This window comes from Oncorhynchus tshawytscha, linkage group LG05, assembly GCF_018296145.1.
Source record: "Oncorhynchus tshawytscha isolate Ot180627B linkage group LG05, Otsh_v2.0, whole genome shotgun sequence".
In the NCBI taxonomy this organism is placed as follows: Eukaryota; Metazoa; Chordata; class Actinopteri; order Salmoniformes; family Salmonidae; genus Oncorhynchus; species Oncorhynchus tshawytscha.
Window position 1 is genome coordinate 37372147 of NC_056433.1, and position 240200 is coordinate 37612346.

The following is a 240200-nucleotide window of genomic DNA, read 5'->3' on the forward strand; positions in this document are numbered from 1 at the left end:
GCAGACAATCACTCCGGTAATTATTATTTTTGTATGAATTACGTTTAGCTGTGCCTCACATAATACAACAAATTATCTATTACCAGTGTGATCATCATATACCTAAAATTGAAATGACATTTTTAAATGGTCTGAGATGAACAACATTGGCAGGGCATTTCAAGCATAGCCAATAGGCATATGCAGTGATAAGTGTATTGGGCCTACAGCACAAACCTCATTGCTTCATAACTGTTTTTAATTGCTTAACGTTGCATAAGCTTCCGTTTTACAAGTCACGATAAAAATACAAATCTGAGCAGTAAGATCTCAGTTTGCATTCGACTCAGAAAGATATCTTGACTCAAAAAGGTTGGTGCCATTGCTATAGGCTATACAATTGCGGGAGAAAACAACGTTTTGATGGCCACCATCAGCTTTCTATAGGTAAGTACTATATTTATTTCTCAACTTTCCTAATATTAAGCAAATTGCTTCGCTTTACAACCGGAGTAGCCTACCTGGCTGACATGAAAATTAACTGTGGGAAAAGCGTCCTCCATTCGCTATTCAAGCGCATACGGATGACATGTCTTTTTTTACACTGCCCCGGTTCTGGTAAGTGCATAATAATTGCCCATTCTAAACTCATTTCACACATTATTTAGTATATGTAAAGACAAAATTACACTGAGAATAGTCTGTTCGGGGAGAATATTATCACTTGTGAAGGATGCCCAGCATGTGGACTCGTGCAAAAAAAGAGAGCATGCATCCCCTTTCTTTTCAAATCATAGTCGGCCTATATGTTTTGATAAGGTTTGTATCATCACAACTAACTAAAGTGTCTCGAGACCCCTGAAACACAGTTGGAGAACACATATTCTAGAGAGTCTTGTGAAACATGTGTTCTTATAAGCTCAGTCATCGCGCAATTGCGGGTGAAAACAGTTTTGACTGGCCACTATTTAAAAGAGGATTCCAGCTTTCGCGTGCTGCAATAGGTAATGCTAAATTCTAGAAATTAAGCACATTAATCTGCTTCACAACAGTATAGACTACCTGGCCTATTAAAAACTTAACCGCTATTCGTGTACAGGGTACAGATTACGTTTCTTTGTAGGTGCCATTCTAAATGAAAATAATTCCACACATACAGTACCATTCAAAAGTTTGGAAACACCTACTCATTCAAGGGGTTCTCTTTATTTTCTACATTTCTGCAAAATAAGTGAACACGTCAAAAATATGAAATAACACATATGGGATCATGTAAAGGGGGGTACCTAGTCAGTTGTAGAACTGAATGCCTTCAACTGAAATGTGTCTTCCACATTTAACCCAACCCCTCTGAAATACTTATTTTCCACCATAATTTGCAAATAAATTCATAAAAAATCCTACAATGTGATTTTCTGGATTTTTTTTCTCATTTTGTCTGTCATAGTTGAAGTGTACCTATGATGAAAATTACAGGCCTCTCTCATCTTTAAGTGGGAGAACTTGCACAATTGGTGGCTGACTAAATACATTTTTGCCCCACTGTATAAGAAACAGCATTGTCTGTAAAGGTTAGGCTACTCGGCCCAACAGTCAATAGTGTTAGGTTGACTGGTCTCATTATTGCAATAATTAATCGATATTAAATAAAGATGATTGTTTGAAGAAATGAGAAAGTCTCACTTGGTTAGAATATTCCACCACAATATGCCATCAAATCACATCTGGTTTGCACTTAGTGGGACTACCATTTGTTTTTCAACGGGACAATGACCCAACACACCTCCAGACTGCGTAAGGGCAGATGACCTGACCTCCACAATCACCCGACCTCAATCCAATTGAGATGGTTTGGGATGAGTTGGACTGCAGAGTGAAGGGAAAGCAGCCAACAAGTGCTCAGCATATGTGGGAACTCCCTGAAGAATGTTGGAAAAGCATTCCTCATGAAGCTGGTTGAGAGAATGCCAAGAGTGTGCAAAGCTGTCATCAAGGCAAAGGGTGGCTACTTTGATAAATATAAAATATATTTAGATTTGTTTAACATTTTTTTGGTTAGTACATGATTCCATGTGCTATTTCACAGTTGATGTCATCACTATTATTCTACAATTTAAAAAAAAAATAGTACAAATAAAGAAAAACCCTTGAATGAGTAGGTGTCCAAACTTTTGACTGGTACTGTATATTAGTAGGCTATATGTAAAGACCAGATTAAATTGAGAATAGTCTGATGGGTGAGAATATCATCAAGGGCTTATCAAATTGTAAATGAGACTGATGAAGTATGTGCAGCCTGCGCAGGAAACAGAGCAGACTTTTTAAAAATCATCATTAGAGTAGGATCATTCAAGTTTAAAATGTATTAGTAATGAAAACATATAGCCTACCAGTTCATATCACAACTAAAGTTGCATAAATAACTAAATTAAGCATATAGGATGACCCATTTCTTTGTTAACCACACAGAGCAGCCGCATGTGCGCACTCCCTCAAATGTGACCCGTTTCAGGAAACTAGGCGTATGTCACGAGTCATTACTTCACAGGAGAGCCATTTGAGCATAAACTTGTTTTTTGGCAGAAATGCCTTCCCGAACACGTGAACTTTCATGTGCCTTAAAAACAAACTCGTATGCCATCTGCAAATACAATTGTTAAATTACGAGCCTAGTTGGTTTAGCCACAGAAAAAGTGGAGTTCGAGACTGATAGCTAAAGATATGGAGAAAACACGGATTACATCTTCAAACTAAGGGCAACCGACAAGAGATGCATCCAACCATGCTATATACGGGTAAGATAGTCTAGCTAGCTACATTTTCAGATATTACACTGAAATTGACAGAAAGTGGTTTTATTTCAAGTTAAAGTGTACTGTTAGCTTGCTAACGTTAGCTGGCTGGCTCACTAGCTAACATTGTGTATGATCTTATTCTTCGTATTTCAAACATTTACTTGACTAGTTATAGCCTAATGTTAGCTAGCTAACATTGAACCTGGTTGGTTAGCTACCTGCAGATTCATGCAGGGGAGTAACATCACGAGTTGAGATTATGGTTAATTGTTTAGACAGCTGGCTAGCTGCATGCCTTAACAAAAAGACTCCACTATGCAAGTATCCATTTCATTAGAATGGCAGCAACAACTGTTGATAGAACTACAAGCTGGTAAATTCACTCTGGCTATCTACCCCGATTTCAGACCACGGGTAAGATAGTCTAGCTAGCTGCATTTTCAGATACTACACATATCTATTTTTGACAGTCTGTCAGCTAGCTAGATATGTCTTAACAAAAAAGACTCTCGTTTTAGTGTGCCAGAGCACAGAAAAACTGATGAATTTAGGAACGCTCAACACCCATTGAATATGGCCTGTGTCAGTAAACGTTGGGGAAAAAGTATAATTAAATTGCTGCCAGCAGCACAGTTAGTCACCATCGCACTGGATCACATGAAAAACAGTTAAATGGTCAGAGTTGGGTGTTCTCTCATTATGTGTCTGGAAGTAGCTAGCAAGCTAGCCAATGTTAGCCAGTTAGGTTGGGCGCTTGACTACCGCTGTGAGGTCAGAACGTTCAGATTAACCCTGCAAAATCGTCCAGAGCTTCCAGTGAGCGCTCTGAACGCAAAACGCTCTGAATTTATAAGCTGTTCTCTCTCACTTAAATGCCTGGAAGTAGCTAGCAATTAGTAGCTAAACCATTAAAGAGATGGGTGGGGCTAAAGATTTTTTATTTTTTTATTGAACCTTTATTTAACTAGGCAAGTCAGTTAATAACAAATTATTATTTAAAATGACAGCCTAGGAACAGTGGATTAACTGCCTTGTTCAGGGGCAGAACGACAGATTTTTACCTGGTCAGCTCAGGGATTCGATCTAGCAACCTTGCGGTTACTGGCCCAACGCTCTAACCACTTGGCTACCTGCCGCTTAAGAGGGTGTGAACGATGCTGAATGGGTGTAGACAAAGGGCTCTCTAATAGTAGTACCAAAACATTCAAAGGTAATTTTCTCAAAAGTGAGTTTACAAGTTTGTCAACTATCAGAACAAAATGACTTTCCCATTGTTCCTCAATTTATGTGTAATTTTGTAGCTCTGAGTCAATACTTTTATCCAATGTAAAAAACAGCATTTCAAATTTTGTTACATAAGACCGATTTGAGCAACAAATCGTTTGGAGAAAATATCCTTTATTTTATTCAGCTATGTTCAATTGTATTCATAATACTATAAAATGCCACGGAATTCTAAGCAAATCTGGTCTGCTAAATGAACTAATTGCCAGGGCCATTGCATAAGGACGACTCAGAATATGCTATTCTGTTCTTCTGAAATAAGCTAGATTTTCTTCATATCATGTTTCTTTGGACCGGTCTATAATAAATAATGGATTTAATGTGGTGTAGGCTATATTAAATGGATTTATTTTACTTTTTAAAAATGTACATCTTCCAAAAGGTCTGCATCAGTGGCTTTGTAGGCTGTGTGGAAGCCGGAGATGCTAAACGTGTTTATGTTAATGTTACCGTGAGACCACCAGTTATTTGCATGACAAGCACCGACTGACAAAATGTCATGACTGCTACAGCCCCAGTTGGGGATTCAGCACAGTCTAGTTGTTACACACTGTGCTTCCTCTCCCTTTGCCGCTCCTCTTCTGGTCCACTAGCCCCAGGCACCTTCCAACATTGTTAGCCCTGCTTCACATTAGCATCATTGTCCGTGAGTGTAATCATGGGTAATAACTGTGTAATCATAGGTAACTGTGCTCCGTTCATAGCGGGCTCCCTCTCTCCCACTTGAATCTCCCCAGCCTCCCCTTAAACTCCCCACCCCTACAAGCAGCCCCTGATGGAAGTAGGGCTGCTGTTTTATTCACGGGGAACCCCTGAAGAGAGGAGAGAGCGGGGACCCATGCCTAACATCAATAAGGCTATGCGAGCCGCGTGTGTCAGAATACGTGTGTGTGTGTGTGGGACCCCTGCCTTGCATCAATGAGGATGCTGCAATCGGCATTGCTTGCTGTATTTCCATTTGAAAGCGGAGTGCCATCATGGAAGCCCCGGTGGACCACTCTCTCACACTGAGAAGGAACAGATGGAAAGGGAGGTTGGGGAAGAGAATAGTTAGGTGAATGGTAGGGGAAAATGGAGGGGAGAGTATGGCGGGATGAGGGAGTGGAGGAGAGAGTTTGAAAGGAGAATATGGTAGCGGGACATGGGGAGAGCACCGTGGAGTACTACAGGAAGGAGAGTATGGTAGCGGAACATGGGGAGAGCGCCGTGGAGTACGGTAGCGGGACATGGGGAGAGCGCCGTGGAGTACTACAGGAAGCTATGGAAGTCATGACGTTCCTACTAGTCTGGCCACATTCAATTATTTGGAATGTATATTTTTCAAGTGAAGCAAAAATCTAGCGATGATTCAACAGCTCAGAGAATTGAGTTGTACAGTGGTTACTGCGTTTGAGCAATGTGTGCGTCAGGAGAGGGGCACCGTCTGTGGGGTTGCTAACAACCGAATGCATCTGGCTTTCAGGGGAAATGGAGAACTCCTGACTTCCACCTTAAGACGTTAACAAGGCGACACTCCATCTTAACCATTCCACATTTACTGGATTGGTTCAACAGTGCAGAGAAGAGAACCTCCCGTGACAGTTTTATTTGTTCATCCTCAGGACCAGAAAGGAATGCCACTCAGGAGTTTCTTTTTTGCCTGCTACTTTAGGTTAGGAGAGAGAAAAGAAAGGAGATAAATCTAAGATGAAAATGACTTTTCTCTCAGCACCCCACTGAGAACGGTGTCAGGACAACATTGGAAAAGCTCGGTTGGAATGTGATACAGTATTACACGTGTGTGTATGTGCGTGTGTGATATCCTGTGTGCATGCTTGTATGAATTCATAGTACCTTTGTGTCTCCTGTGGGATGGCGCTCGAGCAGCCTGTACCAGTAGCAGGTCCATGAAGAACCTTCGTCTGTCCTCCTCTCCAGGTGAAGACAGACTGACCACCTCCCCGTACGTCGTCTGGAACATCAACTTCACCTGGGAGAGACAATAAGAACCATATCAACAAAAACAGCAGAACCGGCTCATTTACGCGATAGCCAATGGATGTGTGTCTGGCGTATAGAATCAGAATAATTCTTGGATTTGCCTAGACTTTACTTAAGTAATATTGATGTTTTGAAGAGCTAAGCAAATGCAATATTGATGACAGTTTTGTTGTAATTTTCAGAGGTAGCAGCAGACAGGTGTTGAATTAAGTTAGTAGGGCAATGCTTTCAACCTATTAAACAAAGGTTCGCCCATGTTGTCGTGAATTAAATATGAGAGCATGTTCTATGAATAGCAGTGTGCAGGGCTCTGAAGTGTGACCAATTTGATCAGAATCTAACAAAATATTTTGCTGTGATACCTGGAATTGAATTTGGGGAGCACCAGTGTGACTAATGGTGTTTTCACATAGTCCTCTTTAAAATAACCAATCTCAGTCCTCTTTAAAGTGAAAGCTAAATAACTCAGTTCCCTTTGTATTCACACTGCCCTTGAATGAGTACTCACTCTTTTGCCAGTTCACTTTAACTATATTGTAGACCAAGTCCTGGTTGCATTTACATTGCTATGTTTAGAAAGGAACCACTATCTTTTTCCAACATGCAGGTTTTTAGAAAGTGCAGAACGACCCATTCAATTAGGATGTTTTATCGGACAGCTAGATACCTACTTACCTTTTGGAAGCTAATAAATTGCATTTATTTAAAATATGAGACATAATAATTGTAATCAGAAGATACTATTAAACAAGTACATTTGATTGATAACAGAATAAATAGCAATAGAATAAGTGCAGAATAAATAATGCTGTAATTGTAAATTGTACATCCAAGGTCGGCCCCTTTAAGAGCTAGAAAAGACTTCGTACCCCATGTTGTCTTTTGTACCCAAATATGTTGTCTTCTCACACCATTCAATCCCCCCAATCAATAAACAGCTTATGAAGCGCTCTTAGCCTATAGATCACATATTGCAAACAAATAATCTCTCCTAAAAACTCCACGCTTGAATTTCTGTGCGTCCTTGACAAATCGCTAAATCAAAAAAAATAAAAAAATAAAAAAATAAAATAAAATAAAAATAAAAATTTCTGCGAACCTGCACATCGTCATCTTATCTCTTTTGTGGCACCGATGTGGCAGGGGAAAGAGTGTTGCAGTAGTCTAGTGTGTGGTGTGGGAATAATGACAAGCGAACCTGGGGAGTTTTCCAAATAAGTCCGTTGTTCAAATTTCTGCCCTGGTCAACTATAAGTGCTGCTATTTTGAAGTGGAAACGTCTAGGAGCAACAACGGCTCAGTTGTGAAGTGGTAGGCCACACAAGCTCACAGAATGGGACTGGTGCGTGACGAAGCAAAAAAGTTGTCTGTCCTCGGTTGCAACACTCGCTACTGAGTTCCAAACTGCCTCTGGAAGCAACGTCAGCACAACAACTGTTCGCAGGGAGCTTCATGAAATGGGTTTCCATGGCTGAGCAGTCAAGCCTAAGATCAACATGCGCAATACCAAGCGTCAGCTAGTGTCGCCGCCATTGGACTCCGGGGCAGTGGAAATGCATTCTGTGGAGTGACGAATCACACTTCACCATCTGGCAGTCCGACGGACGAATCTGGGTTTGGCGGATGCCAGGGGAACACTACCTGCCCTAGTGCATAGTGCCAACTGTAAAGTTTGGTGGAGGTGGAATAATGTATGGGGCTATTTGTTTATGGTTCCGGCTAGGTCCCTTAGCTGTAGTGAAGGGAAATCTTAATGCAACAGTATACAATACGATTCTGTGCTTCCAACTTTGTGGCAACCGTTTGGGAAAGGCCCTTCCCCGTTTCAGCATGACAAAGCCCCATGCACAAAGCGAGGTCCATACAGAAATGGTTTGTCGAGATCGATGTGGAAGAACTTGACTGGCCTGTACAGAACTCTGACCTCAACCCCATCAAACACCTTTAGGGTGATTTGGAACACGGACTGTGAGCCAGGCCTAATTGCCCATCTTCAGTGCCTGACCTCACTAATGTGCTTGTGGCTAAATGGAAACAAATCCCAGCAGCAATGTTCCAACATCTAGTGGAAAGCCTTCCCAGAAGAGTGGAGGCTGTTATCATAGCAAAGGTGGGGGGGAACTCCATATTAATGCTCATGCTTTAGGAATGAGATGTTTGACAAGCAGTTTTCCACATACTTTTGGTCCTGTCGGAGAGTTTGTACTAGCATTCAAAGTGGTTTTGAATATACTGACTCAACAAGACAAACAACCGGTTGGGCCAAAAAGTCATGACACTTCAGGGGGGGTCATTCAAAGGTCACAGCCGAGTCAGCTCAAGTTACCTACCTGGTACTGAACCCCAGTCAGTGACAGGACTAGAGAACACGTTAGCCAACTGAGCTAAAGCCTAGATGTTAATATTGGGAGCTAATAGAAGTCTTCAGGTCTCAGGAAAGGTTACTCATCTGGCAGGCATAGTTAAACGACTGTATAGTACACAACCCTAGACTTCCAATCACTGTGCAGAATACATTGAGGGCGGGCTCACACAGCTTCTATTCCACAGCCTGCTGTTCACTTCCTACCATGCCTTCCTCAGTTCCACACATTGATCCTCGTTCTTTGACAAGTTTGTTTGTTTTCTCCGTTCCCCTCTGTTCTCCGGTCTTTCTTGGCCCAGAGATTCCTTGACAAGGAAAGGAGAAAGCGAGGGAAGGAGAAAGGGAGCATGGTAGGCAGGGAGAAAGGGAGACAGAGCACAGCACACACCAGCTAATGATTTTACTCCTGCATGGTCAAGGCTGTGGGGTATGGAGGGATGGGTGGAGTGAGAGAGGGATGAACAGAGGAGAGGGAGGGAGGAGAAGGCTCTCTGGCTGAGGATCAGTAGAGCAGAGCAGTAAAGCCAAGCAGAGCCTCTACTGCTCTGGAAGAATAACCAATCCTCTGGTCTGCTAAATTACAAAAGGTATTTATGTCTCCCTAATTTTCTTTGCTTCCCCAGCCCTCTCCCTGCTTAATTCTCTCCTTCCCTCTTCTTGCTCCTTCACTCCAGCTCCTCATTTTCTCTATAGAACAAGTGAGAGGGCTGCCACTTAATGAGACTCATATGAATGGATCCATAAACAAATATTGAAAAGGGAAAGGGACAATAGAGAGATGATTCAGTATTGCTGATTGTGTGTGGCGTGCTCAATTGCTCCATTGAATTACAGCTCGAATATGGCCTCTGCGTCAGCTAAAACATTAGTACAAAGAGAGCAATTACCTTCACGCCCTCTCCAGGCGACATGATTGGAGAGGGCATTCATTGTTTTCTAAGAACCCAAAATGGACTCTTCATTTCACACTTTAAAGGACTCAAACAAAGAAACTAAAACATAGCGCGTCACTGTCTATTGCCATTGTTTTCAATGACAGCGGAGATCTATGGTGTCTCTCAGGACTTTACGACAGAGACATATACATGCTGTACTTCAAAAGCAGCTTGTGCTCATTGATTGGTTTATTGATCGGAGATGAACTAATCAATGGTCTCACCCCCATACTGGTGTTGGCTTTACAATCTCTTTAGAATAGAATAGCATGGATTAAGTGAAGAGGTTGTGCCTGCTGTTGATGCGTTTTGAAACTCACTCCTGCCATCACCATCACCACATGCTTCTGCCAGCTCCATGGGTGGGGGATATGCGAGAGAGAGCGAGCGACAGGGATGATTCTACAGAGGTGTGACAACGCTGGCAGACCACCAGAGCACACACACTGGGACTCACGCTGCCTCTGAAGCCCAGCTATGAGTCACTCGGATCGGGCAACAAAAATAAAAACTACAGACACCTCTAACCCCCAACCTCCATACTTCTATCACCACATCTACCCACCTCTTGCTCGGCTTGAAAGCGCTGTGTTCAGCCTCCGAGACCGCTTACCAGCCACCAACCACGTCCCACCTCCATTACTTCAAGTACCACCACTCTACCTCCAGCTCACCCATCCTAGCTCCAGCCCAGATGTGAGGACATGGATCCCTGACATGGAGGACGCATGCACTCAAAGACTTGGTCTCTATTGGTTGGCCTAACTGTAGGTAGTCTACTCGTGATGTATTGCTTGTTTATTTTTTGCATTCAAGGCACTATGAGATTATTATTCTTCAATAACACAAAACCCAAAAGCAAATCAAGGGGAATTTTTTTTTTTGAGAAGGACAAATCATAGATGTTATGCTGGGAAGCAGATGTTCCATCTTCCCTGTCCTCAGTTTTTCTCCACAGAACAAAGAAACAGGATGCCACTTATAACCTCCCCACCCTAGCCTGGAGTAGACAAATCAGAAGTCCTTGCAGTATAACTGGGCCAATGGATAAATAACAAGTATCCTGCTCCAGACTCAATGTACAGACCAATGAAAACATGGCACACGTAGCTCTGAGTTCAGGACTGATATTCCACAGATTCTAAAACAACTGAACCAACTATTTCCATTGACAATTCCCTATTGACCAATTCCCTAGTCTTTTGCGTTGTGAATTTATCTTCCAAATATTCTTACAAGATGATGAAAATTGCTAAAGAAATGTAATAAATTATTATTATTATTATGTGCTGGGGAGACTAGCAGCTGGGACCACCTGCCTTCCCCCTCTCTTTCTGTCACTCTCTCACCATCCGTTGTTCTTTCCCTGCCCATCCCTCTCTATTCCTTCTCTCCCATGCTGGTACTGTAAGAGTGGTGGTGGTCTGTTGGCTGTGTAGGGATGACACCCCATGTCAAGGAGTGTTGCTGAGAGGACAGCTGTCACGTTTGTGTGCCAGAACACCACAACACACTATGACCATCTAAACCCAATGCCAGAACACCCCCGATGTAGACCGATAGACAAAGAGCAAGAGAGAGTGAGAGACAGGAGAGAGTGACAGGAAAGAGAGCGACACTGACAGACAGAGCGAGAGAGAGAAAAAGACAGACAGGGGAGAGACACTGAGCAAGACACCTCATTTCCACCAAATGAGGTGGAAACCGAGATGCACTTCCTAACCTCCTGCCAACTGTATGAGCAGAGAGACAGTTATTTAATTTGAAAACAAAGCCAAACTTGATAAACTCCCATTTTTATTAGGTGAAATACCACAGTAGAAATATGTGACCTGTTGCCACAAGAGAAGGGCAACCAGTGGAGCACAAACATAATTCTAAATACAACCTCTGTTTATTTCTTTTCTCTTCCATACTTTAACTATTTGCACATTGTACACAGCCAATAATATAAAATTTGCAATGTCTTATTTATTAATTTAGTTTGTTGTCCATTTCACTTGTTTGGCAATGTACACGTTTTCACGTCAACAAAGCCCTTCGAATTGAGAGAGCGGGCGAGCGAGAGAAGGGCGAGAGGACGCGATACGGGAGGGGGGCGAGAGGACGCACACAGGTACGGGAGGGGAGGGGGCGAGAGGACGCACAGGTACGGGAGGGGGCGAGAGGACGAGAGGACGCACACAGATACGGGAGGGGGGGGGCGAGAGGACGCACAGATACGGGAGGGGGGGCGAGAGGACGCACACAGATACGGGAGGGGGCGGGGGCGAGCCGCACACAGATATGGGAGGGGGGAGGGGGCGAGAGGACGCACACAGATACGGGAGGGGGCGGGGGCGAGAGGACGCACACAGATACGGGAGGGGGGCAGAGGACGCACACAGATACGGGAGGGCGGGGGCGAGCCGCACACAGATACGGGAGGGGGGAGGGGGCGAGAGGACGCACACAGATACGGGAGGGCGGGGGCGAGCCGCACACAGATACGGGAGGGGGGGTGGGGGGGCGAGAGGACACACACAGATATGGGAGGGGGGAGTTCTCCTTGTCATGTCAGTCACTGCAGACCTTAGAGAGCGATTTATAACGTGTCAGCTATTTTGTTGTAATGTTTGAGTCACATGAACACAAATAAGCTTTAAACAGCACTGGTGCCACCCCCCCAGAGTGAAAAGGTTTGGGAACCACTGAGCTAGAAGACCACTTCCCTCTATCTCATTTGGTTCTTTCTTTATTCCCATTCTAATCCCCGATGAGTGGACTAACTCAGATGGCACTCTGCATAGTGGGAGAGGGGATTGACAGATGTAGGGAGAGAGACAGAAGGACAGGTTGGAGCGAGGAAATATGATGAAGGACTTGTGTGTGTTCAGCCTACCTCCTCTGGTAGCTGTGTGTAGCACGTCTCTGTGGTGGCGAGGAGGAGGAGGGGGGTGAAAGAGGGGACGTCCTGGAGTAGAGAGAAGAAGGTGTTCTTCACCGTGTCGCTGACCGAATCCCACCAATCACAGATGTGGGGCATGAACACCACACTGGGCACGCTCCGACACGCCTCACGGAACACCTGGAACACACACAGCCAGACATCATACATTTGCGATGAGTATATTCTGGCCTAAAACAGATGCAATGATATATGTGTGGTAGGGGTGTGTACACATGCATGCATGTTACCTGAGCGCAGGACTCCTCGGGTGTCTTGGCGCTGACAGAGTAGAGTGTGGGCAAGTCTAGGAGGTGGACAGACAGCTTGTCCAGGTGGTGTAACACAGCAGGGGCCAGGTGAGAACTCTGTCCCGAACCGGGGGGACCCGCCAGCAGCAGGCGAGGCCGGTACGACGTGGGCTGGTGAAGGGCTGATCTGGAAGGAGGAAAAGAGAAGGAGAATCAGCTTCTATCTTTTAAATGTGTTCTTACGTCACCAATTAGGTTATCAGTCTCCAGTTATTTGAGTTTTGATAAAACTGTTAAAGGACTATCATCTCCATAAATATACTTTTTAATATGATACCAGTAACACAGCAAAACTTTGTTTTGTATTAGACAAAGTCACAACTACATGTTTCATCATTTTTTTGTACTGGTCCCTCGTGGGAAGCAAACCCACAAATTTGGCACCACGGGATAGAAACTCTGCTACTGCTCGGTTTAATCGTTAGGCATCTTTTGAGTTCAACATCATTACATTTGAAATGTTTGATGTCGACATTTTCCAAAGACAGTAATGTATACGCATTAATTAATCAATTATACAATCATGTTGACTGCTTTTTTTACCAATCTAACTACATAATGGTAAATCTCTATTGATAAACTGGGTTAATCAAGATGTAGCCTAGACAATACAGGTGAAAGCATTGTGTTATTGAGCTTGTTTTGGCTGATTTCATAGGGTTACAGGTGACAATCTGTTTCCCTTCAATTTGGGACTTAATTCATTGTACTGATCAACAACATATTGCACATTATCACAAAGTACTAGGGTAGTGAATTGTTGTTAGCTTCAGCTGTAAGCTAGCAACGAAAGTTAGCCTACAAAGCTGGAAGCTACTGGTGTCTTCTTCCATTGTTAGGTGTTCTAGCCTATAGTATGAACAGTAATAGTTTCTACATGCCGTGTTGCATTATTCAAGTGTGTCAACTTCAGTGCAGCATGAATGGGAAGCTAACATGATGTAGCCAGGACAGTCTAGAGCAGGGATTGGTAACTTTGATGGGGGTGGGGGCCACAAGAAATCTGAACTGATCATGAGGGGCCTCAGTTGCTCGTAGGTCTGCATACCCAGTTAAGAGTTCATTTTGTGCAATTCTACAAATGTTTGCATGGAACGTAAAGCAAACTGTAGCAGTTTTTTAAAAAGTTTTCTGCAATTCTATATATTTAGCCAGTGGTGGAGAAAAATGTACTGTTTTACAGCTAATTTCCTGCAATTCTACACAATTTTCATTAGGGAGGGGAGAAATGTTTGCAGTTTTTAATATGATATCAGAGTTGGACTGACTAACAAAATTAATGGGGGCCCCCGGCGGGTAATTCGACCATGATAACTACAAGTTTAGAAAGCTGAACGCAAGACTAATTTACCAATCTAATTTATTTTTGCTGACATGGGCTAATCGAGTGACCATCAGTGACTGACAAAAGATAAACTGCTGTTCAACAACCAAATTTCAAACTTTAACCTTGTGTATTGTACTATTCTAACACACAACAGTAAATTGAGACCGACAGTTCCTAATTTATTTATTTTAAAATCTGAGGGCCTTCAAAAGGGGGGCTGCGGGACACCCATCCCTGGTCTATAGCTGGCTCTAGCAATGAGTAAGTAGAGAAGGCAATAGGCATGCACGGTGAGCTCGTGCTATAAAGAGGACACCAGCGACGTTGATAGACTTGATCCTCTCAATCAGTATACAACATGAGACATGACAGAAGTACCGAAAGTAACAAAGATTCTAGTAGTGAACCATTTTTCATGTTCTAATATTGAAAAAGTACACAAGTTCCAGTATACCATGAAACACTAATCATCTTTGACCATATTAGCCGTCTATATCAGATAAAGTGCTTCTTAGATTGATGTGAATAAAATAGAGAACATTAAATCCACCCTGGCCTGTATTGGGGGCGTCAGGTAGCCTAGTGGTTAGAGTGTTTGGACAGTAACCGAAAAGATGCTGGATCGAATCCCCGAGCTGACAAGGTAAAAATCTGTCGTTCTGCCCCTGTACAAGGCAGTTAACCCACTGTTCCCCAGTAGGTCATCATTGCAAATAAGAAGTTGTTCTTAACTGACTTACCTAGTTAAATAAAGGTTAAATTAAAATTAAAAATTCTAAAAAAATTGATGACAGGACTGAATTGTGGTTTGACTATCATTCTACTTGTTGCCATAAGGTGGCATTAAAACACGGGTTAGAGGCTAGATGCGTGTTCTGTAGTCAGACTCACATGGTGAAGTGTAGGACGGGTGTGTGTGCGTGTGTCTTTGGGGATCCCGGCTGGAGGTTGTAGATGGAGGGAGCAGCTCCATCAGTCTCCTCTTCACTGACCTCCTCTAGCAGGTGATTGTCAACGTCTAGCAGGGAGGGAGGAAGGAAGGACAGGAGGAAATACTTGTCAGTCAGACAAACTGTGTGTGTGTGAAATAAAATGTTGAGATATACAAAAATATGCAGGTAATAGATCAAAATGCATATAGGCCTAGGCATGGCCAAATTAACAGGCCTTTGAGCAGAACTTGCTCCAGCAAGAATAAAGGCTAGAGAAAGCTCTGGTGTTATTAGCCTGTTTGGGGTAGGGGGCATCTTTTTCACTTTTGGATAAATAGCGTGCCCAAACTGAACTGCCTCCTACTCTGTCCCAGATCCTAATATATGCATATTATTATTAGTACTGGATAGAAAACACTGAAGTTTCTAAAACTGTTAGAATCATGTCAGTGAGTATAATGGAACTTATTTAGCAGGTGAGACCCCGAAGATTAACCATTCAGATTTTTTATTTTTAAGTCACTGTCTTTTCAATATGTTTTCATGAGGAATCCAGAATTCTAATCGACTTTCCTGCAGTTCCTACCGCTTCCACTGGATGTCACCAGTTTGTAGAAAATGGTTGAGGTTTTCACTTTGTGTAATGAAGAAGTACCATAGCTCAGAACGAACGTCACTTCATGTGTACCTTTTGATAGAGGCGCGTAACCAGAAAAGTAGCGTCAGTTTGTTTTGCTCCTGTATTGAACACATCCTGTCTTCAATTTGATCGATTATATACGTTTAGAAATACCTAAAGTTGTATTACAAAAGTAGTTTGAAATGTTTTGGCAAAGTTTACAGGTAACTTTTGAGATATTTTGTAGTGACATTGCGTAAGTTAGAAGCGGTGTTTTTCTGGATCAAACACGCCAAATAAATTGACATTTTGGATATATATATTGACGGAATTAATCAAACAAAAAGGACCATTTGTGATGTTTATGGGACATATAGGAGTGCCAACAAACGAAGTTCGTCAAAGGTAAGGCATGATTTATATTTTATTTCTGCGTTTTGTGTCGCGCCTGCAGAGTTGAAATATGCTACTCTCATTGTTTTCTGTTGTGCTATCATCAGATAATAGCATCTTATGCTTTCGCCGAAAAATATTTTTGAAATCTGACATGTTGCCTGGATTCACAACGAGTGTAGCTTTAATTTGCTATCTTGCATGTGTAATTTAATGAAAGTTTGATTTTTATAGAAATGTATTTGAATTTGGCATTCTGCATTTTCCCTGGCTATTGGCCATGTGGGAAGCAAGTCTACCCCAGAGAGGTTAATAGAGACATCATGGTTTATTAGGGAGATAGGGAGGAAGGTGTAGTGCTAAATGTCTTTAACAGGGTTCTAGACTAACTTTTTCCACTGGTGCTGCCAACTTTTTCAGTTGATGGCACCCGTGTTTTGCCACTACACACTAATAAAGACCTGACCTGTCTCGCATAATATTCCATGCATTCCATACAGAACCAGGCTAATAATGACTAGCCATCTTAAATTAACATGCCCTTGCAGTGCTTGACATTCAGGTAAATTTGCCAGGCCAGTGCCAACTGAAAGATACTGGCCCGGGAAAGCGGATGATGCACGCATAATCTAAATGTCATTTAAATTTGCGGGCTGAGCAAGATGCATATAGCCCAGGGGTCCCCAATTACATTAATCTGTGTGACGATTTTTTCTTGAGCGAATGGTCGGGGAGAACATAGTTTGAAATCATTTGTAAACTGCAAATTGACGGCAAGAATCCCAAACAGATATAGTATTTGACGAAAACCAAATCATTTCAAGTCTTGATTAGCCTACATTGGGATGTGATCAAATATGCCTCTGTTTATGCATGGGAATCCTTGGGAACAGATATCCAAAATTAACAATCACACAGAGCTGATTTCCTGGTGATTGTGGAGTCATATGTCAAACAATGAAAACAATTTCAAAAATAAATAATAATAATGAGAGAGAGAGAGAAGACAAAGTGAGAGAGACACACAGAGAGAGACAGAGATGGATACAATGGGTGTTCGGTCAGTATATTTATTCATTTTGCTCTGAAAATATTTAAAAAATGCCAATAATGACCAACCCACCATACATAAGTAAGTACATTTTAACTTGACAATATCATATTTCCATTAATTGTTTGGAGGGGGAAAAAATACAAAATACAACCTTGTCGCAATCTCAAAAAGGGTGTTATTGTTAGCGATTACAAACAGTAAGTTCACTCAAAATCACACTTTTCTTATAGAAAAACTACACTAATGGGATGTTCTAAGTCCACAACAATGCTTCAACCACATCAGGAGCCCACTTTTAAGGTCTGGGAAGAATAAATTAAAAAGATGGAAGGTGCAGTTGCCCTTTAATTCAATTACACACCTAGCAAGAGGCCGTTGTGTTTGGCTAGCGGTGTTTTTTACTATACAATGTACAGTGTAGGCTACATGTGATGGCAGAGTTTGCTAAACAAATGCCCCGCGATGATAAAAATCATGATGTTCTGCCAAGTAGGCCTACTTCACAGTCAACATTTAACTGGGAAGGTTTTTGTAAAAGACTTTAGAAAACCTGTTTTGCCTACCCATTGTTGCATACCCTTTGCTGTTTGAATAAATCCTAGGAAAAAAAGACCTAATTGTGGCCCTAGATACCAGGAAGGAGAGAGAGAGGCAAAAGGAGAAAGATAAACAGATTACCTCCTCTACTCTCCCCGTGCCGTGTTTCTGCATGGGGGAAGACTCGGAGCAGGACCTCCAGCACCGTGGCCAGTGTGTTGGCTAGTAGGGGGCGTATGTTGGGGGCCAGGGCTCGGCCTGGAGGAGCCTGGGCTCTCTGGGAAGCTGGGACGATGGTCCGCAGAGCATGGCTGAAGTCCCCAGGCCCCAGCACGATGGTACTGTTAGACACAGATAAGATTGATCAATACTTGATCCAAAAGGGAAATTTAGTGTCCACAGATTAAACACATTTAAGGGCGAATTCTAACCTCAAATGCTTTGAAGTCAATGGGAGAGACTGCATGAATTGTAACTTAAATGGAAGTCAGAATTCACCCCATACAGACAAGACAATTGATTCCAGTCTATTACTATGTTGTTGTTTTTATTCTTTCAGTTTCCTTCTCCTCTGCATGGTTACCTGACGTCCAGCTGCAGCTTAACACTGCTGCCGTAGATCTGGGGGTAGCAACGCCGCAGTGCCACCAAGGCCGCCTCTGTGCAAAGTGCTTTGATGTCTGCGCCACAGTAACCTGGAACAGGGGAGTGGAGGGGTTAAATGAATAAACCGAAAAAAAGAAGTAGACTAGACATAAAATGTTGTAAACGTTAATAAATGTGAGTTTGTCTCCTACCGACACATTTCTCAGCCAGCTCATTTACAAACTGTTCAGCCAGTCTAGGATTCCAGTCCCGCGTGTGGATCTCAAGGATTTGTCTTCGGGCCTAGAGAATAATACAAAGAAAGAGAGAGACAGACAACACCGACAGACAAAGAGCGAGAGATATATAGGGATGGAGAGAAAAAGAAAAACATGTTTATAAAAAAAGAAAACTGTCACTATAGACCCTGCTCACACCACAGTGGGTTTCTGATCAGCAAGGTCTCTCTCTGCTGAGCTCTGCCAGCTGAGTGTCTCTGTATTTGGTGTCTCTCTGCTGACAGAAGCATACAGACTGGGCTTTGATTATTCAGAATCTCACTGTGAGGACAAACGACAGGAGTCAACCAATTAGACAGCTCAACGGGTAGATGGGATTGCTATGCACCATTAGGCTGGGACTCGCACACAGTCAGTCACACACACACCACTGGGGTTGGGACTGACAAACACACACAACTGGGCTTTGACAGACATGCAGACAAACCACTAGGCTGGGACTAAAGTGTGTTGTACACGCTCACCCAGACACACAGGAGCGGTTGGAACACACACTTAAAGGATAAAACTCATATACATATACTGAGCAAAAATATAAATAACATGTAAAGTGTTGGTCCCATTGTTTCATGAGCCAAGATAAAAAAAAAAAATCCCAGAAATGTTTCACACACACAAAAAGCTTATTTCACTCCAATTTTGTGCACAAATTTGTTTACATCCTTGTTAGTGAGCATTTCTTATTTGCCAAGATAATCCATCCACCTGACAGGTGTGCCATATCAAGAAGCTGATTAAACAGCATGATCAGTACACAGGTGCACCTTGTGCTGGGGGGGGGGGGAGTAAAAGGCCACTCTAAAATGTGCAGTTTTATCACCCAACACAATGCCACAGAAGTCTCAAGTTGAGAGAGCGTGCAATTAGCATGCAGACTGCAGGAATGTCCACCAGAGCTGTTGCCAGGGAATTACATGTTGATTTCTCTACCATAAGCCACCTGCATCATTTTAGAGAATTTGGCAGTATGTCCAACTGGCCTCACAACCACGTGTAACCACGACAGCCCAGGACCTACATATCTGGCTTCTTCACCTGCGGGACTGTCTGAGGAATATTTCTGTCTGTAATGAAGTCCTTTTGTAGGGAAAAACTCATTCTGATTGACTGGACCTGGCTCCCAGTGTGTGGGCCTATGGCTGCGCCACTGCCAAGTCATGTGAAATCCATAAATGATGTCTTACCAAATGTATTTAAATGGACTGATTTCCTTCCATGAACTGTAACTCAGTAAAATCTTTGAAATTGTTGTGTTGCGTTTATATTTTTGTTCAGTATACTATGACAGCCACAGACAAATGATTAGGATTATAGTATAAAACAAGTACCAACAATGTATTTCATAGTGTATTCATCGTGCCATAATCCTATACATGATTGCTACTTCCTCACCGTCCTGTCAGGCAGGTTGAAGAGGAACTCCCTGTCAAAGCGTCCAGGTCTCCGTAGAGCAGGGTCTATGGAGTCCAGCCTATTGGTAGCACCGATCACCACGATTTCCCCTCGGCTGTCCAGACCATCCATCAACGCCAGCAGAGTGGACACTATGGAGCTTAAGGGAAGGAGAGAGGGATAGGGAGCGAGTATGGTCAAAACCATTACTAAAAAAAGAGATCACTCACATTCAATACTGATTGTCAGATCATCAAATGGAGATGTCTAACAACTACTCCTGCTTCATATAGTACCTGTGTATCTGGTCCTGTCTGCTGGAGCGCACTGGGGCCAGACCGTCTATTTCATCAAAGAAGATTATGGAGGGCCTCATCAGGTACGCCTGGAAGAGAGCAGAACACACACAACATAAGTCTGGGCTAGAGGGGCATAAGCTAGCCTGAACACAGAGTATTCTGGATGGCAACTGGACCAAGTAAGCACAATATAAATAGATAAGGTATTTAATAAATAATTCCCTACCTGACACTGTCCAACTGATAAGCCTTGGCTCATGTCTAGGGCTGTGGCGGTCATGACATTTTGTCAGGCGGTTATTGACTGCCGGTCTCACAGTAACTGACAGTTAACAAAAACATTTAGCATCTCCAGGCCTCTACGCATGCGCGTCTTTGGAACATCTACAATTTAAAAAGCCCCAAAAATCAATTTAAATGTGTACCATCACAATTAATCCATTATTGATTTTAGGCAGTTCTAAAGATACATGATATGAAGAAAAAGTATTTTGGAAGAACAGAATACGGGTTGGCCTACTATATGATATCTGGCTATGCACCATGCCTTAGGCTTGTACATTTAGCAGACGAGATGGGCTCATAAGTCCTGTGACATTATTTTATATTACATGATGTTATAGTAAGAAGAAAATCATTTAAATTAGTTGAATAAAATAGAAAGTATATTTTTTCCATTCCGGAGTGAGTGGCGCATATGAAGTGGCTGTTGAGCGCAAAAGTTATCATTTGAAAAAGGTCCAATACGTTAGATATACATTTAAAAATGTATTACAAATAAATAACAGAAATACCTTAAGGCATTCAGACCCTTTGCTATGAGGCTCAAAATTGAGCTCAGGTGCATCCTGTTTTGATTGATCATCCTTGATGTTTCTACAACTTGATTGGAGTCCACCTGTGGTAAATTCAATTGATTGGACATGATTTGGAAAGGCACACAGTGCATGTCAGAGCAAAAACCATGCCATGAGGTCAAAGGAATTGTCCATAGAGCTCCGAGACAGGATTGTGTCGAGGCACAGATCTTGGAAAGAGTACCAACAAATGTCTGCAGCATTGAAGGTCCCCAAGAACACAGTGGCCTCCATCATTCTTAAATGGAAGAAGTTTAGAACCACCAAGACTCGTCCTAAAGCTGACCACCCGGCCAAACAGGGCCTTGTTCAGGGAGGTAATCAAGAACCCGATGGTCTCTGACAGAGCTCCACTGTGGAGATGGGAGAACCTTCCAGAAGGACAACTATCTCTGCAGCACTCCATCAATCAAACGAACATCTCTGGAGAGACCTGAAAATAGCTGTTCAGCGACGCTCCCCATCCAACCTGACAGAGCTTGAGTGGATATGCAGAGAAGGGAGAAACCCCCCTAATACAGGTGTGACAAGCTTGTAGGGTAGAAGACTCTAGGCTGTAATCACTGCCAAAGATGCTTCAACAAAGTACTGAGTAAAGGGTCTTAATAATTATGTAAAATGTCATAATTATTTTTGCTGCTAAGAAAACAAACAGTTTTTGCTTTGCCATTATTGGGTATTGTGTGTAGATTTATCAGGAAAAAAATCTATTTAAATACATTTTTGAAAAAGGCTAACCTAACAAAATGTGGGAAAGGGGTCTGAATACTTTCCAAATGCACTGTATAAGGGCACAATCCTTTTCATTTGGTTTGGGCTCATATATAGGCCTATGCGTAAGCTCTAATATGCGTATGAACATAATGAATTAATCATCACCCTAGAAAACGCTGTCCATTTCGGTGTGTTAGGCTTTGAAACAACATCCACAACAACCATGTTTTCCTGTTGAACTTTTCTTCAAATTGATCAATGAGGTGAGTTTTAAAAGCACGATACTGTTTTGATGAAGTGTTTTGTGATATTCGATTGCATTTGCATTGACGCCAGAGTGGTGAGAAGGACACTAGAGCCCTGAGTACCAGGCCATTAACAGCCTGACGGTACCTGCTTCTATAAACCAATGAGGAGATGGGAGAGGCCGGACTTGCACCGCGATCTGCGTCACAAATAGAACGGACTTCTGCAATAATTGAATAATATAGATTTCTACATTTATTTTGCAATGCCTGCGCACGCGACACGAGCGGTGTAGTCAGCCTGTTAGACAGGTCTAAAGAAACATGATATGAAGAAAATGTAGCCTATTTCAGAAGAACACGTCATTTTTATCTGTCACACACACATATTTGGCAGATGTTATTGCAGGTGTGGCAAAATGCTTGTGTTCAAGGATAGCATACTCTGAGTTACCTTATGTTAGGCCCTGATATGGCTATGCCATATGGCTGTGGGCTACACTAGTTCATTTAGCGGTCAAGATTTGCTTCGAATTGCGTGGCATTATTTAGTGTCATCTTATAGTATGAAGAATACAATTGAGCATGGCTGAATAAAATTACATTTTCTCCAAACGATTTCCAAGAAAGTGCGCACACATGCGGCTATTCTGTGTTGAGCGGAAAATGCTTAATTTAGCAACTTCAGTTGTAATACAAATGTTGGGCTATATGTTTAGATTTTTTATACATTCTAAGGCTGCCTGATGCGCCTATTGAGGATTTGAAGAAAGTTGCACGAAAGGCATGAGCTCTGATATGTTTCTTGTGCAGGCCGCACACCATCAGTCTCTCATTCACAATTTGACGAGCACTTGATAATATTCTCACCAGGCCTTGAATTTCCTGGCTGCATCCACCAGGTGTGGCCATAATGCCCCCTAAAGAAAAAGTGGCCATTTTGGCCTTGGGCTGAATATAATAATTCCCTTCTCTCAGCTGCCATGCTCAAAAAAAAACCCATCTCTCTCAGAGGGCACTCTAAGCTATCTCAATTCTTATTAACCAATGCACGTCATGTGATCAGGTCTTCTCACAGGCATCTCAGCTAAGGCTACAAGTGAAGAGACATCGGGGACGCAAATGTGCATGCCCCTCTTATCGAATTCCGAGGCGCATATTGAAGATATTAGAACTGTCCACATTTACTTTTCGTCAGCCAACAAGATGAGTAGGCCTAATGAACAGGAAAAACACTGGCCTGTTTTAATCTGCTATCCCCCATAGTACAAAGGTTGACCAATTCTATTCTACTTGTCCTTCTGTGCAATAAATAAATATTCCAAACATAGTCTGGGACAGTTGTGAGATGCAATAGACCCCAAATTAATACACGCATCAAAAAAACATTTTAAAAGCAATGAGGCTTACGCAACAGATCAGAACATTTAGCTTAAAATATTGATCAACTAGCTATTTCTTCACATAAGCGCAGCACTGCACATACGGCAATAGGCTATAAGCGCAAATGTTCCAAAATACAATCAATTAGCAGGAAAAGCACTTTTTATAATAAAGGTGCATCTTTATGGTAAAAATGATCTTCCCCAAATTTAACTCAATTTAAACGGTGTAGAGCCTATCTGGCCACTTTAATTCACAAATCGTATCAAAACATACAGGCCTATGGGCAAGGCTACTATGATTTGAAAAAGTCGCAAAAAAAGGCAAGCTGTTTCTTGCCTTACTGCACAAGCTGGGCATCATCCACAAATGATAATACATCATACACAAGTGATAGGCTAATATTGTCACACGTCAGGATATTCTTAATTTAATGTCTTTATAAATACTAAATCATTTTTATTTAACTAGGCAAGTCAGCTAAGAACAAATAATTATTTACAATGACGGCCTACCACAGATGACAATGGGCCAATTGTGCGCCGCCCTATGGGACTCCCAATCACGGCCAGTTGTGATACAGTCTGGAATGAAACCAGGGTCTGTAGTGACACCTCTAGCACTGAGATGCAGTGCCTTAGACAGATTGTGCCACCCGGGAGCTCTTAAAATAATGTGTGTGAAATTAGTTTTGATTTAGAATGGACCATTATCATGCACCTGTCCCAGAACAGCAGCATGGAAAAAATACATGTCATCTATGGACTTAAATAGCAAATGGTGAATACTTTTCCCATGGTTCATTTTCATGCCAGCCATGTAGGCTATACTCCTGTTGTAAAGCAAAGCAATGTGCTTAATATTAGGAAAGTTGATAAATAAATATAGCAGGCATAGCCTAATAGAAAGCTGATGGGATCCTCCTATTTTTAATAGAGGCCATCAAAACGCTTGTTTTCTCACACAGTTGCGTAGCCTATAGAAATGTTGCGCAACATGAGCTCCTGGGCTCTCATGAAGTGTTTGATTTTATATTCTAAACCATTTGCGTTGATGTCAGAGTGATTAGAGGGACAATAAAGTGCTGAGTACCAGGCAGTTAAGCAAGTTTGGTAGGCTACTAACGACCATCAGCAGCATCCGAGGCTGGAGAAGCCTAGTTACCGTGACTAAACGATCGCGTGTTATTTGACTGCGGTTATGACTCATGACCGCCGGTGTTGCAGTAATATGGTCACCGTAACAGCCCTAATCATGCTCACCTGGTCAAAAAGTAGGCGTAGCTGTCGTTCTGATTCACCGACCCACTTGCTGAGGCAGTCGGCTCCCTTCCTCATGAAGAAAGACACCTTTTTGTCTCCTTGACTACACTCGTTGGCCAAAGCCCGCGCTACAAGGGTCTTCCCTGTACCTGGTGGGCCGTAGAACAGACACCCTCTGTGGGAGTGGAGAGAGTGAGGTAAATAAGTTTAAAGCAGACACAATCCATTTGACCTTGGAACTACATTGTGACCATGATGCAAAAAAATGCTAAATTGTTCTTCCTCATCTGTCTAAATTGCAAACAAAAGAGGATACATGCTTGATATATCTGAACATGAAGGTGACTTTGGTCTTTACCTTGGGGGCTGTATCTTGAACCTTTCGAAGACCTCTGGGTAAAGTAGAGGGAAGACCACCATCTCCTTCAGAGACTGGATGTGGTTGGAGAGCCCTCCTACGCTGTCAAACTTCACTGAGGTGTCCAGATTCATGGGGTCCACATCAGCGAGGCTAGCTCCCACCTTGGCCCTGTCTCTCAGCACCCCACTGGCCAGGTCCTCTGCTCTCAGGCTCAAAGGCAGACACCTTTACAAGTAACAAATACAGGTGATAAAGAGTCAATGTGTGGTGAGCTTTCAGTTGCTTAACGGCTGCCATGTATCACCGGGGTTTGCAGTGAAGCTAATGTGCTATACAGGACGAGTGGTGAATGGAAAGTGATTTTACCTAGTGAAAAGCCATTAATAAATTGTATCTAATAACAAAATCCACAGGTATTCACCTGTTCCTGGCCCGGGTCATGCTTTTGCTTTTCCTCCTCTCAAATCTCTCCTCGTCAGATGACGACGTAGTGTCGCTACTGTGGATGGCATGCTTCTTCACTCTGGACCAGAGGAGAGGAAAGGAGGACAAAAGACATCACTCCATATTAGTCAATGTACTGTAGGTAAGCAGTCTTATGAAATTATTTTTCATGCAGGGAACAACACCCACCGTATATGGCTTCTCCTTGCTGGGGACCTGTGGGTGTCAAACAGGGAGGGGTTGTTTTGTTTTCTGTTGACGGGCTCTGGAATGCATTCAGTGAGACAGAAGACGTTAAAAGCAGCAGCACTCAAGAGGCATGAAGCAGAGACAATATCAGGAAAAGGTTTTACGCAGGAAAAGGAATGTTTCAGGCAGAGGGACAGTTCCCCAGACCTACATTAAGACTACTCCTTTACTATAAGTCACGCTCAATAGAAAATCTGGGTCCAAGAAACTACCCTTAGTGTTGCAGAAAAATCACACAATAATCAATGTTTTTCTTTACCAATAGGTGGCGCCTCGTATCTCTGTACGGTCTTGCGTTGTCTCAAGTTGTACGGTCTGTCGTTCCCCTCTCCAGCCTCCTCGGTCTCGTTTCTTTCATCATCATCCTCATCCTCCTCTGCTTCGTCATCCTCTTCCTCACCATGAGATTCTAATTAGTAAACAAGATATGTTTGAAATTATCATCTTGTGAACCGCAAGCATTACCAACAAATTACAGGTTTCTCCAAGTCCCTGTGCAGCTTTACAAGCAATCCAAACTAAGACAAACCTTCAGTCCCCTCTTCCGATTCTGTCTTGCTCATGGCTTTGTGGTGTGTCTGCATGCCAAAGGTGTTCCTGCGCAGTGCCTTCCTCCTCTTCACACAAGAGTACATGTCCATGTTTTCCTAGAAGATCAGGAGTGGAGGATATGCACGTTTAGCTTAGTCTGGCTAACACCTAACTCAAATTCCTCGCGTCAGCCAGGCTACGTTTAGCTAGCTGGCTTGCCATCATAACGTCTACCACCGGAGATAGTTACTAACAACCCACTTTCATATGGCATAATACAGATTGACTGGCTGATTGACAGACTTGACAGACTTACCACCTCAGTGTCTGTCCACATGCGGAGTCTCTCCACCTCCCTGTTCTGTCTGATGCTGCTGATGTTGTCCATCTCCTGAAGAACTGCCTCCGCCGTGCTGCCAATACATTTACATTTTAGTCATTTAGCAGACACTACTGTAAGTCGCTTTGGATAAGAGTGCATACATTTTCAAACACACACATCAGTATCGATTCATACCGCATACCTCTGATGTCGTCGCTTTATGTTTTACAGTTCATCCCTCTCCACCCCGGTACCACCAGGTCTGAGGCCTCGTCTTCCTATAGGGAATTGTGTGTGCGTCTTCCCATAGGGTCTGTGTGTGTGTTACCTGTTGACGAGCTGGTCAAACAGCAGGCTCTGGTTGAGGTGTTCAAACTGGCTCTTCCTCACTTGGCAGCTCCTCTTCCGGTCAACATGGCCATTCATGTGAGAGTGGTCTCCTGCCCCCTCCTCCTTATGGGCTGCAGGGGTCAAAGGTAAAGAGGTCCCATCTAACTAATAATCCAACGAATACTGTACCTACACACAAATAATGTGGTCATGGTCTTAAAATAACAAATTGAAACGTTGACTTTACCTTTTCCATTTTGCAGGGCGCCAGATGACAACCTGAAATACATTAAGATGTGTAAATAAACACATTGCACAAAAAGACTGCCCCATTCTCAGACACAGTCAACAGATGGGGCTGAACCCAGTCCACACGGCCAGTACAGGAACTCACCCCAGAACTGTCTGTCAAAGAGGCTGTTCTTTTGCCTGCTCACCTGGTGCGGTAGGTGGGCATGCCCCAGGAGACCCTCTGGCCCTTGGCCTGGGGGGAGGGAGAGGTGTCGCTGGAGCTGGTTTGTCTACGGGTTCGCTTCGATGGAGGGGACAGTCCAGGACTGCTCACATCACTACTGGGATCCTTCTAAAGGGGAGGAGAGAGAGTGGTTAGAGAGATGGAGACTGGAGAGTGGGCGCAAAAGAACGGGAGAGAGCGTGTGAGAGATGCCCACACATTCCACCTACAGAGAAATTAACCTAGAGAAGTGTCCCCTCAGCCAACTGGACAGTAACACAATTGGACCCAACCAAATTATGAGGAAACTATAAACACTGGAAAGAGTCAACCAAAAAAATAAAATTTAAAAAAAGACCAAAATAGAACGCTATCTGGCCCTAAACAGAAAGTATACAGTAGCAGAATACCTGACCACTGTGACAAACCCAAAATGAAGAAAGTCTGCCTATCTAGTTCAAGGACTATGTGCCCATTGACCACAAAATGAGATGAAAAATAAGTTGCACTTCCTTACATCCGTCCAAAGGTATGACCATATTAGAACCACTTATTTCCCACAGATCAGACCCACAATGAATATGGAAACAAACATTGATAAACTCCCATATCTGTTAGCACAACGTGCAATCACAGCAGCAAGATGTATGACCCATTGCCATGAAAACAGGGCAACCAGTGGCGCACAAACATAGTAAATACAACCAATATTTATCTGTTTACTTATCTTCCCCTGCTGTTTGTACTACAACTATTTGCACATTGTTAAAAACACTGCACATTGCTGATAACATTTGAAACATCTATCCTTTTGAAACCTTTAAGAGTGCAATGTTTACTATACTTTGTTTTTTTTTTCAGTTTTGTTTAATCCACTTGTTTTGGCAATATAAAACGTGTTTCCCATGCCAATAAAGCGCCGTTGAATTGGTAAGAGGGAGGGAGGAATAACACGTATCACGTAGATACACTTCTTAGTAGCGGGAGTGTTTACTAATAAGCAATTGTTTTGTTAGCCTAGTCTGTCTATTAAAACCCCCATGTGGTAGCCTACCGTTTGTAAAACAGGCAATTTTACTGTTAATCCCCGTCATTTGGATACATTAATGCATCTATTACAGTAATTTACCGTTCTCATTCTCGAAACATTGTTTGCAGAGTTCACAACCTGCTACACTCGTGATAAATATTTCAGGATTGATTTTATACCATCATTAACGCGCTCCATGTGAGCATGTGTCTGGCTTCTCTGTCCTGCTAATGTTGCCTTAGCGCACCCGCCGGAGCACGCATAGAAGTACTTGGACTGCTTCATGAAAATGTCAAATGCAGGAAAGTGCCCCGTTGGGCTTCAGCCATTTTTTTTTTACCTCACAGAGCCATTCAAATTATAATAGTTCCCCTCGATACTAAATGTACAGTGGGGCAAAAAAGTATTTAGTCAGCCACCAAGTGTGCAAGTTCGCACACTTAAAAAGATGAGGCCTGTAATTTTCATCATAGGTACACTTCAACTATGACAGACAAAATGAGAAGGAAAAAAAATACAGAAAATCACATTGTAGGATTTTTTAATGAATTTATTTGCAAATTATGGTGGAAAATAAGTATTTGGTCACCTACAAACAAGCAAGATTTCTGGCTCTCACAAACCTGTAACTTCTTTAAGAGGCTCCTCTGTCCTCCACTCGTTACCTGTATTAATGGCACCTGTTTGAACTTGTTATCAGTACAAAAGACACCTGTCCACAACCTCAAACAGTCACACTCCAAACTCCACTATGGCCAAGACCAAAGAGCTGTCAAAGGACACCAGAAACAAAATTGTAGACCTGCACCAGGCTAGGAAGACTGAATCTGCAATAGGTAAGCAGCTTGGTTTGAAGAAATCAACTGTGGGAGCAATTATTAGGAAATGGAAGACATCCAAGACCACTGATAATCTCCCTCGATCTGGGGCTCCAAGCAAGATCTCACCCCGTGGGGTCAAAATGATCACAAAAACGGTGAGCAAAAATCCCAGAACCACACGGGGGGACCTAGTGAATGACCTGCAGAGAGCTGGGACCAAAGTAACAAAGCCTACCATCAGTAACACACTACCACGGCAGGGACTCAAATCCTGCAGTGCCAGACGTGTCCCCCTGCTTAAGTCAATACATGTCCAGGCCTGTCTGAAGTTTGCTAGAGAGCATTTGGATGATCCAGAAGAAGATTGGGAGAATGTCATGTGGTCAGATGAAACCAAAATATAACTTTTCGGTAAAAACTCAACTCATCGTGTTTGGAGGACAAAGAATGCTGAGTTGCATCCAAAGAACACCATACCTACTGTGAAGCATGGGGGTGGAAACATCATGCTTTGGGGCTGTTTTTCTGCAAAGGGACCAGGACGACTGATCCGTGTAAAGGAAAGAATGCATGGGGCCATGTATCATGAGATTTTGAGTAAAAACCTCCTTCCATCAGCAAGGGCATTGAAGATGAAACGTGGCTGGGTCTTTCAGCGTGACAATGATCCCAAACACACCGCCCGGGCAACGAAGGAGTGACTTCGTAAGAAGCATTTCAAGGACCTGGAGTGGCCTAGCCAGTCTCCAGATCTCAACCCCATAGAAAATCTTTGGAGGGAGTTGAAAGTTCATGTTGCCCAGCAACAGCCCCAAAACATCACTGCTCTAGAGGAGATCTGCATGGAGGAATGGGCCAAAATACCAGCAACAGTGTGTGAAAACCTTGTCAAATGTTTTCTGTAAGTCTTCACCTCTGTCATCGCCAACAAAGGGTATATAACAAAGTATTGAGAAACTTTTGTCATTGACCAAATACTTATTTTCCACCATAATTTGCAAATAAATTCATTAAAAATCCTACAATGTGATTTTCTGGATTTTTCTCATTTTGTCTGTCATAGTTGAAGTGTACCTATGTTGAAAATTACAGGCCTCTCATCTTTTTAAGTGGGAGAACTTGCACAATTGGTGGCTGACTAAATTATTTTTTGCCCCACTGTATTATCTCCAATGTGTGGTCCGTGTAAAAAATCTGTCTGATTAGGATGAATAATATCTGACAATACTTTAATTCTATGCGCCAAGCATTTTGCTAGGATTTGTGCATCACAACACTGAAGTGTATGAGGTCTCCCAATTTTTTAAATGGACTGGATCTTTATATATTCCACTTGGGTCCTCTTTCAGTAATAATGATATCAGACCTTGTTGCGTGATAATTTACCATTTATACAGGAGTGGTTAAAACATGCTAATAATGGTCCTTTGAGTATATCAAAAAGAGTTTTGTATACTTCCACTGGTATGCCATCCAGCCCTGGAGTTTTCCCATCCTTAAAGGCCCCAATTGCATCAAGAAGTTCCTCCTCTGTAATTTGGCCTTCACATGAGTCTCTCTGTACAGATGTTAATTTTACATTATTATTAGGAAAAAATCCATACAATTCGTTTCAGTTAGTGGAGATGGAGACTGAAACGAAAACATATTCTTAAAGTACTTTACTTTCTCTTTCAAAATATCATTCCGCGAATCATGTGTGGCTCCATTTGTAACAAGTTAACACATTTTGGGGGGTAGCATTTCTATATTGAAGATTGAAAAAAATTGTGCATTTTTCCCCATATTCCATCCAGTTAGGTATATTTTTATAATATATTACACACTGGATCTTTCTTGAATAAGTTCCTCCATTTATTTTTCCTCTAACTTATTCTGTGCCTCTATGGTACAGTTTTTATTACTATCTAACTGTACTGTTAGTCCTTCAATTTCCTTTGTTAATATGGACTCTTGATCTAAATTTCTTTTGTTTCATAGATGAGTACTGAATTGCATGGCCTCTAAAGGCACACTTAAGTGTCCTTTACAATAAGGGGATCTGCTGTACCTGTGTTGTCTGAAAAAGTCCGTTATAAATTCTTCTGTCCTAGTTCTAAACAATTTATCATCTAGTAGGCTTTGACTAAATCTCCAATATCCTCGCCCATGTGGAAATTCTGTAAGAGTAATATATATGCCAATCACGTGATGATCCGACCGCATTCTGTCCCCTATCAACACTTAAATATTTTTTTTAAACTTTTGGTGCCAGAGAGAATGGCATAAGAAAGTAGTCAAGACGACTAGCTTAATTAAGCCTCCGCCATGTATATCTCACTAGGTCAGGGTATTTAAGTCTACATATATCCACTAATTCCAATATATCCATGACATTCATGATTTCCTTAAGTGCCTGAGGGTGATAGTTTGTAGAGTGATTTCCTTTCCGGTCCATAGAGGTATTTAAGACCGTATTAAAATCTCCCACCATAATAATAGAGTCTAGTGTTCCTTGTAGAGTTGATAAATTCTTATATACATTTTCAAAGAAGCTTGGATCATAATTATTCAGACCGTATAGGTTAATAAGCCATATCGGTTTATTGTCCAATAACATCTTTAAAATAATCCATCTACCTTTATGATCTGTTTGGACAATTTGGATCAAAATTACTGTTAATTAAAACCATCACCCCTTGTGAATTTCTTTGCCAGTGGGAGAAATATTATTTCACCCCCCCCATTTATTTTTCTACAAAACATCATCTAAAATTGTTGAATGGGTTTCCTGTAAACAATAGATATATTCCTTCAGCCAGGTACATACTGATTGCCTTTTCTTATTATCTGGAGCAACAGCATTTGTGCATTCGATTACAGGCTCAAAATGGCCAATAACAGAACTTTCTTCTGAAACTCGTTAGTCTATTCTTGTTCTGAGAAATGAAGGATATTCCATGCAAGAAATTGCCAAGAAACAGTTCACAGAACAGTGCAAACTGGCCCTAACCAGAATAGAAAGAGTGGGAGGCCCCGGTGCACAACTAAGCAAGTTTCATTAAATCGTACCCACAAAACACCAGTCTTAACGTCAACAGTGAAAAGACGACTCCGGGATGCTGGCCTTCTAGGCAGAGTTCCTCTGTCCAGTGTTGGTGTTCTTTTGCCCAACTTTCATTTTTATTGGCCAGTAGGAGATCTTTAGTTTCTTGGCAATTTCTCGCATGGAATAGCCTTCATTTCTCAGAACAAGAATAGGCTGACGCACAATTGGCCTAGCATCGTCCGGGTTAGGGAGGGTTTGGCCGGTAGGGATATCCTTGTCTCATCGCGCACTAGCGACTCCTGTGGCGGGCCTGGCGCAGTGCACGCTAACCAGGTTGCCAGGTGCACGGTGTTTCCTCTGACACATTGGTGCGGCTGGCTTATAATAAGCAGTGCGGCTTGGTTGGGTTGTGTTTCAGAGGACGCATGGCTTTCGACCTTCGTCTATCCCGAGCCCGTACAGGAGTTATAGCGATGAGACAAGATAGTAACTACTAATAATTGGTTACTATGAAATTGGGGAGAAAAGGGGGTAAAATTCAAAAAATATAATCTGTTTTAGGCTACAATAGTCATTTACAACATTAACCATGTCTACACTGTATTTCAGATCAATTTGATGGTTTAATAGACAAAAAACAAGGACATTTCTAAGTGACCCCAAACTTTGGTAGTGTTGAAGGGGGGTGAATTGAGCCAATTGTAAGCTGGGGATGATTAGGTGACTGATGGTATGAGGGCCAGATTAGTAATTTAGCCAGGACAACAGCCCTGCTTAGCTTCAGACGCAAGCCAGCAGTGGGACGCAGGGTGGTGTGTGTGTGTGTGTAATATATATATATAAAACAAAATAAAGTTACAAATAAATAAATTGATACTTTGAGCAATACTTAAGGACTGCGTTCTGTTCAGTCATTGGTGTGTGATGCACATCCCTCCTTGTCTGGCTGATTGTCAAACTAGTCTCCATGTAGGCTGCTAGCAGTGGTCTATAGCAGCAGACAGGCTATTGTGTTGTATCAATAAGGAAGGAATGACAAGTACCAAGGACATGCCATCGCTTTATACTCCTGTGTTTCATGGTTCAGTCAGTGCGTCAAGTCTCCTTTCTCCCTGCCTCAATATCTTCCCTCGCTCTCTCAATTCAATTAAAAAGTGGCTTTGTTGGCATGGGAAACATGTTTACATTGGCAAAGCAAGTGAAATAAACAAAATGACAAAAATCAACAAAGCTAAATTAAACAAAACGACAACAGCCAAACAAAGTTAAGAGAATAACCACTTTTAAATAATATATTAGCAGTTAAATGTAGTACACCATTTTTAAAAGTTTCATAAGCTATGTTCAGTGTTGGGATAATGTCCAGATAGCAGAATTCACAAATGACAGGGAGGAAATAAATGGGCAGATAAATAGGTTATATTTACATTGGTGTTTCTGACCCGCTGGTTGACCTTTTCTTGTGGCATCGGCTCACAAATTCTGCTGCTGAGATTGCACACCACGGTACTTCACCTAACAGATATGGGAGTTTGTCAACTTGATTTGTGGTCCAATTCTTTGTGTGTTGTGAAATTTGAGGGAAATATGTCTCATATTGTCATTCACAGGGCAGGAGGTTAGAAAGTGCAGCTCGGTTTTCATCCCATTTCTAAAAGTTTTTCACCCAGCACACACCCCTCCAACCAGACATGCTTTATCTACTCATTTGCTGGATGCAGAGTTCAAGTGAAGGTCAAGCAAATCATAGAAAGCAGACTCTTGCAATCATCTCTGATGGTCAAATGTTCGTGGGCAAGAAATAATAAACTACATCTCCACCCTTCAACCAGCATTCTACAAGAGCACAGACACAAGCTACAACAGACACACCGTTCTCTACATTGCAGATGAGCTGAAGGCAGTCAATGACCTTGGACCACAGAAGGTATTTGCACTGGTGACAGACAATGCTGAAAACATGGAGTCCTACCCTCACATCATTCCCATTGGCTGTGCTGCTCACGCATTGAATCTGCTCCTCAAGGACATCATGGCACTGAAAACAATGAATACAAGAGAGCCAAGAAAATGGTTAGGTATGTGAAGGGTCAAGTTATAGCAGCAATCCCTCTAACCAAGAAAAGTGAGAAGAATAAGAGCACCACATTGAATCTTCCCGGCAACACCCATTGGGGTGGTGTTGTCATCATGTTTGACAGTCTCCTGGAGGGGAAGGAGTCGCCAAGAAATGGACAGCCCCATCAAGAGGATCCTCCTGGGTGAGGTATTTTGGGAGAGAGTGGTAAGCAGCCTGAAACCTATAGCAGTAGCCACTACACGGATTGAGGGAGACAATGCTATCCTGTTTGATGTTCAGACTATGCTTGCAGATGTAAGAGAATAAATCCGTACTGCCCTGCCAACTTCACTGTTGCTTCAGCAGAGGAAACCGCAGTTCTGAAATACATCATAAAGCGCGAAGACTTCTGCCTGAAGCCCATACACGCTGCAGCGTACATGTTGGACCCAAAGTATGCTGGCAAGAGCATCCTGTCTGGTGCAGAGATCAACAAGGCCTATGGTGTCAACACTACCATGTCTCGCCACCTTGGCCTGGATGAGGGCAAGGTTCTTAGCAGTCTGGCGAAGTACACTTCCAAGCAAGGTCTTTAGGATGGAAATGCAATATCCACTCGTAGCAAAACCACTCGTAGCACGCGCTCCAGCAGGTATAGCTCACTGGTCACGCCCAAAGCCAATTCCTCCTTTGGTCAACTTTCCTTCCAGTTCTCTGCTGCCAATGACTGGAACGAACTGCAAAAATCTCTGAAGCTGGAGACTCATATCTCCCTCACTAGCTTTAAGCACCAGCTGTCAGAGCAGCTCACATCACTGCACCTGTACATAGCCCATCTGTAAACAGCCCATCTATCTACCTACCTCATCCCCATACTGTATTTATTTATCTTGCTCCTTTGCACCCCAGTATCTCTACTTGCACATTCATCTTCTGCACATTACCATTCCAGTGTTTTAATTGCTATATTGTAATTACTTCGCCACCATGGCCTATTTATTGCCTTAACCCCCTTATCTTACCTCATTTGCACTCACTGTATATAGACTGTTTTCTTTTGTTCTACTGTATTATTGACTATGTTTTGTTTATTCCATGTGTAACTGTGTTGTTGTATGTGTCGAATTGCTATGCTTTATCTTGGCCAGGTCGCAGTTGCAAATGAGAACTTGTTCTCAACTAGCCTACCTGGTTAAATAAAAGGTTAAATAAAATCAAATAAAAAATATGGCAGTCGTGCCAACATATCTCATCAGCCACCTGGTGGAAGGGACTTTGTGGATCTGAGGCGCTTTCCCCATCATCCTCCAAATCCCACCAACATCAGCCGCCAGAGAGTAACTGGTCCTTGTTTGGACACACATACCAAAGCACACAACGGGGCGACCAATACAAGGGTTGAAAAATTGGTGGCCATCCGGGCAAATGTGGCTTTGTGAGGTTGGAAAGTGACCGTGAAGATGAGGCCTCAATCTTATGTTCAAGAGATGGACATTGAGGAGGTCCAGTGAGAAGACATGTTTCCTGAGAGGAAGACATCCAAAGCTTTCGTTTCTAGACTATCATTTTACAGATGCGATGGATCATTCAATGTTCCCTTTTGTTGTTCAGTGAAATCATCTCATGTGAAGAGTCAACTCATTTAATTAAAGTTCAATTCGTAACTAAATTGTGTTTTTTATTTCTATTGGAAGGATTTAATAATTTGCCATTTTGTCTACTTGTCCCAAAGCCACTCATGGGTTGTCTTCACTGTGTGCTTAGGGTCGTTGTCCTGTAGGAAGGTAAACCACCACCCGTCTAAGGTCCTGAGTGCTCTGGAGCAGGTTTTCATCAAGGAGCTCTGTACTTTGCTCTGTTCATCTTTCCCTCGATCCTGACTAGTCTCCCAGTCCCTGCCACTGAAAAACATCCCCATGCTTCACCATAGGGGTGGTGCCAGGTTTCCTCCAGACGTGACGCTTGGCATTCAGGCCAAAGAGTTCCATCTTGGTTTCATCAGACCAGAGAATCTTGTTTCTCATGGTCATAGACAACAGGTGCCTTTTGGCAAACTCCAAGCGGGGTGTCATGTGCCTTTTACTGAGGAGAGGCTTCCGTCTGCCCACTCTACCATAAAGGGCCGATTGGTTCCACCATCTCAACAGAGGAACTCTGCCATAAAGGGCCGATTGGTGGAATGCTACAGAGACAGTTGTCCTTCTAGAAGGTTCCACCATCTCAACAAAGGAACTCTGGAGTGTCACTTTCAGAGTGACCATAAGGTTCTTATGGTCACCTCCCTGATCAAGGTAATTTCTCCCCCGATTGCTCAATTTGGCCAGGCGGCAAGCTCTAAGAAGAGTCTTGATGGTTTCAATCTTCTTCCATTTAATGGATGGAGGCCACTGTGTTCTTGGGTTCTCTCTGACATGCACTGTCAACTGTGGGACCTTATATTAGAGGTCGACCGATTAATTAGGGCCGATTTCAAGTTAAAACTAAATCGGTAATCTGCCTTTTTGGACGCTGATTACATTGCAATCCATGAGGAAACTGCGTGGCAGGCTGACCACCTGTTACGCGAGTGCAGCGTCAGAAGGACCTTGTGGTTGCAAGGAGCCAAGGTAAGTTGCTAGCTAGCATTAAACTTATCTTATTAAAAAAAAAATAATAATCTTCGCATTATCACTAGTTAACTACACATGGTTGATGATATTACTAGGTTAACTAGCTTGTCCTGCGTTGCATATAATAAATGCAGTGCCTGTTAATTTATCATCGAATCACAGCCTACTTCAACTTCGCCAAACGAGTGATGATTTAACAAAAGCGCATTGCCAAAAAAAAGCAATCTTTTCACCAATGTACCTAACAATAAACATCAATGACTTTCTTAAAATCAATACACAGAAGTATATATTTTTAAACCTGCATATTTAGAAATTCATGTAAGCAGGCAATATTAATGAGGGAAATTGTCACTTCTCATGAGTTCAGTGCAAGCAGTCAGAGTATTTGCAACAGTTTGGGCCGCCCGGCTCGTTGCGAAGTGTGAACTAATTTACCAGAATTTTACATAATTATGACATAACATTGAAGGTTGTGCAATGTAACACAAAAATGTAGACTTAGGGTTGCCACCCGTTAGATAAAATACGTAACGGTTCCGTATTTCACTGAAAGAATAAACGTTTTGTTTTCGAAATGATAGTTTCCGGATTTGACCATATTAATGACCAAAGGCTCGTATTTCTGTGTTTATTATATTATAAATAAGTCTATGAATTGATATTTGATAGAGCAGTCTGAGCAGTGGTAGGCAGCAGCATGCTCGTAAGCATTCATTCAAACAGCACTTTACTGAGTTTGCCAGCAGCTTTTAGCAATGCTTGAAGCACAGCGTTGTTTATGACTTCAAGCCTATCAACTCCCGAGATTAGACTGGCAAAACTAATGTGCCTATAAGAACATCCAACAGTCAAAGGCATATGAAATACAAATTGTAGAGACACATAGTCGACACGTCATATTTCCTATAATAACCAACCCCTAAAACTTCTTAACTGGAATATTGAAGAACTGGGAATATTGAACCACCAGCTTTCATATGTTCTCATGTTCTGAGCAAGGAACTTTTACGTTTGATTTTTTTTAATTGGGACATAATTGCACTTTTACTTTCTTCTCAAACACTGTTCTTGCATTATTTAAACCAAATTGAACAGGTTTAATTATTTATTTGAGACTAAATAGATTTTATTTATGCATTATATTAAGTTAAAATAAGTGTTCAAGGTTCATTCAGTATTGTTCTATTTGTAATAATTGTATATATACACACAAAAAAAAGAATCAAAAAAAGAAAAAATAATAACATTTGAAAAAAGAAAAGAAAAAACGGCCGACTAATCGTTATCAACTTTTTTGGTCCGGCAATAAATCGGTATCACATTGAAAAATAATAATGTCATATTGTGCCTTTCCAAATAAATTACCACAGGTGGACTCCAATCAAGTTGTAGAAATCTCAAGAATGATCGATGGCAACAGGATGCACTGGAGCTCAATTTCAATTCTCATAGCAAAGGGTGTTTTTTTTATATAAATTTGCAGACATTACTCAACCTGTTTTTGCTATGTCATTATGGGTTATTGTGTGTAGATTGCTGGGGATTTTGTTCTATTTTTTAATTCATTTTCTGAACACTTTCCGACGGCACTGCATTTGCGCCCATCTCAGTGAACTAATCCATTGCAGAGCCATTTTATGCTTGATCTGCCTTTGTGGACAGAGGCTATAAGGCAAGGCATGCGGAGGCCAAATTGAGCGCTCTACCGCATCGCCATGCGCCTCCCAAATTTTGTAACAATGCGAGGGCTTCGCATTGACATGACTAGTTGACGAAGATGGGGGCGGTACATCCTATACAAAGACAAACTCACTTCCTTGACAACAGCTCTGCACTGCGCCGTGACACGCAAGAAGTATGAATGCCCTGACTTCTGCTGAGGCCATATTACCGTGAATGCTGCATGGCCAATGCAGACGTCAGATTGCTATTTATTTATTGCCTTACCTCCCTTATACTACCTCATTTGCACACACTGTATATAGACTTTTTTCTGCTGTAATATTGACTGTTTATTCCATGTGTAACCCTGTGTCGTTGTGTGTCGTACTGCTTTGCTTTATCTTGGCCAGGCCGCAGTTGTAAATGAGAACTTGTTCTCAACTAGCCAACCTGGTTAAATAAAAGGTTAAATAAAATCAAATAAAAAAATAATAATTGTGTGAATGGTTTTCGTTCAATTGTTAGTGTATATCAATTCCATAACATAGATCACCAGTAGTACCTTTACTGTGAATTCCTAATCTACAATGTTTGTTACGGTTATTATTTTAATGCGTTCAATATTATCATTCCAGTCTTCCCGTTCTCATTGTCTGAGTGGACACATTGTTTGCAGAGTGCACAATATATGCTATACTTGTGAGAAACAAGTGTTGGTTTATTTCATTCCATTTGAGTTTTCAAATTTAGTCATTAGTTGTGTTCGAATACCCATACTAACACTGTATACTACATATGTGTTTATTTTAGTATACTGTAAACGAACAGTATCCTTTTAGTTGAGCATACTAGAGTGTCGCCTGTCTACCGGAGTTGATGCTGTTGCAATGCAACCTCATTAGCATAACACATGACTAGCTAGAAATTGTACGACTTCGGGTGTGTTTTTCAATTCAATAAGGAGTGCACACAATCCAAGCTTTACCAGATTGTCAGTTTGTAAATTCAGAGCGTTTCGCTCTGGGAGCATTCAGAGCACACACTGGACGCTCTGGCATAGGAGTAGAGTCGATTCGAGTGTTCTGACCTGACAACGGTAGTCAAGCACCCAAGCTAACTGGCTAGCTACTTCCAGACAAATTAAAGAACTGACCATTTTACTTGCCCTGGCAGAACTGGTTAGGCTTTTTTTAAATGTCATCTGACATGCTGACCACACCACTCACACTGCAAAATAAATGTACACATACATGTTATTAAATCATTGCACCCACACTGCTCGCGAGCGTCTGCACAGCCAGGCTCTAAAATAGAATTTGGTTATTGAAAGATGAACTGAGGTCTATACTCAGTTCATCTTGTGGTAAAGATGGGTTGCCAACCTCCATATAAAAGAGGTTGCCAACCTCCATATAAAAGAGGTTGCCAACCTCCATATAAAAGAGGTTGCCAACCTCCATATAAAGTCCAAATAAGAAGCCTGAAGGAAGGAGGAGAAATGACTAGAAACAAATTTGGTTAACCGTTTTATCTGTGGATTAATTGTCAGAGTAGAGGACCTTGTGCATTTCAGGTAAAATAACATCAATGTTTTTATCCCATGACAAATGAGCTAGCAACAGCAAGGAAGCTAGCTAAATTGCCATAAATGTTTAATGCTTTTCAACCTGTCCCCAAATTAATATAATTGGTTCAGAGTTTGTTTTGATATTTCAACAATTTAATTATGCTTTTTTGCCGATGTTGACTTACAACTGCCATATTCAAATGGTGTTGAGCGTTTGATAATTCATAAGTTATTCTGCACTCCGGTACACTCAGACGAGAGCGCTCTGAAATCGGAGAGCGAATTTACAAAAGCTCCCAAATGTCCATTGAGAACACACAACTTTACCACTTAGCAGCGCTTGATTTGGACTGAAACAGGAGCTCAAGCATTTGAACATTTGAGGTGCTCAGCGTCGGTGAGCTCCTGCCCAAGTCGAGCACTGCTTCTCATCCATTGCGCAAATTGCCTACAGCTGCGTCTGTCTCGAGCTCAGTGGTGGGAAACTGAGGGCCCAGAAAATGTTATACCATGTTGCAAGTTCGCTAGTGCCAGCTGGCTTTCGCAGAGTCTGCCATTACTCTCCTGATGTTGCCAGTAATGGGCTACACGAGGAGTCCGCCACCTTTCTCATGTTTTTGAATGTGCCAGCTATGGATTTCATATGCACATTTTTGTGAAACAGTTTAATTTAATTTATAATAACGTCTTCATATGTCAAAATTCTCATGTTGGTAATCAGCATTATATCCAAATCTAAATTAAAATGATACAAACCTAAAAAGTAACTTATATTGCCATTGGTAACTATGTAAAACTAGCCTACATAAAGCCAACAAATAAAAAGATTACATCCTGCAGGTAGAAAATATCCTGATAAAAATAAATATCCAATAAATCACATTGGCTACACATGGCCTGTCTGCAGAAAACTTGAAACATTGCATCAACTAGTTAATTGGGTCCAGGCCAGCCAGCAAGAGCAGAATATTTGAGTAAGGCAGGTAAAGGCATTTTTCTTCTGATATCTAGATCTCTGGCGCCCTCGTGAGGCGTCAAACCATAAGCATCAAACCATAAGCATCAGACCAGGTCAATGCTTAGTGATTTTATAAAAACACGTATGGAAAAATACACATTAAAACATGTCAGACGACCAAATATATATTATTTTCATTCGGGGACAGCCCTAATACTCCGTCATCTTTAAGTATCTTTGTTTTCTCTCATTAGTATGGACAGGTGGGTGTCCACCCCATGTGTGTAACTCAGAAATCAAGCTTAGCTTTGAATGACACTCACCTCTCATTGATCAATGAGAGAAGACAAATATACTCTATGGTGGTGGCGTATACATTGTCAAGTAATTTCATGGAGCAGAAATTGAATTTAATAACTGAGCATTTTCTAACTTCAAACGTTCCACCTGCGATGGGAGTTTCGAAGATACCTGTGTTTTTCAGGTCGAGAATGTAAAGGATGATTGAAAATATGCTGGTTACGCTAAATAGATGTCTGTTATCAACGGCTATCGGCTGAGCCGTTTGATTACATCAGCTAGCTCCAGATCTGACTGTCTGTCCTGCTTTGTGTTAGCAAATAGCAAGAAGTGATACAAATCTGAATTTAACTAACTCATCTCTTCCATTTCAAATACATTTAAGGTACATTTGTTCAGGTATCCAATCAAACCTGCTAAGTGCCGAAAAGTTTCATCTTACTGCAGAACACCTAACTACTAAGTTAACATTACCTGTTAAGTTACAAATCATTCCATATTTCCATGAACATTCCTGACAAAATAGCTGACAAAATGGCAATATAATCACAAATGCTTAAATTTAAAGCACTCAAGAGGGTAGCTAACCAAATAACAAAGTGTCCCTATTCATGTTGCGATGTTTAATTGTATAAACAGCTTGTTAGCTACATTTAACTTGCATCAATCATATTGTTTACATTTGTAGCTAACTTACTAGTATTGTTATATTTATTGTGACTCAACATTAATTTCTCCAAATCCTAGAAACACTTGAGGCAGTTAACGTTAATGAATCTCTTTACCAGACAATTTAAGCCTGAATATTATGTCAACAGCATCCCGTATAAATTCACACTTCAAGTTTCTTTCAAACACAAAAGTTCAGCGATTTCAACTTCAAGCTAGCTAGCTAACGTTAGCTAAATAGTTGAGGACGATAGCCAGACAACTGTTGTGAACCATCGGGGTTCATCGGGTTCCCTTCCCCCACAACTACATAGCTAGCACTACTAGTCTGTCATTTATTGACGTTGCATATAAAAAACGGTCAACACAACATGCGTATCAATAACACGCCAACTGCAGTGTCAGTTTGTTTTGGGCTGTCGAGTGACACACTAAAACAGGCTAGCGAGCAGGCTAAATTATCTCCTGCAGTCGGTAGGCATAATAACACAAGCCCAACACAAAGGGAACTCCGGCAACTTAAGAGCTGGCAGTCAGTTAGGGAGCTAACGTTAACCTGAAAACTATCGTACATATAATGGCGTCCGTGCTTATGACAAACATACAAAGCCACATTTACTCGTGAAATCAATTATATTGGTGTCAAATATTGTTGCAGGATTTATGGCAACAAAAAAAACCCACTGAGAACCGGCTTGAGGCCAAGGCTAACTAGTTAGCCATATTATAGCTAACGTTATATTAGCTGGGCAGTGAAGAAAATAACCCGGCTTACATGTTCTTCAGAGTTGGAGGGATTTCTGGCAGAAGACCGGGTCCTGGACGAGATGAAGGGACTGCTCGGCTTATGCCGAGAGTTCTTTCTTGTGTTCACCATGATTTGTCCGTTTATTTTCACTTGTTTAATCTGTCTATCCGTCTGTACTCTGCCTCAGTAAGAATGGCATTGAGGCGCCATTTCTCTTTCTCTTTAGTTCGTTCTCCTGTCACTCATTACGCAAAATTCACTCGCGGACCACTTCCGCTTTGCAATTCTAGCGTTTATCAGTGTTTTCTTCCATTTTCCCAGAATGAATAATAACATCTTGACATAGTTTTCTTATTAGCGCCTGTCAGTGTGGCAAGGCATCAGAAATACCAAAATTACACAATACACACATAATTGCAAAATATATATATATATATAAATATATATATATATATATATATATATATATATAAATATAAATATATATATATATATATTAGATGAGATAAAATGTTCAAATGAAAGAGTTGAATAAAGTTATCACGCAAAACAATATGTTTAAGTTATCCGCTCACTAGCTTGCTAACGTTAGTACTGTTTGTACTGTCAAGGCATTTCAGTTATCCAAAAACGTATAAACCAATTACTGTTGTACTAGCTAGCTAAAGTTCTAACTTACATTTTATTTGTACTTTTTCAGCGACTGGTCAATGGTCTCGATTAATATTAATTAAGGAGTTAAATTAGACTAATGTGACATGTCACTTAATAAGATGATAGCTAAATGTGCACAGGCTGCAATTTGCAATCCAGGCACGTGAGCATGTGCAGCTGTTGTTTTGGTTTGAACTGCAGCCAGAGAACAAAACTCGACGGGAATTATGAACATGCAATATCTGAACTGTACTGAATTTTATAAAAGAAAAAGCTAATTCTATACCAAACTTCTTGCTTAGCCTATAACTAGCTACATGTTTATTTTTGGACTGTGGTCCAATAGGCTGCCATAAAAATCTGTAGGCTGTTCTACCATTTGTACCTCTACACTTTCATGTATTCCTACGATTCTGAAAGTGTCAATCCCTGATTCACTCTGCATATATACAAAGAGTATATATAATTATAATTATATATCTCTGATATAGCCTAGGGGCCACAAAATATCATCTTTACCATTACCATGCAGCGTGTGTGTGTGTGTGTGTGTGTGTATGTGAGAGAGAGAGGGAGAGAGAAGCCAACAGAACAGCCCACTTCAGACCCCGACCATACAGCCTTGACACCCCAGCAGGACACACAAGACAGGACCTACACCAACCCAACAGACTACCCCTCCTGGCACCCCTTCCTGTCAGCCCCCAGATAGCTCTCCTGACAACAGCCCCACACCCACCAGGGACACACAAAAAGCAGATATTGTGCTCTTCATTGACTGAAATGGGAACTACATGATGAGAATAAACTTTTTCCAAAAGACAAAGTGGCTAAACTCTGGTGTCCAAACACCTGGCGTGCCTTGGAGCTGCTGTCAGAGGACCGACTAGGGTCCCACAGCCTCATCATAATTCACACAGACACAAATTACCTGAGGGCGCAGCAGGAAAGGGTGGCCACAGCCCTTTCCAGGATTGATAGAAAAAGCTTCTTCCTCATTCCCTAACTCACTAGTGGGTAATCTCCACCCTGCTACCACGAAAAGACGTTCACCCTGCCACCATACAGCGTGTGAATGCAAGCATTTCCCAGGATTGTGCCTCAAAACCTAACATCTACCTGGCCCACCACTCCATCGTGGACTTGAACGGCCTTCACTACCAGGTCCACCTCTACAAGGCAGCAGCCCCCATCTTTGCCAGGAACCTGAAGGACATCACCCTCAACTGCAGCCCCAGCACTTCACACAGAAGCAACAGGAAAAGGGACACCCACGCAGACCAGCGAGACACCCTGCCAGAACTGTAAGACACCCGACCGAAGGACCTGCACCAATAGGATCCACACTAGGGTTGAATGTCGGAAACCTGGTTACTGAGATTTAACCAGATTTTACCGCCCAAAACCACTCCCTTTGCCCGGAATAAATAACTATGAGAAACCAGTAAATTGCAATACATTATTTACAGTGGCGATTTTAGCATGTAAATATTGGTTGGGCAAAAAAATAATAATTGTGATGCATGCCAGCAAAGCCACTACACAACACAACACTAAACAATACATTTATTGCACTATAATGGTGACAAGCTATGCCCACAAACTGTTGGGACCTACATAAAGCTGCCCAACAGCAGAGTCCCAAAACCTTACCACTGCTACACCTGGCTATCAGCGGAGCATTGTCTGGCAGCGAAACAGTTAATTCAGCCTCATTTACTGCCTTCTAAAGAAACATAGCTGATATGGCTGACTTGCTTAAACAAATGTGGTTTTTACCGACAATTGAGATGTACAGCATAAGGGGACGACAAGCAGATAAGAGGCAATCCGTAATTTAGATTAGAACATTAATGAGTGAGCTAGGACAGACGTAGTCAAATAACTATTTGATCAGCACTTTTGAAATATACAGTGACAGAATTCAGAACGTGCTGTTCTTAGAGTGTTCTCCCTGTGCAACAAGTCAAACCCGTAGGATAAATAAAGGGGGCATATAAGCAGACAATGATAGCTCTTACAATATTGAATGATTACATTTCTCTAAAACAGGTTATAGGCTACATGTGCACCACCAAGTCAGAACAGTAGGGAGAATTAAGAGGGGGAAATAGACCACATTATTAGGGTGAGGCACATGGGCTACTAACAGCTTACTACACAACATACACAACATATTTAACATATATTTGAGTATTTCTGTAGAACTGTAAAACAGAGTAAGATCATTTGAGCTTTGGGAACAACTGCTTTCATAAATGCATGGCGGACCTCATTTCGCTGGAGCAGTGTAAAATACGATTTATGTCAATGACCCAGCATTAACGTATTTCGTTCATTTACATATCAAATTTGATTGTCCAACATCAGTTTCAAACATTTATTTATTTCATCTCCACCTAGACTGGCCTCTTTCCTCTGCTGTGGTGTTACATTGCAGTCAGCACTGTTTTCTCTCGGTAGCTGTCCATGGTCATGAAATCAAGTCACTGTGGGAGCAATTATTAGGAAATGGAAAACATACAAGACCACTGATAATCTCCCTCGATCTGGGGCTCCACGCAAGGAGGGAGTTGAAAGCCCGTGTTGCCCAGCAACAGCCCCAAAACATCACTGCTCTAGAGGAGATCTGCATGGAGGAATGGGCCAAAATACCAGAAACAGTATGTGAAAACCTTGTGAAGACTTACAGAAAACGTTTGACGTCTGTCATTGCCAACAAAGGGTATATAACAAAGTATTGAGATAAGTATTTGGTCAATAACAAAAGTTTATTTTCCACCATAATTTGCAAATAAATTCATTAAAAATCCTGCAATGTGATTTTTTTTTCTCTCATTTTGTCTGTCATAGTTGAAGTGTACCTATGATGAAAATTACAAGCCTCTCTCATCTTTTTAAGTGGGAGAACTTGCACAATTGGTGGCTGACTAAATACTTTTTTTGCCCCACTGCATATACATGTCGTTATTACCATGCATGAGATCCCCACATTGTAGCCTGTACATTTAATATTTAATATATTCAACTGATCATGTGCTCTACCTTGGCAAATAGAGGTGCAGCTCAGGCATGAATGTCTTTGAGATTATTTTTGAGTCATATCCAATACCAGGAGTGTCAAACTCCAGTCTTTGAATGATGCTGTGTCTGCATGAATGTATTACAATTATACACTTCAACAGTGTTTACCAATCTTGGTCCTGGGACATCAATGGTTACACATTGTAACTATGCAATAGACTAGAAACATGATTTAACAAGTTAAAGGCTGATTTGTAATTCATATATACAGAAATAGAATTTAAAAAACAGTACACTACACTTCCTATGCATCATGTAAATACTCTAAAACTGGTTAATCTCAATATCTAATTTCTTTCATCTGCATTGATCTGATAAACACAGCATAGGTGTAGTATTTTATCAAACGAGAGACTTAATTTCAACCAGTTGAGAATGTGAAACACTTTTATTCAATTGATATTGAAGTTAATTATCCAAGTGTTATAAATACATAGTACATGCATTATGAATATTATAATTGTAATATTATAAATACAAGTTTAATCTGTACTTCAATGCACATCTGGTGTGCATGATAACAGAGGAAGAAAGACGAGGTGGCGAGGGAGATGTAAAAGAGAGAAAGGGAAGAGGTAAGAACAGAGGAGCAGGGAAGGCAGCATATGACTAATGAATCACAGTGCTACCCTAATATTCTGTCAGTTCATCACAATTACATAATATTATCTCTAGCTGTGTCTCCTAACCAGCCTCCCAGTCGGCCCGAAGGTTATCTTAAGAGCAGGTGAGGTGGCGATGACGGGACCGCGGGTTGGCATCCTCTCTCACATCAAAACAATATCTGCAGATGAGAGACAGATGGAGAGAGAGAGAGAGCGAGAGATAGCATGCTAAGGCCTTGTGTTTATTTTTTTTTTAAAGAATACTGTCAGTCATCATAATCATCAGGAGGTGAAATGCAAAACTGACCTTGTATCGTTAACTATGGGACTACTGCATCTCTATCTGTATTTCAATGTAAAACATCTCTTTAATAATACTTCCTGTTGACCTGACCAAGTGACCTTTCACCTCTGATCATGCTGTGCCCTCTATGTAGCCAGTTCAGATGCGGGAGGGATTCACTGACACAGCTGATATAACCTAGAGGGTTTAGGGACACTCATCATGGACACTCTTACTGACAGTTGTGGCTGCTTGTGTGATGTATAGTTGTCTCTACCTTCTTGCCCTTTGTGCTTGTCTGGTCAAAGTATTTTGTGTTTATCTTTATGTATTTGGTCAGGCCAGGGTGTGGCATGGGGTTTTTGTAATTGTGGTGTGTTTGTCTTGGGGTTTTGGTGGTGGTATTGGGATTGTAGCTTAGTGGGTTGTCTAGCAAGGTCTATGGCTGTCTGGAGTGGTTCTCAATCAGAGGCAGGTGCTTATCGTTGTCTCTGATTGGGAACCATATTTAGGCAGCCATATTCTTTGAGTTTGTCGTGGGTGATTGTCCTTAGTGTCTTACTTGTACTCTCTGTTAGTTTGCACTAGATAGGCTGTTTTCGGTTTTCATTACGTTTATTGTTTTGTCGTGTTTAGTGTTTAGTCGTGTTTAGTGTTTAGTCGTGTTTACGTTTTGTTTAATAAATATGGATCGCAATCGACACGCTGCAGTTTGGTCCGACTCTCCTTCATCACCACTAGAAAACCGTTACAGTGCTGTTGTCTGTGCCCAATAATGTTTGTACCATGTTTTGCGCTGCTACTATGTTGTGTTGCTACCATGCTGTGTTGTCATGTGTTGCTGCCTTGCTATGTTGTTGTCTTTGGTCTCTTTTCATGTAGTTTTGTGGTGTTTCTCTTGTCGTGATGTGTGTTTTGTCCTTTTTTTAAATCACAGCCCCTGTCCCTGCAGGAGGCCTTTTTCTTTTTGGTAGGCCGTCATTTAAATAAAATAAAAAAATAAGAAGGGGATGAAGTGAAGGAGAGACACTGTTATTGAGAAAATAAGGTAGTTAAAGGGACAGTGTTCAACAGGAATCTGTGTGTGTGGCCTCACCTGGTGTCCACACTAAGTGGCTGCACAATACTTTATGCTGAAAAACAGTGGTGTAAAGTACTTCTGTAAAAATACTACTTAAGTCGTTTTGGGGGGTATCTGTATTTTACTTTACTATTTATATTTTTGACCACTTTTACTTCACTACATTCCTTAAGAAAATATTGTACTTTTTCCTCCATACATTTTCCTTGACACCCAAAAGTACTTGTTACATGTTGAAGGCTCAGCAGGAACTACTATTCACACACTTATCACCCAAACATCCCTGGTCATCCCTACTGCCTCTGATCTGGCAGACTCTTCAGACAAAGGCTTTGTTTGTAAATTATGTCGGAGTGTTGGAGTGTGCCCCTGACTTTCCGTAAATTAAAAAAACAAGAAAATGGTGCCATCTGGTTTGCTTAATATAAGGAATTTGAAACGATTTTTACATTTACTTTTGATACTTAAGTATATTTTAAACCAAATACTTTTACTCAAGTAGAATTTTACTGGGTGACTTTTACTTGAGTAATTTTCTATTCAAATCAAATGTATTTATATAGCCCTTCGTACATCAGCTGATATCTCAAAGTGCTGTACAGAGACCCAGCCTAAAACCCCAAACAGCAAGCAATGCAGCTGTAGAAGCACGGTGGCTAGGAAAAACTCCCTAGAAAGGCCAAAATCTAGGAAGAAACCTAGAGAGGAACCAGGCTATGTGGGGTGGCCAGTCCTCTTCTGGCTGTGCCGGGTGGAGATTACAACAGAACATGGCCAAGATGTTCAAATGTTCATAAATGACCAGCATGGTCGAATAATAATAATCACAGGCAGAACAGTTGAAATTGGAGCAGCAGCACGGCCAGGTGGACTGGGGACAGCAAGGGGTCATCATGTCAGGTAGTCCTGAGGCATGGTCCTAGGGCTCAGGTCCTCCGAGAGAGAGAAAGAAAGAGAGAAAGAGAGAATTAGAGAGAGCATACTTAAATTCACACAGGACACTGGATAGGACAGGAGAAGTACTCCAGATATAACAAACTGACCCTAGCCCCCCGACACATGAACTACTGCAGCATAAATACTGGAGGCTGAGACAGGAGGGGTCAGGAGACACTGTAGCCCCATCCGATGACACCCCCGGACAGGGCCAAACAGGAAGGATATAACCCCACTCACTTCGCCAAAGCACAGCCCCCACACCACTAGAGGGATATCTTCAACCACCAACTTACCATCCTGAGACAAGGCCGAGTATAGCACACAAAGATCTCCGCCACGGCACAACCCAAGGGGGGGGCGTCAACCCAGACAGGAAGATCACATCAGTGACTCAACCCACTCAAGTGACGCACCCCTCCTAGGGACGGTATGCAAGAGCCCTAGTAAGCCAGTGACTCAGCCCCTGTAATAGGGTTAGAGGCAGAGAATCCCAGTGGAAAAAGGGGAACCGGCCAGGCAGAGACAGCAAGGGCGATTCGTTGCTCCAGAGCCTTTCCGTTCACCTTCACACTCCTGGGCCAGACAACACTCAATCATATGACCCACTGAAGAGATGAGTCTTCAGTAAAGACTTAAAGGTTAAAGGTTGAGACCGAGTTTGCGTTTCTCACATGGGTAGGCAGATCATTCCATAAAAATTGAGCTCTATAGGAGAAAGCCCTGCCTCCAGCTGTTTGCTTAGAAATTCTAGGGACAATTAGGAGGCCTGTGTCTTGTGACCGTAGCGTACGTGTAGGTATGTACGGCAGGACCAAATCAGAGAGATAGGTAGGAGCAAGCCCATGTAATGCTTTGTAGGTTAGCAGTAAAACCTTGAAATCAGCCCTTGCCTTGACAGGAAGCAAGTGTAGGGAGGCTAGCACTGGAGTAATATGATCCAATTTTTTGGTTCTAATCAGGATTCTAGCAGCCGTATTTAGCACTAACTGAAGTTTATTTAGTGCTTTATCCGGGTAGCCGGAAAGTAGAGCATTGCAGTAGTCTAACCTAGAAGTGACAAAAGCATGATTTTTGGACAGAAAGTTTCTGATTTTTGCAATGTTACGTAGATGGAAAAAAGCTGTCTTTGAAATGGTATTGATAGGTTCTTCAAAAGAGATATCAGGGTCCAGAGTAACACCAAGGTCCTTCACAGTTTTATTTGAGACGACTGTACAACCATTAAGATTAATTGTCAGATTCAACAGAAGATCTCTTTGTTTTTTGGGACCTAGAACAAGCATCTCTGTTTTGTCCGAGTTTAAAAGTAGAACGTTTGCAGCCATCCACTTCCTTATGTCTGAAACACATGCTTCTAGGGAGGGCAATTTTGGGGCTTCACCATGTTTCATTGAAATGTACAGCTGTGTGTCATCCACATAGCAGTGAAAGTTAACATTATGTTTTCGAATGACATCCCCAAGAGGTAAAATATATAGTGAAAACAATAGTGGTCCCAAAACGGAACCTTGAGGAACACCAAAATGTACAGTTGATTTGTCAGAGGACAAACCATTCACAGAGACAAACTGATATCTTTCCGACAGATAAGATCTAAACCAGGCCAGAACTTGTCCGTGTAGACCAATTTGGGTTTCCAATCTCTCCAAAAGAATGTGGTGATCGATGGTATCAAAAGCAGCACTAAGGTCTAGGAGCACGAGGACATATGCAGAGCCTTAGTCTGATGCCATTAAAAGGTAATTTACCACCTTCACAAGTGCAGTCTCAGTGCTATGATGGAGTCTAAAACCAGACTGAAGCATTTCATATACATTGCTTGTCTTCAGGAAGGCAGTGAGTTGCTGCGCAACAGCCTTTTCTAACATTTTTGAGAAGAATGGAAGATTCGATATAGGCCAATAGTTTTTTATATTTTCTGGTTTGGCTTTTTCAAGAGAGGCTTTATTACTGCCACTTTTAGTGAGTTTGGTACACATCCGGTGGATAGAGAGCCGTTTATTAAGGCCTTGTCTCAGATGGTAAGTTGGTAGTTGAAGATATCCCTCTAGTGGTGTGGGGGCTGTGCTTTGGCAAAGTGGGTGGGGTTATATCCTTCCTGTTTGGCCCTGTCCGGGGGTGTCCTCTGATGGGGCCACAGTGTCTCCTGACCCCTCCTGTCTCAGCCTCCAGTATTTATGCTGCAGTAGTTTATGTGTCGGGGGGCTAGGGTCAGTTTGTTATATCTGGAGTACTTCTCCTGTCCTATTCGGTGTCCTGTGTGAATTTAAGTGTGCTCTCTCTAATTCTCTCTTTCTCTCTTTCTTTCTCTCTCTCGGAGGACCTGAGCCCTGGGACCATGCATCAGGACTACCTGACATGATGACTCCTTGCTGTCCCCAGTCCACCTGGCCGTGCAGCTGCTCCAGTTTCAACTGTTCTGCCTTATTATTATTGGACCATGCTGGTCATTTATGAACATTTGAACATCTTGGCCATGTTCTGTGTTGGGGAATAATCAGAATTGGTGGGTAACATAGATAAGATGTTTTATTTTCATGATATGCTTATGAGTTATTTCTCATAAGAATGTATTTTGTTGTACTATAGTGGTGGCCATGGGCAGTTATCTGTTCTATGTCAAGACTAAGTTGCATGGGCCGCAGAGAGGGGAGAGGTCAAGGTGTCATCATGTGTAAACATATCTTTTGCTCTTTGGCTCCACTGTGTCTGTGTGCCAGTCACTCCCTACTTTTCCCATCGGGGAGAGGAGGATGGCAGTGTCTGGAATCATTCTATGCTCCCTCTTATCTTAACCTATAGCCTCACTCTCCTCTCCGTGAGCTTGTCCAGGATTGGTTGTATTTAGAATTGGTTGTATCTAAATGACAATTTGATATATATGCCTGTTGATAAGGAGGATTGGTTTATGGTTCTGGGTTTGAGTAAGGAGACAAAGCTGAACGATGTATTATGTCTATGCTGTCTGACTATGTGTGTTCTTTGCTATTAAAGGATCTCAGTTGCAACGTAGAAGGGGCTCTCAGAGAATTCATTGATAGACACTGAATTGATCTGAGAGTCACAGGGTTGTGATAGAGCTCATATAATTAAAGGTGGACTTTGATAACTAACTCTGACTTGTGTTGTGGTTTGCTCCCATGATTTGGTAAATAGAGGAAATTTCCACGACATCTGTTATAATCTCCACCCGGCACAGCCAGAAGAGGACTGGCCACCCCACATAGCCTGGTTCCTCTCTAGGTTTCTTCCTAGTTTTTGGCCTTTCTAGGGAGTTTTTCCTAGCCACCGTGCTTCTACACCTGCATTGCTTGCTGTTTGGGGTTTTAGGCTGGGTTTCTGTACAGCACTTTGAGATATCAGCTGATGTACGAAGGGCTATATAAATACATTTGATTTGATTTACTTTTACTCAAGTATGACAGTTGGGTACTTTCTCCACCATGCTGAAAAACATGCACAGACAGACGAGGACAAACAGTATAGGACCGAGCACGCCCCCATTCTCATCGATGGGGCTGTAATAGAGTAGGTTGAGAGCTTCAAGTTCCTTGCTGTCCACATCACCAACAAACTAACATGGTCCAAGCACACCAAGACAGTTGTGAAGAGGGCACAACAAAACCTATTCCCCCTCAGGAGACTGAAAGGATTTGGCAAGGGTCCTCAGATGCTCAAAAGGTTTTACAGCTGCACCATCGAGAGCATCCTGACGGGTTGCATCACTGCCTGGTATGGCAACGTCTCGGCCTCCGACTGCAAGGCACTACAGAGGGTAGTGCGTACGACCCAGTGCATCATCGGGGCCAAGCTTCCTGCCATCCAGGACCTCTATACCAGGTGGTGTCAGAGGAAGGCCCCACAAATTGTCAAAGACTCCAGCCACCCTAGTCATAGACTGTTCTCTCTGCTACCGCACAGCAAGCGGTCCCGGAGCGCCAATTCTAGGTCCAAGAGGCTTCTAAACAATAAGACTCCTGAACATTTAGTCAAATGGTTCCCAGACTATTTGCATTGCCCCCCCCCCATGCTGCTGCTACTCGGTTATTATCTATGCATCGCCACTTTAATAACTCTACCTACATGTACATACATATTACCTCAATTACCTCGACACCTATGCCCCCGCACATTGACTCTGTACCAATAGTCCCTGTATGTAGCCCCGCTATTATTTTACTGCTGCTTTTTCATTATTTGTTATTCTTATCTCTTACCTTTTTGTGACCGCTGCAAACTAAACATCTGTGTGAAAACAGAGAATCCAACTACACGTCCACACTCAGCCTAAGACACCTAAGGTGAAACGCGTCGCACAGCTTATTGGCAATAGATGCATGTTCTCATTCCTATGTCAAGGAGTCAAAATTGAGATATTGTTAGACACTGGGGCACAGGTTAGCATTGTAGGGAGGGCCTGGTAGAGAACGCTTTGCAAAGTGTTGAGATACAACCCCTTGAGACTTTGTTAACCGAAAGCCAGCTCCACGTGACTGCAGCAAATGGCACTACTATCCCCTTTGATGGATGAATTGAAGTGTCCTTGGAGCTTCTGAGTAGTAAACATGTGGAAATGGGCATACAAGTGTCTATGTTAGTTAGTCAGAGCTGTGTAGACTGTCCACTAGTAGGCTTTAATGTCATAGAGGAACTCAGAGAATATAGTGAACGACTGATGGTGTCAATCTCAGTGTTGTCACAATCGTCTGAAGAAGTGGACCAAAGCGCAGCGTGGTGAGCATACATTCTCGTTTATTTATATAAATGTCGCCAACAAAACAAGAAACAATGCACCAACCGTGACGATTACTAGAGCTATAATGCCACTAACAAAGTCAACTACCCACAAATGCAAAAGGAAAATTGGCTTCCTAAGTATGATTCCCAATCAGAGACAACGATAGACAGCTGCCTCTGATTGAGAACCACACCTGGCCAAACACAAAGAAATAGAAAACATAGAAATAAAGAAACTAGAATGCCCACCCTAGTCACACCCTGGCCTAACCAAAATAGAGAATAAAAGCCTCTCTATGGCCGGGGCGTGACAAGTGTACATCTGAGTGAGGTGATGAATGTCAAATAAAAAGCTGTTGAAACCATGGTCTCTACCATTAAAGTGATGACCCATGAAGAAATGTCACTGAGCTGTTTGGTAAAAGTGGGAAGGAAAGGAAAGAAAGGCCCATTGCTACAGGTCAAATTACTGAGGGAAAATGTAGAATCAGAGCCTGGCTGGAGAGAGGAACAATGATGTTCGAGCCAGCCATGGAGAGCCCAGATGGTTTGGAGCTGTTCCCATGCCTCGTGAATGTGCCCTGTGGAGCCTCAAAGGTGGTAAAGATTCCAATTCAGAACTCCAGACAACATGACATTTACCTCTCTCAAAGAACAGTGCAGGGTTGGGTAGAGCTGATGGAGGACATCAGACCTGTCATCACAGCAGCTGACTGTCAGAAGAAGCATGTGAGTCAGTCTTGTGATGCTATCCTATTTTCTATTTAACCTTTATTTAACTAGGCAAGTCAGTTAAGAACAATGACGGCCTACGCCGGCCAAACCTGGACAACGCTGGGCCAATTGTGCGCTGCCCTATGGGACTCCCAATCACAGCTGGTTGTGATACAGCATGGAATTGAACCAGGGTCTGTAGTGATGCCTCTAGCACTGAGATGCAGTGCCTTAGACCGCTGCGCCACTCGGGAGCCCCATAGTTTAAAGTGGCTAGTGATACATGTATTACATAAAGATGCAGTAGATGATATAGAGTACAGTATATACATATACATATGAGATGAGTAATGTAGGGTATGTAAACATTATATTAAGTAGTATTGTTTAAAGTGACTAGTGATATATTTTAAATCAATTCCCATCAATTCTCATTATTAAAGTGGCTGGAGTTGAGTCAGTGTGTTGGCAGCAGCCACTCAATGTTAGTGGTGGCTGTTTAACAGTCTGATGGCCTTGAGATAGAAGCTGATTTTCAGTCTTTCGGTCCCTGCTTTGATGCACCTGTACTGACCTCGCCTTCTGGATGATAGCAGGGTGAACAGGCAGTGGCTCGGGTGGTTGTTGTCCTTGATGATCTTTATGGCCTTCCTGTGACATCGGGTGGTGTAGGTGTCCTGGAGGGCAGGTAGTTTGCCCCCGGTGATGCGTTGTGCAGACCTCACTACCCTCTGGAGAGCCTTACGGTTGTGGGCGGAGCAGTTTCCGTACCAGGCGGTGATACAGCCTGACAGGATGCTCTCTATTGTGCATCTGTAGAAGTTTGTGAGTGCTTTTGGTGACAAGCCAAATTTCTTTAGCCTCCTGAGGTTGAAGAGGCGCTGCTGCGCCTTCTTCACGATGCTGTCTGTGTGGGTTGACCAATTCAGTTTGTCTGTGATGTGTACGCCGAGGAACTTAAAACTTACTACCCTCTCCACTACTGTCCCATCGATGTGGATAGGGGGGTGCTCCCTCTGCTGTTTCCTGAAGTCCACAATCATCTCCTTTGTTTTGTTGACATTGAGTGTGAGGTTATTTTCCTGACACCACACTCCGAGGGCACTCACCTCCTCCCTGTAGGCCTTCTCGTCGTTGTTGGTAATCAAGCCTACCACTGTAGTGTCGTCCGCAAACTTGATGACTGAGTTGGAGGCGTACATGGCCACGCAGTCGTGGGTGAACAGGGAGTACAGGAGAGGGCTCAGAACGCACCCTTGTGGGGCCCCAGTGTTGAGGATCAGTGGGGTGGAGATGTTGCTACCTACCCTCACCACCTGGGGGCAGCCCGTCAGGAAGTCCAGTACCCAGTTGCACAAGTTTGGAGGGTACTATGGTGTTAAATGATGAGCTGTAGTCGATGAACAGCATTCTCACATAGGTATTCCTCTTGTCCAAATGGGTTAGGGCAGTGTGCAGTGTGGTTGAGATTGCATCGTCTGTGGACCTATTTGGGCGGTAAGCAAATTGGAGTGGGTCTAGGGTGTCAGGTAGGGTGGAGGTGATATGGTCCTTGACTAGTCTCTCAAAGCACTTCATGATGATGGAAGTGAGTGCTACGGGGCGGTAGTCGTTTAGCTCAGTTACCTTAGCTTTCTTGGGAACAGGAACAATGGTGGCCCTCTTGAAGCATGTGGAAACAGCAGACTGGGATAAGGATTGATTGAATATGTCCGTAAACACACCAGCCAGCTGGTCTGCGCATGCTCTGAGGGCGCGGCTGGGGATGCCGTCTGGGCCTGCAGACTTTCGAGGGTTAACACGTTTAAATGTTTTACTCACGTCGGCTGCAGTGAAGGAGAGTCCGCATGTTTTGGCTGCAGTGAAGTCCGCATGTTTTGTTTGCGGGCCGTGTCAGTGGCACTGTATTGTCCTCAAAGCGGGCAAAAAATGATTTAGTCTGCCTGGGAGCAAGACATCCTGGTCCGTGATGGGGCTGGTTTTCTTTTTGTAATTGACTGTAGACCCTGCCACATACCTCTTGTGTCTGAGCCGTTGCATTGCGACTCTACTTTGTCTCTATACTGACGCTTAGCTTGTTTGATTGCCTTGCTACACTGTTTGTATTCGGTCATGTTTCCGGTCACCTTGCCCTGGTTAAAAGCAGTGGTTCACGCTTTCAGTTTCACACAAATGCTGCCATCAATCCACGGTTTCTGGTTTGGGAATGTTTGGGAATGCAGCCTCACGATATGTGGTTTCCAGTTTGCAAAGAGTTTGCAAAGAGTCAAATAAAGTTCGTTCAGAGCCATCGATGTGTCTGCTTGGGGGGGAATATATATGGCTGTGATTATAATCGAAGAGAATTCCCTTGGTAGATAATGCGGTCGACATTTGATTGTGAGGAATTCTAAATCAGGTGAACAGAAGGACTTGCATTCCTGTATGTTGTTGTGCCACACCACGTCTCGTTAACCATAAAGCATACGCCCCCGCCCCTCTTCTTACCAGAAAGATGTTTGTTTCTGTCGGCGCGATGCGTGGAGAAACCAGCTGGCTGCACCGATTCCGTTAGCGTCTCTCGAGTGAGCCATGTTTCCGTGAAGCAAAGAACGTTACAGTCTCTGATGTCCCTCTGGAATGCTACCCTTGCTCGTATTTCATCAACCTTGTTGTCAAGAGACTGGACATTGGCGAGAAGTATGCTAGGGAGTGGTGCGCGATGTGCCCGTCTCCGGAGCCTGATCAGAAGACCGCTTCGTTTCCCTCTTTTACGAGGACTTTGTTTTGGGTCGCAGGCTGGGATCCATTCCGTTGTCCTGGGTGAAAGGCAGAACACAGGATCCGCTTCGGGAAAGTCATATTCCTGGTCGTACTGATGGTGAGTTGATGTTGCTCTTATATTCAGTAGTTCTTCCCGACTGTATGTAATGAAACCTAAGATTACCTGGGGTACCAATGTAAGAAATAACACGTAAAAAAACAAAAAACTGCATAGTTTCCTAGGAACGCGAAGCGAGGCGGCCATCTCTGTCGGCGCAGGAAGTGATAAGTGGACTCCAGGATTAAAATAACAATATATACAGGGCGGTGCCGGTACAGAGTCAATGTGCGGTTAGTTGAGGTAGTATGTGCATGTAGGTAGAGTTATTAAAGTGACTATGCATAGATGACAATAGAGAGTGGCAGTGGTGTGGTGTGGTAGTGGTGTGGAGAGGGGAGGGGGGCAATGCAAATAGTCTGGGTAGCCATTTGACTAGATGTTCAGGAGTCTTATGGCTTGGGGGTAGAAACTGTTTTGAAGCCTCTTGGACTTAGACTTGGTGCTCCGGTACCGATTGCCGTGCGGTTGCAGAGAGAAAAGTCTATGACTAGGGTGGCTGGAGTGTTTGACCATTTTTAGGGCCTTCCTCTGACATCGCCTGGTATAGAGGTTCTGTATGGCAGGAAGCTTGGCCCCAGCGATGCACTGGGCAGTTCACACTACCCTCTGTAGTGCCTTGCGGTCGGAGGCCGAGAAGTTGCCATACCAGGCAGTGATATCCCGTCAGGATGCTCTCGATGGTGCAGCTGAAGAACCTTTTGAGGATCTGAGGACCCATGCCAAATCTTTTCAGTCTCCTGAGGGGGAATAGATTTTGTTGTGCCCTCTTCACGACTGTCTTGGTGTGCTTGGACCATGTTAGTTTGTTGGTGATGTGGATGCTGACGCTTACCTACCTCATCCCCATACTGTTTTTATTTTTTTACTTTTCTGCTCTTTTGCACACCAATATCTCTACCTGTACATGACCATCTGATCATTTATCACTCCAGTGTTAATCTGCAAAATTGTAATTATTCGCCTAACTCCTCATGCCTTTTGCACACAATGTATATAGACTCCCCTTTTTTCCTACTGTGTTATTGACTTGTCAATTGTTTACTCCATGTGTAACTCTGTGTTGTCTGTTCACACTGCTATGCTTTATCTTGGCCAGGTCGCAGTTGCAAATGAGAACTTGTTCTCAACTAGCCTACCTGGTTAAATAAAGGTGAATTTTTTTTAAAAATAAAATAAAAATGCCAAGGAACTTGAAGCTCTCAACCTGCTCCACTACAGCCCCGTCGATTAAAATGGGGGCGTGCTCGGTCCTATATTCTTAATCCTGTAGTCCACAATCTCCTTTGTTTTGATCACGTTAAGGGAGAGTTTGTTGTCCTGGCACCACACGGTTGTGCCTGTCCATGCATTCATGAGTGAACAGAGAGTACAGGAGGGGGCTGAGCACGGACCCCTGAGGGTCCCCTGTGTTGAGGATCGGCGTGGCGGATGTGTTGTTATCTACCCTTTCCACCTGGGGGCGGACCGTCAGGAAGTCCAGGATCCAGTTGCAGAGGGAGGTGTTTAGTCCCAGGATCCTTAGCTTATTGATGAGCTTTGAGGGCACTATGGTGTTGAATGCTGAGCTGTAGTCAATGAATAGTATTCTCACATAGGTGTTCCTTTTGTCCAGGTGGGTAGTGTGGAGTGCAATAGAGACTGAATCATCTGTGGATCTGCTGGGGCAGTATGCAAATTGGAGTGGGTCTAGGGTTTCTGGGATGATGGTGTTGATGTGACCAGCCTTTCAAAGCACTTCATGGCTACAGACATGAGTGCTACTGGTCGGTAGTAATTTAGGCAGGTTACCTTAGTTATTGGGCACAGGCACTATGGTGGTTTGCTTAAAACATGTTGGTATTACAGACTCGGTTGGGGAGAGGTTGAAAATGTCAGTGAAGACACTTGCTAGCTTGGAGTACATGTCCTGGTAATCCAGCTAGCCCTGCGGCCTTGTGTCTAAAGGTCTTACTCACATCGGCTGAGGAGAGTGTGATCACACAGTCTTCCTGTACAGCTGGTGCTCTCATGCATGTTTCAGTTTTATTTGCCTCGAAGCGAGCATGTAAGTAGTTTAGCTCATCTGGTAGGCTCGTGTCACTGGGCAGCTCTCATCTGTGCTTCCCTTTGTAGTCTGTAATGGTTTGCAAGCCCTGCCACATCCGACGAGCGTCAGAGCCAATGTAGTACGACTCGATCTTAGTCCTGTATTGGCGCTTTTCCTGTTTGATGGTTCGTTGGAGGGCATAGCGGAATTTCTTATAAGCTTCCGGGTTAGAGTCCCGCTCCTTGAAAACCGCAGCTTTAGCCTTTAGCTCAGTGCGGATGCTGCCTGTAATCCATGGCTTCTGGTTGGGGTATGTACATACGGTCACTGTGGGGACGACGTCATCGATGCACTTATTGATGAAACCAATGACTGATGTGGTGTACTCCTCAATGCCATTGGAGGAATCCCGGAACATATTCCAGTCTGTGCTAGCAAAACAGTCTTGTAGCTTAGCATCTCCTTCATCCTACCACTTTTTTATTGATCTAGTCACTGGTGCTTCCTGCTTTAATTTTTGCTTGTAAGCAGGAATCAGGAAGACAGAATTATGGTCAGATTTGCCAAATGGAGGGCGAGGGAGAGCTTTGTATGCGTGTCTGTGTGTGGAGTATAGGTGGTCCAGAGTTCTTTTCCCTTTGGTTGCACATTTAACATGCTGATAGAAATTTGGTAAAACTGATTTAAGTTTCGCTGCATTCAGTTTCCCTGCATTACCTTGAGCCAAATGACAAAGAGAAAAATAAATAAGGAGCTTAGTCCATGAGTGGAACAAGCTGGTCATGGAAAATGGAATCCTGTACAGACAGGGTGGACAACAAAAGCAACTTGTACTACCCAGGAAGCTGAAATTAGTGGTACTGAAGAACTTACACGACGACATGGGCCGCGTTGGAGCAGACAAAGAGATCCATCTGGTCTAGGGAAAAGATTTTACTGGCGATTCATGTAGCGTGAAGTAGAAGACTGTGAAGTTTACATACACTTAGGAAGGAGTCATTAAACTTGTTTTTCAACCACTCCACAAATTTCTTGTGGAGTTTTGGCAAGTCGGTTAGGACATCTATTTTGTGCATGACACAAGTCATTTTTCCAACAATTGTTTACAGACAGATTATTTCACTTATAATTCACTGTATCACAATTCCAGTAGGTCAGAAGTTTACATACACTAAGTCGACTGTGCCTTAAAAACAGCGTGGAAAATTCCAGAAAATTATGTCATGGTTTAAAAGCTTCTGATAGGCTAATTGACATAATTTGAGCCAATTGGAGGTGTACCTGTGGATGTATTTCAAGGCCTACCTTCAAACTCAGTGCCTCTTTGCTTGACATCATGGGAAAATCAAAAGAAATCAGCCAAGACCTCTGAAAAATAACTGTAGACCTCCACAACTCTGTTGAATCCCTGGGAGCAATTTCCAAATGCCTGAAGATACCACGTTCATCTGTACAAACAATAGTACACAAGTATAAACACCATGGGACCACGCAGCCGCCAAACCGCTCATGAAGGAGACATGTTCTGTCTCCTAGAGATGAACGTACTTTGGTGTGAAAAGTGCAAATCAATCCCAGAACAACAGCAAAGGACCTTGTGAAGATGTTGGGGGAAACAGGTACAAAAGTATCTACATCCACAGTAAAATGAGTCCTATATCGACATAAACTGAAAGGCCGCTCAGCAAGGAAGAATCCACTGCTCCAAAACCGCCATAAAAAAACAGACTACGGTTTGCAACTGCACATGGGGACAAAGATCGTACTTTTTGAAGAAATGTCCTTTGGTCTGATGAAACAAAAATGGAACTGTTTGGCCATAATGACCATCGTTATGTTTGGAGGACAAATGGGAGCCTTGCCATCCGAAGAACAACATCCCAACCGTGAAGCACAGGGGTGGCAGCATCATGTTGTGGGGGTGCTTTTCTGCAGGAGGGACTGCTGCACCTCACAAAATAGGTGGCATCATGAGGATGGAAAATTATGTGGGTATAGTGAAGCAACATCTCAAGACATCAGTCAGGAAGTTAAAGCTTGGTCACAAATGGGTTTTTCAAAAGGACAATGACCCCAAGCAAACTTCCAAAGTTGTGGCAAAATGGCTTAACTCTTGATTCTAGCCATCCCGGATCCGGGATCGTGAATACAGCCTCAAGCTCATTACCATAACGCAACGTTAACTATTCATGAAAATCGCAAATGAAATGAAATAAATATGCTAGTTCTCAAGCTTAGCCTTTTGTTAACAACACTGTCATCTCAGATTTTCAAAATATGCTTTAACCATAGCAAAACAAGCATTTGTGTAAGATTATTCATAGCTAGCGTAGCATTTAGCGTAGCATTTAGCGTAGCATTTAGCGTAGCATTTAGCGTAGCATTCAGCATGCAACGTTTTCACAAAAACAAGAAATGCATTCAAATAAAATCATTAACCTTTGAAGAACTTCAGATGTTTTCAATGAGGAGACTCTCAGTTAGATAGCAAATGTTCAGTTTTTCCAAAAAGATTATTTGTTTAGGACAAATCGCTCCGTTTTGTTCATCACGTTTAGCTACGAAAAAACCTGTATCCAGGAGTGTAATTATCCCCGCAAGCTCATTAGCATAACACAACGTTAACTATTCATGAAAATCGCAAATGAAATGAAATAAATATATTAGCTCTCAAGCTTAGCCTTTTGTTAACAACACTGTCATCTCAGATTTTCAAAATATGCTTTTCAACCATAGCAAAACAAGCATTTGTGTAAGATTATTGATCGCTAGCGTAGCATTTGGCGTAGCATTCAGCGGGCAACATTTTCACAAAAACAAGAAAAGCATTAAAATAAAATAATTTACCTATGAAGAACTTCGGATGTTTTCAATGAGGAGACTCTCAGTTAGATAGCTAATGTTCAGTTTTTCCTGAAAGATTCTTTGTGTAGGAGAAATCGCTCCGTTTTGTTCGTCACGTTTGGCTACCAAAACAAAACGATAATTCAGTCATCAAAACGCCGAACTTTTTTCCAAATGAACTCCATAATATTGACTGAAACATGGTAAACGTTGTTTAGAATCAATCCTCAAGGTGTTTTTCACATATCTCTTCGATGATATATCGTTCGTGGAAGTCTGCTCTCTCCTCTGAATCACATGGAAGAATGCTTGCAGCTGGAGATTACGCACCAATTTCGACAAAGGACACCGGGCGGACACCTGGTAAATGTAGTCTCTTATGGCCAATCTTCCAATGATATGCCTACAAACACGTCACAATGCTGCAGACACCTTGGGGAAACGGCAGAAAGTGTAGGCTCGTTCAGGGCGCATTCACAGCCATATAAGGAGACAATGGAAAACAGCGCCTCAAAAATTTTGCTCATTTCCTGTTTGAAGTTTCATCTTGGTTTCGCCTGTAGCATCAGTTCTGTGGCACTCACAGATAATATCTTTGCAGTTTTGGAAATGTCAGAGTGTTTTCTTTCCAAAGCTGTCAATTATATGCATCGTCGAGCATCTTTTCATGACAAAATATCTTGTTTAAAACGGGAACGTTTTTTCATCCAAAAATGAAATACTGCCCCTAGTGTTCCAAGAGGTTAATGCATGTAGCGGCACATACAACAAAGTCAAGGTATTGGAGTGGGAATGAGATAAAAGACTTCAACTGTACTGATTAAGTCGGCCCAGCCAGTTGGGTTTTCAGTTCATTGCACAGACAGGAATAAGGCCACTGTGTTCTTGGGGACCTTCAATGCTGCAGAAATGTTTTGGTACCCTTCCCCAGATCTGTGCCTCGACACCATCCTATCTTGGAGCTCTACGGACAATTCCTTCGACCTCATGGCTTGGTTTTTGCTTTGACAAAGTCATCGGGACCTTATAGAGACAGGTGTGTACCTTTCCAAATCATGTCCAATAAATTCAATTTTCCACAGGTGGACTCCAATCAAGTTGTAGAAACATCTCAAGGATGATCAATGGAAACAGGATTCACCTTAACTCAATGTTGAGTCTCATAGCAAACGGTCCAAATACTTATGTAACTAAGTTATTTTGACTTTTTATTTTTAATACATTTGCAAACATTTCTAAAAACTTGTTTTCGCTGTGTCATTATGGGGTATTGTGTGTAAATTGATGAGAGAAAAAAAACAATGTAATCAATTTTAGAATAAGGCTGTAACGTAACAAAATGTGGAAAAAGTCAAGGGTGTCTGAATACTTCCCGAATGCATTATCGATAGATAGATAGATAAATACATGGGCAGGTGAAAAGGTTAACTTACGGTTATATTTCCTTGAGGTAATGCAGGGTTTCCCAACTAGTGATTTTATTTGTCCCCACAAGTTTTCTGATTAAAATTATATAAATGTTTTTTCATAAAAACAAATTAATTTTCATTGTTGGACATGAAAGAGTGTAAAATCACCAGTAAATCAGCTCAAAGGGATTTTAATTCAGGATCGTATCCCAATTTAATCAAAGTTTGAAATGATTTCTAATGATGTTCTAGCCCCCCGACCATCTGCTCAAGAAAGAATCGTCCTGCCCGCCTCCGGATGTAGTTGGGGACCATATTATACCACTAGGTGTTGCTCTAAGTCTGTAGCTGTATTAGGAGTTGAACTAGGACCCCATACAGTTTCCAGGAGCAGCTTTGGATAGATTGAGAGCCACTGGGAAAAAATACCTTATTGTTTTTGTTGGAAACTCTTGTCCAAATTGCAATGTCTTTTGTGTTTGTATGTCCAGTGTTGTTCCCAGAGTGGTGGTCCGTTCTCCATCGGTGCACGAGGAGGGGGAGTTCCTCCCAATCCCTATCACTGGGTCTCGGCCTCCCCGTCACCATTCTGCAGATCTGGTTGGCAGACGGCAGGAGGCTTGTGAAGAGGTTCAACCTATCGCACTGTTACAACCCCTCATATACTTTTAACTGTATAGGAACCTACTGTACAGGAATGTGTCTATCCCAGAGTGCCCTCTCTAAGCAGTTTATCCTTACATCCATGATTCTTATAAGCCCAGTACACTGAATAAGCCAGGGCTTTTAAGATTATCCTTCTGACCATAATGTTAAGCGATCAAGCAGATATGACTGTTGAAGATGATGTAATGGTTCTTCATCCTACCAAGGTTTAGAGTGCACCAGGGGCCATGTTATCCCCGAGCATGGGGCATCATGCTATATCACATAATTAGAATTCCCAGAACAGATATTCCAATTCAAGTCAAAGTTCCGTAATGGTTGTAAAGGGAAGGCATACCGGTACATTCTATTTCGAGCTAATATGTTCTATCTCCTGCTGCATGGGGCCTGCTGCATGCAGAAAACCTGATGTGAGCTCTGTCTGGCGACGTTGTAAATCTATAAAATCCCTAGAGAGGAATTGCATAACTCAGATGCAGCGTTTATTATGTAACAGGGTTAGCTGAGAGAGAGGGGAGAGAAGACAACTCAGACCTCAGGATCCTGTATGACGTTCCAATAGAGTATATGAGGCTTCATATCAATAATAGATGATGTTGAGTATATAGTCGTATAGAGCAGTTGTTCCCAACCTTTTTGGAACCGTGGCACACCTTTTTATTTTTTTATTCAACCTTTGTTTAACTAGTCAGTTAAGAACACATTCTTATTTACAATGACGGCCTAGGAACTGCCTTGTTCACAGGCAGACCGACAGATTTGATGGGATATACAATTCTGTGGCACCCCTAACATTTCCCTATTTTTTTTTTATGGTAATGACCTCCATCGTATCTGATACATCCTGTTTATAGATTAAATAGGATTTATTTTAAAGATTTTCATAGTTTTTAAAGTTCCTTACTCATGATGGTTAATTTGTATGTACCCCATTAAAAGCGTCCTGTGAATCTGACCAGAAAGAAAACCAGCGGCAGACCAGTTGGGGACCACTGCTATAGAGAGCAATGGTGTGTAGACGATAAAGAGAACAATGTTTTGCCTCCCGAGTGGCGTAGTGGTCTCAGGCACTGCATCACAGTTGTTAGCTGTGCCACTAGAGATCCTGGTTCGAGTCCAGGCTCTGTCGCAGCCGGGCCGTGACCGGGAGACCCATGGGGCGGTGCACAATTAGCCCAGCGTCGCCCATTTAGGTGAGGGTTTGGCCGGCAGGGATGTCCTTGTCCCATCGCGCTCTATCGACTCCTGTGGCGGGCCTGGCGGATGCACGCTGACACCGTTGCCAGATGTACAGTGTTTCCTCCAACACATTGGTGTGGCTGGCTTCCGGGTTAATCGGGCATTGTGTCAAGAAGCAGTGGTTGGTCAGTTAAGAACAAATTCTTATTTACAATGACATCCTAGGAACTGCCTTGTTCAGCGGCAGAACGACAGATTTGATGGGATATACAATTCTGTGGCACCCCTAACATTTCCCAATTAATTTATTTCATGGTAATGACCTCCATCGTATCTGATCCTTCCTGTTTATAGATTAAAAATGATTTATTTGAAATATTTTCATAGTTTTCAAAAGTTCCTTACTCATGATGGTTAATTTGTGTGTAACCGTTAAAAGCGTCCTGTGAATCTGCCCAGAAAGAAAACCAAGGACACAAAGCTATGCTCCCTTTGTTTCTATGGCAGAGGCTGTGGTATAACTAAGCCCAGAGTTATGTATTTAAGCAATAAGGTCTGGGCGGGTGTGATATATGGCCAATATATCACAGCTAAGGGCTGTTCTTATGCACGACACAAAGCGGAGTGCCTGGACACAACCCTTAGCTGTGGTATATTGGCTATACACCACAAACCCCAGAGGTGCTTTATTGCTATTATAAACTGGTTACCAATGTAATTAGAGCAGTAAAAATAAATACCACAGCTGTCAGCCAATCAGTATTCAGGTCTCGAACAACCCAGTTTATAATGAGAAATAAATCACTCTGGCTATGCCTAATCAGACTTGCCTGCGCTAATGATTTTCACAGACAAAGTAAAATGATACAAATGACTTTGCTCATGTTGCGCACCCCTCAAATGATACAAATCTAACAACAGCCTGAGTGCATTGGACTTCAAATAATGATGCAGATGTAACCATGTGCCATTTAATGTATTATCTGACTGGCACTAGTGCTCCCAAGTATAACTTCCATGTGCATTCCACAAGTCATGTTTATAAGTGAGTGTTCATTTAAAAAAATCTAGATTAGGAAAAGTTTTGAGGCACACCTGAGCAGCACACCTGAGTGGCACACCTGAGCGGCACACTGGTTGGGAACCACTGATATAGAGAGCAATGGTGTGTAGACGATAAAGAGAACAATGTTTTGCCTCCCGAGTGGCATAGTGGTCTAAGGCACTGCATTGCAGTTGTTAGCTGTGGCACTAGAGGCTCGAGTCCAGGCTCTGTCACAGCAGGCTGCGACCGGGAGACCCATAGGGCGGTACACAATTGGCCCAGCGTCGTCTGGGTTAGGGGAGGGTTTGGCCGGCAGGGATGTCCTTGTCCCATCGCACTCTAGCAACTCCTGTGGCGGGCCGGGCGCATGCACGCTGACACGGTTGCCAGGTGTACAGTGTTTCCTCCAACACATTGGTGTGGCTGGCATCTGGGTTAAGCGGGCATTGTGTCAAGAAGCAGTGAGGCTTGGTTGGGTCGTGTTTTGGAGGACGCTCTCGACTTTCGCATCTCCCGAGTCCGTATGGGAGTTGCAGCGATGAGACAAGACTGTAACTACCAATTGGATACACCAAAATTGGGGAGTAAAAGGATTAAAAAAAAGATTTAAGAAGAAAAAGAGAAAAACGTTTGGTAGAGGACATACTTCTCTATTTTACTGATCATTACTATTTACTAATTGTTTCTGAATGAACAGAATTCTTTGTAAATGCAAATGTTATGCGTATGTTTGTGTGCCTGCATGAGTCCCTGTATTTGTCTGTATGTGGGAGCTCATCTCTGTCTCTATCTCGATGTGTTGTGTTCTCCTCAGATTATTTCACTTATAATTCACTGTATCACAATTCCAGTGGGTCAGAAGTTTACATACACCAAGTTGACTGTGCCTTTAAACAGCTTGGAAAATTCCCGAAAATTATGTCATGGCTTTAGAAGCTTCTGGCTAATTGACATCATTTGAGTCAATTGGAGGTGTACCTGTGGATGTATTTCAAGGCCTACCTTCAAACTCAGTGACTCTTTGCTTGACATCATGGGAAAAACAAAAGAAATCAGCCAAGACCTCAGAAACATAATTGTAGACCTCCACAGGTCTGGTTCATCCTTGGGAGCAAATTCCTAACGCCTGAAGGTACCACGTTCATCTGTACAAACAATAGTATGCAAGTATAAGCACCATGGGATCACGCAGCCGTCATACCGCTCAGGAAGGAGACACGTTCTGTCTCCTAGAGATGAACGTACTTTGGTGTGAAAAGTGCAAATCAATCCCAGAACAACAGCAAATAACCTTGTGAATATGCTGGAGGAAACAGGTACAAAAGTATCTATATCCACAGTAAAATGCTTGTCTATTTTAAAGCAAATTAAGGGAATGCAACTCTCAGACTTGACCATAACTGATTAATGACATATTCGTGGTGCCGTGTTTTAGTGTTGTGCTTGACGTAAGCACTGATTTACATTGCCCAATTATATGTTTGGGTCCGCTTCCCTCAGAATGAGTCATTCAGAGAGGAACTTTTATGTTTACTGCCCTTCAGGGACAAACACGAGGAGAGAATATTCTGAAAGCCCTTGTTACATTTTTTGCTGATAACAATATTGACTGGTCAAATCTGGCATCTGTGTGCACTGACGGTGCCCCAAACATGCGAGGGAAGGAGAAGGGAATCAACAATGAACATTGTGAAACAAAAACAGAGAAACAAACTGACCAATGCACACCTGAATTGCCTCACAAGGAAAAAATGGTCTGGTTCATCCTTGGGAGCAATTTCCAAACGCCTGAAGGTACCACGTCAATCTGTACAAATGGTAGTACGCAAGTATAAACACCATGGGACCACGCAGCCGTCCTACCGCTCAGGAAGGAGATTCGTTCTGAGAGATGAACGTACTTTAGTGCAAAAAGTGCAAGTCAATCCCAGAACAACAGCAAAGGACCTTGTGAAGATGCTGGAGGAAACAGGTACAAAAGTATCTACATTCACAGTAAAACGAGTCCTATATCGACATAACTTGAAAGGCCGCTCAGCAAGGAAGAAGCCACTGCTCCAAAACCGCCATTAAAAAGACAGACTACGGTTTGCAACTGCACATGGGGACAAAGATTGTACTTTTTGGAGAAATGTCCTCTGGTCTGATGAAACAAAAATAGAACTGTTTGGCCATATTGACCATCGTTATGCTTGGAGGAAAAAGGGGAAGGCTTGCAAGCTGAAGAACACCATCCCAACAGTGAAGCACAGTGGTGGCAGCATCATGTTGTGGGGGTGATTTGCTGCAGGAGGGACTGGTGCACTTCACAAAATGATGGCATCATGAGGCAGGAACATTATGTGGATATATTGAAGCAACAACTCAAGACATCAGTCAGGAAGTTAAAGCTTGGTCGCAAATGGGTCTTCCAAATGGACAATGACCCCAAGCATACTTCCAAAGTTGTGGCAAAATGGCTTAAGGACAACAAAGTCAAGATATTGGAGTGGCCATTACAAAGCCCTGACCTCAATCCTATAGATAATTTGTGGATTAAATGTCAGGAATTGTGAAAAACTGAGTTTAAATGTATTTGGCTAAGGTGTAGATAACATTCTGAGTTCAACTGTAGCTCTAGCAATGCTTTGTTTGTTATTTTCCATATTATGTCTATCTCAGTAAACTACCCAGGAAAGGAAATCCCATATTAATATACAGTATGTACAGTGGGGAGAACAAGTATTTGATACACTGCCGATTTTGCAGGTTTTCCTACTTACAAAGCATGTAGAAGTCTGTAATTTTTATCATAGGTACACTTCAACTGTGTGAGACGGAATGTAAAACAAAAATCCAGAAAATCACATTGTATGATTTTTAAGTAATTAACTTGCATTTTATTGCATGACATAAGTATTTGATACATCAGAAAAGCAGAACATTAAAGATAAAAACAAATAGCTTATTTACATAAGTATTCAGACCCTTTGCTATGAGACTAGAAATTGAGCCCAGGTACAACCTGTTTCCATTGATCATCTTTGAGATGTTTCTACAACTTGATTGGAGTCCACCTGTGGTATTTTCAATTGATTGAAAATTATTTGGAAAGGCACACACCTGTCTATATATGGTCCCACAGTTGACAGTCCATGTCAGAGCAAAAACCAAGCCATGAGTTAGAAGGAATTGTCCGTAGAGCTCCGAGAGAGAATGTGTCGAGGCACAGATCTGGGGAATGGTACCATTTGTTTTTTTTTATCATTGAAGGTCCCCAAGACCTCCATCATTCTTAGATGAAAGAAGTTTGGAACCACCAAGACTCTTCCTAGAGCTGGCCGCCCAGCCAAACTGAGCAATCGGGGGAGGAGGGCCTTGGTCAGGGAGGTGACCAAGAACCTGATGGTCACTCTGACAGAGCTCCAGAGTTTCTCTGTGGAGATGGGGGAACCTTCCAGAAGGACAACCATCTATGCAGCACTCAATCAATCAGGCCTTTATGATAGAGTGGCCAGACTGAATCCACTCCTCAGTAAAATGCACATGAGAGCCAGCTTGGTGATTGTCAAAAGGCACCTAAAGGACTCTCCGACCATGAGAAACAAGATTCTCTGGTCTGATGAAACCAAGACTGATCTCTTTGGTCTGAAAGCCAAACGTCACATCTGGAGGAAACCTGTCACCATCGCTACGGTGAAGCATAGTGGTGGCAGCATCATTCTTTGGGGATGTTTTTTAGCGGCATGGACTGTGAGACTCGTCAGGATTGAGGGAAAGATGAACGGAGCAAAGTAGAGAGAGAGCCTTGATGAAAACCTGCTCCAGAGCATTCAGGACCACAGACTGGGGCAAAGGTTCACCTTCCAACAGGACAACAACCCTAAGTACACAGCCAAGGAGTGGCTTCGGGACAAGTCTCTGAATATCCTTGAGTGGCCCAGCCAGAGCCTGTACTTTAACCCAATTCAGCTTTGGAGAGACCTGAAAATAGCTGTGTAGCGACGCTCCCCGTCCAACCTGACAGAGCATCTGCAGAGAAGAATGGGAGAAACTTATGTTCTGAATACTTATATAAATGTCATATTACAGTTGTATATTTTCTATAATGTTGCAAAAATGTCCAAAAAACTGTTTTTGCTTAGTCATTATAGGGTATTGTGTCTAGATTAATGAGGGGAAAAACAATTTAATCCATTTTAGAATAAGACTGTAACGTAACAAAATGTGCAAAAAGTCAAGGGATCTGAATACTTTCCGAATGCACTGTATTAGCCATTTCAAAGACTCACTTAGATAATTTATTTGATTGTACGGCAGTAGCAATACAAGGATATAACATTTACAGAAGAGACAGGAATGCCTGTGGGTGTATTTAAAAAAAATGTAACCTTTATTAAACTCGACAAGCCAGTTAAGAACAAATTCTTATTTACAATGACGGCCTACCAAAAGGCAAAAGGCCTCCTGCGGGGACGGGGGCTGGGATAAAAAAAATAAAAATAATAATAATAATAATTTCTGCGCCATATAGAATTATACTGAACAAAAATATAAACGCAACATGCAACAATTTCAAAGTTTTTACTGAGTTACAGTTCATATAAGAAAATAAGTCAATTGAAACAATTTAATTAGGCCCTAATCTATGAATTTCACATGACTGGGCAGCGGTGAGGCCATGGGTCGGCCTTGGAGGGCATAGGCACAACCACTTGGCAGCCAGGCCCACCCACTGTGGTGCCAGGCCCAGCCAATCAGAATTTGTTTTTCCCCACAAAAGGGATTTATTACAGACAGCACCACATTTCAGGGATTTTTTAATCCACCTCATGAGTGTAACGGATGTGAAACGGCTAGTTTAGTCAGCGATGGTATGCGCTAAATAGCGTTTCAATCGGTGACGTCACTTGCCCTGAGACCTTGAAGTAGTAGTTCCCCTTGCTCTACAAGGGCCGCGGCTTTTGTGGAGCGATGGGTAACGATGCTTCGTGGGTGACTGTTGTTGATGTGTGCAGTGTTGTGGTTGTAGGTTCACCTGCCTCATCTAAAGCCTATTCTTTTGGGGTGTTGCTATAGGCCACGAAGGGCTAACATTCAGTATCTAGATAATGTGGTGAAATGCTTGATATTGTGTGACGTTAACAGGGAGGTCTATTTTTTCGGTGATCTGAACTTTGACTGTTAGAAACTAGCTGTCCTCTCAAGAGGAAGCTTTAAACTGTAACTAATGTCTGTAATATGACACAGTTTATCACTCAACCAACCATAGTGCATAACAACAGTGTTGGATCTGTGACATGAATTTGTATTGATCATATCTTCACTAATGCTGCAGAGCTTTGCTTCAAAGCAATATCAGTTCCCATTGGCTGTCGTGGCCATAACATTGTAGCAATAACAAGGAAAGCCAAAGTACCAAAGGTTGGGCGAAAAGAATTCTCAGGACTCTTGTTGAAGATGTAAAACATGAATGTTGGTCTCATGTGTATGATGAAGTGAATTCAGATACAGCACTGGAAGTATTTGTAAAATTATTCATGCCAATTGTTGACAAGCATGCACATCAGCTGGGGTGGTGTAAAGCTCGCCGATATTGGACTCTAGTGGAAACGCGTTCTCTGGAGTGATGAATCACGCTACACCATCTGGCAGTCCGACGGACAAATATGGGTTTGGCGGATGCCAGGAGAACGCTACCTGCCCCAATGCATAGTGCCAACTGTAAAGTTTGGTAGAGGAGGAATAATGGTCTGGGGCTATTTTTCATGGTTCAAACTAGGCCCCTTGGTTCCATTGAAGGGAAATCTTAACGCTACTGCATACAATGACATTCCAGATGATTCTTTGCTTCCAACTTTGACTGCGAGCCAGACCTAATTACCCAACATCAGTGCCTGACCTCATTAATGCTCTTGTGGCTGAATGGATCAAGACCCTGCAGCATTATTCCAACATTTAGTGGAAAGCCTTCCCAAAAGAATGGAGGCTGTTACAGCAGTAAAGGGTGAACCAGCTCCATATTAATACCCATGATGTTGGAATGAGATGTTTGTCAAGCAGGTGTCCACATACTTTTGGTCAGGTATAGGTATAGGTATAACATTAGATTGTCAATTATCATTGTCAAGTCATATTGACAAAGTTTTTATGAAGATGGGGAGGTCTGTTATAAAAATATGTTATGTGTTTTTTACACAAAACATCTACTATACTAGTTGTTCAGGTTCCGGTCTTGTCACATCTTGATTACTGTCCAGTAGTCAAGTGCCGCATAGAAAGACCTAGCAAAGCTGAAGCTGGATTAAAATAGAGCAGCACGCCTTGCCCTTAACTACACATACAGAACTAACATCAAAAACATGCATGCAAGTCTTTCCTGGTTGAATGTTGACAAAAGATGAATGGATTCTCTTTGAGTTTTTATGAGAGGTATTACTGTCATAAATTCCAGATTGTCTGCATAATCAAATAACATTCAGCTGGAAAATAGTTGTATAATGGTAAATAATTTAAACAATGGTTACTTCTCGGAAAGTATTGAGCTTTTAAGAGGAGTAAAACAAGGCTGTCCGTTGTCTCCATATCTATTTATTATGGGCATTAAAATGCTAGCTATTAAAATGAGATCCAACAAGAACATCAAGGGGTTAGAATTCCAGGGGATAAAAACAAAAGTGTTAATGTACAGTCGTGGCCTTCTTGACACCAGGCCATCCTCCAAAAGTCTTCACCTCACTGTGCGTGCAGATGCACTCACACCTGCCTGCTGCCATTCCTGAGAAAGCTCTGTACTGGTGTTTCCCCAATCCCGCAGCTGAATCAACTTTAGGAGACGGTCCTGGCACTTGCTGGACTTTCTTGGGCGCCCTGAAGCCTTCTTCACAACAATTGAACCGCTCTCCTTGAAGTTCTTGATGATCCGATAAATGGTTGATTTAGGTGCAATCTTACTGGCAGCAATATCCTTGCCTGTGAAGCCCTCTTTGTGCAAAGCAATGATGACGGCACATGTTTCCTTGCAGATAACCATGGTTGACAGAGGAAGGACAATGATTCCAAGCACCACCCTCTTTTTAAAGCTTCCAGTCTGTTATTCGAACTCAATCAGCATGACAGAGTGATCTCCAGCCTTGTCCTCCTCAACACTCACACCTGTGTTAACGAGAGAATCACTGACATGATGTCAGCTGGTCCTTTTGTGGCAGGGCTGAAATGCAATGGAAATGTTTTTTGGGTTTCAGTTCATTTGCATGGCAAAGAGGGACTTTGCAATTAATTGCAATTCATCTGATCACTCTTCATAACATTCTGGAGTATATGCAAATTGCCATCATTCAAACTGAGGCAGCAGACTTTGTGAAAATTAATATTTGTGTCATTCTCAAAACTTTTGGCCACGACTGTATGCCAATGACTCAAGTCATGGTCTGACAGTCTCATTGAACATATTGATCCCTTCTAGCGTCTCTGACTAAAACCTAATTATGACAAGTGTGCCATATTACGTATTGGATTGTTAAAAGACACAAAATACTACCTTGTGGTTTACCAATAAAATGGGCGGATGGTGAAGTAGACATACTGTACATGGTATTCATATCTCAAAAAATATAAATTAACTTACCACAATCAATTTCAATAGAATGGTTACAGAAATAGACAGGATTCTGCAACCACGGAGAGGTAAATACAGTGCATTCGGAAAGTATTCAGACCCCTTGACTATTGCCTGCATCTAGCTAATCTAGGGTGTAATCATTAGTCCAACAGTTGCAAACGAGAGTTTCTACCGAACAAATTCTGGTATGTTTATACCCGTTTCGTTCCGTTTCCTTCTGTTTAAAGGTTTTCAACAAAATCGGCGGAATGAATGTGATCCAACACAAGCAGTTCACTTTCATATCCACATACAAACAGCTTGTTATATTCCTTCTCGCATCTACGAGCTCTCCTGCTCTCACCTTTTCCCTTTACTTGTGGACTTCAATGCACAACACATCAGCTGTCTGTGACCAGGCGTATTTGTAATAATCAGCATATTTGTAATGTCATAGTTAACATACAGTGTATTCGGAAAGTATTCAGACCGCTTGACTTTTTCCACATTTTGTTAGGTTACAGCCTTGTTCTAAAATGGAGATTTGTAGATTTTTTTGCAAATGTATAAAATAAAATAAAATGAAATATCACATTTACATAAATATTCAGGCCTTTTACTCAGTACTTTGTTGAAGCACCTTTGGCAGCAATTACAGTCTTGAGTCTTCTTGGGTATGATGCTGTAAGCTTAGCACACCAGTATTTGGGGATTTTCTTCCATTTTTCTCTGCAGATCCTCTCAAACTCTGTCAGGTTGGATGTGGAGCATCGCTGGACAGCTATTTTCAGGTCTCTCCAAAGATGTTAGATTGGGTTCGGGCTCTGGGCTCTGCCTGGGCCACTCAAGGACATTCAGAGACTTGTCCCGAAGCCACTCCTGCGTTCTCTTGGCTGTGGGCTTGGGTTCGTTGTCCTGTTGGAAGGTGAACCTTCGCCCCAGTCTGAGATTGTGAGCGCTCTGGAGCAGGTTTTCATCAAGGATCTCTCTGAACCTTGCTCCGTTTTATCGTTCCCTCGATCCTGACTAGTCTCCCAGTACCTGCCACTGAAAAACATCCCCATAGCATGATGCTGCCACCACCATGCCATAGGGATGGTACCAGATTTCCTCCAGACATGACGCTTTGCATTCAGGCCAAAGAATTCCATCTTTATTTCCTCACTTCAGAGAATTTTGTTTCTCATGGTTCGATTGTCCTTTAGGTGCTTTTTAGCAAACTCCAAGTGGGCTGTCATGTGGGCTGTCCTTTTCCGTCTGGCCACTCTACCATAAAGGGCTGACTGGTGGAGTGCTGCAGAGATGGTTGTACTTCTGGAAGGTTCCCTCATCTCCACAGAGGAACTCTAGAGCTCTGTCAGAGGGACCATCACTTCCCTGACCAAGGCCCTTCCCCCCTGATTGCTCAGTTTGGCCAGGCAGCCAGATCTAGGAAGAGTATGGGTGGTTCCGAACTTCTTCCATTTAAGAATGATGGAGGTCACTGTGTTCTTGGGGACCTTCAATGCAGTAGACATTTTTTGGTACCCTTCCCCAGATCTGTGCCTCCACACAATCCTGTCTCGGAAGATTCCTTATACCTCATGGTTTGGTTTTTGCTCTGACCTGCACTGTCAACTGTGGGACCTATATATAGACAGGTGTGTGCCTTTCCAAATCATGTCCAATAAATTGAATTTACCACAGGTGGACTCCAATCAAGTTGTAGAAACATCTCAAGGATGATCAATGATCAATCAGCTAGCTAGCTGCTATCTGTGTGACTATTGGCTTACGTCGATCCCGGAGCAAACATAAATTATTCCGGAGCTAGCCAGCTGAAGAGTTCCATCAGTCACTCCTGGGCTACAATCACCAATCCGGACCAGTTTTACTGCCAATGCGGAGCCCCACCGGGCCTTCACGACTGGACTACCGACGTTATCTGCCCGAGGGAGTTATTCAACTGGCCCCTCTGTCGCGACGTCACCTGAACTGAACTGATCTGCAGCCCGCTAATCGTTAGCTGTCTTATTGGCTGCTATCTGAAAAGATCTATCGGACAATTTTTCTTGGGTCACTATAACTATATCTATTTTGCCAATTGGATTGATCCCCTCTACCACACGGAACCCCACTAATCTAACGACGGAAACGCACGAGGTGGCTAAAAACAGACCTCCATCCTATGCTAGCTTGCTACCGATGGCCCGGCTAGCTGTCTGAATCGCCGTGACCAAAACCAACCTCACTACTCACTGGACCCTTATAATCACTCGACTAAGCATGCCTCTCTTTAATGTCAATATGCCTTGTCCATTGCTGCTCTGGTTAGTGTTTATTGGCTTATTTCACTGTAGAGCCTCTAGCCCTGCTCATTATACCTTATCCAACCTTTCAGTTCCACCACCGACACATGCGATGACATCACCTGGTTTCAATGATGTTTCTAGAGACAATATCTCTCTCATCATCACTCAATACCTAGGTTTACCTCCACTGTATTCACATCCTACCATACCTTTGTCTGTACATTATACCTTGAAGCTATTTTATCGCCCCCAGAAACCTCCTTTTACTCTCTGTTCCAGACGTTCTAGACAACAAATTCTCATAGCTTTTAGCTGTACACTTATCCTACTCCTCCTCTGTTCCTCTGGTGATGTAGAGGTGAATCCAGGCCCTGCAGTGCCTAGCTCCACTCCTATTCCCCAGGCGCTCTCTTTTGATGACTTCTGTAACCGTAATAGCCTTGGTTTCATGCATTTTAACATTAGAAGCCTCCTCCCTAAGTTTGTTTTATTCACTGTTTTAGCACACTCTGCCAACCCGGATGTTCTAGCCGTGTCTGAATCCTGGCTTAGGAAGACCATCAAAAATTCCGAAATGTTCATCCCTAACTACAACATTTTCAGACAAGATAGAACGGCCAAAGGGGGCGGTGTTGCAACCTACTGCAAAGATAGCCTGCAGAGTTCTGTCCTACTATCCAGGTCTGTACCCAAACAATTTTAACTTCTACATTTAAAAATCCACCTCTCTAAAAACAAGTCTCTCACCATTGCCGCCTGCTATAGACCACCCTCTGCACCCAGCTGTGCTCTGGACAACATATGTGAACTGATTGCCCCCCATCTATCTTCAGAGCTCGTGCTGCTAGGCGACCTAAACTGGAACATGCTTAACACCCCAGCCATCCTACAATCTATGCTTGATGCCCTCAATCTCACACAAATGATCAGTGAACCTACCAGGTACCACCCCAAAGGCAAAAACACGGGCACCCTCATAGATATCATCCAAACTAACTTGCCCTCTAAATACACCTTTGCTGTTTTCAACCAAGATCTCAGCGATCACTGCCTCATTGCCTTCATCCGTAATGGGTCAGCGGTCAAACGACCTCCACTCATCACTGTCAAACGCTCCCTGAAACACTTCAGCGAGCAGGCCTTTCTAAACGACCTGGCCAGGGTATCCTGGAAGGATATTTATCTCATCCCGTCAGTAGAGGATGCCTAGTTATTTTTTTAAAATGCCTTCCTCACCATCTTAAATAAGCATGCCCCATTCAGATATGGTTCTCTCCAGACCTGACTGCTCTTAACCAACACAAAAACATCCTATGGCGTTCTGCATTCGGCATCAAACGGCCCCTGTGATATGCAACTTTTCAGGGAAGCTAGAAACCAATATACACAGGCAGTTAGAAAAGCCAAGGCTAGCTTTTTCAAGCAAAAATTTGCTTCCTTCAACACAAACTCAAAAAAGTCCTGGGACACTGTAAAGTCCATGGAGAATAAGAACACCTCCTCCCAGCTGCCCACTGCACTGAAGATAGGAAACACTGTCACCACCGATAAATCAACTATAATTGAGAATTTCAATAAGCATTTTTCTACGGCATGCTAATGCTTTCCACCTGACTACCCCTACCCCGGTCAACAGCACTGCACCCCCTACAACAACTCGTCCAAGCCTTCCCCATTTCTCCTTCTCCCAAATCCAGTCAGCTGATGTTCTGAAAGAGCTGCAAAATCTGGACCCCTACAAATCAGCCGGGCTAGACAATCCCTTTCTATCTAAAAGTATCTGCCTAAATTGTTGCCACCCCTATTACTAGCCTGTTCAACCTCTCTTTCGTGTCGTCTGAGATTCCCAAAGATTGGAAAGCAGCTGCGGTCATCCCCCTCTTCAAAGGGGGGGACACTTTTGACCCAAACTGCTCCCGACCTATATCTATCCTACCCTGCCTTTCTAATCCCACCATACCTTCTCCGCTATGCAATCTGGTTTCAGAACTGGTCATGGGTGCACCTCAGCCATGCTCAAGGTCCTAAACGATATCTTAACCGCCATCGATAAGAAACAACACTGTGCAGCCGTATTCATTGACCTGGCCAAGGTTTTCGACTCTGTCTATCACCACATCCTCATCGGCAGACTCGACAGCCTTAGTTTCTCAAATGACTGCCTCGTCTGGTTCACCAACTACTTCTCTGATAGAGTTCAGTGTGTCAAATCGGAGGGCCTGTTGTCCGGACCTCTGGCAGTCTCTATAGGGGTGCCACAGGGTTCAATTCTTGGACCGACTATCTTCTCTGTATACATCAATGATGTCGCTCTTACTGCTGGTGAGTCTCTGATCCATCTTTACGCAGACGACACCATTCTGTATACTTCTAGCCCTTCATTGGACACTGTGTTAACAACCCTCCAGGTGAGCTTCAATGCCATACAACTCTCCTTCCGTGGCCTCCAATTGCTCTTAAATACAAGTAAAACTAAATGCATGCTCTTCAACCGATCGCTGCCTGCACCTGCCCGTCTGTACAACATCACTACTCTGGACGGCTCTGACTTGTGGACAACTACAAATACCTAGGTGTCTGGTTAGACTGTAAACTCTCCTTCCAGGCTCACATCAAACATATCCAATCAAAGTTAAATCTAGAATTGGCTTCCTATTTCGCAACAAAGCATCCTTTACTCATGCTGCCAAACATACCCTTGTAAAACTGACCATCCCACCAATCCTCGACTTCGGCAATGTCATTTACAAAATAGCCTCCAATACCCTACTCAATAAATTGGATGCAGTCTATCACAGTGCCATCCGTTTTGTCATCAAAGCCCCATATACTACCCACCACTGCGACCTGTATGTTCTCGTTGGCTGGCCCTCGCTTCATACTCGTCGCCAAACCCACTGGCTCCAGGTCATCTACAAGACCATGCTAGGTAAAGTCCCCCTTATTTCAGCTCGCTGGTCACCATAGCAGCACCCACCTGTAGCACACGCTCCAGCAGGTATATCTCTCTGGTCACCCCCAAAACCAATTCTTCCTTTGGCCGCCTCTCCTTCCAGTTCTCTGCTGCCAATGACTGGAATGAATTACAAAAATCTCTGAAACTGGAAACACTTATCTCCCTCACTAGCTTTAAGCACCAGCTGTCAGAGCAGCTCACAGATTACTGCACCTGTACATAGCCCATCTATAATTAAGCCCAAACAACTACCTCTTTCCCTACTGTATTTATTTATGTAGCTCCTTTGCACCCCATTATTTTTATCTCTACTTTGCACATTCTTCCACTGCAAATCAACCATTCCAGTGTTTTACTTGCTGTATTGTATTTACTTCACCACCATGGCCTTTTTTTGCCTTTACCTCCCTTATCTCACCTCACTTGCTCACATTGTATATAGACTTATTTTTCTACTGTATTATTGACTGTATGTTTGTTTTACTCCATGTGTAACTCTGTTGTTGTATGTGTCAAACTGCTTTGCTTTATCTTGGCTAGGTCGCAATTGTAAATGAGAACTTGTTGTCAACTTGCCTACCTGGTTAAATAAAGGTGGAAAAAAATATAAATAAAAAATGGAAACAGGATGCACATGAGCTCAAATTTGAGTCTCATAGCAAATACTTATCTAAATAAAATATTTCTGTTTTTTAATCTTTATAAATTTGCTAAAAATTCTAAACACCTGTTTTTGCTTTGTCATTATGAGGTATTGTGTGTAGTGTCACGGCCCCTCTGCAGTGCAGGGGCGGTTCCTCCTGCAGGCAGAGGAGGGTCGTTAGTGATTGGAATCACCTGGGCTCAGGTTATTTAAACTGCCTCACTAATCACTCTTGTCTCTCTCTGCTCCTCCAGGTATGATCCTGTTTTGCATAGTTTTCACTCAGTCATTCACACACACAGATTCACGCATCCCTGCACTTTACATACACCTTACATTATGATACTTTCACACCTCATTCCTTTTTCTTTGTTTAAAGTTAATAGTTTGGTTTATAATAAAGAACCTTTTTGATTGGCCTATACCTGTTGTTCGTGTCCCCTCATTTTTGCCACAGGCTTTGAGCCGGCTTGTGACAGTAGATTGATAAGGAAAAAATGTAATTTAATACATTTTAGAATAAGGCTGTAACATAAGAAAATGTGGAAAAAGTCAAGGGGTCTGAATATTTTCAGAAAGCTCTGTAACTAAAAGAACTAACACGTTAGTAAACCTGCTACAATTATGCAAGTCAGTAAGCAGTTTAGCACTGGGCCCCGGTGGCAATACATTTGTAAAAATCAAAAGCTTTACCTTGACTTGGAAGATTTCCTGTGTTGGATAGTCATAGGCATAGTCAGCTGGTTTAACATAGCATCCCTCTGTTTGAGCCAGGTGTTTGAGTAGGCTAAACTAGCTAGCTGCATTTGCTAGCTTAGTAAGTGAAAGTAAAAATAAATAAATATAGCCACATCTCTCTCTGTCTCTTGCTTCTCCTTAATTTTTTAAGAAACAAATTTGTTCAAAACTGTTCAACTACTGTCTTTCTCTCTCTTTGAATCAACTACTCACCACATTGTTATGCACGGCAGTGCTAGCTAGCTGGAGCTTATGCTTTCAGTACTAGATTCATTCTCTGATTCTTTGATTGTGTGGATTACATGTCAGTTGATGTTGCAAGAGCTCTTATAGGTTGGAGGATGTTCTCTGGTAGTTATCATAATTACTGTGTAAGTTTATGGAAGGGGGTGAGAACCATTAGCCTCCTGGGTTTTGAATTGAAGTTAATGTACCCAGTGGAGGATGGAAGCTAACTGTCCTCTGGATACTCCATGGTGCTACCCTACAGAGTGCTGTTGAGGCTATTGTAGACCTCCATTGCAAAACAGTATGTTTTAATCAATTATTTGGTGACGTGAATATATTTTGTATCGTTTTTATCTAAAAAGGATAACTTTTTAAATGTTTCACTATTTTTATTTTTATGAAATTCACTCAGGAGTACGGTCAGAGTGAGGAGTCATCAGTGGGTTTTGTTCAACACTGCCCAGGAGGCATGTAAACATAAGCTATAAAAAGTGATCGCTGGTTTCCTATTGGACCTTCTAGTCATGGCATATAATCAACATTTTCAGTGACTTTAATATTCAGATGGAAAAGCCCACAGACCCGCTCCAAAAGGCTTTCGGAGCCATCAATGGGTTTTGTTCAACATGTCTCCGGACCTACTCATTGCCACAGTCATACCCTTAATCTAGTTTTTGCCCGTGGAATAAATATTGTGGATCTAAGTGTTTTTCATAATCCTGGACTATCGGACCACCATCCACCATTTTTTAACATTTCAATCGCCACAAATAATCTGCTCAGACCCCAACCAAGGATCATTAAAAGCCGTGCTATACATGTACGAACAACCCAAAGATTCCTAGATGCTCTTCCAGACTCCCTCCACCCACCAATGGACGTTGGAGTACAAAAATCGGTTAACCACCTAACTGAGGATCTTAATTTAACCTTGCGTAATACCCTAGATACAGTACCCCAAAAAAACATTTCCCACTAGAAACTTGCTCCCTGGTATACAGAAAATACCAGAGCCTTGAAGCAAGCTTCCTGAAAATTTGAACGGAAATGGCGCTCCACCAAAATGGAAGTCTTCTGAATAGCTTGGAAAGAGCTCTCACCACCTCTGAAATCCTCCTATTTTCCAACCTAATTGAGGAGAATAAGAACAATACAACATTTATTTTTTATACTGTCGCAAAGCTAACTAAAAAGCAGCATTCAACGAGAGAGGATAGAGTTTTACTTCAGCAGTGATAAATTCCTGAACTTCTTCCATGAAAAGATCATGATCATTAGAAAGCAATTACGAACTCCACTTTGAATCTGCATATTTCTCCAAAGCTCAGTTGTCCGGAGTCTGCCCAGAACTGCCAGGACCTAGGATCAATGGAGATACTCAAGTTTTTTAATCCTGTATCTCTTGATACATTCATGAAAATAGTCATGGCTTCTAAACCGTCAAGCTGTATACTGGACCCTATTCCAACTAAACTACTGGAAGAGCTACTTCCTGTACTTGGCCGTCCTATGTTGAACATAATAAATGGCTCTCTATCCACCGGATGTGTACCAAACTCATTAAAAGTGGCAGTAATAAAGCCTCTCTTGAAAAAGCAAAACCTTGAAAATGTCAAAAACTATCGACCCATATTGAATCTCCCATTCCTCACAACATTTTTTGAAAAAGCAGTAAAAGCAGCAACTCACTTCCTTCCTGAAGACAAATAGCACTGAGACTGCACTCGTGAAGGTGGTACATGAGCTTTTAATGGCCTCAGTTCGTCTCTGTGGATGGTTTGTCCTTTGACAAATCAATTATACGTTTCGGCGTTCCTCAAGTTTCCGTTTTAGGACCACTATTGTTTCCACTATATATTCTACCTCTTGGTGATGTCATTCGGAAACACAATGATAAAGCAATAAATAAACTTCTGTTAGTGCTAAACACGGCTGGTAGAATCCTGACTAGAAACAACATTTTTTATCATATTACTCCAGTGCTAGCCTGTTAAGGCTGGGGCTGATTTCAAGGTTTTACTATTAACCTACAAAGCATTACATGGTCTTGCTCCTACGTATCTCTCCGATTTGATCCTGCCGTACGTACCTATAGGTACGCTACGGTGACAATACAATAATTATGGAATGATCTGCCTATCAATGTGAGAGACGCAGACTCGGTCTCAAACTGTAGGTCCTATGATTGAGTGTAGTCTGGCCCAGGGGTGCGAAGGTGAACGGCAAGGCACTGAAGCGACGAATTGCCATTGCTGTCTCTGCCTGGCCGGCTCCCCTCTCTCCACTGGGATTCTCTGCCTCTGAGCCTATTACGGGGGCTGAGTAACTGGCTTACTGGTGCTCTTCCATGCTGTCTCTAGGAGGGGTGCGTCACTTGAGTGGGTTGAGTCACGGACGTGATCTTCTTGTCCGGTTTTTCAAAGTCTGGGGTTATGCCTCATTAGAATATCAACAATTAAATATTATTTAATGAATTTGCCCTCAGCGAATGGCTTGCTGTGTCTAGCAATTTTGTGGGACAGTAACTAGCTAGCTCTCGCAATTCCGTTGTTTGCTGAATGCAGTTTTGTGAAAAGTCCTTGCTGCTCTTGCAACTGAGAAAGCAACTCTTTCGATGCACTTGCCCTCTGCTCAGAAGACATAATCCTATATTTCTCTACATGCTTCGTCTGGAAGTGTAGGGACAAGTTGTAGTCTTTCAAGACAGTGATGTTCTCTTTACACAATAAACAAAAGGCTTTCTCTGATACTTCAATAAATAAATATTTCAATGTCCACTCTTGCTAGAACACCCTACATTAATTGTCTACTTTCTGTTTCTTTTTAAATCTTTGAAAAACTCATTTTTGTGTGTGTGTGCAGTTATTTTTTCGTGCCTTCAAAATAAATGTCCCACAAACAGTGGGAGTTAAATCATTACACAAATGCGAGTATTTATTCAGGCTTTTAATTTGAATAACAAATACATTTTTCAAAACTTTACTATCGCAAATTCTTTGTGATTTGAGCATGATTCCTCTGGCCATATTGAATCAGGTCACTGGCCGGATATGGCTCCCGGGCCAGCCTTTGCCCAGGCCTGCTCTAGATCTAGCTTTCAGGTGTAAATGATCTAGGCACTTACGTAATTTATTTGGCCCAGTACCAGGTTACCTTCAGAATGGGCGAACACTCAATCTCATCTTTCCAAAGATGGGTCACAGGCCTATTAGTGTGTAGCCCAAACTATTTGGAAGCTACAGACAGAAGTTGGCACATCGGTAGTACCAACTTCAGACAAGTCCTGTGATGCTTGTGGAGCCCAAACCGTTTGGACACTGGAGGTTTTTGTGAGAAGACCGATTTTCGGAATGTCTCCTGGTCTGACAAAAAAAACCTGTATCTCTGCCACGTTCCACTGCAGTCTTGGAAAGGATGAGGTGGATTGAGATGCAGCCCATGAAAAAAAGTGGTTTAAAAATGGGGATTTTGATGGGGATTTGTTTATTATTTATTACTGCAGCCCTCATCCTCCAGATACAACACCCCCAAAGCGCACACAACCCTGGGTCGCTCGTCTTTTCAGTTCGCTGCAGCCAGCGACTGGAACGAAGCTGCAACAAACACTCAAACTGGACAGTTTTATCTCCATCTCTTCATTCAAAGACTCAATGGACACTGGCAGTAATGTCTGCTTCATGTGATGCATTGTTGCCTCTACCTTCTTGCCCTTTGTGCTGTTGTCTGTGCCCAATAATGTTTGTACCATGTTTTGTGCTGCTGTCATGTTGCTACCATGCTGTGTTGCTGCTATGCTATGTTATTGTCTTAGGTCTGTCTCTATGTAGTGTTTTTGTAATGAATACGCAGGGAGAAAAAGGTGTAGATTCGCGGCAGGTGTTTATTTCACCAAGGACTGAAGGCTATAACTGGTTGTCACAAACGAGCTAGGAAAAGGCTTAGTAGAGTCAAAACAAACAATACTTCACAAAGGCACAAACAGAATGAACTGAACTAAATAAGGAGCTGGTGAGACCAGGTGTGTAACTAACACTGGTGAAATCAATGAACAAAAATTAAATACAGGGCTACGTTCAAGAACACAAAGAAACAGGGCTACGTTCAAGAACACAACGAAACAGAACACAAGGTTGACTAAGAAAATAAATACAGAACCTTACAGTTGTGGTATCTCTCTTGTTGTGATGTGTGTTTTGTCCTATATACTGTATATATATTAATCCCAGCCGTCGTCCCCGCAGAAGGCCTTTAGCTAGGCCGTCATTGTAAATAAGAATTTGTTCTAAACTGACTTGCCTAGTTAAATACAGGTAAAAGAAAATGCATTACGCTAATTGGGGCGCGGATATTGCTGTAGAGGGCTTCAACGCCATGATATTCGATATTTAAAGCCACACGGAGGGAACACGAGACATAAGAGAGAGCAGGACACAAGGAGAGTCGACGTGAAAGCTACTGCACAGCTGGAAAACCCATAGAACTAGACAGGTATTTTCTTTAGGCTACCATGGGTCTGCCAGGCAGACTGCCGGCGGGGTCCTGTAGTAAAAGGGGACACATTTCCCATCCGCAACATATTAAATAGCACTACGCGTGCCTGGAATTACCTGACTTTAAGTCCCATTTGATATTTTCCAAACTGTCTTTTTACCTGATCCGCTACAGAAATTTGATTTGCACATACCTCTTCACGCATTATTTAGCATTATAAGAAACATATACGGAGTAATGCGTTTATATGCATGATTTCCCGATTGTGATATATTTGCAGGCAGTCATTTTACTGGCAAGGGCGGACTGAATGTTTGGAATGTGTGAGGACATCTTAAGGGTTTGGCTGGGTTCTCCTTTTCAGATATCTGTGCCCCGGTTGCTGGCAGCGTGTCTGAGAGAATGCAGTGTAGTTGACTGCTCAGCGGTTTGACGCCTTGTTGTGAAAGAAGGGATGCTGCGAAGAGGAGAGAAGAGAACAGCCAGGTCTTCTGTGGGACAGGAGGTGCGCTGAATGTATCGTTGAACAAAGACTCGTGAGTGAGATTAACCCTTGAACAATATAAAAAGCATTGGATATATTAGATCATATTTTAAAACGGGTTGGTATGGGATTCTTCTAACTATGCACCTGACATTTGCCTATTTGGTGACAATCATAATAGTTTATAATTAAACGTGCCCAGATTTATGCCTATAACCTGTATAAAGTGTGTGTCTATGTATCACAGTCTCTGGTGTGTTTGTGCGTGTGTGCCCCTGTCCCTCATGAATCAGATTAGACTGCAATTTAAACCTACATCGCAGCCACGTAGGCCTGTCGATCATAGCATAACGTTAAAACATTCAACCGGGCTGCATATAATGCATTCCTCTAGCCTAACACCATCTGCTTCTGACCTGCATGGGGAAACCAATCCAGCCAACTTTCACTTAACTTTCATTCGGATTTGGTGTTTGGTGAGGTGCCAGCATCACATAGCATGGAGGCAAAGAGGAAGATTTAATACATTAACATTCACTGTGGGGAAAAGTAACCTATTATGATAGCTGGAAAGTTATGCCAACAATGTCACCAGACAGCAATGTAAGTGACACATGTGCAATGGATCATTAATCACAGATTCTGTCATTGAGATAGCGGAATGAAAAAGTGTGTGTCTGTTTGACAGGCTGCGCTGCTCTCTCGGGGAGAGAGGTAGAGAGGATGAGAAGTCTGATACCATAGTTTTTTTCTCAGATCTCATAATTGTGACCACTGCAGACTGATTTTTGCTCAACTCTGTAGATTGAAATTAGAACTTGTTTTAAACATACTGTAGGCTGAAGTTACACTGCCTTTTAAGGTCAAATAATGTTTATTGATCATCTTATGAGCATCATTTTTCAAGGTGGCTGATAATTAGAATATGTCCAAACAACCTCTGCTTCATTATATAAGCCTACCTACAGTACCTGTAAAATGTTTGGACACGCCTGCTCGTTCCAGTGTTTTTCTTTATTTTACTATTTTCTGCATTGTAAAATAAGTGATGATATCAAAACTATGAAATAACACATGGAATCATGTAGTAACTAAAAATGGTGTTTTTAACGATTTTGGAAATGAGCAGACCAAGGCGCAGCGTGAATTGAGTTCCACATCTTTAATTACAAAGTGAAACTGGAAACAAAACCTAAAGACCGTGACGACGTAGTGCTCAAACACACTAACACAAACAACATTCCACAAATGCAGGTGGGGAAAGGCCTACCTAAATATGATCCCCAATTAGAGGCAACGATTACCAGCTGCTTCTAATTGGGAACCACACAAACCACCAGCCTAGAAATCTATAAACCAGATAACCTCCCCAGTCACGCTCTGACCTTAACACCATAGAGAACTGAGGGCTCTCTATGGTCAGGACTTGGCAGTGTTAAACAAATCAACATATATTTGAGATTCTTCAAACTAGTGACCCTTTGGCTTGATGACAGCTTTTCACACTCTTGGCATTTTCTCAACCAGCTTAGCTTCTTTGAAAAATCTAAAATAGAAAGTATATTTTGATTTGTTTAACACTTTATTGGTTACTACATGATTCCATATGTGTTATTTCATAGTTTTGATGTCTTCATTATTATTCTACAATGTAGAAAATATTGAGAATAAAGAAAAACCCTTGAATGAGTAAGTGGTACTGTATGTTATTATAACCCTGTAATGACTATAATGTCAATGTTATTATCACCTCCTGTGATTGTGCTACCACTGTTGACCACTGGAGGCGCATGTGCCGCTGTGAGACTCAGTGAATGAAGTGGAACAGCACTGTCTGTCAAACACCGCAGTCTCCTTCTGCTCTACTGCTGGAATCTGCCTGCGTGCGACTCTCTCCCTGTATCTCTCTGAGCCTGCGATCCACTGAGTGCCTCTACTCTTCTCTTGTCTCAACATCACTCAGGTAAAGCCAATTCAGACCTCTCTTTCTATTATTGTGTTCTTGCTTATTGTTTACCTGGGACGTGATTGAGATAATGACCGAGATTTGAGGTTGTAAGGGATGTGTTCACTTATGGCAAAACTGCTATGATATAGTAAAATAAATGATTGTTTGTTATATGTGTTAGGTAGATTCTGTAGATTCTGTTTGTGGCAGCACCATTTCACCACGTCAAATTCCTGGTACATGCAAATGTATTTGGCGAATAAAGTTGATAGCCTCACTCATAAACAAAAATGCAGAATATTTGCAAGGATATTTCCATGTGTTTTGCCAACCAATATAGGGTGTCACACTTTCTTTATTCTATCTTAATAATGATACATGAAGACATGGCATCTCTTAATTAGATCTATTAATGTGATGCAGTGTTGCTGGCTGACGTAAATACATGTGAAATAGAGATCAGGGTGAAAAATAGGGGACATCTGAGTGTGAAGGGGATGGTTATGTGTGTGTTTACAGTATGTGTGGGTTCTGCTTGCCTAACTGCCATTCCCTCTCTGGCTCAGTTCCAGCCCCTGAGCACTGAACACAGGGCAGCATGTGAGTGGCAGCAGAATTGAGCAGCCTCACGTCCTCCCGAACACACACAGGAACACCAGCTCATCCCCGGCCGTCACTTAGAGTCACACACACACATACTTACGCTCACACTCAGACACACACAGACACACGCACTTTCAGACTCAGAGAGACACACATTCACTCACATTCACATACAAACGCTCAGGCACGCTCAGGAGCCAGCCATGGCGAAGGGAGAGAGGGTACCCCATACCCCAGCAAGAAAACTCTTCAAGACCCCAGAGCCAGCTTTCAACAAGCCCCCCCACCAGGTAAGGAAACACTGCTTTTATTTTGTGAATCAGTTGGCTAGTTTACCCCTGGACTGACATCTTAGGGGACGTTCATGTTCCTTTGGTTTGGCTTTCTGGCGTGCTGTTATACAATGCCTGGATATTTGAGAGATTGAGGGCAGGGAGTTAGTTAATTACATTGAACATCAGTTGGATTGTGATAATACTACTTACAGCTTAGGGCCAGACACAGAGGACGTTTCTCTCTCTTTTGGATGGATGATATTGGTGTAAGTTCAACCTGAGTGCTTTTTGGGTACCAGTAAGACTGCCTGAATGTCAGAAAGAGACATTCCTGTGAAAGAATGCAGTGTGTGTGTGTGTGTGTGTGCCAGTGAAAATATGTGAAGCCGTGTACTCGTGTGAGTAAATGGAATGCTTACTTATTGATGGTATTCCAGCACACATGCCCAGGGGCGGAAGGCAATGACAGACGAGGAGCCAAACCTTTATTTTACTATACCACCAGTTCATTATAATACAGATGTAGCCTATTGTGTTTCATTATTACCTCCAGTGCATTGATACAGACAAAAATAAGTACTCTACATCGTCTTCTATGTTTAGATTCACACTGGCCTATTCACTGCTGGAAATTCAATATTGTCTGGCTGCACTTATTGCTCAGCAATGTGTTTAATGCTGTCCTAATTCAGTGAATAGCAAATGAAGAAAAGTGATGTAATATTCACATCGTTTTTCTGAAAGAATGGATGCAGCGTGACCTTGAGCTGTGTGTGTGTTCATGTGAGTGTGGAGGAGCTGTGTGTGTACAGCATGGCCCTTATGAATGATATGTGTGTGACCTGGGTGAATTAAACATGCTAAAGCAGAGGCTGAAACAGAGGAGACTAAAGCCCCTAATGCAGGGTTCCCCAAATGGCGGCCCACAGGTGTTTCTTTTGCTGTTGGACATTAAAGACTGTACAAACACCAGCAAATGAGCTCCAAGTGATTAAAATGTTGGAAATCTGTTCCAAAGTATTCCCACACATAATAGAGAGATGTGTAATCGTATACAAATGTAAGCAAGGTTTGAAATGATTGTTTTTTTTGTCAAATATTATATCTGTTTGGGCTTCTTGCTATCAATTTGCAGTTAAACAAATGATTTCTAGTTGATGATCCCTGCCCTAACGAGTCACCTGTCACAGTGAGTCCCTCAGCTTCAGCCAGGCCCTCTGGTGGTCAATCACCAGAACACAGCTGACAGCTCCAGACAGGAGAGGAGAGGGACTTGTTTGACTTCTCTATTACTGTGTTTAAGTGCTTTCAGAATAAGTATGTTACATGTTGTAATCCTTGTGAGTTAAATTCTGTATGCCAAGTCTGTGTCCAATCCCTTGGCATCACAGAGGCCAGAACTTCACACTCTGGTTCCATCCTAACACTTTCACACACACACTTTCACACACACACACACACACACACCAACCATAAAATCTGCCTTTTAAGTCCAATGTCAAATTGTATGAGGAAATTCTACTGCCTGTAAACCTTTATGTAAAGCTCTAAACCAGCTTTATTTCTTTATACAACCAGCTTTATCTATCACACGCATACAGTACACACACTCAATCTGTGAATGCTGACAGAAGTGGGAAAAGCAATCAAACATATTCCCTACTCATCCTCTGTGTGCGTCACAGTCGGCTAATAACGAAGATCCTCTTTAAAAACATAAAGGCACGTAGCCAGAGTCGCTTTTTCCCCCACTTATCATCATTAACAAAGTCATTTACTTTGGGAATTTGCCCCATTTTTCCCAGAGCCACAATATGCTGATGGTCTGTTCTCTCTGAGGTGCTTTTGTGTGTGTGTGTGTGTGTGTGTGTGTGTGTTTATGCAGTTATAGGAAGCTAGATAACGTGTGTTCAGACAGCGGAGGGATATCCTGTTTACATCTTCAGTCATAAGACCTCAGTAAATAAGACTGTAGTCAGACTCTGTGTGTAGAGCTAGGCAAGCGCCACTAATGAATGCTATCAGGCCCTGACTATCTGGTATGAAGTTAAGACAGATAAATCCTTGTTTGATGACCTGTGGACTATTTAACCTTCTAGTACAAAGAGAGCCTAAAACGATATGACCTCTTTACAGTACACTCTTAGAAAAGAAGGTGCTAACTAGACCCAAAAAGGATTCTTTGGCTGTCCCTATTGGAGAACCCTTTGAAGAAACCCATTTGGTTCCAGGTGGAACCCTTTTAGGTTCTATGTAGAACCCTTTCCACAGAGGGTTCTACATGGAACCCTAAATAGTTTTACCTGGAACCAAAAACGGTTCTACTTGGAACCAAAAATGGTCATCCTATAAGGACAGCCGCAGAACCCTTTTGGAACCCTTTTTTCCAAGAGTGTAGCTCTGTTTTCTGGGTTTACCCCCTCTCAGTGTGGAGTATGTTATGGGGATACAAACAGTGACGGCGAGTCCAACTACGTAGCTGTATTGCAGATGAGGGTAAAAGTCATAGACACACTTGATGTTGAACCAAGACGTCACTGATCTGGCACAGACCATTGGGATATTAAGACCCTTCATCAGTTAACCAGTATTTTCCGTAGAAACCAAAGACTTGTCTTGTCTTCCCGTTTAGAGCTAACTGCAGTGAGGATGAGTGGAAGGGGTAGAGACTAAGTAGAGACTGAGAGTTTTGAAGTTAATCCACATGCTACTCTTTCCTTACTCATAACCCGCTTGTCTTGCTGTGTTTTAAATAATTACACAGCTCCCTTCTAGAATTGTCATTCTAGAAACCATCAATGTTTTCTTGAGGAGACGAAAGAAGATAAAATAAAGTCAGCCAGATAATGACAGTGTGTTGAAGGGCTTTGGACTCTGTGGTTGGTCTGTAGTTGTTTTGGTGATATCTTTCTTTCATAAAGCCTGAAAGGCCTACAGCTGTTGGCAGCGAGGTAACCCGCCCATAACTGTAATGTATGGAAACAACAAAGGTTAGCGGGAGAGAGCGAGAGAGTGTGGAGAGAGATGGGGGAAGAGAAAAAAGAAAGGGGAGAGAGAGAGAGAGAGAGAGTTCACTTGCTTTGGCAATGTTACCATATGTTTTCCATGGCAATAAATCCCTTAGATTGAAATTGAATTGAGAGCGCGAGAGAAAGATACAGTGCCTTGCGAAAGTATTCGGCCCCCTTGAACTTTGCGACCTTTTGCCACATTTCAGGCTTCAAACATAAATATATAAAACTGTATTTTTTTGAAGAATCAACAACAAGTGGGACACAATCATGAAGTGGAACGACATTTATTGGATATTTCAAACTTTTTTAACAAATCAAAAACTGAAAAATTGGGCGTGCAAAATTATTCAGCCCCCTTAAGTTAATACTTTGTAGCGCCACCTTTTGCTGCGATTACAGCTGTAAGCCGCTTGGGGTATGTCTCTATCAGTTTTGCACATCGAGAGACTGAAATTTTTTCCCATTCCTCCTTGCAAAACAGCTCGAGCTCAGTGAGGTTGGATGGAGAGCATTTGTGAACAGCAGTTTTCAGTTCTTTCCACAGATTCTCGATTGGATTCAGGTCTGGACTTTGACTTGGCCATTCTAACACCTGGATATGTTTATTTTTGAACCATTCCATTGTAGATTTTGCTTTATGTTTTGGATCATTGTCTTGTTGGAAGACAAATCTCCGTCCCAGTCAGGTCTTTTGCAGACTCCATCAGGTTTTCTTCCAGAATGGTCCTGTATTTGGCTCCATCCATCTTCCCATCAATTTTAACCATCTTCCCTGTCCCTGCTGAAGAAAAGCAGGCCCAAACCATGATGCTGCCACCACCATGTTTGACAGTGGGGATGGTGTGTTCAGGGTGATGAGCTGTGTTGCTTTTACGCCAAACATAACGTTTTGCATTGTTGCCAAAAAGTTCAATTTTGGTTTCATCTGACCAGAGCACCTTCCACATGTTTGGTGTGTCTCCCAGGTGGCTTGTGGCAAACTTTAAACGACACTCAGCTGTAGATCTCTGCAGTTCATCCAGAGTGATCATGGGCCTCTTGGCTGCATCTCTGATCAGTCTTCTCCTTGTATGAGCTGAAAGTTTAGAGGGACGGCCAGGTCTTGGTAGATTTGCAGTGGTCTGATACTCCTTCCATTTCAATATTATCGCTTGCACAGTGCTCCTTGGGATGTTTAAAGCTTGGGAAATCTTTTTGTATCCAAATCCGGCTTTAAACTTCTTCACAACAGTATCTCGGACCTGCCTGGTGTGTTCCTTGTTCTTCATGATGCTCTCTGCGCTTTTAACGGACCTCTGAGACTATCACAGTGCAGGTGCATTTATACGGAGACTTGATTACACACAGGTGGATTGTATTTATCATCATTAGTCATGTAGGTCAACATTGGATCATTCAGAGATCCTCACTGAACTTTTCTGGAGAGAGTTTGCTGCACTGAAAGTAAAGGGGCTGAATAATTTTGCACGCCCAATTTTTCAGTTTTTGATTTGTTAAAAAAGTTTGAAATATCCAATAAATGTCGTTCCACTTCATGATTGTGTCCCACTTGTTGTTGATTATTCACAAAAAAATACAGTTTTATATCTTTATGTTTGAAGCCTGAAATGTGGCAAAAGGTCACAAAGTTCAAGGGGGCCGAATACTTTCGCAAGGCACTGTATGTATATACTGTATGTACATATAGAGGGAGAGAGAGACTGAAGGAAAGACATCAGAATCAGAAGCTGCTGTATTTTTGGTCCGTGCCGTGTGTGTTTCCGTGTCTGTCTCCGAGATGTTCATAACAGTCGTAAATATTGGGCTTTCCAGGAGCCTGGTGATTTTTCTGCTATTCCATGTGTAAGGATGGAAACATCTCTGATCATAAGTGTTAGGGTTAGTCGATAGTTAGTTGAAATGGTGTTGACAGTTATTGAACATCTACTGAACGTCAGCAAACCATCTACTTGGGACTATCCAAATAAAGTATTCCCCTTTCCATCTCATGAATAGTGCTTCACTAAACAATGTTGCAAGTCATATTTGGACATATATTTTATATACTATTTGGACATATATTTCATATACTATTTGGACAAGGAATTTAGTCATGGTCTATGACATAAGGTCAAACTTCTGTATCGAACTTTATGTGAATGGCGCTCAGTGATGTCTCTGACGTCACAGTGGACAATCTATTTCTGAAAATAGAATTCTAAAGATGGAATTTTATCTCCAGTTCTGTGGTTCTGAATTTTTTTGGGGGACGCCACAAATCCAGCGCCCTGCTGTCACAGACTCACTCTGCTACAAAATCTGTATTCCTTATCCACAAAGATAGCTTCCACCTTCAGATTTGTTTCCTGCTTGTATCTTATCTGAGGCTAATATTTAGGCTACATAGCCATGGCTAGCAAACACAATTATTGTCTTTACACGGTAAAGAAAGACGGAGTAGTCAACTGTATCTCATCGGCTTTGCATATCATTTATTTGACTATTTCTCAGATAATGCACCTCCATGAAATGTGTGAGTGATAGGCCTAACTGACTTGTAACTCTCAGATATTTTTTCTGCCCGTCCGTAGACTGTGCTGGACCAGAGGCTGTCTTTCTGCAGTAAACTGTGTTTCGCCATCGGAGGAGCACCCAATCAGGTGGCCGGCAGTGCTACGGCATTCTTCCTCCAAATCTACCTGCTGGATGTCGCCCAGGTAACAAATCTTTGTGTGTCACTCTCTTTTTCTCTTCCTATTTTCTCTCTCTCTTTTCCCTTCTTTCTGTACCTTCCAACTCCATTCCTCTGTTAACTCCTCCTCAGATCAACCCGTTCCAGGCCTCCATGGTTCTGTTCATAGGGAAGGCATGGGGAGCCATGACCGACCCTGTTGTCGGCTTCTTCATCACCAAGAGCAAGTGGACCAGGATAGGCAGACTCATGCCCTGGTGAGGCCATACACACATCAATCACTGATTGCACAGAGTGCACACACCTTTTTCCCAAGGGAAAAAACAGCAGAGCAGCTCCAGAGGACCACAGATCTTAGTGTTTATATACACTCTGAGAAATGCTACCTATAAATGCTAGGCTTCACATTTGGACTCTATTGAATTATACTAACGCTTTTCCCCGTGGCTGACGTGAGTAAAAGTTTTAAACATTTTAACCCTCGCAAGGTCCACCGGGCCAGACGGAATACCAGGGCACATTCTCAATGCATGCCCAGACCAGCTGGCAAGTGTCTTCGCTGACATTTTCAATCTCTCCTCGTCCCAGTATGTAATCCCAACTGACCACCATTGTCCCTGTCCCTAAGAGCTCCAAGGTAACCTGCCTAAATGACTATCGCCCTGTAGCACTCACATCTGCATTTAGGAAGTGCTTTGAAAGGATGGTCATGACACACATCAACACCATCATCCCAGACACCCTGGACCCACTCCAATTAGCATACTGCCCTAACAGATCCACAGATGACACAATCTCAATTGCACTTCACACTGCCCTCTCCCACCTGGACAAGAAGGGAAATAACTATGTGAGATTTCTGTCCATAGACCACAGCTCAGATTTCAACATCATAGTCCCCTCCAAGCTAAGGACCCTGGGACTGAACACCTCCCTCTGTAACTGGATCCTGGACTTCCTGACGGGATGGCCCCAGGTGGTGAGGGTAGGCAACTACCCCCCGCCACGCCGTCCCCCAGGTTGTGTGCTTAGTCCCCTCCTGTACTCCCTGTTCACTCACGAGTGCGTGGCCACGCACGACTCCAACATCATCATCAAGTCTGCTGATGACACGACGGTGGTAGGGCTGTTTATCTGCGGCAATGAGACAGCCTACTGGGTGGAGGTCATAAACGTGGCAGTGTTGTGCCATGACAACAACCTTTTCCTAAGACCAAAGACCTGATTGTGGACTACAGTAGAAAGAGTGGAGCGCACACCCCCATCCATATCGACAAGGCTGTAGTGGAGCCGGTCGAGAGCTTCACGTTCCTTGGTATCCATTTCACTAAGGACTTTACATGGTCAACTCACACCCGCACAGTCGTGAAGAGGGCATGAAAGCGCTTCTTCCCCCTCAGGAGGTTGAACAGATTTTGCACGGGCCCTCGGATCCTCAAAACGTTCGACAGCTGCACCATCGAGAGCATCTTGACTGGCTGAATCACCACTTGGTATGGCAAATGCACCACCCTCGACCGCAAAACGCTACAGAGGGTGGTGCAGACAGCTCAGTACATCGATGGGGCCGAGCTCCCTGCCATCCTTGATCTCTATATCAGGTGGTGTCAAAGGAAGGCCTAAAAAAATTGCCAAAGACTCCAGCACCCAAGTCATAGACTGTTTACTCTGCCATCCTCCGGCAAACGGTACCGAAGCATCGGCTCTCAGACCAACAGACTGCGAAACAGCTTCTACCCCCTATGTCATAAGTTTGCTTAAAAGTTCCTAACTTACACCGGTTTTGCACACACACAATACTATACAATACTATACAGTATATACACACTCTCACACGACCCACACACATTCACAGACAATACACACACACACACACACACACGCACGCAGAGAGACAGACACATAAACACACACACTTGCACACTCATCTGTTCTTTATTCTTACTCTTATTATTATATATCCTGATGCCTAGTCAATTTTTAGTCTTATTATTATCTATTATCTATCACTTCACCCTGCCTTCATTACATATCTACCTCAAATACCTCGTACCCCTGCACATTGTCTCTGTACTGTTACTCCATGTATATACAGTGGCAAGAAAAAGTATGTGAACACTTTGGAAATACCTGGATTTCTGAATAAATTGGTCATCAAATTTGATCTGATCTTCATCTAAGTCACAACAATAGACATATAGTGTGCTTAAACTAATAACACAAATTATTGTGTTTTTCTTGTCCATATTGAAGACATCATTTAAACATTCACAGTGTAGGTTGGAAAACGTATGTGAACTCCTAGGTGTCACGACTTCCTCCGAAGTCGGTCCCTCTCCTTGTTCGGGCGGCGTTCGGTGGTCGACGTCACCAGCCTTCTAGCCATCACCGATCCTATTCTTGCTATTCACAAGAAGCATTGCCTGATGTGAACCATGCTTCAAACAAAAGAGATCTCAGAAGACCTAAGATTAAGAATTGTTGCCTTGCATGAAACTGGAAAGGGTTACAAAATAATCTCTAATAGTCAGTCAACGGTAAGACAAATTGTCTATAAATTGAGAAATATCAGCACTGTTGCAACTCTCCCTAGGAGTGACTGTCCTGCAAAGATGACTGCAAGAGCACAGTGCAGAATGCTCAATGAGGTTAAGAAGAATCCTGGAGTGTCAGCTAAAGACATACAGAAATCTCTGGAACATGCTAACATCTCTGTTGATGAGTCTACAATATGTAAAACACTAAACAAGAATGGTGTTCATGGGAGGACACCACGGAAGAAGCCACTGCTGTCCAAAAAAACCCATTGCTGCACGTCTGAAGCTCGCAAAAGAGCACCTGGATGTTCCACAGCGCTACTGGCAAAATATTCTGTGGACAGATAAAACTACAGTTGATTTGTTTGAAAGGAACACACAACAATATGTGTGGAGAGAAAAAAAAGGCACAGCACACCATCAAAACCTCATCCCAACTGTAAAGTATGGTGGAGGGAGCATCATGGTTTGAGGCTGCTTTGCTGCCTCAGGGCCTGGACAGCTTGCTATCATCTACGGAAAAATGAATTCCCAAGTTTATCGAGGCATTTTGCAGGAGAATGTAAGGCTATCTGTCCACCAATTGAAGGTCAACAGAAGTTAGGTGATGCAACAGGACAACAACCCAAAATATAGAGGTAAATCAACAACACAATGGCTTGAACAGAAGAAAATACGCCTTCTGTATTGGCCCAGTCAGAGTCCTGACCTCAACCCAATTGAATTGCTCTGGCTTCACAGAGAGCGGTTCACACCAGACATCCCAAGAATATTGCTGAACTGAAACAGTTTTGTAAAGAGGAATTCCTCCTGACCGTTGTGCAGGTCTGATCCGCAACTACAGAAAATGTTTGGTTGAGGTTATTGCTGCCAAAGGAGGGTCAACCAGTTACTAAATCCAAGGGTTCACATACTTTTTCCACCCTGCGCTGTGAATGTTTACACGGTGTGTTCAATAAAGACATGAAAATGTATAATTGTTTGTGTGTTATTACTTTAAGCAGACTGTGTTTGTCTATTGTTGTGACCTAGATGAAGATCAGATCAAATTGTATGACCAATTTATGCAGGACTCCAGGTATTTCCAAAGGGTTCACATACCTTTTCTTGTAACTGTACATGCATTTTATTCTTCTTGTGTTATTATTTAACTCTGCATCGTTGGGAAGGGCTCGTTAGCAAGCATTTCACGGTTAAGTCTATACCTGTTGTATTTAGTGCATGTGACGAATACATTTTAATTAGATATTTGTAATCCACAGCTGTACCCTTAACTGTAGACCTGCAGAGAGTGTTTACCAAAAGCAGCACATCAAACTTAACCGTAACCCTAGGTGTCAGCTCTAAAGTGTGCGTGTGTCAGCGCAAAGCTGTGTAAACGTACTGGCTTGACACGACTCACTTACAAGAAGTACTGGTTGAGTACTTAGTGCTGATTCTGATGTGACTGAGGTAGTGCTGTATAAGCTTTACAAGGCATAGATTACTGACAAGCTGACAGGCTGGAGAGATCCCAGATCACAGCATTACTGATTTGATTACCACTGTATGTGTGTCTCTGAGTGTTTTTGTGGCAGAATGCTGGGGCCATGCCCGTTTGTGTGTGTATGATGATCATCAGCACCGTGAGAAAGCCAGACCCTCCCTATAGTTAACTCCTGAGGGAATGCCCCTCTAACTGTCAGACAGGAAGTCCCCTGGACCTGGGCTGTGACATCATCAGACAGACAGGAAGGGATCAGTATCTATGTCCTGAGCAGTTTGTGGCAGAACACCGGGGCTGTACCCGGTTGTGTGTGTGTGTGTGTGTGTGTGTGTGTCCTGAGCGGTTTATGACTGTGCCCGGTTGGTACCCCTGGGTACTACTGTGTTTATGTTAGAGCCCGCCATGCCAACAGAGAGGAACGTTTAGATAAAACTGGGACATTTCACTCACCATTTCTGAGAGTGTGATGGAGCTGAAATCCCCTTCTTGCTTTGGTCTCAGTCTCTCTGTGACTGCCTAGGTGCATGTGTTTTTCCCTACTTCCCTTTTTGAAAAACTCCCATTGGATTATCTTACTACCCATCCTGTGAGCCATTTTACAGAACATTCTAACAGTCTATTCTAACATTATAACTGTTCCATTCAGTCACTGTGCCTTTTCAACCCTCCCATGACCAGCCTATACAGCAGCAAGCCCAACCCCAGCCCCAGCCCCAGTGCTAGGCAGCCCTGTCACACTCTTTGTGTGGCTGAACAATCACTAAGGACAGGCCTCTGTGTCACAGGGAGAGCTGGACTGTACCAGAACTCACCACTCTCTACCTCTCTCTACCGCTTTCTCTTTCTCTCTCTGTCCCCTCTCTACCTCGTTCTCCTGCTTTCTCTATCTCTCGCTTTCTCTATTAATCCCTCTTTCTATTTGTTTTTGTTTTTTTGGGGGGGTAGATCAGCTTTAATATTGCAGATAAATATTTTCTACAATGTAGAAAATAGTAAAAATAAAGAAAAACCCTGGAATGAGTAGATGTGTCCAAACTTTTGACTGGTACTGTGTCTATATATTTAAAAAATATATATTTTATTATTTTCCCCTAACCCTACCACCCCTTCCCTAATTGAGGTAAACTAAAGGACAACAACACTTAGGGCTTCTACTTCCAGGTTATACGTCCTATATACATTTTACAGGCACAATGTATTTTACAATAGTTATTTTTTGTTTGTTTTTACTCCCAGCCTTCAGCTACCCTCAACCCCCTCCCTTCTGTCTCTGAAGACCATCCAGTTTGATTTCTATTTCCATATACTTTTAACTGTGCTGTTTCACAAAAGTTCTGAACCTTTCTATTCTCATAGTTTCTACAGATTGTAAATTAAAGATACATTTTTTGCAATAATTATTATTATATTATTGATTGATTGACTATGACTTTTCAAATCACCCAGCAGAGCTATTCGCAGAGTTAGCTCCACGTAAATGTTGCAATTCTTCAGCCATATAATAAGTTAGAATTTAAAAATATAAGTTTTGAATCCAGCATAATGTGCTTTGTAATCGGTACGTCAAAAATCTCTTCCCAACTATTTTGCATTCTGTATGGCACAGCTGTCAATTGTTTGGTCCTTAAATTAAACTGGTGTACTTTTTTCTTTATCAAAATTTTCTTTAACCAATTTTGGTCTTTAATGCTGGGCCGACAGACAAGTACCTTACTCCCCCCTCCACTTGCTTCTTCCATTTTTGCGGTAATTGTAACGCTTGTCATCTGGGGAAGGAGAGGAGGGCCAAGGTGCAGCGTGGTAAGTGTTCATATTTGAAAATATTTTAATGAACACTGAAAACAAAACAATAAACGAACAGTCCTGTAAGGTACAACACTAAAGAGAAAATAACCACACACAAAACACAATGGAAAACAGGCTACCTAAGTATGGTTCTCAATCAGGGACAACAATTGACAGCTGCCTCTGAGAACCGTACCAGGCCAAACATAGAAAATCATAGACAAACTAACATAGACAACCCACCCAACTCACGCCCTGACCATACAAAAACAAAAGACAAAACAAAAGAACTACGGTCAGAACGTGACAGTAATGCTGCAATTAGTTGGATGTAATTTTGGGTAGAGCAGACATTTCCATATATTTTTGTTAGCTGCATGTGGGACATAACTCCACCAGTCCTATTTATGATATCATTTACAATGTTTTACCTTTTTAAAATATTTTTTCCCCCCAGAAATATGTATTTTAAAACAATTAGTATATTTGAGTTTAGCCATAATATTTTTTTGTATTAGTTCTGTCTTTTCTGGTGGATTAAACTGAAATTGCAACCAACTTTCTCTAGCTTGTTTTAAAAATAGCGATATTTTAGAGATTATTTCATTTTCAAACAACCGAAAGTGAGGTTGTAATCTGAATAAAGGGGAAAAGGCCATTCTTGAACATGGGATGAGACAATTTTACTAATCTGTTAGAGAACCAGTTTGGATTTGAGTACAACTTTTGTGACTGAAGCCTTTAGTGAGAGGTCTAATGCATTCATATTTAATCATTTCTGCCCTCGAGTTCATATTCATTATATAAATATACCGTTTAGTTGTCCACGTCACCGTCAAACCATTTTATTGGTAAACTACATTTAATTTTTTATTTTATTTCACCTTTATTTAACCAGGTAGGCTAGTTGAGAACAAGTTCTCATTTGCAACTGCGACCTGGCCAAGATAAAGCATAGCAGTGTGAACAGACAACACAGAGTTACACATGGAGTAAACAATTAACAAGTCAATAACACAGTAGAAAAAAGGGGGAGTCTATATACATTGTGTGCAAAAGGCATGAGGAGGTAGGCGAATAATTACAATTTTGCAGATTAACACTGGAGTGATAAATGATCAGATGGTCATGTACAGGTAGAGATATTGGTGTGCAAAATAGCAGAAAAGTAAATAAATAAAAACAGTATGGGGGTGAGGTAGGTCAAATTGGGTGGGCTATTTACCGATAGACTATGTACAGCTGCAGCGATCGGTTAGCTGCTCAGATAGCAGATGTTTGAAATTGGTGAGGGAGATAAAAGTCTCCAACTTCAGCAATTTTTGCAATTCGTTCCAGTCACAGGCAGCAGAGAACTGGAACAAAAGGCAGCCAAATGAGGTGTTGGCTTTAGGGATGATCAGTGAGATACACCTGCTGGAGCGTGTGCTACGGGTGGGTGTTGCCATCGTGACCAGTGAACTGAGATAAGGCGGAGCTTTACCTAGCATGGTCTTGTAGATGACCTGGAGCCAGTGGGTCTGGCAACGAATATGTAGCGAGGGCCAGCCGACAAGAGCATACAGGTCGCAGTGGTGGGTGGTATAAGGTGCTTTAGTAACAAAGCGGATGGCACTGGGATAAACTGCATCCAGTTTGCTGAGTAGAGTGTTGGAAGCTTTTTTGTAGATGACATCGCCGAAGTCGAAGATCGGTAGGATAGTCAGTTTTACTAGGGTAAGTTTGGTGGCTTTGTTGCGGAATAGAAAGCCGACTCTAGATTTGATTTTAGATTGGAGATGTTTGATATGAGTCTCGAAGGAGAGTTTACAGTCTAGCCAGACACCTAGGTACTTATAGATGTTCACATATTCTAGGTTGGAACCATCCAGGGTGGTGATTCTAGTCAGGCATGCGGGTGCAGGCAGCGAACGGTTGAAAAGCATGCATTTGGCTTTACTAGCGTTTAAGAGCAGTTGGAGGCCACGGAAGGAGTGTTGTATGGCATTGAAGCTCGTTTGGAGGTTAGATAGCACAGTGTCCAAGGACAGGCCGGAAGTATACAGAATGGTGTCGTCTGCATAGAGGTGGATCAGGGAATCGCCCGCAGCAAGAGCGACATCATTGATATATACAGAGAAGTCGGCCCGAGAATTGAACCCTGTGGCACCCCCACATGGTAATGTAAAAGTTGTATTTTTTTTAGTGATCCAATACATAATTTAGTACACTTAGCCTAATTTGGTTTCAATCCAGAGAGGTTAGAAAAAGTATCTAGATTCTCCGAGGCTGTGGAGGGATCCAAATTGTGCATTTAAATGAATAATCAGCATACACCTTTTGTTTTTAGGCCCTGGATTTCCAGCCCCTTGATATTATTGTTGGAGCTGCTTTTAATAGCTAACATATCGATGGCCATAATAATTAGAAATGCCGATAGGGGACAACCTTGTTTTTCTCCTCTTGACAGTGTAATATTTTCTGAGAAGTAGCCATTATTTTGTATTTTACACCTAGGGTTATTATACATAACTTTAACCCATTGTATAAGAGATTCTCCAAAATTGAAATATTCCAGGCATTTATATATACATTCCAGTTGTACTTTATCAAAATCCTTTTCAATGTCAGCAATGAATACCAGGCCTAGTTTCCCAGATTTTTCATATTGTTCTATTGTTTCCAGTACTTGTCTTATATTATCTCCAATGTATCGTCCATGTAAAAAAAGGATGAATATTATCCAACAATACCTTTCTAATTCTGTGCGCTATGCATTTTGCTATAATGTTTGCATCACAACACTGAAGTGTAAGGGGTGTCCAATTTTTTTAATGAACTGGATCTTATATATATTTAACACTTGTGTCCTGTTTCAGTAATAATGAAATCAGACCTTCTTGTTGAGTAGCTGATAATGTACCATTTTTATAGGAGTGGTTAAAACATGCTTATAACGGACCTTTGAGTACATTAAAAAGGTTTGATATACCTCAACTGGTATGCCATCCAGCCCTGGAGTTTTCCCAGACTTAAAACCTTTAATTGCATCAATAAGTTCCTCCTGTAATTTGGCCGTCACATGAGTCTTTCTGTACAGCTGCTAATTTTACATTATTAATAGGGAAACAAATCCATGCAATTAACTTTCTATCTATTATTAGTTGAACTGAATTCTAGGGCAGGACAGATCTGGAGTGAGGGCAACTGGAGCAGAGGGTGTGGGGTTTAGTATGTGGATGGGGGTCAAACACCTTGGAGTCCTATCAGGTCAAAGGTTAGAGTTCAGGTCCATTTGTAACTGCATTGAGGTGGAAGAAGGATCGGACCAAAGCGCAGCGTGGTAAGTGTTCATGATGTAATATTTAATGAAACGAACTGAACACTGAAATACAAAACAATAAAGTGAACGAACGAAAACCGAAACAGTACCGTGTGGAAGGCTACCTAAGTATGATTCTCAATTAGGGACAACAATTGACAGCTGCCTCTGATTGACAACCATACTAGGCCGATATCAAAAACAAACAGACTGCCCACCCCAACTCACGCCCTGACCATACTAAAACAAAGACAAAAACAAAGGAACTAAGGTCAGAACGCGACACCTTTTGTGGAAACGTTTTGGCGTCGTCACCAAAACAACACGACTGTGGCTATTTTGGAGTGGTGCATAGAGGATGTGGTTGAGCTAGCAAACACTTGCTTAGTTGTGTTAACTATATGTACTTAGTTGACACTACAGCTGCAGAGCAGTGGTTGGACTTGAGTCTTTATGATAAGGATGTTTTCCTAAGTATACAGATACTCAGTAGATGTTATCAGATTAACCTAAGATATAGCTTAGATTTTTGGGTGTCCGTCTTAGACTAGGAGCCGATGTTGCTTTAGTGGGAAAGAATTAGAGCCTATTCGTGTATAACTCAGTGGTTATAGATGAGATAGTCATTGATGACTGGAGGAAAGTGCACTAGTCCACAACCTTCTCTCTCTCTCCACAGTGAAACACAGCCCATAATGATACAGTATGTACCAGTTGTATATGGATGAATTATACATAGACAACACAGCTCCCCACATCCTCCAAACTGCACAATGCAAAATCATTATTCTGTCCTGAGATGCCTGTGTGTGTGTGTGTGTGTGTGTGTGTGTGTGTGCCTGAATAAAGCTCATGACCATGCGGGTTAGCGATCCTGTGGCATAGTGCATCTTCCTGTTCTCCCACTGTGCCGCCACACTAATTCAGAACGGAAACCTTCAGAGTCACAAACACCCAATCCATCTCTCCCAAAACAGCCCACACACCATCAGTCTATCACTGGCCTAACAGGTTTACAGGCTTTTATACACAGTTGTCTAAACTAGCCTGTTGAGGTACAGTGGCTTGCGAAAGTATTCACCCCCTTGGCATTTTCCCTATTTTGTTGCCTTACAACCTGGAATTAAAATAGATTTTTGGGGGGTTTGTATCATTTGATTTACACAACAATGCCTACCTACCACTTTGAAGATGCAAAATATGTTGTTCTTGTAAAAGAAATGAGAAAACAACAGTAAACTTGAGCATGCATAACTATTCACCCCCAAAAGTCAATACTTTGTAGAGCTTCCTTTTGCAGCAATTACAGCTGCAAGTCTCTTGGGGTATGTCTCTATAAGCTTGGCACATCTAGCCACTGGGATTTTTGCCCATTCTTCAAGGCAAAACTGCTCTAGCTCCTTCAAGTTGGATGGTTTCCGCTGGTGTACAATCCTTAAGGCATACCACAGATTCTCAATTTGATTGAGGTCTGGGCTTTGAAACAGCCATTCCAAGACATTGAAATGTTTCCCCTTAAACCACTCGAGTGTTGCTTTAGCAGTATGCTTAGGGTCATTGTCCTGCTGGAAGGTGAACCTCCATCCCAGTCTCAAATCTCTGGAGTACTGAAACAGGTTTCCCTCAAGACTTTCCCTGTATTTAGCGCCATCCATCATTCCTTCTATTCTGACCAGTTTCCCAGTCCCTGATGATGAAAAACATCCCCACAGCATGATGCTGCCACCACCATGCTTCATTGTGAGGATGGTGTTCTCGGGGTGATGGGGTGTTGGGTTTGCGCCAGACATAGCAATTTCCCTGATGGCCAAAAAGCTACATTGTAGTCTTATCTGACCGAAGTACCTTGTTCCATATGTTTGGGGAGTCTCCCACATGCCTTTTGGCGAACACCAAACGTGTTTGCTTATTTTTTTCTTTTATCTGCTTTTATCTGGCCACTCTCTCGTAAAATCCAGCTATGTGAAGTGTACGGCTTAAAGTGGTCCTATGGACAGATACTCCAATCTCCGCTGTGGAGCTTTGCAGCTCCTTCAGGGTTATCTTTGGTCTTTTTGTTGCCTCTGATTAATGCCCTCCTTGCCTGGTCTGTGAGTTTTGGTGGGCGGCCCTCTCTTGGCAGGTTTGTTGTGGTGCCATATTCTTTCCATTTTTTTAATATTGGATTTAATGGTGCTCTGTGGGATGTTCAAAGTTTCAGATATTTTTTTATAACCCAACCCTGATCTGTACTTCTCCACAACTTTGTCCCTGACCTGTTTGGAAAGCAAGTTCTCTAATTCATTTCACTTCCCCAATTTGGACTATTTTGTGTATGTCCATTACATGCAATCCAAATAAAAAATCTCTTTAAATTGCAGGTTGTAATGCAACAAAATAGGAAAAACGCCAAGGGGGACGAATACTTTTGCAAGGCACTGTAAATGAGTATATAATGAGGTATAATGTATAATGAGGCCAAAGTTTCACAATAAATAAAAAAAGATTCCAAATTTGACTCAAATGTTTGCTTAAACAATGGCCATTAAGATATGCAATAAGAACAATAACCCTGCCCTCCCTTTTTCTCTCTGTAGGATGGTGGGCTGTACTCCGTTTGTGGTGGTCTCCTACTTCTACCTTTGGTTTGTTCCTCCCTTCACAAACGGACGTTTCATCTGGTACCTGGGCTTCTACTGCCTCTACCAGACACTCATCACTGTGAGTACCAGACAGCTACCTAGGACAAAAGTGTTGGCCCACAAGGACAACCATTTACACATCCTCGTTCTCAGATACAGTATCCTCTCTAACACTATTCAACACGGACTTTGTGCACTCATAGTATACACCTACCATTGTTCCTGGATACTGCTTTTTATTTGCCAGAAAAGATGCAGACTTGCCGAACCCAACACAAAAATATCGTGAGCAGAGCCAACGTGTCATAAAACCAAACCTTGTTGATAGTTCACCTCAAACAAGTGTGTTTATTTAGGTTTATTTTGTTACTAAGGTACAGCTTCAAACCCTTTCCTTCTCTCTTTTTCTCTCTGCTCTCTCTCTCACACTCTCTCCTCTGCTCTCTCTAATCTTTTTAACATGTGCTAAAGAGCATGTTGCCCACTGCCCATCGTAGCCACAATGCGATGGCCTATAATGACATGTCATTCTAATTACTTGATAAGTATATGCTCGGCCCTGCCAGAGACCGCTGGATGGGTAAATGCTGGTTACCACTTTTAGCTTCACTTCATTGTCTTTGTGTGTGAGAGACTGAGAACGAACGGCTGCTATCACTTTAAAGCCCTACAGTAGTAACAATTTTTAAAAAACAGGCCAGTGTGATCATTCAATCATGATTTGATGACTAATCCTTTTACATGAGGCAAAGCTCTGGGCAAATTGGATTCTATACATTTAGTTTTTTTCCCCCAACAAGGCCCTACAAATGACATGCTTGGCCATCCCTCCATCCGTCCTTCTCTCCATCCCGCCCTGGGCCTGAAGAGAAGGAGAAGGGCTGGGACAGTCTTTCATGGCAGCGTTTATTTCTGTTGTCTCTTTGGATGCTCGGTCAGTTGTTCGGTAGCTGCATCGTTCGGCCACAATGCTGACTGAGCTGTTGTGTAAATGACAAAGGAGAAGAAAGGCTGGGGTTGAAGGTGAATAGTTGCTGACTGTTCTACTGGGCAGCTTGAGAGGAAAACAGGGAGCTGAGGCTTACAGACGGGGGGGGTTCTACTAAGCTAACATATGGAATTGTTTTTAAGATGGTCATACCATGGATCATGTAGCTATTTGATTAGGAATTTTAGGACCCCTGTATAAATAAACAAAAATAATTAAATATTGAATTTGGCATTTACTACTATAGCCCATTGAAACACATGGAATGCACAAATGGAAAAACAGACAGTCAAAAAATCTATCATAAGGAATAAAGTTTTGAAGTGTCTTTCCTATGTCTCGGAGAAAGCTAAGGAAATATTTGTGTTTTTTGGACACATTTAAACCCCTTTTTTTTTTTTGGCACAAAACTACCTCCATAATTTACTTTTTTATTTTTACCGGGACCGGTTACCTTTAAATGAGTCACGTGACACAAAACTGAGAACACCGTCCTGTTCATGAGAATCTCCTCTTTCCATAGTGGAAGTTTGTTAGTTTGTTGCCCGAACAGTTCAGATGCTACAGACGTTTTCATGGTCTGACCGATTTTCGGGACATTTCATGGTCTGACAGTCACACCTGTAGCTCGCCTACCTTCCACCACTGAAGGCCAGCATAAACGGATGTGGTGGATTGAGACGCAGCCTATGCAAAAAAATATATATATTTGTAGCTTAAACTTAAGGCTCTTAAAAGTTAATTTTGCAGTGAATCATCGTCTTAAGTGGAGCATTAAATATCCCCAAAAAGTGGAAATTATATGGACTCTGTCCTATATCTAATCATGTCCTCTGTGGTTCTTCTGTGTTTCCCAGTGTTTCCATGTGCCTTACTCTGCCCTCACCATGTTCCTCAGTGCAGACCAGAAGGAGAGAGACTCAGCCACAGCCTATCGTAGGTCACTATTAAACAGACCGTACGTTGTTAATCAAATTCAGGCACTATTCTGTCATTCTGTTTTGATAGTACTTAATACTGTAATACATGTGTTATATTGCAGGTATGACCCTGGAGGTGCTGGGTACTCTAGTTGGCGCTGCCATCCAGGGTCAGATTGTGGCGAGCGCCCACACCCTGAAGCACTGCCCCCACCACAACATGTCCACCGGTCACCTAGGCAATGGCAGCGGGGCCGAGATCGTCAAAAGAATCGTTCACTCCCAGGACTTCCTGTCACATGCTGTAAGTGTCACCGCGACAACAAACAACCTGACCTGGGGTGTTACCATGGTGATCCGATTTTGAAAATAACTGTAACTGACAGTAGTGTCCTCAACTACCTCAGGGCTTCACTTTCAGGGTCATCTTTTTCTTCACTTTTTTTAAAGCCTTAAGTTGCAAGGAAACAAACAGGAAACAAGTTAAAGGTCAAGAAGTATAAAACGAGTGATTTGTTGAAACTAAAAGGAATATGATGAATAGGAAGTTTGTGTTTGCAGACTGTCTAGCGGTGAAATTTAGCCTTACCACGTACCAACTTCAAGAGGGCTTTATATACATATATTATTTATCATCCTGGGTTTGAAGTGACCATAGGATGAAAAAGAGCCTCTCCCACAGCTCCCTCCCCTCCCCTGGCACTGACCACAAAAAGGGGTTCCTCCCTGACATCAGTCATCAAACCCCTTCCCTAAAATAAGAGACCCCTCCCCACAATGAGGGGGTGACCACAGTCTGTTTGTGATTAAGGCTATTTTTTATCCCATTCAAAAACACCTGAATGAACCCCAGACCCCAAACTCGACATGCAGTTTGTTGGGATTTAGGGGACTAACAATATTGAACATCTATTTCCAGCCAAATCCAGACCGGAACATTACATTTGAATTGAACTGGTTGTTCATTTCCTTAGCAGTATACTGTACATGTAGCCAATGAAAACATCACCGAGACAACCCAGAAATCCTGCTGTGAATCTTGTGAATGCAAAGGTGGTTTATAGGTTCATGGGCAAAACGCGGCGAGCGGGCTCCAGCCCAAACTATTCCGTGTTGGATGTGGGCACGCCGCGGCTATTCAGGGGCTCAAGTGGTGCCTTTCCAAATGATTATGGGTAAACCTTGATGGTTCGGCTCTCTCACCACGCAGGGCCCTCTGTAGCCATGCTGAGCACTTACACACAACCACACAAACGCACACACACTTGGAGCACTGTCACCACTAGATTCCTCTGAGTTTGCGGGTGAGGGTGGCACATTCCCCTGGGCGAGTTCTCCAGTCCCTCAGAAACTGGCAAAACGTTTGATGTGAATAAATAATAATAAACCACTTAGCTGCGCTGCATGGAAAAATAGCAAACAAGCCGGGAGTTGTTTAGGGCAGTTCAGTTCCTGTTGGGATTAACATGAAATCTTCAAGGCTCTATAGTATTTTGGTAGACTGTATTTAAGGATCCGAATTAACTTGCTTTTATCTAATCTGTTGAGTTATTTATGAGATCTCGTATCTGCTAGAGCGATGTAAGGAGTACTAGCGTAAAATGACAGGGTCAACAAACACATTGATATCTTCTAATGTGACTTTTTGATGACAGTTGAAGTGCAGTATTTGGGTGGAGTTGCAAAATAGAAATTGAGGAAGGCTCAGTACAGATGTGCCCCTTCTGTAACCGAAGACAAAAATATTGATAGTGGGCCCAAGGAAGAGTAGTGTAATGTAATACCTAATGGGGATCCAAATAAACAAATAAAGGATAGATTTACACTTGTTTTCTTCCTGCCTTTGCAGAAGGTGTATATACTTTCTATACTCCTTGTAGAATGAGGTGTATATGCTCACTATCCTCCTTGTAGGTGTATATGCTCTCTATCCTCCTTGTAGGTGTATATGCTCTCTATCCTCCTTGTAGAAGGAGGTGTATATGCGCTCTATCCTCCTTGTAGAAGGAGGTGTATATGCGCTCTATCCTCCTTGTAGAAGGAGGTGTATATGCTCTCTATCCTCCTTGTAGAAGGAGGTGTATATGCGCTCTATCCTCCTTGTAGAAGGAGGTGTATATGCGCTCTATCCTCCTTGTAGAAGGAGGTGTATATGCGCTCTATCCTCCTTGTAGAAGGAGGTGTATATGCTCTCTATCCTCCTTGTAGGAGGTGTATATGCTCTCTATCCTACTTGTAGAATGAGGTGTATATGCTCTCTACTCTTGTAGGTGTATATGCTCTCTATCCTCCTTGTAGGAGGTGTATATGCTCTCTATCCTCCTTGTAGAATGAGGTGTATATGCTCTCTAATCTTGTAGGTGTATATGCTCTCTATCCTCCTTGTAGGAGATGTATATGCTCTCTATCCTCCTTGTAGAATGGGGTGTAGTAGAATGGGGTGTATATGCTCTCTATCCTCCTTGTAGAATGAGGTGTATATGCTCTCTAATCTTGTAGGTGTATATGCTCTCTATCCTCCTTGTAGGAGATGTATATGCTCTCTATCCTCCTTGTAGAATGAGGTGTATATGCTCTCTATCCTCCTTGTAGAATGAGGTGTATATGCTCACTATCCTCCCTTGTAGAATGAGGTGTATATGCTCTCTATCCTCGTAGAAGGTGTATATGCTCACTATCCTCCTTGTAGAATGGGGTGTATATGCTCTCTATCCTCCTTGTAGAATGGGGTGTATATGCTCTCTATCCTCCTTGTAGAATGGGGTGTATATGCTCTCTAGCTTCCTTGTAGAATGAGGTGTATATGCTCTAGAATGAGGTGTACAGTATGATTGTTTTCTCTCTCTACTTTTATCCTCTTGCAGAAGGAGGTGTATATGATTGCTGCAGGTGTGATAGGAGGAGTGTTTCTCATCTGCACTGTGGTCATGTTCCTGGGAGTCAAAGAGAGAGATGGTGAGTCTGTGTGTTTTGCTTGTGTGTTTTATTATAATTTTTTTTAATGTACCCCCTTTTTGTCCCCAATTTCGTGATATCCAAATGGTAGTTACGTTCTTGTCCCATCGCTGCAACTCCTGTATGGACTCGGGAGAGCCGAAGGTCGAGAGTCACGCTTCCTCCGACACATGACCCCGCCAAGCCGCACTGCTTCTTGACACAATGCTCGCTTAACCCAGAAGCCAGCTGCACCAATGTGTTTCGGAGGAAACACCGTACACCTGGCGACCGTGTCAGCGTGCATGCGACCGGCCCGCCACAGGAGTCGCTAGAGCTCGATGGGACAAGGACATCCCAGCCGGCCAAACCCTCTCCTAACCTGGACGACGCTGGGCCAATTGTGCATCGCCTCATGGGTCTCACAACACAGCCCGGTATCGAACCAGGATCTGTAGTGACGCGGCCTTAGACCACTGCGCCACTCTGGAAGCCTGTGTGTGTGTGTTTGTGCACACTTTTCCCCTGCAAGTGTGTGTGCTCTCTTCCCCCTCTCATATTTCACTCTAACCTCATTTGCAAAGTACCAGTAAGCACAGTAGCACTCAGTCACATTGTTTTTAGACTATTTAGCTAGCTCCAGCCTTATCCAATGATTATCTAGCTCAGAGAAAAAAAGGACAATAAAGAATTAAGTATTAAGTGTAAAAGGAGAGAATCTACCCCTATATCTCTGTGCAATTGTGAGATGAGAAGCTCACCTGCAAAAGAGAAGAGACATTGGTCGCAATGGGACTCCCTGCTAAAATAAAAGGTCAAAAAAATGAATACATATTTTTTTTCATGCACATGTAGGCTATCAGTGAACTGCTGACCTCACCACTAGTGAACCTGTTAGTTCTGGTTCTCTGTAGTGGCAAACCCTGTGGAACAGACAGAGCATAGCAATGCTGCAATGCAGGGGCAGCTACAGGGTTGCCAGATTGGAAGTGAAATCCCCCCATACGTGTCTCACTCATGCTACTGCATATTCTTTCATCACAAAATGCATGGTGCTTTATGGGCTTGGTTTAGGGTAGAAGACAGAAACCAAAGAAACTGTCTCTTGACACTTTCAGCTCTTATTCCTTTTTTCCCTCGCACAGATCCGTACATTTCGAAGACGGAGAAGCAGATCCCGTTCCACAAGGGCTTCATCCTGGTGATGCGACACAGTCCCTACCTCAGTTTGACTGCTGCCTTCCTCTTCATCTCTGTTGCCATTCAGGTAGGCACAACTTTATTAATACACCTCTTCTCAGACATGACACTCACATTGGGATGGTAATGTGTGGTTAATGTGCTGTTATGGCTGGGCCCTCCCTGCCACCCTCAGAATGGCTCCAGACATAGCCTGCCTGCCATTCAATGTTGATTTGATCAATAGAAATAGAACACTCAGTGTGTTTGAGTAAATACGCCCGAGAACATCTCTCTCTCAGCTCCAAATCCAACCGGAGATAGACAGTCCGACAGCACGTTATCATATTACTATGATGTAATATCTTCTTGTTGTTATCATTATGAGAATTATCCCTACATTCAGCCACTCAGTTCTGTGATACTCTTTCTGTATGGTTGGCATCGCATGGTTGGTTGAGTCAACGGTGTACCGTATTGGAACCCGATATTGGCCCTAGGCCTTCGGTGAAGAAAAAAAAAAGATCTTCCAACACATTGTACCAAACTCTCAAATCAAGAATAATAACAGACACATTGCATCACTTAATGGACACATCTGAATCAAACATGCCTGAGGCTGAGTCACGCTTTTGGCTGCCACTCACAGAGACAGCACCCATACAGATAATGTACCGGCAACAACAACCACACTGCTTGCACAGCCTAACGCCTTCACTATCACACTATCACCAAAAGCGACAACAGTGACACATCCAAGGATGTGAGTGTAACAGGCGTGTGATGCTGGTAGGACAGTGTCCGTAATACCAGCACACTCAATGTAGGAGAGAATACTTTTTGTAAAACACAGAGGGCCAATAGAAAGACAGCTGTCACACACAGCCTGAAGTTAAAGAATAAGCAGCACATTCACTCTGACATAAGAAGCAGGTAGATTCCAATGATAAGGAGACAAAAACACAACCATTAAGCATTTCCCAGTCGAAATGTATAGCTATTACATCACATTGCAAACATCTTCTTCACGTTCAGCACACAAAATAATCTGTGATCTAAAAGTTTAAATGCAACAATGTTTCACACGGAAGTTATTTTCTGAGATATATATATAGCTCAGGGATTCTTACAAGACGGGAAAGTCTCAACTTTTTCCCCCACATATGTCTTAATATTGACAACATTTTAAATATATATTTTGATAGACCAAAGTATCCGTAATATGAAATTACTATAAAAATGGATGGAAATGTTTGGCCACATTCTTAAAACAGGATGTTCATTACTCATCAGTAACAACTTAACATGTGAAAATGTTCAATAGAGTAAGACTTTTTTAATGTAATACAAATCAAGAATTATGGGATGCACAACAATAAAAACCCAGTGGAGAATAACATTATTGTACCAAAACAATTTACAAAACAGAATGGCAGAATGGTGAACTTACTAAATGACTGAGAGTTTGACTGGGTGATATTAGGTTGCTTCTTGTGTAAATATTTTCCGTTTGGATTTAAATGATTTGTATGTCAAATCATGTCACACGTGTAAAGACATTTTTTTTTTAAATTTTCATAAAATGCAACTAACTGGATTCATGCCAACTTTGTCAGACATACAAGGCATTTCATATTTACATGTATTGTCCAAAAACTGCTTAAAGGCCTTTCATTTAGAATATAAACAAATGTAAAGGCCTATCATTTAGAATATAAACAAATGTAACACAAATTTCCAAACTTATTTTTGTTTTAATTTATAGAGCTATATAATGTTCCAGGGCAAATTTCGTTAGCATTTTAGCATGTTTTTCTAGATTCAGGACATAGAACAATATTTATAAAGCAAACATTATCCATTAGATCTAGCACATGAAATAATTTGCAGAACAGTGATACAAATATATATTTTTATAATGATGACAAAAGAAAGGGGTTAGTCAACAAATACTCAAAAAAGGACAGTGTTTTTGCCTCGAAAGATGTGTAATTTAGAAATCCCCAATAAAAATATTCAATAAGGATTTTTCAGCCCTCAGACAAAAGTCTGACGGAGTTGATGTTTTACGGAGTTGACAAAAAATGAATTTATCTTCTTCATTCAAGTGGTGTGGAAGGATTGTGCCGACTTTCAAGAATCCATAAGTTAACAACATTGCTCTTGTTATCTTAGGGATTCTTGAAAGTTGGGTCAATCCTTGTACAGTGGCAAGAAGAAGAATATGAACCCTTTGGAATTACCTGGATTTCTGCATAGATTTCACATAGATGAAGATCAGATCAAATTATTTATCGAGGCATTTTGCAGGAGAATGTAAGGCTATCTGTCCACCAATTGAAGGTGAACAGAAGTTAGGTGATGCAACAGGACAACAACCCAAAATACAGAGGTAAATCAACAAATCAAATGTATTTATATAGCCCTTCATACATCAGCTGATATCTCAAAGTGCTGTACAGAAACCCAGCCTAAAACCCCAAACAGCAAGCAATGCAGGTGTAGAAGCACGGTGGCTAAGAAAAACTCCCTAGAAAGGCCAAAACCTAGGAAGAAACCTAGAGAGGAACCAGGCTATGTGGGGTGGCCAGTCCTCTTCTGGCTGTGCCGGGTGGAGATTATAACAGAACATGGCCAAGATGTTCAAATGTTCAAATGTCCAGCATGGTCGTATAATAATAAGGCAGAACAGTTGAAACTGGAGCAGCAGCACGGCCAGGTGGACTGGGGACAGCAAGGAGTCATCATGTCAGGTAGTCCTGGGGCATGGTCCTAGGGCTCAGGTCCTCAGAGAGAGAGAAAGAAAGAGAGAAGGAGAGAATTAGAGAACGCACACTTAGATTCACACAGGACACCGAATAGGACAGGAGAAGTACTCCAGATATAATAAAAACTGACCCTAGCCCCCCGACACACAAACTACTGCAGCATAAATACTGGAGGCTGAGACAGGAGGGGTCAGGAGACACTGTGGCCCCATCCGAGGACACCCCCGGACAGGGCCAAACAGGAAGGATATAACCCCACCCACTTTGCCAAAGCACAGCCCCCACACCACTAGAGGGATATCTTCAACCACCAATTTACCATCCTGAGACAAGGCTGAGTATAGCCCACAAAGATCTCCGCCATGGCACAACCCAAGGGGGGGGGCGCCAACCCAGACAGGATGACCACATCAGTGAATCAACCCACTCAGGTGACACACCCCTTCCAGGGCCGGCATGAGAGAGCCCCAGTATGCCAGTGACTCAGCCCCTGTAATAGGGTTAGAGGCAGACAATCCCAGTGGAAAGAGGGGAACCGGCCAGGCAGAGACAGCAAGGGCGGTTCGTTGCTCCAGAGCCTTTCCGTTCACCTTCCCACTCCTGGGCCAGACTACACTCAATCATATGACCCACTGAAGAGATGAGTCTTCAGTAAAGACTTAAAGGTTGAGACCGAGTTTGCGTCTCTGACATGGGTAGGCAGACCGTTCCATAAAAATGGAGCTCTATAGGAGAAAGCCCTGCATCCAGCTGTTTGCTTAGAAATTCTAGGGACAATTAGGAGGCCTGCGTCTTGTGACTGTGGCGTACGTGTAGGTATGTACGGCAGGGCCAAATCAGAGAGATAGGTAGGAGAAAGCCCATGTAATGCTTTGTAGGTTAGCAGTAAAACCTTGAAATCAGCCCTTGCTTTGACAGGAAGCCAGTGTGGAGAGGCTAGCACTGGAGTAATATGATCAAATTTTTTGGTTCTAGTCAGGATTCTAGCAGCCGTATTTAGCACCAACTGAAGTTTATTTAGTGCTTTATCCGGGTAGCCGGAAAGTAGAATATTGCAGTAGTCTAACCTAGAAGTGACAAAAGCATGGATTAATTTTTCTGCATCATTTTTGGACAGAAAGTTTCTGATTTTTGCAATGTTACGTAGATGGAAAAAAGCTGTCCTTGAATTGGTATTGATATGTTCTTCAAAAGAGAGATCAGGGTCCAGAGTAATACAGAGGTCCTTCGGTTTTATTTGAGACGACTATACAACCATTAAGATTGTCAGATTCAACAGAAGATCTCTTTGTTTCTTGGGACCTAGAACAAGCATCTCTGTTTTGTCTGAGTTTAAAAGTAGAACGTTTGCAGCCATCCACTTCCTTATGTCTGAAACACATGCTTCTAGCAAGGGCAATTTTGGGGCTTCACCATGTTTCATTGAAATGTACAGCTGTGTGTCATCCGCATAGCAGTGAAAGTTAACATTATGTTTTCGAATAACATCCCCAAGAGGTAAAATATATAGTGAAAACAATAGTGGTCCTAAAACGGAACCTTGAGGAACACCGAAATTTACAGTTGCTTTGTCAGAGGACAAACCATTCACAGAGACAAACTGATATCTTTCCGACAGATAAGATCTAAACCAGGCCAGAACTTGTCCGTGTATACCAATTTGGGTTTCCAATCTCTCCAAAAGAATGTGGTGATCGATGGTATCAAAAGCAGCACTAAGGTCTAGGAGCACGAGGACAGATGCAGAGCCTCGGTCCGATGCCATTAAAATGTAATTTACCACCTTCACAAGTGCCGTCTCAGTGCTATGATGGGGTCTAAAACCAGACTGAGCATTTCGTATACATTGTTTGTCTTCAGGAAGGCAGTAAGTTGCTGTGCAACAGCCTTTTCTAAAATTTTTGAGAGGAATGGAAGATTCGATATAGGCCGATAGTTAGTATATTATAGTAGTATATTTTCTGGGTCAAGGTTTGGCTTTTTCAAGAGAGGCTTTATTACTGCCACTTTTAGTGAGTTTGGTACACATCTGGTGGATAGAGAGCCGTTTATTATGTTCAACATAGGAGGGCCAAGCACAGGAAGCGTCTCTTTCAGTAGTTTAGTTGGAATAGGGTCCAGTATGCAGCTTGAAGGTTTAGAGGCCATGATTATTTTCATCATTGTGTCAAGAGATATAGTACTAAAACACTTGAGCGTCTCTCTTGATCCTAGGTCGTGGGAGAGTTGTGCAGACTCAGGACAACTGAGCTTTGAAGGAATACGCAGATTTAAAGAGGAGTCCGTAATTTGCTATCTAATAATCATAATCTTTTCCTCAAAGAAGTTCATGAATTTATCACTGCTAAAGTGAAAGTCATCCCCTCTTGGGGAATGCTGCTTTTTAGTTAGCTTTGCGACAGTATCAAAAAGGAATTTCGGATTGTTCTTATTTTCCTCAATTAAGTTAGAAAAATAGGATGATCGAGCAGCAGTAAGGGCTCTTCGGTACTGCACGGTACTGTCTTTCCAAGCTAGTCGGAAGACTTCCAGTTTGGTGTGGCGCCATTTCCGTTACAATTTTCTGGAAGCTTGCTTCAGAGCTCGGGTATTTTCTGTGTACCAGGGAGCTAGTTTCTTATGAGAAATGTTTTTAGTTTTTAGGGGTGCAACTGCATCTAGGGTATTGCGCAAGGTTAAATTGAGTTCCTCAGTTAGGTGGTTAACTGATTTTTGTCCTCTGGCGTCCTTGGGTAGACAGAGGGAATCTGGAAGGACATCAAGGAATCTTTGTGTTGTCTGTGAATTTATAGCATGACTTTTGATGTTCCTTGGTTGGGGTCTGAGCAGATTATTTGTTGCAATTGCAAATGTAATAAAATGGTGGTCCGATAGTCCAGGATTATGAGGAAAAACATTAAGATCCACAACATTTATTCCATGGGACAAAACTAGGTCCAGCATATGACTGTGACAGTGAGTGGGTCCAGAGACATGTTAGACAAAACCCACTGAGTCGATGATGGCTCCGAAAGCCTTTTTGGAGTGGGTCTGTGGACTTTTCCATGTGAATATTAAAGTCACCAAAGATTAGAATATTATCTGCTATGACTACAAGGTCCGATAGGAATTCAGGGAACTCAGTGAGGAACGCTGTATATGGCCCAGGAGGCCTGTAAACAGTAGCTATAAAAAGTGATTGACTAGGCTGCATAGATTTCATGACTAGAAGCTCAAAAGACGAAAACGTCATTTTATTTTTTTTGTAAATTGAAATTTGCTATCGTAAATTTTAGCAACACCTCCGCCTTTGCGGGATGCATGGGGGATATGGTCACTAGTGTAGCCAGGAGGTGAGGCCTCATTTAACACAGTAAATTCATCAGGCTTAAGCCATGTTTCAGTCAGGCCAATCACATCAAGATTATGATCAGTGATTAGTTCATTGACTATAATTGCCTTTGAAGTAAGGGATCTAACATTAAGTAGCCCTATTTTGAGATGTGAGGTATCATGATCTCTTTCAATAATGACAGGAATGGAGGTAGTCTTTATCCTAGTGAGACACAATGGCTTGAACAGAAGAAAATATGCCTTCTGTATTGGCCCAGTCAGAGTCCTGACCTTCTGGAGAGTCCTGACCTTCTGTAGTGGCCCAGTCAGAGTTCTGACCTCAACCCAATTGAATTGCTGTGGCTTCACCTCAAGAGAGCGGTTCACACCAGACATCCCAAGAATATTGCTGAACTGAAACAGTTTTGTAAAGAGGAATTCCTCCTGACCGTTGTACAGGTCTGATCCGCAACTACAGAAAATGTTTGGTTGAGGTTATTGCTGCCAAAGGAGGGTCAACCAGTTATTAAATCCAAGGGTTCACATACGTTTACACGGTGTGTTCAATCAAGACATGAAAACGTATAATTGTTTGCGTGTTATTAGTTTAAGCAGACTGTGTTTGTCTATTGTTGTGACTTAGATGAAGATCAGATCAAATTGTATGACCAATTTATGTAGAAATCCAGGTATTTCCAAAGGGTTCACATACTTTTTCTTGCCACTGTATACCACTTGTGGATAAAGAGTGACTTGCCTAACAGAACACAGAGGGTGTTCTTTAATGGAAGCCTCTCAAATATAATCCAGTTAGAATCAGGGATTCCCCATGGTAGCTGTTTTGTCCCCTTTTTAAATTTTGACAAACGACATGCCACTGACTTTGAGTAAAGCCAGAGTCTCTATGTATGCAGATGACTCAACACTATACACGTCAGCTACTACAGCGACTGAAATGACTGCAACACTCAACAAAGAGCTGCAGTTAGTTTCAGAGTGGGTTGCAAGGAATAGGTTAGCTCTAAATATTTCTAAAACTAAAAGCATTGTATTGTAACAAAACCCTCACTAAAACCCTAAACCTCAAATAAATCTTGCAAAAAATAATGTGGAAATTGAGCAAGTTGAGATGACTAAACAGCTTGGAGTAAACCTAGATTGTAAACTGTCATGGTCAAAACATATTGATGCAGTAGTAGCTAAGATGGGGAGAAGTCTGTCTATAATAAAGCGATGCTCTGCCTTCTTAACAACACAATCAACAAGGCAGGTCCTACAGGCCCTAGTTCTGTCGCACCTTGACTACTGTTCAGTTGTGTGGTCAGGTCCCACAAAAAAAAGGACTTAGGAAAATTGCAATTGGCTCAGAACAGGGCAGCACGGCTGGCCCTTGGATGTAAACAGAGAGCTAATATTAATAATATGCATGTACATCTCTCCTGGCTGAAATTGTAGGAGAGATTGACTTCATCAATACTTTTATTTATGAGAGGTATTGACATGTTGAATGCACTGAGCTGTCTGTCTAAATTACTGGCACACAGCTCGGACACCCATGCATACCCCACAATACATGCCACAAGAGGTCTCTTCACAGTCCTAATATCCAGAACAGATTTTTAAAAAACAGATTAAAAAAACACCTTATGGAACAGCGGGGACTGTGAAACAACACAAGCATGGCACAGACACATGCATACACACACACAGGATAACATATGCACTATACATACACACTGTACATACACATGTATTTAGTACGGTAGATATGTGGTAGTGGTGGAGTCGGGGCCTGAGGGCTCACAGTGTGTTGTGAAATCTGTGAATGTATTGTAATGTTTTTAAAATGGTCTAAACTGCCTTAATTTTGCTGGACCCCAGGAAGAGGAGCTCCTGCTTTGGCAGCAGCTAATGGGGATCCATAATAAATACAATACTTGTATACCACTTGAATGAAGAAACATTCCGTAAAGAAAACATAGATCCACTCACCAGATGATGTTCATTTGAAACGTAACTTCTTGTTGAAAGTTCATCTTGAAACGGGTGAAGCTAACAAATTAGCCACGACGTCCTTTTAGATAACACCTGCTGCAGCCTCTGCACACTAGCCAACAACAAAGCAAGCAAGCTACTGTTCGCTATAGTGATCACCAGCTTGTGGTCCTAAAAAAACTGAAATAAGTTAGAATTTTCTAATTCTGGTTCATTGGCCAAAGTCGTTTAGTAAATTAATGGTGTATGAATGGGGTTATGTCAACTGCGTTTATTTTCAGCAAACTTAACATCTGTAAATATTCGTATGAACATAACAAGATTCAACAACTGAGACATAAACTGAACAAGTTCCACAGACATGTGACTAACAGAAATGGAATAATGTGTCCCAAAGGGGGGTCAAAATCAAAAGTAACAGTCAGTATCTGGTGTGGCCACCAGCTGCATTAAGTACTGCAGTGCATCTCCTCCTCGTGGACTGCACCAGATTTGCCAGTTCTTGCTGTGAGATGTTATCCCACTCTTCCACCAAGGCACCTGCAAGTTCCCGGACATTTCTGGGGGGAATGACCCTAACCCTCAGATCCAACAGGTCCCAGAGGTGCTCAATGGGATTGAGATTCGGGCTCTTCGCTGGCCATGGCAGAACACTGACTTTACTGTCTTGCAGGAAATCACACACAGAACGAGCAGTATGGCTGGTGGCATTGTCATGCTGGTCATGTCAGGATGAGCCTGCAGGAAGGGTACCACATGAGGGAGGAGGATGTCTTCCCTGTAACGCACAGCATTGAGATTGCCTGCAATGACAACAAGCTCAGTCCGATGATGCTGTGACACACCACCCCAGACCATGACGGACCATCCACCTCCAAATCGATCCCACTCCAGAGTACAGGCCTCGGTGTAACGCTCATTCCTTCAACAATAAAAGCGAATCTGACCATCACCCCTGGTGAGACAGAACCGCGACTCGTCAGTGAAGAGCACTTTTTGCCAGTCCTGTCTGGTCCAGCGATGGTGGGTTTGTGCCCATAGGCGATGTTGTTGCCGGTGATGTCTGGTGAGGATCTGCCTTACTACAGGCCTACAAGCCCTCAGGCTGAGAGAGGTTGGTCTATTGCGGACAGTCTGAGCACTGATGGAGGGATTGTGTGTTCCTGGTGTAGCTCGGGGCAGTTGTTGTTGCCATCCTGTACCTATTCCCTCAGGTGTGATGTTCGGATGTACCGATCCTGTACAGGAATTGTTACACATGGTCTGCTACTGCGAGGATGACCAGATGTTCGTCCTGTCTCCCTGTAGCACTGTCTTAAGGGTCTCTCAGTACAGACATTGCAATTTATTGCCCTGGCTACATTTGCAGTCCTCATGCCTCCTTGCAGCATGCCTAAGGCACATTCACGCAGATGAGCAGGGACCCTGGGCATCTTTCTTTTGGTGTTTTTCAGAGTCAGTAGAAAGGCCTCTTTAGTGTCCTAAGTTTTCATAACTGTGACCTTAATTGCCTACTATCTGTATGCTGTTAGTGTCTTAACGACCGTTCTACAGGTACATGTTCATTAATTGTTTATGATTCATTGAACAAGCATGGGAAACCGTGTTGAAACCCTTTACAATGAAGATCTGAAGTAATTTGGATTTTTACGAATTATCTTTGAAAGACAGGGTCCTGAAAAAGGGAAACATTTATTTTTTTGCTGAGTTTACAATAAAGCTCTGGCAACTAAAGCTGTGGCAGAGAAAATGAAATTAAACATAAGTTTGTTTCATTTTTGTTTTGTTTCATCACAAAACCAGAGAGCAAAATCTGTCCAGTGAAGTCCACAAAGCAAATATTGCATGTAACAAACAGTTACAAGACATGCAGCATGGTCAAGCAAGTTAATATGGGGATGCCACAGGGTTCAATTCTCCGGCCCACTCTTTTCTCTGTATACATCAATGACGTTGCTCTTGCTGCTGGTGATTTTCTGATCCACCTCTATGCAGACGACACCATTCTGTATACTTCTGGCCCTTCTTTGGACACTGTGTTAACTAACCTCCAGACGAGCTTCAATGCCACACAACTCTCCTTCCGTGGCCTCCAATTGCTCTTAAATGCTTGTAAAACTAAATGCATGCTCTTAAACGGTCGCTGTCCACACCTGTCTGCCCGTCCAGCATCACTACTCTGGACGGTTCTGACTTAGAATATGTGGACAATTACAAATACCTAGGTGTCTGGCTAGACTGTAAACTCTCCTTCCAGACTCACATTAAACATTTCCAATCCAAAATTAAATCTAGAATCGGCTTCCTATTTTGCAACAAAGCATCCTTCACTCATGCTTCCAAACATACCCTCGTAAAACTGACCATCCTACCGATCCTCGACTTCGGCGATGTCTTTTACAAAATAGCCTCCAACACTCTACTCAACAAATTCGATGCAGTCTATCACAGTGCCATCTGTTTTGTCACCAAAGCCCCATATGCAGTGGGGCAAAAAAAGTATTTAGTCAGTCACCAATTGTGCAAGTTCTCCCACTTAAAAAGATGAGAGAGGCCTGTAATCTTCATCATAGGTACACTTCAACTATGACAGACAAAATGAGAAAAAAAAATCCATTGATTGGCTAATTATTTTTTGTAAAAATTATTAGGGGAGGCCAAATGCTTCCTGGCAGCAATCAATCAAATGGTATAGTGGTAACTTGTCATACTCTTTAGTTCCAGTTAGCATCAGATATGTTTGGGATAAACGCCGAAAATAATGTCTGAGGTTTAGGAGATCTTATATGTTTTGTTCTATGAGGTATTATCGGTCAGTTAACATGACTTTTATGAATTAAGCATTTTAAGGGCTTCATGTGCTTTTTTAAAAATTACATAAATGCTTCAAAATTCACAAAAAGGGACGTTAGCTGATTAAGATTATCTCATAGGACAAAAGACATAAGATCTCCAAAACTTGTGTTTACCACATACCTTTTTTTTGGCATTTATTCAAAACCCCTACACAAACAATATCCATTTTCCCATGGTCCAACGAACTATGGCGGAGTTAGTGTCTACAAAAAGGCGCCACTACTATTGCTCTCTATGGCAGTTGCCTTCAATCAAATATGGCCTATTATATTTGACAAGACAGTTGATTGACCGCTCTAGCAATGGAAATACATGTCCTCAAAGCTGGAAGTAATGCGAAAGGAGACGGGATCAGGTGGAACCATTCTAGCCAATAAAAGGGCAGATGCGTGTGGGAACAACAGGCCATAGAGATAGATAGAGGACTCATCTTTGTATCTGTGCCATTATAGCGTCTGTGACATCATGGGCAGCGCCATTGAGGCTATCTCCATTTTAAAGTAGTACATTTTCTTCATTGGCGGATTGCTCCCAACTCATAAGCATCCCCAACCAGTTTACTATGTTAAAATGTTGGAAGCCCTCAATGGCAATGTCCATGTTAAAACAGGTTATATTCATGAGTCTTCTATCTATCTCTATGACAACAGGCTCCACTTATATCAGTGTATTCATAACAACCTAACAATTACCAAACTTTTAATTGATCAAATAAGCCTCACATAACAAATTAGCAATTACATTTTTTCTTGGACCAAATTCAACACGCTCATTGACGTCCATTTATTTAGATTTATCTCCGCAGAGAAAAATCCTGATTGGATCTTTTTTTCACTTCAGTGTTGACCCTTAAAATCAGAATATAATTGGAAATAATCATAGAATTACAATATCGTTGAAAATAATAAATAGAAATGAAAAATATATCTATATTATAAAACTACAATAATAATTGTATAAATCTCAAGGCCTTCTCTGAATGCATAGAAAGCCCTGCACGGACTCTGAGCTTTATAGTACAGCTTTGATAGATTCCACCTAACACCTCTCAACTGCTGTATCTCATAAAGCTTTTCTCTTTTGAACAGAAAAGAAGGATTATATATCATTCAATAGCAGGGATGAATCTGCTGCTTCAGACGTAAGTCAGGAGCTTCTCCAGTGACTTGGCACAGTGGGACAGGGAGAATAGGACTGTGCTGAATATGCTGAATAATTTGTAAAGAATGAATGTGTGCGATATCTGATCTGATTTCCAGTTGGTGCAGAGCAACTTTGTCCTTTTCTGTACGTACGCAGTTGACTTGAGAGACCACTTCCAGAACATTGTACTGACCATCCTGGTGAGTTCTGGTTTCGGACCTAGATTAATCTCTCGTAGACAGACGATGTAATTGTGCGATTTTGGTTCTTGGTTGATCTAGGTCTAATCTCTGTTAATGTTAAGATCCTTACATAATACAGACCACTGTCTCATGAAAGGCTTAATCTTGACGTGAGGAACTAGAAATGTCAACCAAATCATCCAGAGACATCTGTGAATGGTTTTATATGACATTTGAGTGTACTCATAACCAAAGACAATGTTATAGTCTAGTGTGCAGATTATATATCTCTCTTCACAGGTATCTGCAGTAGTGAGCATCCCTCTTTGGCAGTGGTTTTTGGAGAGGTTTGGCAAGAAGACTGCAGCCTTCTGTGGCATCACGGTAAGTGTCTGGGACTGAGTGCAATTGGTATTCCGCTGATCATAATAATGTGCCACCTTGTGGACAAACAGGTTATTACTTTCGGCAAAACTTTTTGAACTCCTCTTTCTGTCCAGTGGATCATGCCGTTCACCGTGATGCTGGTGTTCATCCCTAACCTGGTCGTAGCCTACGTAGTGGCTGTCTCTTCTGGACTCAGTGTGGCCGCGTCACTCCTCTTACCATGGTGAGATCAATTGAATTGGGCTGGCACAAAGGTCCTCTGTAAATATAGTATAGTTGTAATAGCACTAGCCAGTGGTTGTAGCGACAGTAACAATAGTAAACATATTCTTTGGTATGGTAAAATAGCCACCGTCACAGAATTAGTAGCCCAGTAATAGCAGCAGTAGTTTTGAAGTAGCCATAACAGTGCCAAAAATATCAGCAGTCTCCCCGTTTCTCTGTCCATTCACCCCCTGGCATGATACAGTCACGCCTGGCGATGATGTCATGTTGATGAATGAGATGGGTCTATAAACCTCAGGGGGCGGCTACAGTCTCCACTTTCATTCTGTATTTGACTGTTGTTTATAGCACATTCACCTCCCTCGGCGCACTTCACCCTCCTGTCTCCCTCCTTTCGTTCACCTCCATCTTTCCCCTCCCTCTCTAAATGACAGGGTATATCCAGTGGGGCCGCCATGGTGTGTATGTCTGTCTGTTTTTCTGGTGGTTCCCCATCTGTGGTCAGAGCGGCTCAGCTACAGCTAGCTTCATCATCGAATCATGTTATTAGTAGCAGTCATTTCACCAGATCCTTTTATCTCTGCGCTATATAAGCATTATTATAGACATTTTACCCTCTAGCGCTATAAGTAGACTGCTCCTCATCAGACTGACGGAGTCATCGAGGCTGGTTGTACAACGTGATGATGAGGTCGGCCTATGAGTTGTTGATGGCCGATGTCTTGATGTAGTATCGGTGTGTGTGTGTGTGTTTGTTGTGTTTCAGGTCGATGCTGCCAGACGTGGTGGATGACTTCCGTCTGGCCAACCCCCACTGTAAAGGCTTTGAGGCCATCTTCTACTCCTTCTACGTGTTCTTCACCAAGTTCGCTGCCGGCATCTCCCTGGGAGTGTCCACCCTCTGCCTCGAGTGAGACAGACATGAACACAAGAGTATTGCAGATATTCAGAACTGAAAATGGAATTTCCTTAGGAGTAACCATGCTTTACCTCAAATGAGTCAAACATAGGATAAACACAAACATGTAAACGATACTTCTGGGATCTCCTTTGGAGTGATACAGACGCCAGAACACGAAGTCAGTTAAATAACACAGGAGTGAGATGTATAGAGAGAAACACAAACACAAGTCTGACGCTCACAGATATACGCATTCCATTGCAGTCCATTATTGTTTATGCAACTGGCACTGTGTGTAACTATCGGTATGATACAGGTATACGTCGCTATAGGTTTGCAGGTTATGACACGTGTGTGTGTGTATATATCGCTACAGGTTTACTGTGTTTGATACAGGTGTGTGTGTACCTGTATCTTCAGGTTCGCGGGTTATGACACAGGGGCGTGCAGGCAGCCTGCTCAAGTAGCCTACACTCTGAAGTTGCTCATCGGCGCCGCCCCGGTGGCCTTCATTGTAACAGGCCTGCTGATACTGCTGCTCTACCCCATCAGTGAGGATGTCCGGCTCAGGAACAAACTCTGTCTGGAAGAGCTACGGTACGTTACCCACAAGTCTGTTGTCAGAAGTTGAAAGAACTTCACAGTGCTCTTGTAATTGTATAAGACAATATAAGGCCGGGGATACATGCTTAAGTAAAATGTTACCAAACAAAGTATTTGGAGCACACGACGGCTTGAAATGGGTCAAATACCAACATACCTTCCACCGAAAAGTGACTATTACCCGTCTTCTACAGGAAACAAGGCAGCATCAGCTCCAGAACGCTGGAGGATCTGAGTAACGCATGACCAGGGATGGGACAGACGGGAGAAGTTCCACATGCGGCAGGTTCCAGTTCTCCGACTGGAATATGACGTCCATTAGTGTATATTACACTGAGAAATGATATAATGGTAGTTATGTTTTCCTGTAAACATTTTAAGTTTGTTTCTGTATTTTCACATGAACGTGTACTGTATAGCCATCTTAAATATACCTACAAGATTATCTAATTTATATAAATGAATGTATATCACTATTTGCTGTGTTTAGCCAGACATTGCTGGTATTTAAGAATGGTATCTGAATATGATGGTTTGATGACAAATGGGCTTAATAAATGCTGTTGGTTAGTAGATGGACTGAACCATGGCTTCATATAACTTCAAACAGAGGGGGTTTACTGCCAGTAGAGGAAGGTTCCATTTTGTGATGTGGGGTTGTGTGTCAAGTGATTGAACAGGAATAGCTGTTGGATTCTCTATTCTCTGCCTGCTGCTTCCCCCCGGTGGTACTATAATGACATCTGTTTTGTATTTAGATGGAAGACTGGATAAACCATGACTATAATAGAATCAGTCATAATATGTTAAGCGCTGAAACATTTGAGGGCTTTAATATTATACAATCACATAACACACAAACAGGATTAATCTCTTTGGGATATGGTGGCTACTTTCCTGACCTAGGCCACCCAAAACACTACTACAGTACTTCATTGGTCCGATATATTTTTGATCAACTTCATCTTGAACCAGATGTACATATAATACGAAGACAAAAATCCAAACGTCACTAAATGTAAACATTGTTTGAAAGGTGCTACTTTCCAAAGTGTGACAAACATTTGTCTCAAATAATTCCCCAACTGAAAAAGGTGAATTTGCCACCCAGTACTGCTTGTTCATAAGAAGATGCAGAGGGAGTCTGTGTGTCCAGTTGTTAGAGATGTATGCATAAAGCACTGACATATCCTGTGTGTTATGCTCTGTCCCATGCTCTGTGCTCTCTCCCACTATGCTGAGGTCTCTGTTTTGGGGCTAGGCCTTGTTCAAGTCTGTGATTTAGCTGGGCTTGAGGGAGATTTCACAGGGCTGGAGGGGCATGTGTCTGGGCTGCCAGGGCTTCTGATGGGAGATTTCCTCCTGCCGTTCCTCACTGTCAACTCCTCTTTGGGTTTAAAAGTCAGGGGTACAAAGCCCTCTGCATCCGCCACTAGGACTATCCACAACGGACCTGGAACACACAGGAGACAGTAGTTTCAAGTTTAACCGATAGCTTAGGGAGTTTTTATTTAACTAATATTTTCTCCATGCTTAAAGACAGTTTCAATGATATAACCAATTGGTGACAGATTTTCAGGCAAATATTCTAAAATCGGCATGAAAGAAATTATGCAAATTCTACCACCAGTGGTGGGTTTCCACCAAACTGCCTAGTTGCGGATAAGAAGCAGTGAGTGATGATATAGGGCACATAAGGTACTTAATTATTTTTTAATTCTGTGTTTCCATCACATTTTCAACTCTACCGATTATTTTTGTCACAAAAACGTCGGTGCGTTAAATAGCTCTAGCCATTAGCTCGCAGATACCGTGCCGGTATGCTCGACTACATTACGAGAACATTATAGGTAAGAGCGAGATTATTTTGATTTGGCAAATCAAATCATATCACCAGAATAAGACCCTCGGTATTTATTGGAAAGGAGCGTCAAGCTCACCACTGAACTTCCACCGCCCTGTGAAGTTCATCATTTATTTCATCTAAAACCTAATAAAAACGACATGCTTTCCCAAGTGGGAAGACCACATACAAGAACTCACAGCGTAACTCGATGTTTACTTTGACATGATGGTAATGATATCGATATTTGCGCAAAAAGGCGTATCCACCGCCATTTCTCACATAATACATTTTATCGACATACCACCATGTCGAAGGAACAAATTGTCGACATTCATGAAATTGATCGTCATTTCTTGTTTCCATCAGCCCAGTCATGAGTTGTTTTATGCGTCAGCATGAAACAGTTGGATGGAAACCTGGTTACAGATCCCTTCAAATAGATAGTACACACTTGCTGAATGAAAAGCTTAGTACCATCTAATACAGCCATTTTGGAATCAAAGTAACCACAACATCCGGCTCTAAGTTTTCTGGAAAAACTCAAACAGTAAAACTTCTGAATGAGATGGCGTTATAAATACTCTGTGGGAGGGAGCGTGCTGAGTGTCTATATTAGCAGAACTAACACAGGGAAGGTGTGGTGGGGCTGTAAACGGCTGGTTTTAAACCTCAACCCAAGCTAACCCTATAATCACTCCCATATTTAGCCTCTTCTCCCATTAACTGAAGCACATTGTTTATGGCCAAATACTGTTTCATGTGCATTCATGTAGGTCTGTTTATGTGGAGTGAAACAAAGCTGTAATTAGTTGAGATAAGCTTAGTGTTTGAGTAGCAGTCTAGACTATTTGCTGAGGATAAAGGTTATAGGCCTATTCTTATATGAATAGATTCCTGGAAACCTGAGTGAAACCCTTTTTCCTATTCCTGTCCGAACTTAGTAGTATGCACACACACACACACACACACACACACACACACACACTTCTGAGAACACTGCCCAACCCTACCTCTTGGTTCTTTATAGGGCAAAGATAGTTGCATTTAACCTTTTATACTACAAGTCTAATGACCACAAATGCTGGCCCCAGAGCTTACAGAACTCCATATTCAATTCAAATATGCAGAGTGCCACTATACCCACTTTTCTCTTGAGGCATGCCCACATTGAAAGAGGCAATAATGTCAGTCTTTACAGATTTGAATTGTGTTGATTTCTGATAAGCAGGAAGTCACACCGCTGTGACTGATGATGTCATATCACAGAGTCTACCTATAACCTCATAAGTGGTAGAATGAAGCCTGGGGTATACACACTCCTTTCCATATTTATTTGGACAGTGAAGCAAAAATAAATTCTACATTTGGCTCAATCTGGCACTTTGGATTTAAGATCAAATGTTTCATGAGGCAACAGTACAGAAGGCCACCTTTTATTTGAGGGTATTTTCATACATATCTGTCTTACAGTCTAGAAATGAAAGCACTTTATGTATCTAGTACCACCCCCCCCATATTTGAAGATGCTACCATGATTATGAATAATCATGAATGATGACTGAGAAAGTTACAGAAGATCAAAGATCTTTATGGAGTCACAAGCTTGATGTAGTCATTGCATGCTAGGAATACGGAACCAAATACTAAACTACTTCAACATATGTGGATTTGTCCAAAAGCTTCTTCAAATGGGGGGACTAGATACATAAAGTGCTTTAATTACTAAACAGTAAAACAAATATGTATGAAAATACCCCCAGATAAAAAGGTGACATTCTGTACGGTTGCCTCAAATGGAACATTTGATCTCAAATCCAAAATGCTGGAGTAATAGAGACAAAAATGAAACAGTGAAGTAGAAATAAATACAGAGGGGAGTGTACATATTGTGAAAATAAATCATCTCAACTCTACAACCATGTCTTAATATTGGTTTGGGGGAAAACCCATGGCCAGATACCTACCATACATAATCTCTACTATAGTGAGGTTAAAGAGCTCCTGAAGAACCTTCAGACACAGCTTCCCCTCACACAGCAACACTGGTCTTCTCTCATCTATAAACACATTTTCAGACAGCTGCTTCTGCATGGAGAGGGAAGAAAGAGAGAGTGAGAGAGGGGGCAGAGAGAAGGTGGGGGGTTAGTACAATCTGACCTTCTCAAGAATGCAGTTATTGATGGATGCAACAGTGGCATCATTTCACTAATTGTACTTTTAGCACTTCTTTTGGGAACACCATAATAGCATACACACTGTGCTGTCAGCAAGCTGTCTATTGCAAGCCAATGGTGAATTACAGACTCTAGTCCAGGGAGTACATTACAGTACATCTCCTTCCTCACCTTTAGACAAGGCCCAGCAAGGCTAACAATAGACCATTAAGCTGACATCTGCTGAACGCTGACTAAGGGCTTCATGTATGGCCTTCAGTATGTACCTGCGTGATTTATAAACATTCCTTTGTGTCTTATGAAACTTTATTGTATTTAGGTGCAGTCTATTATTTTAACAAGTGAGGTCTTCAATAAATATGCATTATCTTTAAAAATGTGGCTGTGAAAATCTCCAGATTTGAGCCAAAATTAAGTAATATTTTGTAAGTCATAACCCCTACCTGACATGTGATGTTAACGTATGGAGGTTCACAGGCATTGGGGTAAATAGTCCCCAAACCCCTTTTCCCGTTCTGAGTGAAGTCCCTGATCTCCGTGAGATACTGTTGCACCTCAGAGAAGCGAGAGAAAATCCTCTCCATGTTCTGGGACAGCTGCTCCATGTTCCTCTCCTTCTCTCTGGGGGCCAGGGGGGTGGTCTTGGGCAGGGTGGGGAGCTCCGTGTGGGGCTTCTCCCCAGGGTTGTAGTATGGGGAGCAGGGTCGACTCAAGTCCCCAGATTGCACTGACCCTCTCATCCGGTTGATGGGTTCCATGTCGAAGTTGTCGACCGTAATGGAGGAGGTGCTTGAGTGGGATTGATCAGAGGGGCGGCAGAGGTCAGAGTAGGGAAAGTCGACTGAGCTGGGCTCCGGGCTCCTCACCTCCTCCACCAGCCTCCTCCTGCTGCTCCCTGGAGAACGGGACTGGATTACACCTCCTCCCGGCAGCACCAACTCCTTGATCGCCACACGCTCCTGCTGCTCCTCCTTAGAGAAGACATGCTCCGAGTGGCGCCTAATCCCCGGGTAGAAATTAGCGGGGGATTGCCGGTTCGGGGAGGGAGACGCCGGGGTTTCTCCGTCGTAGACTATCTCCTTGGAGGAGAGGTGCAGGATGTATTTGTCCGTGTTGGAGGAGGGGAGGAAGGCAGGTTCGTTGGACTTCTGTCTGCCGATCATGAGAAGCAACGTCTTGTCACTGAGGAAGCAGACGCCTTTGGGCCTCTCGTTCTTCTGTAAGGAGATCTGCTGGACATTGGGCATAGCGAAGGGCGTGATGCAGTAGATCAGCACCATGCTACACGTGTTGGAGGCCACCGCCACCATGGAGCCTCTGGAGTCAAAGGCCAAGATGTCTGGCACCAGGATCCCAGGGATGCTGACCTTACTGGTGCTGGTGACTTTCCGTTCGTAGGTGACAAGGATAAGGTGAGATGAATCCTGTCCGGAGCCGGTCAGGTGGTCCTTGCGGCGCAAGTTTATGAGTGGACTGGGGTCGGAGCGCCGGTGCTTGGCCAGGAGGTGGGTGAGGTCCATAGGGCCGCCAGACGGAGAGCAGGACAGGTAGGACCTCTCCGAGTCAAAGGACCTCCTGCGGGGGTCTATACAGCCATCCTCATCCAACATCACCATAAGAGAAGAATGTCCTGGTAGGGAGGACTCGGAATCTGAGGGCACGTCGAAGACTATACCTGCGTTCAGCCCGCAGATCCTCTCCAGAGGCAGCTCTGTAGCCACTGCCACCTGGGCTTCGCCTGTCGACTCGATGGCACAGATGTACCCACCCACGTCGAAGATAGGGCAGAAGGAGCAGGCTAAAAGACTCTTCTGAACATCGTTATAGATGTAGGAGTAAAGGGAGCTTCCAACGGCCACAACCAACCGGGTGCCATCTTTGGTCCAGCAGGCACAGTGGATGAGTCCACTGTCTTTAATATCAGCCTTCACCCTGCGGTTGTCCACACGGACACAGAACAGCACAGAGGCATCTTTCTTGGTAAGGACAGAAAGGATGTCCATCTTGGGATGCCAGACACATCCCTCAGACAGAAGGGGGAACGGTTCGCTCATCTCACAGGTCTGAGTGCACAGCAGCTTGTTCTGTTCCAGAGCGCTGAGCTGCAGCTGCCACACTGTGACATGCTTCTTGTGTTGGACGGCCAACAGAGCAGGAGAGCCGGAGCAGCATAGAGGGCCCCAGGAGAGACCGAAGACATGCTCAAACTGACCAATGACATTGGTGTCGCCGAATTTCACGTCACCGTTGTCATAGTAAAGGGAGGTGAGGCAGACCTGTTTCCCATCCGTCCATGCGATCCCGTGAACTGGGTGGATGGCTTGGTGTAGCGTGTTCAGACCGGTCCTCAGCAACTTGGCTTTGCCCAGTTCCATACTGACAGCCAGGCAAGTATAGACTAATCCAAAACGGCGAGAGATAAAATTTAAAAAAAAAAAGATCACTCACTGATCAGTGACATTGGAGAAAATCGATCATTCAATAGCATTGATGAGAGCAGAAGATATCGGTCGTGAGATGGATGTTGACGTGCAGAATACTAGTTCCAGCTACTTTAACGGCCATCCTACACTAAGAATAGGACAAGCCTCTTCTGTCATGTATCCCTGGTGCTGTAAAATCCCTAATCCCCTCTGCCTGAGTGAGGTAACACCTCAGGGCCAGGGCTGAGCTGATTAGTCTGAGTGACCTTAGCCATGCATATCTGCTAGGTTATTATACCCACCTGTCTTAAAGACAAATAATGATATCAGTGTTGTATCTTGTGAGTACAAACTGTATTAATTAGCTATCTAGCAATGTCAACTAACTCAACTGATTCAAGGAGTCACTACACTAGAAGTAGATTTGATCACATTTGGTAGGCACCTGTGACCTTAGGTAATGTCAAGCGTTTGGCAATGAGAGACAATCAAGCAATCCCGCTTAACTACAGTTATTCAAGTTGTTATTACTTTGTGCTAGCTAAAATGACATTGTCATAGCTAGTTATGTTCACATCAAATGCAATGAAACTATGAAGGTACAGCCAAGAACTAACTATTACAACAAATATTTGCTGCCGTCAACTACAATACCTAGCTACTCAACAAATGAAAAATAATTAACAACCTATGTTGCTAACGTAAGCTGTCAATGTTTTTGATTCTCCAGCAAGCCCATGCAACTCAATAACCAAGCTAGCAACTAAAGCCAGCAGGGACAAGCTGAAGTAACTAGATAGCTTGATTTAATCGCGAATAAATTCTTCTGTCACGAAATTCTATACACAAACTTGCCATTACATGCCTCGATTTTCTTGTCAAACCATAATCCTTTTATTACATTTGCCACGTTTATTTCACTTTTCCCGGGGTGAAAGTTGCTATCATGAACCGGAATTGAATAGCGAGGCAATACAAAAAGCATGACGGCACAGAGTTTCTAAACCCAGAGGCGCAACATCGCGAGACTTCTGGGAACGTTTGGGAAAGATACCAAACAGACCCGTCCGGGGTTTTGGGTTTGAGAAGTCAATGAGAGAAGTGAAAGACTCTTCATGTTGTTCATTTTCTCGATGTCTAACGGCACATGTTATTACTCCAACCTCGTGAAAGCGACAAACAGACACGTTTTCGTCAAAACAACTTTATATCTAAGGAGTGCCTTTGATTTGACAGCCAGCACATGCACAATTCGAGGCGAGACGATTGTTAGACCCGATGACGTCATGCTTTTAGCTCGTTTTTTCGGTGTTCCCATTTGTTTGGAAAGCACCGTTGGCTAGCTATTGGAGAAGCAGTTTTAGCTTGTCTTCAGTACTGTCTTTGATAATTGGATTTGACGTTTATGGGAAGTCTGGTGTATTTTATTTGTTGACCACATAGTGGCATTCTTTTCAACAGCAGTGTTCAGTCACAGATCAGTCCACTCAGGCACTGTAAATGTTAGACTAGGATGAGATTTGAGAGGAGGTTATGTATCTCAATGCTGAGGTTTTTGACCCTTGGAATACAATCTTAGCAAGACAGTACAGTATGAAGACAGGCTAGAACCAGTGGAGGCTGGTGGGAGGAGCTATAGGAGGACAGGCTCGTTATAATGGCTGGAATTCAATTCATGGAACGGAGTCAAACATGCGGTTTCCAAATGTTTGATACTGTTCCATTGATTCCATTCCAGCCGTTACAATGAGCCTGTACTCCTATAGCTCCTCCCATCAGCCTCCACTGGCTAAAACTGATTTTCCAATAAAAAATACCAGATCACACTTTTAGGCAATGTCATTTTTAAATGTATTTTATTTAACCTTTATTTAACTAGGCAAGTCAGTTACCACAGTGTCCAAAAAAGGGCCAGAAGTATATAGAATGGTGTCATCTGCGTAGATGTGGATCAGAGAATCACCAGCAGCAAGAGCGACATCATTGACATATACAGAAAAAAAGAGTCAACTCGAGAATTGAACCCTGTGGAACCCCATAGAGAAAGCCAGAGGTCCGGACAAAAGGCCCTCCGATTTGACACACTGAACTCTATCTGAGAAGTAGCTGGTGAACCAGGCGAGGCAGTCCTTTGAGAAACCAAGGTTGTTGAGTCTTCCGATAAGAATGCAGTGATTGACAGAGTCGAAAGCCTTGGCCAGGTCGATGAAGATGGCTGCACAGTACTGTCTTTTATCGATGGCGGTGATGATATCGTTTAGAACCTTGAGTGTGGCTGAGGTGCACCCAGATTGCATAGCGGAGAAGGTACGGTGGAATTCGAAATGGTCAGAGATCTGTTAACTTGGCTTTCAATGACTTTTGAAAGGCAGGGCAGGATCGATATAGGTCTGTAAAAGTTTGGGTCTAGAATGTCAGAGGGAGGAGCTTTCCAATCTTTAGGGATCTCAGACGATACGAAAGAGAGGTTGAACAGGCTAGTAATATGGGTTGCAACAATGGCGGCGGATAATTTTAGGAAGAGTTGGTCCAGTTCCTGCTGGGGATGCAGAGCTGTTGGCCAGGGTAGGGGTAGCCAGGTGGAAAGCATTGCCAGTCGTAGAAAAGTACTTCTTGAAATTCGCGATTATCTTAGATTTATCAGTGGTGACAGTGTTTCCTCGCCTTAGTGCAGTGGGCAGCTGGGAGGAGGTGTTCTTATTCTCCATGGACTTTAGTGTCCCAAAACTTTTGGGAATTTGTGCTATAGGATGTACATTTCAGTTTGAAAAAGCTAGCCTTTGCTTTCCTAACTGACTGTGTATATTGGTTCCTGACTTCCCTGAAAAGTTGCATATCGCGGGGGCTATTCGATGCTAATGCAGATTGCCACAGGATGTTTTTGTGCTGGTCAAGGGCAGTCAAGTCTGGAGTGAACCAAGGGCTATATCTGTTCCTAGTTCTATATGTTTTTGAATGGGGTGTGCTTATTTAAGATGGTGAGGAAAGCACTTTTAAAGAGACACCAGGTGTCCTCTACTGACAGGATGAGGTCAATATCCTTCCAGGGTACCCGGGCCAGGTCGATTAGAAAGGTACCGTGTTATTGACCTCATCCCGCCATCCCTAAATCTGTGAACACGGGCACCCTCATAGATATCATCCTGATCAACCTGCCCTCTAAATACACCTCTGCTGTCTTCAACCAGGATCTCAGTGATCACTGCCTCATTGCCTGTGTCCGTAATGTCCGTCCACGCCTCATCACTGTCAAACGCTATCTAAAAAACACTTAAGCGAGCAGGACTGAGGGCTTGTAGGCCTGTTGTTAGGCCAGACATCACCGGAAACAATGTCGCCTATGGGCACAAACCCACCGTCGCTGGACCAGACAGGACTGGCAAAAAGTGCTCTTCACTGACAAGTTGCGGTTTTGTCTCACCGGGGGTGATGGTCGGATTCGCGTTTATCGTTGAGGGAATGAGCGTTACACCGAGGCCTGTACTCTGGAGCAGGATTGATTTGGAGGTGGAGGGTCCGTCATGGTCTGGGGCTGTGTGTCACAGCATCATCGGACTGAGCTTGTTGTCATTGGAGGCAATCTCAACGCTGTGCGTTACAGGGAAGAGATCCTCCTCCCTCATGTGGTACCCTTCCTGCAGGCTCATCCTGACATGACCCTCCAGCATGTCAATGCCACCAGCCATACTGCTTGTTCTGTGTGTGATTTCCTGCAAGACAGGAATGTCAGTGTTCTGCCATGGCCAGCGAAGAGCCCGGATCTCAATCCCATTGAGCACGTCTGGGACCTGTTGGATCTGAGGGTTAGGGCCATTCCCCCCAGAAATGTCAGGGAACTTGCAGGTGCCTTGGTGGAAGAGTGGGATAACATCTCACTGCAAGAACTGGCAAATCTGGTGCAGTCCACGAGGAGGAGATGCACTGCACACACATCACGACAAAAGAGACAACATAACAATATATATAAAGAGGAACCTAAAGACAACAACATAGCAAGGCAGCAAACATGACAACACAGCATGGTGACTTGACTAGCTAATGTCGCGTTCCAGTATTAGTCAGAACTAGGGAACTCGGACATTTCCGACTTACTAACTGGTTGTAGTAATTCACATGGAATGTTCAACGAGTCAGTAATTTGGTATTTATCAAATATCCTGGTTCCAACTAGTATTTGAAAGCAGCATAGAAACCAATTGGGTGTATAAATGTAATAGGTAGAAACACGTCATCGAGTCTAACGATTGTCTCGGGCCAAACTACGCATGTGCATGCCGTCAAATCAAAGGCACTCGTTCCATTTTAAGTTGTTTTTGACAAAAATAAAAACGTGTCAGTTCATCACTTTCACGAGGTTGGATGAATAACATGTTAAAGTACGTAAAACACTACCTCGAATCTAGGTTGTGCCTTTAGATTTCGAGAAAATGAACAACTAAGGAAGATTTGTTTACTGCAAGCATTTCCGAAGTCTCACGAAGTTGCGCCTCTTGGGTTAAGAATCTCTGTGATTTTAGCCTGACAACACACCCAATTATTTCGCTGGGTTTATGCCGCGTTCATATAAAGTTGGAACTAGGAAACTCTGACATTTCTGACTTCATGAATCGTTGAACGCGGCACGTGGATAGCATTTGAACACGGCATAATGTCCGTGGGCGTGGCGTAGTGTTTGGCCGGTGTAAGGAGTCTATTCTGGATAGCCAGGCAAATACAATCTTGCATTTCTCAGACTAGTGGATTCGATCAGTGCTCGGCATTGCTGTAGCTTGCACCTTTTTAGCCACCGAAATAGACTAGACAGTAGAAGCCAAACCTGCTTTATTTGATGCTTTAGCAAACACCGTCGGCTTTGTGTCATAATGGGTGTGGACATTGAAACAATATCCCCAGGAGATGGTGAGTTTTTTTTCTACATTTTGGCGTCTGTTTATATTTTGGATTGTTGTGCAGTATATGCATATGCATTATTCATTTAGCGATTACGAAATTGTGGGAAATGCAGTATTATCATATACTGTGGTAACGTTTTACGAATTTACAGCCGTTGCAAAGTAGTTAGTTACAATTTCACTAGGCCTACACACTCTCAAGCCTTCGAAATGTTCTTCGCTCTCTGTACTGTCCATGTTATCAGGGATCCTTGGGACGTCCCTATCAGATTTGAGGTTGACATTTTTTAAAATTGTTTTTGACTAGGTTAGGGTTTAGGGTAGTGACGTCCCATCCCCGGATTGTACTGACTCTCTCGATCAGCACATTCAGACCAATCCCGATCTAGAACACTCTGCATTTATAGCCAGCCGGCTTTCTTCTCAGAACAGCTCCTGGAATTCCTGCTTTTTGTCGGTAATAATTCTCATTTGAAGTAGGTTAGATTATTCCGCTATTATACAGCCATCAAACTGCATAGCTACATTTGTGTATGTTTTTAGCTAAAGCAATAAGATGTTACAGCTAATGATTTGATGTGACAACATCAAAACGAATCATGTCATGGCTAGGACACATCCTATTATTACAATGTCTGCCATACCACCAATACCACGACGGAATACCTCATAGGATATCACTGCACTGTGGTAAAGCAAGTTTTCCCAGCAGACACACAACCTACAATACACCACATGCTTACACTCTGACAGTCTTGTTCTCCCTTTAGTCTGTGGCTACTTGCATCCTCTCTCACTTTTTCCTTCTATAATTTGAGACACATTCCACACGCTCAGATCTTCATGTCTCTGGGACAATAATAACCCGTAATAACCAGTTGATGAACACATTAGGATTGAATAGTTTGAAAATAGGTCAACTATACAAGGATAAGGGTTAAGCTTTCCTAGCTCAGACATAACAACACACAGACAGACTTAATCCAGACAGGCATTGTTAATCTATTAGCTCCTCCTAACTCCATTAGGCTGCAGGGTGTAAAAAGTTCCACACACACACAAGACTACAATCTACCCACTATTGTTTGTTTTCTTTTCAACAGCAAGGACTTTCCCAAAGAAGGGCCAGACGTGTGTTGTCCATTACACAGGTAAAGAGTGTGTGACAGAGCATCTGGTTGGGAAATTAACGTTTTATTTATTTATACATTTTTTTACGAGGTGGGCCATTCCATGTCTCATGGTCATCTCCCAGACAACCAGGTCAGACAGGAAACGGGAAGTAAATGTCAACATTCTGTCTGGGTGATTACACGTTTATTACACGTTTATAACGTGTATATGACCTGTGTGTGTGCGTGCGCCAGTTGTCGCTTTGAAGACATGGCTCGAACTCTACAACAAGTCAAGTTTAATACAATGTTAATGTTTGGTGGTGATGCATTTAAAGCTCAACACTTTGTCATTATGTTGAGTGATTGATTGCTGTTTGGTTTATTGTTGCCCAGAAGGCAGTGAGTGAGAGCGGGTAGTAAATGAAGACATAGTTCCTGGCCCTGTTCCTTCTGAGTTTAGTTTTTTGCAGGTCAGTGCAGTAGTTTAGAGCGAGTGAGAGCGATAAAAAGAGAGGGGTAAAGAGAGAGAGAGAGAGAGAGAGACATACATAGCAGCGGGATGTAGGGGTGTTGATAAATATAAATCATTTTGCCAAAAATATGCTATACATTTTTTTGCGGGGCTAATATCTTCATTCAAAGACTCAATCATGGACACTCTTACTGTCATTAGTGTCTGCTTTGTGTGATGTGTTGTTGTCTCTACCTTCTTGCCCTTTATGGTGTTGTCTGGGACCAATAATGTTTGTACCATGTTTTGTACTGCTACCATGTTGTGTTGCTACCATGTTGTTGTCATGTTGTGTTGCTACCATGTTATGTTGTCATCTTAGGTCTCTCTTTGTGTAGTGTTGTGTTGTCTCTCTTGTCGTGATGTGTGTTTTGTCCTGTATTTATATATTTTACATTTTTAATCCCAGCCCCCGTCCCCGCAGGAGGCCTTTTGCCTTTTAGTAGGCCGTCATTGTAAATAAGAATGTGTTCTTAACTGATTTGCCTAGTTAAATAAAGGTAAAATAAACAATTATATTACTCCTGTCTGAACAGACATACAGTGCATTCAGAAAGTATTCAGACCCCTTCCCTTCTTCCACATTTTATTCTAAAATTGATTTAAAAAAAAAATCCCCCTCATCAATCTACACACAACACCCCATAATGACAAAGCGAAAACAGGTTTTTAGAAATTTGAGCAAATATATTCAAAATAAAAGACAGATACCTTATTTACATAAGTATTCAGACCCTTTGCAATGAGACTCGAAAATTGAGCTCAGGTGCCCCCTGTTTCCATTGGTCATCCTTGAGATGTTTCTACAACTTGATTGGTGTCCACCAGTGGTAAATTCAATTGATTGGACATGATTTGGAAAGGCATACACCTGTCTATATAAATCAAATCATCAAATTGATTTATATAGCCCTTCTTACATCAGCTGATATCTCAAAGTGCTGTACAGAAACCCAGCCTAAAACCCCAAACAGCAAGAAATGCAGGAGTAGAAGCACAGTGGCTAGGAAAAACTCCCTAGAAAGGCCAAAACCTAGGAAGAAACCTAGAGAGGAACCAGGCTATGAGGGGTGACCAGTCCTCTTCTGGCTGAGCCAGGTGGAGATTATAACAGAACATGGCCAAGATATTCTAATGTTTATAAATGACCAGCATGGTCAGATAATAATAATCACAGTAGTTGTTGAGGGTTTAACAAGTCAGCACCTCAGGAGTAAATGTCAGTTGGCTTTTCATAGCCAATCATTAAGAGTATCTCTACCGCTCCTGCTGTCTCTAGAGAGTTGAAAACAGCAGGTCTGGGACAGGTAGCACTTCCGGTGAACAGGTCAGGTTTCCATAGCCGCAGGCAGAACAGTTGAAACTGGAGAAGCAGCACGGCCAGGTGGACTGGGGACAGCAAGGAGTCATCATGCCAGGTAGTCCTGAGGCATGGTACTAGGGCTCAGGACCTCTGAGAGAAAGAGAGAACGAAAGAGAGAATTAGAGAGAGCATACTTAAATTCACACAGGACACCGGATAAGACAGGAGAAGTACTCCAGATATAACAGATTGACCCTAGCCCCCCGACACACACTACTGCAGCATAAATACTGGAGGCTGAGACAGGAGAGGTCAGGAGACACTGTGGCATTATCCGATGATCCAACCGGACAGGGCCAAACAGGCAGGATATAACCCCACCCACTTTGCCAAAGCACAGCCCCCACACCACCAGAGGGATATCTTCAACCACCAACTTACCACCCTGAGACAAGGCCGAGTATAGCCCACAAAGATCTCCGCCACGGCACAACCCAAGGGGGGGGCGCCAACCCAGACGGGAAGATCATGTCAGTGACTCAACCCATTGCATGTCAGAGCAAAAAGCACAGTGCATGTCAGAGCAAAAATCAAGCAATGAGGTTGAAGGAATTGTCCGTAGAGCTCAGAGACAGGATTGCGTTGAGGCACAGGTCTGGGGAAGGGTACCAAAACATTTATGCAGCATTGAAGGTCCCCAAAAACACAGTGGCCTCCATCATTCTTAAATGGAAGTAGTTTGGAACCACCAACACTCTTCCTAGAGCTGGCCGCCCGGCCAAGCTGAGCAATCGGAGGAGAAGAGCCTTGGTCAGGGAGATGGTTGTCCTTCTGGAAGGTTCTCCCATCTCGGTAGCACTCCACCAATCAGGCCTTTATGTTAGAGTGGCCAGAAAGACACCACTCCTCAGTAAAAGACACATGACAGCCCACTTGGAGTTTGTCAAAAGGCACCTAAAGTCTCTCAGACCATGAGAAACAAGATTCTCTGGTCTGATGAAACCAAGATTGAACTCTATGGACTGAATGCCAAGCTTCATGTCTGGAGGAAACCTGGCACCATCCCTACGGTGAAGCATGGTGGTGGCAGCTTCATGCTGTGGGGAAGTTTTTCAGATGCAGGGACTGAGAGACTAGTCAGGATCGAGGGAAAGAGGAACGGAGAAAAGTACAGCGAGATCCTTGATTAAAACCTGCTCCAGAGCGCTCAGGACCAATGACACTAAGCACACAGCCAAGACAACGCAGGAGTGGCTTCGGGACAAGTCTCTGAATGTCCTTGAGTGGCCCAGCCAGAGCTGCAAAAATGTCTAAAAACCTGTTTTTCCTTTGTCATTGCGGGGTATTGTATGTAGATTGACAAGTAAACAAAATATTTAATCCATTTTAGCAATAACGTAACAAAATGTGGAAAAAGTCAAGGGTCCTGAATACTTTCCGAATGCACTGTAAATAAAATAATTCTGAATACTCCACCAGAGAGCATCATTTAGCTACGGAGGATCAATCGCTCCTAAAAAAAATAGCTGTGGATTAAGTTTTATCACAAGTACTTACAGCCCGCAATTTGGTCAACACACGTGCCAAATATAAAATGGCATGTTGAGTTGCGGCCATAGATGTAATCCATAGAAGGACTTTGGAACCTCTAACCCTGGCACTTTGACTTTAAACTAATGGGAACACGAGCAATAGCTGCCAGTCCTGACTGGAATGGGAACTGCCTTCTATGGATTATATTTGGTTGCATCTGTCAGTTTGCCTTTCACAAATGTCTAAATACAATCGCGAGGAAAAACATTGTTGGCCAACTGTTTGAAAAGCAAAGGCCTACTGCTGAAAGGAAAATACTAATCTTTCCGTAGAACCTAACACACTTTTGAGCGATTCTTGAGATATTGGCACGAGCGCATCTGCCAACACCGGGACAAGTGACTGGGAAGATGAATTTACTGGTCATCCATATGCATTGGGTACTTAACCTATTAGGGCGTCCACCCAGTTTACATACTTGTACAGCCTCCACAGAAGAGTGGAGGCTGTTATATCAGCAAAGGGGGGACCAACTCTATATTAATGCCATTGATTTTGGAATGAGAGGTTCGACAAGCAGGTGTCCACTTACTTTTGGTCATGTGGTGTGTAAGAGAACGAGCAAATATAAATTGCCTTTAGAAAGTATTCAGACCCATTGACAAACATTGGCAGTAGAATGGCCTTACTGAAGAGCTCAGTGACTTTCAACGTGGCACCGTCGTAGGATGCCACCTTTCCAACAGGTCAGTTCGTCAAATTTCTGCCCTACTAGAGCTGCCCGGTCAACAGTAAGTGCCACATTATTTTGAAGTGGAAATGCCTAGGAGCAATAATGGCTCAGCCCCGAAGTGGTAGGCCACACAAGCTTACAGAACGTTACCGCTGAAGCGCATAGCACGTAAAAAAATTGTCTGTCCTCGGTTGCAACACTCACTACTGAGTTCCTAACTGCCTCTGGAAGCAACGTCAGCACAAGAACTGCTCATCGGGAGATTCATTAAATTGGTTTCCATGGCCGAGCAGCTGCACACGAGTCTAAGATCACTATGCGCAATGTCAAGCATACCTTGGAGTGGTGTGAAGCTTGCTGACATTGGTCTCTGGAGCAGTGGAAACGTGTTATCTGGAGTGATGAATCACGCTATACCATCTGGCAGTTAGACGGACAAATCTGGGTTTGGCGTATGCCAGGAGAAGGCTACCTGCATAGTGCCAACTGTAAAGTTTGGTGGAGGAGAAATAATGGTCTGGGGCTGTTTTTCATAGTTCGGACTAGGCCCCTTCGTTCCAGTGAAGGGAAATCTTAACGCTACAGCATACAATGACATTCTTGACGATTCTGTGCTTCCAACTTTGTGGAAACAGTTTGGGGGGGGGGTGGGCTTTCTTGTTTCAACATGACAATACTCCTTTGTACGAAGCGAGGTCCGAATAGAAGTGGTTTGTCGAGATCAGTGTGAAAGAACTTGATTGGCCTGCACAGAACCCTGACCTCAACCCCATCAGACCGTGAGCCAGGCATAATCGCCCAACATCAGTGCCCGACCTCACTAATACTCTTGTGGCTGAATGGAAGCAAGTCCCTGCAGCAATGTTCCAACATCTAGTGGAAAGCCTTCCCAGAAGAGTGGAGGCTGTTATATCAGCAAAGGGGGGACCAACTCCATATTAATGCCATTGATTTTGGAATGAGAGGTTCGACAAGCAGGTGTCCACTTACTTTAGGTCATGTGGTGTATAAGCGAACGAGCAAATATAAATTGCCTTTAGAAAGTATTCAGACCCATTGACTTATTCCACGTTTTTCTACAGGCTGAATTCCAAATGGATTAAATAAATAAAACATCTCACCTCTACACATAATACACCATAATGACAATGTGAAAACAGGATTTTCGAAACTTTAGCAAATGTATTGAAAATGAAATACAGAAATATCTCATTTACATAAGTATTCACTTCCCTGAGTCAATACATGTTAGAATCACCTTTGTCAGCTGTGAGTCTTTCTGGGTAAGAGCTTTGCACACCTGGAATGTGCAATATTTGCACATCCTTTTCAAATTCTTCAAGCTCTGTCGAGTTGGTTGTTGATCATTGGTAGACAGCCATTTTCTAGTCTTGCCATATTTTCATGACGATTTAAGTCAAAACTGTGACTAGACCACTCAGGAACATTCAATGTCGTCTTGGTAAGCAACTCCAGTGGATATTTTGTCTTTGGTGTTTAGTTGTCTTTCTGAAAGGTGAATTTGTCACCTAGTGTCTGTTGGAAAGCAGGCTGAACCAGGTTTTTCTCTAGGATTTTGCCTGTGCTAAGCTCTATTCCATTTATTTTTATTCTAAAAAACTCCCTAATCCTTGCCGATGATAAGCATTCCCATATCATGATGCAGCCACCAGCACGCTTGAAAATATAAAGAGTGGTACTCAATGATGTGTTGTGTTGGATTTACCACAATCATAACGCTTTGTATTCAGGACATAAAGTTAATTTCTTTGTCACATTTTTTGCAGCTTTACCTTTATGCCTTATGGCAAACAGGATGCATGTTTTGGAATATTTTTATTCTATACAGGATTCCTTTTCACTCTGTCATTTAGGTTCATATTGTGGAGTAACTACAATGTTGTTGAACCATCCTCAGTTTTCTCCTATCACAGCTATCCAACTCTGTAACAAAAATTATGTTGAGAGCGAGCTCCTGATTTATTTCCCCCTTCTGGTTTTTAAAATGAGATAAACACTCATATCTAAAAAGAATTCAAGACAACAAATAATACAAAATAAATAAATAATTTCAATCAGAATATGAAAAAAAAATCCAGAGCTAACTAGCTACACAACAAAAGTCTAGCCGGCAAGCCAGAAAAATCGAGCTAGAACAAACCTAGCAAGGGGAGTTAATACAACTACATTAAACGATCGAACTGAGGGAGTAAACCAGAAAGGAGCATGGACTCTACACATATCGAGAATAATAAAAATACAAAAATAAAGTTTTTCACTCTTTGCTGTTTTTTGAGCTGTTAGAGCTAGCTAGCAGCAGACAAACAAAAACGGGTTCCTTGGCATCGTTGCAGCAGCGATCGAATGGTTAAAAACAACATACATTTCCCTCTGTCACCCTACTTCAATGAAGAGAGTTTTTCCATTCTAGAGTGGGAGATTAGTAGGGTTCGGCGGTATCCAGATTTTCATATCATCATACCGTCTTTCTCTCACCCCGGGATTTACGGTATTACCGGTTTAGTACACAAGGGGGCACCAAAAAATAGCATGGAGGCTATTAGCTAAATATGCTAACGATCGCAAACAAAAATAAATTAATTGCAAAGACAGGCAATCCAGCTCAAAGTTATACATCTATAGGAGCTACCAAAATGTCATTTTTGGTGAGTTTGGACATTCACAAGCTAAGTTTGACACAAGGTTTTGACATTACTGGCTCTCCAGCAGCATGCTGTGTCTGTCTGGAGTCGCTAGGGCAATGGGCCTGCCTGCTCTGCTCGGAGAAGACTGAGGTGGAGCAGACGGGCTGAGAACGGAGAGGATTAAAAAAATGCAAGGAAATCAAGATAGCAGTGGCAGCTGGTCAAATAACTCATCCAAAGGGCTTTGGCTTCTCAAACGCAGCAGAAAGCTAACACAATATGATGCCCTGTTACCTTATTAATTCAGCCACTTACTTAGATAGCAAGTTAAACTTGGGGGTCTTGTTTACTCAGGATTCTTCATTTTTCACGCGGGAAAAATATATACCTTGCTGCGTTTTGTGAATGCAGATCTAAAATGCTTCGTATTTTTTTTCTGCTTGGAACGGGCATTCTATCAGCAGATAGCACTCTGACAGATGTGTTGCTACTTTTCTCCTTTACTTTTCTCGGTGTAGCTAGTCTATTCTTCGCAGGTAAAATACAAGATTACCTTTTTAAGCAAAATGTTAGAAAGAATGTAGCCAGCTACATTTCCTATGACAGGCCTAAACATTAGAGATAATGATGGCCATGCATTGTTTTTTTGGGCCAGTAACTCCAAAGACGTGGATGTTGATTAAGGCAGCCCCCCGCACCTCCCTGATTCAGAGTGGTTGGGTTAAATTAAATGTGGAAGACACATTTCAGTTGAATACGGTGTTGTACATCTGACGAGGAATCCCCTTTTCTCTTTTTTCATTGGAAACTCATTTACTTGTGTGGCTGCCAAGCCACATAGTGTTGCATTTCTGTTGTCGTGATGAAAATTAAGATTTTTTTTCCCTGCCGAATATGTTGCACTAGTGTATTTTCTGTAAAGGAAAAGTATAGTTGTACGTGCCTGATCACTCTATTGAAGCAACAACAAAAAACGTCACTTTCAATATAAAATGCAACTCCCTGTCAAGACACAGCTGGATTCAGCTGCTTCTGCTTTCTCTCGTGCAATTTACAAACCAACGTGACTGGCTCAACTGTTCTGGGGAACTGCATAACATTCTCCACAAAAGGAACAGCACGTTTATAAATCTGATGGATATAATTGAGGAATCCATAGAATCAAAACCACTTCTGGGATCATTTGAATTAATTAAACAAACCACATCATGATTAAATTGGCTTTCCAAAATTGGTGATAAGTGGGGAAATGACTTTGCAAACCTCTACAGCAATATAAAAAAAAGCCCAGAACAAAAGGATATACAAGACATTATAAATCCTTGAATCAGTGGTCAAAGACGATCAGAATCCTGTGGACATCCCAATTACAGAACAAGAATTATTGAAAAAACAAATGTACTCTACAACCCCAAAAAGGCCTGTGGTGCTGATGATATTTTAGATGATCAATTATACAGACCAACATTATCCTCACTGCATCTACAAAAATGTACAAACAAATTGACCCACCTAATTAGAGGAATTTGCATTAACAGAAACTTGGGGATAATTCACTGCAGTATCATAAATAGCAGACCACCTCATTTCCTTGACGAACACAACGTCCTGAGCAGAAGCCAGATTTGATTTTTACAGAATTACTGCATAACAGACCACATTTATACCCTCAACTCTAATTGACAAACAAGTCAACCAAAGCAAAGGCATAATCTACTGACTTCAAAAAATCATTTGATTCAATTTGGCACAAATGTATATTTTTGTAAACTAAATAAAAGAGAAAACATATGACGTTATTAAATCAATATACACTAAAAAACAAATGTGCGGTTGAAATTGGCAACAAGCAAACATACTTATTCTCATCAGGGATGTGGAGTGAAACAGGGCTGCTCAATTAGTCCAACACGTTTTAACATCTACATTGATGAATTGGCAAAAACATTAGAAGAATCTGCAGCACCTGGTCTCACCCTACACAACACTGAAATCAAGTGGCTGCTGCATGCAGATGACCTGGTGCTGCTGTCTCCTACTAAGGAGGAGTTCAAATCAAATTTTATCTGTCACATACACATGGTTAGCCGATGTTAATGCGAGTGTAGCGAAATGCTTGTGCTTCTAGTTCCGACAATGCAGTAATAAACAACAAGTAATCTAACTAACAATTCCAAAACTACTGTCTTATACAAACAAGTGTAGGGGGTTAAAGAATATGTACATAAAGATATATGAATGAGTGATGGTACAGAGCGGCATAGGCAAGATACAGTAGATGGTATCGAGTATAGTATATACATATGAGATGAGTATGTAAACAAAGTGGCATAGTTAAAGTGGCTAGTGATACATGTATTACATAAAGTTGCAGTAGATGATATAGAGTCCAGTATATACGTATACATATGAGATGAATAATGTAGGGTATGTAAACATTATATTAGGTAGCATTGTTTAAAGTGGCTAGTGATATATTTTACATAATTTCCCATCAATTCCCATTATTAAAGTGGCTGGAGTTGAGTCAGTGTGTTGGCAGCAGCCACTCAATGTTAGTGGTGGCTGTTTAACAGTCTGATGGCCTTGAGATAGAAGCTGTTTTTCATTCTCTCGGTCCCAGCTTTGATGCAGCTGTACTGACCTCACCTTCTGGATGATAGCGGGGTGAACAGGTAGTGGCTCGGGTGGTTGTTGTCCTTGATGATCTTTATGGCCTTCCTGTGACATCGGGTGGTGTAGGTGTCCTGGAGGGCAGGTAGTTTGCCCCCGGTGATGCGTTGTGCAGACCTCACTACCCTCTGGAGAGCCTTACGGTTGTGGGCGGAGCAGTTGCCGTACCAGGCGGTGATACAGCCCGCCAGGATGCTCTCGATTGTGCATCTGTAGAAGTTTGTGAGTGCTTTTGGTGACAAGCCGAATTTCTTCAGCCTCCTGAGGTTGAAGAGGCGCTGCTGCGCCTTCTTCACGATGCTGTCTGTGTGGGTGGACCCCAGTTTGTCTGTGATGTGTATGCTGAGGAACTTAACTTGCTACCCTCTCCACTACTGTTCCATCGATGTGGATAGGGGGGTGTTCCCTCTGCTGTTTCCTGAAGTCCACAATCATCTCCTTAGTTTTGTTGAAGTTGAGTGTGAGGTTATTTTCCTGACACCACACTCCGAGGGCCCTCACCTCCTCCCTGTAGGCCGTCTCGTCGTTGTTGGTAATCAAGCCTACCACTGTTGTGTCGTCCGCAAACTTGATGATTGAGTTGGAGGTGTGCGTGGCCACGCAGTCGTGGGTGAACAGGGAGTACAGGAGAGGGCTCAGAACGCACCTTTGTGGGGCCCCAGTGTTGAGGTTCAGCGGGGTGGAGATGTTGTTGCCTACCCTCACCACCTGGGGGTGGCCCGTCAGGAAGTCCAGTACCCAGTTGCACAGGGCGGGGTCGAGACCCAGGGTCTCGAGCTTGATGACGAGCTTGGAGGGTACTATGGTGTTAAATGCCGAGCTGGGGATGCCGTCTGGGCCTGCAGCCTTGCGAGGGTTAACATGTTTAAATGTTTTACTCACCTCGGCTGCAGTGAAGGAGAGGCCGCATGTTTTGGTTGCAGGCCGTGTCAGTGGCACTGTATTGTCCTCAAAGCGGGCAAAAAAGTTATTTAGTCTGCCTGGGAGCAAGACATCCTGGTCCGCAACGGGGCTGGTTTTCTTTTTGTAATCCGTGATTGACTGTAGACCCTGCCACATACCTCTTGTGTCTGAGCCGTTGAATTGAGATTCTACTTTGTCTCTATACTGACGCTTAGCTTGTTTGATTGCCTTGCAGAGGGAATAGCTACACTGTTTGTATTCGGTCATGTTTCCGGTCACCTTGCCCTGATTAAAAGCAGTGGTTTGCGCTTTCAGTTTCACGCGAATGCTGCCATCAATCCACGGTTTCTGGTTTGGGAATGTTTTAATCGTTGCTATGGGAACGACATCTTCAACGCACGTTCTAATGAACTCGCACACCGAATCAGCGTATTCGTCAATGTTGTTGTCTGACGCAATACGAAACATATCCCAGTCCACGTGATGGAAGCAGTCTTGGAGTGTGGAATCAGATTGGTCGGACCAGCGTTGGACAGACCTCAGCATGGGAGCTTCATGTTTTAGTTTCTGTCTGTAGGCAGGGATCAACAAAATGGAGTCGTGGTCAGCTTTTCCGAAAGGAGGGCAGGGCAGGGCCTTATATGCGTCGCGGAAGTTAGTATAGCAATGATCCAAGGTTTTGCCAGCCCTGGTTGCGCAATCGATATGCTGATACAATTTAGGGAGTCTTTTTTTCAGATTAGCCTTGTTAAAATCCACCGCTACAATGAATGCAGCCTCAGGATGTGTGGATTCCAGTTTGCAAAGAGTCAAATAAAGTTTGTTCAGAGCCATCGATGTGTCTGCTTGGGTGTGAATATAAATACGGCTGTGATTATAATCGAAGAGAATTCCCTTGGTAGATAATGCGGTCGACATTTGATTGTGAGGAATTCTAAATCAGGTGAACAGAAGGACTTGAGTTCCTGTATATTGTTGTGGCCACACCACGTCTCGTTAGCCATAAGGCATACGCCCCTCTTCTTACCAGAAAGATGTTTGTTTCTGTCGGCGCGATGCGTGGAGAAACCAGCTGGCTGCACCGACTCCGATAGCATCTCTCCAGTGAGCCATGTTTCCGTGAAGCAAAGAACGTTACAGTCTCTGATGTCCCTCTGGAATGCTACCCTTGCTCGGATTTCATCAACCTTGTTGTCAAGAGACTGGACATTGGCGAGAAGTAAACTGGGGAGTGGTGCACGATGTGCCCGTCTCCGGAGTCTGACCAGAAGACCGCTTCGTTTCCCTCTTTTACAAAGTTGTTTTTTTGGGTCGCCGGCTGGGATCCATTCCGTTGTCCTGGGTGAAAGGCAGAACGCAGGATCCGCTTCGCGAAAGTCATATTCTTGGTCGTACTGATGGTGAGTTGACGCTGCTCTTATATTCAGTAGTTCTTCTCGACTGTATGTAATGAAACCTAAGATGACCTGGGGTACTAATGTAAGAAATAACACGTAAAAAAACAAAAAACTGCATAGTTTCCTAGGAACGCGAAGCGAGGCGGCCATCTCTGTTGGCGCCGGAAGTCATTAACAGCAGCACCTAGATTATCTGCACAGGTTCTGTCAGAATTGCCCCCTCCCAAAAAAACAGAATATAAAAGAAGTCTGGAATTCAGAATCACAAATAAATAAATTCTATTTTTGACACCGTAGTATTACAACACACCAACTACATGTATCTAGAACTAAATATCAGCAACACAGGTAGCTTTCGTATGGCTGTGAACGAGCATAGAGACAAAGCAAGAAGAATTAAAGGAACATTTAAATTAGAATCTGTCTCAAAATGTTCCAGTCAGTTGTAGAACCAATTCATCAATATGGCAGTTAAATATAATGAATTTACCAAATGGAGACAAACATCCAATGCAAAAAAATGTATTGCAAGTGCAAAGAAAAACTCCAAACAAATAATGTATGTAGATTGGACCCCCCTCCTTATTCGAATTGGAAGAGAAAAAAAAAGCCATCAAATTGTACAACCATGTCAAAACAAGCGACCCTGAAACATTTTATCACACAGCCCCACAATGTCAAGAGGTGAAAACAAGAGAAGAGTCCCCTCAGCCATCTGGTTCTGAGGCTCAGTTCACTAACCCAAACTAACCCCATAGAGCCGCAGGACACAACTCAGAAAGTCTGGCCCAACCAAATCATCACAAAGCAAAGATTTTTTTTAAATCACTTATTGGAAAGACACCACAAAAAAATGGAAATCAATGCTATTTGTACTCTACAACCCAAAAAGGCCTGTGGTGCCGATGATATTCTAGATGATCAATTATACAGACCAACATTATCCTCACTGCATCTATCTGACCGCTGTGACTGATAGAAAACGGAGGAAAAAACTAACTAGGTACAGACTCTGTGAGCATTTTGGCTATAGAAACCGGTCATCACAGGCAAGCCTGGCTGCCCAGAGAGGACAGGTTGTGTACACTCTGCCCCCAGGGAGAGGTAGAGACAGAGCTGCGATCCCTATTACACCAGGGATTCCCAGACTTGGTCCTCAGGACCCCAAAGGGGTGCATGTTTTGTTTTTTGCCTGAGCACTACATAGCGGATTCAAATAATCAACTATTCATCAAGCTTTGATCATTTTAATTAGCTGTGTAGTGTTTGGGCAAAAAACTAAAGGTGCACCCCTTGGGAACCCCAGGACTGAGTTTTGGAAATGCTGTTTACACTGTGACAAATACTCAGACCTAAGAACATTTTTCTTTCCCCAAATTATCATTCAGTACAAAGAATTTGAAACTATGAAAGATTAAGAAATATATATATTTATATTTACTGGGTGAAAAGCCAAACTGTGCAGTTTTGGCAGCCAAATACTGTATGTGGTCTCCTTCCACAACCTGAAATGCAATATAATGTCAAAATGTTCATACCATGCCATGTGGCTTTTCAGTCATGTTGACTAGCCTATTACTATTTCTTTTGCTATTATTATTATTAATATTATTTCTGTTAATGGTACTACCATTTCCACTACTATTATTGATGCCTTATTGCTGTTGGTCCCACCATTGTTGTTATATGTGTACTTTGACAATGTAAGTCATTTAACTTGCCATGTCAAATTGAATTGAATTGAGAGAGAGAGAGAGAGAGAGACTGAAAAAGAAAGACGGAGAGACAGAATGCAGACTTTGCATTCGTGCTCCAGTAATAGGGTCAACTCCCCCGCAGACAACACAGCGGCACCGCAGGCCTTTATATAGAGTACTGCAGGAGACCAGGCCTGAGCACAGCAGTATCTCTCTCAGTCTATCTCCGTCTCTATCTATCTCGGTCGCTCTCGTTCTCTCCTCATAGCCGCAGGAAGTTGGTGGTGCATTGCATTCATCTACACTGAATGTATAAAACATTAGAATCACCTTCTTAATATTGAGTTGCACCCCCTTTTGCCCTCAGAACAGCATTTATTCGTCGGGTCATGGACTCTACAACGTGTCAAGCGTTCCACATGGATGCTGGCCCATGTTGACTACAATGCTTCACACAGTTGTGTCAAGTTGGCTGGATGTCCTTTGGGTGGTGGACCATTTTTGATACACATGGGAAACTGTTGAGCATGAAAAACCCAGCAGCGTTGCAGTTTTTGACACACTCAAACTGATGCGCCTGGCACTTAAATATTTTTGCCTTGCCCATTCACCCTCTAGCTGGCACACATACACAATCCATGTCTCAGTTGTCTCAAGTCTTAAAAATCCTTCTTTAAATGGTCTCCTCCCCTTCATCTACACTGATGGAAGGTGACATCAATAAGGGATCATATCTTTCACCTGGATTCACCTGCTCAGTCTATGTCATGGAAAGAGCAGGTGTTCCTAATGTTTTGTACACTCTGTGTATAATCCTCTGGCAGCTGCTTCCCACACACACAACCTTACCCCCTGTCACTCACGCAGCACAGTTCCTCCTCCCCACTTTTAGATGTATTATAAGTTTGCATGCTGTTCTGTTAGGTCAAATGCAGTCAGATAGTTCAAAACAAGAACCATGCTGCTTTACACTTTGCTTCTAAATAATTCTATTTCTAAGATTCCCAAAAGTTCTCCCAAGTGTTTTGATCTATATCGCAAGTCAAATTGCAATAAAAATTGGTATAAAAAAAATTTGCAATTTAAAATGTTCTGCCCATATCGTGTAGCCCTAGCGCACCGCCACCCCAACTGACTCTGACTGTTGAATGTCAGATGAGGTAGAATGTTTTAGGCCTACTCCTATAATCTTAACAATATAATTCTTCTCTTTTATAAATAATATTTGGATAGAAAAAAAATGCAAATTAGCCTTCTTCTGGCAGTCGGTTCAGGTCACTCATGACCAAAACCTCCCGCCACCTGAAAAGTTTCTCCCCCCGGGCTGCGGTCCTCACCAACTGGCTATCTGGCCCATAGAGTCTAAAGGGCTATGCACTTTATGATGCACAAGCCATCTCTGAACTTTGTACACAAATTAGCTGTACTACACTGCATTTGCACTCTGTTCATCTCCCTGCATTTTATATATATTTATATATATTCATACTGATACTGTACATTTGCACATCAACTGCCGGCAGGCAGTAGGTGAGTAATGGGCAAGAGGCCATGTTATCCATCAGGGCCCAGCCCTCATTGATTTTGGATTTTGATTTGACACAGCCCAGCAGGAGTTGGGATTGCCTTCCAGACAGGGAGATTGAACAGAATACTGATCAGAGTGAGAACCATAGTGCAGTACGGTTAAATATAACTCACAGACTAGTAGTCCTAGCCTTCACTTATTCCTCTGAACACTTTAAAGTCTTGTGTATAATTATTAGAATTATATTTTCATTACTGCACGGGATGGCATGGTCCTATTAAACCCAGCACTGCAGTACTGTAGTTTATTAGCCACCTCAATCAAAGTAGATATAGCAACTTAGGAAGAGCACGGCTGAATGCTACACTCTGACTCCCAGCAGTGCTTCTTTCTCATGTATTTGAATGATTAGGCCTATTGAGACAAGGTGCTGTGGGAGTAAATAGCAGCAGAGACTGTGCTAATTAATACTACAGTATAGCAACATGCTGCCTCCACCATGACATTAAAGCCGCAGGTCTATATCGGAGCTGTCTCATTACGTGTAACACCACTAAGTGACAAGGATACTGATGTATGAACAACGAAGTACAAGCATATATTTTTCCGTCGACATATAAAGATGAGAGTGGGCCAGTGGACGGCGATCACCCCCCCCCCCAAACTGTCTTTCAAAGATAATTGGTAAAAATCCAAATAACTTTACAGATCTTCATTGTAAAGGGTTTAAACACTGTTTCCCATGCTTGTTCAATGAACCATAAACAATTAATGAACATGCATCTGTGGAATGGTTGTTAAGACCCTAACAGCTTACAGATGGTAGGCAATTAAGGTCACAGAGGCCTTTCTACTGACTGAAAAACACCAGAAGAAGATGCCCAGGGTCCCTGCTCATCTGCGTAAACATGCTGCAAGGAGGCATAAGGACTGCAGATGTGGCCAGGGCAATAAATTGCGATGTCCATACTATGAGACGCCTAAGACAGGGAGACAGGACGGACAGCTGATCGTCCTCGCAGTGGCAGACCACGTGTAACAACACCTGCACAGGATCGGTACATTCGAACATCACACCTGCGGAACAGGTACAGGATGGCAACAACAACTGCCCGACTTACACCAGGAACGTACAATCCCTCCATCAGTGCTCAGACTGTCCGCAATAGGCTGAGATAGGCTGGACTGAGGACTTGTAGGCCTGTTGTAAGGCAGGTCCTCACCAGACATCACCGGCAACAAAGTCACCTATTGGCACAAACCCACCGTTGCTGGACCAGGCAGGACTGGCAAAAAGTGCTCTTCACTGACGAGTCGCGGTTTTGTCTCACCAGGGGTGATGGTCGGATTCGCGTTTATCGTCGAAGGAATGAGCTCTAACGCACAGAGAGCCCACTAAGTAGGACCATCGATTTGGAGGTGGAGGGTCCATCATGGTCTGGGGCGGTGTGTCATAACATCATCGGACTGAGCTTGTTGTCATTGCAGGCAATCTCAACGCTGTGCGTTACAGGGAAGACATCCTCCTCCCTCACGTGGTACCCTTTCTGCAGGCTCATCTTAACATGACCCTCCATCCAGCATGACAAGACCACCAACCATACTGCTCGTTCTGTGCGTGATTTCCTGCAAGACAGGAATGCCAGTGTTCTGCCGTGGCCAGCAAAGAGCCCGGATCTCAATCCCATTGAGCACGTCTGGGACCTGTTGGATTGGAGGGTGAGGGCTAGGGCCATTCCCCCCAGAAATGTCCGGGAACTTGCAGTTGCCTTGGTGGAAGAGTGGGGTAACATCTCACAGCAAGATCTGGTGCAGTCCATGAATAGGAGATGCACTGCAGTACTTAATGCAGCTGGTGGCCACACCAGATACTGACTGTTACTTTTGATTTGTTAGTCACATGTCTGTGGAACTTGTTCAGTTTATGTCTCAGTTGTTGAATCTTGTTATGTTCATACAAATATTTACACATGTTAAGTTTGCTGAAAATAAATGCAGTTTACAGTTTCTTTTTTTGCTGAGTTTACTTGTTCACAGCCCCATGATATGCCAACATGTCTATAAAAGCATGTTGCAGACAGATAGCGTACGTGTGCTATCTCCTTACATCTCTGGGCCCCAGGGGACGAGAGGCTTGTCTGTGTGACGTGTGGTCTGAGACACAGATACAGAAAACAGAGTATAAATAGCCTAGCTGGGCTGGATAGGCTGAGACTGAGCCCCTCTGAGTCCCCATACTACTCAAGAGGGTCTGGGGGCCAACATTGAAATGGTGCCCTATTCTCTATATAGTGTACTACATTTAGTCAGAACCCTATGTGGCAACCCTGTGTGCCTCTGCCTAAAGTATAGAGCACTATATGGGGAATAGTGTGCCGTTTTGGGCACACATGGGTCTTCCCTGGGTATTTTAACCCCCAACCCAAACAGAGAACCCGGGATTTAGCAGGCCCAGTTTGTCATGCTTTCTACACTGTCTACTAGTCACTTATCGCGCTAACATTATTAAGCATTAAGCATTAAGCAGCACCAGTTTGTGTCAAGAACTGCAACGCTGCTGGGTTTTTCACGCTCAACAGTTTCCTGTGTGTATCAAGAATGCGGTGCAACTCAATATTAGGAAGGTGCTCTTAATGTTTGGTATGTTGAATATACCGGTAGACATGGGTTAAGTTGTGTTTTTGAAACGCAGCCAACTTTTCACCTATTCAGCAAAGGAGTCTTAATTAATTGAATTCTAAGAACCTCTTTACTTTGTAACTGGCCATATCATTGCTGCTTGGGGGAAAATAAGACCTGTATTGCATTAATGATGGGGTAAAAAATAGATGGTTACATTACAGGATAATATTTTTGTTCTAGTTTCCTTTACCTCCACCAAAACGCCAGTATTTTTCCTTCATAGCGTGTTCTCCGTCTTCTTTTCAACAAGGAGCCAAATTTGTTTCCAAAAGTTTTATTTCCACGACTGATCAAAACTAATTTTCAATCTCTTGTCCCTCTGCAGCGGACATAAGGTGAGCAATATGTCTGGAACATCGAATGGCAATAAAGTCACAGTATCGAATTGCAATACATATCGTATCGTGATAAATCATATAGTGAGGCCCCTAGCAATTCCCAGCCTGCATATGAAATAAACATCCTAGCCCTGTTTAACTGTGTTTAAAATAAATAAAATAAAAATATATATGTGACCTAATGTTTCCATCTTCAGGAGCACTTTCACTGTGCCTGTAACCAGTCTGGCCAGGGGAGAGACTGTATTAACAGATGGTAATCACGGTGTGGTCTGTGGACCCATCGGCTTGGACCTCTGCCCAGTGACCCCACAGGCAGGGATTCTTGGAAGCTTGCGGTCCTACTAGGTTTAGGGGGAGTGAAAGAGGAGAAGCAGCCACTACTGTACAAGACTCCCATCTCTTTGGGTGAACCCGTCTCCTGACTGACTGGTAGTTTTATTGCCAACTATTTACGCTGCTGTTATGTCTGTCTAATGTGATGGTGGCAGAAATGAACCATGTTATTTGACTAAAACTTGGAAACGATGGTAGATGCACATTAGCGATAATTTTACAAGACGTGACAAGTTCTTGTCATGGGTTTTGTTGCAGTTTTTTTTCTTCAACAGGGTTCATGTTTGCTGTGACATTTAATTCCGTGGGACAGGTTAGATTGGATCGGTCCAACCATGGCTGCTTCTGGAACAGTCTAGTCTACCTTTATTATAGTCCCGTATGTCTGCTTAATGTTGACATCAACATTTCTTCAATTTACTGTAGGGCTAGGAAAAATCCTACATTTATCATGACAGGGTTTCTAATGATTTCTGCAAGTGCAAACAGGCACATTCTCACATGGCTTCAGCCACATTGCCCTGGATTATTGTCATTTAGGATTTTGTCTCAGTAATACTCGTGTCAGTATTCTACCTCGGCCTGTGAAAGGTAAAATTGTTGTTCTTCACGCACACAGTGTCTCTGTCTCAGTTTTTCTGGACCTAACTTTCTTAGCATGCCTGAATGGACAGATTTTCAAGTGCACATTAATTGTTGTGCCACTACTGTTTCTCCCTGTCTGTCTATCTGTCTGTTTCCCCTGTGGTCTAGATGCAGGCTAGACGTGGCCTAGTTAACCGTCAGAGATAATCCACAGGAAGAATTAGGCCACTGCCTCATATTTCACATTCCCTTTGTTCATTTGGATCATTAAAAGGAGCCCAGGACCTGGATAAGGAAGCCCAGTGGAATTACTCCTGTTTTTGTGCCAGCGCCGTTATCAGAATCCGCCTTTCCCGAAGCCTTTGATGTTGGAATTTGGAAAGCTATGATTCCGAGGCATTCAAGACCGTATTTCTTGCAGCAGAGGTGAAGGATTTCCTGACCTCATGCAAAACAGCGCTCTGTTTGTTTTGTTTTAGTTTGTTTTGAGGGGAAATGTTTGAATGACTGGAATGGAATTGATCTGTGTGGGAAACATACTTGTGTAGGCCTTGTTTTGTGTTCAAATGATTCCACAAGCACACTCGCGTGTACACAGTTGTACTCGTATAAAGCAGGATGCATGAATAAACAAGAACTTTCAAACACCTACCGTAACCTAGGAAGATCATTGAGTCAAGTGTTTGTGTGATTCCTCTGCCAGGTATGCTGCAGAATGGCAAGAAGTTTGACTCTTCTCGAGACAGAAACAAGCCCTTCAAGTTCAAGATCGGGCGACAGGAAGTCATCAAGGGCTGGGAGGAAGGAATCGCACAGGTGAGATGGCATTGTCTTACAGCAGATAGTGCCGCTCCATATCTGTACTCGTGATATTTTATGTTAATATTGCAACACATGATAAGCGAGTGTTGACAATTCCTCTACCTGTTTTTTTCCTCCCTCTGTCTCCCCCAGATGAGCGTGGGCCAGCGGGCGAAGATCACCTGCACACCGGATATGGCCTATGGAGCCACAGGTCACCCCGGTGTCATTCCCCCCAACGCCACCCTCATCTTCGATGTTGAGCTCCTTAAGCTGGAGTGAGTGACCCCTCTCTGGGGTCAGGGGTGAAAGGTCAACTGAGGCCTAAAAGGTCACTCACTACCTTCCCTTTGAGGGGGTAACACTGCTCCATACCATCGACCAATGCTCCTTTTGAGTTTTAGCATCTTCAACTTCTCACCAGTTAAAGGATCTACTGCTTTGTTGCCAACTTTGTGTCATTGTAGATGGCTGCTGTCTGCCGCTAAACTGATTTTAGACCTTTTACACACTGATGATACCATAGTTGGGCTTCCTCTTTGTTTTAATGTTTTTAATGTCCATGAGCATTGTTTTTCTTTTTCTAAATGTTTCCCTTTCATTTTAGGTTGTACATTTTCTTGAATCTCTGTGTATGACAAAGAAACATCCGATGAATGCCATAATATTTTACAATGGAAAGTCACTGCCTTACTGTTTTTCAAAGTTCAAATAAGGTGTAACAGTACAACACTCTGTATCTCAGGGTTCCTCTACTCCGGTTGGGAGAGCTACTGGGTATGGCTTTTGTTCCAGCCTAGTACGAATGCAGATTGAAGGTGTGTTAGTGCTGGTCTGGATCAAAAGTCTACACACTCCAGTAGCTCTCCAGAACCAGAGTTGGAGAACCCTGTCGTATCTTGCCTGGGCATTACCAAACACTTGTCTGCATTGCCACTTTTTGATAAAGGTCTGTCCTGCTGAAAGCTTTAATGGTCAGGAGTTTTCCTTAACCATGAGACCTCCCTAAGTAACATCATGTAACACTCAAACTAGGGCTACAACTAGGGCCTGCAATTGTTCCTGGTCAGGTCACATGGTGATGAAAAACCCCTGCCCTGCATAAGGATAACTGATGTTTATGTGTTTAGTACATTTTGTATCCCTGGTAAACATTTACTGCAAAAATGCCACATATGAACAAATGAAGGACATCAGAAACCCAAATCTACTGTACAGGACTACTCTTAAAACCTATGAATAGTATGACTGTTTAATGAATCAACTCTAATAAAAATTGTGAAAAATGTATTTATTGAAAATCTATTAACTTGAGTTGTGTGTGTTGAAGATCGAGAGCTGATTAGATAACATTCAGACGATATTCAAACTCCTTCTTAAATAAGCAATCACACTGGTAAAAATAAGCATTTCAAACGTTCAAAAATTACGACGGAACAGTATCATCTTCTGGCGACATAGCGATAGTACATACTTTACACTTTCGACGAAAACTTATATAGAGCGGAAGTAATACATCTCATCACTAAACAAATATCTTTGCTTCTATTTTATGTTTTGTGTAATAGGGCGGAGTTTAACCAGCGGTGCTAGCTTGTGATTGGCCGATTACTAATGTTATGAAATATTATTGGCTGGACAAACATACGCCTTTACAGCAACGCCACTGAGAAGGTAAGAAAACAAGGTCAGAATGTATACTTAAAAAAATTGCCATTTCTGAACTGTGAGAAAACTACCCTTCTGTAATAATGTTAGCGACAGAGGGTCTTGCATCCCATTTTACATTTGGGTTTAAAATAAACTACATCAAAGATGTGATGATTTGTTTATATGCCAGGGCATTACTAGCTAGCTTGCTAACGGGTGCGTAACCAACATGCAGCGAACCTTTTACTCTCGTCCTACTAGCCACTGCAATGACTTGCGTGTTTTGTTTATGCGATATTGACGTGACCGGAGCAGTTGGCCACTCAATAAACGTTTATCGTATGGTACCACTGTTTATCGTACATCGTGAAAATGGCGTTAGCTTAACCTGGCGTTCAAACGGGGTTGCAATTAAATTAATGGCCCTACAGCTAATGGTTACCGGCTGGCAGATTGTTATTGGTGTTTTCAAGACAATTCGGTTAGTTTAGAATTTCCTATTGGTAGATTCTAACAACGTTTTTCCAAGTGTGAAATGTCACTTTCCGAGTTGTCTTGCACGCGGAATGTGTGGGATTCCCCTGGTCAGATGTTGGCCTGCATTAACAAATGCAGTGCATTGTCATCAACTATGTAATCGACTGAAAGATTGCTATAACATATGACGTGGTTAGCTGATACGTAAAATACATATGCAGGCGTTGTAAGATCTGACAGGCGTCAGCAACGCCAATGATGTATAGAAATCATTGGCCCGGGAAGAGGAATGTGGCCAATATGTTAGCATCAACATCCGGGTAATTGTCTACTCCAACATCCGGGGAATTGTATACTGTTCTTGGCAAGCTTAGATTGACATGGTCAAGGCCAAATAATATTTGAGAAAAGCTGAAAAAGGAACCCCCTTCTGACGCGAACTTTATTTTGTCCCGGGTTGCGACGTATCGCACAGCATTAACGGTGTATCATACAGCGTTTACCTATGTATTTATTATTTGACAAGACATTATCAATAAATGGTGTGCATGTTATCAAATTGTGAATTTATGGACCACAAAGACAATCAATCACTTTGAGCAGTAATGATTCTCAAAAGCAGTGACAGCCTCTGTTCCTTGTGTAAGGGGTTCTCAAACTTTTTGGGGCCGGGGACCCCTTTTGTGACAACAAATTAATCCGGGACCCCCAAAATCAGAACACAACTCAAGTGAGCTAAAAATGGCATACAAAGACTTTTACTCTGACTTTGGCAGTGCATGGCTGGACGAACCAAGTCTCTGGTATAGGTCTTCCTGGTAAGGAACATTTTAAAGGAAAAGGAGAGAAAAGTTGTCAAGTTAATTTCCTGTAGTGTTGTCACGATACCAGCTATAGCACATAATATTTTACACACAGCAGGTTTTTTTATAGGACATAAGAGTTTAGTCTGCTTTGTGTTTTCCTTTTTGCCATGAAAATGAAAAGGTATTGTTGTATCGCAATACTGGTGACAACCCTATTTTCCTGTAATTCGACATATTTTGTTACGTGGTCAGAGAGAAGTTTTGTTGTTGCAGCTTTAAAGCTACTATCCTGCAATTCTAAACATTTTTCCATGAGGAGTTTTAAGGCATAAAGGAAAATTCTCCAGCACCACCCCAACATCAACATATGTGCCACGTTTCTATGTTTTTTATTCAAAAATATGTTTCCAATGACATCGCCAACCAATTATTAGACAACATCTACACACAAAATCCCACGATGCACACTGATGACATCAAAACATTTTTGGGGAATATAAGAAGTATTGAGTTGAAAAATCTGTAATTGGTGGAGTATTGTGGATACAAATATCCCTGTGAGACTCCTAGGCCCAAATTGTAGATTAATAATATCAAATTGTATGGTATTACACACAACTTATTCCACAGAGCCCTTGGCCAAAATGTGTTTAATCTGTTGTTGTCAGTAATATAAATAATAATAATATTTTTCTTTTTGGATCTTGGTTGCGGACCCCACTTTGAGAACCACTGAGTTGTAGCGAACTCTGATTGCACCATTATATACAAATGTGACACTGTTTTGTTAATTTCAGACACTAAATCAAAAAAAGGTCTGTTGTCAAACATTCCATAAACTCTGGTGTTTTAATGTAATTGATAAATCAGGTAGAAAATGCAGTTTTGCCACTGGACAGTTCTCCCCACCTGCTCTAAGCCGAAGCTCGCTCCACGCCCCTCCCCCCCCAAACACTTTTTACAATCAGCCCCATTACTCCTGCAGGTGGCAGAGATGGATTGTGTAACGTCTTTGGCTTGATTTTGTTAGAAAGGGAAGAAACGTATCTTTCTGTTGTGTATGTGTGAGATATATATATACTGCATATCATAGGTGACCTGGAAAGTATATTTTTGTTGGGCGTTGGCTAAATAAGGTCTAGTGTACAGAACACTGTGTACGATACGCAGTGAGTTAACGTAGCAATGTGGTTTTTCACTTAAAATGTACACCAAACCAAAACCATTGATTTCAAAGTTTAACAAACCATACACAAGGACTACTTTAAAAAAAAATCTATTTACACTGACAATTTATTTTTGAACAAAAACACATTTTCTGGAAGAACTGTGCAGATGCCGTGTTTGGTAACAGAATTTCTGTATAGTCTCCCTCTGTTTTTTTATGTGACCACTTTTCCCAAAAACACTTAAATATCTGCTCCGAATTAAGATTCAAACATGCTTGCAGAAAGAATGGGTGTCAGCTATGTGACACTGAACTGTACGACACAGAAATGCATGTCACATGTAGAAATATGCAAAATGATTCTACACACTCGCCATTATTGTAATGAGCTCCGCCACCAAACAAGACCCAAGTTTGTCGGTCTGGACTAAACCAAATCTGATCCTATCACATACGTCTATGTTTCACAAGTTTGAACATTAAAGTACATCTCAGTAGAGTATAGTTCAGTACATTATAGTGTACACCACTCTAGTTTCTCTACTGTGTACTGTATTGAACTGTACTCCACTCTATTCTACTGTACAGGACTATACTATAGTCTACTTTACTGTATTCTACTGTAAAGTACTGTACCGTACTCTACTTTTCTTTACTGTACTGTACTCTGCTGTACTGTGCTATACAAACGTTTGAAACAAACATCTAGGATTGGTTGAGATTTGGAGGGAGAGGGAGCACAGTAGCAGGTGAGAGAACGCTAACTATGATTTCCTTTGTAGCCAATTCAATTGCAGTAATACAGTTACACATTTTTGGGTTATTCTGTTATCAATTTGGTAACTCATAAACAAACATTTATATCAGTAAAAACACAAACTAATTGGTAGGTCTACGTTTACTTGTTACTTGTGTGAACTTTCATTATCCTCCCCCCTCATGAGGGAGAGAAAGTAGAAAATATCTTGGATATGTGGTTGATTTTGAATGATTTTTTTTAAATTTACAGAAGGCAAAAAAATTCTCAAATGAAATATTAGTGTTGATGTTAGTTGGCAGGGGTCTTTACATAGACAATATTTTGATGTATTTCTAATACCTTTTAAGACCTGTTTCTGGTAGATGTTTTGTAAGACCCCTTTTCCATCTGTTATTTATGCCTAATTCTTAAGATGGAAAATAATTGAAAATGTATCTATACCTTCATTTCTCAAAAATATATAAACTCCTATGAACTTCACTGTTGCTCTGCAATTACCATTATCATAGTCCAATGGACATGTCATGTTGGCTCACACCAGATTTTAGGAGCGGAGCGTGCCAGGCTGGGCAGGGATGTGTAGTTTTGATTGTTTTTCTGTAGGTAGGCCTAAAATATTTGAGTTAAAATAACCCTATCAAAGCCTATTGGGCCTAAATCAATTATGGCCTATTGTATAGAGATAATAGAATGAAAATGATCGAACGAGAGATCGATTTTTTTGGATTATAAATATTTTGCTACAATGACACATTTCACAGGATTTACCCACCTCGTTCCTTTCTGTTAGCATGTGTGCATCGTAAGTAGGCCCACAGCATCATGCTTTTGGATACCTGTCTTTTCAGATTCCACAATGATTCTTTAGTTGTGGACACTACCGTACATCACCACACTCCCTCTCTTGCTGTTGGTCCTCCTCATCTTTGTGAGTTACCTTGACTTTTTACCTGTGTGTTTTATCAGTTTCTTTATGAAAATATTTAGCATACTAGATGACAGTAGCTGAAGCAAGGGGCTATAGAGCGCACAAGTAGACTACAAATGTATGCTGGGCCTGTTGTGCCCTGAGCTTGTGAAGTGAGCACTACTGGAGAAAAATGCACATAAGTATTCAGACTCTTTGCTATGAGACTTGAAATCAAACTCGGGCGCATCCTGTTTCCATGGATCATCCTTGAGATGTTTCTACAACTTGGTTGGAGACCAGCTGTGGTAAATTCAATTGATTGGATATGATTTGGAAAGGCACACACCTGTCTATATAAGGTACCACAAGTTGACACTGCATGTCAGAGCAAAAATCAAACCATGAGGTCGATCTACTATCTGTAGATCTCTGAGATATGATTGTGTCGAGGCACAGATCTGGGGAAGGGTACCAAAACATTTCTGCAGCTTTGAAGGTCCCCAAAAACATTCTTAAATGGAAGAAGTTTGGAACCACCAAGACTCTTCTTAGAGTTGGCCGCCTTAGCAAAAAAAAAACAATATTTTTTGGCTTTGTCATTATTGTGTGTAGATTGACGAGGGGGAAAAAAACAATTGAATCAATTTTAGAATAAGGCTGTAACGTAACAAAATGTGGAAAAAGTCAAGGGGTTTGAATACTTTTCCAATGCACTGTAGATGCCCCAGTCTACATTAGAGCCCATGACTGGCCAGCCAGTCTGGCTCCATAGTTACCCATCCAAGAACCCTCACTATGACTACACTATCCTCTTAGGATTGTTCACATACAACGCATCACAAGGCACTGTGTGTGTGTCCGGCTCCGTAATCTCCCTCATTTACTTGTTCACAGGGGACCCAGTCATATGTCATTGTCACTGTGAAGAATCATATCATATTCATTCTGCATGTGTTCAATATCTCTTTTCTCTCATCTCATTCCCTCTATAAATAACACACACACCACCCTCCATCCATCCTCTCTCTATTGGGGCGTATGCTGAAATGTTTCTGAAATAATTTTACAGATTTGGTAACAGAATTTCACATTTTAATCACTTAATAATTCATAAACAAATGTATACCATTAAAATGTACCATAACTAGTTGATAGGTCTACCTTTTACTTGTTACTTATGTGAACTCATGAGAGAGAGAGGGAGAGATTAGAAAACATTTTAAAGATGTTTTTTTTGGTAACAGAACTTACAGAAGGCAGATTTTTTTATTTTCTTCCTAAACTAAATATTTCTACATTATTGTGTTTTGATCTATTTCTAATATCTTTTAAGACTTTTTCTGGTAGATGTTTTTTAAGATCCAATTTCTATCTGTTTGACAAGAAATCAAAGCATTTTGTTAATGGAAAATGGGTTGAAAAAAAATGTAAATATGACTTACTTTCAGAAAAATATAGAGTTAGCTTTCATTTGACACCCAATGTTGGTGCTCATGGGTCCTTTTACCAGGAAATCACCAATACTCAACAAATGAAACCAGAGGGATTTCCTCATGTCTCATTCTTGTCCCACTGTTTTTCATTCCTCTCCTCCTGTGTCTCATGTGTTTCTGATCCAGGCCTGTCATGCTGACCGCACAGAGGACATGTGTCGCTCTGGCTGCACGCAGACTTCTAGGAGCTCCCTGCTCCTCACACGGATTCATCAACACACGCTCACAGACGCACTCCCGACAGTTTCGTACCGCAACGCCTTGTCAGGATGAAGTGGACCTGCACCCGGAGTGGGCCAGCCTGGCCAAAAAACAACTGAAAGGGAAGAACCCAGAAGACCTGATCTGGCGCACGCCGGAGGGCCTCAACATCAAACCCGTCTACACTAAAGCAGACTCTGCAACGAAGCCAGATGAACTGCCGGGGGTCTTCCCTTACACTAGGGGGCCCTACCCCACCATGTACACGTTCAGGCCCTGGACCATCAGGCAGTATGCTGGCTTCAGCACCGTGGAGGAGAGCAACAAGTTCTACCGGGACAACATTAAAGGTACTGCACAATACTCACTGCTGGTGTGACCAACTGGGGTTTTATGATAGAATATTGAAGTGAACCCAGGTTGTTGAAGGCTGAGTGGCACTTGTGAATCTTGTGATTGTTGTCTGTCTAGAAATGGACTCTGTCAGGTTTAATCAGGCAAGAGTTCTTTCTCTACTTTATAGGTTAATAAAACAACATTTAAGTACATGTTTTTATGTGCTTATTTTTGGTTACCTTTCCCATTGTAATAAGTGTAACTTCTCTCTCTCTCTCTCACTTCCCCTCTCGCTCTCTCTTTCTACAGCGGGTCAACAGGGTCTCTCGGTGGCCTTCGACCTCCCGACTCACCGCGGGTATGACTCCGACAACCCCCGTGTCCATGGCGATGTCGGAATGGCGGGGGTCGCCATAGATACCGTGGAGGACACCAAGATGCTGTTCGACGGCATCCCGCTGGAGAAGATGTCGGTTTCTATGACGATGAATGGAGCGGTGATCCCGGTGCTGGCCATGTTCATCGTGACGGGGGAGGAGCAGGGGGTACCCAAGGAGAAGCTGACGGGAACTATCCAGAATGACATCCTGAAGGAGTTCATGGTGCGCAACACCTATATCTTCCCCCCGGAACCTTCCATGCACGCCATCGCTGATATCTTCGCCTACACGTCCAAGGTAAGAACCTTAAAGCTACAACAGGGTAAAGCATCCTCTGTACCTCGCCGCCTTGCAAATACAGTTAAAGTCCTCTTTTCTTCTTTTTTCCACGGAAGTAACATCTAAGTTAAGATACAGGCACGTACCTCAAACACAGGAGGTCCGTGACTGAACTCGCACTGTTTCCCCATCATGATTGATTGATTATTGTTACGATTGATTGTTTGGTTGAATGACTGGTTGTTTCCTCCGGTAGCACATGCCCAAGTTCAACTCCATCTCCATCAGTGGTTACCATCTCCAGGAGGCCGGGGCGGACGCCATCTTGGAGGTGGCCTACACCATCGCCAACGGCCTGGAGTACTGCCGCACTGGGCTGAAAGCTGGCCTCACTATAGATGAGTTCGCCCCCAGGTGTGCGCACACACAGAGTGAGATCAGACAGTGTGTGTTGTCCCAGGGACCTCATTCCTGTGTGATGCAGTGCCTCAGAGTTAGTGGCTATGGGTTGTTTCTGGAGAGGTTCTCTTTGTGATTTCCCTGTGTCATTCCCAGTGTCTCAGAGCAGTGAATGTCCTGTCAGACAGACAGAGGTCTCCTCTCCACTAGACAGCTATTCACAGACTGTCCTCTCTGGCTCGCTGTTTCATGTTGTGGTTTTTTGATGCAGAGCCATGTGATTTGCAGCGAGGTCAGAGGACACACACTCTAAATGACTCCCTAGGGTGAATGACAGACTGCTGATTGACGTGTGGTTGTTCGAAGGAAGTACTTTAAAGTTGCTGCAAGTTGACTGTCCTTTCATTTAGCCATGAGTTTTAGCCAGCCTGCGTTTAGTCCATTGTTCATTTAGTCGCTCACTTTGACATCTACAATAATGCAGATCCTTTTTGTTAAAAATGTCTCAAGTCACCTTATTGTCAGTCACGTAGGTAATCACAGAGGTAGGTGACTGTAGTTAGTCCATGCATGTACACACAGACACACACTGCAGTGTTATTGATTGACGGGTTCCCCCTGAGCGGTAGTGATATATGGCATGTGCATAGCATTATGGTCCTGTTAGGACTGTCAAAATCAATAGACCAATAGTGCTTGCATTCAATGAATTGCTGTAAGCTATAATTGTCCTCAGCTGAGAGCTCTGCTGTTACAACACTCTGCTCTACACTTTAGCTGTCTATTCATTCCTTTTGGGAGTTTTAACCGTACTTATTGATTTATTACATCTTTGTGTGTTGTCTGTAAACACCCTATGTGGGCAACCTGTCTTCCCAGTCATTTCTCTGGAGCATCAATATGAACGTGTGGATAATAACACAGGTAACTGACACAATAAAGGAAACGCATGAGTACATTAGGGATACAAAGTATATTGGAAGCAGGTGCTTCCACACAGGTGTGGCTCCTGTATTAATTAAGCGGTTAACATCCCATCATGCTTAGGGTCATGTATAAAAATGCTTGGTTGCCCATTATTTTGGCTACCATGGCTAGAGGGGTCTCAGAGGAGCATATGGTTTAAAGGCTGTGTGTGTCTCAGTAGCCAGATCTCAACCAGAGTGAACCCTCGTGGGAGATTCTGAAGCAGTGCCTGAGACAGTGTTTTCCAGCAGCATACCACCCTGCATACCACTGCTGGCTTGCTTCTGAAGCTAAGCAGGGTCGGTCCTGGTCAGTTCCTGGATGGGAGACCAGATGCTGCTGGAAGTGGTGTTGGAGGGCCAGTAGGAGGCACTCTTTCCTCTGGACTAAAAAAAAAATATCCCAATGCCCCAGGGCACTGCCCTGTGTAGGGTGCTGTCTTTCGGATGGGACGTTAAACTGGTGTCCTGACTCTCTGAGGTCATTAAAGATCCCATGGCACTTATCGTAAGAGTAGAGGTGTTAACCCCGGTGTCCTGGCTAAATTCAAAATCTGGCCCTCAAACCAGTCACGGTCACCTAATAATTCCCAGTTTACAATTGGCTCATTCATCCCCCTCCTCTCCCCTGTAACTATTCCCCAGGTCATTGCTGCAAATGAGAACGTGTTCTCAGTCAACTTAACTGGTAAAATAACGGATAAATAAAAATAAATAAATCAACAAAACACCAAATTATGACATTTCTCGTGGAATAAAGGTGTCGCATCCCTCCAATAGAGTTCGACACTTGTAGAATCTATGCCAAGGCGCATTGAAGCTGTTCTGCTGGCCCAGTGTCCAAATAGGAGACTATGTTGGTGTTTCCAATATTTTGCTAGTTACCTATATCTCATTTCTATAGAATGGTATACTTTGAAAACTCATGGGGAATGTGCTTTCCAACAAAGGACATGCATACTTGGAATACATAGTGTTAAGTAAAACCAAATAAAATCTTGTTCCAACGTTTGATACTCGGGTACTTGTATATATCACTCTATACCCCTCCCTCTCTCCTCTAGGCTGTCATTCTTCTGGGGTATCGGTATGAACTTCTACATGGAGATTGCCAAGCTGAGGGCAGGCAGGAGGCTGTGGGCCATGCTCATTAAGGAGAAGTTCCAACCCAAGCTGGCCAAGTCTCTGCTTCTCAGGACCCACTGTCAGACCTCAGGCTGGTCCCTCACTGAACAGGTGGGCGGACGAAACCCATAATTCACTTTATTTGATCGAGGCCAAGTCATGTAAATGGGGTGAACCTATGACCTTCATATGTTCTGTATCGTGTATTCTGTTTTCTCCAGGACCCGTATAACAACGTGGTGCGTACTGTGATCGAGGCGATGGCTGCGGTGTTCGGGGGGACCCAGTCTCTACACACCAACTCTTTTGACGAGGCGTTGGGTCTACCAACGGTGAAGAGTGCCCGTATCGCACGCAACACACAGATAATCATCCAAGAGGAGTCTGGGATACCCAAGGTCGCCGACCCCTGGGGCGGGTCACACATGATGGAGGCGCTGACCGACGATGTCTACAACACTGCCCTAAAGGTGAGGGGTTAGAGCTCAGGGACCGGTTAAGGATCAGGGGGTCACCCACACTTTACAGTATATTTAATGGTTGTTTGTATTGATTGTGTTCATGTTTAAATGCATTAGATGTTTATAAATTTATTTGATCCCCTCTCCTGTAGTTTATCAATGAGATCGAAGAGGTGGGAGGCATGGCCAGAGCTGTGGCTGAAGGCATTCCTAAACTGCGCATCGAGGAGTGTGCTGCTCGCAGACAGGCTCGCATCGACTCAGGTACTGCAGCAGAACACACACGTGCAGTGCAGGCACACATGCACCCCTGTCCTTCTCCCATCTCCCCACCTCTCCGTCCCCACCGTCTGTTCTCTTTTCCCACCCACCCTCCGTCTTTTTATTCCCTCCTCTTTCTTACATCCTTCTCCCCTCCATCGTCTCACCTCCCCTCCTAAAAAGCCCCATATGTAATTCAGTGGTTATGTTGGAAGCATCAGTCCTCCACTCAGGCAGAACAGACACACTCCATATTTCATAGCTGCTCTTTTAAAGAGACATGTCCTGGAAGTCTGCCGGAATATAAGTAGCACTTGACATCTCAGCGGTCTATTTCCACAGCTCTAGTCAGGATCATACATTCATCATTGGCCTAGCGAACACTGGCCAGGGGAATATAACAGACTCTGCGTGTGTGTGAGAGTGAGCTGGTATCTGAGCTCTGACCTCTCCATCTAAGCCTTTGATCTGATTGCAGACCCAAGGCTGTGCTTATCTGATGCCTGCACAGGGGTCGGGTCCTGTGAACATGGGGGGGCTCCCAGGGCCACCGGGGTTTGTCTTGTGGACATGGCAGGGGTCGGCCTGGTTCGCACGCAAGGAGACCCGGCCGAACGCTACTGCTTTGATGCATGCTGAGAGGGGAGGGAGGAGGGGAAGGGTGGTAGAATAGAGGAGGTGGGGCCCACCGCAGCCATTGAACACAGTAGGGATGGATGGGTTACTTTGTATTTCCCTGCTTTCTATTCCCTATATTTTCAAAGCGGTATATGGTATTAGCTGGTCATCGTGAAGTGAATACTGAAAGCTGTCTGAGAGAAAAACTAACTGCGATGTCTTCTATCGCTTCACTGAACCAGCAGCCAACAGACTAGGGTGGGTGTGTGCGTGCTTGCGTATGAGCGAGTATGCCTCTGCCCCCATCTCTGACTGTGTGTCCCACTGGCTGTGCCCCCCAGGTTCGGAGGTGATTGTTGGGGTGAATAAGTACCGTCTAGAGAAAGAGGAGTCCGTTGATGTGCTGGCTATCGACAACACCAACGTACGCAACAAGCAGATCGACAAACTCAAGAAGGTCAGTGTCACACTCACCCCAAGACTCAACGCGTAATTGAACAAAACGACCCAACCAATCCTCCGGCCCACTTCCGTTCATTTCTCCAGAGGGTCGGTTAGTAACACGTCTCCAAAATATTGACCTTTATTTAGTACTCCACCAACTTTGCCTGCTTCTTGGGCCTGGGAGGCCAAACACACACACACACACACACACACACACACTGGACCTGGCTGCACAAGTTAGGCCCTTGGGTGGATCAGTCAGTGAGCATTGATAGAGTTATGGCTCCACAGTAGTAGTATGATAGTCTACATAGTCCAGACTCGAGGAAACATCTCAAATGACATAAGCCTGGTATCGTTGGCCTAAAATGCCTCTGCATCACAACTAAGGCCATTTTGTTTTTCTTGACCTCGCTATTTGACGCTAATCACAGTCCACAACCTCTTGGAAATGAAGGAAAAAGTGATCTTTTTAAACTGACTCGAGATATCGCATCAGTCTGACAACCTCTGACCTATAATACTACAACTAGGTTTTCCTCAAACCATATTGTGTCCCCATGCGAGATGTATAGATTAAAAGCTCGATAAAAGGATAGACTTTGGATCGGTTAAGTTAAAGTTCAACTGAAAGGATAGAAAGAATGATGCTTGTGTTGTTTACAAGTTGTTAGCATTACCAAGATTGAACAGATCTTCCTCGAATCATCTGTAGAGATGAGAAAAAGTTAGATGAAGGATTACATTTAAAAACGAAATAGAGGAAAGCCTCTCTCCCTTCACGTTCCTCTCGGTCATCATCTTTACGACAGCTTTCACCACACCTAATTATTTTATTGTGAACATAATACATTTATTTGTTTCTGGATTTGTGAGCTGTTGGCTAGGCCATTACGTGCCAATACCGGAGTGGGTACTTCTGGTATAAAACACAACATAAATGTATTTTCGTGAGAGTTGAAAATGAGATGGAAACCCATTTAACTTGTACTCGTAAAGCTTATTAAAGATCAGTGATACTATCAAGAGCAGTGTGCGGTTTCCTTTTTCCTTCATCTTGTTCAACTGTTACCATGCACCCGCAAAAAAGATTGCTCAGATGTGCGAGTGCCTTTTGAATTTAGAATATTCACGTGGAAATCTATTGCCAATTGGATGGACATCTAGCTTATCACAGGAAAGACAAAATGGAGACCAAATACCACAATACAGTGGGGCAAAAAAGTATTTAGTCAGCCACCAATTGTGCAAGTTCTCCCACTTAAAAAGATGAGAGAGGCCTGTAATTTTCATCATAGGTACACTTCAACTATGACAGACAAAGTTAGAAAAAAAAATCCAGAAAATCACATTGTAGGATTTTTAATGAATGTATTTGCAAATTAGGGTGGAAAATAAGTATTTGGTCAATAACAAGTTTATCTCAATACTTTGTCATTGCCAACAAAGGGTATATAACAGAGGTCAAATGTTTTCTGTAAGTCTTCATACGGTTTTCACACACTGTTGCTGGTATTTTGGCCCATTCCTCCATGCAGATCTCCTCTAGAGCAGTGATGTTTTGGGGCTGTTGCTGGAACCACACGGGGGGACCTAGTGAACTTTTTTGCAAATGCTTCTGTTGTTCAACGCCAAACCCACCACTGCAGTTCGTAGGCCAAAGAGCTCTATTTTCATTTTATTTGACCATAGCACTGGTTCCAATCCAAGTGCCAATGCTGTTTATCAAACTCCAGGCAGTGTGTCACAGATATTGAATATGAAGCATAGTTAAGTGTTTCCCGTGTGATTAAATGTCTTAATTAGTGCGTGTGCTACTCCGTTACTCGAGACTCCGTATAGGTGAATCCTTGGTCTGACTGTGTTTAGGATCCAATGAATTTCTACGAAGGTTATTAGCTTGGCAAATGCAGTCTGAGTGGAAATCCATCCCTGTCAAGGTTGAGTTACCAGTAGTGATTTTCACTTATTAATCAGGAATTCCTGCCTTTCTGACATAATCCCAACCCCCCTGATTCTCTGTTGTCCTAATCACACTCACAGTCCCTGCTACTGGACAAGACTTCCGGTCAGTCAGGACAGGTGACAATTAAGACAAAGACAAACTCATTACCAAGTGACAAGCTGGGCTCAAACCCAGTCTGTCCTCAGCTGAGCCTGAAACAAGCCTGCAAATGGAGAGAAGAGTTTATGAAATTACTTTTATTTAAAATTTTGCCAATATCACTCTGGATGGAAACATTAGTGAAATGGCCCAATTTCACCTACCAAAACAAATGTGCCGTTTTGTCACCACATCAACTCCCCATTAATGTAATTGAATATCCAAAATGGCTTGGTTGGCTGATGTTCAGTTTGAGGGATTGAAGACAACTTCTGCAATTATTCAAACCCTAATGACGTTTCTGGCTCTTCATTGTGCTACCAGGTAGTGAGTCACTGTCAAAGTGACCCCTCTTGTGGGCTAAATAAGCAGTGGCATTGCCAGTTTTTGTAGTGACAATTAATCCCTCTATTTATCATGTAAATGGTTGTATTATGTCATTGAAAATGCCATCGAACTAAGATCACACTCGGTCATAGTGTGTTGTACATTGTTGTCATTCTAATCATGTCAGGGCCACAACCCACAAGAGGCCACGAGGTCTCTTCACAGTCCGCAAGTCCAGAACAGACTATGGGAGGCACACAGGACTACATAGAGCCATGACTACATGGAACTCTATTCTACATCACGTAACTGATGCAAGCAGTAAAATTAGACTTAAAAAACAGATTAAAAAAACACCTTATGAAACAGTGGGGACTGTGAAGCAACACAAACATGGGCACAGACACATGCACACACACACACACGATAACATACGCACTATACATACACGTACACATGGATTTAGTACTGTAGATATGTGGTAGTGGTGGAGTAGAGGCCTGAGGGCTCACAGTGTGTTGTGAAATCTGTGAATGTACTTTAATGTTTTTAAAATTGTATGAACTGCCTTCATTTTGCTGGATGTCAGGAAGAGTAGCTACTGCCTTGGCCTGTCAATTTAGTTTGACTTTGGTTTGGCTTCTCATTCTTAAGACCTAGTCTGGTCTGTATTCGCATTGTCCAACTCCTCTGACTATTGTTGTCATGGCAATGCATGACAGTGGACAAACACAGCAGAGAACTAGGCTAAAGCACTTAACAGATATGGACCACCAGGCTGTGAGTAAGTGGCCATTTTCCTGTCCAGAACATGTGTGGGGCCAAACATTGTCCTCAAAATAATGTCTCGTTTGATGTAAAGTCCCTCGTTCTGACACATGGTTTCTACGAAAGCAAGGGTTCAAGACTGAGAGGTGGAGAAGCAAAGCAAAGGGAAATCCTTGGACTGGGAACCAGGCCAACATTTGGTTGTGTTATGGATGTTATACATCAATGTCAATATTAAGCAAAGCAAAACAAAATTCTGACCCCATTAAGGCACAACAGTCTATGGTCTCACTAAACCGCAATGTAGATGATGTCATTATATCAATACAATGAAAAGCCAATATAATTAGAACATATTAGGGTTTGCTGGAGATTCACTGTTGAGGCTATTTCTTCACTAGGAGCTAAAAAGGAATATGTAAATTTAAGATATTGTTTTATATGTATATCACGTCTGTGTGTCTCCTGCAGGTGAGGGAGAGTCGTGATGCTGAGAGGGCGAAGAGGTGTCTGTCGGCCATAGAGGAGTGTGCTCGTACCAGGGAGGGGAACCTGCTGGGGCTGGCTGTGGAGGCTGCTAGAGCCAGGTGAGAAACTATCCCCACTAGTCCTATGGTCAGCAACCCTGGGCTCATTGTCACTTTTGAAGGAAACTTTACTTCCTGTTGAGAGATAGTAGAACACACAAGGTGCAGTTTTGAAATTTGGTTGTGCATCAGCAGTTTCCTTTTGTTATGTCACTCAATTGTCACTCTAAATGTTTTTAGATTGGTAAATTAGTTGAGTCAGCTATCTAAACTTGTAGTAAGCATGGCGGAATTGCCGACCGGGCATGAAGGGCACGTGCCCACGGGCCCTGACCTCCAAGGGCCCCCATTGACTTTGTTAGCCACTCTCACTCAGATATCATTGCAAAATGTGTAGAATTTCACAAAATAAGCTTTAAAATGCATCTTCAAACAATGGCAAAATGAGTAGAATTGCATGAACCAAAAACCAACCAAATCTTGCTTAGGCCCCATGACTGTGATACTGTATGTGGTTGTTTTTCCTCCTAAATTTAGTCTAGTTGAATGTAAGTCACTCTAAAATGTACCAAAATACCAAAATGTTATTACCCTTGATGGAAATTTGTTTTGCACATACATGAAATACTATTGATTGGCTATTCATTATACACAAAATGGGAACATGTCATGCCCAACAATAATACAAGCAATTCATCCAACTAGCTGAGTAAAATTAAATGAATCTACACAAGTAACAAAGGTGTTGTGAATGACCACATATCCCTCCCTACAAATACACTCTGTTGCATTATAGGAAACAATACACATGAATCAACATCAATATTACAATAATGCAACATCCATGTAAATGTGCCGGGGTTTAGCCAAAAGCTAATTTTCACCAGTAGTCCCTGGGCAGCCACTATACAAATACTCACTAAAACAAATACAAAATACCTTACATCCAATGATATATCATTGTAACAACAACAACACTATCATCAACTGTTGTCTTACATGTGAGGAACCACAGATAACTCATGTGTACAGGTTTGGATAGATTTGAGCCATGTTTTCAATTTAAATGTAAAAGTACAATAATCAGTGCAGCTTCTCAAGTCCATGGGCGTTGCATTCCAGTATATTGTAGCTCTAACATAGAAGACCGATTGACCGATTTTACTGTGTGGAAAAGGGACAACACAATCCCCTCTAGTTACTGCCCTTGTTAACCTGGAGGTGCTTTCCTTGAGCATGATATGCCGGCATAGGGGTGGAGGGGCAAGACCATGCAGGATCTAAAAGACAAGGCTTGCATCTACATAAAGCTGTCCAGACTAAATAAATAATGTTTGTAAATGATATGACAACGGTGGTAACTGTTTTGGCTTGTTGTCAAAAATGTTAAGTGTTTGTTTGTAGAGTGATTCAATTGGTTTCAGACTAGTAGCTCCTGCTTGTGACCAGCGTGTGAGGCAATATCTCAGATGTGAGAAGATCATAGCGTGCATATATAGTTTGGTGTCCTCCAGAGGAAGGTAAGGTCTTATAAACCTGAAGTTGGATAATCCAAACTTGACTGTGTTAACCACCTTCTTCACATATTTCTTAAATGTCAAGTTGGAGTCAAATGACGCCGAGATACCTGAAGTTAGACACAACTTTCAGATTCTCTAAATTAACAAGAGCAGCTGGTTGGGAACAATCAATGGAAGAAGTACATACAAACAGTCTTGTCGATATTTAAATGCAGGCATGCAGAATTAGTCATCCATTTAGAAACATGTACCATAGCTTCAGTTAACTTGTTAACAACTAGTTGTTTATTTTGGAGTGTACATACAGAACTGTATCGTCTACATACATCTGCATGTTAACTTGTGGGCAAGCATGTGGGAGATCATTCATATAGATGGTAAACAGAAGGGGGCCTAATGTTGAACCTTGTGGGACCTCAATGTTATTGTAAAAAGTGGCCGACTGAGTGTCCCCCAAACGCAGCCTTTGACGTCAGATAGGAATACATCCAACAATGACTTCAGTGGACATTAAGGGAGGATAGTTTGGATAGGAGGACCTCATGATTCACAGTATCAAAGGCCTTTTTAAGATCCAAAAAGACTGCAGCGACTTCACCACCTATGTCCAGTTTAGATTTAACGCACTCCAGAAAATAGTAATTGGCTGTTTCGGTAGAATAGTTAGTTCTGAATCCAAATTGCATTTGATGTATGGAGTTGCCCTGAATGAGGGGATCAGTCAGATGATCAGCCACCCATCTTTCAGCTACTTTTGATAGCACCGGAAGAATGCTTCTAGGTCGGTAATTTTCCACCGCTGTAGGGTCACCAGCACTTAAAATGGGTATCACTGCAGCAGACTTCCAAGCATTGGGGAAGAACCCATATTTGACGGACAGATTAACGAGATGTACAATAGGGGCAATCAGAGAATATTTTTGTCTCTTCAGGAATACAGTGTCTAGACCAAATACATATTTTGTTCTAGAGCTCCTGAAGAAGCGAATAATACTGTCCACTGCTGACATTTCAAGAATTCTGAATATTGGTTTATTATTATCTATGGGATTGAGAACTGTGGTCTTGGTTGAAAATATTTGATCAGTTCTCTGCCCTTGTTAAAGGTGGTGGATATGAAATCGGAGTCTTGAAAGAGAATCCCATTAACCTTTTAATTCAGGATGTTTCTTGGACTTTTCAGCTCCTCTCCCTGTTAGTTTGTTGAGATTTTCCCGAAATCACTTTGCATCACATGATTAAAACACTTCTGGTTTTAAAGTGATGTATGTGGTAAAGGAATGGCTAGAACAGGGACAGATGCCATTTTAACAGACCACACGACCATTCTCTACAGCCAGACAGACAAAGATGCTCTGTAGTGTAAACAATGATAACGATGATGGCAACAGTAGTACATTTTGGTTATAACTGCCTTTTAAAACGCCCAAGGACAGTGTACATAAAACCACCCCGAAGAATAAACATGCCAACAGAACACCGTGAGACTATTAGAAACACCAGTTGGTTCTGAAGCAACAGTATTACAGTTAGTATGTGGCTATGTAAAGGAATAGTCGTAGCACAATGTGCAGGAGTGTTTCAGCCATTGAAATCCTTGGGTGGGCCACCTATAATTTTATTACATTTTTAAAAATACATTTTTGGGGTGGAAAAAACGCATTCAGTGTAAAATTGTGGGTTGTGGCCTCTAAAATAATCTCCTAATAAGCGCCCTGCCACTCCCACCCTTTTTGATCCAGACCCCAGACCCCCCCTCCCCCCATATAATTTGTAGGTTTAGTGTAGTGTAGGCCTATGTGGCTATGTAAAGCAATAGCCACTGCACAATGTCTAGTTTAAGTAGGCTACTATGTGACCACACTGAAGATGAACTCGGTTACACAAGTATGGCGTCCTGCAAGTGTAGCCACTGTAAAACTACAACTGCGACCTGGCCAAGATAGAGCAAAGCATTGCGACACAAACAACAACACAGAGTTACACATGGAATAACACAATAGGGGAAAAAGGGGAAAAATTAGATGGGCTATTTACAGATGGGCTATGTAACGCTCCAGCGATCGGTTAGCTGCTCGGATAGCTGATGTTTAAAGTTAGTGAGGGAAATATAAGTCTCCAGCTTCAGTGATTTTTGCAATTTGTTTCAGTCATTAGCAGCAGAGAAATGGAAGGAAAGGCTGCCAAAGGAGGTGTTGACTTTGGGAATGACCAGTGAGATATACCTGCTGGAGCGCGGTGGTGGGTGTTGTTATCGTGACCAGTGAGCTGAGATAAGGTGGAGCTGTACCTAGCAAAGACTTATAGATGACCTGGAGCCAGTGGGTCTGGCGACGAATATGTAGCGAGGGCCAGCCGACTAGAGCATACAGGTCGCAGTGGTGGGTAGTATATGGGGCTTTGGTGACAAAATGGATGGCACTGTGATAGACTGCATCCAATTTGCTGAGTAGAGTGTTGGAGGCTATTTTGTAAATGACATCGCTGAAGTCGAGGATCGGTAGGATAGTCAGTTTTACTAGGGTATGTTTGGCGGCGTGAGTGAAGGAGGCTTTGTTGCGAAATAGAAAGCCGATTCTAGATTTCATCTTGGATTGGTGATGTTTAATATGAGTCTGGAAGGAGAGTTTACAGTCTAGCCAGACAACTAGAATATGTGGACAACTACAAATACCTAAGTCAGAACCGTCCAGAGTAGTGATGCTAGTCGGGCGGGCGGTTGCGGGCAGTGAATGTTTGAAAAGCTTGCATTTGGTTTTACTAGCGTTTTAAGAGCAGTTGGAGGCCACGGAAGGAGTGTTGTATGGCATTGAAGCTCGCATGGAGGTTTGCTAACACAGTGTCCAAAGAAGGGCCAGATGTATGCAGAATGGTGTTGTCTGCGTAGAGGTGAATCAGAGAATCACCTGCAGCAAGAGCGACATTGTTGATATATATACAGAGAAAAGAGTCGGCCCGAGAATTTAACCCTGTGGTACCCCCATGGAGACTGCCAGAGGTCTGTACAACAGGCCCTCCGATTTGACACACTGAACTCTGTCTGAGAAGTAGTTGGTGAACCAGGCGAGGCAGTCATTTGAGAAACCAAGGCTGTTGAGTCTGCCGATAAGAATACTGTGATTGACAGAGTAGAAAGCCTTGGCCAGGTCGATGAAGATGGCTGCACTGTACAATCTTTTATCGATGGCGGTTATGATATCGTTTAGTACCTTGAGCGTGGCTGAGGTGCACCCGTGACCAGCTCGGAAACCAGATTGCACAGCGGAGATGGTACAGTGGGATTTGAAATGGTCGGTAATCTGTTTATTAACTTGGCTTTTGAAAACTTTAGAAAGGCAGGATGGATTTAGGTTTATAACTGTTTGGGTCTAGATTGTCACTCCCTTTGAAGAGGGGGATGACCGCGGCAGCTTTCCAATATTTATGGATCTCGGGCGATCCGAAAGAGAGGTTGAATAGACTGGTAATAGGGTTTGCAGCAATGGCGGCAGATCATTTTAGAAAGAGAGGGTCGAGATTGTCTAGCCCAGCTGATTTGTACGGGTCCAGGTTTTGCATCTGTCTCAGAACATCTGCTATCTGGATTTGGGTGAAGGAGAAGCTGGGGAGGCTCAGGCAAGTAGCTGCGAGGGGTGCGGAGCTGTTGGCCGGGTTTGGGGTAGCCAGGAGGAAAGCATGGCCAGCCGTAGAGAAATGCTTATTGAAATTCTCAATTATCATGGATTTATCGGTGGTGACAGTGTTACCTATCCTCAGTGTAGTGGTTTGGGAAACACTGACATAAACAATCACCTAAGAAATACATAACAGCATTTTTCTTTGAACCCAGGACTCCCTGGCGATCAGTGCAATGCAGTTGTTACGGAATAGACAATCCTGATTAAATAAATAAAGTAAGCTGAACTGCAGGGAATATTGAAGGAGAGCGTTGTGAAACCCTGCTGGTGTATTTGATTAAAAGAGAAGTGTTTTTGAGACATGTTGTTGTGCATTCCCCAGATGTTCTGTTGGGGAGATCACGGATGCCATGAAGGCTGTGTTTGGGGAACATAAAGCCAGCACCAGGATGGTGAGCGGAGCCTACCGCAGCGAGTTCGGAGAGCATGAGGAGATCTCCACAGCACACAACCGGTAAGAGCAGAAAGAAAATAGTACTTGATTCTCTGTTGTACTTAATGTTAGAATATAGAATATCTTCTCTGCTCTGTTTTCAACCCCCTGAGACAACACACTAGGGTTTGTAGCAATATTGAATAACACAAAACATATTGAAACATGGTTGGGCGTTATCAGCTTTTGTCCTATCATGATTCTGCACTTATGGCAGAAGATGTTTTCGCCTCCTAGTGGCCAATAATAATATTAAAAAAGGGAGAGAAAAACCCACTGCTAGCGACTTGCATGTTACGGGAGGGATGAGAGGAATCGGAACATTGTCAAAAGACAAGTGGATCCAAATATTTTCTAGTAGACTATTCTACTCTATTGGAGATGTGACACGAAAGAGCTGTGTAGCCTAAGCCGATCTGTGTGTCTGTGTGTGCCGAGGTGTGAGTGACACAAAGTCAACATCGGGTGACGGTTTGTTAATGATCATGGGCTGCAGAGCAAGGAACTCTTGCTGTCCTTAGAACTGGATAATTATATACTGATTTGCATTTTTGCCTCATCCTCCTCTTATTAGGCCAGGGCTTACTATGCGTTGTAGGTAGGTTGCACATTGTTAGAATAATATGGAAATAGGCCCATATGCCTATAGGCTATGCATCCTTTCTTGCATAAGCTTTGCTCAGCTGTAGCCTAGCCTAAGTTTTTTGACTTCTCATTGGATTTTTCCATCTTGGCATTGTTTGCTGAATTTTACTTTTTGTGGCCTGAAATATTTGACATTCGAAATAAAGCTGTGCCAAGTCATGTTCGTATCAAATCGAGAGAAAATCAAAAATGTGACTTTTTAAATAATAAATGTCCGCTATAACAATTTACTTTGACTTTTGGCCCTTGCCAAACAAAAACATTTTCTGATCTAACATTTTGTGCTGCTTTGGTGAAACTCTTAGCTCTGTCTACATAGTTATCTTGCATTCTGTAAATGCAACATATTTATTGAATTAACTATATTCATATTTGTTATAGCCTTACTCGGAATGTCATCCATGCACTGCCCTGCTTTGCGGCAGTCAAGTTGAAATAGGTTAAGTATTGTTTGTCCATTCATGAGGTCGTCACCATCGACGATGGTTGTCAATCATCCTCGATAGATGATACTAATCGTAATATCGCCCAACCATAACACACACACACTTGAAATAAGCACAGGGTCAACTGCAGTGCAGAACCATTTCAGGGTTAAATGCCTTGCTCAAGGGCAGAATGGCTCTGACACCAGCAACCTTCCACTTGCTCATCCCACTGTGTGCCTGTCCTGGGATTTGAACCAGTAACTCTACTTGTCTGCCTTTTCCTTCCCAGTAAGCTAACTGCCACCTCTTGACTCGATCTGGTCGATCTGCAGAACAGTTCAGTTCCAGCAGGATTCATAGACAAAGCTTTTACTCTCATAGACAGAGCCTAAATCAGGTTTGTTCTCAAGGGCCGCAGCATTCAGTCTGGCTTAACCAGGCTAGGTGGTTGTCCCCTTGGGAAGCCAAAGTGATTGGCATGCTTCTACACTTCAGCAATGCACGGAGAAGATGTTTGAAGGCCCTTATTGAACCTCCTATGTGATTGTTTGTGCTCAGAGTTTTCAACTTTCTCCCCCATCAAGTCACTATTGCTGTTGTTGTGTCTGGAATTACAATACATTTAATTTGTCTAGAGCCTTTCAAGAACTTTAATAATATTACACATTTCTGAACAGGGTTGTGGAGTTTAAGAAGAAAATCAAAGCTCTTTGCTGGCAAATACACCAATGCAATAATTTGCATTTATATAGTGCATTATTCAAAGCAAAGGTAACTGACCTCATCAACCACCCATTTGTACAGTAGCATCCACCCATCTGAGCCATTTTATGCTAGACGTTCCACTACACATAAAGGTTGTGTTCATTAGAGCACACCATACCAAAGCATTTAGCAACGGAAAACAAAAATATGTCTATTTTTGGACAAGTTACGGCAGTCCTTCCTTGTTTCAGTTCGTTTTCTTCTGTTTGGTGTCTAATGAATACTACCCAGCCATCACTACAGTCCCTAATATGACCTCTCCTTCCCTGTCCTCTATTGAGTGTCCAAGGTGGTTGTGTACCATAAACACTTAATTATTAATAACTATTGATATGACTTATTAATCTTCTCCCAGGGTGGTGGAATTTAAGAAGCATGAGGGCAGGAACCCTCGTCTGCTGGTGGCCAAGATGGGCCAGGACGGCCATGACAGGGGGGCAAAGGTCATCGCTACGGGATTCGCTGACCTGGGATTTGACGTTGACATTGGACCGCTCTTCCAGGTAAGCTTAGTTGCTAGCTACTGGACTTGAAGAGAAACGATAGAGTATTTATTTCCCAAGTGTTCACAGTAAAGAATAACTCCACGACAGGGAGAGAAGATCAAGTGAGGCAGGGATTCAAACAAACACTGATAAACAACCGAGGTGATTTCTCTTCGAGCAGTTAGCAGCGAATGGGATCTCTGCGAACCTTTGAAATTGCCTATGAATCTATTTCTGTGCTTAGGTCGTTCATTTGCATTGGGTTCAATCCCTGCCTCCATGTTGTTTTAGTCACGCCTCAACTAATTCTTAAAGGTCAAGGCAGTCATTCACATAAGCTATGCCAGGCATAGCACAATGATCACCGCACTAAGGAACGTGTGTGATAACAATGGGACTCTAATGCAGCAATTGTTAATGCTGCATGCAGACATACCACATCATATTCATACTTGGAAAAAGCCCTTACTATAAATCTGCAGGTGGGTCATATCTTGGTCAATCGTCCTTTTAAACGATTAACGCTGAAATTTGTTTGTGTCTGTGAGTGTGAGTCCATCTGGTCTACTCTAGACCTATAGAAAGCCTATGGAACATTCCCTACACAGGCATGGCAAACATCAAAGCTGCATACCGGCCAGTTCACTATGTTTCACCACTCTTCCCTTATCATTCTCCTAGCGAGGATAGTTAGACAGACACTCCAGTCTTGTTAAAACGTCCCAGCCAATCCCTGAATCGGAAACAACATGAAATGCACTACTTTCATTCATCTGCTTGCCCTGCACTCATATTTAGTCTCACCATTTTATTTTCAGGACAACCAGGGCTACAAGTAGAAGATAACATTTGCCAAGTAGTTACATTCATGAGTTTTATTGACATGTCAATAAAGAAATGAGGTCTGCCAAGCCAAAACCTGATTTAAAAAAAAAATTATAATACTAAGAATGCGCTAAGTAACCTAAATTGTTTGCTCAGTGGGAAATGACTATCCAACTAGTCAGTGACAACTGTGTGGAGTTTGACAGCAGTTAAGTGAGCTGCAAATGTGGTTTGCTTAGCTAGCTACATGCCAAATGGATAGGCTACCCTCACGGTTCTGAAATGACATGATCAATTGAAGTTTACTGATCATGAAAAGCATGCAGTTACTTGCTGTATAACTGACGATAGAGCATGTAGAATAATAAATAAAAAAATGTAGTTCTGACTCTGCTCTTCAAGGGCTGATGAGATGATAGAAACGGCACATAGTTGTCTATGGTTTAGTGGAGCTGGGTGTCTCCTTGCCCTCCAGCAGCCAAATTGAACACTGTACCGTATTGTGACGTTTTATTGATTTAAAAACCTATAGAACACACACTTTCCATGACATAGACTGACCAGGTGAATCCAGGTGAACACTCTTATTAATGTCACTTGTTAAGGAGAGGAGACGGGTTAAAGAAGGATTTTTAAACCTTGAGACAATTGAGACATGGCTTGTGGTATGTGTGCAATTCAGAGGGTGAACGGGCAAGGCGAAAGATTTGAGTGCCGTTGAACGGGGTGTGGTAGTAGATGCCAGGCGCACTGGTTCGTCTCGAGCTGCAACGCTGCTGGGTTTTTCACGCTAAACAGTTTCCCGTGTTTAGGGAACATTCAGTCTCACATACAGTCAGGTTCATAATTATTGGCACCCTTGATAAAGATGAGCCAAAAAGACTGCAAAATAAATAATACAAATACTGAGCTATATTGTATGCTCAAAAACATTGGGGAATTATATTGTTTTATACTAATACAATTGCTCAGATAGAGATTTTGTTAAACAAGTAATACTTTTTTTTTTTTTTTTTTCAAAGACAGCGGTCAAATTTATTGGCACCCCTGTTTTAAATACTGTTGCACCCTCCCATTGCGGGGATAATGACACAGCCTTTTTCTAAAATGTTTTAGGAAATTTGAGAACTTGTTGGGAGGGATCTTCAAACCATTCCTCCATACAGAATCTTTCCAGATCCTTGATATCCTTTGTCTGCTTTTATGGACTGCCCTCTTCAATTCAAACCACAGCTTTTCAATGGGGTTCAAGTCTGGAGACTGAGATGGCCCTTGCAAAATGTTGCTTTGTGGTCAATTTACCGATATAGGCTGTGCTCCTTCAGGGCAGCTCACTGCTCAAGCAAAGCGTTAACATATAACATTACCTACAAGCAGGGAGTGCAGTAAGCCATACCAGTCCCCCAAAACAGCAGAACCATATGACAGATGACTATGTGTAGCTACGGCAGAAAGCACTGTTTAAATATTATTAAAGTCATTTTACCTGTGCAAGACTGTATACTATGTGTGAATATTAACCATAGTATACACCTGTGCAAGACTGTATACTATGTGTAAATATTAACCATAGTATACAGTCTTGTAGCATGAGCTGTGCAATGTATGCCTTATATTTCTCGTATGACCCACCGCCGGGTACCCTCACTTGAGGCTAGATGAGCTGTCATCTTGGTATATGAGAATATTCTACTTATCTAACTAGCAACTGTAAGCAGCAGTACGAACCCAGACGCCCTGGAGACGCACCGCTGGGGGCTTTCGCTGAAACTAAATGAGTGATCATCTGGTGGGTCCACATGATCTCCTTATGTAAACAAGCAACCCTAAGCAATATGACCCAGCCAACCACCTGTAGCAATATGCAATGTACTTAAATCAAGTAACCAGCAAAGACTGCAACATGTAGGCTATTGACCACGGCTGACGCCATCTTAGCAAACTTAATGAGGCATGGCACTGGCAGATAAATTCATCGCCGTTAGGAGCTCTCAATAGACAAGTGAAGGAATTCTACCATTACGTGATTGTCTACTAGGCCTATGTGTGAATACTAACTATGTGTAGCATGAGCTAATGCAGCAGTATATCTATTTCTAACATTCTACCTATCTAATTAGGAAACCGTAAATCGTATGAACCCGCTGGCCATTACCTAGCCAACCGCCTACAATAGATGCACCACCGGGGGCTTCGCTGAAGCAGGGATGAGTTATCATCTTGGTATATGAGGATATTCTACCTATGCAACATAGCAACTGGACTACGGGACTGACCCGATTTTATGATCATACTAAAATACTGCCACATGGCAATACTGCAGGAACTCATGTAGGCTCCACGATCCATGATCTTGAGGGTGAAGTTGGGAACGACTGAGAAGCAGTAGCAGTGGAATTGTGTGGCTCATAGCTCGTAACTAGCTCGCATCGCTGATGAAGGAATCAGAGCCGTGATGAATTCCAGTAACTTGTCCTTGGTTGCCAGCATCAATGTTGGAACAAAGGTTTGCTGTGTGCTGCTCAGCATGCAGGCAGCATGACATGAAAGAGAGGACAAAGCAGTGTTTGTTCTGGTGAAGATGACTGATGTTCCATGCTAATTATTTCATCTTGGAGTGTATGGGAGTACAGTTAACATGTGAGTGTCCATAGTGCAAACAGAACATAAGAGATCATGCAAGATTAAAGGGAAGGAACATGTAGCTTATTCAGACTGAGGAACCCCTAAAGCCGTCATACGGACCACCTCTGGAAAGTGTAATGCAACCTCAACATTGTTGCCTTAACATGAACTCAAAGTTGTGCTACTGAGTGAGGAGAGATACTCTTAGTTATGCATGTTGGTTGCTTCTCCGTAGTCCACGGAAAGAAGGCAGACCGATGGATTCCTGAGCAGACTGCACGCCAAAGGGTCCTGACACTCAATATGAATTGAATCCCTGCTATCGAACCATGATAAGAAAGGCTGCATTGGCCTGACTGAAATTTGGAATAGAAAAGATACACGTGGTTATATAACAGAAGACATTGTACAGAGAGAAGAGCAGACAGTAGACTGCTGCAGAGTGGCACAGCTCAGCCATGACACACCATCACATGGCATAAAACAACATACAGACGGTATTACTAACAACCCCCCAAAAACTACCTCAACTAAATGTTAGTACAGGTGGTTACCTAACTATCTAAATAGCCTAACGACCTACTAATACTGCTCAGCAGCAGTGAGAGTGACATGATAATCTAAAACCTAGACCTAATAGTCTACTAGAGCTGAAGGTTTATGTCTAACAGTATATGCCGGTAAGCCATGAGAAAATAATAAATGACCTGATGATGAGAGAAATAGACCCCATAGATGAATAGAATAAGCCTTGATATCTGAAATAAACTCTCTAACAGAAGTTCCCATTAGAGGCAATAGCCGCTTGATCGCCGACAGCTTATCGCCATGTGAGTGTTTAGCAAGCACACCGCCTGCTAGGTAATGCTAGTATCAACAGGATTAGGCAACACGGTTCAAACTATAGCGAGCCCTGATTGGTCATCGCACAGCTATACAGCTTCAGCTTCCCCACTAAGGTCCAAGATGATAACCCTAACTTTTCTTCCTCCGATTTCAAGTTATGGTTTAGGTTAGGCAATAGTATACATGTAAATTGAGGCTGTAGCGTTATTTGAATGCTAATTGTAGCGATCACTTCATTATAGTCATCATGTATTAGCTCATATTATTATGTGTTATCTTCATGTCTTACATACTACTTCGATCATGTGTTTCAGGCTGCAACTCTTATGCAATGGTAACTGCTAGCACATTTAGGTGTGAGCTGATATTCTTTGCTTCGTTATCTATACACGGTATTGCATATGGCATGGCTGCCGATTATCACATTTGTAGGAGCATGTGCATGGTTAGGCTCAGTAGCTTAATACATGCTGACCAGGGGTGAAAGTAAGGAGGTCTGGTACTGTGTCCCGGCAAAATAAATAGTGGGGGTACGCCGTACCGGTAAAACATGAGCCTGTCACAATAATTAAAACAAACATGTAAACTGTAGGCTATTTCACAATTATTTATCATTACCGCATGTCAGAGGCATGAAAAATGTGCGAATGGACTTGAAAACGGGTGGTATAGTCGACAATCCAAAATGCCAAGGCAGAGATAAGTGGCCGACATCGAGACTCGTTCGCAGCAGTGAACTCAGAAAAAAATTCTGGCCTAATGACAATCACCAAATGCTATTCCACGTTTTGGTGTTTTGTGTTAGAGGTCTCTTTCCATTCACCATACAGACAGTTTAGAGGCTGGAAATACAGTAGGTTGAATGTACGCGCGTAGTCTAGTAAAGGAGCCCTTTGAAGTGATCGTTTGACAATCAGATAAAAACACAACTGGTGTTTATGCCCCAGTTAAAGGTAATACATTTTAAAAGTGAAATGACAAATCTTTACGACTAGTCCCACAGAGATCCTATTGAATTAATAGGGGTTCTATATGGAATTCTATGATTGGGCCCATACCTGGAAGAAATTACATCTACTTTCACCCCTGATGATAACTAGAATGACACGATCACTACAATTAGCATACAATACAATAGCATATGATAAACTAAGAATAGAGTCAGTAAACTGTCACTAGAATAATAATACTACTGGAACACGAAGATAGACGGACACGGACTACTACCTATGTCAAATGTATGACACATGATTAGAAATGGCTTGAACTTGAACCTACTGCAGATAAGCATGAAGTAAATGTAACTACGTTGACTGAAATGATACCGTCAAATGTATACTAGTCTGACTCATGCTACAGTATGCACTAATGAGCTAGCAGATACTCTGAGTTTGCTCAGAGCAGCAGAAAAGCAGTAAAAGTGTCAAATTAAGAGAATGCATTTCTAGCTTAAACTATGTAAGGGAATAGGGCTCCAAATAATATTGTCCGAAATAATTTGTACAATATTTAAAGTGTGACTGCCGACGCAAGTCACATGAACTAATGTGACTGGGATGAACCATAAAATGTCAGCTATCACTGATAGAGTGCCTTGCCGTGGTCTCGTGAGCTGCGCGACACAGTGATGGCTACTATCAATATTGATGCTGCACTAAACTAATCACCAAAATCACAGTGATAAGCACCATCTGCTGCTCATGATAAGAAAACATGGCTACTCCCTCACTGTATATTGATGCATAGCCTGTATAGCTAGCTTAGCATAGGCTACTCCCTCACTGTATATCGATGCTTAGCCTGTATAGCTAGCTTAGCATAGGCTACTCCCTCACTGTATAGCGATGCATAGCCTGTATAGCTAGCTTAGCATAGGCTACTCCCTCCTTGTATGGATAAGGGATGATTCTCCATGATGGGGTGTGTGTCACCGAGCACACAGACTCTGCCCGAAAGCTGGCATTGTGAGCAAACAGGAGGCTATACAATAGGCTACTCCCAAGGCTAATTCTACTTAGCTAGCTAGTTTGTAGCTGGCTATTTACTGACAACCTTAGAGCAGCAACATGGTTGATCCTCTCAATCAGCAGTAACTCCTGTCCGCATTGTTTCTTCATTCACTGACACACATCCCAACACCTCCACCCACAAACACCAACAGACCACAACATTCACTACCACACTCACATAGCCCACACCTCCTCCACTCACACACACCCACAAACACCAACAGACCACAACATTCACTACCACACTCACATAGCCCACACCTCCTCCACTCACACACACCCACAAACACCAACAGACCACAACATTCACTACCACACTCACATAGCCCACACCTCCTCCACTCACACACACCCACAAACACCAACAGACCCCAACATTCACTACCACACTCACATAGCCCACACCACAAAACCTCCACCCACACACACCCACAAACACCAACAGACCACAACATTCACTACCACACTCACATAGCCCACACCTCCTCCACTCACACACACCCACAAACACCAACAGACCCCAACATTCACTACCACACTGACATAACCCACAACACCTCCACCCACACACACCCACATATCTGTAGACCTCAATATTCAATATCCACAAAAAAGCTGCACACATCCAACTCTCAACCTCCTCGCATTGACACACATTCAACTCCACCCACACACATACAGCGCCCAACCCTTCCCCCTCCTCACACTGACACCCACACACAGCCACGAACACATACAGCGCCCAACCCTTCCCCCTCCTCACACTGACACCCACACACAGCCACGAGAAGCTACAAGGTTTACTGCAGCCATGGATGCAAAAATGTATGTCCAGATTCAGCAAGACAGGAACTCTCTCTGAAGCGTTCACTGCTGATTTGCAGCGTATTACTGAGCAGTGACTGTTAATGGAAGTAAATCTGTTTTTGAATGAACAGTGATTGTAATTGAAGTAAATTAGTTTTGGAATAAGCAGTTATTATTATTTAAGTAAATCAAATCAGTTTTTTTAATGGTTCTCAATGTTATAGTCAATGGAATAGATTTTTGGAATGTTTTGTGTTATTTGTGTATGCAATCTAATAAACAAATATTTTGCTTTTCCTTGTTAGTCCTTTTTGTTCTCTCTGCAAACTGAAGTTCCTTCTGGAAAAATAAAGTTATTCTATTACATTCTGGGTCATGCGTCTCAATCATTGAAAATGCTATTTCTTAAAAAATGGACACCAGAACAATTTTCTCCATTGTGCAACAATAAGTATTCCATTTTTTTTTTTAGAGCAGGCGCATTATGTTGTTCCTCTTCTGGACAGCCTGGTTATGTGGGGCCACTCTATTGTCTGCAGGATCAGGGACTCGCTCGATGTTATGTGCCACAACATGGTCCTCATCCAAGTCCTCTGTGATGCCTTCATGGATGAGGACCATGTTGTGGAGGACACATGGCACTGGCGATGGCTTCTAGCTCTTCTCCAGCAAGAGCATTCCAGAGGTTGGAGTCTCCTCCATTGGCACTTTAACAGCCCAAAGGACGTCTGTGGATCTGGTTAAATCTTTTGTGCTTGTCCAATAGGTGACTATTGTCCCTGAATGGGACAATAAGATCCAGGCTTATGGGATAGGCAGACTACCCCCATGAGGTGGTACTGCTCTGGTAAAGGGTAGGCATTGAGGTGAGCCTCAGGGTTGCTGGTTCTGTACACGCGTGCATCATGGACAGAACCAGCATGGCCCGCGTAGACATGCATGAAACAAACTTTGCTTTCGCACACAGCTTGCAGCTGGAACCTGGGTTGACCTTTCTGGTTTATGTAGGCGACCCGGTGTTCGGAGTGCCCCCTGATGGGAATGTGGGTTGGATTTTGTCACCTTAATGTTTTGTCCTTCACTACTGTAAGCCAGAGGCAATTAGCAATGATACTATTGTGTATTGTTCATTATAGGCTTACTATTCACAATGCCTTTGCTACGTTGTATTTTTACATTTGAATTATTTGCTCTAAAGGGGCCATAAATAATGTACTTTAACCTACATAAATAACATTTGGTTGATTATAAAGGACTTATGTCTGGCTGGTTGACTGTACACCCCACCCACCTAGCTGTCTGGTTGGTCAACTAACTCGGCGGCTGGGTGTGCGTTCATGCTTCTTTATATGATAGATAGATAGATGACTGGCTACTGTTAAGGGTTGCGTCAATCGGATCTGGTATCAGGATAAATATGACATTGAGTCACCGATTGTATACTATGTACTTTTTATTAGCTAAGCAATAAGTGGTAAATGCAATTTTAGTATATACGGGCTCTCTGTCACACTTTGCAGGGCAAACAGAGAACTGACTTATTCCTGACAAAAATATTATAATATACTCTGACAGAAGTAGTTCCTGCTTCCGAGCCGGCCTGTCACAGAGTAGAGACTGGGTGTGGTTTAAACTCACCCAGCCTATCATTGATTGTTGGCGCACAGGCTGGTCCCAGCCCCTGGGCGCTTCAGCGGTCAGTCGTTGTAGTTGTGTAGAATATCTATGCGCCCAAGCTCGATACAGTTATCACGCACCTGGCTCCTGTTATCAAACAAAAGACTGTTTGTTCCCTACACTACGCTCTGTATGTGTCTGTTTTTATGTTATTCTGTATTTTTCCATCACGAGAAAGGCCCATGGCCCTGAAACTGTTAACAATGTCTCAAGTCAGCTATGTTGCATAACACATACATACACCCACACAAGCCAACAGCAAATAATATTCCATCGCATATGATATGGTAACGGGCTATAGTGTATAACACAGAACCTCACACTACATCATTGGGGATTTTAGTGACACTTTATTTAGGCTACTTTGACCAAAACACAGGCCGTCTAGACATCCAAATTACCAAAACGTTTTTTGGTTTCAACCGAAAATGACACCGAAGGGCGAAGTCGTTGTAGCGAGGGACGACTTCCTCCACATAACCATCGACTCTTCACCCACTAAAATCTGTAGCCACTCCATGAAATCGGGACCAGGACATTACATCGTGTTATCAGCAAGAGTAGCTAAAACTAACATAATGGAATGTTTGTGTTTTAAAAAACAAAAGTTCAACAAACTTTGTTTGAAACAAACACAGTTCGCCACACGCGTTCGCTAATATATTGCTTGTTGAACGTGCCTTGGGGCAGTCTCAGCCTTAAAATACAACACATGATTTAGAAGTAATAAATCAGATCTTATTGAGACGTACAGTATAGGAGGACCACTATATAGACTTTCCACATCATTGGCAGTGGTTTGACTACTAACGTGATGATGATGACTACTGTTTTTTCATACTACTTTGTTTCCTCCTCTATAGACCCCACTGGAGGTGGCCCAGCAGGCGGTAGATGCAGACGTCCACTGTGTTGGGGTCAGCACGCTGGCCGCAGGACACAAGACCCTGGTCCCAGAGCTTATCAAGGAGCTTCGCAACCTCAACCGTCCTGACATCCTGGTCATCTGTGGAGGGGTCATCCCACCTCAGGTAACCTGTGACCCCTAACCCAACCTCAACCACCTTGACATCCTGGTCATCTGTGGAGGGGTCATCCCACCTCAGGTAACCTGTGACCCTTAACCCAACCTCAACCACCCTGACATCCTGGTCATCTGTGGAGGGGTCATCCCACCTCAGGTAACCTGTGACCCTTAACCCAACCTCAACCACCCTGACATCCTGGTCATCTGTGGAGGGGTCATCCCACCTCAGGTAACCTGTGACCCTTAACCCAACCTCAACCACCCTGACATCCTGGTCATCTGTGGAGGGGTCATCCAACCTCATGAACACTGTAACCTTTGACTTGTAGGGAGATGAACCCCGAGAATGTCCTGAGTCTCTGTCAGTCTTTCTCTTTCTGATACCAAATAATGATCTCCCTCTCCAAGGTTACTCACTCAAGCTCTCATAATTAAAACAATTTTAAAAAACGGCAAGAAATATACATATACAGAATATACAACGATCCACCTCTTTCCCACCATCTTTCTCCTTTCTCTCTGCAGAATACTAAACAATAATAGTGTAAATGACACCAACACGAGCTGCCAGTAGTTTCTCTCATCAAATAGGAAAATAAAGAAGACCAGTTTAGTCTCTCTGCTTGACCAAACAGTAGAATAACCCGTAGCCTGCTCTGTTAAACATGACAGATCACTCTGTTCTTAGAGTCCCAGGACGGTGTACAGCCATCTTGTGGAGAGTAACAAAGAGACTAAAGACAGACGAGATCATCCCTGCAACCCCCCAGATAGGAGCACGTTTGTCCATGACCTGCGGTCTCTCAGTGGTGAACCATTGACAATATTAGAACACGAAGGCTCATGTTACAAAACCGATTAACTAGCCTGCTAATATGTATTCTCGCTAAGTCTAGGGGTCCAAGGCCTAGTTACCCGGTCTGTAACCTGATTTAAAGTTGTGCATTTATGTGAGAAATCTGTGTATGAGGACTGTGTTGTATGTACATGTGCCCAGGAGACGGCAAACTTAGCGGGATCCAGGGCCAGCTCCGTCAGGCCTCCCATAGGTCGGCTAACCAGATTTATTGTTTGTTGTTCAAAAGGGTGACCAAAACACACACAGAGAGTGGTGCACACATGGAACCTATGAGATGTTTTAATTACTGCTAGGCCTGAAGAGTGAGAACATTGAGTTAGTTGAGGTAAACACAATCAGGCTGCCTGATGACTATTTCTGATCACCGTCTTAATATACACACAAATGCGCGTGCTTGTGTCTTGGTAGTTTAACAAATCAGTTGCCTTCTGCAGGGGACCAATGGATGCCATTATAGTGTATTGTGGGATGGAGGTGTCACTCGGAGTGGGTGTGAATTGGAAAAGTCAAAGCAGTGCAAATAGGAATTGACATCAAAATCCACAGCTCTGCCACTTGATGCCTGGATGCTCACACACACACACACACACACACACACAGACACACACACACATCTAGTAATAGCTACTCGTGTCCCGTGAGAGAGATGAAACCATTTAGTTTATGTATTCAGAGAGACGTCTCATTTATGAAACCATGTTTCTGTGTTCACACAAATGGACATTAGCCAATTATAGAGCCAACAACAACAAACAATAAAACAACCAGGATCAGAGGCCCATGTTGAACACACAAGATTGTATCATAACGAATACAATACCATGAGAACTGCCGCTAACATTCCTGACGTGATTGCGTCGCCTTGTCCTCTGTCCTTTATGTATAGATAGTGGTAATCATAGTGAATATTTTATTCATAAAGAGCTTTTCTTCAGCTTTGACACTATGCTACAGTATAATAGCTCTGCTATATAGATATCAAAATATGCAGGTTTCTCAGGGTGCATTCACCCCAGTGGTGGTTAGTGCCATTAGGGATGGTGTTTTGATAGGTGTACACTACTACATGATACTCAAATTTGCCTTATACCCATAATGAGGTTGCTACAACCTAGCCTAGAAATTAACATTTGTAATATAGGTGCACAGGTCTGGAGGCAAATTGTGGTAATCAAAGTGAAAGACAGTGACACTTTCAATATCACCTTGCACACTCTTGCCTGCATCTATCTCATCTGGGGTGTAATCATTAGTCCAAACAGTTGCAAACTGCTTTGCAACTAAAACAAGAGTTTTTATTGGACAAATTCAGGTAGGTCCCTCCTTGTTTTCCTCAGTTTAGTAACAGAATCGGTGGACTGAATAAATCCCTGATCACCTGCACACACAGTTCACTTTCATAGCAGCCACATAAAGCATCATCACTTTACTTGCTGCATAACATTGGAACATTGCTGCAGAGACTTGCTTCCATTCAGGCACAAGAGCTTGCTTCCATTCAAGAGTGAGGTCAGGCACTGATGTTGGGCCATTAGGCTTGGCTCACAGTTGGCGTTTCAATTCATCCCAAAGGTGTTCGATGGGTTTGAGGTCAGAGCTCTGTGCAGGCCAGTCAAGTTCTTCCACACCGATTTTGACAAACCATTTCTGTATGGACCTCGCTTTGTGCATGGGGGCATTGTCATGCTGAAACAGGAAACGGTCTTCCCCAAACTGTTTCCACAAAGTTGGAAACACAGAATCGTCTAGAATGTCATTGTATGCTGTAGCGTTTAGATTTCCCTTCACTGGATCTAAGGGGTCTAGCCCGAACCATGAAAACCATCCCCAGACAATTATTCCTCCTCCTCCAAACTTTACATATGGTACTATGCATTTGGGCAGGTAGTGTTCTCCTGGTATCCGCCAAACCCAGATTCGTCAACGGACTGGCAGATGGTAACGCGTGATTCAATACTCCAGAGAACGCGTTTCTATTAAATCTCTAAGCACGCGGTTTGAACCGGACGTCAAAAATGGTTATGAAATCTACAAAACTAAAGACCAGAGAAGGCATCCCCACACTGAAATGGTTACCACTCTGAGACCAGCGAGACCAACAGCGTAAGCTGAAAGGTACTGGATGGCTAGACACTGAAACTTTCTCGAGTGAAGAAGATGAAAACTACACAGGAACATTCAGTCTGCAGCTGTTTAAGTACTTTAGTCTATTACCCTCATCCGAGAAATGGATCTGAAAGATCCATTCTAAAGAACAATTCACTATCAAACGGCTGTTGGTACGTCTGACATATCCATAATAACAGAGCTACAACTACGAAAGACTTTGATCTCTGGTGGACAAACCAGAGACTTTCTGTTGAATTACTCCCCAGACGGATCAAGTGTTTTCAATGGAGAGACCGCAAAGACATACAGTTGAAGTCGGAGTTTATATACACTTAGGTTGGAGTCATTAAAACAAATTTCTTGTTAACAAACTATAGTTTTGGCAAGACTGTTAGGACATCTACTTTGTGCATGACACAAGTCATTTTTCCAACAATTGTTTACAGACAGATTATTTCACTTATAATTCACTGTATCACAATTCCAGTGGGTCAGAAGTTTACATACACTAAGTTGACTGTGCCTTTAAAAAGCTTGGAAAATTCCAGAAAATTATGTCATGACTTTAGTAGCTTCTGATAGGCTAATTGACATCATCATCATTCAATTGGAGGTATACCTGTGGATGTATTTCAAGGCCTACCTTCAAACCTAGTGCCTCTTTGCTTGACATCATGGGAAAATCTAAATAAATCAGCCAAGACCTCAATTGTAGACCACCACAAGTCTGGTTCATCCTTGGGAGCAATTTCCAAACGCCTGAAGATACCACGTTCATCTGTACGAACAGTCGTACGCAAGTATAAACACCATGGGACCACGCAGCCATCATACTGCTCAGGAAGGAGACACGTTCTGTCTCCTAGAGATGAACGTGCTTTGGTGCGAAAAGTGCAAATCATTCTAAGAACAACAGCAAAGGACCTTGTGAAGATGCTGGAGGAAACCGGTACAAAAGTATCTATAGCCACAGTAAAACGAGTCCTATATCGACATAACCTGAAAGGCCGCTCAGCAAGGAAAAAGCCACTGCTCCAAAACCGCCATAAAAAAGCCAGACTATGTGTGGCAACTGCACATGGGGACAAAGATTGTACTTTTTGGAGAAATGTCCCCTGGTCTGATGAAACAAAAATAGAACTTTGGCCATAATGACCATCGTTATGTTTGGAGGAAAACGGGGGAGGCTTGTAAGCACACCATCCCAACCGTGAAGCACGGGGGTGGCAGCATCATGTTGTGGGGGTGCTTTGCTGCAGGAAGGACTAGTGCACTTCACAAAATAGATGGCATGATGAGGAAGGAAAAGTCTGTGGATATATTGAAGCAACATCTCAAGACATTAGTCAGGAAGTTAAAGCTTGGTCACAAATGGGTCTTCCAAACGGACAATGACCCCAAGCATACTTCCAAAGTTGTGGCAAAATGGCTTAAGGACAACAAAGTCAAGTTATTGGAGTGGCCATCACAAAGCCCTGACCTCAATCCTATAGAAAATTTGTGGGCAGAACTGAAAAAGCGTGTGCGAGCAAGGAATGGGCCAAAATTCACCCAATTCATTGTGGGAAGTTTGTGGAAGGCTCCCCGAAACGTTTGACCCAAGTTAAACAATTTAAAGACAATGCTACCAAATACTAATTGAGTGTATGTAAACTTCTGACCCACTGGGAATGTGATGAAAGAAATAAAACCTGAAATAAATCATTCTCTACTATTGTTCTGACATTTCACATTTTTAAAATAAAGTGGTGATCCTAAGTGACCTAAGACAGGTGTTAAATGTATTAAATGTCTGGAATTGTGAAAAACTGAGTTTAAATGTATTTGGCTAAGGTGTATGTAAACCTCCAACTTCAACTGTACACACGTAAATATGTACAATGCAATTATTTTGAATTAGCGGCCGTTCATGTGCAAAGTATTCCCGCTCTTTATCTGCTAAGCTGTCATATCGGGTTTAGTCCACTAGGGACTTTTCATTGCATTATGTAGTAATCAATGTGTAAACTATTCTGTTTGTGTGTTTATGTAATTCTGTGTGATTATTTAGTTAGTTCGTAAATAAATAATTAAGCCAATTTGTATATCGCTGATTCATAATTTATGCTAGGGTTCGTGCAGACATCCAAGGATTTTGCGACATTCAGAATGAGTGATAGAAGGTAAATAAGTATTAATGACTTGACTGTGACTGATGTAAGAGAGATTTATATCTTTAGAGTTTAGTCGGAAGATAGTAACTCTAACTTTTTCTGTGGTGCCCCAGATTACTACTTAATTAATTGTTACATGAGTAATTTAATTGCGTAATAATTTAACGTGGTATGTAATTATTTGATGAAATAGCAGTCAATCACATTAAAAAATAACAGACACAACACCATTCTCCTGCTAATGTTTGTCTATGGAGTTTGCATGGCTGTGTGCTCGATTTTATACACCAATCAGCAACGGGTGTGGCTAAAATAAGCTGAATCCACTCATTTGAAGGGGTGTCCACATACTTTTGTATATTTTAGTTTAGCTGTCCTCTGGCTAAGCAATGGTGCTACCCTGTTGGGTAGCTACCCTGTTGGTTTACTGTTTACCTTCATTTCAAAACAGTGTGTTTTTAATCAGTGAATATATTTTTAGTTTTTTTTTTAATTCACTGAGTAGAATGGTCTTCCCCTTCTTCCTATGAAGATCATCTGCTGATTCACATGTTGGTTATACGCTGGTATTAAGGGAGATAATGGTTCTAGTAAAAGTTTTACTGTCTCTGCATGGTCTGTTAAAAAATAAAATGCACTTCATCCTCATTCCATTTTGGTCTGAGAATGTGTGTCTGTAACACTATGTTGCAGGACTATGAGTTCCTGTACCAGAGTGGTGTGTGCTGTATCTTTTTACAGTATATAACTCCATGCTGTATGTTTCTCTACAGGACTATGTGTTCCTGTACCAGAGAGGTGTGTGCTGTATCTTTTTACAGTATATAACTCTATGCTGTATGTTTCTCTACAGGACTATGAGTTCCTGTACCAGAGTGGTGTGTGCTGTATCTTCGGCCCCGGGACGAGAATCCCTCAGGCTGCAGTAGAGGTGATAGACAACATTGAGAAGAGCCTGGACAAGATCCGCCAGGCCATGTAGACAGATTGCTGATGAACAATATAACTCAATAATATTGTGTGTGTGTGTGTGTGTGTGTGTGTGTGTGTGTGTACACAGCGATGGGAAGAAGTTGAAAACATTGGTGTGTGATATCTGCACAGGATGATAGAATAGCGCAATGAGATTGTGACATGAATATATTCATAATGACTGTGTGAATTTTGCCCTAAACCACAACCAATAATATACAGTTTAGTCTACAGATCTCTTAGTCTGTCTTCATCAGCGTTTCTCATTCCATTTCTCAATCAAGGACTTGGTGATTGGTTGTGTACAGTAAGTGCTGGGTTTGAAAACGTGTTCTTTCTGAGCACTCCCCTAAGGATAGATTGTAAAACACTGATATGGGGCGGCTGGTAGCCTAGTGGTTAGAGCGTTGGACTTGTAACCGAAAGGTTGCAAGATCGAATCCCCGAGCTGACAAGGTAAAAATCAGTCATTCTGCCCCTGAACAAGGCAGTTAACCCACTGTTCCTAGGCCTTCATTGAAAATAAGAATTTGTTCTTAACTGACTTGCCGAGTTAAATAAAGGTAAAGAAATAAAATACATAGACAGAATAAATATGGAAAATATAATAGTGTGAAATCTGCACAGGATATTATGGTAGAACAAGGAGATTGTGGAAATATCCGTAATAACATGGACTTTAGATAAGTTATCTAAAGTCACTGAACTTATGTTGTCAATAAAAATAATGTGATATGTTTGTTTGCTGACAGCTTAAGGTTTTCCATGGTTCAGATGAGATATTGAATCTGATCAATAAGATCATTAACTTTAACAAAACGTATCTTGATTACTTATCGATTTGGGTTTTTACTGCTGGCTAACTTCAAAATTACTTTGCGCGTAGTATCGCGAAGATACACTACCGTATGACCTTTTTACTTATCCAGGTAGATTATAGAGAAGTTGAGAACACATTATCTTTAACAATAACAACCTGGCAATAGGATAGTCACTTGGTATATTAGGTCATTTCTCTCACAATCATTTTTACTTTCTCTCTTCCTTGTTCTGTGTGAAAATGAGAAACATGCCAGACCCTTTAACCCCAGAACTCGCCCTCAGACAAATGGTAATGACTAAATTTAATACATTGACACAGGGAACAAATTCTGACTTGGAAGTCCTAAGAGCAGCTTTGACCCCCATACGTAAATCACTTATTATGTAACAATGGGTTGGAGATTTGCCTGATTCTCACTTCTCAAGTTAGAGATTCTAACTGATAGAGAGATTACCTCAAGCAGGACAGATCAGACATGATAGCCAGCAACGGCCCACTTTGTATTGTCTATGTTACTGTATGTATTTGGTCAGATATCCTTTTGCCTTTATGTTCAAGCTTTTGTATTGTCTTTATATCTTATTTTTTGAATTGTCTGCTGGAGCTTTGAACCAGTTTATTGGAATAAGAGTTGAGTGCTATGAAGACTGATTACATATCCGCTGATTGCCATCGACTTGCTCATGTCTCGGCTCTCGATAACATAAAGCTCAACAGCTCTCTCTTTCTCTCTGTCCATCCCCGCTTAGCCACACTCAAACCCCATCCAGAAACAACACCTTGCCTTTAAGGACTTCTGTAGCTTGATTTTTATCAGATTGGAATTAACCATTATGGCAAAACATGCCTTTCAGAGTGTGAGGTGGAGTTGCTAGCATATTTGGTTATTCCTACACAATAGCTTGAAGTACCTATGGCAGGGGTCTCCAACAGGTCTACTAACAGCTACCTGTAGCTCTCAGCCCACATATGAGTAGCTCACCAAGCAATTCTGAAAGTATGTGTCAATTTTTCATGTTTTCAATCCCAAAATGCCATAAACAAATCTCACAAGTAAATCTCACATTCCTCACTTGCTAATTGTGCAATTAAAAGGCAAAGATACACAATTAAAAGGGAATTCCACTCAAATCTAAATTTGCTTGTTTTCTTACAGACCTAAAATAATAGTCTTCGGATGTGATTTAAGCATTGACATGGACTCAGAACATCCAATTGAGTTGTTTTTCTCTATAAACACATTTCATTTTGAGAGTGAAAAACAATATATATAAAACACAATTTGGGGTTAAAAATCACAGATTTTATATGAGGTGTTTATTTAAGCAATAAGGCCCGAGGGGTTGTGGAATATGGCCAATATACCACGGCCAAGGGCTGTTCTTGGACACACGCAGTTTATAATAACCATTATTTTTTACCAGGTATATTGACAGGACATAGTGCACTACTTTTTCTTTAACACTAAGGACCCAGAGAAGAGAAGAATGTGCCAGCCTATTTGAAAGCATTAAAAGTTGCTTTCATGCTAGAAACGGATGGAGACCCCTGAACTAGGGGATTAAGAGCTAAGGGTTATTTCTGGACAGGTCTACAGTATCTGTAATATAGAGCAGTGGAGGCTGGATGGAGGCGCTATAGGAGGATGGCCTAGTAATGGCTGGAATGGAATTAATGGAACGGTATCAAACACATCAAATGTACTGCAACCATGTTTGACTCCGTTCCATTTACTATATTTTAGCTATTACAATGAGCCTGTCCTCATATAGCTCCTCCCACCAGCCTCCGCTAATATAGAAGAAACACTATGAGAATGGGCAGTCAGAGAAGCAATCTGAAACAGAGCGCAGAAAGCAAACCAGCTAAACATATGAAGACCATTCAGTTGAAACGTTGTTGTTGAATCCACATCTTCACTAAAAATCTAAGTTGAAAGCAGCAAGCAGTTTGCTCCTCTGCTTTTGAAATAAATATCAATCTTTTCTGATGTCTGAGCAGTGGAGCTGTAGGCAGAATTCCTTATCCAATAAGTTCATTCATGAATACACAAGTAAGAAAGAGAGAACATCTATAAGAAAGCTCAGGAAACATTTTGTTTATGTATTTAATCACTTATTTTTGGCACTAAACAGTCTCCATATATACTTCCATAAATGTTTTTAGCAGTTTCCGGGTGACCTTCAGACGAGTCTTGTGAGGCCTGTGGGCGTCCTATTAGTGTGCCGCCTAAACGGTTTGGAGGCTACAGACAGAAGTTGGTAGATCGGCTGTACCGACTTCAGACAAGTCCCAAGATGGAGATCACCATCATGTTCGTGAGGGTCTCGTCTTTCCATAGAGGGGTCAGTTTTTTGGGCAAAGCCATTGGGAAACTGCAGATGTTTTCGCGAGAAGACTGATTTTCAGGATGTCTCATGGTCTGACCAACACCGGTCTAGCTCTGTCACCTTTCACCGCAGATGCAGAAGTGTGACATCTGAGGGGCCTCCCGAGTGGCACAGTGGTCTAAGGCTGTGCCACTAGAGATCCTGGTTCGAGTCCAGGCACTGTCACAGCCGGCTGCGTCTGGGAGACCCATGGAGCGGTGCACAGTTGGTCTAGTTTGGCCGGCAGGGATATCCTTGTCCCATCACGCTCTAGTGACTCCTGTGGCGGACCTGGCGCATGCACACTGACACGGTCGGCAGGTGTTTCTTCCGACACATTGTTGTGACTGGCTTCTGGGTTAAGTGGGCATTGTGTCAAGAAGCAGTGCGGCTTGGTTGGGTTGTGTTTCGGAGGACGCATGGCTCTCAACCTTCACCTCTCCCATGTCCATACGGGAGTTGTAGCGATGAGACAAGACTGTAACTACCAATTGGATAACATGAAAAAGGGGTCATAAAATAAAAAGAAGTGCAACATCTGGCTTAAACTGATGCATTTTGATGGGGATTGTTTTATTATGCTAATTCAATTTCAGCAAAGGTGTGGATATTGACTCTAGGGGGTTTTAATAACTCAATGCAATATTTTGAATTTTGCACACAATATTAATGCAAACAAAGATGAATTTAGATGGAGAAACAGGATCTATTAATGTCAAAATTTCAGGGTCTCCGTTACAACAAAACATTCAATAAAAAAACATTCTATTGTCAGAGGAGTTGAGTTTCAGGGCATGCAGAGGAAAAGAAGATCATATTTTTCAAGGTTTTCTTGAAAAATAGACAAACATTGGCAGTAGAATAGCCTTACTGAAGAGCTCAGTGACTTTCAACGTGGCACCTTCATAGGATGCCACCTTTCCAACAAGTCAATTAGTCAGCTTTCTGCCCTGCTAGAGCTAACCCAGTCAACTGTAAGTGCTGTTATTGTGAAGTAGAAGTGTTTAGGAGCAATAAAGAGAGAAAAAAATATGCTTTTCTAAAGCCCTTTCATTTTCTCAGAGTAGCTCTGTTACAATCATTAGAGGTCACACAAACAAGGTCAGATGTGAAAAACGCTTCCTGAAGTTTCCAGCAGCCTCCAAAATGGCACACTATTCCCTATTCCTTACATAGTTCACAACCACTGCCACATCAGAATATTAGCTACATAGGGCTCTGTCTAAAAGTAGTGGACTATGTAGGGAATAGGGTGCAATGTCAGATTAGCTCTCCTCTTTTAACTTGATTGTCCCCAATAGAAGCCTCAGGAACTGACTCATAGAACACTCTAGACATGGGGAGGGTAGTCAAGAAGGCTGTCTCGTAGCCTGCCAATGCTACAATATCCAACAAGTCTCTCAAAACAGGAAGAAAGGGACCAGAACTATGGCCACAGGGACCATTGTAAATGCTCATAGCGACCATTGTGAATGGCCATAGTGACCATTGTGAAGTTTAGGTTCAATGCTACAGTACCTCACAACAACATTCAACAATAAAGTGAACTTTACAATAACACCTAAAGGGGCATTATGTCATATTTTTGCATTTTCATTTCAGAAAATGTCCTTAATATATCTGCGGTAATAGTGTAATGTTTCACAATATTTGTTCAAAAATGAATCAATTGGGGCCCAGACAAAGTTACATGATGATGGTGCAGTCCTCCTATTTGACAACAAAAGCTGGTCTGTCTCTTGTTGTCAAATTGGAAGGCAGGACCCTCCCTCTCTTCCATCAGCGTCACTCAGAGGCATGGTTAACTCCTCACAAGCACAATGAACAATGGCAGAAATGGTGTGCAGAACTGAAAGTAAAAGAGACTCAGAAATTGACTTGCTATAAGAAATTGACTGGCTATTTCCTGGTTGCTAAAATTCTACATCGCAAGTAGAATTGCAAGTGTTGTAGCAGTGCAAATGTTGTTGCAATTCACTTAGTTTCCTTTAGGGGGCTTCATTCTACATGATATTCCTTTAACTTCAAGCCAAAAAACACAATGCTTTACAACTTTTTTCTAAACATGTATGAGCCCTTATAAAACCTTATTACAATGATTATAATATGTGATGTGTCTTATGACTGCATCATAATACATTTTGTCTGTTGACTTCAAGTAAAGTATTACTTTGTTGGTGACGTGGCGAGGACGAGGCTATGACCTAGTAGTGTGTGCTAGAATGACAGTGAAGAAACACAGTTGATTAACTCGCACCCCATCCATTTGTGACCCTTTAACGCACACGCACACACACAGTCTTAACCCTTTGATGGGTACGGACCAATGTTCAAACAGGCCGTGTTCCAATACTTTTTTAACAGGAGCTTGTCAGCTCTTTCTCAGACTCTTTCCAGCACCGCAGTTCCCAACTTCCCCACCAAGGGAGCTCTATTCTTATTATCCGGAAGGCTCTGTAGTAGGTCAGACCTTACACTCTGCCTGCCCTCTCCTGTCTCCCTACACGAAGGTGAGTCTGGTTGGGCAGAGCAGCAGATCAGGACCTGGAGCTGGCGTCTAAAGGAGCGTCTGAAGATGTAGTAGATGAAAGGGTTGTAGGCTGTGGAACCTTTAGCGAACAGGCAGGGCAGCAGGGAGACCACGGGGGCCAGGCTGTCCTTCCCCTTGGTGTGGAACATACTCCAAAAGCTGAGCACCACGTAGGGAGACCAGGCTACGATGAACCCAGAGCTGATCAACACCGCCATCTAGGGTGAAGAGGAGAGGCGGAGGAGAGAAAAGGAGAGGGGAGGCGTTTGCCTGTCAAAAACATAGCATAGACTATGTTTACAGCCATGTCAAACTTCTTAACCTGAGGTAGCCAAATTTGACAGGGACTAAAGCATTTCTCATGATCTAGACTTGTACACTTTGTCACAGTCACTCATGAGCTCTGCTTGAGCCCCATGTCTGAAAGACCCTAAGTAGTGGAACCAGCGTGAAATAGGGTTTTGCCCGGATAAATATAATTTTCCAAAATGTCAGCAAAACTGGTACTGTTTTGATATCTAACCAGAGTTGTATAATTCATCCCTTGTAAACAAACAAACAGCGCAAAAACAAAGTAATATCTTTCCAGGTGGGATAGCTAGCAAGTGGATAAATCATGCCTCTCCATAATGTCAATATGCCTTGTCCATTGCTGTTCTGGTTAGTGATTATTGTCTTATTTCACTGTAGAGCCTCTAGCCCTGCTCAATATGCCTTAACCAACCATTTAGTTTCACCTCCCACACATGCGGTGACATCAGCTGGTTTAAATGTTTCTAGAGACAATATCTCTCTCATCATCACTCAATGCCTAGGTTTACCACCAATGTATTCACATCCTACCATACCTTTGTCTGTACATTATGCCTTGAATCTATTCTATCGTGCTCAGAAACCTGCTCCTTTTACTCTCTGTTCCGAACGTACTAGTCGACCAGTGCTTATAGCCTTTAGCCGTACCCTTATCCTACTCCTCCTCTGTTCATCTGGTAATGGAACTATACCCCAGCCTTGGTTTCATGCATGTTAACATTAGAAGCCTCCTCCCTAAATTTGATTTATTCACTGCTTTAGCACACTCTACCAACCCGGATGTCCTAGCCATGTCTGAATCCTGGCTTAAAAATGTGGCTTAGGAAGACCAAAAACCCTGAAATTTCCATCACTAACTATAACATTTTCCGACAAGATAGAACTGCCAAAGGGGGCAGAGTTGCCTGCAGAGTTTTGTCTTACTATCCAGGTCTGTACCCAAACAATTAGAGCTTCTACATGCCCAATTCAAAAAATGTAGAACCAGGAACAGATATAGCCCTTGGTTCACTCCAGACCTGACTGCCCTTGACCAGCACTAAAACATCCTGTGGCGTACTGCATTAGCATCGAATAGCCATAGTGAAATGCAACTTTTCAGGGAAGTTAGGAACCGATATACACAGGCAGTTAGGAAAGCTAAGGCTAGCTTTTTCAAACAGAAATTTGCATCCTGTTGCACATACTCAAAAAAGTTCTGGGACACTGTAAAGTCCATGGAGAATAAGAGAACCTCCTTCCAGCTGCCCACTGCACTGAGGATAGGAAACCACCGATAAATCCACTATAATTGAGAATTTTAATAAGCATTTTTCTACGGCTGGCCATGCTTTCCACCTGGCTACCCCTACCCCGGTCAACTGCCCTGCACCCCCCACAGCAACTCGCCCAAGCTTCCCCCATTTCTCCTTCACCCAAGTACAGATAGCTGATGTTCTGAAAGAGCTCCAAAGTCTGGACCCCTACAAATCAGCCGAGGCTAGACAATCTGGACCCTCTCTTTCTAAAATAATCTGCCAAAATTGTTGCAACCCCTATTACTAGCCTGTTCAACTTCTCTTTCGGATCGTCTGAGATTCCAAAGATTGGAAAGCTGCCGCGATCATCCCCCTCTTCAAAGGGGGAGACACTCTAGATCCAAACTGCTACAGACCTATATCTATCCTACCCTGCCTTTCTAAGGTCTTCGAAAGTCATGTTAACAAACAGATTGCCGGCCATTTTAATCCCACCGTACCTTCTCCGCTATGCAATCTGGTTTCAGAGCTGGTCATTGGTCCACCTCAGCCATGCTTAAGGTCCTAAATGATATCATAACCGCCATCGATAAGAGACATTACTGTGCAGATGTATTCATTGACCTGGCCAAGGCTTTCGACTCTGTCAATCACCACATTCTTATCGGCAGAGTCAACAGCCTTGGTTTCTCAAATGACTGCCTCGCCTGGTTCACCAACTACTTCTCTGATTGAGTTCAGTGTGTCAAATCGGAGGGCCTGTTGTCCGGACCTCTGGCAGTCTCTATGGGGGTGCCACAGGGTTCAATTCTCGGGCCGAATCTCTTGTCTGTATACATCAATGATGTCGCTCTTGCTGCTGGTGATTCTCTGATCCACGTCTACGCAGACGACAAAATTCTGTATACTTCTGGCCCTTCTTTGGACACTGTGATAATTAACCTCCAGATGAGCTTCAATGCCATACAACTCTCCATCCATGGCCTCCAATTGCTCTTGAATGCTTGTAAATAAATGCATGCTCTTCAACCGATCGCTGCCCCTGCCTGTCCAGCATCACTACTCTGGATGGTTCTGAATATGTGGACAACTACAAATAACTGGGTGACAGGTTAGACTGTAAAATCTCCTTCCAGACTCACATTAAGCATCTCCAATCCAAAATGAAATCTAGAATCGGCTTCCTATTCTGCAATAAAGCCTTCTTCACTCATGCTACCAAACATACCCTCGTAAAACTGACCATCCTACCGATCCTCGACTTTGGCGATGTCATTAACAAAATAGCCTCCAACACTCTACTCAACAAATTGGATGCAGTCTATCACAGTGCCATTTGTTTTGTCACCAAAGCTCCATATACTACCCACCACTGTGACCTGTACACTCTCGTTGGCTGGCCCTTGCTTCATACTCGTCGCCAAACCCACTGGCTCCAGGTCACCTACAAGTCTTTGCTAGGTAAAGCCCCGTCTTATCTCAGCTCACTGATCACCATAGCAGCACCGACCCGTAGCATGCGCTCCAGCAGGTATATCTCACTGGTCACCCCCAAAGCCAATTCCTCCTTTGTCCGCCATTCCTTCCAGTTTTCTGCTGTCAATGACTGGAACGAATTGAAAAAAATCACTGAAGCTGGAGACTCATACAGTGGGGCAAAAAAGTATTTAGTCAGCCACCAATTGTGCAAGTTCTCCCACTTAAAAAGATGAGAGAGGCCTGTAATTTTCATCATAGGTACACTTCAACTATGACGGACAAAATGAGGGAAAAAAATCTAAAATGTAGGTTGTAGGATTTTTTATGAATTTATTTGCAAATGATGGTGGAAAATAAGTATTTGGTCAATAACAAAAGTTTACCTCAATACTTTGTTATATACCCTTTGTTGGCAATGACAGAGGTCAAACTTTTTCTGTAAGTCTTCACAAGGTTTTCACACACTGTTTCTGGTATTTTGGCCCATTCCTCCATGCAGATCTCCTCTAGAGCAGTGATGTGTTGGGGCTGTTGCTGGGCAACACGGACTTTCAACTCCCTCCAAAGATGTTCTATGGGGTTGAGATCTGGAGACTGACTAGGCCACTAGACCTTGAAATGCTTCTTACGAAGCCACTCCTTCGTTGCCCGGGCGGTGTGTTTGGGATCATTGTCATGCTGAAAGACCCAGCCACGTTTCATCTTCAATGCCCTTGCTGATGGTAGGCGTTGATACTTTGGTCCCAGCTCTCTGCAGGTCATTCACTAGGTCTGGGATTGTGGTTGGTTCTGGGATTTTTGCTCACCGTTCTTGTGAACATTTTGACCCCACGGGGTGAGAACTTGCGTGGAGCCCCAGATTGAGGGAGATTATCAGTGGTCTTGTATGTCTTCCATTTCCTAATAATTGCTCCCACAGTTGATTTCTTCAAACCAAGCTGCTTACCTATTGCAGATTCAGTCTTCCCAGCCTGGTGCAGGTCTACAATTTTGTTTCTGGTGTCCTTTGACAGCTCTTTGGTCTTGGCCATAGTGGAGTTTGGAGTGTGACTGTTTGAGTTTGTGGACAGGTGTTGTTTATACTGATAACAAGTTCAAACAGGTGCCATTAATACAGGTAATGGAGGACAAAAGAAGAAGTTACATGTCTGTGAGAGCCAGAAATCTTGCTTGTTTGTAGGTGACCAAATACTTATTTTCCACCATAATTTGCAAATAAATTCATAACAAATCCTACAATGTGATTTTCAGGATTTTTTTCTCATTTTGTCTGTCATAGTTGAAGTGTACCTATGATGAAAATTACAGGCCTCTCTCATCAAGTCGGAGAACTTGCACAATTGGTGGCTGACTAAATACTTTTTTTGCCCCACTGTATCTCCCTCACTAGCTTTAAGCACCAGCTGTCAGAGCAGCTCACAGATCACTGCACCTGTACATAGCCCATCTGTAAATAGCCCATCCAACTACCTCATCCCCATACTGTATTTATGTATTTATCTTGTTCCTTTGCACCCCAGTATCTCTACTTGCACATTCATCTTCTGCATATCTATCACTCCAGTGTTTAATTGGTGTATTGTAATTACTTCGCCACCATGGCCTATTTATTGCATTACTCCCTTATCTTACATCATTTGCACACACTGTATATATACTTTTCTACTGTATTATTGACTGTATGTTTGTTTATTCCATGTGTAACTCTGTGTTGTTGTATGTGTCGAAATGCTTTGCTTTATCTTGGCCAGGTCGCAGTTGTAAATGAGAACTTGTTCTCAACTAGTCTACCTGGTTAAATAAAGGTGAAATAAAAAATAAAAAATGACTGTGAATCTGTGAGTCAGAGAGAAAGAGGTGTGAATCTGTCTTTGGTAATGTATCACTGCACCCTGCTCTGTGTATGCACAACATTACAGAGATAAACTAAATGAAACCCTCCATCTGAGTTTTGTGAGGCTATCGCCAGCTGGAGATGGATCTCCCTCTAATAGGCCATTCATTATCTGTCTGTTTGCATCGTAGGAGAGCGGAAAACTAAACTGGGCCTAACCACTGGGCATGAATTAAAGAACAAAGTGAATGTGAAAGATGTATTCAACTGCTCTTGAAGGAACATTTTAAATTCAATGAAAACTTTTTTTCTAAATGCAAAATTATTCATTTTGTCATTTAAAAGCCTTCCACATTGCAGGAATAAAATAACTAAGCAGCACTCTTCATACGAATCACACTGCGGACGCACACACACACACACACACACACACACACACACAAACACCCTGGAATGTTTCATGCTGCTGTGGGAGATTTGTACTGGAACAGACAGATGTGTGAAGTGTCAGAGAGGTGAACGGGAAGTGACCCAGCATGCTCTGTCAAACACTACAGATTCATCAGAGGGACACACAGAGACACTGGTAAACCAGTCTTTCTCTGCTCTCCCCTCACTCTCCTCTCACCTCTTCTCCTCTCTCTCTCTCTCTCTCTCTCCCTTCTCATCTAATCCTCTTCTCGCTCTCCCTTCTATCTATCCTTTTCTCGTCCTCAACGTTCTCCTCTTGTCACGACTTCTTCCGAAGTCGATGCCCCTCTTGTGCGGGTGGTGCTCGGCGGTCGACGTCACCGGTCTTCTAGCCATCATTGATCCATTTTTCATTTTCCATTGGTTTTGTCTTGTCTTCCTACACACCTGGTTTCAATCCCATTCATTACCTGTTGTGTATTTAACCATCTGTTTCCCCTCATGTCTTTGTCAGAGATTATTTCTTGTTTCAGTTTTGTGTTTGTATTTGGTGCGTGACAGGTCCTCATACCCAATTTGTTTCATTTGTATTTGTGGTTTTGGAGTTATGTTTTGTTTTATTAAAATACTCCATTTACCGAGTTTATTCTCCTGCACCTGACTTCCCTGTCACCCCATAAACACGTTTGTGACCCCTCTCTGTGTTCCATAAATGAGCATGAATGGTAATAAGAATGGTTAAATCACATGTTTTTTCAATGGTAAGAATGTTATAAAGGGCTGTACATGAAGAATGTGACAACTAGCATTGATGTCCATAAGAATAGTAAACTTAAATATCCTTGTTCTATAAGCAGCTATAATTTACACAGTATTTGTCTTGGCAGCTTATGGAGCACTGTGTGAGCTATGGCCCTAAATATAAACTATCCACAGATTAAATTAATCACAAACACACACGTTCTAGAGAGAAGCAATCATTTGTATAGCTGAACGGAAGCTGACAGTCAGTGTCACTTCCCATCTCAAATCACATTAGATTGGTAATTACATCAAGGAGCAACAGAAGGAGGGAGGCAATTTTACAATATTCAAACAAGGCCCTTAGCTTCACTCAACAGTGCAATCTGTGGTTGTTCTTGTAGGTTTGCTGTTTGGCCCACTGGGCTATAGGGAAAGATAATAACACTTCTCATTAATTTAACAACTTACAGAATTGATTTATTGACTTCATCCCAACAACCCATTATTAAACTCACTAATCTAATTAAAGCTGGAATCCGTATTTAAACTGCCACGTCCATTTGTGATATTACAACAACAAAGAAGTTACTTTAAACAACAAACACTGTTTTCTCCCTTGGATATCATTGCACGCACGATAAAACACCACGCACGATAAAACACCACGCACGATAAAACACCACGCACGATAAAACACCACGCACGATAAAGCTGCCGAACGCTGCTCTCCTCCGTTTCACCGACAAACAATAACAAAGGTGCTGGGGAGAACAGTGGCACTGTTTCACTTTATGCGGATTCCAGCTTTCAAGAAAACATATTTAATTCAACGGTTAATAAACAGTCAACAGATAAACGGTCATACTCACCAGAGTGACCTTCCTCTCGATGTGTCCGTAGTGGAAGTCGCTGCTTTGGATGGCCTGGTAGGCCCTGTGGAGTTTCCAGGCTATGCCGAAATAGGAGAAGAGGATGACGAGGCAGGGGATGAAGGTGCAGAGGATAGACAGAGACATGATGAAGGTGGAACGGTTCAGGGAGTCTTGGTAACTGGCCCAGTCCACGGAGCAGGCCACCCCGAAGGGCTCTGGTCCGTAGCCACCCCATCCCAGTAGAGGGAACACAGCCCACAGCCCAGAGTACAGCCAGATCACACTGATCACCATGGTGATGGTCCGACGCTGGAACTTGTTGCCTGGTGAAGAGGTAGAGGGGGAGAGTTAGAGAAGGGTAGGAAGAGAGGAAGAGGAGGACCCCAACCCTTAGCATAAACCTTACGCTAACCCTAATCCTAACCCTAAACCAAAGTTTAACTCTAGTCAGATCACACTGATCATCATTATGCTATGATGCTGGAACTTATTACCTGTACGAGAGTTAAAGAGAAGTGTACAGTAAGGACAGCTAGAGCACTGCAAGGACCCTATTTGATAGGCGCCTTACAATCTCTCCCAATGGGGATATTCTTATTAACATTGCGGTTAGAGCTTCTTTGGGAGAGACGTCCTGGGGGTTCGCAGCCCACTAGGAACCTCTTGCTATTCCCTCACTTCATTAGAGTAATGATCCATAAGAACCCACACTTACACTGCACTAAACATCCTGATTTACTTATTCACATTCATCAGAAGCACCGATGATGAATCGGTATTGACTAGCTGTCAGTGACCACCTCGGCTGCCATCCAACCCACCATTTTTTAAACATTTTTATTTAATTTAACCTTCGTTTAACTCGGCAAGTCAGTTAAGAACAAATTCTTATGTCTGCATTTGGAACCAACCCTTGCAAGGACTACCACGGAATTAGAATATGTATATTTCTGAGTCAACAGTTTGGAACGGACCGTAATGAGCACATTACATTGATATGGAGATAGATATGATGGCGAATAGAATGAATAAATGAATGAATGAATATTATGATGGCTGATCTAGCTGATAAAAACAATGTGGTTGGCCGAGTGACTGTAAGTAAGCTGATTGTGGGTCACAGAGCATTACATCCAATTGAATAATATTATATGTCATGTGTGTACGCATGTGTGTGTGTGTCTGCCTGCATGTGTATATATGTGTGTGCCCTACGGTGTCCAGGTAAAGATCAGCCAGGTTGGATGTATCTACCCATTGAACATCGATTTGCTATTCAGCAACAGCATGGGTTTTACCATATAATTAGAATGGCTTTAAAATTCAAATTCTATAGATGTCTCCACCCCCTGCTGGTAGTTTAGATTATGAGCAATAAAACCAATAATAATGCACCCAGAACCTTAAGAAGTAAGCTTAGAACGACTTATTTCCGTGTCTTTTTTTCTATTTAGTGTATCTGCACCAGGGGATTATCATGCATACATTCTTGTCACGCCAATCCCTACGTTGTACATTATGAACAAACGTTTCAGCTGAATAGCCTTCCTCTTCAGTATGCAGGACACAGACAGATGTCCAGAACTGGGACTGTCAAACACTTCCTGGTCGATTGTCCATGCATCCAGTCAGGCGTATATAATACAGTAGCTGATGTATGAGTAGCATTACACTGTATATCAGGCACGTGCACAGGTAGTTGTTTACTTGTGTCCGAGCACCTGCCCATTTGCCCTCCCACTCGCCAAGTGTCCTTTTGGGTAATGGTATAATTATATTTTTTTGTACACAGTTTTTGTCATTGTTGTTCTGAACACACTGCCCACAAGTCATTGTGACGTCGTTCAAGTTCGCCACCCTCCACCCCCTGCAGCATAACATTTGATTAACACTTGATAAAACTTGATTAACACTTGATTTACATCATCGTCAATATTCGGGCCGGTTGGCTAATAACCTACGTGCAGCAGAGAGAGGCAGAAAGGCATAGAGAGGAGCAGCTGCATCTACGAACCACCGACACAACTCCATCCCTTCTTCAGTCGGGAGTTACACGTGTGTCAGAGCAACAGCAACGTAGGCAGTCTTGCCGGCCGCCATATACTAAAATATAAGCTAGTAGTCAGCCAGCCATATATCATGAGTTAGAAGACTATTAATTATATATTATTTAAGAGCATTGAAGATAAATCACAATCAATAAAATAAATGCAGGTGGGTGACCTTTTTCATTTTGAGCACATGCCCCCTGAAAGGTCAGAATTTTGAGTAACAGCAGAATCAACCAATCACATTTTAACAAAAGCACCATGTACATTTTCCCCTTCTCGAAGGCTGACAGGTCACTGTGCAATAGTGAGCAGTAGTTTTCCCATGGCCGAGCTAGCTTTTGTTGTAAGCTAGTGTGTAGTGGCTGCAGCCGGTGTTGTTGAAGAGGAGGTTGATGCTAATGTGTTAGCTTCGCCCTTTTCGAGATTAACTTTCATAAAGCAATTACGTTTCAAATGATCACCATCTAGTAAATGATCACCTGTTAACCAGCTATCTGTTGTTAACTAGCTACCTCTGAAAATAATGTGTTATGTGTGTGAAACATTGTTACATTTAAGATTTTAGATCACAGATTTATTTTGTGTGCTGAACTTGAAAAATATGTTTGCAATGTAATAGCTATACGTTTTGACTGGGAAATGCTTAGCCTAACGGTTGTGTTTTTGTATCCTTATGATTGGAACCCACCTGCTAATTATGTCAGAGTGAAAGTGCTGCTTATTCATTAACATCATGCTGTGAGTGACAGCTGTCTTTCTATCGGCCCTCTGTGTTTTACAAAAAGTATTCTCTCCTACATGGAGTGTTTTATGGTTACTGTCCTTTCAGCATCAGGAGCATGGCACACTCACATCCTTTGATGTGTCACTGTTGTCACTTTTGACAATGATGGCGTTAGGCTGTGTGAGCAGTGTGGTTGTTGTTGCGGGTAGCATTATCCATGTGGGTGCTGTCTCTGTGTGAGTGGTAGCATGAAGTGCGGCTCAGCCTCACTCCTGTTCAGATTCAGTTGGGCGCATTAAGCAATGCTATGTTTCTGTTATTTTTCTTGAGTTTTGAGTTTGGTACGATGTATTGGAGGATTTTATTTTCCCAATGAAGGTCCAGTAAACATGGTTTGCCACTCTACAGTATTGTAACGGCCCTGGGTTTATAAGCCCGGAACATGCTTTTGCGGCACAGTCGAGAGCGCGCTGGACTTCGGGCTAGAAGGTCGAGGGTTCGCAACCTGCTCCCTGCTGTTTCATTACAGTATATATATGCTTTTCTCTCTATACATAAATCAAAGTGGACAGCTGAAAGCAAGATGATGTATCGTAGGCTAGCTTGTTGCTGGACCTGGTTGGTTTGGTGAAGTAGTTTATTACTGTAGGTCCGATCAACGGCAGCAGGGCTGCAACTACATATGAGGACACTGAGCTCCGGACCTCTGTCATTTTTTTCTAATTTGAAAATAATAATAATTCACTACTCTCTCAAATGGCTAACTCTGCCCTCTCGCCTGAGAAGTGAATCGAACTACCCCATCTCGGACAAAAGGCTTTTTTTGTTATTCTTTTTCCCCTGATTTTCCGTTTGAATTTAATAGATGACCCATTACCCACTTTTTTTAACACTACATCACTGATATTAAAACAGAATCCTAAGTAATATTCTAATAATTCATGTGAATGTGATAATACAAAAATCTGTGTGCTCCATTGATGCTTGTTCGGGCGGAGCTTGATTAGTAATGCCTAGGAATACAAATGTGGATGCTATGTCGTTTGAGAAAATAGATATCTAATTAAAGAGACGACGATTTATGCAATTCATCATTACAACTGACTGAACAGTCGCTGATGCTACTGTGAATAATTTCTCATATTTCCCCCCTTTCAGGGGTATACCATTACATATGGCTAATAGGCTATGTGTTTGTAGATCGACCGGTGTGAATTAACCTACAGCAGCCAAGGTGAAAATGGCTGGGGTCATTTTTGCTTGTTTTTGCTGTTCTCCAAATCAGTTCGTCAAATTTATGCCCTGCTAGAGCTGCCCCGGTCAACTGTAAGGGCCGTTATTGTGAGGTGGAAACATCTAGGAGCAATAATGACTCGCAATGCCGCAAAGACGTAGGCCACACAAGTTCACAGAACGGGACCGTTGAGTGCTGAAGTGAGTAGCTCGTAAAAATGGTCTGTCCTTGGTTGCAACACTCACATCCAAGTTGCAAAATGCCTCTGAAAGCAACGTCAGCACGGCTCATCAGGAGCTTCATGAAATGGGTTTCCATGGCCGAGCAGCCGCACTCAAGCCTAAGATCACCATGCGCAATGCCAAGCTTCACCTGGGGTGGTGTAAAGCTCACCGCAATTGCACTCTGGAGCAGTGGAAATGTGTTCTCTGGAGTGATAAATCACGCTTCACCATCTGGCAGTCCGAAGTACGAATCTGGGTCTGACGGATGGCAGGAGAACGCTACATGCCCCAATGCATAGTGCCAACTGTAAAGTTTGGTGGAGGAGAAATAGTGGTCTGGGGCTGTTTTTCATGGTTCGGGCTAGGACCCTTAGTTCCAGTGAGAAGGCAAGTCTTAACACTACAACATACAATGACATTCTAGATGATTCTGTGCTTTCAAATTTGTGGCACCATTTGGGGAAGGCAGTTTCCTGTTTCAGCATGACAATGTGCCCCTGTGCACAAAGCGAGGATCATAAAGAAATGGTTTGTCGAGATCAGTGTGGAAGAACTTGACTGGCCTTCACAGAGCCCTGACCTCAACCCCATCGAACACCTTTGGGATGAATTGGAACGCCGACTGCGAGCCAGGCCTAATCGCCCAAAGTCAGTGCCCAACCTCAATAATGCTCTTGTGGTTGAATGAAAGCAAGTCCCTGCAGCAATGTTCCAACATCGCCTTCCCAGAAGAGCGGAGGCTTTTCTAAAATGTAATATAGAAAAAAAGTTAAAAGAAAGCCTGCCGATCCTAAATCAGGGCCTTAGAGCCTCAGTCCTCATGGAGAGAAGTGCCTTCGGGGTTTAGTAATGTTTGGTTTAGACCTACATGGAATTCAGAGGTGTGGAGTGAACCTCCTAGTCAAATTTGATCAATCAAAAATGTGTCTTGGGGGGGTTATCATCTTCATCAAATTAACTGCACTGAAACATTATTATCTGTGGGGGCTAGCACGACCCATCAGATCTCAGGTAAGGCTTGTTATATCACACAAACAAATGGTAGTTTACCAAACAACCTCCACTATCAACCAGCCACCCTACTGCACTTTTTCAACCCAGCTTGCATCAAAAAAGAAAACTGTGCTCAACTGACGGACTCATCACCATACCTGTTTTAGGTGGGTTTCCTGTCACCAGGTATCGTACCAAACCCATGACAGCCAGGGTCATGATGCTGGCCGTGCCGAAGATCATCCCCATCAGGCCATAGTAGAGGCAGGAGGAATTCCCTCCAATCCAGGCGTGGTTGAAGAGCGAGGCAATGGATAGGGGGTACATGCTGAGAGCCATGCCGATGTCCGTCACAGCCAGGTTGACTGTCAGGAGCTCCGGGGCCTTGAGGTGAGTCGGCCGCAGTGCTGAGGTCAGCAGGACCGCCGCATTACCCAGCACTGAGAGCACCGCTGGATGGGAGAGAGAAAGAGAGCAATAAGTCAGTCAGTCAATCAAGGAATCAAGCAAGAAAGCTGGAAGAGAGAGCAAGGATTAGTAAACTAATCCAGCAATCAATTAACCAATCTAGCTGGAAGAAAGAGAGAGAACGGGGTGCCGGAGGACATCGTATTTGATCGAGGTCCCCAGTTCACGTCCCGGGTTTGGAGGGCGTTTATGGAGTGTTGGGGGTCTCGGTCAGCCTTACCTCTGGTTATCACCCCGAGAGTAATGGGCAGGTGGAGAGAGTGAACCAGGAAGTGGGTATGTTTCTGAGGTCGTATTGCCAGGACCGGCCAGGAGAATGGGCGAGGTACGTCCCATGGGCGGAGGTGGCACAGAACTTACTCCGTCACTCCTCCACGAACATGTCGCCATTCCAATGCGTGCTGGGCTACCAGCCGTTCCTGGCTCTGTGGCATCAGAGTCAGACCGAAGCTCCTGCGGTGGAGGAATGGGTACAGCGCTCTAGGGAGACCTGGCGGGCAGTCCAGGACTCTCTCAAGCAGGCCAGTGGATGGCAGAAGAAGAGCGCTGACCGCCACCGCAGTGAGGCCCCTGTGTTCGCACCAGGGGACAGGGTCTGGCTCTCGACCTGAAACCTACCCTTCCTACCCTGCCCTGCCCGGAAGATGGGGCCACAGTGTGTTGGGCCATTTAAAGTCCTGAGGAGGATAAACGAGGTGTGTTATAGATTGCCACTTCCCTCTTACTATCGCATTAACCCCTCGTTCCATGTGTCTCTCCTCAGGCCGGTGGTAGCTGGTCCCCTACAAGAAGGTGAGGTGCCGGAGGTCCCTCCGCCCCCTCTGGACATCGAGGGGTCCCCGGCGTACATGGTACGAGCTATTCTGGACTCGAGACGCCGGGTGAGGGGCCTGCAGTACCTCGTGGACTCGGAGGGGTACGGTCCGGAGGAGAGGTGCTGGGTACCGGGGGGGGGGGACATTTTAGATCCTTCCCTCTTGAGGGACTTCCACCACCTCCACCCGGATCGCCCTGCGCCTCGCCCTATGGGTCGCCCTCGAGACCGGGGTCGGCGCGCTGCGGGAGCCGCACGTCGCGGGGGGTTACTGTCACGAATCCTGCCCGAAGATGGTGCCTCTTCCTGTTCGGGCGGTGCTCGGCGGTCGTCGTCACCGGCCTACTAGCTGCCACCGATCCCCTTTTCATTTCATTTAGTTGTGTCTGATTAGTTGCACCTCTTTTGTGTTTAGGTTTTGATTGTGGGCTATTTAAACCCAGTAGGCCTGCCGGCTTTTGTGCGGGCTTGTTTCTCTGTTCGTTTTGTGGATGTGATAATTTCTGTATTTCTCCGGACTGTTTGTGTCCTGTTGTTGGGCCGGTCATTGTATGCGCCTGGTGATTTGGCGTGACCTACTTTTCTCCGGAATAAATAGAGTTGTCCTTTACCCTCTGCTCTCTGCGCCTGACTCCGCACCCACTACACCTAGAAGTCTCTCTGCGCCTGACTCCGCCCCCACTACTCCTAGAAGTCTCTCTGCCCCTGACTCCGCCCCCACTACTCCTAGAAGTCTCTCTGCGCCTGACTCTGCACCCACTACTCCTAGAAGTCTCTTTGCGCCTGACTCCGCACCCACTACTCCTAGAAGTCTCTCTGTGCCTGACTCCGCACCCACTACTCCTAGAAGTCTCTCTGCGCCTGACTCCGCACCCACTACTCCTAGAAGTCGTAACACCTTGGTGATGATCAGATAGCCAGACCCCCCCTCTCTCCCACCAGAGAGGAGAGAGGGAAGCGTTGGGCCGGTTTTGTGACTTAACAGTCGGTAGTGAACTTTCTCTCTTGCCCTGCAGTATCTAAAGGGCAAAATCCCTTTGTTACCGAGAGACTCTTGCCGCCAAAAACTTCAACATCAAACAATGGACACTGGGAAAATATATTTCAACATCCGAATGCTGGGAATAATGAGAGATGGAATATGGAATATTAATGTCTATTTTGTGATGTTATAAAAACTGTCAAAAAGACGCTATAACAGAAACATTGTAACTTTAAGAGCTTTCACACTGTATTATCAGGTTTACATGTGCTGGGTGATTTCACAAGTAATCGCCAATCGATCAATGATATATAATAATAGTCTGAGCAACATTTTTAAATATGTATGAGAATAGAAATGTTCAGAAATGTTGTGAAACATCACAGCACAGTTGAAAAATAAATGGCAAGTACTAATCAGAACTGAATGGTGTTCAGAGATAGATGGGAGGGATTGAGTGGAGCTGAAGGATGGGACTAAAAACAAACTAAATATAACTATTGTAAAATATACTGTGTCCGTAAAATGTATATAGTGGGTATGAACTGGAAGAAGAAGCCTAAGTGTTGTTGTCCATTAGTTTACTTCAATTAGGGGAGAGATGGTAGGGTTAGGGAAAAATAATGAAGGAAAATATTTTTTTTATATATATATATATATATACGTATATACAGAGTATTGGTCAAAAGTTTGGACACACCTACTCATTCAAGGATTTTACTTTATTTGACTATTTTCTATATTGTATAATAATAGTGAAGATAACAAAACTATTAAATAACACATCTGAAATCATGTAGTAACCAAAAAAGTGTCACACAAACCAAAATATATTTGAGATTTTTCAAAATAGCCACCCTTTGCCTTGACAGCTTTGCACATGAGGTAGTCACCTGGAATGCATTGCAATTAACATGTGTGCTTTGTTAAAAGTTAATTTGTGGAATTGCTTTGCTTCTTAATGCGTTTGATCCAATCAGTTGTGTTGTGACAAGGTAGAGGTGGTATACAGAATAAAGCCCTATTTGGTAAAAGACTAAGTCCGTATTACAGGAAGAACAGCTCAAATAAGCAAAGAGAAATGACAGTCTATCATTACTGAAGGTCAGTCAATATGGAAAATGTCAAGAATTTTGAAAGTGTCTTCAAGTGCAATCGCAAAAACTATCAAGCGCTAGGATGAAACTGGCTCTCATGAGGTCCGTCACAGGAAAGGAAGACCCAGAGTTACCTCTGCTGCAGAGGATAAGTTCATTAGAGTTACCATCCTCAGAAATTGCAGCTCAGATAAATGCTTCAGAGTTCAAGTAACAGACATCTCAACATCAACTGTTCAGAGGAGACTGCGTGAATCAGGCCTTCATGGTTGAATTGCTGCATGCATGAGCAACATGAGCAATGGACATTAAATCTGTCCTTCGGTCTGATGAGTCAAAATTTTAGGTTTTTGATTCCAACCGCCATGTCTTTGTGAGACGCAGAGTAGGTGAACGGATGATCTCTGCATGTGTGGTTCCACCGTGAAGCATGGAGGGAGTGTGATGGTGTGTGGGTGCTTTGCTGGTGGCACTGTCAGTGATTTATTTAGAATTCAAGGAACACTTAACCACCATGGCTACCACAGCATTCTGCAGCGATATGCCATTCCATCTGGTTTGCGCTTAGTGGGACAATCATTTGTTTTTCAACAGGACAATGACCCGGCACACCTCCAGGCTGTATAAGGGCTATTTGACCGGGATGGAGTGCTGCATCAGATGACCTGGCCTCCACAATCACCCGACCTTAACCCAATTGAGATGGTTTGGACCACAGAGTGAAGGAAAAGCAGCCACCAAGTGCTCAACATATGTGGGAACTCTTTCAAGACTTTTGGAAAAGCATTCCAGTTGGTTGAGAGAATGCCAAGAGTGTGCAAAGCTGTCACCAAGGCAAAGGGTGGCTACTTTGAAGAATCTAAAAATATATTTTTATTTGTTTAACACTTTTTTTGTTTAGTTCATGATTCCATGTGTCTTATTTCATAGTTTTGATGTCTTCGCTATTATTCTAAAAACCCTTGAATGAGTAGGTGTGTCCAAACTTTTGACTGGTACTGTATGTTTACAAAAAAATATATGCGGGATTGGAAATGATGCAGACAATTACATTGATGGAAGCTAAAATGTATTTATCTACCCCCTAAATAGAGTCCCGCCCACTTCACAAATAAAAGTTGTGGCTCTGGATTGTGGTAATTTGCTGTTAAAAAAAAGGGAAGATACAAAAACATTAGTTTGCAACCCCTATTTTAATTTGCTCCATGGCTCTGGCAGCCAAGTGTAGGTTATGGCATAAAGCTGTAACTAGAGACGGAAGAGGAGGCGACACACCCCACTGGCTGTTTTTTTATGGTTCAATGAAAGTTAACGAACTAAGTAGACCAGAACCAGCAGCTGGTTACAGCGTTTTGCCGTAACCTACACTTGTGTTCCTAGCTCCAACAGTGCAGTTGTATCTAACAGTATCTATCAAACCGCAAGAGTCAGACAAACGGTTTTGCTGAGACTCATCTCTTGACCGGTAGGCTGGTAGTCTTTTTCTGAAATAATTATTTTCACCTGACTTAATTGAAATTGTGCTCACACTTTTCTTAGCTAGCTAAGGTTAGCATGCTAGCTAGTTACACTGACAGCTGTCAGTCAGTGCCTTATTTGTTGTTATTTCTCTGCTACACGTGGATATTCCCACCTCCAAATTCTGATTATGTATAAGCAGCCTGAGTCAGTTTCTGAGGTGGAACCTAAACGAGGATTTCCTGCTGTAGGACAGGAACTACTCAAAATAGGTGCAGCAACTTCCTCTGAGGTTGGGCCTTTTAGAACTCATAGCACTTTGCAGTGTAATGTTAAGGGGCTCACCTCAGCCATTACCAATGCCACAGGAAAAGTAATTGTACTTTAAATAGAGGACTATTGGTTAAACCTATTTAATGCTCTCCAATAGGAACCACTCCAAAGTGCCCCCCCGCCCCGCCCCCCATTGGAGATTTAATTTAACTAAGGGAAAATATTGTGGTGCTATGTGTTAATTCTTCTTCAACAGGCTTATGAACTGAATGTAATCAGTGAAAAGGCAGGATGTGAGGCGTTGTCCTTCAGAGAGCCAACAATCCTAGGTACCTTTAATACATTGACAGAACAATCCACAGCAACCTTGGCTAGAATAAGAGAATGGTGGACTTTCTCCATGGAAATGATTTATGATGCATCTACACTGAAGAAAAATATAAACGCAACATGTAAAGTGTCGGTCCTGTGTTTCATGAGCTGAAATAAAATATCCAAGAAACGTTCCATACGCACAAAAAGCGTACAAATGTTGTGCACAAAGTTGTTTACATCCATGTTAGTGAGCATTTCTCCTTTGCCAAGATCATCCACCCACTTGATAGGTGTGGCATATCAAGAAGCTGATTAAACAGCATGTTCATTACACAGGTGCACCTTGTGCTAGGGACAATAAAAGGCCACTTTAAAATGTGCATTTTTGTCACACAACACAATGCCACAGAAGTCTCAAGTTTTGAGGGAGTGTGAAATTGGCATGCTTGACTGCAGGAATGTCCACCAGAGCTGTTGCCAGAGAATTGAATGTTCATGTCTCTACCATATGCCACTTCCAACGTCATTTTGGATAATTCGGCAGTACGTCCAACTGGCCTCACAGCTGCAGACCACGTGTATGGCGTCGTGTGGACAAACAGTTTGCTGATGTCAACGTTGTGAACAGAGTGCCCCATTGTGGCAGTGGGGTTATGGTATGGGAAGGCATAAGCTACGGACAACAAAGACAATTACATTTTAACGATGGCAATTTGAATGCACAGAGATAACGTGACAAGATCCTTAGGGTCATTGTCGTGCCATTTATCCGCCACCATTACCTCCTGTATCAGCTAGTTTTGTAACAGCTACATGTGAGTTGCTCTGTGGTGTAGGTAAACTGACACAGGCATGAATCCAAGTAATTTATAGAGATCTCTAATGACTCTGGCATGAATACTTTTAACTGTCCCAAGGGGCATGTGCCGTGAGGACAGTTATTTGGCCAACACAAACACCATGATTATTGGACCACAATAACAATTGTAGTTTTGCTACGGCTGCTATTATGAACCTCTGTGCTGTAGGTAGTATAAATATTATTATCCCCAAAGGGAGTGTCCTGTTAGGACAATTACTAGGCCAGGAGAAACAGGAATACTGATTATTATATTATCTTCTGGATTTGGGCATACCGGTAGACTTCTCTGGTTGTGTATAATGTTTTTATCACACAGGCAGGCAAACAATAGCTAGCTGATGCAAAACAACAAAATTGCCCTTTTTTAAAAACCTAATGCCATTAAAACTTGTCTCAACGGATGATTAAAAACTGGTGAATAATATTATCCCTAATGGGAGCGTGCTGTAAGGACAATTAACGTACCAGGCTGGAGGAAACAAGAACAACTAGGCCTGGATTCTGCACTTGTCTTTTAATTGCCCTGATGGTCGTGAAAATCACATTCACGTCAAACACTGGGGATGTTGGCTGAAGCGTAAATTACATTTAAAAGCCAAGTGCAGAGTGCATTTGATTGTATCCTGGCCTGATTTTCGATAAATACATTTAGCTCCCTGTAAAAAAAAAAAGCCAACATAACCAATTGCTTAATCAGCATTATTCCAAATGACAATCAGTATTACAAATTAATGTTTGCTCAAAACCACGCCCATCATTATCACATTTCCCAGCATGCTCTATTGCAGGTGGATTTTCTGAATAGTTTGTTTCAATACCTGTGCTTATGCATGTACATTAATTGGTTGATTAATCGTATGCTACACAAAAATAAATACCATACATGTCTCTTAACTAATCCAATCTGTTAGTAGTTGGATTTATTGCATGGCTGTTCCAGTTTATATGATTTTGGTACTCTCAATAATCACTCAATCCTACTCTGCAGTCATTTTCAATGCAGGTTGCGGGTGATTAAAAGGTCAAATTGCTGTATATTCTCACTCTAGCTGGATTCCAATAGAATACAATGCCAAATTGAGCCTGCAAAAAAACATCAGTAAAAGGGTTAAGATCTATAAAATCCATAGTACTCCATCTAAGAGCATCATATCCCAGGCATCTTATTCGTGTTTCTCAAAACTGGGATAGGAGATTTTTCACGTTATTGTAAATGGGATATGATGTAGTAATGTGCAGTTCGCAAATTATTCTTTATTTTTTAACAACTATTTTTACTGACAGTAAGTCATGATTTGATTTTCTGAGTGACTCGTTCATTTTAGTAGTTCGTTTGACCTGAAGACCTCCAACCGGCCTACCAGGAATAGAAAATAACTAATGACCAGCCTGCTTGGGTAGCAAAAACACATTTACTCCTTAAAATAATATTTTTAAATAAGAAATATAATAAGAAATATGTTGGCAACTGTGTTATAAAAATAATAATGCCCTTCAACCCAGAATTATTGCCTCGGGCCTCAGAACAGTCCTTGTCACAAGATAATTCCCTGGTTCTCTGGCATAATTGCCTAATTCTACAACAGGTTGGTCAAAACAAGCATTGTGATTGGTTGAGATGCGTTCTAATCCATACTATTAAACCTGTTTAGCATGGGTCAGCCTATGACGCAAAAATGGGTATCTTGTTTTCAATTCCATCTGAGCAATCCCTGTGCATCCACTATCCCATTAGCCCAGGGAGCCAATTCGGCTTGATCTCCACTGTAAAAAGCATCTAGGAATTATTTCCTCTTGCCTTTAGCTTAACATTTGGTTTGCAACAACAGGGGTTTGTACAAACGTTGCTGTCTGTCTCTCGACATTTGCAACATTGTTTCAATAATGAAATCCGATCTCCACTGTCGTATTGAGAATTAAAGTGTCAGGACGAGATGGATCTTTTCTCAGCCAGTCAAAATCATGAATCAGCATGATTGGATATGGATATATACAAATAATTGTCAATAGAAAACAGCTCAAACAAAATTAAATGCAGCTAATTTGCTGTTATTCTAGCTGCACAGTTTGACTTGACTTTGTTAGCTGTAGTGGGCTAGCTACAGTAGCAAGCAAGAGATAAGAGTGTTGACAGCTAGCACAGCAATGGAACAGTTAGAACAAACGACTGTGTTGCATCCATAGATAAAGAACAAAAATACTTTCTGGCAACCTAACCTAACCGAATGAACGGCGAGCCGGCTTGGCTAGCAATCATAGATGTGTCTGGACTAGGCCTATATTTTCATTGAGAGATGAAATAGTAGCCTATGAATATATAATCGTGCAAAATTGCTTTATTATAAAACCAGTTGTTTGGATCCTGGATGCTAATTGGTTGATATGTGGGACAAAAACTCCCACAAAATACCATGACTTATTGTCATAATTCCACTGCCCCACAGCCAAGGCAGGAAATTCATAAACTTAATCTTCCTCAGTAAGAGAGCATCTACACAAGTTTTTTTTTTTTCAACATTGGTGGTTGTATAAACCTACCTCTCTGACTGTATAACCTGTGCAACAATGTATCATTTTACAAATGCGATCTCTCTTGTGGCAGTAGGCCAGCTAACCCAAGAATGAACGTGAAACTAACAATTCACCATGGAAACCATAACAACTCAGAATTGTGTTACTGTCTTGGTGTGTTTGATGTGGACACCAAGGATCTTGAAATTCTCGACCCGGTCCACTACAGCCAAGTCGATGTGTATGGGGGCGTGTTCAGCCCTCCTTGTCCTGTAGTCCACGATCAGCTCCTTTGTCTTGCTCACATTAAGGGAGAGTTTGTTGTCAGGTCTCTGACCTCCTCCCTATATCCTCTCATTGTTGTCGGTCATCAGGCCTACCACTGTTGTGGCATCAGCAAACTTAATGATGGTGTTGGAGTTGTGCGTGGTCACAATTGTGAAAAGGGAGTACAGGAGGGGACTAAGTATGCACCCCTGAGGGGCCCAGTGTTGAGGATCAAAGTTATTAATGACTACAGACATGAGTGCTACCGGGCGGTAGTCATTTTGGTAGGTTACCTTGGTGTTCTTAGGCACAGGGACTATGGCGGTCTGCTTGAAACATGTAGATATTACAGACTGTCAGGGAGAGAACAGCTGGTGCTCTCATGCATGGTTCAGTGTTGCTTGCCTCAAAGCGAGCATAGAAGGCATTTAGCTCATCTGGTAGGCTTGCATCATTGGGCAGCTCGCGGTTGGGATTCCCTTTGTAATCTGTAATAGTTTGCAAGCCCTGCCACATCCGACAAGCATCAGAGCCGGTTTAGTAGGATTGGATCTTAGTCCTGTATTGACACTTTGCCTATTTGATGGGTCATCAGAAGGTATAGTGAGATTTCTTATAAGTGTCCGGAATAGTGTATTGTTCCTTGAAAGCGGAAGCTCTAGACTTCAAATCAAATCAAATTTTAGTACAGTGCAGATGTTGCCTGTAATCCATGGCTTCTGTTTGGGATATGTACCTACGGTCACATGTGCCATTAACCTAGCCTACTGATTAGCGATATCTGGACAAGTATTAATCAGTAGGTTTTATAAGAAAAACCACCCAGACAAGAAAAATGAATTGATGTTGAAATGCAGGAGAGGGACAATAATGCACACGAAGAGCAAGCATCATGAAACACTTTGTACAAGAGATCCCCCGAAGCCGATATGGATTTACTGACCTGCTTTGACGTCGTCGTAAATCCTACCCGATACCTTGCTAGAAGAAATGGTGAGTTAAATAAGGAGCCTTATTGGCTTTATTTTGAATTTAATCAATTAGCCTAACACAATAGATCCAACTGACCCACCGGTAGCCAAGGGGACAACATTTGTTTGTGAAGATGAATTTGCATAATACACATGTGATTTCTCTCATTCTGAGCATCGTGGGTGGATGCCCTAATGTGTTAAGCACCCAATGCATATGGATGTCCAGGAAATTTTTCAAATATCCAGTCAATTCAAATCTTGGAGACCCTGTCACACACACACAACCACCATGCATTGTTGCTACTATTTATTATTTATCATGCTGCTCGTTCAATTTAAACCTGATTTTATGAATATCCAGTGCCTTCAGAAAGTATTCACACCACCTTGACTTTTTCCACAATTCGTTGTGTTACAGTCTGAATTTAAAATCTATTAAATTGAAATTTTGTGTTACTGGTTTACACACAATACCCTACAATGTCCAGTGGTGGAAGAAGTACCCAATTTTCATACTTGAGTAAAAGTATAGATACCTTAATAGAAAGTTACTCAAGTAAAAGCGAAAGTCACCCAGTAAAATACTAAACTCAGCAAAAAAAGAAACGTCCTCTCACTGTCAACTACGTTTATTTTGAGCAAACTTAACATGTGTAAATATTTGTATGAACATAACAAGAATCAACAACTGAGACATAAATTGAACAAGTTCCACAGACATGATTAACAGAAATTGAATAATGTGTCCCTGAACAGAGGGGGGGGTTCAAAATCAAAAGTAACAGTCAGTATCTGGTGTGGCCACTAGCTGCAGTAAGTACTTCAGTGCATTTCTTCCTCATGGACTGCACCCGATTTGCCAGTTCTTGCTGTGAGATGTTACCCCACTCTTCCACCAAGGCACCTGCAAGTTCCCAGACATTTCTGGGGGAATGGCCCTAGCCCTCACCCTCCGATCCAACAGGTCCCAGACGTGCTCAATGGGACTGAGATCCGGGCTCTTCACTGGCCATGGCAGAACACGAACAGAACAAGCAGTATGGCAGGTGGCATTGTCATGCTAGAGGGTCATGTCAGGATGAGCCTGCAGGAAGGGTACCACACGAGGGAGGAGGATGTCTTCCCTGTAATGCACAGCGTTGAGATTACCTGCAATGACAACAAGCTCAGTCCGATGATGCTGTGACATACCGCCCCAGACCATGACGGACCCTCCACTTCCAAATCGATCCCGCTCCAGAGTACAGGCCTTGGTGTAACTCTCATTCCTTCGACGATAAACGCAAATCCAACCATCACCCCTGGTGAGACAAAACCGCAACTCGTCAGTGAAGAGCACTTTTTGCCAGTCCTGTCTGGTCCAGTGACGGTGGGTTGTTGCCGGTGATGTCTGGTGATGACCTGCCTTACAACAGGCCTACAAGCCCTCAGTCCAGCCTCTCTCAGCCTATTGCGGACAGTCTTAGCACTGATGGAGGGATTGTGCGTTCCTGGTGTAACTTGGGCAGTTGTTGTTGCCATCCTGTACCTGTCCCGCAGGTGTGATGTTCGAATGTATCGATTCTGTGCAGGTGTTGTTACATGTGGTCTGCCCCTGTGGTGCTGTCTTAGGTGTCTCATTACAGACATTGCAATTTATTACCCTGGACACATCTGCAGTCCTCATGCTTCCTTGTAGTATGCCTAAGGGACCCTGGGCATCTTTCTTTTGGTGTTTTTCAGAGTCAGTAGACCTGCAAAGTCAGATTAGCATATAGGCCAAGGACTAGATATGCATATTGTGTTTTTTTTATGCTGATCTTAACTTTTTTGTTCATAATGTCTCCGCCATCATTTCATATGACCGAAAACAATTTGTGGACATCAGAACAGTGATCAATAACCTTGATTTGGATTGGCAGCACTAGACCTTCTGTTTACTCAGGATCAGGCCCTAATCTCCTGGACTTGAAAGAGGAAGCCGTGGCAAAAAAAAGGCAGTCGAGATAGACTGCCGTTTTTCTATTGGCAAATGTGCAGTCACTGGAGAACAAACTGGATGAACTCGACACTATCCTATCAATGGGACCTGAACAACTGTTATATGTTTCTCAGAGTATTGGCTGAACCAGGACATAGAAAATATACTGTATATCTTGCAGGTTTTTCCATGCATCGTCTAGACAGGACAGCAGCCTCGAGTAAGACTAGGGGGGAGAGGTGTGTCTCTTTGCTAACAGCAGCTGGTGCGCAATCTCTAATATTAAGAAGTAGAATACCTCATGACAAGCTGCAGACCATACTATTTACCAAGAGTTTTCATCTATATTTTTTGGAGCTGTCTATTTACAACCACAAACCAATGCCGGTAGTAAGACTGCACTCAATGAACTGTATAGAGTCATAAGCAAACAAGAAAATGTACATCCAGAGGCAACGCTTCTTGTGGCCGGAGATTATATTGCAGGGAAACTAAAATGTGTTTTAACTCATATTTACCAGCATGTCACCTGTGCAATTACCAAGATATCAAAGTATGTCCTCCCACTTACTATTTGCCGCTTTCCTTAAGCCCAAGGCTATAAATTCCTAGTGCCAGTAGGCAAATGGAGTTTGTCATGTAAGACGTGATTTGCATCTCTGTGGGTAGCCCTCTCCCATAGGACCACTATAAGCCCTTGACAGGCTGCTTTTGCAACTCTGAAATTTTGCCTCCACTCAGAGAACATCTTTAAGCCCTAGGCAACCCATCTAGCCATAAGATAATTTGAAAGACAATAGCAAGGAATTTCTCTAATCTCAAATTCGGCCTGCCACTTTACAGCTAAGCATAGCCAGCCAGAGGCCGCAAGCTGTTTTTGTTGTTTCTATAAATACCTTACATTTGTTGTGATTTTTATTTGATTAGATTTATTTGCCAGTTTAAAAACACAATACAACCACGCATGTGGACATGTGAACTTAATGCATTTACAATCACTGAGGATGACACAAAAACAAGTGACACACCTACCCAGTTAGCAAAAAATTTCGCCCCACTTGCTATTTCTCTCTGTCGCTACGCACATGGCTATAAATTCCTAGCGCTCTAGTGGAGTTTGCAGCTCAAGACGTAATTTGCATCACTGGCGGGTAGCCCCCATTCAGAGGACCTTATAAGCAGGCCGCTTTTGCATCTCTGGCGTTTAGCCTCCACTCAGAGGACCGCTATACGCCCTAAGCAAGCCATCAAGCCCTGAGATAATTTGAAAGACAATAGCAAGGAATTTCTCTAATCTCAAATACGGCCTGCCACCTTCCAGCTAACCACAGTCTGTTTTTGTTGTGATCTCTAAACCTTAACCTACTTTTAATTGTAATTTAAATTTGATGGCAAAATGGCTTAAGGACAACAAAGTCAAGGTATTGGAGTGGCCATCACAAAGCCCTGACCTCAATCCCATTGTGGGCAGAACTGAAAAAGTGTGTGCGAGCAAGGAGGCCTACAAACCTGACTCAGTTACACCAGCTCTGTCAGGAGGAATGGGCCAAAATTCACCCAATTTATTATGGGAAGCCTGGGGAAGATTCCCCGAAACGTTTGACCTAAGTTAAACAATTTAAAGGCAATGCTACCAAATACTAATTGAGTGTATGCAAACTTCTGACCAACTGGGAATGTGATGAAAGAAATAAAAGCTGAAATAAATAACTCTCTCTACTATTATTCTGACATTTCACATTCTTAAAACAAAGTGGTGATCCTAAGTGACCTAAAACAGGCAATTTGTACTCGGATTAAATGTCAGGAATTGTAAAAAACTGAGTTTAAATGTATTTGGCTACTTCAACTTCAACTGTATATTATGGCAAAAAGCCTCCTTATGAACTTGGATGTGCCTCTCTTAGTAGTCTGCTGGAAACCTAGTTTGGATTTAGATATAATTTTAGTCTAATGGAGGTGTAAGGACAGACGCAGGAGACGAGAAGCAAGTACAGCGAGTGAACATTTAATGGAAAAAGGACATCGAACATAACAAGAACAGCGTCTGGACGGGGGGAACAAAACGACATTACGACAATAATGTTGACACGGGGAACAACGTGAAGGAGTCCAGGTGAGTTCAATGAGTGCTGATGTGCGTAATGATGGTGACAGGTGTGCGTAATGAAGGGCAGCCTGGCGCCCTCGAGCGCCAGAGGGGGGCAGCGGGAGCAGGCGTGACAGGAGGCTTTAGGAGAGATTGGAGAGATAATATTTAATAGTTTTAAACCTCCAAACTCATGTTCGTTATATAAATATGCCCGTTTTACCTTCATTTGGTTTGAAAAAGGATTATCCTGGAGTCACTAGAGCCATGACTAAACATGTAAACTGCGATACCACTAGATAATTCATGAGGGTAACTTTCCCATTGATGTACAAGTGTTTCCTTCTCCACTTCTATTCATAGCCCAGGCATTTATTTGCTTAAACAGGCGCTTATTAGAGACAGGCTTCTATTTGAGCCAGGCGTCTACTTCCATAATGCACACAGTATTTGCTCATTTGCATAGTTCATTGTTTAATTCCAGAATTCACTTCTAGCATTTTAATACATGTCTTAATGTACTGCACTAATGTGTTAACATTTACACACTGTGTCACGTTCCTTTTGTCTTAGTATGCCTCTATTTAGATTTTTTAAAAACCTTTCCTTTACATAATAATTTGTATGCATTTTCAGCAGTTCTTACTTGCGCCACTAGAGGACGATCAGTCAAATTTTAGGGGTCTGTACTCCCAAAGTTGTTGCCTGTTTTTGTGCTTGCCAGTTTGCTAGCAGTTCAAAGCTGTTAGCAGCCAATGGCTAGCAGTTTATTACTGCCGATAAAAAACAATGATTGCCATAATTTCTTTCAAGTCGTTATTGCATTTTTTAAAATGTTACAAATCAAACATGAAACCTTGTAAACAATTCATTGCAATCCATGGTAACCTCATAAGCAATTCATTTAGATCCACCATTTATTTGAAACGTTTATTTGCTGAAACGTGTGCTGGCTATGAAAAGGGACAGGCGGCTATTTGAGACTCAGCGTTTAATTTACGCTTTCTATCAATGTTAATAGTTGCAAGATCGCTCAACACCAAGCGCATCAACTTCACCACCTGCCCATTTAATTGGGAAACCATTTGGAAATTTAAAGTTTGTACCTTTTAGAGACCCAATCTGTAGTATAGTATATACTGTAGTATAGTATATACTGAAAAATATATATAAACGCAACATGCAACAATGTCAATGATTTTACTGAGTTACCTGTTCATATAAGTTAATCAGTCAATTGAAATAAATGCATTAGGCACTAATCTATGGACTTCACATTAATGGGAATACAGATATGCATTTGTCAGTTTACAGATACCTTAAAAAAAAGGTGGGGGCATGGATCAGAAAATGGTGACCACCATTTGCCTCATGCAGCGTGACACAACTCCTTTGCATAGAGTTGATCAGGCTGTTGATTGTGGCCTGTGAAATGTTGTCCCACTCCTCCTCAATGTCTGTGCGAATTTGCTGGATATTGGTGGGAACTGGACACACTGTCATTTACGTCCCTCCAGAGCATGCCAAACATGCTCAAGGGGTGACATGTCTGGTGAGTATTCAGGCCATAGAGTAACTGAGACATTTTCAGCTTCCAGGAATTGTGTACAGATCCTTGCGACATGGGGTCGAGCATTATTGTCACGATCGTCGTAATGATGAGACCAAGGTGCAGCAAAACAAAACTAACAAGCACAAACGAAACGTGAAGCTACTAGTGTGCACACAGGCACCTAATTGTAGACAAGATCCCACACCAGAAAGTGGGAAACAGGGCTACCTAAATATGATCCCCAATCAGAGACAACGATAAACAGCTGTCTCTTATTGGGAACCATATCAGGCCAACATAGAAATACAAACCCCGCCTAGACCTACAACAACCCTAGACATACAAAACCCTAGACATACAAAACCCTAGACATACAACACTAGAGTACCCACTCTAACCAAAATATACTAGAGTACCCACGTAACCAAAATATATAGAAAACAGAGATATCTAACGTCAGGGCGTGAAAGTAACCCCTCCCCAAAGGTGTGGACTCCTGGCCACAAACCTGAACCTATAGAGGAGGGTCCGGGTGGGCATCTACCCTCGGTGGCGGCTCCGGTTCTGGACGCAGTCCCCCCCCCCTTACTCTGATCCCTCCGCTTTTGTGGAACCAGACCGTGGATCATCGCCGGAGGCTTTGGACTGTGGAACAACGCCGGAGGCCCCGGACTGGGGACCGTCGCTGGAGACCCCGGACTGGGGACCGTCGCTGGAGACCCCGGACTGGGGACCGTTGCTGGAGACCCCGGACTGGGGACCGTTGCTGGAGACCCCGGACTGGGGACCGTTGCTGGAGACCCCGGACTGGGGACCGTTGCTGGAGACCCCGGACTGGGGACCGTTGCTGGAGACCCCGGACTGGGGATCGTCGCTGGAGACTCCGGACTGTGGACCGTCGTTGGAGGTTCCGGACTGTGGACCGTCGTTGGAGGTTCCGGACTGTGGTCCGTCGTTAGAGGTTCTGGAATATGGCCCGTCGCCGGAAGCTCTGGACTGGGAACTGTCGCCGGAAGCTCTGGACTGGGAATTGTCGCTGGAAGCTCTGGACTGGGAACTGTCGCCGGAAGCTCTGGACTGGGAACTGTCGCCGGAAGCTCTGGACTGTGGAGGCGCACTGGAGGCCTGATACGTGGGACCGGTACTGGTGGTACCGGGCTGATGACACGCACCTTTGGGCGAGCACTGGGAGCAGGCACAGGACGTACTGGACTGTGGAGGCACACTGGAGGTGTGATGCGTGGTGCAGGCACTGGTGGTACCGGGCTGATGACACGCACCTCAAGGCGAGTGCGAGGAGAAGGCACAGGACTTACTGGACTGTGGAGACGCACTGGAGGTCTGATGCGTGGGACCGGTACAGGTGGCACTGGGCTGATGACACGCACCTCAGGGCGAGTGCGAGGAGGAGGCACAGGACGTACTGGACTTTGGAGGCGCACTGGAGGTCTGGAGCGTAGGACTGGCACAACCCGTCCTGCCTGGATGTTTATTTTCGCCCTGCAAATGCGGGGCGCTGGCACAGGACGCACTGGGCTGTGCAGACGCACCGGAGACACAGTGCACAGAACCGGCGCAGGATATCCTGGTCCAAGGAGGTGTACTGGAGACCAGGAGCGCTGAGCCGGCACCATCCTTCCTGGCTGGATGCCCATTCTAGCCCGGCCAATGCGGGGAGCTGGAATAGAGCGCACCGGGCTATGAATGCGAACTGGAAACACCGTGCGCATCACTGCCTAGCATCACTGCATAATACGCTCCTCAGCACGCCCGCAAGTTTTTTGTGTCTGCCTCTCGTGCTTGTCTTGTTGGTATAACTGCTCGTAATATCGCCGTTCCGCTTTCGCTGCCTCTATCTCCTCCTTAGGACGGGGATACTCCCCCGCCTGCGTCTAGGATCCTGCTCCATCCAGAATCTCCTCCCAGGTCCATTCCTCCTGAACACGCTGCTTGGTCTTTTTGTCGTGGGATCTTCTGTCACGATCGTCGTAATGATGAGACCAAGGCGCAGCATGAATAGAGTTCCACATGTTTTTAATAATACCGAAACTCAGCAAAACAAAACAAACAAGCACAAGCTAAACATGAAGCTACTAGTGTGCACACAGGCACCTGTAGACAAGATCCCACACCAGAAAGTGGGAAACAGGGCTGCCTAAATACGATTTTGTTTTTGTATGTCTGTATGTATGTTTGTTTGTATGTTTTGTATGTCTAGGGTTGTTGTAGGTCTAGGGGGTTTTGTATTTCTATGTTGGCCTGATGTGGTCCCCAATCAGAGACAGCTGTTTATCGTTGTCTCTGATTGGGGACCATATCAGGCCAACATAGAAATACAAAACCCCCTAGACCTACAACAACCCTAGACATACAAAACCCTAGACATACAACACTAGAGGACCCACCCTAGTCTCACCCCGACCTAACCAAAATATATAGAAAACAGAGATATCTAAGGTCAGAGCGTGACAATTATCATGTTGAAACATGATAGCGGTGGATGAATGGCACTACAATGTGCCTCAGGATCTTGTCACGGTTTCTCTGTGCATTCAAATTGCCATCTGTAAAATGCAATTGCCTTAATTATCCGTAGCTTATGCATGCCCATATCATAACCCTACCACCATGGGGCACTCTGTTCAAAACGTTGACATTAGCAAACCACTCACCCACACGATACCATACACGTGGTCTGTGGTTGTGAGGCCGTGGACGTACTGCCAAATTCTCTAAAACGACATTGGAAACGGCAAATGGGAGAGAAAATAACATTTAATTATTTCGCAACAGCTCTGGTGGACATTCCTGCAGTTGGGATGCCAATTGCATGCTCCCTCAAAACTTGAGACATATTTGGGCATTGTGTTGTGTGACAAAACTGCACATTTTAGACTTTTATGGTCCCCAGCACAAGGTGCACCTGTGTAATGATCATGCTGTTTAATCAGCTTCAACTTTGAATTTGTCCAAATACCTTTGGTTCCCTAAAATGGGGGGACTATGTACAAAAGTGCTGTAATTTCTTGACAGTTCACCTGATATACCATCAAATAAAAGCTGACAGTCTGCACTTCATAGTCATTGTATAATTCATTCAAATCCAAAGTGCTGGAGTACAGAGCCAAAACTACAAAACATTTGTCACTGTCCAAATATTTTTGGACCTCACTGTATCTGAATTGCAACAGGAGGACTGGGGTGTTGTACCACATGTAAACACTCACAGTTTTAGATGTACATTTATCAGGAATCAACAGAAATGTACTTTTTGTATATATTGTTTGTGTAGATATCCTTATTTCATGTATTTTCTCATTTAACATCAGACAGCTCACCAATGGAAGTATGGTTTCCACTGTGTCCAGCATAAATAATAAGCGACAAATGAAAAGCAACAGCTTTGGTCAAATCAATGAGTGCACAATAACCACTCACACACCTAGAGCACACATTGCCAACCATTGAAAAGACAACCATAATGCTTTGTGTCAAATCAATTATACCGTAAGTGCTGCTTATTCTTTATATATCCACTACTGTATGTTGCCAACCGATATGACTTTGGTGTGATATACAGTATGGCTGTAAATTCCACTGAGAAATTAAAACGTAAAACAGCTCACGCGCAAAGAGTGTGTACGGAATATGAATCCCTTTACACTACATCATCTCTAATCGCCATCTCCACAGAAATCAATCATGCTCTCACATCTATCTGAAATCCTGTCATTTGTATTTCACAAATCCCAAACTACCAGCCTCATGCAGAATGCTGAACAAATCCAAAAGTAACTCACCTATCACCACTAGGTACATGCCTGCCCAGTAGTCCACAGTGGGTGACAGTTTGGACATGTATTTGTTGTCCTCCTCCATCCTCCTCTTCCACAGACAGACCAGACCAGTAGGGACCAGTATTCACACACCCCAAAGGGTGCCAGCGATATAATTTTACCTCTGACAGGGAAACAGGCTCTTCTGAGTAATATTGTGAATAATGTGAAGAATAATATTCTTCACATTATTGACATTACCACAGAAAGCATATTCAGGTCCGAGAATCTTTATACACTCACTCTATAATGGACTCCCACACATATGCACCCAGATGTGTACATCACACACACACACACACACACACACACACACACACACACACACACACACATACACACACACACACACACACACACACACACACACACATGTTCACAGACGTGCACAGTACACACACATTCACAGATAAGTGCAGTACACACATTCAGTATAGCACCCCCACTCCCCTTCCCCACTGAGCAGATTAAGATGACGAATGTGAACATTGACTTTAAGTACACTCACGCAAACACACACACACACACACACACACTCATTTACACATACACTCCTGTCCTGTCCGCTTTCTATGCTCCTGTCAAAATTTCACTTGCACCCGTTGTGCGAACAGCCTTTTTCAGCACTGTGCTTGTGTGTGTGTGTGTGTGTGTGTGTGTGTGTGTGTGTTATGGTCGTCCCTACAACGACCTAAGTGCAGGGAAAGCCCCCGGGACCTGTCGTTCCAGAGAATTCAGAGAGGAGTCGCACCACAGCTTTACTGTAGTATTCATTAAAGTCCACCAAAACAATACAGTAAATACTGTAGTATTTACTGTTGTATACTGTAATATATATTAGTATTTACAGTTAAATATAGTATAAATACTGTAGTAAAAGAAAACTGTAGTATATATTATAGTAATTAATCTAGCAAAAAAATAGGTGTTTTTAATAGCCTCCTTTGTTTTGATTAATATATACAATATATGAAATACTTTTGTACACTGTCTAGCATTCAAAATAATAGATAAATATCTCTAAATCCCCAAAACATTTTTACAACACCTCAACACATCACCAGTGGGATAAGCCAATTTGTTAGCCCATATTAGTTTCTACAAAGCATACAAATAGATATTTTGCAGTATAAAGGAATTACATATGTTTCCTTATTAAAAAACAGTTAAATAAAATGGAAAATGTGTTATTTGCCATGTTTTTGTCATTTTAAAGTGTTTTTACATGGTGCCAAAATCAAGGGACAATTACCACCGCAATTCAAGAAGGACCCCTTTTCAAACGCTGTCATTATCTTGTAAACACTTGTGCAACACTCAGCAGGTGCTTTAGTGTGTTATATTCACTCCCTTAATCTTCTGGCAAGGTGAAAAAAAATCTGCCTTTCTGTCCTTGAGCAAGGCAGTTAACCCCCCAACAACACCTGCTCCCCGGTTGCTGATGACATGGGCGTCGATTAAGGCAGCCTCCCGCATCTCTCTGATTCAGAGGGGTTGGTTTTAATGCGGAAAAAACATTTCGGTTGAATGCATTAAGTTGTGAAACTGACTAGGTATCCCCTTTCCCTTCCCTTTCCTTTGTGGCTGGGCTGGTTGGACAAGGTCATGCTCCGCTCTCAAATGGCCATTAGAGGCTTTGATGTGGAAAATAGACATTCCCTCTACTGACACGATAGTCTCCTTTCAAGGGAAAAAAGGAGTGGAAATAACACTGAATGTTAGTTGAAATGAGAAGCGGCAAGTAACATAAATGCTAATGCTAATAATGCTAATTTATGATAGTATATACAGTGCCTTCAGAAAGTATTCATTACCCTTTACTTGTAGGCCGTCATTGTAAATAATAATTTGTTCTTAACTGACTTGCCTAGTTAAATAAAGGTTTAATTAAAATGTTGTTGTGCTACTGTACAGTGTGAATTCAAATTGATACTGACAACATGAAAATATGTTTTTACACATTTTTGAAAATGTATTGAAAATGAAATATAGAAATATGTCTACATAAGTATTCACACCCGAGTCAATACTTTGTAGAAGCACATTTGGCAGTGGTTACAGCTGTGAGCTTTCTACACCTGGATTGTGCAACATTTGCCCATTATTATTTTCAAAATGATTCAAGCTCTGTTGTTGATCATTGTGCTGGTTGTTGATCATTGCTTGACAACCATTTTCAGGTCTTGCCATAGATTTTCAAGAAAATTTAAGTCAAAACTATAACTCGGCCACTCAGGAAGATATCTTCTTGGTAAGAAACTCCAGTGTAGATTTGGCCTTGTGTTTTAAGTTATTGTCCTGCTAAAAGGTGAATTCATCTCCGAGAATCTGGTGGAAAATAGACAGAACCAGGTTTTCCTGTAGGATTTTGCCTGCGCTTAGCTCCATTCCATTGAATTTTTATACTGAAAACGTCCCCAAGTCCTTAACGATTACAAGCACACCCATAACATGATGCAACTACCATTATGATTGGAGATATGGAGAGTGGTGCTCAGTAATATGTTCCATTGGATTTGACCCAAACATAACACAGAGAGGTGGCTGCCTACTTACAGACTTGATATAATTTGCCACTTTAATAAACAGAACACTAGTCACTTTATTAATGCCACTTGAAGAATGTTTACATATCTCGCATTACTCATCTCAATGTACATACTGTATACTGTATCCTTCACTATCTATTCTTTACTATCTATTGCATCTTAGCCGCTCTGTCACTGCTCATCCATATATTTTATACTTACGTATATATTCTCATCCCATCTCATTTACTAGATTGTGTGTATTAGGGTTTTGTTGTGGAATTTGTTAGATATTAGATTTTGTTGTGGAATTGTTAGATATTACCTGTTAGATACTGTTGCACTGTCAGATCTAGAAGCATAAGCATTTCTATACACTTGCAATAACATCTGCTAAACATGTGTATGTGACCAATACAAAGTGATTTGATTTGACTTGTTAAGCACATTTTTACTCCTGAACTTATTTAGGCTTGCCATAACAACGAGGTTGAGTACTTATGACATTTCAGCTTTTCATTTTTTATTAATTTGTCAAAATGTCTAAAAACATAACTCCACTATGACATTATGGGATATTGTGTGTAGGCCAGTGACTAAAAAAATCTAAATAGAATCATTTTAAAATTCAGTCTGTAACACAACAAAATGTTATAAAGTTAAGGGGTCTGGATACTTTCTGAAAGCACTGTAATACAGCATAATACTTAAACACTATTTACCATAATCAAAAGTTGCATAAATAGCTTTTACACACTCCACTACTATCTTACTCCTGCCTGGCTCTCTGTACACAATCTCATCAGCCGTTGGGCTCCAAGCCTCAGAACAGAACTCAGTCTCTTCACTCAGACTGCTAAATTTGGGATTAACATGAACGTAGAGGTGCTTAGGAAGACGACTGAAGCCTCAACCAGGTAGATTAGAATATGTGTGTGTGTGTGTGTGTGTGTGTGTGTGTGTGTGTGTGTGTGTGTGTGTGTGTGTGTGTGTGTGTGTGTGTGTGTGTGTGTGTGTGTGTGTGAGTAGGTGAGTGAGACAGAGGACATCCAGAGGCTGTCAGAGGGTAGATGGGGTGCAGTGTGTAGAAATGTAATGCACAGAACCAGAAATACCTCCAGTCAATTCAACAGCTAAAGGAGACAAAAC

General features: G+C 42.7%; 6 protein-coding genes across 16 annotated transcripts in view; 3 read left to right on the top strand and 3 right to left on the bottom strand.

Annotated features, from left to right (window-relative positions):
* LOC112232957 (ATPase family AAA domain-containing protein 2B-like) overlaps positions 1-42935 on the bottom strand; it is a 112688-nt gene extending 69753 nt beyond the window's left edge. For 4 of the 6 annotated variants that reach the window (XR_006083420.1, XM_042321865.1, XM_042321866.1 and 1 more), the window contains exons 1-21: positions 42646-42935; positions 34016-34081; positions 27148-27293; positions 26958-26989; positions 26709-26841; positions 26375-26471; positions 26057-26174; positions 25787-25936; positions 25468-25543; positions 25256-25357; positions 24832-25059; positions 24474-24648; positions 20010-20098; positions 19714-19873; positions 18235-18325; positions 18021-18132; positions 17579-17778; positions 14794-14920; positions 12516-12702; positions 12220-12405; positions 5892-6027 (exon numbers count right to left, since the gene is read on the bottom strand). Coding sequence is in view for 5 of the 6 variants with exons in the window: in XM_042321865.1 (XP_042177799.1) it covers positions 5892-6027; positions 12220-12405; positions 12516-12702; positions 14794-14920; positions 17579-17778; positions 18021-18132; positions 18235-18325; positions 19714-19873; positions 20010-20098; positions 24474-24648; positions 24832-25059; positions 25256-25357; positions 25468-25543; positions 25787-25936; positions 26057-26174; positions 26375-26471; positions 26709-26841; positions 26958-26989; positions 27148-27293; positions 34016-34081; positions 42646-42747 (2713 nt within the window). In the remaining variant the exon portion in view is untranslated. The remainder of the gene's footprint in view (positions 1-5891; positions 6028-12219; positions 12406-12515; positions 12703-14793; positions 14921-17578; positions 17779-18020; positions 18133-18234; positions 18326-19713; positions 19874-20009; positions 20099-24473; positions 24649-24831; positions 25060-25255; positions 25358-25467; positions 25544-25786; positions 25937-26056; positions 26175-26374; positions 26472-26708; positions 26842-26957; positions 26990-27147; positions 27294-34015; positions 34082-42645) is intronic. The other 2 variants (XM_042321867.1, XM_024400289.2) reach the window with 2 other exon arrangements.
* Positions 42936-85526: 42591 nt separating this feature from the next.
* LOC112232960 (major facilitator superfamily domain-containing protein 2B-like) lies at positions 85527-127364 on the top strand. Of its 2 annotated transcripts, XM_024400294.2 has the most exons (17): positions 85527-85670; positions 86038-86209; positions 87944-88120; positions 88672-88998; positions 94568-94693; positions 94801-94925; positions 106354-106477; positions 108244-108322; positions 108429-108610; positions 111171-111261; positions 112386-112507; positions 124610-124693; positions 124976-125059; positions 125176-125285; positions 126054-126197; positions 126609-126785; positions 126986-127364. In XM_024400294.2, exons 4-17 carry the CDS (start codon positions 88912-88914, stop codon positions 127035-127037), a joined length of 1587 nt encoding a protein of 528 aa, XP_024256062.1. In that variant the 5' UTR covers positions 85527-85670; positions 86038-86209; positions 87944-88120; positions 88672-88911; the 3' UTR covers positions 127038-127364. The 2 variants fall into 2 exon arrangements, with proteins under 2 accessions (XP_024256062.1, XP_042177805.1); XM_042321871.1 differs by lacking the exons at positions 85527-85670; positions 86038-86209; positions 87944-88120; positions 94801-94925 and having other exon boundaries at positions 88989-88998.
* Positions 127365-127447: 83 nt separating this feature from the next.
* LOC112232958 (WD repeat and coiled-coil-containing protein-like) lies at positions 127448-134414 on the bottom strand. The gene is made up of 3 exons (XM_024400293.2): positions 131255-134414; positions 130602-130722; positions 127448-128244 (listed from the first exon to the last, which is right to left on the bottom strand). Exons 1-3 carry the CDS (start codon positions 133184-133186, stop codon positions 128060-128062), a joined length of 2238 nt encoding a protein of 745 aa, XP_024256061.1. The 5' UTR covers positions 133187-134414; the 3' UTR covers positions 127448-128059.
* A 3460-nt stretch (positions 134415-137874) lies between these two features.
* On the top strand, positions 137875-160196 carry LOC112232962 (peptidyl-prolyl cis-trans isomerase FKBP1B). 2 transcript variants are annotated; one of them, XM_024400301.1, is made up of 4 exons: positions 137875-138133; positions 139230-139277; positions 158809-158921; positions 159060-160196. In XM_024400301.1, exons 1-4 carry the CDS (start codon positions 138097-138099, stop codon positions 159186-159188), a joined length of 327 nt encoding a protein of 108 aa, XP_024256069.1. In that variant the 5' UTR covers positions 137875-138096; the 3' UTR covers positions 159189-160196. The 2 variants fall into 2 exon arrangements, with proteins under 2 accessions (XP_024256069.1, XP_024256070.1); XM_024400302.2 differs by lacking the exon at positions 137875-138133 and adding an exon at positions 138565-138583.
* A 231-nt stretch (positions 160197-160427) lies between these two features.
* LOC112232961 (methylmalonyl-CoA mutase, mitochondrial-like) lies at positions 160428-201181 on the top strand. 4 transcript variants are annotated; one of them, XM_024400297.2, is made up of 14 exons: positions 160562-160580; positions 164616-164695; positions 166297-166721; positions 167017-167384; positions 167623-167780; positions 169795-169966; positions 170077-170325; positions 170469-170580; positions 171537-171652; positions 175310-175425; positions 180885-181016; positions 183189-183336; positions 192971-193138; positions 198949-199101. In XM_024400297.2, exons 3-14 carry the CDS (start codon positions 166304-166306, stop codon positions 199081-199083), a joined length of 2292 nt encoding a protein of 763 aa, XP_024256065.1. In that variant the 5' UTR covers positions 160562-160580; positions 164616-164695; positions 166297-166303; the 3' UTR covers positions 199084-199101. The 4 variants fall into 4 exon arrangements, with proteins under 4 accessions (XP_024256064.1, XP_024256068.1, XP_024256067.1 ...); XM_024400296.2 differs by lacking the exon at positions 164616-164695 and having other exon boundaries at positions 160428-160580; XM_024400300.2 differs by lacking the exons at positions 164616-164695; positions 198949-199101 and adding an exon at positions 199109-201181 and having other exon boundaries at positions 160429-160580.
* Positions 201182-202181: 1000 nt separating this feature from the next.
* LOC112232949 (opsin-5-like) lies at positions 202182-236566 on the bottom strand. Its single transcript, XM_024400281.2, has 4 exons — positions 236488-236566; positions 217224-217517; positions 211837-212162; positions 202182-205167 (listed from the first exon to the last, which is right to left on the bottom strand). The coding sequence occupies exons 1-4, from the start codon at positions 236564-236566 to the stop codon at positions 204802-204804; spliced, it is 1065 nt and encodes a 354-aa protein (XP_024256049.1). The 3' UTR covers positions 202182-204801.
* Between the last annotated feature and the right edge of the window lie 3634 nt (positions 236567-240200).

Coding starts and splice junctions, on each gene's coding strand:
- LOC112232960 (XM_024400294.2), top strand. CDS start 88,912: ATGGCGAAGGGAGAGAGGGTACCCCATACCCCAGCAAGAAAACTCTTC. Junction 125,286..126,053: donor GCGTCACTCCTCTTACCATG/GTGAGATCAATT, acceptor GTTGTGTTTCAG/GTCGATGCTGCCAGACGTGG. Junction 126,786..126,985: donor CTCTGTCTGGAAGAGCTACG/GTACGTTACCCA, acceptor CGTCTTCTACAG/GAAACAAGGCAGCATCAGCT.
- LOC112232958 (XM_024400293.2), bottom strand. CDS start 133,186: ATGGAACTGGGCAAAGCCAAGTTGCTGAGGACCGGTCTGAACACGCTA. Junction 130,723..131,254: donor ACGTTAACATCACATGTCAG/GTAGGGGTTATG, acceptor CTCTCCATGCAG/AAGCAGCTGTCTGAAAATGT. Junction 128,245..130,601: donor TATAGTAGAGATTATGTATG/GTAGGTATCTGG, acceptor TGTGTGTTCCAG/GTCCGTTGTGGATAGTCCTA.
- LOC112232962 (XM_024400301.1), top strand. CDS start 138,097: ATGGGTGTGGACATTGAAACAATATCCCCAGGAGATG. Junction 138,134..139,229: donor AACAATATCCCCAGGAGATG/GTGAGTTTTTTT, acceptor TCTTTTCAACAG/CAAGGACTTTCCCAAAGAAG. Junction 158,922..159,059: donor GGGAGGAAGGAATCGCACAG/GTGAGATGGCAT, acceptor TGTCTCCCCCAG/ATGAGCGTGGGCCAGCGGGC.
- LOC112232961 (XM_024400296.2), top strand. CDS start 166,304: ATGCTGACCGCACAGAGGACATGTGTCGCTCTGGCTGCACGCAGACTT. Junction 167,781..169,794: donor ATAGATGAGTTCGCCCCCAG/GTGTGCGCACAC, acceptor TCTCTCCTCTAG/GCTGTCATTCTTCTGGGGTA. Junction 171,653..175,309: donor AGATCGACAAACTCAAGAAG/GTCAGTGTCACA, acceptor TGTCTCCTGCAG/GTGAGGGAGAGTCGTGATGC.
- LOC112232949 (XM_024400281.2), bottom strand. CDS start 236,566: ATGGAGGAGGACAACAAATACATGTCCAAACTGTCACCCACTGTGGAC. Junction 217,518..236,487: donor CATGTACCTAGTGGTGATAG/GTGAGTTACTTT, acceptor TCTCCCATCCAG/CGGTGCTCTCAGTGCTGGGT. Junction 205,168..211,836: donor TCGAGAGGAAGGTCACTCTG/GTGAGTATGACC, acceptor TCTTCACCCTAG/ATGGCGGTGTTGATCAGCTC.